Source organism: Brachycentrus maculatus, unplaced genomic scaffold, assembly GCF_059751285.1.
Source record: "Brachycentrus maculatus isolate JH-2025_06_01 unplaced genomic scaffold, ASM5975128v1 h1tg000034l, whole genome shotgun sequence".
NCBI classification, from domain to species: domain Eukaryota; kingdom Metazoa; phylum Arthropoda; class Insecta; order Trichoptera; family Brachycentridae; genus Brachycentrus; species Brachycentrus maculatus.
The window spans coordinates 677,501-912,195 of record NW_028280788.1 but is presented as its reverse complement, the minus strand read 5'-3'; the positions used below and the strand labels follow the sequence as shown (position 1 = coordinate 912,195).

Sequence of the window (234,695 nt, the reverse complement as noted above, 5' to 3'; positions counted from 1 at the left end):
ATAATCATATTAAATATATTTACAATATTTTAACTGAATTCAAGTCTTTGTTCTCAAATCTGGGTTCGACTTCACACAAGGGTTATAAAGAGAGGTTTCCTACATCGCTCACTCCTTTCAAGTACGTCATAAATAAAAAAAACTTGATTTTTCAGGAGAACGTTTTTAAAGTTTAAAAATTTAATACAATGCATTAAAAATAAATATCAAGCCTCTTATTGAACTCTTTACTGTGCAACAGATCTTTTTAGGTAAAACCTGATGGTTTTTTCTCCATTTCAAAACATTTAGTTTATTTTAAAAAATAAATAAACAATACATTTTCTTCAAAATGCAAAAACAACAACAAAATGTAAATATTAAATTAAAAATATGCCGCTTTTGCTGGAATATAGTACATTTTCTGGGCATTCCGAAAACACGCACAACTGAAAATTGACGATTTTTGATTTATGACGTTCTCGAAAGGGGTGAGCGATATGGCATAATATTTTACGAAAATGGAGCTATAAAAGTTACCCAAAATTTACTCGATATGTATAATATTCATCTTCAGTAAAATACACCAAATATTCGGTTATAATTTAGCAAATAAATACTCTAATTAACCTTCATTTCGCTCGTCTGTAATTCCCGGCAAAATTAATTCACTGTAAATATTACATTTTCATATCTCCCATCATTGCAAGACAGCTCTACTTAACCATAATGAGATATTCCTTGTTCGGAGGGCTGACATTGTGTTTCCGGAATGCCACCTCGGGATTCGGAATATTTCCGCTACATTCCGTAATACCACAGCTAGAAAGACCGTGTTACTATGCGTCCTACACGATACGGCAGGAAGAAGGATCCATACTTACTACAGACCGGAAGATGCCTTGCGGCCATTTTCATACCAGCGAAACTAAACCATTTTCCGCTGAAATTAACTGGAATCTTGCGCGAAACATGTAATGTTAAAGGCGAAGGATGATTTTACTGTTTTCTGATGTAAAACTTGTTATACGTAATACAAATTCGACAGTACTTTTATGTTTAAATAATATTATCTGTTGTTAAACTTGATACATGTAATATAAATACGACAGTATCTGTTGGTTCAAATACTATTTTTGTTGGCAAACTTGTTACATGTAATGCAAGCATGACAGTACCTATTGGTTTAAATACTTTTTTTTGCTTTTAAACTTGTAACGTGTTTTACAAACTCGACAGTAACTATTGGTTTAAATATAAAATAAACCAAACAAAATATCGTATTTTTTTTAATAACCTAACGTCCAAGTGATTCTGAAATCTAGCTACGGCTTATGCAACACCGTTTATCATGTCCCTACTCAGGCTTCAACTTTATTCAAGTTCATAGCCTTTGCCTACTTGTGAGTGGATTTACTCTTTATGTTTAAAGTTACTATAATTTCATGTAATTCATGAGTGAAAATTCTAGGCAAAAACACTCGCACAAAAGATCGGTAGTGTAAAGGCGAAGGGTATATCTGTCTCAGACCAAATTTTACAGGAGAACAAAAACGAACTTGTGAAATTAAATAACTCATTTGTTATATGTGTATTTGCATGTACATATCTCAATAAAACTAAATAAGTATTGCAACTACAGTTATATACATTTGCCAGATTATGAAATACACTATTTTAGACATTTTGTGGGACAAACTTAGAAAATTAAAAAATTGACAGATATACCCTTTGCCATTACACTACCGAGACAAACTGTAAGTTCACAAAAAAAAATCCTGCTAACAACCCTAATGAATTGAAATAAAGCATGGAGTTGAAAAAAGAAAGAATGAAAGTAGACGGCTTTTACTTAAATTTTCCTTTGGTTTAAATTGGTTTTAAAAAAATCATACTTTTTAATACAATTAGTTTTTTTACACTTTTTTTTACTTTTTACACTTTTTTTTTTACTTGTATAATATATTTTTTCAATCTAGTTTTATTCCATTTTTTTCTTCAATGGAAAAAAATTGAACATCGTAATTTTATTAATTCTCGCAAGAAAGGGATTCCAAGAATTATCATAATATAACAAAATACTGGTAAATTAAAACAATTCATTTAAAAGTGGTAATCAGTTTTAAATGAATATAACATGACTTCCGCTTTGAATCGTTTCTATTTTACTTCAAGCTCTAAAAAAACTACACGCATCTCCTTAACCGGAACAAAGATATGAATATCTTTTTATATTTAAAGAGAAATATTTGTGTTTTAATAACATACAAAAATACTTAAATTTCATTTTCAATTTCGATTTAATTATTTACAATGAATACACACATTACAAACTTAAATTTAATGCGTATACATTAAAAAACATTAAAATCGAAAATATGCAAGAATACTATTGCTAAAATTGTAGAAGAATCCAGCTTCGGAAAACTCCTTCAGACACATGGAACAGATCAATATCCAATGAGATATTGTTCAACATAGCGGTAGCTCTTCCTACAGGCATAACCATCGGCAGATTGGTCCTGTGTATAGGAATATGAAACAATCTATGCTGACGCTGTCTTAGGTAACTATTGAGAACATACAAACCAATGCTCCGGATAATTTCAGGATTATCGATCATACCGCGCAACAATCGATAAAAATGCGTAATCAAATACACATTCCTTCTAGTCTTGTAGCCAAGCATACCTTGGAGAAACTCGGTCGAGTGGAACCAAGGATAATAGCCATACTCTCTCATGTAAAGATACCTCAGAAACTTCTTTCGGACTTTCTCTTCCATAAAAGAGTACTTCAGCTCGTGTGGCCCCCAAATTATCGAGCCACCCACTTCGCACCAAGAAGTTATAAATAGTACTATTTTATACTATTTCTGTGAGCCGAAGCGGCTCATTAATAGAAATAGGTATCAAATTGTGGTGAGTGAGTTCGAACCGAGAAACCCTGACTCAAGAGTCCGCGACACTAACGGGACCACAACCCGACACATTTTATACATATTCAATTAGATGGATGAAATTTTGTAAGACCAAAGTGATTATTAAAATGTGGTTTTTCTTTTTAATGATTGCAGTGAATTTTGTATGGAGCGAGCGATGCTTTGCAGGATGGCTTCACTTAGTTATAGATGTTTATGTTTTAGGTTTATCAACCCTTCCTGAGTTAAAACGTAAAATTTGGGGTAACTCATCAAGCTCCATTGTTGAAGTTATACAAAGTTTGGCGTAATTCATATTTTGGTTGATGTAAATTCTGACAAAATATTAAACATAATATATATTGTAATTTTTTTTTACATCTTTCTAGGCCTTTTGTAAAAGTGGTATGTTTGTATGGTTTATATATATAAGAACTGATATTTATTATTAAATATTACATTCATTGACACATATAATTCTAGCTTATTTCTCGATTTGGTCATAACTTTGTGGAATAAGATGACGATTTAAATACAAATGTTATAGTCGTAAATTCTGACAAAATAATAATAATCATAATAATAAAACCCTTATCCGCACCCCAATGGTGCATAGGGCACTGTGTCATATAAACGCAGTGTTATCTTGATCGTTTACACATGAAGGAAAGGTGATCAGCCCTCCGCTTCAGGTACCAGTCCATGCTAATATTGAATAAATATTACAGTGAAAAAAATCACTTACATTTATTTTACCCCCCGTGGGAATCGAACCCGGGACCTCCAGAACGGTAGCCTAGCGTGCTGACCATTACACTACGGAGGCGGACAAAAATTCTGACAAAATAATAAACGTAAATCACGACTAGTTTCAGATGCTTCATGATGATTGCAGATGCTTCCATCTACGTGCAGAAATATAAACGTTGTGGAATATCATGACGATTAAAATTTAAAAAAAATAAAACACCTGCAAAATATTGAGATTATTAATTTAAACACAACTGGTTTCGAAAACCATAAATGTTCAATCTACTTCAGTAAACTACAAAATCAACGAGTGAAAAAAACATCTTTTTGTATTTTCAACTGTTTATGAGAAAATTTAGAATTCTCGAACTAGTCGTGTTTACATTAATAAACTCGAAAGTGCTTTATTTTTTTTTTTAGTTTTAGTAAAAATTAATTCATGTAAAATAATCCACCGTCAACTCGCCTATGTAGGTATAGTATAATATGGTTTCGGCACATACCACTTTTTATATATAAACCGATATCAATCGATAAACTTTTAAGCTTTTTAAAAATATTCCCATTGTGATTCCTTTACCGACTTTCTCTCTCTTTTAAAGAATAATCATAATAAAAAAATAGTTTTATATAAACAGGAGAACGTAGTTATTTCATTTTAAACTTTATAAAATTAAACAACATTGTTTTAACCACTTTCTTATATTAAAACAAAGTTTTTTTAATTTTATAAAGTTTATAAAATGTGCCACAAAGTATCTGCGAAAACATTCAAGAAAAAATACAATATTTTAGTCTTTATTTAACCTGATGGTTGATGAAATGTAATTTTTAAACCGGTAGTGATGAAGTAGTATTTTAAGTGGTATTACATAAAGTGAACGATGAATTATAAGAAGTGTTATATAACCAAAACAAATACCAAATTTATTATCAGTAAGATTGTCTCTTCTCCCTCAAATGATATCATTCTCTCTTTAATGATATCATTATGACTCTCTAATGATAGCAAGTCCTAAGATTCAACTCACATATCGCTCACTCCTTTCAAGAACGTCATAAATCAAAAATTGACAATTTTCAGTCAGTCAAGTCTTCGGAATGCCCAGAAAATGTACTATATCCCAGCAAAAGAGGCATATTTTTAACTTAATATATACCCGCTACAGGGCATGAAATGTTGTTTTTGCTTTTTGAAGAAAAGGTATAGTTTAATTTTTTTTTTAAATATACCGAATATTTTTCAAATGGAGAAAAAACCTTCGGGTTTTACCTAAAAAGGTCTGTTGCATAGTAAAAAGTTCAATAAGTGGCTTGATGTTTATTTTTAATACATTGTGTTATATTTTTAAGCTTTATAAACGTTCTCCTGAAAAATTAAGGTTTTTGATTTATGACGTTCTTGAAAGGAGTGAGCGATATATATATAAGTTGAATCTAAGGACTTGCTCCAGTATAATTCTGATGCACAAATTATTGGGTTGATGCAAAAGTTTTGACCGTTTTTTACATATAATTTTTTTAATTTTTTTTTTAATATGTATTATTTATTTAATAAATTATTTTATTTCCATCAGTTCTTATAACCTTCTCCCATCTTTCTATCAGCTTATTAATACCAGTAGTAAAAAATTCCGTGGATTTTGATGCGAAAAATGAAGTAAGGGATGTTTTTACCTGCTCTATTGTATAATTTTTTTCATCATTTAATTTTTTTTGCAGTGATCGGAATAAATGAAAATCAGAAAGAGCAAGATCTGGAGAATACGGTGGATGCTTGATAACATCTCAATTTAAATCATTTAGCTTGTGTTGGATCATCATAGCCACATGTGGTCGCGCGTTGTCGTGATGAAACACTACCCCTTTTCTTTTTACCAATTCTGGTCTATCCTTTTGAAGTTCCATGTTCAATTTAGATAATTGCTGACAATATCGTTCTACTGTACTTGTCTGATCGTGTTCCAAGAGTTCAAAATACACAATACCCTTATCATCCCGCCAAACACAAAGTTTAAATTTTTTTATGGATTTCGGCCTTCGAAGTTGTTAATGGGGCTTGTTCAGGTATAGCCCAATGTCCTTTTCTTGTCACGTTGTTGTACACGACCCACTTCTCATCTCCCGTCACCAAACGATGCAAAAAAGGTTCATGTTTTTGTCTCGCACTCAAAGCAACGCACGTTGAAACACGATCCAATAAATTGGCAGCCGACAATTGATGAGGTATCCAAACGTCGTACCGCGAAACCATTTCCATACGCTTCAAATGTCTTAATACGGTTGTTTGGTTGACTCCCATCATTGACACAATCTCCCTGATGATTAGACGTGGATTGGTGTCAATTATGACTTTAAACTTGTCGTCATCAGACTTCAATGCCCGCTCGGTACGTGGTTTATTAATGAGTGAAAAATCTCAAGATCGGAATTTTGTAAACCATCTTCGTACCTGTCGAACTTTGATGACATCTGCTCCATACACTTCACAAATGTTTTTGGTTGCCACACTCGCGGTATTGTCTTTACGGAATTCATAAAGTAAACAATGACGTAAATGCACTTTATCGAGCGACATTTTGAAAAAATACAAGGGGTCATTACTGTACTCTGGCTAGGCCAAAACTGAATTGAAAGTAGAGGAAAAGCATCCTTTATACAATGGAATCATAAAAAAGAAGATATTTTTCATAATTTTAGAAAAAAATTTTTTTTTACCTGGGATCATAAAAAACGGTCATAACTTTTGCATCAACCCAATAGCACTTCGAGTTTAATCAAGCTAGATTTTCATGCCGCATTAAACGCTACATGCTAAGTTTCGAATAATAATAAATCTCATTCTAATATCTTAGCTAAGAAGTAATTCCAGACGTTACTAAGTTAGAGAATGAGCTTGGATACCTGTAACTTTAAAGCAAGTTAAACACCGAACATGCAAGTAACGTCTCCTTCACCGTGTTACCAAGACTTGTTCAAGACATTCACTAACTAAAGCATAACATGATTAAACTCCATATATAAATTGGTTAGAGAATAAAACATTTTAGTACATTTAGCTACATAACTCAATTTCAATCTTAATAAAATATATTGTTTAGGTGTCTCAACTGAGATAATCTATTTATCGTATTTATAAAATGACAAATCGCTAACTCCTTTCAACAACGTTATATATCAACAATTTTCAGCTGTCCATGTTTTCGGAATGCCCAGAAAATGTTCTATATCCCAGCTAAAGCGGCATATTTCGACTTCATATTTACCCGCTTCAGGGCAGAAAGAGTTGTTTTTGCATTTCCAAGAAAATGTATTGTTTAATTTAAATTTAACATAAATTTAAAAATTTTCAAATGGGGAAAAAACCTTCAGGTTTTACCTTAAAAGATCTGTTGCACAGTAAAAAGTTTAATAAGTGTCTTGATATTTACTTTCAATACACTTTATTATATTTTATGACTTTAAAAACGATCTCCTGAAAAATCAAGTTTTTTTTATAAAAGACGTCGTTGAAAAGAGTGAGCGATATGCATAAAAATATTAAAATAAACTTTAACTTAATACAGTATTATTTAAATATTTTGTACCTTTCAAAATGAAAATGAGTATGGAAAATTTACCTCGGCTTAAATTTACCCATGATTGACAGCCACACTACAAAAATTTATATTTATGCTTTTAAGATATATTTATGCTACAATTAAAAACATCTTGTGCACGATTTTTCAAATGGTTGGTTTATCTTATTTTATTTTTATTTTACTAAAGAGAAATATTTGTGTTTTTATTATTTACACAAATATTTTAATTTCAAACGTTCATGATTTTTTTTTATAAAAAGGGAATTTTTTATGCATTGTTTTTATTATTTACAAAAATACTTCAATTTTATACTATTTCTGTGAGCCTAAGCGGCTCATTATTAGAAAAAAGGTATCAAATTGTGGTACAGTGGAAACAATCCAAGAAACTCTGACTTAAGAGTCCGCGACACTAACCACGGGACGGCTTAGGCTCACAGAAATAGTATGAAATTGAAGTATTTTTGTATAAAGTTAAAACACGAATATTTCTCTTTTCTTAAAAAAGACAAAAAAAGACGAAATAAAATACATGAATTGACAATTTACATAAATCACAACTGCATAGAAGGAAAAACATATTTTTTCTAGGAATTAATTCCATATAAAAAAATCGATGTTAAATGATGACCGGAACATTAACGACTAATAAATGGGTTAATTTAAAAAACATGTAAATAATTACATTTTAAGTGTGTCCATACACTTGTTCACGAAATCTGGATAATCTCCAATTTGAATAATTTGAAGAATTTGAGTAGTGTGGTTGTCAATAATGCGTAGAATTGGTGAATGTTTCATGTGTGTGAAGTGATCACTTAAACCAGCATGTGACGGTCGTCAGCCCCGTAAATGCCCAGACTTCCATAATCTTCTTCATCTTTGATGAGATGTCAAAAAATAATATTTGTAAATGTTTTAACATATATATTTGCATATTTGTGTGCGTATATATGTGTTTGTATACATGTAATTTTATATTTACCATATACCATATATTTACTACCATATGTCACATCATTTCATTTTGTGATATTTATATTTGTATTTTTTCATTCTTACCTTTTATAATTTATGAACCGTATGAATTTTTGCGGTTTGAATGTATGTATGTATAAATTTGAAAAATTATAAAAAAATTGAGATATTTGAGACATATTACGTTTTCTTACGAATGGTCATTCGTAAGAAAACATGGTATGATATGACATCCTTAGATACGCCACTGAGCTTTGGAAACGTAAATAAGATGTTTCGAACTTGCTTCCGACACGAGCTTGGTCTAAGCATGCATTGCATTGTCTTAGGGAAACTTTGAGTACATTTGCATAATGTTACCACAAGATCTAGGGAGCTTTGTGTACAAAGCACCACATGCATATGAGGTCAATTGGACCATTTGCTTTACCCAATACAAAGCTCAATAAAATATCATCATACAGGAGAAAATGACCAAGTGCATTTTTTACCAAAACTTGATTATTGATATATCTTACTAGCTTAATATTGCCCTGAAAAAAATCTAAAGTGATTTTAAACTTGGATGTATAATATGTTGACTTGTTAAAAATGACTATTGATGTTTATTTTCCTGCCAAACACAAGTGATTTAAATAGCCCTCCTGAACATTTTACGTTTTGTTAGTTGGTCGCTTTTTCCTATACGACTACGATATATATAAAAAAAATACTACGGAAAAATTCCTGACTTTCAGTGTAAAAAATTGATTTTCGAACAACAATAAAAAGTGAAATTTTTTATGCTTTTTGTTTTTAATTTTTTGTTTTGTATAAGAAGTTTTGAGCATAAAAAGGAAAAAATATACATTGGGAATGAAAGTAAACTGGTAAGTACTGATGTCGAAATATACGATTTGCAGTCAGATTGAATCTCGGCAGTACCTATCTTCAAGTCTGTTTTATAGGAAGTTACTAGCAGTACCGTCAAGTCTGCTTTATAGGAACGTACTACGTTACTGACTCCAAAGCTTAAGGCAATACAAACCTTTCACAAATAAACTCGCTTCAAAGCAATGCTTAAAAGAATCGACAAAATCTCCAAGATGTTCAAACTTTTTTTCAAATTAAAATAAGTCTATTTTTTTTAGCTACAGTAAGTACAAAAAATGCATACGTTTTTGTAAAAATATAAATGTAAAGTAATTTATCGATTGCTTAGAGACTTTATCGCAAGGCTGATTACAAATACGCAACCATTTTTATCTTTCTTTAGTTGTTATAGACGAAACAATGTTTGCGCTTACGTAATTACAATCTGAATTTTTATAATTCGTCAAATTGAATAAATATGGTTCTGTAACTATTTTTTTTAGTAAAAAGCTTAAAATGAAGTGAGTTCCGGGACCTTTAAAAAAAAACCTTGAACACTAGTTTCGGAAGCTTAGCTTCCATCTTCAGGTCTCAATAATAACATAAACATAATAAATTAAATAACTGTTTTATAAATAAGGAGATAATTTTTCATTTTGTTATCAATTTTGTGTTTTTTCTATTGTTTTTATATTTTAAGGTTATTTTATTTTGGTTTATTTATTAAATTTATGTATAAAATAAGATTATTTATTTGTGAGTTTATTAAGTTATAAAAAAAATCGTGTTTTTGTAAAGAAAGTGAGATTCAACGTTATTGTTCCATAAATCAGAGTTTTTCAAGGAACATGGAATAATTAAATATTTTTTATCTCAAATATTTGTAAACTTGTAAATAAATCTGTAATGCATGAAATTTATTTTTTAAAAAATATGCCTCATTTTTCTATGAATATACCTATTATCATAAAATGTCTCTAAAAAAAGCTCCTTTTAATTCTGAGAAATGTTTTTTTTTGAAAAGTATAACTTATGAATAGTGTTAGACTTTTCAATACACTTTTCAGGTTTAAAAAGCTGTGATCTATTTATTTTTACAGCTGCAAAGTTAGTAGGAATCCAGGAAACAGTTGGAAAGGGAAATGCATTTTGAAATGCATTCGACAACAGGTGTCACAAGGGAAGAAAATAAAAGTGCCGTGAGCGCAGCAAGTGATTCCTGAAGGAATTATTTCAATGCCTTTCAGTGATTCAGGACTTGAGAATGTAAAAACACTGAAACCAATGTTCGAAAATATCTGAGGAATCCTTTATATATATTACAAGTTTGATTTAAATATTCCGAAAACTGAAAGTAAAAAATGTTTTTTTAATTTTCAGAAATTCCTAACAAAACCTTCGGAGGCTTTTATATGGGTACAAAAGTAAGAAAAAGGAAGGTTGATGTGATAAATATTCCACAAACCCCTAGACCAATTGAATATAAATACTTCTTTAATTCATTTTTCAACTGACAGGAATTAAACCAATCTTCTCTACAGACATAAATCGCATCCAATTATTCATTCACATTAGTTATTTTAAACAAATAATTTATTATTTTAAACTTGTTTTACAGAATATATGTACACTGGCTTATTGAAACAAAGCAATCTCTTTCAACTAACCAAAAAAATGAGTGAGGAAGTATTTTACTAAAATGTCGCTTAGTAATTCATATTTTTTAAATATGTTAACATGTATTTTTATATTGTTTATAATATTCTATTATCACATATATCTGCAAACTCCATCTCATGGAATAAATATAGTTATAAGCATATTTAGTTACATTTCTTAAAGGATTCATTTAAATTAGTATCTGGTACACAAACTACAAGGTTTGGTTAAGGTAAACAACACTGATAACCGTACCAATATCTTTTCTTCTTTTCTATTTTTTCCTATCTTTTTTTGAAGCTACCTTTTGATATTAACATTTTTAACGATTTTTAAATTACCTTCATATTTTATATCGAAATGTAAAATATAATGTATTTGACGGCTCATCACATATTCTAAACTAAAGTTCGTAATAAGTATTTACTTAGCTTCACATTCGTATTTTATCAAATGTTTCAATCGATTGAAATAAATAATATTAAAAGTTTGTTTCATCTCCTATAATTCAATTTGTTTAATTGGTTTGATTTTGGCCGTAGAGTGATGATATATTTGGTATCATAATATTTGTCGGTACTACAGAATTGATGATAATACAGAATTGCATTCACTTACGGTTTGATTTAGTTAATTTACAGCTACTGGATCATTTTGTTGCATACCTGGAACCAAAGAAAAAAAAACATTCAATACATTTTGTTTTAAAATAAAAGTAAAAATATTTTCTTTTACTCGAATAAAATGTTTGAAGAAGATAAATAGTGGAAAAATAGAAAATGGGGTTTTAAAAAATATTACGACCTTCATTGGCCATGAAAACGGTCAACTATAGCCAATTTTTTTTTCTCAAATAAAATATCGCCAAGAAAATATTTTCAAATGTTCACGTAAATCTTATTAATAAAAATCTAATAACACTAACAGAAACAGAAATTTCATTGAATCAATAACCGAAAAACGCCGAAAATCGGTTTACCAAAAGGAACTAATTTTTACAAAATCTCTGGCAAGTTTTGTACTTGATATAGAAGGCACTGGATAAAGCTTATCTAAGACAGGTCCAACATTTAAACGTCTGTAACAAATATGACACGTAATTATAACTTTTAAAACAGTACTTAATTTTAATGTATCATATATTTATTTTATGAGGCTATTAATGAAACTTGTTTTTGAAACATTAAGGTAATAAATTATTTCGATTTTGAAATAAACAAGAGTTATCTTTGTATACAAGCGATATATATATATATATATATATATATATATATATATATATATATATATATATATATATATATATATATATATATATATATATATATATATATATATATATATATATATATATATATATATATATATATATATATATATATATATATATATATATATATATATATATATATATATATATATATATATATTTATATTCGTAATATATAACACTTGTTTTTTTTTGCTTCCATCTTCAGGTCTAAATAATAATTTGAACATAATAAATAAAAACATTTTTTTAAACAACGAGAGAGGTAAGTAAAGGAGAGGGGGATTATTCAAGGGGTGGAGTTTAAAAAAAAAAAAAAAATGGAAAGCATAAATTTTCCATCGCAATCTCCACACGAAATTTCATAAATACCACATTTTTGTAATAAATCTATTTTTGAATTTGAGCTATCGAGGATTTTATTTAAAGTATTATTTGTACAATATACTGTTGGATATGGGAGGGTAAGATTTTTGAAATATTTTTAGTTATTTTTAGTTAAACAAAACAAGACATTCAAAGGAAGATCAAAAAAATCATGGATGCTACAGAAAGGAAAGACGATCCAAAGGCATGGCCTAGGTAACGTTGTCTACGATAAACGGGCCAACCTTCCAAATGCTAACTTTGTTGAGATGTCAAAAAGTTTTTGCTGAAAATAAAAATAAAAATCAAATCCATTTCACTTAGCATTTTCATGAAAGGTTCGACGGGTTTCATAACTTATGTACATAAATAGCATTACACGCTTTCTATTATAATATTTTGCATGCTGATACCATCAAAATGTCGGTAGGAAATGAGTTCATAATTTCTTCTAACGTAAATTACTCCATTTAAGCGCCAATAAACCATAAGGGTTTTACATTTAACGTTCATAATAAATTGTTTTTCCTTCAGTATTGTTATTTAAATAATAATAAATATTAATTTCTACCAGATGTGGTTTCCGTACAAAATTACTATAGCTAGTTTAAACATGAAATATAAGACCACTCTGATTAATGGTACGATTCGCTGTTTATTTTCGATACAAATTGCTCGGCTGCCATAAATTTTATTTAGTCAATAATTCCAAATCCGTCCAAAATATAGCGTATTTTTAGTTAAAATCAATTAACTTAAATGAAATAACATATATTATGTTTTGACATTTCATCTAAGATGAAGAAGAATATGGAAGTCTGGGCATTTACGGGGCTGACAACCGTCATAGGCTGGTTTAAGTGATCACTTTACACACGTGTAACATTCACCAATTCTACACATTATTGACAACCACACTACTCAAATTCTTGGAAATTCTGTATAAATGAACCAATTTAGAATCCTTGTTCTTAAATCACTAGAACTTCACTAGAGACATCTATTGGTGAGATGTAAAGAAGCTTTTTACTAAGCAGAAACTCTTATATTAGTATGTGAGGTCCGAATCCTGGATTATAATCACACACATGAGAAACGCGAGAAAATACCATTTTCATTTTTATTATTTAAGCTTATAATTTGACCAGACAATTTATTTACAACATTTTGAGTGTGTCCAAAAACTTGTTCACAAAATCTGGATTATCTCCAATTACAGGAGTTATTTAAAATAACTCCTGTAATTGGAGATAATCCAGATTTTGTGAACAAGTATTTGGACACACTCAAAATGTTGGAAATAACATATTTTTACTGACAAAATTTTAGGCGTGTCCAAATTCTTGGTCACATAACTGGGTGTTATTCCTTTTGGAGCTATTTTAAGATTTTTACATGTTAACATAGAAAAAGGAGAATTATTCTTCATCTATGTTGAGATGTCACAATGCGAAAACCTATGTGGAGAATCCAACATTTGTGAACACGGATTTGAACACATCCAAAATGTTGCTAAAAAATAAATTATAAGCTTTAGTGTCGGGTTTTGGTCCCGTGTCGCGGACTTAGTTCTCAAAACACACATGGTTCTCTTTTTTTAAATAAAAATTATGCATCACGTTTTCAGGGTCCCTGTATGTAAAGTAATTCGAAAAGGATCTATCATATGTAACAAAAAAAACTCTGTTAAATAAAAAGCTTGCTCAAATCAACCATTAATGCTGCCGTGATCTCATACATATAGCGAAGTCTGAATTATATGAGTTAAATTCGAGTGGTGTGATTATAAATTATGTCTAGAATAGTGAATGTTACACTGTATACAGTGATCATTTAAACCAGCATATAGTAGGTCGTAAGCCCTGTAAATACCCAGACTACTCTTTTATATTTTTTTAAATTTATATATAATTAATATTTGTGAATATGTTAATGCTAAATTAATATATTCACATATTAATTAAGCATAAATTTAATGGAATAATATTTAAATTTATAAAAAAACAATTTCAATTTCAATAAATTATTTGAGCACAATTTTTTAGTTTATAAATTGAAACTTATTAGCTTATTTCAAAGAACTGTAGATTTTCTCGAAACTAATTGTGTTTACATTAGTAAAAAAAAAATAAGTGTTCTGAAATAATTGATATTTTTATGGTGATAATCTAACATTAATTTTCATCCAACTTCATGGCAAACCTTTAGTATTTTTTTGAAATCATTTTATATTTTTTTTTTTACACAAATGTTTTTAAAAATAGACAAACCAAAAAAACTGGAGCCTGGAATTTCAATGACGGTTAAGCAACACACGTTTACTTTTGGCGTTATCTTGCACACATAACCGTTCTCTGCACAGATTTTGACTTATAAAACATACGTTTTGGAACTAAAATTGCGAAACTAAGCCGTAAAAGAAGAAAATAAATTACTTAAGGCCCAACTTTGAGGAAGGTTACAAGACGAATTACTTATTCTCGAGAGTTTTTAGATATTCTATCTTATATGCTCTTGTAATATTTGAGCCGTTCTGTTCCAAGGATGAAAGTAGACTGAATGCAGTCGAAATGCGATCTCTCAGAAGAATGTGCGACAAAACGATGTTTGATAGATGTCCCAATAGTGAAATAAGGAAGGAATGCAAAGCTGAGATAAGAATTATCGATAAAATTAAGAAAGGTGTGTTGAGATGGTTTGGACATGTAAAACGAATGAGTGAGGTAGGAACGGTAAAACTAATTTGTGAAGCGAATGTCAGTGGGAAAAAAAGCAGAGGAAGACCGAGAAAAACATGGCACCTTCAGGTATGCCAAATACTTGAAAGTGGTCAGGTTAGGAGTCGTATCAATTGGCGGGTATATATGAGGAGATGCATGAACGTGGAAGAGGCGAAGAATGTTTGCAAGAACAGAGTAGTGTGGCGCTCTATTCTCTATGCCTACCCCTGCGGGGAAGCGGTGTGATGGTTAGTTAGTTAGTTAGTTAGTTCTGTTCCAAATTTCTCTTGTTTTTTTTAAAGAAAAAACACTTATCACAACAAAAACAAAAATTTTAATCATATCTTTGTCCTTATTATCTTATCGATACAAATACAGCACTAAAGCTAGTTCAACTAAACTTTACCTAAACTAACCTAACTTTTACATTATCCATTTATTAAACCATATTCGCATCGACCCAATCATACAGTATCGAACGGATCAATTGAAAAAAACTTTTTTTTCGTATTTTCAACACCCTCTAAAAAATGTTTTGGGGGTGTAACTCGTATTATATATATACCAGGGTTGGATCTTTTAGTGACTAACATGATGAATAGCGAGAAGTTTCTTGAGCTTATTTATGACTATTAGTTTCGGAAGCTAAGCTTCCATCTTCGCGTCTACATAATAATTTAAACGTAATAAATAAAAACATTTTTATAAATAAGGAGAGGGGTGAGTAAAGGAGAGGGGGATTATTCAAGGGGTGGAGTTTAAAAATAAAAGAAAAATGGAAAGCATATATTTTCCATCGCAATCTTTACACGAAAATTCATTAATACTACATTTTTGTAAGAAACTAAACTTTAACTAAACTAACCTAACTATTACATTATCCATTTATTTGACCATATTCGCATCGATCCAATCATACAGTATCGAACGGATCAATTGAAAAAAACTTTTTTTTCGTATTTTCAACACCCTCTAAAAAATGTTTTGGGGGTGTAACTCGTATTATAGACCAGGGTTGGATCTTTCAGTGACTAATACGATGAATAGCGAGAAGTTTCACCCAATTCTACTGGAAAAGATACTACCCGAGATACAAAAACGAAGGTCAAATGGTTATGGAATATTTCAGCAGGATTTAACTCCTTGCCATAAATCCAAAAAAAAATTGAAAATTTTCACAAAAAATAATGAACTGTGTTAGACTGGTCAAGAATTTTGCCAGACATAAACCTTATTGAAAATCTATCGGCAATCTGTAAGAATCGGCTCTCCAAAATTGATTGCACTACGGTGAAAAAGCTCATTTTGTCCATAATTCAGGTATGGTATCGAGACGAAAAAATGGCATCCACGTGCCAAAACCTTACAGAATTGATGCCAAGAAGAGTAAAATCTTTGATTGAGCCCAAATAAGGTCATTATAAATATTATTTTGTGCCATAACTAATAAAAAAAAGATTTTACAAAACTTTTTACGAAAATACAACAAAAAAAGGTTTGTTTTAATTAATCTGTTCGATACACCACTTAACTATGCTAATTGACATTTCAGAAGACTGCAAAATTTTACTTTGAGCTCTCTCAAATTCTTATAATAATGTTTAAATGTAGTATTACACAAAGTGAACAATAAATGATAAGAATAAAGTTATTTTGTATTACCACAAAGTAAACTATGCTTTTAATGTACAAAAAATATCGGTTGGGTTATCATATACTGGGTTTACTGGCAAAAAGCGTTAGCTTTTCCCTGTTATTATTATAATCCCTGTTATTTAAAACGTTAAGTCTGAATAAAATACCCGTTATCAAACTTAAAGATGAAAATGAAACCACAGAAATATGATATTTCAATTATTTTTTGACATCTCATCAAAGATGAATAACGAATATGGAAGTCTGGGCTTTTACGGGGCTGACGACCGTCATAGGTTGGTTTGAGTGATCACTTTACACACGTGTATTCTACCCATTATTGACAATCACACTACTCAAATTCTTGGAAGTTCTATAATTGTTTTTGAATCACTAGAACTTCACAAGAGATGAAAAGAAGCTTTTTATTGAGCAGACACTCTGGATTATAAACACATACATGAAAAACGACTGAAATTATAATTTTCACTTTTGATATTATTGACAACCACACTACTCAAATTCTTGAAAATTTTATATATATGAACCAATTTTGAAACATTATTCTTGAATCACTAGAACTTCACTAGAGACATCTATTGGTGAGATGAAAAGAAGCTTTTTTTTAGCAGAAACTCTTTTATTAGTATGTGAGGTCCGTATCCTGGATTATAATCACACACATGATGAGACGTCAAAAAATAATATGAAAATAACTCCTGTAATTTGAGCTCATCCAGATTTTGTGAACAAGTATTTGGACACACTCAAAATGTTGTAAATAATATTTCAAACTACTTATTGTATTTTGTCAGTTTAAAGAACGTTGCAAACTTTATCACCAAGTCAAAATTACATATTTTGAAATTAACGTTTTTTGCCAGTATACCCACGATATATCACTTATGGCTTATCTTACGAGTACCTGTATCACTTTTTGCATTATATCACTAAGTTGGCCATGTTCAAAAAATAAGATAGATCACTTTTGTTTTGTTTTTTCAGTTGTAGAGGCGTTTGAAACCGAACGACTCATTTCTTTCTTTCCCCCTCCCCATTTCTTCTCTCTCTTTCTCGCAACTGTTGTTTCCCTCATCCAATTAGGGTATGTCAACATTAATAAATTGGCTGAAATGTGACGGGGTATTTGCAGTAGGACCCCAGAAAAGCGGCTCTTGTATTTTGGGCTAGCATATGGAACCATTAAGGAAATTACATTAAGTGAATCCGTAGCAAAGTTTACAATGGATTTTAATTGAAAGTGTTTTCTTTCTTATTTCTCATTCTTGTCTCTACCAAAAAGTATACAGAACACCGCATCAGACATTGAAGTGAATTCCTTAAAGAATATACAAGACATGGTTTTTATTTAGTGATTGAAAAAAAAACTTAATTATATTCACAACTTTAAGTGTGTTTAGATACTTGTTTACAAAATCTGGATTATCTCCAATGACAGGAGTTATTTTTATATTATTTTTTGTTTGTAAAGTGATCACCTAAACCAACCTATGACGATCATCAGACCTGTTAATGCCCAGATTTCCATATTCTTCTTCACCTTTGATGAGATGTCAAAAAATAGTAATTTTTAATTAATGTTTTTCTTAGTAAATACCACTTTTTCTTAAAATCTACTGTGAAAAATGTTTCTTTGCATCCCGCATCATTTTTAAACACCGTAAAATGGTGCGACATACATCGAAACACGTGTCATAGTAGATTTTAAGAAAAAGTAGTATTTACTTAGTAAAACATTAATAAAAAATGGATAGAATTTACCACAAAGTGACTGTCAAATCAATTAATAAAATTAATTTATATTTGCCTGTATAGCGTAATGATGAATGCATTTAGCTACCAGGTGGTCTTTGTTGAATTCCCTTGGAACTCCAAATAAAAATGTGAGATTTTCACTGTAATTTTATATTTTATATGGCAACTAAATATTTCTGAAATGGGAATGCTTTGATGGTCAGCTGGAGTGTCCCATAGAGACAAAATAAAGGGTTTCGTGCAAGCCTGGGTGTAACTGACATCAAAAGTAAGATTTAGAAAAACAATCGAGATGGTATGGGCACAAATAACGCAGAAAACCTGAACAAATAGTGATCTAGGCAATGGCCATGGATCTTTCTCGAAACACATCTAGAGAAGACCAAAAAACATGGATGATGGAGAGTGATATGATTTGAAGGCGCGACCTAGGTGACGTTGTGCATGATAGAAGGACCTACTACCTGAAGACAAAGAGAGCTGACCTTAACAGTTCACATTAGATGATAAGTTGAGATGGACCCTGGAAGATTTTTATTTTTAAAAAGTTAATCAATTAATTTATGTCGGAAAAAATTAGGAAAATAAATAAACAAAAGAAAATCAATTATATCTATCATTAAAGAATAATTACGTTTACTTCACTTCCCTCTTATGTGTGCATATACATATTACTTTTTTGTCGTTTTACAAATGAGGTAGCAACAATAAAATAAAATAATCAAACAAAAACGTATAACCAAAAACTAAAGCGAAAAACCGACAAATCAGATCAGTCTTGGTGTGTTTCCACAAAACGATATATTACTCAAATAAATAAATAAAAAAGTAAAATAATAAAACATTAAAAATAAATTAAGGAAATCAAAATCTACATTCTGTCTTACTTTGGACTACTAACATTTAATGCAATAAAAATTTAATAATAATTAAATAAAACATAACAAAAAGAAAATAATATTTTTGAAGTAAAAAGTTTTACTATTGATTTCATTGACTGTTGTCAGTAGGTCACAATTGAGTACATTTTTACAATTAAATTACAAAAAAAGCTTCCCTGAAAATGTAAGCACAGATAAATGAGCAGTAAAAGTTCTGAAATGAGATTCAGTGGAAAGCAATCGTTAGCAGACTTGGAAACTCTTTTTAACTGGAAAGAATCGGCCGAAGTTTGCTCTCTGCATACTTCACATTCATTCGGATGAAAAGTCAAGCGGAGATACAAGTCTCCAATGCAGAGGTTCCCAAACTTTTTGAGTCCACCCCCTCCCCCTAGAAAATGAAGAAAAAAAATGTTACCCACTTACACAATGGTTGTTTCGTAATTTACTTTTTCCTTCAAAATTTAAGAGAGGAAATTCTTAGGTGACGATTCGAAAATCTTTAATTGGATGTGAACTGAGAGATAGTTTCCAGGACGCTTCACGTTTACTGGGCACTTTTTGTTACACGAGAGAGAAAAAGCATATAACGTTGAAAGAAGGAGAAAGAGAGGTATAACTGTAATTATAATGTCTTTCATAAGACTTTACATCTTGTTTTTCCATCGTAATTTTTTCCGTAAAATAACCAATCAAGTAATCATCACGCCGCGTCTCCGCAGGGACGCAGTCTCCAGTTTATCTTTGCAAAACAATTTTCGCCTCTTCCAAATTCATGCATCTCCTAATACATACTCCTCGTTATTTCGACCAGACCGGACCGCTTTCAAGTATTTGACAAATTTGATAATGCCAAGTTTTCCTCGGTCTTCCTCCGCTTGTATTACCCAACCACATTCGCCTCATAAATTTGTTTTTCTATTCTTTCTGCAATCTTTTTTTTCTCAATTATTATTTTATCGATTATGCTTATCTCAGCCTTGCATTATTTTTGTATACCACCATTCATCTATCAATCATACATCGTTTTGCTTCGATCGTATTACTTGGTTTTCCTCTGGTTGTATTTCAAACTTAATTCGACTAAAAATTAAAAAGATCTTAATATTGGACTAGAAATGTTCGATTTGACCGTTCATCGCCTTTATCGATGTTGGTTATCTCAGCTTTGGATTCTTTCCAGGGTGTTTTTTTTTCTTTACAGTAGGTACTTTTCCTACACGCATTAAAAAATAGTTTTTACTAACTACATTTGACACTTGTTTCCCCCCCCCCTTCCTCTGAGCCTCTTGATACGCAACCGGAGGGAGATATTGCTAATGTTGGGAATCACTGGCCCAATGAAAGACAATTGTAGAACTAATGAAGCGCGACCTTTTTCAGGGTTTGTAAATGATCAAATTTCGAACGAAAAAGTGATATTCAATAAAACGAAAAATGAAAACGCGTAAGTAACAGTCGAATATTTTTTCAGAGCCGTTTTAGGATACAGAATATTAAAATATATTTTTGTAGCCAATTGTATTATTTTTTAATTAAGCATATATTGGCTGCATTGTACATGAGATTTATTTGATTTGAATTTGGTATTTGTATTTTATATTTTTATTTCACTTGGTAAACACAAATATTTTGTAAAATCTATTATGACACGTGTTTCGATGCATTCCGCATAGTGTCACAATGGATTTTAAGAAATAGTGGTGTTCACCAAGTGAATTTTTTATTTCCATTATAAATTTAAATAATGAAAAAAAAACTTAAACCACTTAAACCAGCCTATGACGGTCGTAAGCCCCGTAAATGCTCAGACTTCCATATTCTTCTTCATCTTTGATGAGATATCAAAAAATAATATAAAAAAAACTCATTGAAATTTACAACCATCTCCTACGCAATCAATAAAAAGACTTTATTAAAATACAATTAGCTTAATAAATAAATGTTTAAATATACTCTAGCCTAAATTGGCTCTGAAAATTAGACATTGAAAAAATGCAGCAAAAAATAATAAATACTTTAATATATAAAAGAAATAAAAATTAAATGAAATAAACATTATATATGTTATGTTATTTCTTTTACCAATTAAAACGCGGAAGTAACTGAACATAAGACTTTCGGAATAAAAACCACAAATGTAAGAAAACAATTTTTAAGGAGTCGATATAGAAACCAATATAGAAATTCTTATTTTTTTTTAATGTTGATGTTATAAGTTAAAAAAATATATTTGATATATTAAAAGCATTATTAACTGTGTGGTATGGTAATTTAACACTCTCCTTATCATTCATCGCTTACGTTGTGTAATACCACTTTTAAAATAGTTTTATAGTTTTTGTGACATTACACAAAGTGAAAGATGAATGATAAGCAGAGTGTTATATGACCAAACTACAGAGTTTAAAAATTGATCTAATTTATTACATCACATTTATCAATTAAGACACCTTTTATTGACTTTTATAAAAGGAATCTAGTTAAAATTCAGAATTAAATGAGTATTTGTAGTTTTCGTCTTAAAATCATCAATTTTAAAATGAAATAAACTTTATAATTTGAATTTTGATCTGTTTGACCAAATGGTGCTTTATCTTAATCAGGCTTCCTTGAACCGGTAAACAGAATTTTCTTATTTTGGGGTCAAAACGTTTGAACTTTCCGAATGAAATCTAATTGAACCCGTTCATAAATTGGGACAAGTTTAATTTAAATTCTTCTTAAAAAACACCCCTTCCATAAAGGGCTCAGAAATCTCTCCCTCAAAATATTACTCTCCGGCTTATGTTAAACCATCCTACGCTAACTTTTATTCGAGGCACAATGTCCTTAACCCTTTGACTGTCAATTTTTTTTAATTTCAACAGAATAACCTTATTATCTGTTCAATGGAAAGAAAATGTGTCGCTGAACGATTAAAACATCTTATGTTATAATAATAATAATAAAACCCTTATCCGCACCCCAATGGTGCATAGGGCACTGCGTCATATAAACGCAGAGTTTTCTTGATCGTTTACACATGAAGGAAAGGTGATCAGCCCTTCGCTTCAGGTACCAGTCCAGGGTAATATTGAATAAATATTACAGCGAAAAAATCACTTGTATTTATTTGACCCCCCCTGGGAATCGAACCCGGGACCTCCAGAACGGTAGTCGAGCGTGCTGACCATTACACTACGGAGGCGGCTTATGTGATAAAAATGCAAAATAAAAAATCGTTAAATAAAAGCTAAAAAAGTACTTAATACTTATGTAAAAGCACTATATGCTCTTTCATTTCAAACTGTATAAGGTTCAAATATTAATCAGTAACTTTTATTTGTTTTCGATCGGTTGAAAGATATTGCTTTTAAGCAAAAGGCCTGCCAATGTACATATATTGTAGACAAGGATTTAATTGATATATATAATTAAAAAGTAAAAAAAACAATGGTTTAGATTTTTTTTTACATTTTAAAAACACTCTAATCGAAGGCAGACATGCGTTACGTCTAGCTTGACATTAGGGACATTTTATTTGAATGGCACACACTTTTAAAATGATCACTTAACTGTGATCACCTAACTAAATTATGAAAAGTTATAAGCCCTGTAAGTACCTACTCAATCTTCCATATTCTTTTTCATTTTTGTTGAGGTGTAAAAATGTAAAGTATTTATTTCATTAAAGGATTATATATAAACTGAAACAAATTAGCCATTTTTTTTAAATATTGGATTTTGTATTGTAAATAAAACAAAAAGCCTTCTTTAATAATACAAGGCGCTAGAGGGTAAAGATCTGAAGGGATTATTTCAAAGCGCGGGTTCGCGTGGTCGCAAATTAGTATTTTTTTGTTTGTCTAAAAATATCCCCACTTTGCTAATTTGTGTCATTTAAGTTTTCACTCTTCGGCAAAGCCACCTAAAATTTTGTAAATTTAACGCGGAATGGGGTAACTTTGTAAAACTTGCCACAAAGGAAAATTAAAGACAAGCGCGTATTCTGCGGATTTATTTCGAGTATTTTTTTTTTTGTATTTCCGACCAAATGGCTAAGATCATTCTCTATATTATATTATGACATCTCAATATAGATAAAGAAGAATATGATCCAATAAGTCTGGGTACTTACGGGGCTTACGACCATCATAGGAAGGTTTAAATGTGACTTTACACAGTGTAACATTCACCAATCCTTCTCATGATTGACAACCACACTACTCAAATTCTTGGAACTTATATATACTTGTATATAGTTCAAAATCGAAACGTAGTTCTTGAATCATTAAAAGTTTACTAGAGACATATATGGTGCGATGAAAGAAGCTTTTTTATTGAGCAGAAACTCTTTGATTTGTATGTTAACAAGTATTTGGACATACTCAAAATGTTGTAAGATGTATTTCTAAAAATGTTTTTTTTTTATATACAACATTTTGTGTGTATCCAAATACTTCCAAGAATTTGATTACTGTGGTTGTCAATAATGGGTAGAATTGGTAAATGTTACACGTGTCTAAAGCGATCACTTAAACCAGCCTATGACGGTTGTAAATGCCCAGACTTCCATTTTCTTCTTCATCTTTGATGAGATGTCAAAAAATAATATTTTTTTATACTACTTATTGTAAATGGATTTTCCATTCCTTTGAATTCAGTCGAAACACGTTTTCTCAGACGAACGTACATCAAAACAATGTGTGATTGATTTATAATGATTTATTTAATCGAATGGAGGTATAAGGAATGAATTCAAGGCTGAAATAAGCATTATTGACATAATTAGGAAAGGTGTGTTGAGATGATTTGGATTTGTGAATCGAATGACCGAAGAGAAAATAGTAAAGCAAATGTATGATACGAGTGTGGTTGGTTATAGAAACAAAAGAATGCCGAATTTCTCTAGGTCTTAATTCTCTAGGTTTAAAAGAATTAAAGTCTTTCCAATTAAAACTAATTGATCACAAATATATCAACAATATCGTAGAAATCTTTAAAAAAATTATTAATACGAAAAGTCGTAAACTGCAACATTTAAAACAAAATCCTAAAAATGAACAAAGTATTAACAATGTGATAATGACTAAAGCCTCCCACTTATTTTCGATGTTCCCACTGATTAAAAAAAAACTAAAAATAAAATAATAATAATAAGAAACAGTTCTCACCCTCTCTTCAACCTTCAACATCCTAAGGACCCAACTCTAAAATTTAGACTAAGCTTCACATACGGTGTTTGAAAATGATGTGGAATGCATCGAAACACATGTTAAAATAGATTTAAAGAAATAATGTACCATACCAATGGTATTTACCATAACAAGTAAAACTTAAATTATTAAATTAAGTTTAATTATTTGCGCAGTATTAGTTTTATGTAACTGTTCCAAATTAACAAAGGATGTAGCAATATAACACACAAAAGAGTATTAGTAATTACATAAATTTCGTTTTTTGTCATACATATACGAGTATTTTTAGAAATACACATTTTACGTACGACGAATTTTATTTCTTTATCATCCAATATATTCATGTCAGCCATTTTCATTATTTGCGTTTCGACTGAGAAAATAAATTTTATTGTGACAACAGAAAAGGGAAAAAATTGGCAACAATCTTACTGGATCCACATAAATATATGTACATACAAAAGCTTACATAAAAGCTCATATGGTATCACTGAGCTTTTGACTTAATTTTCTCCAAGTAAAATAAAAAAGGATATTTGATTATTTGAAACATTTTCTTAGAGAACAGTGCCAAAAGATGTTTCTTAATTAATATGAAATGTAGTTCTATGAGCCATGACTGAAAATAAATTAAAGTTTAGAAAAAAAATATTGTTACTATGTATATTAAATTATTGAAAAATCAAATGATATTAAAAAATGTTTGTAAACTTTATAAAACAAAACAACTTTTTAACCACTTTTTACTGGTACACTTTTTCCAACCGGTTTTAACAAGAACCTTGTCATCATTAGGGTTTATGTATTAAATTCTAAAACATTGAAAAACTCATAGTAAGGCTAAAGTTAATTACCCTTTCCTTGTGATACATAAAACTTATACGCACTCCGTACACCATATGAAAATGTGATTTAAAAAAACCGGAAAAAACTCCTAAATTCAAGAATTCAAGAAAAAATCTTCATATTTCGTTTTTTGGGATGTATATTTTCTGGAGATGAAAATATTGATACTGATTTAGAAAGGAGAGTAAATTATGTACTGAAATGAGTTATAGCAAATTGTAACAAATATATTTCAATGACTTGTTTCGGAAGGTAAAAACGCTTCCATCTACGGGTTTGAATATAAACTGTTATAAGTAAACTGAAACTTTATATACAAACCCGTAGATGGAAACATGTGTAGCTAAGGAACTAGCAGTTAAAATAATATGTTATACTCAAGTGGTAAAAATAAGTGAATGCCGAAATAATAAATAATATAAAATACAAACACAAAAAATACAATAAAAACTAACTAACCATCACGCCGCTTCCCCGCAGGAGTAGGCAGAGAGAATAGAACGCCACACCACTCTGTCTTTGCAAACATTCTTCGCCTCTTCCACGTCCATGCATCTCCTTATACATACCCGCCGATTGTTACGACTCCTAACCTGACCACTTTCAAGTATTTGGCATACCTGATCGTGCCATGTTTTTCTCGGTCTTCCTCTGCTCGTTTTTCCACTTACTCATAAATTTGTTTTACCGTTCTTTCCTCGCTCATTCGTTCTACATGTCCAAACCATCTCAACACACCTTTCTTAATTTTATCGATAATGCTTATCTCAGCTTTGCATTCCTTCCTTATTTCGCTATTCGCACATCTATCATACATCGTTTTGTCGCACATTCTTGTAAGATATCGCATTTCGAATGCATTCAGTCTACTTTCATCCTTCTTTTGCCAACTCCATGTTTCACTTTCATATATTAGAGTTGGAACCAGGACTCCGTTGTGCACTGCCAGTTTAGCTTCCGCAAAAAATACAATAAGGGTTAATATTAATAAGTAAACGTTATTTTTAAATCATTAAGTATTCATTATACTCTTAACTGTATATGTTTTATGCCTTTTATTATTTTTGGAAGTTGTAACTTACCTTCCTTAGATGAATGTCTATGAAACTCTAGCCGAGGAATTGAGATGATCTCTTTTTTTCTGTATATAGAAGATCGTCTTTTACAGGGTTGAATGTATTCCCTCGCTGATGTGAAAAGGCTCTAAATCCCGATTCCTTTAGAACTTCCAGTTCTCATAGTCGAAATAGATTGAACATTTTCTTTGGACGTGTAAGCTCTCTCCGATTTAGCAAGTATAAAAATATGTAGGGAATATAATACAATTTTGTCCGCCTCCGTAGTGTAATGGTCAGCACGCTCGGCTACCGTTCTGGAGGTCCCGGGTTCGATTCCCAAGGGGGGTAAAAAAATATAAGTGATTTTTTCACTGTAATATTTATTCAATACTACCCTGGACTGGTACCTGAAGCGGAGGGCTGATCACCTTTCCTTCATATGTAAACGATCAAGATAACACTGCGTTTATATGACGCAGTGCCCTATGCACCATTGGGGTGCGGATAAGGGTTTTATTTTATTTATTTTTTATATAATACAACCGGTAGAAAATAATAATATATATTTTTTTTGTTTCTCATTTAACAATAAATATGGTAATCATGCAAAAAACAACAACTTGTATAATTTTTACCGCTTTTATCTTATTTGACCTGTAACCGAGTTTGGTCGTTACCGATGTCATAAGAAAAATTACAAAACACCATGTTTTTCAACCCCTGTTTTGTTGTTTGTAGTACAGTCTAATGATGTCGGTAACGACGAATCCCAGTCACTGTTAAAATTAAATTAAAAATATACTAAAATACATAATATTATTTTTTGACATCTCATCAAAGATGAAGAAGAATATGGAAGTCTGGGCATTTACGGGGCTGACGACCGTCATAGGCTGGTTTAAGTGATAATTTTACACACGTGTAAAATTCACCAATTCTATCCATTATTGACAACCACACTACTCAAATTCTTGGAAGTTCTATATATATGAACCAATTCAGAAACATTGTTATTGAATCACTAGAATTTCACTAAGCCAAATAAATGTCAGTCCCGTAAATGCCCAGACTTCCATATTCTTCTTCATCTTTGATGAGATGTAAAAAAAATAATTTAAATATTAACTCCTATAATTGGAGATAATCCAGATCTGTGAACAAGTATTTTGAGACACTCAAAATGTTATAAATTATTTCATTTCTTCATTTATTATTTAACAAAAAATATGTTAATCATGCAAAAACAACAACTTGTATAGTTTTTATCGCTTTTATTTTATTTGATCAGTGATCGGGTTTAGTCGTTATCGATGTCATCACAAAAATGATATAAAATCATGTTTTTCAACCCCTGTTTTGTTGTGTATAATACAGTCTTATAATGACGGTAACGACTAATCCCAGTCACTGGTGAAATTAAATAAAACAAAAACCTGTTGTTTTATTATATAACCTAACATGACATAACTTATCCTTACCTAACCTTATTTTACCAAACCTCACAGTCTCTTGCCTCTTTTTTCCGAGAAATACCACCAAAGGTAAATTTTATATAACGTAAAATAGCGTGATGTGACAAAACATAACATTCTCTTGCCTCTTCTTTCCGAGAAATACACGAAAAGGTGAATCTCACTTAACGTAAAATAGCGTGATATGAGAAAACTAAACATTATCTTTATCTCTTGCCTCTTTTTTCGAGAAATACTGCCTAAGTTTTAAGTAAAAAAGCGAGATGTGACTGGGTTAGGTTAGATTCAGCTTTGGCGGTATTTCTGGAAAAAAAGAGGCTAGGTGTGACATGGCAAAACCTGACATTCTGTTGCCTCTTCTTTTCGAGAAATACCGCTTAGAGCTAATCTAACCTAACGTAAAATAGCATGATGTGACAAAATCTAGCATTCTCTTGTCTTATATATTGATGAAATTCCTTATTTAATGATGAAATTCCACCAAAATGTAACCAAGTCTCAGCTTATCGTGGGGTAGCGTGCTACTAATATCCCACTCGATATAATCGCAGTTACTCCCAGTGCTAATTTTACGCCTTCTGTCAAAACGAAGTAAATAAACCATTAATCTATTCATCAAGCTTTGCCAAATTAAACATGAATTTATAATCTAAACAAACTTGTTCCGAAACAGCTATTATTAATTTCTCTCTAGCATCCAATATAAATTGATGTTTCGAAAGCTCTGAGGGACTGGGGGGCAAGTTTTATATGAAAATTTTAGTTATTCATAATTATTTTAAAGTTATTTTATATGAAACGTTGTAATTTTATGTTTTTTGTTATTATTAATTATAATCGTATCAAACACTGATTAAGTAATAAATGCTTGAAAGAAAGTTCGATCCTGAATCAGTATACGATAGGTTTTTTTGTGTGATTAAAAAATGACCTTATTTTGCCATTCAAATTATATATAGAACTTCCAAGAATTTGAGCAGTGTGGTTGTCAATAATGGGTAAAATTTGTGAATGTTACACGTGTGTAAAGTGATGACTTAAACCAGCCTATGACGATCGTCAGCCCCGTAAATACCCAGACTTCCATATTCTTCTTCATCTTTTACGAGATGTCAAAAAAATAATTAGTATTCAATAATTTTTTCAGGCTACAATTGGATGGCTTGACTCTGGCCAATGTCTGCATACGACGGATTCTTCAGCTCTTTAGACACTTTAAGCGTGGCAATGAGGATAGCCTGAAATGACTGGTTGAAATCGGTAGCCTGGAGGGGAAGAGAGGGAGAGGGAAATTCCCGGACCGATGAAGTTAAGGCAGCAGCAGGCACCTCGGTGGTTGGAGCGCTACGTGCAGTGCAGTCAAGGGATAACTGGAGAAGAGTCATTGCTTCCACAAGGGTCACAACCCTCAGTAATGAGGAATAAGACGGAAACGAAGAAAATATTTTTTCAAAGCATTTTCTTAAGCCCTTATAGTTCTGGAGCAATGCTCGTTTATCTCAACAACCAAGTAAGCTAACAAAACCGTTTGTTGAATAATAATATTCTGACAATAATAATAATTAATATTTGATATAAATGCTATACCGGCGACATCTGTTGAATTTCAATCATTTTAATTAGGGTGAAAATATTATCACCATGAGTGCGAGCGAGACGAACGCTCGACTAAATCAATTTATTGAACGCCATATACTACGCAAAGGAATGAGATGCAAATATTATTCAAAACAATGAAGTTTTTCTCATCATCATAATAAATTAAAGTATTCGTTTGTTCAAAATCTTTTATCTCCTAAATTTATATGCTGAGTGGTTTTAAATTTTGATACAAAGTTACATTCAAATACATGCGTGTTTGTTTATACTTATGTCGGGTTATTGCATTCTTTTTTTAGAAATATATTATTGACCGCAATGGCAGCGCCATCTGTTGGAGGTAACAGCAACACCCAAAACTAAACAGTTTCTATCATTTGCTGTTAATTAAAGATTATTCACCGATTGCAAAGAAAAAAATGTGAGATATAATTAGTGTAATAAAATAACAAATATTTAGTTGTTTTCACGTGAACTTTATTTGCCCACCAATTGCGTTTCGTCGTTATCGACATCATCAGACCAGTCTGACGATGTCGGTTATGATGAAACTCGATTGCTGGTCTAATAAAACTAATATGGAAGGAACCAAAAAGTTGTTATTTTATTATATTGTATAAAATACACCAAAAAATATCAGTACAAAAATTTAATGTAGGTAACATAACTTATTGATAAAAATATTTACTTTACAATGCACAAGCCTGAATTTTACGTTTGTGGCCAATTTTTCTGACAAATATCTCCACCCTGTATATTAGGGTGGTTTCTGAGTCGGAATAGGGAATAAGAAGTGTTCAAATGTTCAATAAGGGAAAATACGATGCGATTTCGTGAGGAACATTCGCCGCAGAGTAGCAAAATTTCCACTAACAGTGTAAAGTCTTACTATCACCCCGATGGGAAGTCGAATCTCAGAGGAGTGTCCCGTCTCAGCTATCCTACATCTGTTTAAACATTTTTTTAAATCGAGACGAAAAAAAACACAAATAAATAAATTCAAACGTGAATTTCATTGTTGTATAGTTTTATTAATAAATATTGATTAAAATGTAGTAAAAATAGGTCTCACTATATTTATGAACAATCATTTGGTTACACCTAAAATATCGTGAAACAAATAATTGTTTTCAATAGAAAGTAGACTGAATGCAGTTAAAATGCGATCTCTCAGAAGAATGGGCGACAAAACGATGTATGATAGATGTTCGAATAGTGAAATAAGGAAGGAAGGCAAAGCTGAGACAAGCACTATCGATAAATTTAAGAATGGTGTGTTGAGATGGTTTGGACATGTAGAACGAATGAGTGAGGAAAGAACAGTAAAACAAATTTATGAGGCGAATGTAATTAAAAAAAGAGCAGAGGAAGACCGAGAAAAACTTGGCATGATCAGGTATGCCAAATACTTGAAAGCGGTCAGGTTAATGGTCGAAACAATCGGCGGGAATGTATGAGGAGATGCATGAACGTGGAAGAGGCGACGAATGTTTGCAAAGACAGAGTGGTGTGCCATTCTTTTCTCTCTGCCTACCCTTGTGGGGAAGCAGCGTTATGGTTAGTTAGTTAGTTAGTTAAATAACTGGTAAAATCATAAGCTTTATAAAAATCCCCAAGTATGTGTAATAATTTGAAAAAGATCTTTGGAACATTTAAATAAGGCTCTCTGCTAAATAAAAAGCTTGCTCAAATAAATCATAGATGCTGCCGAGAACTCACATATGAAAGGACGTATTATACAGTAAGTATGTTTACGTCCTGTTCATATATACGAATGCCTTGAGAACATTATTAACCATACAGATATAAAAATAAAAATTAAATTATTTGTTAACAGCAATTGATAAGAATTACTAACGAAAATACAACAAATCAGTACCTAATTAATATTTGGAATAATAATGTTTCCTCAAAAAACTAAAATTCGAGTTTCAAAAAGTTAATGAGGAATGTTACATTTGTATAAAATAAATACTACACCCAGCCTATGATGGGTCATAAGCCCTGTAAATACCCAGACTCCCATATTCTTCTTTATCTTTGTTGAGATGTAAAAATGTACACATCGAAACCTTAAACGAGCCACGTTTTGAGAACCGTTGGTTTAAAATGTTCTTGAGAAAGTACTAAAAATATAATAGTACAAGGTTTGAATGGGTTCCCAGAGAGTTGCCGAAGTCGGAGGAAACCAATATATAACTATGCCTTATTCTATACAAGACAACGGGAAATGAAGTTTATTTCTTTTAGTATCATACATACAACATTATAATTAAGTACTTTTTGTACTTAAATATCTAAAAAACATTTAAGCTTCAATTGAAATTGAAATTTAAAAAAATATCAAACCTTAAAAACACTTTTTTCATTGATTGATTCGGCAGTTACTCTATGGAAATATCTATCTATTTTTAATTCAAATTTTACTCGGTTAACGCCACTTATTCTTGAAATCTATTATGACACGCGTTTCGATGCATTCCTCATCATTTTCAAGCACCGTGCATCATGTTGTTCAATGCATCGAAATATGTGCCACAAGTATTACATACCAAGTAAAACTTGAATTAAGGAAATTGTATGCAAATTAAGAAAACATATCGAGATGATTAAGAAAGATTTATGGTTATCATTTCATTTTATTTTTTTAATTAATTAATTAATTTAAAAAAAAAAATTAATTATTAAAAATATAAGTCACATATCGCTCACTACTTTCAAGAACGTCATAAATCAAAAAACTTTTTTTTACAGGAGAACTTTTTTAAAGTTTAAAAATGAAATACAATGTATTGAAAATAAATAAATATTAAAAACCATCAGGTTATACCTAATCTTTTTAGGTATAACCTGATGGTTTTTTCTCCATTTGAAAAATATTTGGTATATTAAAATCCTTTTCTTCAAAATGAAAAAACAACACTTTCTGCCCTGTAGCGGGTAAATATTAAGTTTAAAAGATGCCTCTTTTGCTGGGATATAGTACATTTTCTGGGCATTCCGAAAACATGCACAACTGAAAATTGACAAATTTTGATTTATGACGTTCTTGAAAGGAGTGAGCGATATATAATATTTCCGATGAGTAATTTCCATTACTCATTTTGGGACATGGGATTAAGGTTAACAAGAATGAAAAACAGATAAGAATGTAACCAATAAGAAAACAAAAAGCAAGACGTAAAATATATAAGTAATAGAAAGTAAAGTAAATAGGCATAAAAAAACCTAAGCTAAGAAACATGGTAAAAAAAAAGAAAAAAAAACTAATCACTAACACATATATCTTTCCAAAAAGTATATTTTCAGATCATTTATTTTAGATCCCTGACTGGGTTTTATTTAATATATTATAATCCAGTTAATTTGTGTACTGGAAATATATTGTAAGGTCTTCACACTTACTTGTATTTATCGGCTCCACATATATTTTATTATGTACTCGTGCATTATGAGGAATTTCTCTGATAAAAATAAATCATTCTCGAATTGACTATTTCCATTCTCTGGTTAATTTTGGTATTGACAATATATTGTGAGGACCTTATTCTTACTTTAATATAGATATCCTATCAGCGGAAGCTAAACTGGCAGTGCACAACGGAGTCCTGGTTCCAACTCTAATGTATGGAAGTGAAACATGGAGTTGGCAAACGAAGGATGAAAGTAGACTGAATGCAGTCGAAATGCGATCTCTCATAAGAATGTGCAACAAAACGATGTATGATAGATGTGCGAATAGTGTGAAATAAGGAAAGAATGCAAAGCTGAGATAAGCATTATCGATAAAATTAAGAAAGGTGTGTTGAGATGGTTTGGACATGTAGAACGAATGAGTGAGGAAAGAACGGTAAAACAAATTTGTGAGGCGAATGTTAGTGGGAAAAGAAGCAGAGGAAGACCGAGAAAAACATGGCACGATCAGGTATGCCAAATACTTGAAAGTGGTCAGGTTAGGAGTCGTAACAATCGGCGGGTATGTATGAGGAGATGCATGAACGTGGAAGAGGCGAAGAATGTTTGCAAGGACAGAGTGGTGTGGCGCTCTATTCTCTCTGCCTGCCCCTGCGGGGAAGCGGCGTGATGGTTAGTTTGTTAGTTAGTTAATATAGTTGTGTTTATTAGCTCTACGTGTATTTTACTACGCCGTGTACTATCTGATGAATTTCTGTGTTGAAAATCGGTTTTGTGTTGCTGTGAGTCGTAATAATAATTAAAATTCTCCATTACAAGCTTATTTTCGTGATCTCAACTATTTCAAGCTTTATTCGATTAAAATATCGACGGTTAAACACTTAACCGATAAACATTCGTGCCGGGAGTAGTTCGGGGTAAGACGGGGTGCGGGCAAGTCTGTATTATGCAGGTCACGAACAAAATCCTTCAGGAAAAGTTACCGCAGCCACTACTCACCCCGCTTTACTCGCGATACAGATAGCGCCAATTTCCGATTGGGGATGTAAATTGGGACAGTGGGGGTAAGCGATGACGTCATTAGGAATAAAGAAAAAAGGGCAGTCAGACAATAAAAAAATACTGAAATATGCGAGGAGAAATAAATTCTTATATTTATTTAGAAAAAAATACTATTTTTAATTTCTGTTTTTTTTTTATTTAAAAATACAAATATTTGTATTTTTATTATTTACAAAATTACATAAATTTCATAATTTACTGTGAGCATAAGCCGCACATTATTAAAAATAGGTATCAAATTGTGGTAGAGTGAGTTTGAACCGGAAATTCTGACTCGAGAATCCGCGACACTAACCACGGGACCACAACCCGACACGGTAAATTTTATTGAAACACATACATTTTATAAATAAATTTTAAGAATAAGTGTTATTTGCCAAGTAAAACCTTAATTTAAAATTGAAAGATATATTATTGATTAATTCGGCATTAACTTTGTATGACAATTTGATGATTTAAAATTGAAAACCAGTATCAGACCACTAATTGAGTTTTATTTCATACATCGATTGGTCGCACATTTGTCTGAGAGATCGTTTTTCGGTCAAGTCAGGAGTCGCAATGATCGGCACATGTGTATGATGATGCATGAAAGTAGAAGAGGTGAATTAGTTTTGCAAATACAGTGGTGTAGCGTGCGCATGATGGTTATTTACCTATTTATACTACGTAAATTTTTAGAAGTTGTATATATGATGTATTTCAACAAACGTTTCCGTATCTCATTAAGGAACTGACAGATATGACTAGCATCTGTTGAAAACTTTGTAAAGCTTTTGGTAAAATAATTAAATATCTCGTTGACAGGAGAAGTAATCTGTTGACTGCTTTTGTCTTTAATTATTCGCTTTAATTTTATTCAATTATATTATCTAAAATTAAATAAAAAAATGATAAAAAGGCTTCAAATCTCACTGTTTAATAAATTTCTATAATTTAAACTACATGTATTTACAAATTGTTTTAGGCATTTCTACAACTGATATTTCTATAACTATTACTACTAAATACTACAATCAAAGGTAGACAGAGAGGATGGAACACCACACTCATATGTTCCGACATATCGCTTGCTCTTTTCAACAACGTCATAAATCAAAAAACTTGATTTTTCAGGAGAACGTTTTAATAGTTTAAAAATATAACACAATGTTTTAAAAATAAATATCAAGCCACTTATTGAACTTTTTTCTGTGCAGCAGATCTTTTTAGGTAAAACCTGGATGTTTTTTCTCCATTTGAAAAATATTTAGTAGTTTATTTAAAAAAATAATTAAACCAAACCTTTTCTTCAAATTGCAAAAACAACACTTTCTGCCCTGTAGCGGGTAAATATAAAGTTAAAAATATGTCGCTTTTGTTGAGATAAAGTACATTTTGTGGGCATTCTGAAAACATGCACAACTGAAATTTGACGATTTTTGATCTATGACGTTGTTGAAAGAAGTGAGCGAAATGTACACTTTACTTTCCATGTTTTGATATTTCAATTAAAATCTTAGCTTATTTTATCTTTAGATCTTAATTGAGGCTTAGCTTGCATTCTTCCTTTATACGTATATCACTTTTACTAAATAACCAAAAAATATTAAGTATTCTTTCAAATTATATATCGATAACCTTATTTTTCGAGTGGTTTGACAATTTTTGGTCAAAATTCAGACATATTTTTATTAAATGAGCTTGTAAAAGAAGTCAAGGGCTTGCTAAATCAGGTGTTTTCACGAGTGAATGCAAATAACTTCAGTGAAAAATTAATTCAACCGGAAAAAAGGTTTTACAAAATCCGTATTGCTTCTCTACCAATATGTTCGTGATATTCTATTATATTAGTAAAAAGGTATATTAAAAATATGATTATTATGAATCAAAGACTATTTATTGAAAAAAAGTATTTATACGTATAACGTATAATATAATTCAAGACGATTACCATCACACACATGAAAAACGCCAGAAATTATCATTTTCATTTTTATTATTTAAGCTTATAATTTGACCAGATAATTTACTTACACAGAAGTTCTATTTATATGAACCAATTTTGAAATATTATTCTTGAATCACTAGAATTTCACTAGAGACAACTATTGGTGAGATGAATAAATATATTTTTTTAATTATCAACTTTGTTCCTATGATTAAAGAAAACACTAGTTTTATACCACTTGAGTTTTATTAAAGACTACTAGTTTGGGAAGCTAAAATACCATCATTCAGGTCTGAATAATATCTTTTTGTAAAACAAGCGTTTTCTTTAATCATTGTAACATGTCTTACCACAACGTTAATGCCGAAACAAGAAATAAAATAACTTTGATTCTTATTATGATAGCTTTAAAATTACTGTCTTGTGCATCTGAGTAAAATCAACACGTATATATAAATATACACGTCAAAGTAAAACATTAATTAAAAATAAAATATACACATTGAGTGTGTAAAGAACCCAGGGGTTGTTACCACCTACCCTTAGCCGTGAATGTTCGTGACCTGACTTGCATCAACTAAGTACGTAGTACAACCGTCATCCCTTACTATCCGGGAGAATTACTCACGCGAGAATGCGTCCGAAGGCTTCGACGCAAAACCCACCCTTGTTTAGAGTTTGTAAACTCCAGCAGATGAAAACGGAAAATATTACACTAACTTGTAATCGATAATCAATACTTGAACTCGTTGGAAAACGTGCTAGGAAAAATAATAGACATGTTTTTTTAAGTATTTTGTTTTTTTTTTTATTAATTTTGTGTAACAGATTATTAATTAGAAACTGGCTGTTTACGGCTGTGGTCAGTCTAGTCAATTGGAGATGAAAAGAAAATACAGAGTATACGTTTCTGGAAATAAACACCTAATGTGTGGGATTGAAGCGTTAAGTTGGCAAAAGAAGGGTAAAAGTAGACTGAATGCAGACAAAATGCGATCTCTCAGATAATTGTGTGACAAAACAATGAATAATGTATGTCAAATGGTCATATGAGGAAGGGTGAGATAAGCATTATCGACGAAATTAAGAGAGGCGTGTTGGGATGGTGTGGGCATGTGAATTGAATGAGTGAATAAATAATAGTGAAATATATTTATGAGTTAATGTATTTGGAAATAGAAGCAGTAGAAGACCGATGAAAACTAGACACAAACAAGTATTTTAAATAGCTTATACTGGTCAACAGGTCAATAGTCGAAATAATCGGCGTGTACATATGTATGAGGAGATACAAAAATGTGAAAAAAAAACTAACTAACCATCACGCCGCTTCCCCGCAGGGGTAGGCAGAGAGAATAGAGCGCCACATCACTCTGTCCTTGCAAACATTCTTCGCCTCTTCCACGTTCATGCATCTCCTCATAAATGTGAAAGAAGCGAATATTGTTTTTAAAGACATATTGATGTGGCGTTATATCATTTTTGCCTATCCCTACGGGGGTATTTATAATTATGAAAATTCGTGCAATCTTTGGAGTAAAAACAGTATTTTCAAACGAATTTTTATTTATAATGTTACAAATTTATATTTAAACGATTATTCTAACTCTTTACTTGACCACTTTCAAGTATTTGAAACACTTGATCAAACCAAGTTTTCCTCGGTCTTCCTTTGCTTACAACCAACCTCATTCGTCTCTTGAATTTGTTGTGGTGCCTTCATAAATCTTAGTAAGTTTATAAAACTAATTATAGAATGCCAGCGTCAAATGTTCCATTAAAATCAGAGATCTTATCTTAGCCTCTTGTGAACACAATCCAGACTATACTCTATTCATAGACTCGGAACTGAATGCAGAGAACGGACTATAAATACTACCTAAATGCAACTGCATTTCCTAAGAAAACATAGGAAATGCAGTAGTATGTATCATCGTTCTCAAGGTTCTCATCGCTATTTTCGTTGTTCTCCAAATATTCTTAACAAAAAAATACAAAATCTGAATATTCTTACGATTATTGAGTAGTATTTTATTGATTGCTTCGGCATTTACTTTGTGGTAAGACATGTTAAAACGATTAAGGAAACACTTAGATTTCTAAATTTTCTAAATAATTCATAATTTGGCCTTTATGTGGTACAAGGTGTATTATTAAGTAGTGTGGTTGTCAATCATGGGTACAGTGATGAATGTTACACGCGTGTTAAGTGATCACTCAACCAGGCTATGATGGATTGTCAGTATTGTAAATACTAAGACTTCCAAATTCTTCTTTATCTTTGTCGAGAGGTCAAAAATGAAAGTTACTAATAAGTGGAGAAACCCAGATTTGTGAACAAGTATTTAGACACACTCAAAATGTTGTGAATGAATTGTTTATTCAATCTCCTTGGTTGATTTCCATATGTAATTGCAATGGTTAGGTTAGGTAAGGTTAGATAAAGTTAGGTAAGGTAAGGTTAGGTAGGATTCTAATCCTATAAGACAAAAAGTTAACTTTTACTTACTCAAGACATTATTGATATTCGTTCATGTATTAATTCGTCAGTAACTTTGTGGTAAAATCAATCCATTTTTAATTAAAATTTTAATTAGTAAATACCATTAAAGTAATATTTTTCTTCTTTTAACCCTTATCCGCTTCCCCAATAGAGAATAGATCACTGCATCAAATAAACACAGTGATATCTTAAACACTTACACATGAAAGGAAGTGGTATTTACCAAGTAATTTTTTTATTAATGATTGTATTATTCCCTAGGTGTCTCTAGTCAACTCTGACAAGTGAATAATGACAATAATTCATAACTTTTCGTTTTTAATAAACTTTCCCTAAAAATACCAGTAAGAGTTGACTTAACCTAGGCAGAATCAACTCTTAATCAAGAAATCAACTTTTCTTATAACATACAATATGTGCATGTAAAATGAAAAACAATTCCTCTATAATGCTTGCTTCCTCCAAACCGGAACTCTCTTGTACTTTGCGCTAAAGACGCCACCGGGTTACTATGTAAATATATTATTTCTAAGGGTAGCAACTTCAATATTTGTTAAACCTTGTTTAGCCTGAAATTAAGCCTCTTAAAATTTGCTTCCCTACATAAGGAATCCCAAGTATTATTTGACTTAACGTGGTTTTACAGCACTCCCAAACATCGTACAAAATTAGCTTTATTATTAATGCAATCTTGAGTAATGCGACAGAAGAATGGAAACTAATTTATAAAGAAGAGGCTGATGAAGACCTTTAACTTCATTTTGAAACTGCTTGTGGACCATAGATGGTAGACATCTCGCGCACTCCTTTCAAGAACGTCATACATAAAAAAACTTGATTTTTTAGGAGATCGTTTTTACAATTTAAAAATATAATAAAATGTATTAAAAATAAATATCGAGCCACTTATTGAACTTTTTACTATGCATCAGATTTTTTTAGGTAAAACCTGGCTGTTTTTTCTCCAATTGAAAAATATAAAGTATTTATCGTGTCGGGTTGTGGTCCCGTGGTTAGTTTCGCAGACACTTAAGTCAGGGTTTCTCGGTTCAAACCCACTCTACAACAATTTGATACCTATTTCTAATAATGAGCCGCTTAGGCTCACATAAATAGTATAAAATTGAAATATTTGTGTAAATAATAAGTATAAAGTGTAAGTATAATAAATAATAAAACCTGTATCCGCACCCCAATGGTGCACAGGGTAGTGCTTCATATGAACACAGTGTTATCTTGATCGTTTACAAGTGAAGGAAAGGTGATCAGTCCTCCGTTTCAGGTACCAGCCCAGGGCAATATTGAGTCAATATTACCCTGGACTCAAATAAGAAAAACACAAATATTTCTCTGTATACAAAAATCGTTTTTATAATTACTGATAAGTTATTTGATTAAATTCAGAGCGAGATGTTTGAAACGGGAAAATTATTTATATCAATGAGGGTGGGGGCGTTTTACGATTGAAATATGAGCCAAGGAACAGATCTTTCAAAAGTTTGCTAAGAAAAATTGTTTTTCTTTTTTGTTGTTATCGATACCTATCTTTCATTGAAATTCAAGTGCTTTCTTATGCGAACTTTCACTCCGGCAAAAATCAATAAACAGCTTTATAAGCTTTGAAAAAGTAGTCGATTCATACTATTCATCGAACCGTCAGCTTTTAATGTCCTTAATACTTTTTGAGAAATATTAAAGGTGTCTCGGAGCATCTATAGTTTTTCTATATAAAAAAGATGGAAGTCTGAGCGTCCCAAGGCTTCCATCAACTTTTGTATAAATACGAGACATTTTGTCTTGATTGAGACACCTTTAGTATGTAGATTTTTCATCTGTTGAACAATGAATCCAGCATCTCAAAGAATAAATAATTGTAAAAATATATTGATACTATTTTTATTCCTTTACTGTCAATTAATTGCAAACAAATCTAACAAATTTATAAAAATTTAATTATATTTTACACTCTGAAATCTTTTAATGAAAAAAAATTAAAGAAAACGTGATGGACACATATACAATACAATAGCCCTCCCAATCAGCCCTCCGCTTCAGGTACCAGTCCAGGTTAATATTGAATAAATACTAGAGTGAAAAAATCACTTATATTTATTTGACCCCCCTGGGAATCGAACCCGGGTCCTCCAGAACGGTAGCCGAGGGTGTAAAATAATAATAGTAAGAATTACATGTCATAATATAAACACTTAACGTTTTTGAGACATTTCTTAGCGAACTGACTTGTATGTTTAAATGAAATTAAGCAAGACCAGTAAAATATTGTTAAATAAAACAATAGTTAAGAAAGCTTATTATTTGGTTTATTTCTTATATATGTTCAAAGGTATTAAGCTCCCTATACACTTAACATTTGTCGGACGAACATGTTGGATAAATAAACTGGTGACTACATGAACAATTGTTTGTAGGATAAACATGCTCTCGGTGCCTAGGAGGCAGTGGACTCGGATCAGACAACATCTTTCAATACGAATCCAGTGAAGAATATGGCAATACACCTAGCTATAACAGAGTGAAATACCATGTTAATTGTGACGGTCATGTTAAAACATGTATTGAAAATACATGTTTGTACATCCGACTCTCCCGAGCCAACATGTTTTGACCGTGTAAAGAAGACACCAAAAAAAGGTATGCTTTGTTTCGATGAAGACTGAAAATTGTATACTGGTATCTCAGTATAGATGAAGAACATGGCATTCAGTCTATCTACAAGGTTAACGACTTGTGGTAGGTTAGTTAAAGTGATCATTTTATACACGTTCAACGTTACTATCACCATTTATCAACACATTTTATACAACATTCCAATCGAAAACATTGAAAATAAAAGTTAGCAGCCGCAGTCAAGAAGCAAGCTGTTTGCCGTACATAATGTTAAATTCGTAGTCCGCCTCCGTAGCGTAATGGTCAGCACGTTCGGCTACCGTTCTGGAGGTCCCAGGTTCGATTCCCAGGGGGGGGTCAAATTAATATAAGTGATTTTTTCACTCTATTATTTATTCAATATTACCCTGGACTGGTACCTGAAGCGCAAGGTTGATCACCTTTCCTTCGTTTATTTAACAATCAAGATAAAGCTGCTTCTATACAATGCAGTGCCCTATGCACCATTGGGTGCGGATAAGAGTTATAAGCAGAATGTTAAATAACCGTGTGTGGCTATTAATTTTAACGGATAGCACAGCCTTTGCGGTCAAAAAGCCGATAAAAAACATATGTTTACACGAATTTTGCACAAATTTTCATAATTGTCAACTAACTAACCAATGGAAATCACGAAGCTTCTCCGCAATATTTTTTGAAAAAAATAAATTAAAACCACTATTTTTTAAATCGATTTTGATACGCGCTTTGACGGATACCGCATTATCAATGTTTTAATAAAACTTTAAGAAAGAAATCTAATCAAATCTAATAGAATCTAAATCAATAATGGATAGATACTACGACAATGTGACTGCCGAATAAATCAATGAAAGTTTAAAAATGAAGTTAAAATTCACGATTGAATTACAAATTTTTAAAAAATAAAAATGAAATGATTTAAAATATGATTTTTTTTCTCTATCTTCGTTCATAAAAACAACATGATTAAATAATTCAGTTGAGTGTAAAAATAATAAATTGCGTTTTTAGGTGATTGTATTTTTAAAGTCCGGGCTTTCCGCTTCGGTCTATTAGTTCCGGGCTTCTCGCCATCTTTCACCTCCTCCTCTTCATAATCTCCTGGGAGACTCGGCTAAGAGAGACCTCACACATGGGGGTAAAAACAAAGGTCTGTGGACACATAAGTATGTGGAAACATAAGTCTGTGTCCTCCGACTAACTCCAATTGATGATTTCTGCGTCTTGGAGCCTTAAGCGACCAATATAGGGAAGAGAAAACACATTAGTTAATAACAGAAACGGGGTTGGTTTCACCCCTTGACACTACACACATACATTTGTTGACACGCCCACCGAATAAGGCCGGATCTGAAGATTTGAAGTTTTCATTTTATTTGAAATTTCCTTTTTTCTACGAAAAAGGCTCTAAGCGGTATTCGTCTATGTATACTCTGTCTATATAAACCGTTTCTATTTGTCGGGAATGGGATATTTTACGTTTTTTTTTGAGAACGTCAAAAATACTAAATGTTAGAGTAAGTCATCAAAGTCTTGCTATGAATTTTATGTAAATTTATGGTAAAAAAAGGAGTAAAGAGCCTCTAACGCTAGTCGTATAATTTTTTGTATGCTCTATATGTTAAAAGTAGAAATTTCCAACAAATGGATTAAATTATAATATTTTTGTTGTTATATATATAAAATAAATAATAATAAAATGAAATATACATACATATAATTCACCAATATGCAAATAGAGTAAGGCATGAATACTTCAGCAATCTAAGTCAAATGCAAAAGTTCCAAAAATAAACATGCAATATGGATGATCGATAATGGAGAGAGCGGTGAAGTATATAAAATGATTATTTGTTGACATCTCATCAAAGATGAAGAAGGATATGGAAGTCTGGGCATTTACGGGGCTGACGACCGTCATAGGCTGGTTTAAGTTACTTTTACCAGCCTGTGACAGTCGTCAGCCCCGTAAATGCCCAGACTTCCATATCCTTCTTCATCTTTGATGAAATGTCAAAAAATAAAATGAAAAATCACTCCTTTAATTAAAGATACTCCAGATTTGGACACACTTAAAACATTGTGGATTATAAAACATATTGTAATATTTTCTTTGATAAACACTGATTTTCTGTACTGTTCTGATTAAATGCAATACGTTGCTCCAATTTTTTTTGATAAAAAAATCCGTCAGCAATATAGAAAGAAGATTTTAAAATCAAATTTAAAAAAAATCTTAGGTCAATAAAATTGAAGATGTCAGAGTGGAACGGAAAGCTCGCACAATTTTCTGTACAAACGAGCTTATAAGTGTTTAACACTTAACGTCAAATTCAAGCAGGGTGGTGTTATACCATAAAGCAAAGTGCTTTTATCACGTCTAAGGACTTATAATAATTGCTTAGTCAAACAAACACGCAATATTCAAGGAAGTATAATCACAAATATCTTAAAATAATAAATGAAAAACGTAATAAAAATTTTGATTAAAAAATATAATGATACATAATAAATAAATAAAACCCTTATCCGCACCCAAATGGTGCATAGGGCACTGCGTTATATAAACGCAGTGTTATCTTGATCGTTTACACATGAAGAAAAGGTGATCAGCCCTCCGCTTCAGGTACCAGTCCAGGGTAATATTGAATAAATATGACAGTGAAAAAATCACTTATATTTATTTTACCCCCCTTGGGAATCGAACCCGGGACCTCCAGAACGGTAGCCGAGCGTGCTGACCATTACTCTACGGAGGCGGACTGATACATAGACACGTAAAATTAACTTTTTTTATTAGATTAGAGTGATCGGAATTAAAAAAGGAATATTCAGATGGTTTGGGCATATATCGCTCACTCCTTTCAACAACGTCATTTATCAAAAAAAACTTGATTTTTCAGTAGAACGTTATTCAAATTTAAAAATATAATAAAATGTATAAAAATAAATATCAAGCCACTTACTGAACTTTTTACTGTAAAACAGATCTTTTTAGGTAAAACCGGTATGTTTTTTCTCCATTTGAAAAATATTTAGTTTATTTAAAAAAATTATTAAACAAATTTTTTTCAAAATGCAAAAACAACACATTCTGCCCTGTAGCGGGTAAATATTAAGTTAAAAATATCCTGCTTTTCCTGGGATAAAGTACATTTTCTGGGCATTCTGAAAACATGTACAACTGAAAATTGACAATTTTCAGTATATGACGTTGTTGAAAGGAGTGAGCGATATTTAGAACGAATGAGTGAAGTAATGACAGTGAAATAAATTTACGAGGTGAAGATAGTTGGAAATAGAGGCAAAGGGAGACCTAAGAAAACTTGGCATGATCAAGTAAGTAAAATATTTAAATATGGTCAGGACACGGAATAATGGGCTGCTATACACAAGGAGATGCATGAATGTGGAAGAGGCGAAGATTGTAAAGATAGTTTGGTGTGTTATTTTTTCTCTGTCTATCCCTGCGGGGAAGCGGCGTCATGGATAGCTAGTTAAAAACCATTATTTAAAAAATTATGAGATATGTATACGTGTACATGTTGATGTCAGATATGAGTCATTTCCAAAGTTTTCAGATTAAAAACTTTCTCATACAGTCGTAAACGAATTTTTAGCATTTTCACCTTTTTTTCGCAACAAGAAAATGGTGCGCAAATAATTAACTACGCGCAACGTGGAAAATTGTAATAAAAAAGCCATACAGCAGTCTGCCTCATTTAAAACAAGATTTTAATACATCCGCGCACAATAAAGAGCACTGTTAAAAAGTTTTGCAGACAGGGTATAAAATCCAACCCCATTCAAGAATCCATCGTAAAAATGTTTGTATTCCTGTCTTTCCCGGCATTAAATTCATCTGCGCTTACGTACTGGCACTTAGATTTTTAAAAACATAATATCACATAGAAAAAAAAATGTATCATGTGTTTAATAACAGACGAACTTGTTCTAAGCTCTTAAAGAGACTATAAGAGAGAATACCGCAACAAAAGTTGACTGAAAGCTCATTTCTTAACGGTTTCTTGGTACAACTTTATAATCATTTGAAAATTTTACTTTTTTTGACCTAATTAAAGTAAATTGTTCACAAATAATTTCAAATGCAAGCTAACTCAACAAATATTTCTGTAAATTTTAGAGTTGCGCTTTTGGAATGTTAAGGGATGAAAAAAACAGCTTCTACCCCTGTTCATCATAAAAATGGGTTGATTCGAAAAAATGTACACAAATCGATATCACTGTAATCAGGACAATTGGTGCCTAGTCATCAAAACATGAGTAAATATTATAGGAGGAAAATATGATTACTGTAATTTGTGGAATACCGTGTACAAAGATAACACTCACAGATATCCTCATAAACCACACGTGTGTGTATATACACATAAATTAAATAAATATATATTTATGTGTGTTCCGCACAAAACAAACAATCACTCCATAGGAATTAAAAGCATGTGTTGTTCACGACACACTCGGAATACATTTACTTTCATCCTGGAATATCGATATTTTTATTTTGTTATATTGGCTACGTTATACGAATGAACGTTCGTACTTTTATTAATTCATTTAGCATTAACATTGTGGAATAACACGATGAATTAAACATGAAAATGAAACACTTGTATTAGACTTTTGATATTTTATTTATTGTTTCGGCATTAACTTTGTGGTAAGATATGTTGCAATGATTAAAGAAAACACTTATTTTTTGCCACTTGAGTTTTATTATAGACTACATGTTTCAGAAGTTAAACTTCCATCATTCAGGTCTGTATATTAACTTTACAGACCTGAATGATGGAAGTTTAACTTCTGAAACATGTAGTCTATAATAAAACTCAAGTGGTAAAAAACAAGTGTTTTCTTTAATCATTAGACTTTTGAGTTGATTAATGTCAACAGGACTAGTTTCAAATCCACGGATGTTCTCATCAACAGGCAAAAGACAAACTGTTCTTCAATTGTACCGTGGTATTGTTGGGTAGACGCTTAAATGAGAGACTGGTGTCGCGAGTTCGATTCCCAATACTTGCAAAATGAACTCGATGTAATTGTTGCTTTCAACACGTTTTCAACAAACGGGTGTTTGTGATATATATTTTTCACATCTACCTTCCCTTTCGCTACAACGTTTTCTACAAACAAGCCTCTAAAATACAGGTTTTAAGGGTTATTTTTTATAAAAAAACCTTCAACTAAAAAATTAAGGGATATCTCAACAAAGATGAATGAGAACTTGAGAAATAAATCATGATGAAGAAGAATATAAGATAATTCAGATATTGATTTTAACAAGTATTAAGACACACACTCAAACAATTGTGATTAATTAATTTCAAAAATGTGTTTTTTTATGTTAATCATTGTGAAAACCGTTGCAATAAACCAACATCTATTATTATTTTTTGACATCTCATCAAAGATGAAGAAGAATATGGAAGTCTGGGCATTTACGAGGCTGACGACCGTCATAGGCTGGTTTAAGTGATCACTTTACACACGTGTAACATTCATTATTGGCAACCACACTACTCAAATTCTTGGAAGTTCTACTTATATATATGAACCAATTTAGAAACCTTGTTCTTGAATCACTAGAACTTCACTATAGACATCTATTGGTGAGATGTAAAAAAGCTTTTTACTAAGCAGAAACTCTTAAAAATAATTTGAAAATAACTCCTGTAATTGGAGATAATCCAGATTTTGTGAACAAGTATTTGGACACACTCAAAATGTTGTAAACATCTATTTTGTCGATTTCCCTCTCTTAAGTAAAAATATAGACATCAGGTCGAAACCAAATAAAGAAACTAAAAGTAGAAATAGAGTTACGAAATGGTACGATAAAGATGTTAGAAACAATTTAAGGTATTTGGAAGGGTTGGAATGTATAAAAAATTCACGAAACCAATGATAAAGTTCCGACGAGTCAAATGACATTTATAGACATCGAGACAGGAACACGATTTCCACCTAGTGCGATAGTTCTTTAAAGTCTTAAGGGAATTTAAAAATAATAAAAAATAACATAAAATAAAATAAAACAAACAAAACTGAATAAAAATACTTTTATTTCTTAAAATCTGTCATGATACTTGTTTAAATGCATTTCGTATCATTTTCGAACACCGTATGTGATGCAAATGCATCGAAACACGTGTCATAATAGATTTTACGAAATAGTGGTATTTACCAAGTAAAATCAAAATTACCCAACAAAATAAATAAAAAAATATGTTTGTGCTTGTTTAAGCGATTATGCAATTCATTATATTTTTTGACTCAACAAACATGAAAAAGAATATTGAAATCTGGGTGCTTACAGGGCTTGCGACCGTCATAGGCTGGTTTAAATGATCACTTTAAACACGTGTAACATTCACCAATTTTACCAATGATTGACAACCACACTACCCAAATTCTTGGAAGTTCTACATATATATTTATGATCCAATTTTGAAACATTCTGCTTGAATCACTAAAATTTTCACTAGAGACATCTATTGGTGAGATAAAAATGCTTTTTCATTGAGCACAAATATTTAGACACACTCAAAATGTTGTAGGCAATTATTTTCATTATTTAAAAAAATGCATAATCCATCTGTTTTCATTGTTAAATAAATATTTACTATCGGGTTCTCCAATATCAAGATTTACTTTTATGCCCAACACTGAAGGCTTTTCAGTTTTCCGCTGGCATTAGATGAGATTCCCTTTGTTTTTTCTATTATCCCAACCCCAATTTAAGGAATAAGACAGCCGAAGAAAAATACCCTAACACTTTGCACGGTGACGTGGAAAAATGGCGGGAAAATGAAAGATAGCGAACGGAACAGAGGAGATAGGGGATGAACGGGGATGATAAGGAAAGAATAGAAAGAATAGAAGGAAGATAACAGAAAAGAATCGCACTTCTGACTCCGCGAGACTAGAATTATTATAATCATTATTTTTTACGCATTTATCCCCCTTTTATGAGAATACAAACGGAAAAATGGTTATTAGATGATTTTTATCTTCGCCTATTTCAAAATCTACCTCAGTTTATTTCGAAGCCACCATATGGAATTGCTGATATGGAAAGTGGTATTTACTTGTGTTAATATCAAATTGAATTTTCGCAATTTTATTTCATAACTAACTTATATCAGTTTAGTTAAAAAGAAATGAAGGAAAATATAAAGCACATGTCGCTCACTCCTTTCAACAACTTCATTTCAACAAGCTCACAACCCACACCTTGCCAAATAATTGAATACAAAAAATTCAATCGAAGTAAACAAAAGCATAAATTATATTATAAGTTAAACGTATTAATGTTTTTTTTTAAGGTCATTTATTCATAATAATCATTTTTTTAACACATCGCTCTCTCCTTTCGACAACATCATATATCAAAAAACTTAATTTTTCAGGGATCGTTTTTAAAGTTTAAAAATATAATAAAATGTTTCAAAAATATATATTAAACCATTTATTAAACGTTTTACTGTGCAACAGATCTGGTTTGATAAAACCTAAACGTTTTTTTTCATTTGAAAAATATTAAGTATATTTAAAAAAATAATTATACAAAATATTTTCTTCAAAATGCAAAAACCAAGTTTTGTTCTGTAGCGGGTAAATATTAAGTTAAAAATATGCCGCTTTTGCTGGGATATAGTACATTTTCTAGGCATTGCGCAAACACGCGCAAGTGAAAATTGACGATTTTTGATATATGACGTCGTTGAAAGGAGTGAGCGATATGCATTTTTCATTTGTCTCATTTAACGATGCTTTATCGAGAAGCAATCGAATACTTGGAAAACTTTAAGTGACAACAGCTGTCCATCATAAACAATAAATTCAATCTAGTTTAGATCTATCCACATCTTTTTATGAATATCTCGTTAGTATTAAGTGTCTATTTTTAATGACTTTATGGAGACAATGGAAGCAGATTATAACTTTATTGCATACTATAAGTTATTTTGATCAAAAGTGGTTTGTATTATATTTTGTTTGATATGTTTCTGTGTTTTGGATCTCTTTGTTATATATATATACGTTACCACAATGTGTGACAATTTTGATTTATGAGCTTTGCTGGGAGGGATGCTTTCCTGTATTATGTGAGAGTAATTATTCAATACAAATATAAATATATTATTTTAGCATGTAGTTGTTTTACTGTCATAAGTTATAATTTGTAGAATATTTCCTCTGTGGGAGTCAAATACATATAATATATTTATTTATTGCTTTGGCGTTTGAAGCTACGGTGACTTTTATGGTGAGACCCAGAAAAAGGCTGCAGTTATATCCGGATGCCCCAGAAACTCGGTGTGAAGGAACACATGAGAATAAAAAGTAAAATTAAAATATATAAAACATGTGTTCGACCAAAAGCCACTTATGGGATTGAGGCAAGAGTATATACTTCTAGAACGAAATCGTGACTTCAAACCTCCAAGATGAAGACTCTCCGATCTATAACCGGAAACACATTGTGAGACCGAGTAAGAAATACCGACATCCGGAACATGTGTAAGACGGAGGATATTATGAAGTGGGGACGACAACGAAGGCGATACTGGAATGATCATGTAAACAGAATGTCAAATGACAGACTTCCACGTATCGCCTTTCAAGGATCCCTTGAAGGACGCAGACCCCCAGGCAGACCTCCAAAAAGGTGGCTGGGAGTCATCATCCCAAAAGCTACAAGCGGAGGCACAAACAGATCCTTAGGATCTAGAAAAAGAAGAAGATTTGGCATTTAATTTGTAGAACTCCATTTTAATTTATGTATTAATTTTTAAACCAAATACACATTTTTTAGTCTACTAACTTAGTAGACTCAAAAAATCAGTGTTTGATTGTAAAATTCATACATAAATTAACACAAAATCATATAATGTATATTTGCATTTTAAGATCGTACAACAAGTCTTTGTCTGGCTTATACATTGCCTAACGTTACCATTCTTCCTATTATTTAACCAATGAAAAAACAACGTAAAAAAATTATTAATAATTCATGTATTTTCAAAGTACATTAAGAAAGATATATCTCCCGAGTGAATGTACCCTATCGTTTTATAGAGCCGAGATAAATTAAATAATTAATCTGAACAAAAACATTGAAAACTGAGTCTGTATATCTTGATATTTTAAATTATGACACTAACCCTTTCAGGCCGTGTTCTCCGTAGCATACTTAACTCAAATTTAATATTTAGCTGTGAAGGGGAATACGATACAGCAGCGTATTAAAGCGTTTTTCAGTTTAGAGCTCTATAAATTGATTAATGTAGGAAGGATTTAACAACGCGGCATAAAACCCCAGGTGCCAGTATCGTAATATTAAAATACAAGTTGCTAGGATTAACTCTGTATAAACATGCCTACGTCACTCGCTATCCGGGGGCGGTGGACAATGGTCCTCAAACTTTTTATCGTGGAATCAAATACTTAAATTTAGCAATGAGTAAATGCTGAGAAATTCCTGATTAGCCCACACTAAATATTTTTTTTATTTTTTTTTAAAGACTAATAAGTGTGTTTTTATTAATTATACAAATATTTCATTTTTCATACTATTTCTGTGAGCCTAAGCGGCAAATTATTGGAAATAGATTTTAATATTTATTTAGAAAAAATAACTTTTTTTTTTGTTTTATTTTTTTTTTAATTAAAAATATGTATATTTTTTATTATTTACCAAATAACTTTAACTCTAAACCATTTTTTGTGAGCTTGAGCGGGTCATAATTAGAAAAATATATTAAATTTTGAGAGTCCGCGACACTAACCACGGGACCACAACCCGATACACTATCGATTAGATTATCCCTCCTGTTCCAACACAGATTCAAATAATAAAATAATGTTTTACTTAGTAAATACCACTATTTTTTAAAATCTACTGTGACACGTGTTTCGATGCATTCCGCATCATTTTCAAACACCGATGCCTATGACGGGCGTCAGCCCCGTAAATGCCCAGACATCCATAATCTTCATCGATGAGATGTCAAAAAGTAATATGAAAATGACTCCTTTAATTGGAGATAATCCAGATTTTGTGAACAAGTATTTGGACACACTCAAAATGTTGTACCTACAACAAATTACTTTTTATTAATTATTATAAGAAACAATAAATAAAATAGGGTGCCTCGTTACTTTGATAAGCCTTTACTTGGGAAATAATTTAATCGTCCCGAGGAAATGGGGAAGGGTTACATAATGATTTAAGGGTGGTATTCCAACGCTAAGTATTTTTTGAGGAATTTGAGGATGTATTCACGCCACGTTTGCGTGATTCGCAAATGACAAGGCATCTGTTATAATACTTACTTGCACAATGCCTTTACACGATTATCTTCACGCTCCAAATGATTCCCTCTCCAAACTTTCAAATTTCCAACTTAAACCTACTCGTAACACTTTAATCGTCGACCGAGCATGAATGTCTAATACTCCGTGGAATTATATGTACAAATTAAGATTACATTACAGTAAAACCGCGATATAACGAACTTCTATTTAAAGAACTTAACGATTTAACACATCGCTCGCTGCTATCAACAACGTCATATCGTAGTCGTACACGAGAAAGTGACCAACTACCAAAACGTTAAATGTTCAGGAGGGCCATTTAAGTCACTTTTGCTTGGCAAGAAAGTAAACATCAATGCAGTTAGTCATTTTTACCAAGTCAATATATTATACTTCCAAGTTTAAAATCCTTTGGGATTTTGTTCAGGGCAATATTTAGCTAGTAAGATATCTAATAGTCAATGATCACGTTTTTGTAAGACAATGCACTTGGTCACTTTCTCCTGTATGACAACGATATATCAAAAAAAAATATTTTTCAGGAGATCGTTTTTAAAGTTCAAAAATATCTCTTCAAACCCTTATCCACACCCCAATGGTGCATAGGGCACTGCATCATATAAACGCAGTGTTATCTTGATCGGTAACACATGAAGGAAAGGTGATCAGCCCTCCGCTTCAGGTACCAGTCCAAGGTAGTAATTAATAAATATCAGAGTGAAAAAATCACTTATATTTATTTAACCCCCCCTGGGAATCGAACCCGGGACCACCTGAACGATAGCCGAGCATGCTGACCGTTACACTACGAAAGAAAAATAAAATGAATATATTCAAAATAAATATCAAGCCACTTACTGAACTTTTAACTGTGCAACAATCTTTTTAGGTAAAACCTGAATGATTTTTCTTCATTTGAAAAATATTTATTCTTTTTTAAAAAATAATTGAACAATGCCTTTGGAAAGGAGTGAGCGACAAGTCTTACTATTTTATTTATTGTTTCGACATTTACTTTGTGGTAAGACATGATGAAATTGTTAAAGAAAAACACTTGTTTTTTCCACTTGAGTTTATTTTATTATAACGAATAGATTCGGAAACTATCTCTCCATCTTTCATTTTAATTGTAGACCAAGCATGAATGTCTTATACTCCGTGGAATTATATGTAGAGATTAAGATTACATTATATTAAAACTGCGATATAACGAACATTTATTTAAAGAACTTTAACACATATCTCACTATTTTATTTATTTTTTCGACATTTACTGTGTGGTAAGACATGATGACATTGTAAAAAAAACACTTGTTTTTTACCACTTGTTTCTTTTAAGTTTTTGTATTCTTTATTTATGTCTAAATACAGTGTTCATATTTTAAATAACAAGATTTTGAGTTATTTTAAACATGGTTTTATATAACGGACTTTCGGCTTATCAGACACTGCCTACTCTAATTTTTTTGTTACATTGAGTTTTTACTGTATACGTTTGTTACGTCATCACCTTGTACATATATCCGGAGAAATTTGCAATTACTATGGAAAATTTAAACTCTAAACATTTAAACAAAAAAACAATATAAATGAAGAAGAAAATGGGAGTCTGAATATTTTATATATAACAAAGCTTACGATATGTTATATGTAGATAATGTGATCAATTTTAAACTTATATTTTTTTTAAATTTTATATGAAACTTGTTCACAAATCTGGATTATCTCCGATTATAGGAGTTATTTTTCATGTTATTTTTTGACATCTCATCAAAGATGATAAAGAATATGGAAGTCTGGGCATTTACAGGGCTGACGACCCAATGACGGCTGGTTTAAGTGATCACTTTACCCACGTGCAACATTCACCAGTTTTACCCATTATTGACAACCGCCCCACTCAAATTCTTGGAAGTTCCAAGCCTATGACAGTCGTCAGCCCCGTAAATGCCCAGACATCCATATTTTTCTTCATCTTTCAAAAGATATAAAAAAAATAATAAATCCCTTATCTGCACCCCAACGGTGCATAGGGCACTGCGTCATATAACGCAGGGTTATCTTGATCGTTTACACATGAATGAAAGGTGATCAGCCCTCCGCTTCTGGTACCAGTCCAGGGTAATATTGAATAAATATAACAGTGAAAAAATAACTTATATTTATTTAACCCCCCCCCCTAGGAATCGAACTCGGGACCTCCAGAACGGTAGCCGAGCGTGCTGACCATTACACTACGGAGGCAAACAAAAATAATGATGAATAATAATAATTATACGGTATAAAAAAATTTAAATTAAAATACTACATCATTTTTTAAATACAACAACTTTTAATTTGAAAATGACGTTTGTAATTCTCAGGTAACGGAAAAAATAACATTTAATTAAATTTGTTTGATCTCAGAAAAATTCAATTTGCGATTCGGTCACCGTGATAAATTCATAAATTTCCTTTGAAAACAGAGACGTGAATCAAGTTTTTTTTTTAAATATAACGCCTTATTCTACGTCAAAGACGTTAAAAATTGTTTTTACGAAAATATTTTTATTCGAGCGATCTTTTTAATTGGGTCAACTTTGGAAATTACCATATTTTCTCAAACAATAATGAAATATTGACACAAAAAGACAGGAATTTTACTTTTTGCTACAGTTTTTTTTCCCAAAAAAATAACGAGATGATGAAAATTCAAAAACATTACGTCATTAAAAAATATTGTTTCACTTACGTACATCAATTCCGCTTCCGTGGTGTAATGGTCAGAATGCTTGGCTACCGTTCTGGAGGTCCCAAGTTCGATTCCCAGGGGGGGTCAAATAAATATATGTGATTTTTTCACTCTTATATTTATTCAAAATTACCCTGGACTAGTACCTAAAGTGGAGGGCTGATCACCTTTCCTTCGTATGTTAACGATCAAGATAACACTGCGTTTATAAAATGCAGTGCCTTATGCACCATTGGGGTTTGAAAAAAAAATCAATTAATGTAATAAAACATGTTGATTATAAAAATTAAACACTTGTATAGTAATACCAATAATTGAATTTTATTTCACATGACTTGTTTCGAAAACTACCGTTGTTTTCATCGACAGGTGATCACAAAAACTTACGAGCAAACAATCATTCAGGTATATAAAGAGGTAGGTGGGGTAATAACTAGAGGGGGTAAGGGGTGGGAGTGGGTTTAGTGGGAACATAGACAATAATGGTGAGGAATTTTGAAAAACCATATAATGAATTAATGATGATTTACAAGTCTCAATTAGTGGTCTTATACAATTTTTATTTTTTTAAATAATCAACACGTCATTCCGCAAAGTTGATGCCAAATGAATAAACTATATAAAAATGTTAGTGTTCATTCGTTTTAAATATCAAATCGCTGAAAGTAATTTAACGATTTCAAATTTTCCAATTTTGATACAACCTTGCATTTTACTATGTGCTTATTTATATTTATGAAAGGGTTTTCTTTACTAGTGGCATTTTCTTTTCATTTTCTTTACTAGTGGGTAAAACATGTTTTTTTCGAAAAACACATTCTGAACGTTGGGGTTTTCTTATATTATTATATAAATATAGTTAAATATACAAAAAATCTCTCGATAAACTGCTAATGAAGGAGTTTGTGATCGGATTCTTAAAGAAATCGTAACTAACACCAGGATAAAAAAAATATACGAGATCGAAGATGTCGTTATGAAGGGAAGGCATCAAAGAAGACAATGATATGCGTATGTGAGGAGAATGAAACCATCCAAACTCCTCCACATCGCACTGCAAGGCCAATCCCAAGGTAGAGGACTCCTGGGCTAGCCACCAAAGGAAAGGATTGACTAATCCCTCTTTAAAACAGGCCACAGGGCCTACACCAAGAAAAAGATGATAAATAAGAAGAAATATATGTATGTATATATATATATATATATATATATATATATATATATATAAATATATATATAAATATATATATATATATATTTATATATATATATATATATATATATATATATATATATATATATATATATATATATATATATATATATATATATATATATATATATATATATATATATATATATATATATATATATATATATATATATATATATATATATATATATATATATATATATATATATATATATATATATATATATATATATATATATATATATATATATATATATATATATATATATATATTTATATACATATATATATGTATATATAAATATATATATATATATAAATATATATATGTATATATATAAATATATATACATGTAAATATACATTTTAACACTGATAAACAAAAACATTTCAAATACGTTAAATTTATTTTACCTATTTTATTTTATGTTATTTGTTCGGGAATTTTACAGCTTTATATTATTTTTTTAAATAGTAACATTTACAATAATAAACATTACAATATATTAACGAAAATAGTTGCTTTAGTAGTAAAAAAGCCAATTCCACGTTTATGTTATAATTACTATTAAAACAATTAAGACATTTAAAAAATAGAATATGAAGGAAGGAAAAGTAGCAAAAATACATGCATTGTTGAATTTAACATATAAGTTGGATTGTGTATTATGTTTTCCTCATTTCCAGTAAAGCTTGTACGATAATAAAACAACCGTTAAGTAAAATACACATTCGTCCCTACCTTGTGTATGGCTGTTTTGTTTTTTACCAAAAGACACATTTGTACATAAAATTGGATCTACGTGTCAAGCACCACCCGATACAGCCATAAACTCAATGACATTTTTTTATGTTCATCATGTCTATTTTGCCCTTATGAATAATGTCAAACTCACATGACCTTATACGTCACAGGGTTGACATAAAATTTTACAATACATCCATAAACTTATTATAAAATAAACAAAAAATTAACAAGCTTCTACTGGTATAAAGCGGTTTTTAAAGGTTTCATATAACACGAGTATAAGGGTTGAATTTTTACTTCAATTAATATGGTAAACTACATATTTCTTCAGTCCAGTGAATTTTCATCAGTATGATAATTTATTCATAAAAAAGTTTTATACTTCAAAAATGAATAAAGTAATTATTACGCCGCTTATCTACAGGAGTAGGCGAAGAGAATTGAACGCCACACCAATCATCTTTGAAAACAATATCCACCTTTTCTAAATTTATGCATCCCCTCAAATATATCCACTGATTATTTCAACTCCTGACCCGGCCGCTTTTAAGTATTTGACATACCTGATAATGCCACATTTTCCTCGTTCTTCCTCTGTTCTTTTTTCCGACATCATTCCTACTACATTTAAACGTTTCAATTAAAATATTTTAAAGGTTTTTCCTCGCTCATTCGTTCCACATGTCCAATCCATCTCAACAGACATTTCTTAATTTATTCGATAGGTAATGTAAATCAGTCTTGCATTTTTTCCTTATTTTAACATTCCGCAGTGTTATCTTGTAACGACTAACACGAAGGCGAGATAATCACTCCTGCACTTCAGAAACCATTTCAGGGTAATATTAAATCAATTTTATAGTTTAAAATCACTAATATTGTGTCTGTGCAGCAAAAATTTCTTCGTATGCTCACATTTAAATGTCACCTAGGCCGAACTCTGTTATGTTATGAGGAGCGCCTAGAATATTTCAATATTGACAAATTGGAAATCAGGAGACAAATTGCAGACTTAATGTATCTTTATAATATAATCCATGGTAACATTGATTCAGCATTTTGTGTCGAGAAGATAGCAATGAATGTTCCCTCTCGGCGATTAAGGAGGCACAACACATTTTCTCTCCCAGTATATAACAATAATATGGCACACTTTAACTCCATTTCTAGGATGCTAAGATTGTATAATAATTTAGAAAATACTGATAATGTGACCATCGACATATTTAATGATGGCACGGAGAAATACAAGAGGACTATTACCGGATTGGTGAAATCAATTTCAAATTGATTTCACCAATTTGGTGGAGTCTTGAATTTTATACCTTATGTAGCGTAGTTTAATTTCACTTTTTATTTTTACTTCTAATTTTTATTTTTATTTTTCTTACTTCATTACTTTTAATTGTTACTACCCTTTTTTTTTACCACCAAATTACTATTCTTTATATATGTGTTTAACCTGCACCTTTATTGTTTCTGTAAGCTTGTTGTGTTCCCATGTAATTGATGAAAAACATCAAAACTATCTGTATTGCACTGTATTTCGTTTATTGTAATATGTTTTTCATTGTTTGTGAACCGTAAATAAATAAAATAAAAAAATAAAAAATAAAAAATATTTATTTTGACCTTCAGTACCTTAGCTAAATACGCTAACCATTACACCACGGAGGTAGACCATGGAGAATATGTACCTTTGTTTGTAAAAATAATTTGTTGATTAAAATAGGTTGTTATATCAGCAAGGATTCAATAAGTTTGAATAGTATGGACGAAAAGTTTGAAATATGGGGTCGATGAAGTGAAAAGAAATTTGAAATCGGAAAGCTTGAAGTCGAAGTGAATTCATACCTCAGCGAACTAAATTGAAGAGTTTTCAGAGACAATGACATTCAGGTACACTAAAACTCCTGAAATAATGAAAGCTTTCCATTACAAAATAGATCATTGAATTGTTCACAATACTAAATAAGACCCAGTTATTTTTTTTTGTAAAAAACACTGTTTGTACATATAGGTAAAATTCGTCAAATCAGATGAGACGAAAAAAACGTACACATAAACACATTAAGAAAATTCGTAATATACCTTTTTCTCGGGAAATTACTTTTCAGTAGCTCTACTTAAATTTCTGCCATCCAAATGACATGTGATATTAAGCTTGAAATGGGATATTTAAAATGTTCACTCGGAAAATTATTTCACCCGTAATGGCAGTGTGTGGAAAATCATCAATTTAAAGAAAGCTTGAAAAACGTATTCAGAAAAGTCACATTCGGTATCTGATTATAAGGGTGGGAAAATACATCAATGTGAGATACGGGGGTGTGAAAATATCAAGCCTTTGCGGACAGGGGAAGGTAAATGGCAACGAAGCATTTTTTATAAATGTTTTGTTGTAAATAACAAGAGTTTGGTGGTAATTTCTAAATTCTTTCTTTTCTATATTAGAACGGGCTGAAAAATTGAAACACTGTTTTTGCGTATTGAAAATGCCAATGACGTTGATAGAAATAACGTTTTTTATAAATATGGTACACAGCGACTTGCTTTATTGCTTTTAAAAAATAATTTAATATTCAATACACATTACAATTTATTATGTAAAGAGCAAAGGTAAAATTATGGAATATGTGTAAGCGATCAAGAGTTCATTTATTGGATTGAACTGTGTTGAAGTTATTTTTTTCTTTTTGTGTGCATATTTTTTTAACCAATTGTTCAAAAAATTCCAATTCTCAAGCACACAATTCAAAATGCATTTGCTAGCTTAAAGTGCCTCTCAGATTTTGCCAATACACATGAGGTCAAAGGTCTTTCATAGACTTAAAACTCTGTCCATCAGTTGTGCAAGTACCAAGTGGAAAACGTCAAACAAATGACAGTTGAAAAATTTTCCTCAAAGAAACAATAAATATTTTCATTTAAATTTAATAAAAAATTTACTTGTTTTGGCAAAAATTATTTTTTTTCCACAATTTTTTATTTACCTGTTAAATTGAACACCTCCTTACATTGAACGTTTTTTTCAGTGCACTAGTGGTGTTTAATCTAACAGGTTTCACTGTATTTATCATTGTGCGGATACCCCACAAGTCAATTGATGGGGTTTATCAGTGGAGCTGAAAAAAACACAAATACCTTTTTAAAAAACATCATTGACAAATCCACGAAGTAGGAGTAGGAGTTTGCAAAAGAATTGATTATTTTTGTGTGTTTTACCACCAATATTTAATTAAATTAAAAGTACAAATATGATCTCCAACAATAAGTCACATCATATGCTTTAGAAGGTCTCTACAAATAAATAAATAAATAAAATAAGGCATTAAGTGAATGCCACTTTAATTAACACAATTCTCGTTGATTAACAGAGAGAGTGCGTAACACTGAGGCATTAGTTTTTCTGACGCTGGAAAAAAAACTTTTATCTCAAATGGATTGGATCCGAGATAGATGGGCACGACTTTACACAAAGAAAAGTGATAAGATTAATTCCATCAATCGCCATCTTGCGCAATCTCCTCTTGATACATATTCGGGAAAAAGTTGCGTCCATTTGAAATTCAAGCGTGCGCCATCCGTCTGGGACTCGAGAACTATAGTATAGGGTAGGAAGGGAAGGTTTCGTACGGCGCCGTTAATGCTACTCGGGGGATTAATTTGCCCCACCACGCAAGCTGAACCGTTTGTAGTCTGAGCATCTGAAGGTTCATTACCATACGACTAAGCGCTTCTCAATCTGCGGCGTGCGGATCGCTGGCGGCGACGACGCGATGGCGCTGGTGACGCCGACGTCTCGGCGCTACTTGTAAATTGGTTTCCAAACGTCAACATTAAAATAATCACATACCTAACTAACTAACTAACTAACCATCACGCCGCTTCCCCACAGAGGTATATAGAGGATTTAGAAGGCTACGTAGAGGATGTAGACATCAGTCTGTCTTTGAAAACTAACTTCGCCTTATCCACATTCATACGTCTCCTCATACATACCCGCTGATTATAACGTTTTCTTATCTTTCACACTTTGAACTTTGACACTTTTAACTATTTAAATACTTAATTTTCAACATTTTGAGTGTCACGAAATATCGTTTAGATGTTTAGATGTCAAAAAATAATATGAAAAATAACTTATTTAATTAGAGATAATCCAGATTCAAGAACAAGTATTTAAACTCACTCAAAATGTTGTAAATAAATTATCTGGTCAAATTATAAGCTAAAATAATGAAATGGATTATAATCCAGGGCTCGGACCTCATATGCAAATTAAAGATTTTTTGTATACACATGCAGATTTGTTTAACTGTTCTTTCCTCACTCATTCGTCTTATTTGTTGCCTCCCCAACTTTACGAGATCTTCTATCTCGCATATTTCTCTTATCTTGGTGTTCCTCGTTCTATCTCGTAGACTCTTGCCAGATATGCTCCTTAGTCTTAATTTTTGACACACTTCATTCAAATTCATTCAAACCCTTATCCACGCCCCTATGGTGCATAGGGCACTGCATCATATAAACGCAGTGTTATCTTGATCGTTAACTCATGAAAGAAAGGTGATCAGCCCTCCGCTTCCGGTACCAGTCCAAGGTAATATTGATTATATATAGGAGTGAAAAAATCAGTTACATTTATTTAAACCCCCCTGGGAATCGAACCCGGGACCTCCAGTACGGTAGCCGAGCGTGCTGACCATTACACTACGGAGGCGGACACTTTTACCGCATTTTTTTAACTGCGGTGTCCGCTCTGCATTCAATCCCAAATGTCATCATACGTCGCACACAAGTTTGTATTTCATGTATTTTAATTTTTCTGCCAATCTTCATTCAATATCAGAGTTATTCCAAATATATAGTTTTTAAGACTTTTATAAATTACACTTTCAATGCACTTTGAAGACAAATAACTCTTATAAGCTCCTTAGAGTCTTCCTTTCTGCCACTTTTAGAGCTTTTTTGTGACTGCGATGTCCGTTCTGCTTTCAATTATCTCTGATCTAGACTTTAAAAACTATATTTGTACTTTATAAAAAGTTTAGAAGCTCTGTGTTCAAGGATGAGTAGATCCGAAAAAAGCCAAGCCTATGTTCATATTATATATTTGTACGAAAGCTTCTCCAAACTTCATGACGTAAAAATCCATATTTGAGAAGTGAAATGGGTAATACACATTGCAAATACCAAAAAAGCATGATATAAGAAAAAAACAATGAACAAACGTACTGAACAACGTGACCTTTATATGTTATGAGGGTTTTGTTGAAATAATATTTTTGTATTGTATATATTTCTCATTCTGAATTACGTTATCGTTTCGTGCGTAGCTTGGTTATTATAATTAGTATGTTTCATATTTTTATCTTTACTTATGGCAAATAAAAACCTATCAGCAAAGCTGAACTGGCAGTAGACAACTAAATCCTGGTAACAACCGTAATGTTTGGAAATTAAAAATGTAAAAAGTAGACTGCATGCTGTTATGATGCGATCCATCAGAAGAATGTGTGGCAGGCCGATGCGTGATAGATGTTCAAATTTCGAAACGTGTATTTATCCTTTGATTTACAACATTTTGAGTGTGTCCAAATACTTGTTCACAAATCTGGATTATCTCCAATTATAGGAGTTATTTTTCATATTATTTTTTGACATCTCATCAAAGATGAAGAAGAATATGGAAGCCTATGACGGCCCTCACTCCCGTAAATGCCCAAACATCCATATTCTTCCTCATCTTTGATGAGATATCAAAAAAAAATATCCTTTGATTAACATGTTCTATCACATGCGAGTTCTTAGCACCGTATATGGTTGACTTCAGTTGAGAAAGCTTTAAAAAGCTTCCATCACATTGTTGATCATAGGTAGAAAAGTGAATTTTAGACGAATAAAAATTGATCAAACAAGCCAGCTTTTGACTGCTCGTAAGTCCTGTTAATACCCAGATTTTCACATTTTTCTTAATTTTTGTTGAGATTTCAATAAAATAAAATAAACGAAGGAACAATTTGTGTTATTATTTCCTAAATTGCAGTTATTTATTGATTGTGTTTACATAATCCTCTATCAAGCTTCTCTTATACCCTTTTATTATTACAATGTATTTATTTACAGCGAATATCACTCAACTAGAAACTTATATTAAAAAAAAAACCGTTATGGTGTTTCTTGGGGGTTTTATCATTTGATGTGGCAGTCTAACCAAGGGTGAACGAGAGGGGTTCTATCATACAGTAATAACATTTCTTCTCGATGCAAAACTCAGGTAACTTAGTATATTTTTACATGATAAAATATATTTAAAATCATCCCCTTTAAAAGTGCATTTTGAAGCTTACGGTAATGGAAGTGAGAAGGTTCGTGATATTCGAATGCTGATCTGATTCATGTATTACCGAGACGGTAAATTACACTTGTGAAGTACACTAACAACGAGTAGACGATTTACTCCGCAGAACGCTTTAAGCGATTTTACAGTATATCTCTAAATAGATTAATTTCCCGCATCTACTAGACACTTGAGTTTTCAATCTAGTGCTTGCAAACATATTACAACAGCTGAATATATGTAAATGTGTATTTATATATATTGTCCGCCTCTGCGGTGTAATGGTAAGCGTGTTTAGTTACCGTGCAAGAGGTCTTGAGTTCAATTCCCAAGGGGATCAAATGAATTAAGGTGCTTTTCACTCTCATATTTATTTAGTATCATCCTAGACTGGTACAAGAAGCGCAGGGCATCTTGCTTTCATTCTATTAACGATGAAAACAACACTGCATCGCTACGATGCAGTGCTTTATGCACCATTGGGTGTGGATAAGGGTTTAAAGAAGATATTTACACTATAATCTTTAGAGAAAATGCATTTATTTGCTAAATCATTTCCATGATCTCCTTTTCTCCAATAAAATATCAGTAAAATACCCTTGAGATAGTATTTTGCTAAAATCTATCTCCTGAAAAAATATAAAAAATAGTTTGTTTGTTTATTTATTTATTACTTATTTGAATATAAAACCTGTCACAAATTCTCGACCACTGTCAGACGAAAATACCAAAGCTATCAAACTTACAACTAACGTACCAGAGGAATCCAACAACAGTCCATGTATACTACAATACATCTTTCATACATGTTGTATCCATGAAATATGGATCATTCACATATTTACAATATGGATGTTAAATAATAGGCAGAATGATAGATGTGTATAAAATGATCACACAGACAACTAAATGCCAGGACTTCTATGTAATAAAAACCATTGACACTTCGTCTGAAATTGAAACACCTTTGCTAAGGTTTAAATATCTTTACAACATTTTGAGTGTGTCCAAATACTTGTTCACAAATCTGGATTATCTCCAATCATAGCAGTTAATTTTCATATTATATTTTGACATCTCATCAAAGATGAAGAAGAATATGGAAGTCTGGGCATTTACGGGGCTGACAACCGTCATAGGCTGGTTTAAGTGATCACATACATGAGAAACGCCAGAAAATATCATTTTCATTTTTATAATTTAAGCTTATAATTTGACCAGTTTATTTATTTACAACATTTTGAGTGTGTCCAAATACTTGTTCACTAATTTGAATAAAAGATTTTCCGCTCAAAAAAAAACTTATTTTCATCTCACCAATAGATGTCTCTAGTGAAGTTCTAGCGATTCAAGAACAATGTTTCAGAATTGGTTCATATATATATAGAAATTCCAAGAATTTGAGTAAATAATGTGATTGTCAATAATGGGTACAATTGGTGAATGTTACACGTGTGTAAAGTGATCACTTAAACTAACCTATGACGGCCGTCAGCCCTGTAAATGCCCAGACTTCCATATTCTTCTTCATCTTTGATGAGATTTCAAAAAATAATTTGGTTTTAATTTCATTTATTCTATAAAACCAATAAATACCTTAAGTATTCAATATTTTACACCGAACTGGTGTAATGATTCATGGCTATTCGACCCAATTATAACCAATCTGGGTTTATTATTCATGTCTAGCCGACCCAATTATAACCAAACTGGGTTTATGATTCATGTCTAGCCGACCCAATTATAGCCTAAAACGACTGTTTTCGTCCCAAGAATAGACAATATAATTTTTGAAAAGAAATGGGGCTTTAAAAACACTCATTAATTTAAAAATTCAGCCTTGTCATAAAATAGGATGCCAAGTTTCTCAAACTGTTCAGAAACTCGATTAGGACGCCAGAAGAAATTGTCCCAAGGTTCTGTAGACTTAAGAGGAGAGCTCGCAATTAATTAATTTATGCAAAATTTTATTTGATTAAGACTAGTTTTTATACAACACAAAATAAAGTCTCAAATATTATGGAGCAGTGAAAGGTATTTTATTGTTATCTTAACAAAAGTGTAGAAGAATATATAAGTTTGGGCACTTACAGGGCTTACGACACGTCAAAGGCTGGGATAAGGAATCATATACACGTGTAATATTCATCATTAAAAAGCACACTTTAAAAAAAAAAGTCATATTCATACTTTTATTGAAAACATCCTGCATAGTGCTATTTCTTTGGCAATATCAATGGTAAGTAAGTTTAAGTAAGTGAAATAAGTAAGTTTATTAACTTAGTTAGATTATTCTCGAATGATTTGGCATACGAAGAGATGCCTGAAGATATAATTTAATTTGTAAACATGAATTACAAACCAAAATTATGAAAATAATTCAGCAAACAAATGCGTTCGTAGTTTTTTCAGTTAATATTACGTGGTAGCTATTAGGCTGTATTTTTTTTAGAGAAATCTCAACAGTAATGTGATTTGCATGTTTGTTGGTAAAATCAAATATGTTTGTTTTTTAAACATAGATGAAGAAAAATATCTGTAGAAGTCAAGGTATTAACAGGGTTTATGATCTATCTTAGGCTGGTTAAGTGATTAATTTACACACGATTGACAACCACATTTCTGAAAGTTTTGAATATCATACATATATCATTTAATCTCATGACAATATACATTTACTTTGATTAAAAAAAATATTATATAAACATGATTTTGTAAGATTCACTGCAGGATTCTTAAAACAAGCTGCCCAGCTTTAAAAAAAAATCATAAATATTTCAAAAATTAATATTGAATAACTTAATATATATACATTAACGTACTTGAATTTCTAAATTCTTTGATATACAAGCGATCATAAAATTGCTAAAGATATTCAATATGCCATAAAAAGTATTATCCACGATGAGCTAAAAGTATGAACTATCTAAAATATGAAAAAATCCAGTTATGGAGTCAAGAGGTAAGAAGAAGTTTCGGGTATAGGTAGATATATGAGTACATATTTTAAAAAACCTACGCTTGAGGTTTTTTAAGACTGGCGTCTTAAGACGAAGAACGAATCCCTATTCCGGCGTCGTGGGATAATTTACGAGGCAAAGTTAAATTACCTCGGCAGTTAACCGGTGGAGGGTAGTTAACTCGGGCCGTTCTCAACAGGTTGGGTCCTATTCTGATTTACATGTAAATGTGTTAAAAGTTCGGTTTATGGCCGTTTTACTATCGCGAGCGCCACTGCATAAATTTGTATTACAGAAGAATGCCAAGTCCGAAGAAAACTACATTTTTACTGCGTGTAATATTGTTTATTTTCATATAACAATGGTTAAAATTTTTGGCGTAAGGGTAAATTGAGGTAACTGGAACAAAAATGTTTTGGGATTTCTCGGAAAACATAAAGTTTTTACAATTGTATTTTTCATATATTTTTTTATAATAATAATGAACTGCTTAAATTCATTAAATTTAAATTCATTTTGTCAGAAAAATTATATAAAATAGCTAAATTGTTCGAAATCTTATAAACCTAAAAGGGTAATTCTATTCCCAGTCCTTTCCTTTTCTTCTTTTCCTATCACTGTCATCTCTTTTTCTCTTTATCCCATCCTTGTCTCATGTCTCTTCTTATATATAGACTTTTCTTATGCATAGGTGTAAAGAACTGTAATTGGTACTCATGATTTTATTTTTTGTATTCTGATTTATCATATATTGTAACTGTTGTTTTTCCTTAAAAATAAAACAAAATAAAAAAATTAATAATTAAATTATGATTTTTAACCCCTGCCTTGTTGTGAAAATGACATAAATTTTGTCTTACCCTCCACCAGTCTGATGATGTCAGCAATGATAAGACTCGGTCACTGGTCAAATAGAATAGAAGTTTAAAAAAAAAAAACCTAATTGTAATCAACGCTGAGTTTAGCATCATCGATATTTTTTTAATAAGGTCTGTTTATGTAAATGGTTAACGCATGTGGAACGAACAAGTGAGGAAAGAACGGTAAAACGAATTTGGAGAGTTGAAAATAAGAACAGAGGAAGACTGAGATGGACTAGGCATGTTCAAGTATTTTAAATTGCTCAGATCAGGAGTTTTATGATCGGTTGGTATTTATAAGTAGATCCATGAATGTAAAAGAGCCGACGGATTTTCGCAAAGACAGGTTTGTGTGGCGTTCTATTCTTTCTACCTACCCCTGCGGGGAAGCGGCGTGATGGTTAGTCTTGTTTTTTTATGGTTTATATATTTACATGTATGTGCTAAGGCGTTGATATGAAAGTTGTTTTCATTTACAAATGTAGAACTTCGAATAACTAAAATCGCTCACTCCTTTCAAGAACGTCATAAATAAAAAAACTTGATTTTTTAGGAAAACGTTTTTAAAGTTGAAAAATACAATACAATGTATTAAAAATAAATATCAAGCCACTTATTGAACTTTTACTATGCAACAGATCGTTTTAGGTAAAACCTGAGGGTTTTTTCTGAATTTGAAAAATATTTAGTAAATTTAAAAAAAAATTATTAAACAAAACCTTTTCTTTTAAGTGCAAAAACAACACTTTCTGCCCTGTAGTGGGTAAATATTATGCAGTGATATGGTACATTTTCTGGGCATTCCGAAAACATGCACATCTGAAAATTGACGATTATTGATTTATGACCTTCTTGAAAGGAGTAAGCGAAATGACCAAAGATAAAAATTTGCTTTTAAGTAGTTAGATAAATTTATTTTATTATTTAGATTTTACTTTATAAAAAAAGTAAAAATGCTGTTCACAAAATTAAAAAAAAAACTTCCATAATTAATATTTTTCTAAAAATTTTTAATCAGAATCAGGAGGCATTCGCCAGTTGATATCATGTTCCGAAAACACGCCAACATATTAAACTTTTCAGCTGACTGAGCTGCCGTAAATTTGGAAAGGTGGGACTACCCGAGGATTTTGCAAGGATGCCATCCGAATATTATACCGGGATGAAATATGTACGCATTTTATTATATGTGTCACGGCATACGTCTTGCTGAATGTAGTTGGAAGGTGACAGTCGGGAATTTATGTGCATCACGCGTGCCGCTCCCGGCAAAAAACGAAATGTGCAAAAAACAAATTGTAGTAGTTTTCCTCTGTGCCCGCCAATGCCAGGGAAGAGAAGGATGTGTTTTAGTAGCGACGGGAACATATTGCCCGATTTTGGCCCACTCACATTCTGTCTGGAGGTACAAGAATAATTCAAATGAAAAACATTATTAATTTATGTTTTACTTGGTAAAACGTTTCACAATAGATTTTCAAACATAGTGGTTCTGTGATTAAAGAAAACACTTGTTTTTTACCACTTGAGTTTTATTATAGACTACATGTTTCAGAAGTTACACTTCCATCATTCAGGTCTGTATAATACTATGTTATTTTACATATATTATTATATAGACCTGAATGATGGAAGTTTAACTTCTGAAACATGTAGTCTATAATAAAACTCAAGTGGTAAAAAACAAGTGTTTTCTTTAATCATTGTCTTACCACAAAGTTAATACCGAAACAATAAATAAAATATAGTGGTACTGTGTTTGAAAATCCATTGTGACACGTGTTTCGATGCATTATGCATCATTTTCCATTTCAATGAAGACCAGCATTTGAAAATTATGCAGAATGCATCGAAACACATGTCACAATAGATTATTAAATTAGGTCCTTACTTTGTTATGCTTAAATTTAAAAAAAAGATACTGATTCAAGAATAATGTTTCAAAAATGTTTCAAATATATTTAGAACTTCCAAGAATTTGAGTAGTGAGGTTGTCAATAATGGGTAGAATCGGTGAATGTTACACGTGTGTAAAGTGATCACTTAAACCAGCCTATGACGGTCGTCAGCCCCGTAAATGCCAAGACCTCCATATTCTTCTTCATCTTTGATGAGACGTCAAAAAATAATTTAAAAAAGGATAGCTCAATGTGACTACTGAATCAATTAATGAATGCCTTAACGATTTGACATTGCAACGAAAAGTCTATTAATAAACGATGAATTTGTAAAATAATGAAATAGTCGATGAATTTTCAAGTTTATTTGTGAGCATTATTTTTGAGAGGAAATTTTATATTTTCATTAATTGATTCGGCGGTCACTTTGTGGTAAAATCTATCCATTTTTAATTAATGTTTTACTTAGTAAAAATAATCAATACGAAAAGCCATAAACTGCAACATTTTGAAACAATAGAAATTCATAAGAATATAAATAACAATTAACCCATAATTAACAATATGACAATGACTTAAGCCTCCCCCTTTTGTCTTTGTTCCCTCTGATAAGAAATAAAAATAAAAAATAAAAATTAAATTATTAAGTAAAAAGTAAGAAATAGCTACTACCCCCTCTTCAACCTTCAACTTCCCAAGGACCCAACTCTAAAATTTAGAATTAGCTCCACATACGGTGTTTGAAAATGATGCGGAATGCATCGAAACACGTGTCACAGTAGATTTTAAGAAATAGTGGTATTTACTAAGTAAAACATTAATTAAAAATGAAATTTTATATGTCTACTTTTCGCTTTTTTAACATAAAAATATTTAATGTCAGTGTTAAACCACTCACCAATATTTTAGTATACCGGTTTCAAGATGAACTCGTCTTTTTGTCAGGAAAATCACTACACCAGCATGCAAACAATACTAAACGTCACTTCCAAAGCCTTATTTACAAACTACCAAATATAAAAACCAGTAAGTGTGTGAATAGTGCTATGGATGTGACTACAATTATAAAAACGCATATGTTTTATATTTCGTTAACAAACAAGTGTGTGTATAGTGCTGTGGACGTGTAGTATTGTTTGCATGGTGTTGTAGTGATTGTCCAGACAAAAAGACGGGTACGTCTCGAAACCGGTAGACTAAAACTTCGGTGAGTGGTTATACTCGTATACTTACATACATTACTAACATTTTCATAAAAAAAACGAGTAAAAAAAATGCTTTAAATTTTTAAAGTATTAATATTTTGTCCGCCTCCGTAATGTAATGGTCAGCATGCTCGGCTACCGTTCTGGAGGTCCTGGGTTCGATTCCCAGGGGAGTTTAATAAGCGATTTTTTCACTCTAATATTTATTCAATATTACACTGGACTGGTACCTGAAGTGGAGGGCTGATCACCTTTCCTTCATGTGTAAACGATCGAGATAACACTGTGTTTATATGAAGCAGTGCCCTATGCACCATTGGGGTGCGGTAAGGGTTTTTTTATTTATTATTAATATTTTACATGTTAAAATGATAAAAAAAGTCTCATTTTGATTTCCATATATAATTTTTAAAATAATAAAATAAAATAATAAAATTCATGTGACCATTTTATATTAATTTCACGCAAAAATAATGGATTTCTTTTTACTAGACCTAATATTATATTTTGAAAAAAGCGATTGTGTCAATATTTTCCCTGCCTTTTTCGTGGATTACAGATATATAATATTGACTCAATTTCCCAGAAGGAGTAGTCTTCTCCATTTAATCTCATCCCCCATACAACGTTTGCTAAGAAACGATGTATTGTGATATATGACGATGTATTGTGACGTATTTCATTTTAATATAAAGGAAACTAAATCACATAAGCATATCCCGAAAGAAGACCGCAAAGTTAGTAATTTTGATGACAAAATTGCCAATCGTTTATAAGTAACGTTGATTTTTTTCAGTATTTCATTTACTTGCAAAGAATACGTACGTATATTTATGAACATTTAAACGTTTTTTTAACATGTCAACATAGATGAACAAGAATATCAAGTCCGGGCATTTACAGACCTTGTGACTTGTCATAGGCTAGGATAAAAAATGTAAAAACAACTCCAACATGGAGATAATTCAAATTTATGAACAAATATTTTGACACACTCAAAATGTTTTATTTACATATTTTCATGTAAACAACTTTTTTTCACATTCATGCATCTTTTCATATATATTTATTTACATATTTTGAGTGCTGACCTGACCATTTATAAGTACTTGTTTTACTCAAACCACCAATCCAAGTTTCCAAGGTTTTTAAAAAAAGTGAAGTAATCCACAATAAAATTCACCAATATCCAAAATGGAGTAAGGCGTGAATACTTCAGTAATCCAAGCAAGCGCAAAAGTCCCAAAAATAAATATGCAATATATATGATCGACAATGGGGAGAACGGTGAATGTTACACAAGTATATTAAGTGATCGCTTAAGCCAGCCAAATGCCTGGTCGTTAGCCCTGGAATGCTCAGACTTCCATCTTCTTTCATTTAAACGGAAGAACATATATTTCACATCAATATTATTTTTTGACATCTCATCAAAGATGAAGAAGAATATGGAAGTCTGGGTATTTACGGGGCTGACGATCGTCATAGGCTGGTATAATCACTTTACACACGTGTAACATTCACCAATTCTACCCATTATTGACAACCACACTACTCAAATTCTTAGAAGTTCTATATACTTATATATGAAACAATTTGGAAACCTTGTTCTTGGATCACTAGTACATCACTAGAGAAATCTATTGGTGAGATGAAAAGAAGCTTTTTACTGAGCAGAAACTCTTATATTGGTATGTAAGGTCCCAATCCTGGATTATACTCACATACATGATAAACGTCAGAAAATATAAAATTTCACTTTTATAATTTTTAAGTAACTCCTATAATTGGAGATAATCCAGATTTGAACACACTCAAATGTTGTAAATTTCATATCAAGTTGAGACATTTTTAAATTGACATCTCATCCGTAGATTGAATTTTTCATCGTCTGATATAATAAATAACATTAATATTGTTACACCATGTCTCCCTTAAATTGTAATATCCAACACGATATTTCGCGTCAAATTTAAATAATCATCTGATCAAATAATCATCTGAAGACTCATGCTGTGACACCCTGAGATCTGAAGAGCAAATTGTTCATCCTCCCTGAGCCAGCCTAAGCAAACTAGTTTAAAATAAGAAGTAGTATTACAAAATAAAAATCTGAAATAGAAGCTTTATGAAAAATGGAGCTTTATAGGAAAGTTCCCTGTGTTCACGAACAGCTTCCGTTTTCATTTATATAATCTCGTCTGGCCGCAGAGTATTCTGCGAGAATTAAAAATATCTTGCTCGGTAATTACTTCTCAAGCACTTTAATTACTCAAAACGAAAATAAAAACATTAAAATAATAAGAAGAAGGGTGCTTTTTGCTAAGGGTCTAAAATAAAATGCTTACTCGTTGCAAGACATTAATTGGCTCTTATATTTCTTGCGAAAACCGTATATTTATATGATGTATATTTTTTTTACAATAAAAAATGTAAGTTGTAGAGAATTTTAAGGGTGAAACGTTAATTAAACGTTTTTTTTTAAGTGAGTAAAAAACGGTTCTTATTAATTGATTCGGCAGTCACTTTGTTTATTTAGTAATTTAACAGTAGTATTTACCACGTAAAACTTAATTTAAAAATTGATATATATTTTTAGAAAGTGACTGCTGAATCAAACAATGAAATTTTCAGAATTCTAATAGATTTATATTATCCACTGACACTTCGTGATGGAATTGCATTTTTAATTTATTATTAGATTAAAACCAATATTTTTAGCTTTTCCACTTTTTTATTTGACCAGCGACCGGGTTTCGTCGTTACCGACATCATCAGACTGGTCTGATGATGATGTCCGACATCATCAGACCAGTCTGATGATGTCGGTAACGACGAAACCCGGTCGCTGGTCAAATAAAAAAGTGGAAAAGCTAAAAATATTGGTTTTAATCTAATAATAAATTTCAGAATTCTAAAACACAATTTTTTAAAAAATTTTTTTACAAGCGCAAATAATGCAAAATAAACATTAATTTAACAAAATTTAGAGTGTGTCTATATTTGTTCACAAAATCTGCCCAGGTTCCGTAAATGCCCAGACTTCCATATTCTTCTTTATCTTTGATGAGATGTCAAAAAATAATATTAATTTAACATTTTATAACCAATATCAAAAGACGTGTATAAATTCATCAAAATATACCTGACTTACATACCATCACGCCATTTCTTCGCAGGTGTAGGCAGAGAAAATAGAAAGCCACATCAATGTGTCATTTAAATCAATGCACGCCACTTCAACATTCATGCTTCTCTTCATACATACTCGCCGATTATTCCGACTCATGACCTGACCACACCCAGGTATTTGAAATACTTGATCTTGCAATGACCCTTCGGAACGTGCAGCTACGAGGGGGAGAAAAGCGCAGCTTTTAAATTTTATAAGTCTTAAGATAGAGGTGTATTTTAAACCCTGAAAACGGAAATATCAATCTTGAAAACTGAAAAGAGTCTTTTTTTAATTTTTTTAGTTAATACTGTGATGCATTTTATCGGACTTTTAACAGTTATTTAAACTGAGTTTAGTTGATAATATAATATACCATATATATTTTGGTAATTTAGTTTATACCTATTAGTCTAAAAATAGAGGTGCATTTTAAACCCTGAAAACTGAAACATCAATCTTGAAATAGTATTTGAAATACTTGATCTTGCCAAGTTTTTCTCAGCCATTTTTTTGCTTCTGTTACTAACCACTTCGCACCTTATAAATTTGTTCCACTATTCTTTAATTACTCGTTCGATTAACATACCCACCTCCATAGTGTAGTGGTTAGTGCGCTAGGCTACCATGCCGGAGGTCCCAGGTTCGATTCCCAAAAAGATCAAAAAAAATATAAGTGATGTTTCAGTCTAATATTTATTTAATATGACCCTGAACTGGTATCTGAAGCGGAAGGTTGATCACCTTTCCTTCTTGTATTTAATGATCCAGATAATACTGATTCTAAACGATGCAGTGCCATATGCACCATTGGGTGCGGATAAGGGTTAGAAGGGAATAACATGCCTAAACCATCCCAACACAACCTTTCTAAATTTCACCAACAATGTTTTCCTCAAACTTGCATTCTTTCCTTATATCCTCACCCACGTTTGTCTATGGGATCGCATTTCAACGACATTCAGAATACTTTCGTCCTATTTTTTTCCAAATCCATAATACAATACCAATCATTAGGGTTAGAACTAGGACTCCATTGTGCACTGCCAGTTAAACATTTTACTTAGTAATAAATATAATATAACAATATATATACATACCACAAACGGGAAAAGTACTGCAAACCAACAGAGTTGAATTTGTATTACCTGAAACAAAAAAAACATATTTAAATATCTTTACCGTTTGTGTAAATCCTGAATGTTTGTATATACATACGAACTTATAGGTACTACTACTACTACCATCACGCCGTTTCCCCGCAGGGGTAGGCAAAAAAGGATGGAACGCCACACTCTTCTGTCCTGACATACACTCCTCGCCTCCTTCACATCCATACATCTAGTCACACATGCCCTCCGATTACGCAGACTTTTGACATCACCAGATTTTAGGTTCCAATTGATCTGATTGGGCCAAGTCTTTTTCAGTCGTCCTCGTTTTATTTTTCCTCTCACATTTGGCACATATATTTTCTTAGCCACTCTTTCGTTATCCATTCGCTCCACATGTTCATACCACCGTAAAGAACTCTTCCTAATCTTTTCAATTATTCCTTGTTCAGCTAAACATTCATTTCTTATATCTTCGTTTTTAATTCTGTCATACATTCGTCTAAGGGAGCGCATTTCAACAACGTACACTCTGCTTTTGTCCTTCCTTTGCCAGTTCCATGATTCGCTTACTTACAGATAAGGTAAGTTATATTATCTGTTTATATTAACACATAGTAAACCGATCGTAATCAAACCTATTCAATTAAATTAAATATATATCATAGGATCATCCAGTAAGGAAAACTAGAAACATATATAAGAGAAATACTAAATAAAAATTGCCATCAACAAAAATTAAATGAATTATTTTGTATTTATAATTGTACGATATTCTTGCTTGTTTTATCCGACTGACTATTTTTTATTTTGCTCGACTGCACTTTTTTTTATTACTTTTAGAGGTAGGTAAAGCCGTAAGTAAAATAAAATTAAAAATTTCAAATTGTTGTAAAATTAATATATTGTCGTTATGCACTTGGTATCTTTGGAGTAAAAGTTATTCTACACAAATTAAATTTTATAATCAACGAAAACTATTCTGTATAGGTACTTTTTGTCATTCTGCAAAACTAATCGAGTTATGGATTATATGTTATATTCCAAGAAAATAAGTTCATGTGTGATACGTGAAAAAAGTGCAAAATGGATTCACTAAAGAATTAACAACAACAAGAATAAACAATAAAAATGGGAGTCGAACACTGCAATATATCGTTCCGAACATTTTTAATTTGTTGCCGACGGATGTTATAGGTCAAAATAAAATATGGAACAAAGGAAAAATAAAGGAATGGGTGAATTATCAAGAGTTAATTTTATGAAAATTGTAAAATGTATATACTTATTCTTAATTTTTCTCTCTTTTTTGTGTGTTTATTAGGTTAAAATGGTTAAAAACAATAAAAAATGTATTAAAAAAGAACTCCACCGTCAAAACACACAAGGTTGCTTGGTGGGTCTCTGCAAAACATTTTTTTTAAATGTTAAAAATTGTGATTTATACAATTTATGTTAGTAATAAACTCGTTGTATCAGGTTCTAGCTTTCTTAGAAGGCTTCATATATGCATGATAAAGTGAATAATCTAACATCAAATTGAATATTAAGCCTTCCCGTTCCAAGAATGATAATTTCACACAAATTACCTGCCGAGGGAATATAATTTTTCTAAGAATTATAATGAACGTTATTCCTAGTACAAAGGTTGAATTCAAAATATTTTTAGTGCACGTTTTAAATTAAGGATAAAATTTATTAACAAATGGTTGATCGTAAATAAATCAACTTGTTTTGTAAAATGATAAAATGTAAAAATAATTCCCAAGTAGAAAATACACTCAGATCTGTGAACAAGCATTTGGACGCACCTAAAATGTTTTAAGCAAAATAACTGGTCAGATTTTAAGTTTTATACAAATAAAAATCATTATTTCCAGTATGTAAAACTATTGACGAAGAATCTTACATACATTTTCAAACAGTTTCAGCCAATTAAAGAGCAATATGAAATACGAAGGAATATATGTATATATATATATATAAATATATATATATATATATATATATATATATATATATATATATATATATATGTATATATATATGTATATATATATAATATATATATATATATATATATATATATATATATATATATATATATATATATATATATATATATATATATATATATATATATATATATATATACATATATATATATATATATATATATATACATATATAATATATATATATATATATATATATATATATATATATATATATATATATATATATATATATATATATATATACATATATATATATAAATATAAATATATATATATATATATATATATATATATATATATATATATATATATATATATATATATATATATATATATATATATATATATATATAGATAGAAATCAAGTATGGTATTCAATCATAGGTTAGCTGGTAAATGGTATACAGTGATCACTTAAACCAGTATATGACGTGTTGTAAGCCTTATAACTAACCATACTTCCATATTCTTCGTAATAAATATAATTCTTACGTTTCCGTTTTGTATTAAAAGCTAAAGTATACATATATAATTAAAAGAGTAAGGAAAAAAAACCTTTTAAAACACTTTGATATTTCAATAAAAAAATTACAAAGTATTCCTACTAACATTTTTGCGGTAATACTTCTTTGTTCATATGAAAAGAAACTACCATTTTGTGTACTTAAAATATTAATAATTTGATAATTAAAAACTTTTAAAGATTACACAGTTCCTTAGAAGATATAATTAATATTCCAGTTCATGTGGAACAAACAACATTCCATCTTTGTGGCTAAACTTTTAAACTGGCCTTAGAAACTTAAAGTTGCATCTCAGCCATGAAATAATTACAGGAGAGTATTTCTATAACGTACAAAGTATACGATCCCCTTTGCAAACGTGCAGTAACGAGGGGGAGAAAAGTGCAGCTTTTAAATTTTATAAGTCTTAAGATAGAGGTGCATTTTAAGCCCTGAAAACTGAAACATCAATCTTGAATACTGAAAAGAGTCTTTCTTCACTTTTTTGGTGGTTCAAAATTCTTTGAAGCTAAAATTTTCGGTGTTGAAAGATAAAGATGATCTTCAAGTTAATACTGTGGTTTATTTTCTCGGGCGTTTAGCAGTTATTTGAAATGAGTTTAGTTGATAATTCAATATCCCATTTATTTTTTTGGTAAGATACTATATGCTTAGAAAATAAGTTAACTTATAATTTATGTAAAGTTTAAAGTTATATCATATAACTTTATTAATATACCTAAATAACTTCATTGCTAACAAATTATTTTTATATAAAATATAAATATATATATATATATATATATATATATATATATATATATATATATATATAAATATATATATTTATGTATATAAATATATATATATATATATATATATTTAAATATATATATATATATATATATATATATATATATATATATATATATATATATATATATATATATATATATATATATATATATATATATATATATATATATATATATATATATATATATATATATATATATACATATATATATATATATATATTTATATATATATATATATATATATGTGTGTGTGTGTGTGTGTGTGTATGTAAAAAAGATAAAAGATAAAATAAAAATGAAAGAATTTATTTATGAATAATGTAGTATCAGAACATAAATTCGAAATGTCAATATTTTTAAGCCAAACCAGCCGTCATGAAAATCGAGTATATTCAAAGCGAATCAAACATTTATTAACAAAATCGAATATCTTTACAGCAAAACGAGCATTTGTTGGCAAAATGGAATATTTTCATACAAAATCGAATAAAAAAGCTACCGCTCAGAGGTTTGCGCACAATTCCACGCGTATTTTCGATAGGGCGCTCAATTTTTCGAAACATTAGTTTAAAATATTTGCGAACGATTAAGTTAATTGATTATTTTAAAGAAAACAATTGTTTTTTTATCACTTGAGTTTATTTGTGACTTCTTGTTTTAGAAGCTAACCTTCCATCATTAAAAACAAGTATTTTCTTCAAATAATTTTGACATGTCGCTCACTCCTTTCAAGAACGTCATAAATCACTTGATTTTTCAGGAGAACGTTTTTAAAGTCTAAAAATATAATTCATTGTATAAAAATAAATATCAAGCTACTAACTGAACTTTTGACTGTGCAACAGATTTTTTTGCTGAATGTTTTTTTCTCTATTTGAAAAATATTTAGTGTATTTAAAATAATAATTAAACAGTGCCTTTTCTTCAAAATGCAAAAACAACACTTTCTGCCCTGTAGCGAGTAAATATTTAGTTAAAAATATGCCGCTTTTGCTGGGATATAGTACATTTTTTGCGCATTCCGAAAAATGCACAACTGAAAATTGACAATTTTTAATTTACGACGTTCTTGAAAGGAGTGAGCGATGTGTTACCACAAAGTAAATGCCGAAACAATAAGTAAGTTGATTGATAATATTTGTTAATTAACCACTCACAAAAAACATTTTTAAAAGCTCGTACTTACGTATATGGGAGTCTGAGAAATTGTAGGGCTTAAAAACTGTCACAGGCTGGATAAGTGATCACTTTACACAAGAGCAACATTAACCATTCTACCCAATGAATGACATCACACTTCTAAAAACTTTGGAATTCCCAGATTCAAATCAATCTCATGACACTGTGTAAATGAGTTCACAACAGTCATCTATGTTGGATTAAGAAAGCTTTTATTAAGCAAAGACCACTTTTTATGGATGTATGCAAGGTCTCGGTATATTTTACATACTGGGAAACGCCTAAAAAATATTTTCAGTTTTATGTAGCTTAAAATTTGACGTTATTCACAAATCTGAGTTTTCTCTACTAAGGAAATTTTTTAAATGTAAAAATTTAATTTTTCCGCATTTCAGTTGAATTGTTATCAAACAAGGTGTTAATAGTGAACGTTACACAAGTGTATAGAGTGATCACTTAACCCAGCTAACTGCCAGGTCGTACATCTTAAAATGCCCAGACTTCCATCTTCTTCTATAAAAAAAATCGATCCGTCTCAGTTTGGGACTCCTATAATATACATTTTCAATTTAATGAATTCACCCTGTATTTTCAGGGATTCCTCATAAGGGAAAGCTCTGTAGCCCAATTTTCCATTTCAGATGTCGCCATAAGCGTTTTATCTCCTGCCTGCATTCAGTAAGCTCGATCGATAGGCACTTTCAAATACGAAGCCTCCATTATTACTTTACCTACTTTGCGAACGTACTATCGGGTTGGGTAGTACTATTATATGTCACACCCCTAATTTAGACTTCATTAAAACAAAGCTATATTATGCCGTATGAAGCAATTAATTTAGACGTCTATCTTTACCATTCCGTTCACATACTCCGTAATATATCTTCAAATGAACAATTTAGAAAGATATAAAAATTTAAACACTTATAAAAAATTTATTAATAATATTCTTTTACAAATTCATCACCATTATCGTCTATGTTCCCATTAAACGAAGTCCCGCCCCTTAAACCTCCCCCTCCCTAAAGTTTTTACACATCCACCTCTACCAACACCGAATGATTTTTAGCCCGTTTTGTTGTGGTGAAAACATCTGTAGTTTTCGAAACTAGTCATGTGAAATGAAATGAAACACAATTTGTGGTCTACAACATGTGTATAATTTTTCATAAAACTCAACGCTTCAAAAAAGACACGGGAGTAAAAATATTAAATACTAATAATAAAGGGTTAAAACAATATAATATGGAGATTTTTTTTTATATTTGTAAAACACTTAAAAATAATATTCCTTTAATAAACAACCAAATAAATTTTATTTATAGTCAATTATTTGATTCAACATCGGTTAAGCAAGATTCGTAAATATCTAATTCTAACCACGCCCACTCCTTTCGTCCTATGAGTAAATAAGCTGGTTTAATAAAATGTATAACCCTAGTGCATGTTAAACCTCGGCTCATAACGCATCTTTGTGTTGAAACCTTTAGTGCATGTTGGTCTTCGGGTCAACCAAAAACCGCAGGTGTTAAACATTTTGTGTAGTTTTAAGTGTGTATATAGTGCTATGGTAGTGAAGGGTAGTATTGTTTGCATGCTGTGGTAGTGATTGTCCTGACGAGGAGACGGGTACGTCTCGAAACCGGTAGACATAAAAATCTCAGCGAGTGGTTATATACTAATATTATTAACATTTAAGTAAAAAAATAAATAAGTATAATTTTTAATAATCTTTAAATGAATGCTTTTCACTTATTTAACCCTCTCCTACATACAAACTCCTAATATCAAGCTTAACTTTTTTTTCTTTTTTTAAGAATAGATCACCCAAAATATATTTTAAAAAACTCATTACATTTGCAAACGATATAATGAAGAAGAGTCGGTTTAAAAAAATTTATTAAAGTGTATATATTGTTTTTTTTTTCAATACTTGAAATATAATTTCCGGAGTTGTAAGTATCGCTCCCTTTTTTCAAAGAACCTCCGACTTAAAATTAAAGTCACGCGCTTAAATTGTAAACCTACTTATTGTGGTAAAAGCCTTTTGTACTCGAATATACGTACGCAGTTTAAATTAATTAAATTCACAAGGACAAAAGTAATACTTGTACACGGTGACACATAACTAGAGCCGCTTCCTGGCATATTTTATTATTTCTGAATCGTAAAAAGTGTCCTTCTACATCATTTTAATTTCTCGACAGTGAGCTTAAATTTCAGCAAATTGGTGCTTTAACTTACATTTTAATTTGAGAATGTAATAAAAGTGTGTTACCCGCAAAGCCTTCGCGTTGGCATTAGATGCAATTGGATGGGTGGTTTAAGTGAAAATTCTCGATCTACTACGATCGTGCCATTTCTCTTAGAGGTAGGAAAAGAGGATAGAAAGCCAGGCGAGACTGATTTATTGCTCACTCCTTTCAAGAAAGTCATAATTCAAAAATCGTCAATTTTCAATTGTGCATGTTTTCGGACTGCCCAGAAAATGTACTATATCCCAGCAAAAGAGGCATATTTTTAACTTAATATTTACCCGCTACAGGGCAGAAAGTGTTGTTTTTGCATTTTGGAGAAATGGTATTTTTTTCATTATTCTTTTTAAATATACTTAATATTTTTCAAATGGTAAAAAAAAACCTTCAGGTTTTACCTAAAAAAATCTGTTGCAAAGTAAAAAGTTCAATAAGTGGCTTCATATTTATTTTTAATACATGGCATTATATTTTAAACTTAAAAAATCTCCTGAAAAATCTTTTTTTTTTTTGACGTTCTTGAAAGGAGTGAGCGATATGTGCATTAAGAGTTTAAATTTGTGTCGGGTTGTGGTCTCGTGGTTAGTGTCATGACCTCTTAAGTCTGAGTTTCTGGGTTCGACCCCACACTTCTATAATTTGATACCAAATTTTAATTCTGACTTTCTGAGGCTTACAGAAATGGTATCAAACTAAAATATTTTTGAAAATCATAAAAACAAAAATATACGATATAAAAAAAAGATACTATATATTTTCGGTTTATTTATGTAAACATGACTGGTTTTAGGAACTACACATGTTCTCATCAACAGGTAAAAATACAAACACATGTTTGTTGTTTTAATACAGAAAACATGTAAAAAAAATCATTACTACAAGCGAGAAAATAAATATTATTAGAAATTTTGAAAAGTTTATTTGATTAAAATATAGATGGAACTAGGACTCATTCGTGGAAAAACAAAACAATTAAATGATATATTGTATAAACAAGTTTCAATACTTTTAAGAGTGTAGCTGTAAACCATGGGTAGAATGTTGAATGTTAAAGTGGATAAAATAATCACTTAAACTTGCCTATGACAGATCCTAAGGCTTGTAAAAATATTCTTCTTCATCTGTATAGAGATGTTAAATTCTAAAATTACAGAATAAACTATTAAATTATTAATTGTAACTGCAGACAATTGGTAGAATTCCATTTTGAATTATTAGGTAATGTATCCAAAATTAAACACGGTAATTGGATTGAATTCTACTTTTATTTACATATTTATACATAATAAAATGTGACGCGTTTCGTCTTATTAAGACATTATCAAACACTTAGATAGAGGGTGTTTGATAATGTATCAAAAAGACGAAACGCGTCCCATATTATCATTTATATATTATTTGTGAATAAAAGTAGAATTTACTCCGATAACCGTGTAAATTTTTGATATATAAAAATTTTAACATTAAATTTATCTAGCGCATTAATAAAATGGAGACTAAAATGGCATATATCCCTTTTGTTCCCTTCCATCCCACTTATTATCCCTTATTAAAATGGAAAACCATAAAGGCAGTACTACGGGCGCGAATCTAATCCACAAATATGGAAATAGCGTCTTATCAATTCTAACCAACTTCATTTCTCAGTTTCCGAAATCTTGATGGGAATTATACTGTATTGGTGATATTGTTAGTCGAATTACAAGGCTCTTGGAGCTGTCTGATATCAATGTTGGAATTCCTGATAGTTCGTGTGCCTCATATAGCCTTACATTCCAACGTCATATCGATTACTCTTAGCGTACGACACAGAACGTACAACGTTATAAGTAAAACGTAGACTCTACGTTTCTACGAGACAATAAACAGATAAACGACACGTCTACGGCAAGAAATTCTATTAAAATAAATTAAAACTTGTTTTTCTGCCACTTGAGTTTATTAAACGTATAGTTTTGGAAGCTAAGCTTCCATTTTCAGGTCTACCATAAATGTAAATTCAAGTGGTAAAAAATAAGTGTTTTCTTTAATAATTTCAACATGACTTGCCACAAAGTAAATGTCGAAACAATAAATAAAATTTCCACAGTTCTTATACTTGTTCACTAATCTGGGTTTCTCCACTGGGAGTTATTTAACATTTTTGTCTCGGCAAAGACGAAGAAGAATATAAAAGTCTGGATATTTATATGGTTTACGGCTTATAGGATAGTGAAGTGATCACTTTACGCACATGTTATATTCACCATTCTACTCATGAATGTCAAACACTAAAATATTTTTTTTTATTTTTTACTTACCTAACGTCCAAGTGACTCTAAAATCAAGCTACGGCTTATACAACACCGTTTATTATGACCCTACCCAGGCTTCAACTTTATAAGTTTTAAAGCTTGAATAAAGTGAGTGGATTTACTATTTTTTTCAATGTTACTATACTTTAATGTAATTCATTAGTAAAAATTCTAGGCAAAAACACTATATTTAAATTTTGAAAGTCTTACTTATATGATCCATCTCATGACGTTCCATGATTGAATTTTCAACAACCATCTATGAATTGATTAAGAAAGCTTTGATTTAGCAGAGACTTGTCAGTAAAATAAAATACTATTAAATTTTCGAGAATAACACGATATATTTAATTTAATTCAGGAAGTGAATAATTTTGACATACTTTTAATACATTTTAATGCATCTTAAAAACTACAATACTAAAAGCATGATAAAAATAAAGAACTTGTTCGTAAATTTACGTATAATATGTTTTGTTTTATTTTTTTGTTAATTTATTTTTTAATATTCTCCGTCACTGGTTTTAAAGTAGGTATTCAAAATGTTCAATGTGAAAATTCTTTCCCAGAAGTCCATTATGCAGCATGCGCGTAGGCTTCCGCGGATATGAATGGCATCACCGATAGAGCTTCCAGAAAATGCATTTATGATGAGGTTTGCGATGGAACATTACTCGCAAATTGAATCCACATTTTCGTATGCGTGGTCACACATTCTACAAAATTCACTTAAAATTGGGCAAATAAATCAGTTTGTACTATTATCCGGGATTCGGATCTTGCATACAAATAAAAGGGTCTCTGATTAATAAATATTTTCTTTATGTTATCATCGATGGCTGTCGTGAATTCAATCACGGAATGCCACAAGATAGAACATAGTATGTATGTTGTATGTATGTCTTCCAAAATTTGAGTAGTGTGGTTGTAAACCATGGGTACAATGGTGAATGTTACACGTGTGTAAATTGATGACTTCCATGTTGTTGAGATGTTACAAATAAAGAAATAAAACAAAAGTATAAAACTCATACATGTATATATTTATGTAAGTGTGTATATGTTTGTTTAAGATGTGTACATATATTCAAATTTTTATCCGCACCCAGTGGTATATCGCATAGCATGTATGATATACATGAATGTATGAAAAATGAAAAGAGTCTGTAATAATTTTAAAATAAATGTTTTGTTTACTGTAAGATTATGCAAATACATATATGATGTAAATTTAGTGTAAAAAAAGTTTGTATTTAATGTAATAAAAGCTAACTAAAGAAATAAAAAAAGAAAAATGGGGCACTTCATCGTTATTTTTAATACGTTATATTGATTTTTAATTACTTCTTTATTTTTATTTTCTTTTAAGTTATCAGTATTGTATTTCAAGTACCCGTCTAAAGTTATTTGAAACCAAAACTTTTTTTTTAATATTTTAATCCTATATATATATATATATATATATATATATATATATATGTATATAAATATATATATATATATATATATATATATATATATATATATATATATATATATATATATATATATATATATATATATATATATATATATATATATATATATATATATATATATATATATATATATATATATATATATATATATATGTCGCTCACTGACCGCCGAAGGGAACAGTCGCGTGCCGATACGCTCCGGGTTTCACCCGCGTTACGATTAGTACGGGTTTTACCCGTCATTACAGTGCTCTGTGTTTCCTGGAAGTGTTTCGTTTTCGGTTTAAGTGACAGGGTATTACCCAGTGGTGTTTGTGTGTGTGTGCTGTGACTCAATTAGTATGTAGTATATAATAGTAAGTAAGTTGTGAAATGCGGGAAAATGCCCATAAATGGCCACGTTGAGGTTCGCCACCCAGCTGGCCGCTTTTCCCGTGGAGGCGCAAAGAAGAGGATAGCGCATGAATGCAGGATTGCGACGTGGAATGTAAGAGGACGTATGGATGAAAAAATGAATGAACTGTGTGATGTAATGGAAAGTAAGTGTTTGGATTTGTTATGTGTGACTGAAAGCTGGAAAAAAGGTAGTGGATCGATGGAACGTGACGGCACTTTGATTCTCTGGTCTGGACTCCCGGAGTCAGATAGAGCTTGTCGGGGCGTCGCCGCGTTTCTATCACCCAGGATGGTAGAATGTATGAAAGAGTATGTGTTCGTCAACGCAAGACTCATGTTTGTCAGATTCAAAGTCGGGTTAACAAAGCTACTTGTTTTAATAGGATATGCCCCCGTCAACTCCGACAGCGAGTCTGAGAAGGATGAGTTTTGGTTGAATGTAATGAGTGTGATGAATGGAAAAATGAATAATGAAAAGGTAATTCTGGCCGGTGATTTGAATGGCTGGGTTGGTACAAGGAGAGACGGTTTTGAATCAGCGCTCGGTTTGTATGGAGATGCGAGAGTGAACGATAATGGGAAGAGATTGCTAGAGGTATGTCTGGAATGGAATCTCTTTGTGTCAAATACTTTTTTTGCACACAAGGGAATCCATCAATATACTTGGGAGAGATGTGATGAAAGGTCTATTATCGATTATGTCGTCATTGACTCTAGATTGAGATCCGCCACAGTAGACACAAGAGTGTTCAGGGGGGCCGAAATGGAAACAGATCACTTTTTGGTAGTTTCAAGAGTGATTCTGTTCCAAGGGTGGAGGGCCAAAACGAACAAGGTGGCGGCTCCTTCTAGAGTCAAAGTAGAAAAGCTACAGAATGATGACATAAGAGTTAAGTTTGAAACAGACGTATGCAACAGGTTGATTGCGGAAGACGTAAATGAACTTAGTATAAATGAAATGTGGGAACATCTGAAAGGTAGTGTGTGTGAATCCGCAAAGGTAGTGTGTGGTACAGCGGTACAAGGAAGGAAAAAAGGCGACGCGTGGTGGGATGATGATGTTAAGGATTTAGTGAAAGAGAAGAAGAATGCGTGGTTAAAGTGTTTGGCAGTGAGGAATAAAAGCTCCGCTGAGTATGAATCGGTTAAAAAAGTATACAAGGATTGTAAAATGAAAGTTAAGCAAGGGGTGAGTGAACGAAAACGTTTGTTGAGGAAGGATGAAGGAGTAAAAATGACAAAAAATTTCCAAGAAAATATAAAAATTTTCTGGAAAGAAGTCAAAAACTCCCGAAGTCTAAGCTTGAATGTATGTACGAAATCGATTGCAGCGAAAGACGGAAAAATGGTGACGAATGAAAAAGATATAAAAGAGAGATGGAAAGAGTATTTCGAGGAGGTGTATGAAACACATACGATTAATAACGTTAGTGACGTAAGTACATTTCCCCGAATATGTGTGAATGATGTTTCAAGAGAGATAAGTATGGAAGAAATTAAGAATGCCACTAAGTCTTTGAAAAATGGAAAGGCTCTAGGATTCGACAATTTTGCCGCAGAATACGTCAAGAATGGTGGCGAAATAGTTCTCACATGGTTGCATAGGCTCTTTAACCGTTGTCTGGAGGAGAGTTATACTCCGGTGGATTGGAGAAGGGCAGTTATAATGCCTCTCTACAAGGGTAAAGGTTCTAGGGTGGAATGTGGGAACTATAGAGCAATCAGTCTATTGAGTGCTGTTGGCAAGATGTATGGTCGAATCCTTATTGAAAGAGTGAGAACCATAACAAAGGACAAAGTGTGGGATGTCCAGAGTGGATTTATGAATGGGAGAGGATGTACGGATCAAATTTTTGCCTTGCGCAACATTACTGAAAAGTTTTTGTCCAAAAACCAAAAGCTTTTCTGTGCTTTTGTGGATTTGCAGAAAGCGTATGACCGAGTTGATAGAACGAAGCTATGGAAGGTGTTATCTGAGTATGGGGTAAGCAGTAAACTTATCCAAGGCATAGCATCCTTGTACGAGGATAGCACTGCATGCATAAGGGTAAGTGGTTCATTTTCATCCTGGCTTAGCATCTCTAAAGGTGTTAAGCAGGGATGTGTAATGTCACCGTGGCTGTTTAACCTATACATGGATAATTGCATGAAAGAACTGAAAGATTTAAATGTTGGAGCCAGAATGAATAATTTGACTGTCTGTTGCCTTTTGTATGCTGACGATGCTGTTCTTCTTGCCGATAGCAGAGAAGACCTGCAGGCGTTGGTGACAAAAGTGTATAATGTGTGCAAGGAAAGTGACTTATTGATGAATGTTAGCAAATCTAAGATTATGGTTTTTGAAAGAGAAGAATGCAGATCTGAATGTGAAATATTGGTAAACGGAGAGATTCTGGAACAGGTAGATGATTTCGTGTATTTGGGTAGTATGTTTTCTAGGGATGGAAAGATTGATAAAGATATAGAAAGGAGAGTGAATGCTGGGAACAAAGTGAACGGTGCACTGAAATCAGTCATAGCAAATAAAAACCTATCAGCGGAAGCTAAACTGGCAGTGCACAACGGAGTCCTGGTTCCAACTCTAATGTATGGAAGTGAAACATGGAGTTGGCAAAAGAAGGATGAAAGTAGACTGAATGCAGTCGAAATGCGATCTCTCAGAAGAATGTGTAACAAAACGATGTATGATAGATGTGCGAATAGTGAAATAAGGAAAGAATGCAAAGCTGAGATAAGCATTATCGATAAAATTAAGAAAGGTGTGTTGAGATGGTTTGGACATGTAGAACGAATGAGTGAGGAAAGAACGGTAAAACAAATTTATGAGGCGAATGTTAGCGGGAAAAGAAGCAGAGGAAGACCGAGAAAAACATGGCACGATCAGGTATGCCAAATACTTGAAAGTGGTCAGGTTAGGAGTCGTAACAATCGGCGGGTATGTATGAGGAGATGCATGAACGTGGAAGAGGCGAAGAATGTTTGCAAGGACAGAGTGGTGTGGCGCTCTATTCTCTCTGCCTACCCCTGCGGGGAAGCGGCGTGATGGTTAGTTAGTTAGTTAGTTTATATATATATATATATATATATATATATATATATATATATATATATATATATATATATATATATATATATATATATATATATATATATATGTATATATATATATATTTATATATATATATATATATATATATATATATATATATATATATATATATATATATATATATATATATATATATATATATATATATATATATATATATATATATATATATATATATATATATATATATTTATATATATAAATATATATATATATTTATCTATAAATATATATATTCATATATATATATATATATATATATATATATATATATATATATATATATATATATATATATATATATATATATATATATATAGTTTATTTAAAGCAGTATTTCTTACGATCGTACGCTGATAGAAAGATAAAAATTATGTTTGTTTAGTTTAAAACATCAGTAATAGTACCAAACAAATATTCAGTTTTAATTCAGGGTAAAATTTGTTTTTTTTTTCCTCCTCAAAGTCAGGGGTAGTTCGGCCGCATTTAAATTTCACTTTCGAGCGAAACAGACAAAGTCACCAACATTAGTGGAATATACCGAGAGGTGGCGCCGGGCCTCACACGTGCTAGGCCAACAAGGTGTAAATATTTACAGGCAGCTAGTGAAGGCAGTGCAACATGAACCGCCCTTATAATTGAATCAGTTGGCCCGTGCCGCCGCATACATTAACAAACTTCGCTGAAAGCCGCCGCCCGTACGTTTTCAGCTGAAAAGAGTTTCCATTTCCTGAAAAATCGCGCCACTCTCAAAACCGGAAACGCGTTGGGAACTGCGCCATTTTCGACATGTCGGTATTTTTAACAGTGTCGAATTTAAAAAGATTGTGACGCGTTTATGTTAATGGGTAATTTTTTAATACACTTTTTTACAGATACTCAATAGATTATTATTTTAAAAATTAAACACGATACATATATTTAAAATATCAATTATGGAGTTTAATTTCATTATACTCGACCATTAGTTTCGATAACCACAGATGTTTTCGAATCATATGTCTAGAATTCCTCATCCAGCATTTATATGCATATTACCATCTTAAAAAAGTTTATATAATATGGTTTTGTGTAATGGTCAGTACGCTCGGCTACCATACTGAAGGTCCCGGTTTCAATCCCCAGGGGGTAAGTCAAATAAATATTAGTGACTTTTCACTCTTATTTCACTCCTGGGCAGGTACTTGAAGCGGAAGGTTGATCACCTTTCCTTCATGTAATAACTATCATGATAACACAGCGTTTATATTATGCAGTGCCCTATGCACCATTTGGTGCGGATAAAATTTAAAAAAATACATAAATGTTTATATTTTTGAGGTTTTCATATAAAACACAGAAATTGAACGTGCAAATAAACCGATATTTCACCAGTATTTTGAGAAATGCTTTTAAAGTTATTAACACTCTCCCTATGATGCATCGTTTACTTTGTGATTTTAATATACAAAATATATTAAATATTTTTGCTTGTTCTATTTATCTCTTAATCCATTATGCTGTGGACGTAATTTTCCAATCCCCATGAGAAAACTTGATTTCAATGTGGAACTTATCATCCCTACGTTGTAGAAATAAGGGTTCAACGAATTATCTACGTCTGAATGCGTTGAAATCAACTCAAAGGTGTTAACTCTGTATTTTATTTACATCAAACTCCTTTCATATTCAAATTAGTAGCATTATAGTTACCGGAACAAAAATTAATTAAAGCATAAGAAAAAAAATGTATTGTTTTTTGACATCTCATCAAAGATGAAGAAGAATATGGAAGTCTGAGCATTTACGGGGCTGACGACCATCATCGGCTGGTTTAAGTGATCACTTTACACACGTGTAACATTCACCAATTCTACCCATTATTGATAACCACACTACTCAAATTCTTGGAAGTTCTTTATACATGAACCAATTTAGAAATCTTGTTCTTGAATCACTAGAACTTCACTAGAGACATCTATTGGTGAGATGTTAAGAAGCTTTTTATTAAAAGTTTTTTTTTATTTTTTTTTTTAACTCCTGTAATTGGAGATAATCCAGATTTTGTGAACAAGTATTTGGACACACTCAAAATGATGTAAAAAAAATGTACATATAATGATAGTAAAATAATAATTATAACTCTTTATTCTAGCTTGACTAAGTGGTGGGTGCAATACTTAGTCAGCCATATATGTTTTACAAAAAAAAATTGTATACAATGAAATCAAAATTACAATAATAAAGAAAAGAAACCGCGAAAGAAAAACAATCAAAAATAAAGTTTGTTTTTTTTTTGGAGAGATGTAGTAGATTAATATCAATCAGCTCGCAAACTGCTGGCAAACGCAGCACTGTGCTCCAGTGCCGCCACATGTCCAGCCCCCATCTGTGCTCCACAAGCCACTTTATGATAAATATATATAAAATAACACTTGGAAAAGATCACAAATTATGATGTTTGAGATGTTGTCAATAATCGTGCCAAGTCTTTTTCGGCCGTCCTCGTTCTGTCCTCCCTCATCTCAACTTAGATAAAGAAGAATGTGGAAGTCTGTGCATTTACGGGGTCTACGACCGTCATAAGCTAGTTTAAGTGATCTTTTTACACACGTGTAACTTTTACCAATTCTACCCATGATTGACAACCACACTACTTAAATTCTTGGAATTTCTTCATATATTATTTAAATTCGAAACACATTGCTTCAATTGACTAGAATTTTACTAGAGACATCTATGGTGAAATGATTCTTATTCATTCATGTTGAGATGTCAAAAAATAATATTGAACTGAACTGAATAATTTGATTTATGTATTAATTTGAAATCAAACACAGATTTTTTGAGTCTACTAAGTTGTATTTTATTAACAAAAAACACATAAAAAATTATATTGTGACAATTGTTTCGCCTTGTTAGGTCACAATATAATTTTTTATGTGTTTTTTGTTAATAAAATACAACTTAGTAGACTCAAAAAATCTGTGTTTGATTTAAAATTAATACATAAATTAAAATGAAGTTCTACAAATTAAACGCCAAGTCAATAAATAAATGAATAATTTGAGATAAAACAGATTTGTGAACAAGTATATGAAAACACTCAAAGTATTGTTAATAAATTAACTGGTGAAATTATAAGCTAAAATATCAATGGTGAAAATGATATTTTCTGTCGTTTTTCATGTATTTTATTATAATCCAGAGTTTTTGCTAAATAAAAAGCTTCTTTTCATCTTACCAACAGATGTCTCTTGTGAAGTTCTAGTGATTCAATAACAATGTTTCTAAATTGGTTCATATATATACTTCCTATATATACTTCATATATATACTACCAAGAATTTGAGTAGTGTGGTTGTCAATAATGGGTAGAATTGGTGAATGTTACACGTGTGTAAAGTGATCACTTAAACCAACCTTTGACGGTCGTCAGCCCCGTAAATGCCCAGACTTCCATATTCTACTACATTTTTAATGACATGTTAAAAAATAATATGACTAGAATTTTACTGGAGACAACTATGGTGAGATGATTCTTATGAATTCATGTTGAGATGTCAAAAAATAATAATTAATTCCTAATTTGAGATAATCCAGATTTGTGCACAAGTATACGGATACACTCAAAATGTTGTACATATTTATTTTTTAGTTAGTAGAAACAAAAATCCACTTAATGATCTTTAACCTTGTACATAGTAAGCAAGGTTAATAAAAAAATTCCCATATTTAAAAATAAAAGGTTTAAAAAGCTCTTCTTTATATTTACAATTAATGTTCTTATCTCCTAAATTTGAAATTTAGGTCATATCTTTACGCTTTTAGCAGCAAACTGTTTCCCTTTGAACGCTCGCAAAGTATTCGCTACATTTGGCAACATTGTACTCACAAAAGGACACGAACTTGTCCAATAACTCTAAAGACAGCGTTGCCAAGTGATTAGTTGGCCGAAGTTTTTCGGTAGCCAAAGTAGTTGGCATTTCGCAAGTGGTTTCGGCATTCAACGCATGGATTGGCCCACAAGTATTTTGGTTTCGTCCCCGACATGTACTCGCATGCAGGGATGAGGATTAAGGGATGAAGGACTCCAGGGAGGGATGAGATTCGAGGGGGTAACTAATTAACTAGTTTTGATCTGTCTTCAATTACAGGGTGGTCAATATATTCACCTTGCCGAGTACTAAAAGAAAATCCAAAATTACTCGTCAACGAGTAGAAGCGTAAAAAAACATGAAAAGCTCATGTGAAATTATTCGCATATATTTTTTTCACTTTATAAACGTATTTTTGAAAGAAATATTTGTTTTGGAGTATTTCAATGTTTCTGAATTAGTACATAAGCCCTGAGGATGACAAGGTTCTTGTAGAAACCGGTTGGAAATGGTGTACTAATAAAAAGTGGTTCAAACAAAGATGTTTTATTTTATAAAATATGCCACAAAGTACCTGCGAAAAACATTTAAAAAAAATATTTGTGTTTCTGTATATTAATAAAAATTAATATTCATTTATTAGCAGTTAAAATGTTAATATTTTAAATTACATTTGAAGCGATAACATAGTGATTTTGCAGTTATAATAAAAAAAAATTTAATCACTATAAATCATAGTGATTTTAAAACAAATAATATTTTAATAGATTTATATTATTCACTGACACTTCGTGATGGAATTGCATTTTTAATATATTATTAGATTAAAACCAATATTTTTAGCTTTTCCACTTTATTTATTTGACCAGCGACCGGGTTTCGTCGTTACCGACATCATCAGACTGGTCTGACCAGTCTAATCTAATAATATATTAAATAATATTTTGATTATGCAATGTAAATATTCGTTTGAAAAATACTAATATCTCGACTGAAATTTTGACTTTTAAATAGTCTGAGGTACAACCATGCATGTTCGGGTATAATCAGTTGATATAACAAAATGTAGACGGGGAGAAGGCTAGGAGTATACGTCAGGATATATGAATCAGGCGTTCCATCATCTGCGCCTACCCCTTCAGAAAGAGCGTGATGATAGTAGAAATACCAATAACGTTTAAATGAGTTCCTGATCAGTCAGTAATACGGGTAGACCAAAATATCTGAAAGGAGTTAATATTCAAACGGTCGGTTGTCCTCAAACTGTTTTGGAAAAGAACCCTTTAGAAACACTTTATGTTTTACGGGGTCTTAAAAGGAGCAAATCACAGTTTTATGTAAATCATGTCATTTTAATCATTTAGTGAAAATAATAAAAATATATAAAAAAACAACACACAATAATTAAATACTAAATATTGATTTTACTGTAAATTAAAAAAAAATCCATCCATTTCATGGGATGTTCAAAGTTTATTCTTGTTTAATGTCAGGTTTTATACAAGGTACTGGAAAACGGAAATTTAGCTCAGCATCTAGCATATTTCGGTTTTTTTGTAGCTGCATACGGTGAAAATCCCGTTTTACATAAGTTTGTTGTTAAAAACGGAAGAAGAACAGTCAGAGCCTGTGTAGTAATTGCAGCAAGTGTGAATATTCGTTAAGAACACTGCACCATTTTTTTTTAAGTCATAATGTCTTGAACCATGACTTTTGAATCTGATAAAACAAAAATGTTTGCAGCATTATTATAAGTTCATTTTGCTGCTTGTCACAGTAGAGTCCTCGCAGAGACCTTTCGGAGTCCTAGGGCTTCGCAAAGCATAATCTGAGAACCGCTGCAATAGACTATTTTTCCAAAGAAATCGTTTGATTTTTTCCATGAAATTCGCAATGAAACAAATGCAGTCCCAGGGTTTGCGTAGCACAATTTGAGAACCGTTACAATAGACTATCTTTGCAAAGAGAAAATTTACTTCTTTATAAGAAATCAGCAATGTAACCTCTGCGATGTCCCAGGGCTTTGCGGTTCACACTTTGAGAACCACTGCAATAAGACTATCTTACCAAAGACACAATTTGCTTCTTTCCCAGAAATTTGTAAGGTAGATGTCAATATTAATTGGTTTTCTTGGATGTTGATTATAATTATTAATTAGGAATTGACTTTTGATCCCCTCACCGAGAGTTTTAGCAACACTTGAATTGTTAAGGGGTTGTAAGACTGACGTGTTAAGGAAACTTTTACTTGAATGTTACGAATATGGGTTTCGGAATACATCGAAATATCTGATAACTAAACGAGGATAGTGTTCGAAACTTGTAACGGAGTAGGGGAAAATTTTCAACATCCTCTTACATTTCTCGAATTAATCCATATCTTACACATTTGTGCAAAAGGGAAATTTAATAAGTGATAAGTACACCACCATACTTTAAAACAAAGGTTTTTTTCATTAATTGATTCAATAGTCACATTCGGATAATATCTTTATATATTTTTTTTATTTTGCTTGGTAAATACCACTTTTTCTTAAATTCTATAGTGATATGAGTTTTAATGCGTTTTATTAGTGATTAGTACTCTAAAGTTTTAAATTGTGTTCATTTTTCATTAATTCGACAGTCGCTTTCTAGCTACACCTATCACTTTTTTAATTAAAATTGTACTTGGTAAATAGCACTATTTCTCAAAATCTATTGTGACATGAATTCGATGCATATTTTTCTATTAGTGATTAATTCTATACCATAGTTTTAAAATATGTTTTTTTCTTCTTGGATTGATTCGGCAGTCATTTTGATCATATTTATCTCATTTTAATTTGCATTATGCTTGGCAAATACCACTATTTCTAAAAATCTATTATGACTTGAGTTTTGATGCATTTAATTAGTGATAAGTACTCGATCATCGTTTAAAAAAATATGTTTTTTTTCATTAATTGATTTGGCAGTCATTCTCTGATGATATAAATCTATTCTCCATTAAATTACTTGATTAATACCACTATTTCTTTAATTTTATTGTGACATGAGTTTCAATGCATTTTTATTAGTAATTGGTACAATACCACATTTAAAAAAAGGTTTTTTATGTTCATTAATTGATTCAAGAGTCACTTCTGATAATATCTTTGAATTTTTTATTAAAATTTTGCACGTTTGCTATATTTAGTGCACTGGTTGCAAGCTGGAAAGATCACTTTGCCCATAGCAGTTGTTATAGCCGATTTGATAATTTATATATAAATGCAAGGTATCAACCCTGTACTTCAGGTATCATGAAAGAAATATATTTTTACAGTAAAAAATACTTTGATTTATTTGAAATCTTCTGGGAATCGAACCCGAGTCCTTTATTCTATGAAGGCAGACATATTTAAACACAATGTTTTGGCAGCTATTTCAAAGCTATCTGCAGATAATTTTAGGAGATTGACAATTTTGAATAAACAAACATTTACAATGATCCAGGGTGACCAACTTAAGCGGTAATTTTGATAATATTTCTACATATTTACACAGTGAAAATTAGTTAATTTGTTCGATGGCTACATCGTTTCGGCAGTGTATCCTTATTATAACGTATGTACCTCCGTCATAAAGTTGTACCTTAACAAAGGACCTAGGGGAGGGTCCATAATTAACAATGGATTTGTAAAACGTCGGTTTAGCCCTTGCCTTGAATAAAACATATAGCCTTTGTGCTTGCCTCTGCCCCCCGAGAGCCCCCTTGCCAGGAACTCATTGGAAAATTAGGACTTCCTAGCGAAATGTGAATATCCTGCGAACTTAGAAATTGTTCTATTTACTGCACCGCTGATTGCAGAATGAATAGAATATGTTTAATTAAACAAACAGGGTTGGTCATATTATCGTAACCAAAATACGTTTTTTTATAATATTAATTAGTTGCCTAAGAAAATTCTCCTTGGCTTTTATGTACAAGGATTTAGAAACATATTCAGTTTATATATCAAAAAAATGATAGTTTATGCGTATTTCATTTCTTTATTTTTAAACCCTTATCCGCACCCCTATGGTGCATAGGGCACTGCATTATATAAACGCAGTGTTATCCTGATCGTTAACATACGAAGGAAAGGTGATCAGCCCTCCGCTTCAGGTACCAGTCCAGGGTAATATTGAATAAATATTACAGTGAAAAGATTACATATTTATTTGACCCCCCCTGGGAATCGAACCCGGGACCTCCAGAACGTGGAACGTTTACTATGTGTATAGTAAATAATAAATTAATAAAGTTGATCTCTAAGAATAATAAAATAGATACAATATAATACAAAATAATAGAAACAATGAATTTAATATTATATATCTATTAAGATTTGGCACAAAGTTTATTTATTTTTCTTATTCAACTTGTCGTATTTTCTAAATAAGACTCCACTAAATCTGATTTTTATTCCCTATTGCCTTATCAATTTATTTCAACTGAATACCTTTTTTACATTCTGTTTCCAATTTTAATCTTTTAAAGTTATTTACATTCATATTTATTTGAGTTTATGCTAAATTATATTGGAATTTACCAAGTAAAATTTAAATTTAAAATAGAAACATATTCCTACAAAGCGACTGCCGAATCGGTAAAAGAAATTAAATTGAAAACTATATTATTTTTCAAATATATTTATTTTTTCTTGAGTGATCACTATTCATATATCTTGAGTGATTTCCTTACAATCAACAAAAATATATAATTTTTATATTTAACAGAACATTATTCAAAACAATAATTTTCATGGAATGCGGATAATTTTTACCGGATTTATCTATTTATAATTTATTAAAAAATACTTAAAGTAAAAGTAGCAGAGAAAGACCTAGAAAAACTTGGCACGATAAGATACTTTTAAAAAAACTTAAAAATGGTCAGGTCGGAAGTTGGAATAATCGGCGAGTATGTACTCGTAAGAGGAGATAGATGCACGAATGTAAAAGAGTCGATGAATATTTGCAAAGGCAGGTTGGTATTACGTTATTTTCTCTCTGCCTGTCCCAGCGAGTGAGCGGCGATATTGTCAATTTGTCAGTTTTAGAAAAATATACAAAAAATCACATATTTTGAATATCTCGAAACAGAAAACGCCAATGTATTCATATTATTACAAATGTTAGAAAAAATATCAAATTTGTAGAATCAAGTTATGGGGTGAAACATTGTTTTAGTGAAATTTAAAATCTAGCAAGTTAACAAATAATAAAGTGATTTATAAAGTGTTTTCGTAAAATGTTGGTTTATAACTGAAGGTTGATTTAAACTATTTTATACAAATAGATTTCAAAGAGAAAAATAAAAGAAAAATGTCTACATTAAAATGATCCCACTCTGTACAGATCCCACTGTGGATTTGGAGGGAATTGCGAGACGAAACACCATTTAAACAATTCAAGAAACCGCTCGAAAATCTAATCCTGTAAATTAATACAAACAGGATAACAACAGGATAATTAATTTAATAAAAGGTTTGCGTTTAACACATTATGTAACCAATGTACGTCATTAATTACGAACTTTGTATTATCTCATAATGTGTGCGCAATAAAATACACGTAATATGCCGACTTAAACACAACATGCACGCATATAACCGTATATAAAGGTAGGGCTGCCATATTTTTCCTATATTATCATTTAAAAAAATTAAATAATAAAACATATTTTCATATTTTGAAAAACTTGGTACAATTTTAGGATTTCGTATATTGCAGTAGTATTTCATTCATTCACAAACTAAATAATTTCATCCAGTTTATAGGATTTTTAAGACCCAAAAAAAGTAATGTTTTTTATATAAAACATTCGAGGTCTCACTTTTTGAATTAATGGACATTGAAACTTATAAAATGAACTTTGTTTTAACCACTTTTTATTGGTACACTTTATCCAACCAGTTTCGACAAGAACCTTGTCATAATCAGGGTTTTTGTACTAAATTCTTCATCAGGATATCTCTGTCAAAAAAAGTGAAATTTTTTGACGTTTTTGGATGAAAATATTATTAAATTAAATATTGCAAAATTTACATATAATAGGTTTATTTATTGATTTGGTGTGTATTTTATAGAATTTTAAGTGTTATGTTTGATAAAAATTTAACACTGATTTTAAGGGTCAACTATGTATTTAATTCTAGCCATGGGACCACAACCCAATACAAAATCCAATGTAAAAATTGTGCATTTATATGTATGTTTAACTGTAATGAGTTGTAAGTTGATGATTTTTTTCTCTGTGGGAAGTCGTCTCGAAACATTAAGTATTATTTTCTTTATTAGTTTTCGTGCAACAAAAACAGTATAAAATAATGTTTTACTCGGTCCACCCTATGTTTGATATATTGATAATTGTATTCGCCAAAAAATCCATTTGTCAACATAAAGGTTGAAAATACAATAAATATGAAGTTTCCATTTAGACGCTTTATTATTTACCTCGAAAAATATGTGACTGTTAAATTATTATTTTTATTTATTGCACGTTTTCACGAGAAAAACAGTGAATTAACCATAAAAGTGGTTTTATGGGGACATTAAGGCGGACATCTCAGTTTATAGAAAATTTAACACGGTTTTTGTTATCTTTTATGATTTTACGGCATTTTTTAAGCCGCTTTAATAGTTTTCAGAGGATTTTATCCCGTCTCCTAAGAACGACATTATTTTTATTTTTTATCACGATACTTAACTACTTACTTAGAAAATTCTTCAAAAATAAGCAGATAAATGAATTTGGTCATCGATGTATGCTTTTCTAGTTAAATTAGTTGCAAAATTGGCATGAAAAATCAAAGATAATTCAATAAGATAGGTATCCAAGGAAAAATTTACCACTTGAGTTTATTTTATTATAATTCACGGCTAGTTTTGGAATCTATGCGTCCATCTTTAGGTCTAAATATAAACTATAAATATGTTTAAATTAAGACCTGAATATGGAAGCATAGCTTTTGAAACTAGCCGTGAACTATAATTAAATAAACTGGAGCGGCAAAAAACAAATGTCAAACCGTAATAGTTTTATTTTAATGACCTGATGATGGAATGATTATGCCAAAACCGGTAGTCACAAATAAGTGTTTGAAAAAGTGGTATTACACAATGTGCAAGATGAATGATAGGAAGAGTGTTACATTAGCATACCACAAAGTTAACAATGCTTTTAACATTAAAAATTAGCATTCATACAGTATCGATACTGTATGAATAACAGATTAATTGAAAGAATACTTTTTGTTGTATTTTCGTAAAAACATTTGTAAAATTAGTGAAATCACAAATTAATATTTAAAATAATCTCATTTGGGCTCAGTCAAAGATTTAACTATTCTTGACATCTATTATAAAAGGTTTTGCTACGGGATGCCATTTTTCCGTCTCAAAACTGAGCAATGAAAGAAAAATGAGCTTTTCCACCGTAGCGCTATCAATTTCGGAAAGCTGATTCTTAGATATCGCCGATAGATTTTCAAATAAGTTTAGGTCTGGCAAAACTCTTGACCAGTCCAACACAGTTCATTGTTTTTGTGTGAATTTTTTTTTTGGATTTGTGGCAGAGGGTTAAATCCTGCAGAAATTTTCCATTATCATTTGACCTTCGTTTTTGTATCACTGGAATTATCTTTTCCTGTAGAATTGGGTGATACTCCTCGCTTTTCATCATCTCAGTCACTGAAAGAAGCAGCCCTGGTCCATAATACGAGGAACACCCCCAAAACATTTTTAGAGGATGTTGAAAATACATGAAAAAGTTTTGTTTCAATATATCGCTCACTCCTTTCAAGAACGTCATAAATAAAAAAAAAACTCGATTTTTCGGGAAAGCGTTTTTAAAGTTTAAAAATATAACACAATGTATTAAAAATAAAAGTCAAGCCACTTATTGAACTTTTTACTGTGCAACACATCTTTTTAGGTACAACCTGAAGGTTTTTTTCTCCATTTGAAAAATATTTAATATATTTTTAAAAAAATAATGAAACAATACCTTTTCTTCAAAATACAAAAACAACATTTTTTGCCCTGTACCGGGTAAATATTAAGTTAAAAATATGCCTTTTTTTGCTGGGATATAGTACATTTTCTGGGCATTCTGAAAACATGAACACAACTGAAAATTGTTGATTTTTGATTTGTAACGTTCTTGAAAGGAGTGAATGATATCTGTTCGATACTGTACATTTATTTAAATGAGATTAAAAAAATTGGTGGATTTTGTAGAAAAAAGCAAAATATTTATATGTGCGGAGAAAAAAGAGCAGTGTAACCTTTGTTTTGTTTTTATCTAAAGAGAACATTTCCTTATGTTAATATATTATTTATCGATTTTCGTTAAAGGCGTGGCTCACACGATTTCACAAGATAAATGATGTGTGGCCTCTGAAGAATATGAGCGTTTTGTGCATACATCATTTTTACGACTTAAGAACTATGTGATTTATATTTCAATATACATAACGCCCGTCCCCTTACCGATTCATAAACAAGTTAATGATTTATTGAAATTTCATTTTTTATTTGGAGAGGTGGGCTAAGAGGATAGAACGCCATGTGCATCTGTCCTCACTAACTTTAAGATTTCTCTTTTTGTTTACGAGTAGCAAAAGTAGCCATGATTACTCTCTAATTCAGGGGTTCCCTGAATTAGAGAGAATGCATTACTCTTTTTCGTAAAAATGATAAAGATTTCATCACAAGTTGATACACATAAAATATTGATATATCATCCGTAGGATGAATAATCAAGTGACTGATTAATAAATAATAAAAAATAGTTGAATCAGAAAAAGTCAAATTACTCAGTAATCAAATCATCCCTTGATTTTCAAATGTATTTTTTCCAACCGGAAATGATCAGCATTTCCACGGATTTGATTCCGGCCATCAATTTGTTTTGAGTACAATAAAAAAAATCGTTCCGGTGATGAGAACTTCTATTGCGTATTTATAATTTTCGCAATTTAAACTCATCGTTTAATCAGGAGTGAAAATTTATGTTGAAGGAAAAATAATAAATTTTCTTATTTGAATTTTAACATTGAATTTATGCTGCTTAAATTACTCCAGAACTATTTTTTACAAACTAGAATTTAAAAACCTTATTACTGACAATGCATTTTTTCAAAAATTTTATTCTTTTAAAAATGTATAAAATAATGGAAAATTTGATTTGACCACAGACAAATGACATAGGTGTAAGAAGTAACCTTTTCCGGTCCCCAAAATTTTTAAAAAAATCTAGGTCAACATTTAAATTCCAATTGGAAAAAAACCTCTGCTCCATATACTGTTGTAAGAGATACGAGTGACAAAAATGTAAGTGCAACTAAAATAATAAGATTGTATTTGGACTAACATAAAAAACGTTTTCTTTTATGTGTTTGGGAACTTCAAATCCATTGTGTTGCAATTTTTTCCAGCAACCTCGTCGTATTCAAGCCATAAGATATCACTACGTAGGACAAAAAATTATCTACCATTTTGAAAATGGTGATATCACACGATAAAAAGGCGGCAAATTTTTACGCGCGAAATGACGCGTAGACCGCTTTGCGTTTGGTATTTGCAATTTCTGGTTAAATTCGTCTAGTGACAAGAAAATAACACGCCTGAAGGGCAGACGCAAATAACCCAATTTGGCGGAGGAAAAACGGTGTTTTGCCATATTGTCAAAGGGCTTAGCTCCAATATACACCTCACAAATTACTAATAAAACTTTACCGGGTAGAAAAATGAGGAAACAACGATTTTGTATGTTCTAGTTCAGCGTTTCCCAATCCACAAGTCGCAAAATGATATCGGGTCTTAAAATAATTGTGCCAAGGTGTGGTAGCCTAAAAAAACTAACTTATTACAAATTATTATAACCCTCATTTTCTTGTTCTTTTTATAAAAGTTTGGAATATTGGTATTTTAATATAATTTGTAAAATTATTGTATAAAATCAATTTTTTTCATGTCAAAGTTTCAACTAGTAGTCTTAAAAACTAACCAAGACCCTTATTCTGCTGTTTATTTTTCTAAAATTCTAAATACGAGTATTTAAAAGTAAAATAAGTGTTGTACCCTAAGTTAGATTATGGTTAGTTTTTTTTAAATCACATTTTCATATGGTGTACGGAATGTGTGGAAGTATTTGGTATCGCAAGGGAAGGGTTATTAACTATGAGTATTTCAATGTTTTAGAATTAGTACATAAACCCTGAGGATCACAAGGTTCTTGTGGCCTGGAAAAAGTGTATCAATAAAAAGTGGTTAAAAAAAGTTGTTATATTTTATAAAGTTTATAAAATTTACCACAAAGTTTCTGCGTAAAATATGCAAGAAAACTTACGTTTTTAACTTATATTTGTTTTTAATTTCAGTGTTACTTAGTAAACTACTATTTTTTATCAAAAACCTTTTGTGATACGTGATTTGATGCATCCGTAACATTTTTGAACACCATTTTAATTTAATATTTTATTTAATACTAATATTTTAATTCAAATACTTATTCAGAATATTAAGTGCAAATTAATTTGTTGTAAATTACAGCTTTCCACATAACACAATCAAACTGCATACAGTATTTATAAAAATAACGGGAAAATTTATATAAAAGTGCCCTTAATTTTAGAAATTTATTAAAAATTACTCTACGTCTTCCCGTTAAGAGGGTTGTTCGCATAAATCAAACATGATAAGCCAATTTATCTCGATAGAGAATCTTCTTACAGTGATTTTGGCGGAAAAACGAGTAAAATTAATAAATCATCCAAACTGTTATTGCTTGTAAATTTAAAATGTATCATAGAAAACCATAAATTATAAAGAAAACGAAAAAAACGAACGGAGACGACCGTCCGCAGATATAAAGAAGCGAAATTTGGGAATATGTGCACCACCCAACTGATTTATATCTTTCTATTACATATATAATTTTTTTTTCATATTATGCTCAACAATATCATTTTTGGCAAATGAAGGAAATTTAAAAAAAATGCAAATAATACAGAAAAATAAGATGAGAATGGTGCTCAACAAAAATAGATAAAATAATTTAGAAAAAAATGAAAGAAGAACTAAACTGGTTATCCGTAAAAAAAAAAAAGACTAAAATTAAATACGCTGATCTTTATATAAAAAAATTAAACAATAAATTGCCCTTATATTTAAAGGATGAAATAGTGTGAAACAAAGTTTTTCATGAACGTATTAATAGAAATTAGGATAAAATAAGACTGCCATTGTTGAAAAAAGCCAAGTCACAAAATTGTTTAATGTACATATAAGGGTTTGAAAATGTATGACAAGATGCCTGAATGTATGAAGAATGAAAAAAGTCTGAAAGAATTTAAAAGTTAATGTTTTGTTTGCTGTAAAAATATGTAAATATTTATATGTACATGTTTATATATTTACATATAATATATATATATATACATAAAAAATATATATATATATGTATATATATATATATATATATATATATATATATATATATATATATATATATATATATATATATATATATATATATATATATATATATATATATATATATATATATATATATATATATATATATATATATATATATATATATATATATATATATATATATATATATATATATATATATATATACACATATATATATATATATATATATATATATATATATATATATATATATTATATACATTTATATTAGTGTAATGTAAGCTAATTAAAGAAGTAAATAAAAATAAAATAAAATAAAATAAATATTTCTTATATATTTATTACATTGTACTTCAAAATGATTTTTTTATTCCCAACGTTTTTTTTTAAATTATTAATATTTGTATTATAGTTACAAAATAGGCATTACGATCGGGTAATGAGTCTTCTAACTTCCTTATTGTTCTTCATCAATGCTGAGATGTCAATAATGTGTAGTATTTGGACACACTCAAAATGTAGTAAGTAAAATGATCAAATTATAAGCTACATAATAAATTTAAAAGCATGATTTCAGACGAAATAAAAGAAAATCTCGCTTAAAAAAAGCTTTTCTTATTTTAACATAAATGACGATTGTCTTACTGTGTCACGATAGTGATAAATATATAAAGGAGTTCCAAAAATTTGCCAATCATGGATAGAATTGGTGAATGTTGCACGTGTGTAAAGTGATCACTAAACCAGCCATCCCATGACATGCCGTGGGCCCTGTAAATGCCAAGACTTCTATATTTTTATCAGTTTATGTTAAGATATCAAAAAATTTAAGTTAAAATAAATTTAACTTTTTGTATAAACCCCGATTTTCAATACTGAACGAGAAGGAAAAAATACCCTCAAGGAGATTTTACACGAAAACGACGCTATATAAATTGAGCATAATTAATATTTCTATGGCGAATGTGAAAAATTAAACGCGTTTTAAAATTTGGTTTTCATGTATATAATATAAAATGAAAACTCGACATGATCAGGAAACATCATCAGTTGAAAGTTGCCAGCTCAAGAATCGGCGGAAAGAAATAATCGGCGGAAATGTTTGAGGAGATGCATTAATGTGGAAGAGGCAAAAAATGTTCACAAAAACAGAGTGGTATGGCGTTCAATGCTCTCCCCCTACCCTTGCGTGGTTACATGATGGTAAGTTAGTTAGTTAATTAGTTATGAAGGGTGGACAACCCGTCTGACCTTTTTAGTAATATCGCATTTTAAAAATTTTTTTGTAATCGCGATAGGGTTGTATTTTTTTAGGAAAATGCCAACAGTAATGAGATTTTTATTTGCTCGTTGAGAAAATCAAACTCGATTTAGTTAGATTTATGACAGGATATTTAAATCGGGAACTGTCAAGTCTGAAAAAAAACATTTCAGCAATTTTTCACTGAAAATGTAAAAATTAATAATAAAATACGAACAAAAAATATATTTACGTACTTGAATTTCCAAATTATTTGAGATTTTAATAAACGCTGATGACTCATGTTTTAATAAAAATAAATAATGTAATGTTTTATTTATTGTTTCGGCATTAACTTTGTGGTAAGACATGTTACAATGATTGAAGAAAACACTTGTTTTTTACAACTTTTTTTTTTGTTTTTTACTCAAGTGGTAAAAAACAAGTGTTTTCTTCAATCATTGTAATATGGTAATGTACGTTTGTTCAAAATTTTAAATATCGAATATTAAAACAGGTCTTTTATAACTGAAACTGAGTTACTAACAACCATTACGCCACTACCCCTCAAGGGTTGGCAGAGAAAATAGAACGCCACACCAATCTGTCTTTGCGATCTTCGTCTATTACACATTTATGCATCTCCTCGTACATACCCGCCAATCATTGAGCCTTCGGACCTGATCGATTTCAAGTTTTCGAAGTACTCAATCATCCCACGTTTTCCTTGGTCGACCTCTGCTTCTATTTCAAACTACCTCACCTTTTTTGCCTTTCTCCCTTACTCATTCGTTACAAATGACCAAACTATTTAAACTCACCTCTCTTAATTTTATCAATAATATTTTCTCAGCACTGCATTATTTTCTTAATTCATTATTTTTTATTAATGTTCGGTCTTCTTTTGCTTCTATTACTAACCAATTTTGCCTCATTAATTTGTATGGCTGTTTTTTCACCATTTTTTTCAAAGGAATAACCCTCAAAGCGTCTATTTTAGATGCTTGTCTGCAGGTAGGATAGTAAGGATAGGGAAGGTAAATGTGAAAAATACATCACAAACACCCATACTAATTGACAATAAATCATTTTTGAATTCATTTTATAATTGGCGGGAATCGAACCAGCGACACCAGTCTTGCAGTCGAGCGTCTATCCAACTACGCCACAGCACCGGTCACAACTTCTATGACTTCTATAACTTCTGCAACTTAAATAACTGAATGCCGAAACAATAAATAAAATAAACTGCTAACTGACTAAACGAGTATGGGTTACGAATATAACCTGTAGGTTAAAAAATAGTATAAGTTTGAATTTAATTTACATTTGAAGCACTGACTTTGTGGTTTTCCATTTTATAATTAAAATGAAACTTTGTTTTAAAATTACTTAAAATATTTTATTATAATTTCATTATAATGTCTACCGGTTTCGAAGCCAACCGCTTCTTTATTTCGTCTTGATAAAGAAGCGTTTAGCTTCGAAACCTGTAGACATTATAATTAAGTTATAAAAAAATATTTATGGTGATTTTAAAACAAAGTTTCATTTTAATTATCAAATGGAAAATCGCAAAGGTACCGGTTTCGAAGCTAACCGCTTTTTTATAAAGTCTTGATAAAGAAACGTTTAGCTTCGAAACCTGCAGACATTATAATTAAGTTATAATAAAATATTTATAGTGATTTTAGAACAAAATTTATTTTTTTTATTAAAAGTTTGAGTTAATCGCTTTTTCCGTTCGCTCAATTATGAAGATTGCTTTATTTCAATAGCACGAAAATTTCTTTCCATTTATTTTAATTTAAAAATCGGGCCGAATTTCGCTTTGAAGTGAAAATTTCTTATTACACATTTAGCGGAGAGCAAAACCATAATGAAGGATTAACGACCCATGATCTATAGCCCCACAATACATTGTAAAACGTTCATTGTGGCTCGCTAAACATCGAATCGCGTGACTCCGTACAATAACCGGTATTGGATATGAATCTTGGCCTATCCTCGGGAAATTGAGGCATAAGAACATTAGTGCCTGAAATATGATAGGAAAAACATCATAATCTTTCAGGAAGTTTATGAAAAAACTTAACGAAAGTGAATACTGAAGAGATGGATAATGTCTGCGGCGTAAACAATTTCAAATTTTCAGGATTTAGGAGAATACCATCATAAGTCTTCATAAAAATATTTCGATTTTAATTTTATAATAAATTTACAATATTTTAAATGTGTCCCAAATCCTTGTTTACTAATCTGAGTTTCAACTGGGTATAACGTTATAACTCAAACAGCCTATGACAGATATTATGAACTTTTTTTCCAAATTTTTTTCCGACGTCTAGACAAACCTCTAAAATAAAAGATTCGCGAGTCTAGCAGTGAAACAAATTATTAAATTATATTCAAACAAAAAATTAAATTATTAACTAACAAACTATCACACTGCTTCTCCGCGCGGGTAGGCAGAGAGAATAGAACGCCACACCACTCTGTCTTTGCAAACATTATTTACCTCTTCAGTATTCTAGCCAAGTTTTTCTCAGTGTTCCTCTGCTCTTTTTTTTCCATCTAAATTCTTCACATGAATACCGTTCTTTTCTCACTCATTCGTTCAACATGTCAAAACCATCTCATTCAACATGTCAAAACCATCTCAACATACCTTTCTCGTATGTTAATACGAGAAAGGTATGTTAATTTAATCGATAATGTTTATCTCAACATTGCATTCCTTCCTTATTTCACCATTCGAACATCAATCATACATCGTTTTGCCAGACATTCGTCTGTAGGATCGTATTTTGCCTACATCAGTCTACTTTCATCCTTCTATCGCAAACTCCATGCTACAATCCGATAGATTACTAGGACTTTCTTGTACACTGCCAGTTTGGCTTTCGCTGAAAGGTTTTTAATTGCTATAACTGATCAGTACACCATTCACTTTGCTCCCAGCATTCACTCCCCTTTCTTTATCTTTGTTAATCAATCCATCTCTAGAAAACATACTTCTTGATTATACGAAATCATCTGCTTGTTCTATTTCACTACTATTTATATTGAGATGGAATAAGAAATGCCAGGATCAGTGAAATATGCGAGATCGAAAATGTCGTCAGGTGTGGAAGGCAGCGAAGGAGACAATGGTGTGTGCATGTGAAAAGAATGGAACCATTCAGACTCCCCCCACATTGCACTGTACGGTCAACCCCATGGTAGACGACTCCACAGGCAGACCACCAAAGAGATGGGTCGACAGGAATCGACGTTGCAGGAGGCTAATCCCTCTTAAAAACAGGCCACAAGGCCTACAGCAAAAAGAAAAAGACTACTTTTTCACACCCAGATCTACATTCATCTCATTAAAAAAGATGTTGAATTTGCCGCATATCATTATAGTCAACAAGGAAATGTAGTTGACTATCATTTTTAGTAAAACTCAATTTTCCTAGTTGCCATTGCGTTTACGTCGTCACGAAATACAATTGAATCGACCCCCTAGGGAAAGCTTTGTATTGAATAAAATAAAGCTTAATATTTTCGACAAATATATTTGGACGTTTTAGTCGAAATGACACATGGATAAACAGACACCTCTACAGAAAAACCACAGACAACAATTGAAAGCTCCACATGCGAGGCGGTCAATATAGCGATCGCTTCCAGCTTTTCAAATAAAAATTTAATTTTTGTGCAAACGCTGAGTATTTATTTGTTTGCCTTTAAAATAAAAGCATTTTTTTGACCGCTTTTATTTGTGGTACTTTTTTCCAACCGGTTTTGACAAAAATCTTGTCATCTTTAGGGATTAACATGTACTTAACCTAAAACTGTATAAAAAATTAAATGAAATTGAAAATAAACATATTTTTTTATATTTAAAATACAATTTTGGGTAAAATCAAAATTCAATTTTTTTTTTCTAAATTCTATATACAGTTTGAGGTTAAGTGCATATGTATCCCTGAAGATGCCAAGGTTCTTGTTGAAATCGGTTGGAAAAAGGAACCGATAATATAAGTGGTTAAAAACAAAATATGAGTTTTAATTTATAAAGGTTTGTAAAATGTACCTCAAAGAATTATTTAATACAAAAAAACATATTTCTTTTGTAAATTATCTATGAAATTTCTTAAAGAACTTTTTTTTTGTATTATCGCTGTCGAAAAAATATTATAAGCAGTAAATGGTACTAAAATAAATGAAAAATCTTAAAATTCGTATTTTAAATAAGACACTCTCTTCATCATCCATTGTTTACTTTGTGTAATACCACAATTATTAATACTTTATTCAACATTCGTAACTACCGGTTTCGGAAAAACAATCGTCAGGTAATTAATATGAAATTATTACGATTTGACATTTGTATAAAATAAAACTTTGAAAGAGAGAAAGAAGATAAATTAATCACAATGGGAATATTTTCAAAAGTGGACTCGAAGTAAAATTTAGTTGGTTATTTACTATGGGTAACTTTTTATTTTTTTTATTTATTTTTTTTTTCTAGTTTATCTCTCAGTTTGATTAACATGTAAAATTTCTATACCCGTTGATTTATTATAATTATGGTCTTCACATATAAGTTGACCAGCAAATTCTGAAAAATTCTCAGCACCTTAGATGTTTTTTAACTATGATATTGAATTTACGCGATGTTTTTCCTATATTAAAGGCTTGTGTTTTTTTACCATACCACAAAGTTATTACTGATTTTAATATGCAAAAGTATTATACAATGTGTTTACATATTGCATTCTATGTAGGTAATGATTATATTTAGAAAATACATCTTGGCATCTTAATGTAGCTTAAAATATTAATGTTTTAGGTCCAAGTATTACAATATCGACTTATCAGCAAAAAATCAAAGTTTTATCGTATTATCAACCTATCAAATAAAATATTATCAAGCGCTTTTTTTATTTTTATCCTTTATATTATAAATAACTTTCATTATTATTTTAATTAAAGCTTAACTATGAATTCTATAATTTACTCATTATATAAAACAAATTTTTAGAAACCCGTGATTTATGATAGCTATATTTATTCAATATTACCCTGGACTGGTACCTGAAGCGGAAGGCTGGTCACCTTTCCTTCATGTGTAAACGATCAAGATAACACTGCGTTTATATGACGCAGTGCCCTATGCACCATTGGGTGCGGATAAGGGTTTAAAATTTTTTTTTTTTTTTTTTGAAAATGTACATATAGGTTCCTCAACTGAGATAAGGCATAACGGTAAAGAAATTTATTTTAAAAAAAAAATACTTGTTTTATACCACTTATTTCATTACATCCAAATAGTTTCAAAAACTACAATCGTTTTCATCGACAGGTGTTTAGTAAAACTAGTTTTAAAACTAATATTTACAAACCATCAAAATTTTACTTATCACCTGTCGATAAAAACAATTGTAATTTTCCAAACTAGCCGTGAATAATAAAATTAAACTCAATAAATGGTTTTTATACCGCAAGTTTTTTTTATATGTCATTACATATAGTTGCATAATATGCCGAATCAATAAATAATATAATCCTTAAATGGTCAGCTGGAGTTTTTTTTTTTTTTTAGATGGGAATTGCATTTATTATTTACCTTGCTTATTATGTACAAGGTTGGTCAGCTGGAATGTCTCTTAGAGACAAAATAAAAAATTCACGCATTCGTGCAAGCCGGAGTATAACAGACATCAATAGTAAGGTAGAAGAAAGGCAATTAATATGGTACGAGCACATAGGATGCTGAAAACCTGATCATATTGTGAACCAGGGAATTGCCATGGATCTTTCTCGAAAGACATCTAGAGGAAGACCAAAGAATTCATGGATGCTGCAGAACGAAAATATGATTCTAAGGCATGGCCTAGGTGCTGTTGTCCATGACAGAAGGACCTACAGCCTGAGGATGACGAAAGATGAACCCAACAGTCTACAAAGACGATGAGCTAGAATGGAGCCAGGAAGAAGAAAAACCTTCAAAATTTCACATCCATCGAAATCCCAACTAATGTATCAACAATCTTATCAACAATACATGTATACAACATAAAAACATTAATGCAATTAAATTATCCACTTATGAGTATAATAATATGAGAAAAACAACGAATGCCTTTTATAATCAAATTATTTTTTATAAAATAATAACTAATATTGTTTGAAAAACTTATATAAAAAAACATTTTTATAGTTTGTGAAACTCATATTGAAAAACTGTACGGAATTGCACAAAACAGTGATTAATTTGCGTATTTTTAGCCAAAGCCGTGAGTAGTTACTCTAGAGCGGATGCGAATGGACGGTTAAAATAAATTTTGCTGCTGTGTTTACTTTAATAATTTAAAAAGCCAAACTAAAGTAAATATATTCGTATTTAAACAAAAAAAAATCGATAAAAAATACTGTTTAAAGTCGATCTTTTTATTTGACAAATTAAGCTGCACAACATGTTTCTATAATTCCTTAGGCTTATGAACACACGCTTTATCTCTTGACCTTTTTTATATTATGACTATTCATAATTATTATTATAGTAAATATTTGTATGGGAAGTATGTTTTCTAGGGATAGAATGATTGATAAAGAATATAGAAAAGGGAGTGAATGCTGAGAACCGAGTGAATGGCGCACTGTAATTAGCTATAACAATTTTTTTAAGCTCTCAGCCAAAGATAAACTGGCTGTGCACAATAGAGTCATGGTTACAACTCTTATATATAGAATTGAAACATGGAGATGGCAACAAACGTGAAAGTAGACTTAATGCAGCTGAAATACGATCTCTCAGACAAATGTAGTCAAAATGATTTATCAAATATGTTGGAGTGGTAATATAAGGAAATAATGCAAAGCTGAGATAAGCATTGTTGATAAAATTAGCACATGTGTTAAGATGGCTTTGCACGTGGATCGAATGAGTGGAGAAAAAATAAAGGTATTTTTTCACTCTTATATTTATTTAATATTACCCTAGATTGGTACCTGAAGCGGAAGGCTTCTCTTCCCTTCACCTTTCTTTCATGCGTTTACGATAAAGATAATAGTGCGTTTATATGATGCAGTGCCCTTTGCACCATCAGATGCAGATAAGAGTCGCCATCGGGTGCGGATTAGGGTTGAAATGACATGACATTATATGATGCAGTGCCCACTGCGCCATCGGGTGTGGATAAGGGTTTGAAGAATATTAATTAAGGCCAATGGGTGAAATCGGGCACACAATATCCTGAATATATCCTTAATTCACGTTCCTTCCTTGAATCCTGCCAAAAGCATGATTAGACGGTGAATGCCGGTACTTAGGAAGGTGGCAAGTATGTAAAGTGCGCTCGTGTACTTGCCCCCTTTCACCTCCGCCCAAGATAAATTCGACACAATTATCTCAATTCAACCCGGGTATTTCAGGCGCGTACATTTGTCGAAATAAATCTCGGGATATGTATGAAGCTCCCCGCCCGGCCACTAGGGAAACCGGGCAACGCAAGAACTGGCAGTAAAACAATCTAATTTACCGTCGGTCGCTGTGCTGAGCGTGCCAGATAAAAATGACAGACCACCATACAAGTCGTTATTATTTTAAAAATAAAAATCTGTTTTAATTTCTACAGGAGACACTTATTTTTGATTTTTTGTAATTAATAATGCTTTTAATACCTTATTTTTTTTTAAAACATCTTAATATAGATGAAGAAGAATATGAAAATCTGCCATTTACAGGGCTTGCAACCATCATAGGCTTGGTTAAGTGACACATTTCCCAATTCTAGTGATTCTTGTACAGTGTTTCAAAATTAGAAAAAAATATATACAGTATTTTGTGTGTGTCCAAATACTTGTTCACAAATCTGTTTATTCTCCAATTAGGAGTGAACTATTATTTTATGACACCTCAACAAAAAAAGAAAAAAAATCGTCTTACCATAAATGTCTCTAATGAAATAGCTTGTTTGACTATGTACATGTATGTTTACGAGTATATATGTATGTATATATTTTTAAATATATATTTATATACTTTATGTAATAAAACCAATTTTTTTTAACCACTTATATATTGGTATATTTTCTCCAACCGGTTTCGACAAAAACCTTGCCATCAAAAACCGGGTTTAACTTGCAAAAATTTACCAAAAAAATGGGTAAAAACAAAATTGTATATATTTTAAGTTTATAAAACGTGCCACAAAGTATCCACGATATATAAATATATATATATATATATATATATATATATATATATATATATATATATATATATATATATATATATATATATATATATATATATATATATATATATATATATATATATATATATATATATATATATATATATATATATATATATAAATATATATATATATATATATATATATATATATATATATATATATATATATATATATATATATATATATATATATATATATATATATATATATATATATATATATATATTATATATATATATATATATATATATATATATATATATATATATATATATATATATATATATATATATATATATATATATATATATATATATATATATATATATAGTATATATATATATATTTATATATATATATATATATATATATATATATATATATATGTATATATATGTATATATATATATATATGTATATATATATATATATATATATATATATATATATATATATATATATATATATATATATATATATATATATATATAATATATATTTATATAAATATATATATATATTTATATATATATATATATATATATATATATATATATATATATATATATATATATATATATATATATATATATATATATATATATATATATATATATATATATATATATATATATATATATATATATATTTATATATATATATATATATATATATATATATATATATATATATATATATATATATATATATATATATATATATATATATATATATATATATATATATATATATATATATATATATATATATATATATATATATATATATATATAAAATATATTTACATATTTAAATAACAAAACTCGTTTTTCGTTAGAACTCAGCTACTCGTGATAGAGAATAACAATTTTCCATGAGAGATTTTTTTCATCGTTCATAAATAATTCCTTGCCGAAATTTTGTTGTACGCTATGCCGCCTGAAAACACGTTTTGTCAGACCCAAATATGAAAGCCTTACAATACCACAATGTATTTCCATACACGCCGGGATTTATCTTCGTCCTGGGGGAATCCTTTTAAGTTCACACTTACTTTAATTCACTACTCGTATTACAGTTCCACAAACAACGTCGATGTCAGATTAAAATTAATGTTACAAAGGATATAAGATGACATCCAGTAACTCATATCAATAAATACCAGTAAAGATATATTTTATACAGCAAAACAAATCTATGCGCCGAATGTAGTTGTATATATACAGGATGGCGCAAAATAATAACTCTTTCAGAAGATGTTATAATTCGTCGTAAAATGGAGTTGTACGTCAGTAATATTTGACATTTCGCTCACTCCTTTCAAGAACGTCATAAATCAAAAAACTTGATTTTTCAGGAGAACGTTTTTATAGTTTAAAAATATAACACAATATATTAAAAATAAATATCAAGCCACTTATTGAACTTTTAAGTGTGCAACAGATCTTTTTAGGTAAAACCTGAGGGTTTTTTCTCCATTTGAAAAATATTTAGTTTGTTTAAAAAAATAATTAAACAATGCCTTTTCTTCAAAATTCAAAAACAAATTTTTTTGTACTGTAACGGGTAAATATTAAGTTAAAAATATGCCTCTTTTGCTTGGATATAGTACATTTTCTGGGCATTGGCAACTGGAAATTGGCGATTTTTGATTTATGACGTTGTTGAAAGGAGTGAGCGATTTGTGAACTAAAGAGCTGCTCTACACTATTAATTTATAGAGATTTTTAAGAAAAGATTTTTTAGAAACAATTTTTAAGATTTATACATTTTTTGACACTCAACATAGATGTCTCTAGTGAATTTCTAGTTCACAAACTCAAGCACTCTGTTTCGAATTTGAACAATGTATTCAGAAGCTCCAAGCATTTGGGTAGTGTTGTTATCGATCATGGGTAGAATCGGTAAATGTTACACGTGTGTAAAATGATCACTCAACCAGCCTATGAGTGTCGTAAATCCCGCAAATGTCAAGACTTCAATATTCTTCTTCATCTTCACTACACGAGATAATACAGATTTGCGTACAAGTATTTAGACACACTCAAAATGTTGTGCATATTTTTTTGACATCTCATCAAAGATGAAGAAGAATTTGGAAGCCTGGGCATTTACGGGGCTGACGACCGTCATAGGCTGGTTTAAGTGATCACTTTACACACGTGTAACGTTCACCAATTCTACCCATTATTGACAACCACACTACTCAATTTTTTTTTTTTTTGAATTACCTAACGTCCAAGTGACTCTGAAATCTAGCTACGGCTTATGCAACACCGTTTATCATGTCCCTACTCAGGCTTCAACTTTAAAAGTTTCATAGCCTATGCCTACTTGTGACTGGATTTACTCTTTATGTTTAAAGTTACTATAATTTCATGTAATTCATGAGTGAAAATTCTAGGCAAAAACACTCGCTATCTCGCTAGAGGCATGAGTTTATCTCGCTAGAGGCACACTACTCAAATTCTTGGAAGTTCTATATATATGAACCAATTTAGAAACCCTGTTCTTGAATCACTAGAACTTCACTAGAGACGTCTATATTTAGATGTTAAAAATAACATTAAAAAATAACTCTTAATTGGAGATAATCCAGATTTCCGAACAAGTTTTAATTTAAAAGATTTATACATACTCAAAATATTCTCTTTAAATGCCTTCATTGAAGTGATAACACCTCACCATATACGAGTATGTACGTATTTAGTTTAAATTAACGTACTTAAATTAAAACTGAAATTCTCCTCAGAGAGAAAGAGGAAACGTTATGTCTCATACAATGGGGTGAGATGAGACAAGGAGAATAATGACAATATTTAACAGTGAGCGTTCATCTTGTACGTTAAGAGAAAACAAAGGAAGAAAGGATGGTTTGGAAGCGGAATATCTAAAGTAAGTTTAATTAAACGCTTGCTATCTTTCTTATAATAATACTTTTACACTCACGTTATATTTATTGTAGACGTTAAGATATCATTATTCAAGGGTACTTAAATTATTGTTTTACATTTAATACTGCAGCTTTTGAAAGCGCAAAAGTTTAAGGTTTTTTTAGTATTTAAGTTGAATTAAATTGACCGAGAAAAACATGGCACGATCAGGTATGCCAAATACTTGAAAGTGGTCAGGTTAGGAGTCGTAACAATCGGCGAGTATGTATGAGGAGATGCATGAACGTGGAAGAAGCGAAGAATGTTTGCAAAGACAGAGTAGTGTGGCGTTCTATTCTCTCTGCCTACCCCTGCGGGGAAGCGGCGTGATGATTAGTTAGTTTTTAATATATGTTTTACTTACGACAAATACTTGTAGACAAAATCTGGATCATCTCCAATTACAGGAGTTATGTTCATTTTATTTGTTGACATCTCATCTCATGTGTGTGATAATTATCCAGGATTCGGACCTCACATACAAATAAAAGAGTTTCTGCTCAATAAAAAGTTTCTTTTCATTTCACCAATAGATGTCTGTTTTGATGTTCAAGTGATCCAAGAATAATGTTTCACAATTGGTTCATATATACATATATGGTAGAACATTTATACAAGAATTTGAGTAGTGTGGTTGTCAATAATAGGTCGAATTAGTGAATTTTACACGTTTGTAAAGTGATCACTTAAGCCAGCCTATGACGGTCGTCAGCCCGTAAATATCTAGACTTCCGTATTTTCTCTTCATCTTTGATGAGATATCAAAATATAATATAAGTTTCACTTATTTATTGTATCTTAAGACAGTTGATAGAATTACATATTAAATTGTTGGACAATAGTTTGCTTATCTTAACTACATTGCTTATCTTAACTTTCATAGAAATCCACATTACCTATTGAAATACCCACCATTATATGCACCCCTAGACCTAAAAACAGCAATAATTGTTTGTATATATAAGGACATTTTGTAAATATTTTAAGTCAGTGTTTGATAATGTCTTGATAAGACGAAATGCGTCACATATCATATATGTAAATAAAAGTAGAATTCAATCCAATAACCGTGTTTAATTTTGAATATATTGCCCAACAATTCAAGTTTTACTTATTTTTTGGCATCTCAGCAAAGATGAAGGAAAATATGGAAGTCTGGGCATTTACGGGGCCTTTGACCTTCATAGGCTAGTTTAAGTGATCACTTTACTGACGTGTTTTCCAGCGTTTCTCGAGTAAGTGTATATTATCCAGAATTTGGATCACACTTACAAATAAAATAGTTTGTGTAGTACCATATTACAACTCTATTTCACGACTACCGGTTTCTGAATAACCGTTTCATAATCAGGTCAACTGTAACTGTTTAATAGGAGATTAAAGCAAAGTTGAAAAAAAAAATGAATCACAATGGAATATTTTCAAGTTCAGACTTGAAGATAAATTGAATTGGTTATTTATTATTAGTAAATCTTTATTAATCGCTTTATTTATTACTAATTTTTCAAGATTATCTTAACAAAGAGTGGATTTATTTACATTTAAAATATCTATGCTCGTTAGTTCATCAAAATTGTGGTCTTCCTATAAACATGAGGTGATAAGTAAATTTAGAAAAATTATCATTAAAAAGACATCTCAATTCTTTGATTCCCATATTGAAACTATGGGATGTTTTACCCGTGTAAAAGGCTAAACAGTTAAATATTGCTTTTAAAATACAAAATATTAATATGTAATAATTAAAATTACAAATTCCGTATTTTATTTATTTTTTTGGTAAAAGCATGAAACGTTATTTAAAATATTTTATGGATTATCATTCGCACGTACAAGGAATTGAGTAGACCGTAATCTGTCCCTGAAAGGCTCCTGAAAAATTTTCTTTCAGTTCTTTCAGCACTCTTCTGTAATGGTTAAACCTTCTATAACATTCAAGCCGAATGATATTCAATTTATTCCATTTCCTCACTACCCGTTTTATGCAAATTGCTATTTCCGTTCCGGAAGTATTGGTCTTCTGTCGAATATGCCGATTTCGTATCATAAATCGAGGTATTATAAATCAAAGGGTGTGGAATTATGGAGGTGGAGTGCCTATTTTTTGCATATGGAGTGCCAGTTTGTGACAACCGTTACGTTTTCAAATCCAAACTTTAATAAAAATAAAAACATGCTGTATTAGGTACCACGCATGGGCCGTGGATGAGTCTGGTTAAATGGAAAAGAAAATAGTTATAGTAAGTTCCTTTCCCAGAAAATAAATATAGGTGTACGTACCTACATCCCCTATCAACTATTGTTGTCTCCCATAAATTATTACAGCACATGTTAAAACTATCACTTAGATATAATTGTATTAAAAATCATAAGTTTATCAAAAACGCATCATGCAAGCGTATACATAGAGAGAGATGATGTGCAATAATAGTCTATTTAAATATGTTTAGCAGTGGTTAAGATATAAGGTGTTTAATAAGATGTTAAAACTACCACTTAAGTACCTAGAATTGTATAGCTACATAATTGTATAGCTACATCGTCAGTCCATTTAATATTCACATTCGTTTGAAAATGCCATAACTATGCAAAACAATATTAATTTTTACGTGTTTTTCAATAAAATACAACTTAGTAGAATCAAAAAATATGTCTTTGATTTAAAAATTAATACACAAATAGTAAGCAAACATTTCTTATTTGTCAAATTTAACAGTACATAGAAAATATAAAAAATCTATTAATTAGCAATGCATCTATTTTAAATAACAGCATTTTTAAGAAGCAAACTGTTCACCATGATCAATGTTTATTATTGCGTGTGTTGCTGTTACCTTTAAAACATAGCATATTTCGGTTAAAAAAATGTTAAAATAAAAAAAGTGTTTTTGACTGTCACAGGTTTAAATTTAGAAGATCGTGTGACAATACATATTTAAAAAATGGTACTAACCAAGTAAAACTGAAACAACAAAAAATATTTTATTTATTGTTTCGGCATTAACTTTGTGGTAAGACATGTTACAATGATTAAAGAAAACACTTCCTTTATTACCACTTGAGTTTTATTATAGACTACATGTTTCAGAAGTTAAACTTCCATCATTCAGGTCTGTATAATAACTAAAATATAAAATATAAAGTTGTTCTATAAATAAGGAGAGGGGAAAGTAAGGAGAAGGGGTTGGTCAAGGAACGGAGTTTGAAAACAAAGGAAAAATACTTTACTTTCCCCTTACTTTCCCCTCTCCTTATTTATAGAACAATTTTATATTTTATATTTTAGTTATTATACAAACCTGAATGATGGAAGTTTAACTTCTGAAACATGTAGTCTATAATAAAACTCAAGTGGTAATAAACGAAGTGTTTTCTTTAATCATTGTTACAAAAAAATATTTGAAATTAAATAAAACCTCTCACGGTTTTATTAAAATGCGCGAATTAAAATGTAAGGTCGTGTATTTTTTTTAAATTATTATTTATTATTTATTTAGTTAACAGTATTAATGCTTAATTTAACATCATATTTATTTTCACCTAACAATAAAAATATTTTGTTTTTTTTTTTTATTCATTCAGAACATTTTCACTAAACATACATTCAGGCATCTCATCATATTTATTTTTTTATAAAATTCTTATTGTATCCTTATTTCGAGTTATATCTTTTAATAAGCTTTATTAAAATCTTATTCATGAAATATTTAGGCATTCTATAGCTTCTAAAAATGTTAAATATAAAAATATACATATTAAATATCAGTCTTTGTTTTATAAGTCACGAATAAATTTTATCTCCCATTTTCTCTATTTTATTTTATATGCTTTTCTAAAATGCTATTCAATTAGAAGGTATTTCATTGTAATCTGTGAATCACTTAAGGAAATTTAAGCATATACATTTTTAGGGCTAATGCGTTTATTATACTTTAGACCTGATCGTTATCCATTTATATCATTAAATTATCCTAAAATATTTCGCTTCATGAACTAAATTCGTGTTCGGAATTAGTGGCGAATGACAAAGATAATTCGATTCTGAAATGGTACACGTTCAATTAAATTGTATGGCCACCAAAAAGCTCAACTGTTTGTCTAAGTCGGTATAAAGGTATGAAAGGGTATTTTTCTTTGACAGTCTCTGTTTGCAAATGTCAAAATGTGCAAAGGCTTTAGAATGAGGGAGGAGGCGTCAGCCGGAAATGGAAATTGATACGGAGACGTGGCATTAATCACCCTGAACAAAAGATTTCGCGTGAAATGAACAAGGGATGTCGCTTTTTCAAATTGGACAGATACTCGCGATAAACGTCAAATTTGGACTGGTGATTATAAGCTTAATAGATCTTTTAAAAATGATGACTGAAATTTTATGAGGATACTATCCCATTACTTATTCATTTATGGTTTTATTTTACAATTGTAAAGAAAATCTATTTTCAGTTTTTTTTAAATTTTCTTTTTTTTTTCTTTTCATTATTCTAAAATAATGAAAAGTTTATTGAAACACTCGCAAGTAGTAGTTTTGCTGAAATAATCTCTTAAATGTTAAAGTTTCTTCTTCTTATTTTAAATGGCTGTTCACCCAAATTGGGTGTTATAGCCAGTTTCAAGTTATTTTTTATTTACAATTTTTACATTTGACTTCCAAAAAAATGTTAATGCTAAACGCATGTAAAGTACGATTTTGTATTTAATTTTATTCTTTTTACTCTCTTTTATTTTTTGATAAAAATAAACGCAAGCAGAAACATCTTACGCGGTTTTAAAATAATAAATTGTTACAAACAAAAGCTCAATAGCGGATTTTTTTAATTGACAAAGTTAATATAAATATATAAAACAACATGAAGAACAACTGTTAACACAGTTAGTAAAAAAATATACCACAGATAACGAAAAATACGACATTATATGCATCAACCTAATATAAGTTTGTTTCATACTACATAATTGCTATTGTATTTAAGTAATGCAATATGTTTTTCACCATAACTAGAAAGAAATACTAGAATCGGTCAAAGTTTGAGAAAACTATTGTGGATTCTTTTCACACCTTACAAAAGGACCATTTTTGCAACAACAAAAAATATCTCCAGCTATTTCAGCAAACATATGAGATTAAAAAATGTGTTTACTGAAATTACAAAAAAATGATATTTTATTTCGGTAAATTGCAATAATTGTCAGAAAAAGTATTTTAATAAAATGAAATAAATAATAATTAATAAACTTTACTTTATTACGTTATTACGTTTCCTGTAAATATATTTCCTTCGGAGAACACCCGGATATCCGTTTGCAACTAGCTGGCATACTTAGGGATGGCTTCGCTTCTTATCTAGTTGGGGTCGTGTCACGTAGCTATAATTAATCATATCAATAGGTGACAAGTGTTCGGAAGGTGTAGTTTTCGGTGGAGAAATTGGAAATCGGGTGGGAGGGTTGGAAATTGGGTGGTAGATACTTGCACCAAAATAATGAAAAATATATAAAATTACAATTTTTTTTTTATAAAACAGATATGTTTGTGTTTTTTTATTATTTACAAAAATACTTCGACTTCATACAATGTCTGAGCCTAAGAGGCTCATTATTAGAAATACATTCAAATTGTGGTAGAGAGGGTTCGAACCGAGAAACTCAATAGTCCGCGAAACTAACCACGAGACCACAACCCGACATCTTTGTTTATTTATTTTAAAAAAAAATTTTTTATTTATCATGGGTGCTTTGCCAATAAAATAAATATAGAAAAGTCAGTTTTTATATTTAGGTAATTTGTAAGGCACAATTTCGTAAAATACTACCTTAAGGGTGCTTCACTGTGATTTTATTATATAAAAAAAGAGATTTTGGAAATCATTGAGATCATTTCACTCTTACTGTTTCTATCCCTACTTTTATTGTAGTGAAACTTTTTTAGGGCGGTATTGAAATGTCCCTAAATGAGCAATGAAAATTACTAATCAGGAATATAATATGTATATGTGAATCATGTATGTAATACGTTTAAAGAAATATGTTTTAAAGAGCTTTATTAAACATTGGATGCAGCAGAGATTCAAATGAATAAGACTTATATTTACATGTATTTCTTTAAAAGCTTAAGTCTTAGTAGCACAAAAAAAAAGTTATCACAAACGGTAGACAAAAATACTTCACTCGTAAACAAGTTAAAATAATTTTTATTCAAAAATATGCAAGGAGGTTCTCTGAGATTATAAAATAAAACCTGTTGGAAATAGGGGTTGCTTTGAATACAGTTGTTTGCATTTTTTATATACTTTTGAAAAATAATTCGTTTAAACGCCACTTCCCCTAAATGATGTAAAGCTCCAAAAACTTTTCTTATTTCCTCTCAAAAAATTAACAGAAATTTATATTTAAATCATGGCATGGGTTAGAACCTTTTTTTAAAATGAAAGATGGCAATGAAATTAATCACGAACAGAAACTTTTGACATATTTTTGTTGTTTTGTTATTGTTTCATAAAAATTTTAACCTACATATAACAAAACCTTCATCAACAGTTCTGTTGAAATTTTGAGAAGTTGTGTGCGATGTACTGTTATAATGTAGTTTTTTTTTATAATGTGAACCATCAAAATTATTAAAATTTTCTTGTTTTTTTTTACATTTCTCCATCCGGTTTATTTTCTAGTAATTAACAGTAATAATAATAAAACCCTTATCCACACCCCAATGGTGCATAAAGCACTGCGTCATATAAACGCAGTGTTATCTTGATCGTTTACACATGAAGGAAAGGTGATCAGCCTTCCGCTTCAAGTACCAGTCCAGGGTATAATTGAATAAATATTACAGTGAAAAAATCACTTATATTTATTTGACCCCCCTGGGATTCGAACCCGGGACCTCCAGAACGGTAGCCGAGCGTGCTGACCATTACACTACGGAGGCGGATTTTATTAACAGACATGAACAATTTGTTATAGCGCGATTTACACTTAAAAACAAACAAAAATACTCTAAGAGTTAAGACAATTTCAATTCCAAGGTTTTGTGGATATATGACTATCATTTTACTCTAGATTTCCTAATAATTTATTTTAGCACAGATGCAAAATAACAGCAGCGTCAAACCATTGTACGTACGTAGGTAAAAAAAAATTAAAGTTAACTTCCGGAAAACTTAAAATCTATACAAAATTAATAAACCTTTAAAACTAAAATAAAAAACATATTAGAATCAACCCTACCTAGACTACATACCAAGGAACATTTTTTTAAATCATATTGTTTATAAAAATATAATAAAATTGTAAAATGAACTCCCTCTCTAAACACAAGTATCTTCTTTATTAGAGAGATCGAAACTTTATATTTGAAATGTATTGTATATTGACCAACTGTTTTGTATTATTTGAATTCGTATTTTGATATTTTAAAACTGATATTTTTTAAACAACATGGGATATAACCGTTCTGCGAAACTGGTGAATCTGTTTTTAAAAATAAACCGTTTTTAAATCAATTTTATGATTTTTTACCATCCCAAACATTTGTCCATATATACTTACATATATATAAATATCACATATTTTTATCGCTTAGCTCTATTAATCTCCAATCTTCCACATGGTTCTTCGTTTATGTTGAGATGCCAAGTTTTTTTTTTAAATAACTCCTAAACGGAGATAATCCAGATTTGTGAAAGAGTCTTTGGACACACTGAAAAGTGTGTGTAATAAAAGTGGCTGTTTTTTGTAAATACTCTAAGTATAGTAATGTGATAAAAATTCCTGTTTATTTAAATTTTTGAATAAGCATTATATAAACAAGAATAAGGGCGTGTCTTTCACATACATCGCGCTCGTTCGTGCCTCACTGGGTGTACGCCTATCGGATGAATTAGGGGTGTGTTTTCAAAGTACACGGAAATAAATACGATGTCAAAAACTGACACTACTTCATTGTTCCACATGAACGTCCTTCTCATGTCATTGTTATACAAAACAGCATGTGAACATACAAAATAGGAAACATATCATGTATAAATATAAAAAAATATCCTTTATAAAATAAAAATAAAACTTTGTTTTAAGCACTTTTTATTGGTTAGCTTTTTCCAACCGGTTCCGAAAAGAGCCTTGTCATCCTAAGGATTTATGTACTAATTCTAAAACATTGAAATACTGATGTTTAGGTTTTAGTTGATTACCCTTCCCTTACGATGCCAAAAACTCTCACTCCGTACACCATATGAAAATATGATATAAAAAATGTCATTTACAAAACGGGGAAAAACATCTAAATGTTGCTTTTATTGACGATTGCGCAGCAAATACGTCAACTTCAGATGACAAGGTTCTTGTTGAAACCGGCTGGAAAAAGTGTATCAATAAAAAGTAGTTAAAACAAAGTCGTTTTATTTAACAAAGTTTATAAAAGGTGCCACAAAGTATCACATCAGAAAAACATTCAAGAAACAAAATTATATCCAACATTTTGAGTGGGTCCAAATACTCGACCACAAATCAGTATTATCTCCACTCAGGAGTTATTTTACGATTTTTGATATCTCTAGATAGGTGAATAATATGTAAGTCTGGGTATTTACAGGGCTTATGACGTGTCAAAGGCTGGTTAATTAATCACTTTACTCACGTGTAACATTCACCAACTCTACCCATGACCACACCTATAAAAAAAATTACCCCTACATGTACTATTAAACTCACGACAGGAAAGCTTTTATTTAGCAGAGACCCTTTTATTTTAATGTATGCAAGATCCCTACCGAATTATTTACATTCTGGAAAATGTCTGAAAACGTTATTTTTAATTTTTTGCAACATATAATTTTTATTTTATTTTGAGAAGGTCCAAATACGTAGGAGTTCTTCGTAGTTTGAAGAATGAGGTTGTCAATAATGGGTAGAATGGCAAATGTTCCACGTGTATAAAGTAATCATTTTACCAGCCTATGACTTGTCATAAGCCCTGTGAATATCAAAACTTCCATATAATTCTTCATCTATATTGTTGAGATGTCGAAAAAATGTAAACGTAACTTTCAAGTGGAGAAAACTCATTTGGAAAAATATGGACACAAAATGTTTTGAATGTGATTTTCATTGTTGGTGTCTCCAAATCTTGTTCACAAAATCTGGAAAATCTCCAATTACAGGAATTATTTTCACATTATTTTTTGACATCTCATAATAGAAGAAGAAGATGTTTCACTTAAACCAGCCTATGACGGTCGTCAGCCCCGTAAATGCCAGACTTCCATATTCTTCTTCATCTTTGATGAGATGTCAAAAAGTAGTAGCAAGGTGATTTTCAATGCAAAAAATGCATAAGCGATGACAAATATAATATAACGTCATGTATTAAAAAGATAATTCGCTCACTCCTTTCAAGAACGTCATAAATCAAAAATCGTCGTTTTCGGAATGCCCAGAAAATGCACTATATCCCAGCAAAAGAGGCATATTTATAACTTAATATTTACCCGCTACAGGGCAGAAAGTGTTGTTTTTGCATTGAGAAGAAAAGTTACTGTTTAATTTATTTTTTTTTAAATGCTAAATATTTTTCAAATGGAGAAAAAACCATCATGTTTTACTTAAAAAGATCTGTTGCACAGTAAAAAGTTTAGTTAGTGGCTTGATATTTATTTTTAATACATTGTATCATATTTTTATTCTTTAAAAACGTTCTCCTGAAAAATCAAGTTTTTTGATTTATGACGTTCTTGAAAGGAGTGAGCGAATTACGCCCAACGAAGGGTTAAACATCTACCTTAATCCTTTCGAAATAAAAATATGTTGAATATAAAATAAAAATTCGTCTCGGACTCCTGGCTACCAATATGACCTTATAATGTCCTAAAAAGTTCTGAAAGGTGACCCTTCATTGTCAGACTAAATTATCTTTCTTGCCCACGACTTTAGCATAGTTTTTTTTAAAAGATCAACCAATTTACTTATAACGAATTTAAGATCTTCATTTTTGTCTTTTTTAAGTGTATTCTTCTATTATATTAGTAAACTTGTTCACAAATCTGGATTATCTCCAATTAGGAGTTATTTTTTTGCTATTTTTTGACATTTCAATGTAGATGAAGTAAAATATGAAATAGCATTTTCTACTCAGTTAAAAGCTTATTTCATCTCACCACTAGATCGGCTGTCCAAACTCAAAACACAGTAATGGACATTTTTTTGTAGTACGTATTTTGCATTTTTGGACTAAGTAGATTCTACTTAGTCCAAAAATGCAAAACAACGTACTATAAAATAAATGTCCCCTACTGTGTTTTACGTTTGGACAGCCGAGATGTCTCTTCTGAAATTCTATTCAATTCAAGCAATATGTTTTGAATTTGAACAATATATATAAAAGTCCCAAAAATTTGAGTAGTGTGGTTGTCAATTATGGGTAGAATTGGTTAATGTTACATGTTTGTAAAGTGATAACTTACATTAGCCTTTGACGGTCGTAAGCCCCGTAAATGCCCTCACTTCCATATTCTTCTTTATCTATGTCGAGATGTCAAAAATAATATGAAAAATAATTTATATAATTGGAGATACTCCAGATTTGTGAACAAGTATTTGGACACACTCAAAATGTTGTTAATAAATTATCTGGTCAAATTATAAGCTAAAATAATAAAATGAAAAGGATATTTTCTGGCGTTTCATGTTCAACAAATGTCTTTACGCTTTTAAAATTTGAATATTTTAAATTACCTGTGCAATAACATTTTTGCATGCAACGCATCCAATCATTTTGTTTAATTAAAAATGCTTTTATCATACTAATACACTTACACTTGCATTTGTAGACTGATAAAATGTTTTATTCATAGTGTATTCGACCCATATAAAGATTACAAAAACAATTTTTGTTTTATTGGCCCTTAAACCGACTGAAAAACCATATAATAAAAAAGGGATTTAAAAGAACTCCGCCAACAAGACATATAAGGTGACCTTATAGGTCTCCAAAAAAATATTAATTCATACATGAATGCATTGTATTTGTATGGATGTATATGAACGTACCTTTTTTTACAAATACGTTGATAAAATCCTGAAAAAAAATTACATAAAGCTTACCCCAAGTATCAAGAAATTAGGCAATTCCGAGGGGGGGTATTTGAAAGATATTTGTACTATTCATGTAAATATTGTATGTTTTAATAATACGGAGTTCGCGAAATATTACGTGCAGTCAGTAGCATGTCCACCGATTGCCTGCGCGAATCATAGTGCGATCGATCCCCAAGTTGTGGCGCGCAGTAGATAGAGTGATATAAACAAAATGTCCTAACTAACTATCCATCACCCCGATTCTCCGCAGGGGTAGTAAGATATAATAGAATGCCACACCACATTCATGCATGTGAAAGAGGCAAAGAATTTTTGCAAAAAACAGGGTGGTATCGCGTTTTATTCTCTCTGCGTACCCCTGCGGGGAAGCGGCGCGGCGTGATGGTTAGTCATTTGAGACAATTTGTTTATTTCACTCTATCTACTGCGCGCCACAACTTGTGGATCAGTCACGGTACGCAAAATGTCTTCGGTGAACAATATAACACACGGTGACACGAACCGTTTGACCATTGACTTAAGTATCGAAAGAATGAGAATATTTATCAAAACAATAAATTGAAGATATTGTAAAACAAAAAATACCGAAATATGTATTCCTGACTCTTCTTCCTGACATCATTCCAACTTATCGTCTTTGTAGTCTGTTGAGATCAGCTCTCCTCGTCTTCAGATTAAAGATCAAATCTTTTTTTTTCTACAGCAACCAAGAATTCTTTGGTCTTCTTCTAGATGTATGTATTTCAATAAAGATCCATAGTGACTCCCAGGTTCACAATACGTTCAGATTATCTGCGCTCTTTGTGCCTGTACTATTCCAGGATATCATATCGGCTTCAGCCTTCTTCCTGTATACAGTATTGAACAAAGGCCTCCCTCTTGGACTTCACAGTTGTCGGTTAGACGCGATTCTCATCCAGTGCAGGCCTGCCACATTTTTAATATCATCAGACCATCTTGTCTGGGTCCTATTCTAGGCCTCCATATTTTGTACATAATAATGGTTTTAAAAATTGCTTGAACGGTTATTATTATAAAGTTATTGAGTGAAAAATTTCATATTTTTTATATGCTTAAGTGAAATTTTTATAAATATTTTCTCATTTTTTATATTTTCTCATTTGTTTATTTTAAATATGCTTCTTATCTTTGGTTTTTCTCATTTATTTCTTTTAAATATGCTTCTTGTGCCTATTTATTATACCTGTTTATTGTTTTTACATTTTGCCATGTATTAGTATTAGTTTTGGTTATTTAAAAAAATATATATTTTTTGTTACTGTATTTTTTATGTTCCAGTCTTGTTAACCTCAATCCCATGTCCCAAAATGAGAAATAGAAATCACTCATCGGGAATATTATATGTATATATGACTTACGTATGTAATATGTTTTGAAATAAATAAAACGTTTTTTCAGGGGATTTCAAATCCTTCGCTTGAATAATAACCCGTATAAATATCTTTGTTGCTACTTATTTTAAATATAAAATATGGGACAATTGTATAAAATCTTCCGCCATTTAAACTTATTTCTTTGCAAAAGTCGAGATGCGGGTCGAGTTACAATTTTTTCATTCGTTAATCCTGTTTTAATAAGAGTTTCGCAGGCGGGAATTCGCTCGAAAATTTTCTTTTGTCGTCCTCAACTTTCAAACCTTTTCCTGTTGAGAAAGTTTCGGTGAGTTCCGGTTCAACATGCAAATTCGAATCGACGTGACCGAGTTCCACAGGGTGACCAATATTTAAACTCAAACCTTCGATTTGAAGAATAATATGGAAGTCTGGGTGTTTGCAGGGCTTATGGTCTGTCATAGACTGGTTTAATCTAATTATTTTATAACCTTCTTTTACACAGTAAAGAAGACTGTGTATTTACAGGGCTTGTCATTTGCTGGTGTAATGTGATCACTTTATAAGTCTCTGTGTTTGCAGGGCTCACGACTTGTCATAGGCTGGTTTAGTGTCATCACCTCATAAACATCTCCTTTAGAGTATGGTAGTCTGTGTATTCGCAGGGCTAAGCCTTGTCATATACTGGTTTAAGTGATCACTTTATAAATGTGCAACATTCACATGATTGACAATCACACTCCTCAAATATCGAAACGTGCAAAAATCTTCAAATTGACACTGTTTTATGGTAATATGTGAGTTCTCGTTACCATCTATGGTAATGGTGAGTGCAGTTTGTTTGTTTTATAATCTTAATTATAATTTTTTTTTTAAATTAAGTCTTCAAACTTCTAGTATTTCAAATAATTCGGGAAGATTCTTGCAGATATTTCACAAGGGTCTCTGCTAAATAAAAAAAAGCTTACTCAACGCAACAATAGATGGTGCTGAAAACTATAATTTGAAAGAAGGTATCAATCGAAGCATAAATATAAATTTTAAAAACTCAAGAAGTGTGGTTGTCAACCATGACTTTTATATTGATCGTTGTTACAATATACAAGTCATAAAGTCATTATTGAAATCAGTCTATGACAGGTCTCAAACTCTGGTAATACCCAGACATCTTTACTCTTCTTTATCTTTGTTGAGATATCAATATAAATAACATCCGATTGGACAAACCCAGATTTGGATACCTTCATAATTTTGTTAAATATTTTAATTTGAACACCCTGTAATTTAATGGAAGCATGAGAAAAATAATTAAAAATGTTCCATCGATTGGAAATTCCTTCGCACCCCACATTGCGCACTTCCTAAAGAATCCTATACCTTCTATTTTTCTCGTATCTCTGTTTCCCCTTCCTTCTTCATTCTTCCTGTTCCGTCCACTGTTATGATCTATCTTCTCATAAAGTTCTCAGTGATAAAATAAAAAATGAGAACTATTCATTGCTTCCGGCGGAAATACATAACGTTTCCCCCTATAATTCTAATTGCAAAATGATCCTATGAAACTGAGTCTAATCAAGCAAGAGTTTTCTTATCTTCAAAACTACTGAAACGAGCTTTTCATTCCCTAAATGTTTTGTTTAATCTTTAAATTACAAAAAAAAATTTAATAATAATAAGTTTTTCATAGATACGCGTAGAAAGACCATAATTTTAAATTTAAAATTTAAAATTTAAAATTTAAAATTTAAATTCATAAAATAAAACAAAATTCTTTTAACCACTTTCTTTATTTTTTATTATTAAACAACCTATCCACTTTAATTAACCGGGTTCGAAAAGAATCTTGTCATCATCAGGGTTTATTAAATTCTTAAACATTAAAATACTACAAAACATTAAAATACTCATAGTTTATTACATTCCCTTACCAAAAACTTCCACACACTCCGTACACCATATGAAAATATGATTTAAAAAATATGATTTAAAAATATGATTAAAATACTCCTAAATGTTATTTTTATTGAGCATGAACTCCAAATAACAACTATGAATGGAATCACCCAAAAACAGTGGTTGGTTTAAGTGTACTTTTAATAAAAAAAAATTAAAAAAAATGGTTAAAACAAAGTTGTTTAATTTTGTTACGTTTATAAAATGCGCCACAAAGTATTTGCGAAAAATATTCAAGAAAAATAATTAATTCCCCTTAGTATGCTGGTTTATATACAACATAAAAAATAAGGCCATTATCTGATTTAATGAAATACTGTTAAGCTTTTTAAAGTATTTTATAGTAACTTATATAGTATTTTGAAGAGAAAAACAAATGGATCGACATACTTTCTTTGACAAACCAAAGTGTCAAAGTAAAAGTCAAATGCCTCCATAAAAAGGATTTTCTTAAATAAATGAAGAATCTATTACATTTGATTTTTAAAAAAATTATTGAGCGCTTTTATAAGCACTTAAAATAATTAAACTAAACTTGAAATAATTAAAAATAAAAATATGTTTATTTATAAAATACGTGACACAATAGATTATGAGACAAAGTGGTATTTGCCAAGTAAAAATTAAATGACAAACAATTAATATCGTCATCTAATTTTTTTTTTAAATTAAATAGATACATTATTTCTTAATTTATTGTCCAGTTAAAATACATAAATAGCAATTCTCTTTGTGTAAAAAATGCATATTTATTAATTATTTCAAAAGCGGTCTTAAATAACAGTTTTTTTTACGAACATCATCATTTTATACCACAAAGTAAATGCAAAATCAATAAATAATTTATTTTCCACAGTAATTTGGCTAAAACCGAGATACGCTTTCACCTAAACTCATTTTAATAACAAATAGACCTGAAAATTATTTATGTTTATATTTTCGCGTAGAATGATTTGGTTTCTAACTTAAGTTTTTTTTAACCCAAAAGCTTTCGACTCAAGAAAAGCTTTATTTCAGATTTTCTACCTTCAAAAAAATCTTTTGAGACCGATTTTCTTCCACTTTTTAATATTTCGCATGACCAGATCAAAATGCTTCGTCTAAATTCAAGAATATTTTCAGTAACCTAAAAATCCACCGATTATTCATTATCACCGTCTGTCAGTCTAAGTCTATAATTAAAACTTATATTTACATAGAACTAAGAGGAAAATAAAGTTGAAGAAAAAAGGCATTCATCATTTCAAGTACTTTGAACAAATTATATAAAAGTAAGGAAAACGGGGACAATGTGAACGCGAAAATAATTTTGTGAGGACTCTTTTACGTTGTTTGAAAAAATTTACGAAAATTCACAAGAATGGGACAAATTATATTTTTTATATTTCCGTTTTTTCGTGAATCGTTTTATATTCATTCATATTTGTGAAAAATTCACAAGCAATTATGTCGATTGAAAAACAAAATAATGATATTACATTAAATTTTTCTTACCATATGTTAAAGAAGATAAGACATTTGCTCAGATATTTTAATCATATGTTTTATCTGCATTTAGAATAAGTTAAACAATCTAATGTTATATCAATATTTTGATTCACAATTTAAAAATGCTAATATAATTCATTATATCTGAGGCTAGTTCTGAATAGTCTTTTCCATAGAAAATATAAAACGAATGGAATTCTGGCAAATCGCTCACTCCTTTGAAGAACGTCATAAATCAAAAAACTTGATTTTTCAGGCAAACGTTTTTAAAGTTAAAAAATATAATACAATGTATTAAAAATAAATATCAAACCACGTATCGAACTTTTAACTATGCAACAGATCTTTTTAGGTAAAACCTGAAGGTTTTTCTTTCATTTGAAAATAGTAAGTATCCTTAAAAAAAATAATAAACAATGCCTTTTCCTCAAAACGCAAAAACAACAATTTCTGCCCTGTAGCGGGTAAATATCAATTTTGAAATATTCCTCTTTTGCTGGGATATAGTACATTTTCTTGGCATATCGAAAACATGCACAACTGAAAATTAACGATTTTTTATTTATGAGGTTCTTGAAAGGAGTGAGCGATATGATTTAAGAAATTTGAGTGTGGTTATCAATGAAAGGTAGAATGGTAAATGTTACTCGCGTATACCGTGATCACTGAAATCAGCCTTTGTAAATCAGGTCGTAAACCTTGAAAATACCCAGATTTCCATATTTTTCTTCATCTTTGTTAAGGTGTCACGATTAAGAACTTTTATGTTTTAAGGATGAAATAATTATTTCATTTATTGTTTCGGCATTTACTTTGTGGTAAGACATATTCAAATCATTAAATAAAACACTTGTTTTTTTACCACATGAGTTTATTTATGACGACTAGTTTCGGAAGCTAAGCTTCCATCTTCAGGTCTAAATAATAACTAAAACATAATTCATAAAAACTGTTCTTTAAATAATGATATTATTTTTTGATATCTCATCAAAGATGAAGAAAAATTTTAAAGTCTGGGCATTTATGGGGCTGAAGACCGTCATAGGCTTGTTTAAGTGATCATTTTACACACGTGTAACATTCACCAATTCTACCCATTATTGACAACCACACTACTCAAATTCTTGGAAGTTATATAAGTAAGATTAATGTGAAAATAACTCCTGTAATTGGAGATAATCCAGATTTTGTGAACAAGTATTTGGACACACTTTGTAAATAAATAATGATGTACTATAAAAGCCCCTCCCCTCAACTTATCATTCTCCTTATTTAAAGAACATTTTTTATTTATTGTGTCTTAGTTTTAATTTAGACCAGAAGATGGAAGCCTAGCTTCCGAAACTAGTAATCATAAATAAACTAAAGTGGTAAAAAACGAGTGTTTTATTTAATAATTTTAAAGAATTATTTAGTCACGTTTTATCAACACATTTAACGTAAACGCAATCAATCATTTATTTTATTTTAAATTACCATTTCCAACTCACGAAACCATTCGTGTTTACAGTTATAAATATTCCCCGGGCTGAATGCGTTATGATTTATGTTGATTTGTGTTAGAAAAAATGTGCATTTTCAATATGTTAAATGATAAATGCAGTGGAAATATTTTATCGCTCGCACTCATAAATCACTGCCTTCTGTATATTGAGTAATGTGAGGGAGGACGTGAATGCCCCAAAACGGAATTTCGCTGACAAAAGTGTACAAAATATCCGAGCGGCGACAGATTTTATGTGCGTTTTTATCAACAAGCTAAAATCGCATTTCGAAAAGTCACTTTGAATTTAAAAATAAATTTGTGCATGGACATATTTCATGCAGACAGACAAGTCATCAATCAGTAATAATATACAGGGTTGTCCGAAAAGATGTTACTATTTACGTGGGTTAAGGGCAAAAGAGACGATAAGTAAAATTGTCAATATAACGTCATGTTACACATCGATGGTGTCTTTTGATCAGTGATAATTATTGTCATATTATTTTTTGACATCTCATCAAAGATGAAGAAGAATATGGAAGTCGGGGCATTTACGGGGCTGACGACCGTCATAGGCTGGTTTAAGTGATCACTTTACACACGTGTAACATTCACCAATTCTACCCATTATTGACAACCACACTACTCAAATTCTTGGAAGCTCTATATATATGAACCAATTTAGAAACCTTGTTCTTGAATCACTAGAACTTCACTAGAGACATCTATTGGAGAGATGTAAAGAAGCTTTTTACTAAGCAGAAATTCTTATATTAGAATGTGATGTCCGAATCCTGGATTATAATCATACACATGAGAAATGCCAGAAAATACCATTTTCATTTTTAATATTTAAGCTTATAATTTGACTAGATAATTTATTTACAATATTTTGAGTGTGTCCAAATACTTGTTCACAAAATCTGGATTATCTCCAATTACAGGAGTTATTTTCATATTATTTTTTGACATCTCATCAAAGATGAAGAAGAATATGGAAGTCTGGGCATTTACTCCTGTAATTGGAAATAATCCAGATTTTGTGAACAAGTATTTGGACACACTCAAAATGTTGTAGATAGTTATTTTGTCGATCTTCAAGAAGGCTGTCTTTATCTTTCAGAAAAGTATTTATTTGTTTTAAATCTATACACGTACATATGTACATACATTCAATTCACATACAGGATTTGAAAATGTATGATGAGATGTCTGAATGTATAAAGAATGAAATGATTCGGAAAGAATTTTATAATAAATGTTATGTTTACTGTAAGAAAATGTTCATTTAATTGGAATGTAACTATCGGGAGCATACAGACCAATGCTCCGGATAATTTTTGGATCATACCGCGCAATCATCGTTAAAAATGCGTAATCAAATACACATTCCTTCTAGTCTCTAAACTATTGTAGCCAAGCAGACCCTGGAGAAACCCTGGATCTTATCTGCCTATCCCTTTAGAGAACCGGCGTGGTGGTAGTAGTTGTATTGGATTATATTTCATCATTATTGATGAAACCGTGCAAGAAGTAATGATATATGTTTGCGTTATCATGACAGCGATATCCTTTTGTAAATGAATCGTGAAGGAAACATATTATTTCTCAGTGTCAATAATGACAAAGCCTTTTACAAAGGTGTCCTTGTTATTTTCCGTTGAAGCTCCAAATTCATATAATCAAACCGTCATTATGAAAAAAACGGTATCATTTGAGGTGCTATTCCAGATATATGATCACTCTTTGATTGAGTTTTTATGTGTACCCATAAGATATTCAATACGACATTCAACATTTTCGTAAATATTATCTATTATATATCTTGTATATATACCATATATGTATTAAGCAAATTTATAACTGTTTTTAAAATGACATAAATTGAAAGAAACTTTTCAAATAACTTGCCAGATTACCGTCGCATATATTTTTTCAGGGTGAAGAGTCAAAGAAACCTTAAGATTTATTTTTAAATCATTGACCGAGCAATAATTTTTTTTTTCGGCGAAGACAAACCAGTATTGGTAATATTTTGGACTGTGATAAATACAAAACTAATTCAGTATTATGAAATAAAAATTTAGAATTGTAAAACATGAAAAATTAAAAAAGTGACATTCAAAAAACTGATCTAAGGCGTAGATGTACGGGAAATTCATTTGTAACACACACATGAATTTATCAAATTGTGATAGAGTGGGTTCGACCCAAGAAACTCTGACTCAATCAAGAGTCTGTGACACTAACCACGGGACCATAACTCTACATATTTATAAATTAATAAATTATAACTTATATTATTTATTGATTCGGCATTCACTTTGTGGAATGACATGATTATTTTATTTAAATTAAACACTTGAATATACCACTTTAATGAGTTTTATTTTTATTTACGACTAGTTTCGAAAACGACAGATGTTTTCATCTTCTGGTACAAATTAAAATCTACATAGTTTTTAATTTGTACCAGATTATGAAAACATCTTTCGTTTTCGAAACTTTACTTACTTACTTATAACCCTTACCCGCACCTTATGGTGCATAGGGCACTGCATCGAATTGACGCAGTGTTATCTTGATCATTACTTACACGAAGGCAAGGTGATCACTCTTGCGCTCAGGAACCAGTCCAGGGTAATATTAAATAAATATTTTATTTATTGTTTCGGCATTAACTTTGTGGTAAGACATGTTACAATAATTAAAGAAAACACTTCGTTTTTTACCACTTGAGTTTAATTATAGACTACATGTTTCAGAAGCTAAACTTCCATCATTCAGGTCTGTATAATAACTAAAATATAAAATATAAAATTGTTCTATAAATAAGGATAGGGGGAAAGTAAGGGGAAGGGGTTAGTCAAGGAACGGAGTTTGAAAACAAAGGAAAAATTGAAAGCAATGGCGAAGAATTTTGAAACAATATATTATTTAATAAATTATTATTAGAATTCAGGTTTTTTTGTATTTCTAAATTTTCAATATAATTCATAATTTGGCCTTTATATGGAACAAGGTGTAATAATTTTAATTTATGGAGTGAAATTTTATATTTTATATTTTAGTTATTATACAGACCTGAATGATGGAAGTTTAGCTTCTGAAACATGTAGTCTATAATTAAACTCAAGTGGTAAAAAACGAAGTGTTTTCTTTAATTATTAAATAAATATTACAGTGTAAAATCACTCATATTTATTTTCACCCCCCCCCCCCCTGGGAATCGAACACGGGACCTCCGGCACGGTAGCTAAACACGCTGACCATTACACCACGGAGGCGGACAAGAACGTTTTCGAAACTAGTCGTAAATAAAAATAAAGCTCATTAAAGTGGTTTATTCAAGTGTTTAATTTTAATAAAATTATTTATTTTATAATTATATTATAAAAAATAATTTTAATTGCGTTTTAAAGCTATTAAGATATTTATTGACTTCTCAACATAGAAGAAAAAGTTATTAAAATTCTTAATATAAGAAACCTCAAAATGGAAAAAAGTTAGTTTTAAGATTTTCAGAAAACAACAATGATAGTTTGATTCCATAAAAAAATCATGTATATTTTTTTCTAAATACTCTTTCCTTATGGCAAAAAAGGGTCTTACTACGCATATAAGACAGTCATCGCTTTTCCGGGTAATATAAAACGCACGGCGTAATAGCCCAGAAAAACGGGTATAACCCACGGGTAAATAACTCCACATAAATACATATTTATTAATACGAAATTTAAAAGAGGCAGCGGGTATCTTTTCTGCACAGAGACAAAACACCCCTTTCTATACATTTGTATGGAAATTATCGGTACAAATTCTCAGGGTTGTCTCCTAGGGGTGTGCGAAGGTGTAAGTACGACATTCTCTTCAACTCTTATACGTTTTATGCGGCTACGCTATAAGTAGCGATTATTTGGCGCTAAACCGTTTCTGAATATCAATTTATGCGGAGGACGGCCATGGCAGTGTGTTTAGCATTTAAATGAAAATTAAGTAGGGTGTTTAATATTTTTAATATTTTAAGCCGGGGTGTAATTTGACCTTTTTCAGGCCTTTATATACAGTGTGTTTTTAATACGATATGTTGTATTTATTTAATCAAATATTAGAAAACACATTTTACTATAACTGCTTGAAATCTCTAACGATACAATTCCTTGGCATTTCATAACTTAAAAAATATGTTAAAACTTAAAAATTACTGTGCTATAAAAATCATTATATTGTTTGTATATGTATATGTATGTGTGTTTGTGTTTGTGTGTGTATGTGTGTGTGTGTGTGTGTGTGTGTGTGTGTGTGTGTGTGTGTGTGTGTGTGTGTGTGTGTGTGTGTGTACGATTAAATGGTCAAACGATCCATGTGATTGTGTGTTATTTATATTTATCCGAAACATATTTATTTCACTCTAACAACTGCGCGTCACAACTGTGTGGAAGCGTTATGAACATTACAGCAATAATGAATTGCATTCTTCCGATCATTTAAGACACGATTCGTGCAGTCTATCTATAAACACGCTACTGAACTCGTTTGTTGGAAGCTGCATATTATTATTTTATACAATAGTGAATGGCGCACTGAAATCAGTTATGGAAAATAAAAACCTATCAGCGGAAGCTAAACTGGCAGTGCACAACAGAGTCCTGGTTCAAACTCTTATGTATGGAAGTGAAACATGGAGTTGGCAAAGGAAGGATGAAAGTAGACTGAATGAAGTCGAAATGCGATCTCTCGGAAGAATGTGCGACAAAACGATGTATGATAGATGTTCGAATAGTGAAATAAGGAAGGAATACAAAGCTGAGACAAGCATTATCGATAAAATTAAGAAAGGTGTGTTGTGATGGTTTGGACATGTAGAACGAATGAGTGATGAAAGAATGGTAAAACAAGTTTATGAGGCGAATGTAATTGGAAAAAGGAGCAGAGGAAGACCGAGACAAAACATGGCACGATCAGGTATGCCAAATACTTGAAATTGGTCAGGTTAGGAGTCGTAACAATCGGCGGGTATGTATGAGGAGATGTTTAAGAGGCGAAGAATGTTTGCAAAGACAGAGTGGTGTGGCGTTCTATTCTCTCTGCCTACCCCTACGGGGGAGTGGCGTGATGGTGAGTTAGTTTTTTTTTACAATAGTTTTTTGAACACGACTGGGATCTTTTAATAACTGCCCTTCAAAGTATACGTCATTTCCAAATACTTTGGGTGAGGAGGGTTTACAGCTTTATACCATATACATTACTCGTTTCGAGATCTAAAGATATTCTCATCAATATGTGAAAATACAAGTGGTTTGTATTTTCATATGTGAAAGAGAACATTTGTAGTTCTCGAAACTAGTCGTGATTACACTGATAAACTCAAAAAGTTGTCTAAAACGATAGTTTTATTTTTATATTTAAAACATCATATTTTTACACAAACCGCCTCCGTAGTGAAATGGTCAGCACGCTCGGCTACCGTCCTGGAGGGCTCGGGTTCCCAGAGGGGGTCAAATAAATATAAGTGATTTTTTCACTGTAATATAAATTCAATATTACCCTGGACTGGCACCTGAAGCGGAGGACTGATCACCTTTCCTTCATGTGTAAACGATCAAGATAACACTGCATTTATATGAAGCAGTGTCCTATGCACCATTGGGATGCTGATAAGGATTTTATTATTATTATTATTCCACAAAATTTATGCAAAATGAACAAAAAAATGGTGTTAGAAATAAAAACGTAAAAATACCTGGAATACTTTTGTTTGGAGCTGAGGTTAGGAGCTGACCTTTGAAATATTGCAAGAACAGTTGTAAAAAGGGTCTAATGATATTTTCTTGCTTACTCCTTGTTTTTTATAAATGTGTTTAAATTGAATAAATAACCTGCAAAAGGTTCTCATTTAGGCTTGTCAGCAGGTATGAAAAAAACAGTCGGGGATGAATGAAACGATTATCAAAGTTACTGATGAAATAAAAATATATAAATTTTGCAAACGCACTCAATATTTTTTTTGAATGATTTTTTCTATGAATTTTTGTAAGTTATATCAATTATAAAAAAATATTCAACCAATTTATTAACTGAGAGATTTACAAAATGTCGCAACAGAGACCAAATATACCTTTTTGTAAGACTGTGAAATAGGACTAAACGATAAACGTTACAAAATATACAAAGTGTAGCCAGCCCTATGAATCCCCAAACTTTTGTTTTTTCACAGTCTCAATTTTTTTATTTAAACCCTTATTCGCGCCCCAATGGTACATTGGAATCTCCATCATATCAACGCAGTGTTGATCTTGATCGTAAACACATGAAGGAAATGCGATCAGCCCTTCACATCAGGTACCAGTCCAGGGTAATATTGGATAAATATTAGAGTGAAAAAAATTACTTTTATTTATTTAACCCCCCTGGGAATCGTCAGATCAACTTGGAGGGATTTTTTCATGGTGTGGAACTTTGGATAAAATAATACGTCAATCCTTGGCCTTATGACATCTGTTGAAATATCTGACTAATAAAAACATCCTATTAACAGATCCAGTAAATTTGATCCTTAGCTAAGCTAAGATTTTTTGCAGGATATGCAAGCCAAATATGCATACTCGTAAAATACTTGCAAGTAAATGCATTTCATATCGCACGACTCACAATAGCTTAGTAGAAAAACAAGATTATTTTGTGTCGTTCATATGCGAGTATGGCCATATGTCATATTATATTTCACGCTTTCCTGAGAGAAAATCTCATAAAAGTGAATTTATGCATAGCTTTAGAGGGAACTAGATATTTACTACCTTATGTGCAATCTGATTTCAGATAAATCAACAGTTTCGGAGTTTGGCGTAAACTGTTTACTTGGAAAATACAGCGCTACGGGAAATATGCATTTTTGTCTTTAAATCATCACGAAATATTACGATTTTATCTCAAAAAAATGATAACGAAAATTTAAAATATGGTTGAAAAATATTTGGTAACTAGCTGTACCCGGCTACACGTTGCTGCGACTTAATCTGGTTTAATGAAATTGAAAGAATATAAAAACCATATATTTCTTGTAGACTGTGAAATAGGGCTAAACGATAAACGTTACAAAATATACAAGGTGAAGCCAGCCCTATGAATGCCTTAACTTTAAAGCTGTTAGCTTCGAAACTGGTAGACATTATAATTAAGTTAAATAAAATATTTATAGTGATTAATAAATCAATGTTACAACATTTTGAGTGTGTCCAAATACTTGTTCACAAAATCTGGATTATCTCCAATTACAGGAGTTATTTTCATATTATTTTTTTTTAACATCTCATCAAAGATGATGAAGAATATGGAAGTCTAAGCATTTACAGGGCTGACGATCATAGGCTCTCACCAATAGATGTCTCTAGTGAAATTCTAGTGATTCAAGAACAAGGTTTCTAAATTGGTTCATATATACAGAGCTTCCAAGAATTTGAGTAGTGTGGTTGTCAATAATGGGTAGAATTGGTGAATGTTACACTTATGTAAAGTGATCACTTAAACCAGCCTATGACGGTCGTCAGCCCCGTAAATTCCTAGACTTCCATATTCTTCTTCATCTTTGATGAGATGTTAAAAAAATAAAATAAAAAATAAAAAATAAAACAAAGTTACATTTTAATTATAAAATTGAAAATCGCAGTGTTAGTGCTTCAAATATAAATTATAAAAAACTTTACCTTGCATTTCGGAAATTCTTCTTCCACTCGCTTCGCTCTCCACCCTAACAACGGGGGTATGCAGATAAGCGCTGACATCAGCCACACAGCTGCTATCATGAACACAGCTCTGGCGGGCGTTCTCTTTTTTAGGTACTCCACGGCCTGAAAAACGAAAATATAACTGTAAATCTCGCGAAGTTTCTACTTTTTAACACGGAATAACACCCATTATTCATGGATTTGGCATCAACTTTGTGAATAACATGAAAAACACATGTATAGGACCGCCCAGCCCGCCTCCGTGGTGTAATGGTAAGCGTGTATAGCTACCGCGCTGGAGGTCCCGAGTTCGACTCCCAGGGGGGTTGTTTAATTAATATTAGTGATTTTACGTTACCCTGGACTAGTTCTTAAAGGGTAAGAGTGATCACCTTGGCTGCATGTAAGTAACAATCAAAATAACACAATATTATGCAGTGCCCTATGCACCATTGGGTCTGGATAAGAAGAAGAAGTTTAGGACCGCTGTTGAGTTTGTAAATGTAAACACGACTAGTTTTGAAAACTATAGATGTTCTCATCATCAGGTGAAAATACAAGCTTATAAACCATACACTGTTATTGTTATTATTTATTAGATGTGATTTTTTACCCTCCAGATTGCAAATCAACTAGGATGAAGTATCTTTCATTTTTTTATACGAAGGATTATGGCTCAAGTGATGGCTGCAACATCAATGAAAATGACAACTAACATTTGATAAGAATCATACAACAGAGCATACATGTATGTATATGTGATTTTATTTTTGACATCTCATCAAAGATGAAGAAGAATATTTTCTGGTGTTTCTCATGTATGTGATTATAACCCTGGATTCGGACCTCTTACACAAATAAAACAGTTTCTGCTCAGTAAAAAAGCCTCTTCATCTCACCAATAGATGTCTCTAGTGAAAATTCTAGTGATCTGAACTCATATGTATATACTGTGTCATGAGATCAAATATCTAGTAGTTCCAAAAAAATTGTGTGCTTGTCAATCATGGGTAAAATAATGTACGTGTGTAAAGTGATCTATGAAAAGCCTATAACAGGTTGTTAGCCCTGTAAATACCCAGACTTCCATATTCATCTTCATTTTTGTTCAGTGGAGAAAACTCAGATTTGAGAAGAAGTATCTGAACACGCTCAAAATGTTGTAAACACAATAATACATTATTTTTTGTATTATTTTTTGACATATCATCAAAGATGAAGAAGAATATGGAAGTCTGGGTATTTACGGGTCTGACGAACGCCATAGGCTGGTTTAAGTGATCACTTTACACACGTGTAACATTCACCAATTCTCCCCATTATTGACAAACACACTACTAAATTCTTCGAAGTTCTATTTATATTAACCAATTTAGAAACCTTGTTCTTGAATTACTAGAACTTCCCTAGAGACATCTACTAGTAAGATGTAAAGAAAAAATGGTGTTTTTCACCAATTCTAGAGAGCCTATGACGGTCGTCAGCCCCGTAAATGCCCAGACTTCCATATTCTTCTTCATCTTTGACGAGATGTCAAAAAATAATATAAAAAATACTCTTTTAAGTGGAGATAATCCAGATTTGTGAACAAGTATTTGGAAACACTCAAAATGTTGTATTTATATGTGTATTCATTCCAGTATTAAATATTTAGAATTCATTCTAAATATTTCCATGGATTTTTCAATTATTTATTTTAACCCTTGATTACACGATTTTCCCCTTTTCTCCATCTTAGCTTATAAGCTCGCCAACTTTTTCAAATTTCTACACAATAGAAGGAAAGCTTTTAGAATTTGAATGGTGTATGGTTCCGGGAGCTCTACGTGCATTACTTTTAGCATAACGACAAGTCGAAGGGTGCGGATAAGGATTTTGAATATTGAGTCACCGTTAATATAATATAAATTTACGAACAGAGGTTTATTTCGACTTACTAAAAAAAAAAAAAACTAACTAACCATCACGCCGCTTCTCCGCAGGGGTAGGCAGAGAGAATAGAACGCCACACCACTCTGTCTTTGCAAACATTCTTCCCCTCTTCCACGTTCATGCATCTCCTCATACATACCCGCCGATTGTTACGACTCCTAACCTTGACCACTTTCAAGTATTTGGCATACCTGATCGTGCCATGTTTTTCTCGGTCTTCCTCTGCTCTTTTTTACACTTACATTCGCCTCATAAATTTGTTTTACCGTTCTTTGCTCACTCATTCGTTCTACATGTCCAAACCATCTCAACACACCTTTCTTAATTTTATCGATAATGCTTATCTCAGCTTTGCATTCCTTCCTTATTTCACTATTCGCACATCTATCATACATCGTTTTGTCGCACATTCTTCTGAGAGATCGCATTTTGACTGCATTCAGTTTACTTTCATCCTTATTTTGCCAACTACATGTTTCACTTCCATACATTTCCATATTTCGTCTTACTATTTTGAAACAAATTCTCTTGTTTTTTTTGTAGTATTGTTAGACTACGTTATTATTACAACGGTATACATTTTACCAGATTACGTTGATGGTAACGATGTTATTCCTTGTCATGTCAGTTATACGTTTGTTTGGATCGAAATAAACATCTGGAAGCTGGCCAACACATTTCATTTCACGTATAAGTTCCGCAATCTTATTTCATGCTTCCACAGTACCGGCAGTTCCTGTAACTTTGCAAAGGGGGCTGCAAAAACTACCCCGTAAAAAAAATACACCGATGGCAATATCGGGATACGCACAAAAATAAAACATTTTTGCTTGGTATTTCTTATACTATAGGTGGAACTCATTTTATACCACAATTTGTAAATTAACTGACGTTGCTTCTTGAAAAACTTGAAAAGGACATGTGGAGCGAATGGATAACGAGAGAATGACTAAGAAAATATATGTGGCGAATGTGAGAGGAAAACAGAACGAGGACGACCGGAAAAGACTTGGCACGATCAGATCAATCAGAACCTAAAATCTGGCGGTGTCAAAAGTCTGTGTAATCGGAGGGTATGTATGACTAGATGTTTGGATGTGAAGGAGGCGAGGAGTGTTTGTCAGGACAGAATACTGTGGCCTTTCATCCTCTCTGCCTACCCCTGCGGGGAACCGGCGTGATGGTATAATAATAATGAGTGTATAAAATGATCACTTAAGCTAGCCAAATAGGAGTTCGTAAGCTCTAATATCGCTCACTCCTTTCAAGAATGTCATAATTCAAAAATCGTCAATTTTCAGTTGTGCATGTTTTTGGAATACCCAGAAAATTTACTATATCCCAGCAAAAGAGGCATATGTATTTTTGACTAAATATTTACCCGCCACAGGGCAGAAAGTGATGTTTTTGCATTTTGAAGAAAAGGTATTTTTAATTTTTTTTTAAATAAACAAAATATTTTTCAAATGGTGCAAAAAATCTTCAGGTTTTCCTTAAAAAGACTGTTGCACAGTAAAAAGTTTGGTAAGTGGCTTGATATTTATTTTTAAAACATTGTATTATATTTAAAAAAATTGAAAACGTTCTCCTAAAAAATCAGGTTTTTTTATTTATGACCTTCTTGAAAGGAGTGAGCGATATGCTCAGAATTCCAAGTTCATTCGTTTTATCTTTTCTATGGAAAGACTAGTCAAAACTGGCCTTTAAAAACAAGGCTTATATTGTAGATAGTATTATCACAATAGCACTTGAGACTAAAGGAACTTTTTATTTCTCTCATATTTTTTCTGACGCGTTTCCTTTACCTACGCCCGTGTGGTATCACGATTTAAATGAAGATGTAGAAAGAAGAAAAAATCACTTTGGTATCTATACGATGCAGTAGTCTAAGCACCATTGTGCGCAAATATCCATGCGATTACAAATTTTTAGATATAATATTATATACTACAGTTATACTTATCTATAAGACAGTAATTTTTTATTAAGTTTTTCACTTAAAACATGTAATTTTTATTTTTATTTTTTTTAAATATTATAATTTACAACATTTTGTTTGTGTGTTCAAATACTTACAAATCTGGATTATCTCCAATCAAAGGAGTTATTTTTCATTTTTAATTAATGTTTTACTTAGTTAATACCACAATATCTTAAAATCTACTGTGATACGTGTTTCGATGCATTTCGCATCATTTTCAAGCACCGTAAGTCACACCGTGTCACAGTAGATTTTAAGAAATAGTGGTATTTACTTAGAAAAACATTAATTAAAAATGGATAGATTTTACCACAAAGTGACTGCCGAATCAATTTATAAAGTTATTTTTAGTATTATTTTTTTGCATTTGATGGTCGTAATGCCCAGATTTCCATATTCTTCTTCATCTTTGTGAAGATGCCAGAAAATATTATAATTTGTTAATTTTGTCAATGTTCTATTGGTTTTCCAATAAATAAATATATAGCAACAGATATTCTGTTAATTTTTCAGTGCTAACGACCTTTCATCGTATTATTTAAGTGATCACATTATAAACTGGTGTACTCGTATTTAAATATCTCGTTAGTAAAAATCATTTCATATTTTTTATTTTTAGAAGTTTCGATGTCTTCTGCATTATTTTATATATATATATATATATATATATATATATATATATATATATATATATATATATATATATATATATATATATATATATATATATATATATATATATATATATATATATATATATATATATATATATATATATATATATATATATATATATATATATAACCCTTATCCGCACCCAAATGGTGCATAGGGCACTGTGTCATATAAACGCAGTGTTATCTTGATCGTTTATACATGAAGGAAAGGTGATCAGCCCTCCGCTTCAGGTACCAGTCCATGGTAATTTTGAATAAATATTACAGTGAAAAAATCACTAATATTTATTTTACCCCCCTTGGGAATGGAACCCGGGACCATTATTTTAAAATACTATATTTGTAAATGATGCGGCATTTTAAGAAATAAAGTAAATTATCAAATTAAATTTTATACTAATAATTGAATGCAAATTTCATGATTACAAAATACTGATGTCACTTAGTGATCATATTTTGAACCAGGCAATCACCGTGTATCTCAATCGAAATACAATAAGAGGAAGACCAAAGATTTCATAGATGCTGCAGAAAGATAATATGATTCGAATGCATGGCCTAGGTGACGTTGTCCATGACAGAAGGACCTATAACCGAGGACGAGGAGAGCTGATCCCAACAGTCAACAAGGACGATAAGTTGGTATGGAGCCAGAAAGAAGATGTGAAGTGGTACACGAACAGATATGGGATAAGGAATTACCTTTTCTTGTAGCAGTAATAACATAAGAATTATTATTACGCTTAAGGGAAGAATTTCAGAGAAATCTTCTTCAAATTAATATGAAACAAAGAGAACAGAAGGGCTCTTCATAAATGTCAATAGCCATAACGAAGTATAGGGAAGGAAGGAAGTGGGCTGGTAGCGGACCCTAACATCGACACATTTCTAATAAAAATTATTTACAATTTAACTAACTTATTGACAAATAAGCCGTCACGCCGCTAACCCGAGTTAAGGTAATTAGAGAGAATAGAACGCCACACAAATCTATATTTACAAACGACAGCTGGACACTTGAACCATTTCACTTTAAAATGCCTCACCCTTTTTTTACTGTCTGTTTAAATATTTTTATTGATACTCAACTGCACTGCTAAAAATATCTCGGTCAATAAAAAATAACAAACTTACCATCGTGCCAGGGGTTGACAGAGAGAATAGAATGCCACACCACTTTATCATTAGGAATTCATGCATTTTCTCACACATCGCTCACTCCTTTCAAGAACGTCACAAATAAAAAACCTGATTTTTCAGGATAACGTTTTTAAAGTTTAAAAATATAACACAATCAAATACTTGGGTGTGGTCAGGTCAGGAGTTGGAATCACAGGTGCATATTTCCCTCACTTCTTTCAAGAACGTCATAAATAAATAATCTTCAATTTTCAGCTGTGCATGTTTTCAGAACGCCCAGAAAATGTACTATATCTCAGCAAATTTGTCATATTTTTAACTCAATATTTACCCGCTACAGGGCAGAAACTGTTGTTTTTGCACTTTTAAGAAAAAGTATTGCTTAATTATTTTTTTAAATATACTGAATATTTTTCAAATGGAGAAAAAACCTTCAGGTTTTACCTAAAAAAATCTGTTGCACAGTAAAAAGTTCAATAAGTGTCTTGATATTTATTTGTAAAACATTTTATTATATTCTTAAACATTAAAAACGATCTCCTGAAAAATCAAGTTTTTTTTATTTATGACGTTCTTGAAAGGAGTGAGCGATTGTGACACATCGCTCACATATATTTTTAACAAATAGTGATATTTACTAAGTAAAAGTTAAATTCAAAAAGTGTGGATTCAACGTTAAATGAAAGAATAATACCCCATAGAGGCAAAAGTATGTCGAGCGACTTATAAAATATGCCATCAATGAAAATACGTGGCGCCTAAGCCATTTCTACTCTCAGTTTACACTGAAGTTAGTTACAATTTATCGCTTAAGTTTATCAACATTATTCAGGGAGTAACACGATTTGGAATGGAGATGGTTAAGATAAGCTTGAAATAAGAGTAATAAATAATTCCTGATTTATATTAACTGATTTAAACAGAGCTTACTCAAGTCATCGATCTATCTCCATTCTTTCTCTTAACCTTAAGAGATAAGCCGAGATGAAGTTATTATTAACTTAGCTTAACTTAACCTCACCTAACCTAACTTAACCTAACTTAACCTAACTTAACCTAACCTGGATATCGATTCCACAGTGTAGTAAACGTAAAAATAAATGACGGGCAATGCCTAAATGCATAGTCTAGTAAACGTGGAATGACGGGCAATGCCTAAATGTGTCGCCTACTTTCAAAATCCGCCAGATCTATGTAAGTTGGTTTAACAAAAAAAATTGAAATTCTCTGGGTATTATTTGTGTTTAAAAGATTTGTCTATCTTTAGATAAAATATTTTAAAACAGAGGATTTTTTTAGAAAATTATTCAGTATTTACAAAAAAACACGAGACACAAAACGTCATCTCAATTTTTTACCTATGAGTCAGAAAGCAAGTTTCATGAATATAGTAGAATTTGAAATAAAACGCTGTTTTTAAGTATTTTTAGCAGGGTTTTCAAGTATATAAATATTTTAAACAATTTAACCCACCATTGGCATTCCGATAGAGTATTTATTTTAAAATCACATAAAAATTGGATCTGGTGGATTTTGAAAGTAGGCGACACAAATGAACTAATTAATAAAATATTACATTGCTTCTTTTCAGGGGTAGGCAGAGAGAATACAACGCTACACTACTGCATTTGTAAAACAATCTTCGCCTCTTTTACATTCATGCAACTCCTCGTACATATACGCTGATCGTTCCGACTCCTAATTTGACTACGCCCAAATATTTCACCCAAAATTTAAAGTACTTGATCACACCAAGTTAACCTAAATCTTATCGTATCGGGTAGACAGAGAGGATGAAACGCCTTACTCTTCTATCCGGACATACTCCTACCAACCTACCTTCCTTTACGTCCATATAATTAGTTATATATGCCCTCCAATGATATAGACTTTTGAAACCACCAGTCTTTTTTGGTCTTACAGAATATTTTAGTTAATATACAGAGTATAATAAAAATGAAAAATGCAGGTTTTCGCTATATCACTAAGGTTTTTTTACAACATTTTGAATGTGTCCATGTGTCCATCTCATCGAATATCAAAGATGAAGAAGAATATGGAAGTCTGGGTATTTGCGGGGCTGACGACCGTCATAGGCTGGTTTAAGTGATCACTTAATTAGTTCATTTAGGCATTGCCCATCAAGCCAGAATAAAATTATGATTATTTTTATTATCATCTTTATTTCGACGTTTGACTACACTATGGAATCGATATCCAGGTTAAGTTAGGTTAGGTGAGGTTAAGTTCACTTAAACCAGCCTATGACGGTCGTCAGCCCCGTAAATACCCAGACTTTCATATTTTTCTTCATCTTTGATCATTGATGAGATGTCAAAAAATAATAGGTTTTTTTTTTTTGTTGTTGATGCATTTATTTCTTATGTTGAGAACCTTGAGTATCGTTATTTCGTTCCCAACTGGTTTTTGTTCTCAATTCGTAACGTCCATTTATCAAAGGTTAAAGATTGTCCGTCGAAACGCCATCCATCATAGTCAGGGATAGTGTCAATTGTATGACAAATGATCTGTGCATTGTTTACATTTCCGGTTGATCATCTTCTGTAGTTGGAACGATTCACATTATATATTAAATTTCCGTTAATGTCACAGCTAGGACGCTCTGAATGGAGTCGCAGGACAAAAGGAAATATGCTACAATGATGTGTTATATCGCTGCTTCCCAAACTGGACAAAATCGCCCATTTGTTGGTGATGTATGAATCTTGGTAGACATAACTCGCATCGGGAAAATTTGGTGTCTGATGTGAAGAGTAAATGTGCAGACAGATTCTTCGTGAAATATTCTGATTCGTTTGGTTTTATTTTATTTATTATTATTTTGTTTTATATATATATATATATTTTTTTTTTTCAAAACATATTACATACATATCGCTAACTCCTTTCAAGAACGTCATATGTGCATGTTTTCTGTATGCTCAGAAAATGTACTAGAGGTATATTTTTAACTTAATATTTACCCGCTACATGGTAGAAAGTGTTGTTTTTGCATTTTGAAGAAAAGGTATTTTTAATTATTTTTTTTATCAACTAAATATTTTTCAAATGGAGAAAAAACCCTCAGGTTTTACCTAAAAAGATCTATTGCACAATAAAAAGTTCAACAAGTGGCTTGATATTTATTTTTAAAACATTGTATTATATTTTTAACTTTAAAAACGTTCTCCTGAAAAATCTAGTTTTTTTGATTTATGACGTTCTTGAAAGGAGTGAACGATATAACAAGAAATGAAATGCAGAGTGGAAAACAGGGTGGTGTGGCATTCTATTCTCTCTGTCTACCCCCGCAAGATGCGGCGTGATGGTTGGTTAGTTAGTTAGTTAAAAAAAATAATTCGATATAAAATATTTAATACAAAATAATTGAGCATCTTACTTTTTTAAATAAAGCATATAGTATGTACAAAATTATAAGTTTGCCATATGTATAAATGTTTAGAAATTGTATTATGTTGTACTTAAAAATGTAACTATATTAAATAAAGAAAATAAAATAAAAATGAAAATAGAATAAAATAAGTTAGGATATTAACATGTCCATCCATGAACCTTGTCATCTTCAGAGATATACATGTCCGTCCCTAAAGGCGTCCTAGTGTAATTTCATAAAATTTGATGCTTGAATATTAAAAGCAGAAGTCCATAATCTAATTGCCACTCTCTATTTTAATTTCTAATCGACTGTCCATAAAGTGCTAGTGCTCTTAATTTTCTTGTTTAGCATTTCGTTCCACGACACCATTGCAGAATAACTAAGTACCATAATGGGGAGAGAACGGTGCATGGAAAATCTACATGTTTCAACCGCAAGTCGTGGTAAGGGCGCATACTTGCACCACACCCCCTCGAGCCAGTTAAACCCCACGGGTATTAATTATTATTTCAGAGGAATAAAAATACTGCAATTCTGCATGCCACTGAAGTTATACGGGTCGGACTCCGTATAAAAGAACAGTACGATAAAACATGCAAAATAGGAAGGTGAAAATGTGAAGAAAAAAATTTACACGTTTCACGAAGGTATTTTAATGGCTAGTTACAATGAAGCATTTGAGATGTAGGTTTGGAGGAAGATGACCAAAAAATCATGGGTCGTAAGGAAGTCCAACGAAAAGGTGTTGCAGGACGTAAAAGAAAGAAGAGAGCTTATAAATCATATTTTGAAGAGGAAGGCCAAGCTAATAGGGCACTCAATTAGACATAGCACCTTCCTTAGCAACATCTTCGAAGGAAGAATCTTGGGAAAACGAACAAGAGGCCGCCCAAGAACTTCATACTTCCAGGATTTGAAGCGGCTCATGGACGTCTCCTCCTATTCGCAGCTCAAGAGGATGGCGACTGACAGAGACAAGTGGCTAACACAACAAGGCGCTGCCTTTAGAAGATGATGATGACAATGAAGAAATTGCCTTAAAAAACATCTATATTTCTATTTTTTAAATTATTTATTTATTTATTTAAAAAAAATACATACATAAGTGATATAGATATATATATATATATATATATATATATATATATATATATATATATATATATATATATATATATATATATATATATATATATATATATATATATATATATATATATATATATATATATATATATATATATATATATATATATATATATATATATATATATATAATATTCCCGATGAGTAATTTCTATTTCTCATTTTGGGACATGGAATTAAGGTTAACAAGACTGGAACAAGGTAAATGACTCCAAAAAAAAAAACAAATATTAATATTAGAAATATTTATCCTTAAGAAATAAATAAAAATTAACCTTTCCACAGTTATTTAAAAAAATTAAGCCTTAAAAAACTTTTTTTTTAAATTCCTTTCATACATTTCAACAAGTAAACACATAAAAAAATATATATATTAAGAAAAATGAATAAATATGAAGTGTTAGTCCCTCTCCAAACAAAGAGATTAGTCTCTTTTTTTAAGAGGCACACAAGCAACTAGTATAAGTTTCTTAAATGTTTTTCGCAGATACTTTGTGGCACATTTTATAAACAATATAAAATAAAACAATTTTGTTTTAACCACTTTTTATTGGTACACTTTTTCCAACCGGTTTTGACATGAACCTTGTCATCCTCAGGGTTTATGTACTAATTCTTAAACATAACTATCATAAGATTTTTATAAGTAAATAAGTTCAACAAATAAATAAACTATAATATTAATTTACATTTTCGACATCAACATCAACATAAACGAAGAAGAATATAAAAGTCTGGGCATTCGCATGTTTTCGGAATGCCCAGAAAATGTACTATATCCAAAGATATATTTAACTTAATATTAATCGCTACAGGGCAAAAAGTGTTGTTTTTCATTTTGAAGAAAAGGTAAAATTTTATTATTTTTTTAATTAAACTTAATATTTTTCAATCGGAGAAAAAGCATTCAGGTTTTACCTTAAAAGATGTGTTGCACAGTGAAAAGTTCAATAAGTAGCTTGATAGTTATTTTTAATACATTGTATTATATTTTTTAAGTTAAAAAAACGATCTCCTGAAAAATCAAGTTTTTTTATATATGACGTTGTTGAAAGGAGTGACCGAATTGTTTCATTTTTAAATAAAAAAAATGTTTTTATTTTATGTCTGCTAGAAGATAGGGCAGACTTGCCGCTGCATCACTTAAGCTGATAAATTGTACAAGTTTCTAAAAACAGAAATGAAAAATAAACAAAAATTTCTCTCCGCTGGAACATGGAATGCACTAACCGCAGACGCCGACGCTAGATGGCGTTACATTTCTACACGAAACCATCATAAATTAGCACCCCTAACGGATGTTTTATGTTTTCCCACCATTTTTAATAAATAAGGCGGCGCCTGGCGGTCGTAGCCCGAACTAGACAGCTTAACTGGACACTTAAACCTTTCCATGAAGTTTATTTAAAATTGCCAAACATTTTTTTTTTACTAATTAAAAACTTCTAAACCTTATCCGCACCCAATGGTGCATAGGGCACTGCATCATGTACACGCAGTGTTATCTTGATCGTTAACACATGAAGGAAAGGTGATTAGCCCTCCGCTTCAGATATCAGTCCAGGGTAATATTGATTAAATATTAGAGTGAAAAATCACTTTTATTTATTTGACCCCCCCACTGGGAATCGAGCCCTAGACCTCCAGCACGGCAGCCGAGCGTGCTGACAATTACACTACCGAGGTGGACGAAATAAAACAGCTAGAACATTTTAAAATGTAATTAATTTGCTAGACATTTCTACATTTGACAATCATAAATCTCCAATAAAAGACTTAGCTCTTGTGCTTGGAGAGGGACTCACACTCATTGTTTATGCTTGTGAGTGATATGATTATTTTTAAATATTTTTTCCTACTCTCTGTTTATATTATTATATTGATACATAATTGACTGGTAAAAAATCGTAAAATTAAGTAAAAGTTATTTTTCATGTAATTTTTTTTCATATCATATCCGTAATATATTATTATATTAAAACCAATATTTTTAGCTTTTCCACTTTATTTTTATTTGACCAGCGACCGGGTTTCGTCATTACAGACATCATCAGACTGGTCTGATGATGTCTGTAACGACGAAACCCGGTCGCTGGTCAAATAAAAATAAAGTGGAAAAGTTAAAAATATTGGTTTTAATCTAATAATATATTAAAAATGCAATTCCATCACGAAGTGTCAGTGGATAATATAAATCTATTATATCATATCCAATTTCGTAACATTGTACAGGAATCACTAGAATTTTCACGAGAAACATCTATTAGTGAGATGAAGATACTTTTTAATTGAGCAGAAACTCTTATGTTTGTATGTGAGGTCTGAATTCTGGATTTCAATCACATACACGAGAAACGCCAGATAATATCCTTTTAATTTTTATTATTTTAGATTATAATTTGACCGGATAACTTTGTAACAACATTCTCCATTATAGTAGTTAACTCCTGTAATCGGAGATACTCCAGATTTGTGAACAAGAATTTGGACACACTTAAAATGTTGTTGTTAAATAAAAATTATTTTAAATGCATATTACTCTGTTTATTTGCATTATTTAACATTTTCTATTCAAAACAAAAGGTTTTTCATCCCCCTTCCATTAATCGTTGTGTTTCCGCTGAATGTAAGGAAAAAAGTGTTTTGCTTGCAGGCGTCATTATTTCCATATAATATTGTTGGGAACAAACTCCCTGTTTTATTATACAATACAAACCAAACACAACGGTGGGTACTTCGTTATTGTAACTCTTTGCAAACTTTAAATGCCTGCCATTCCCTTTTAGTCCCGTTTTTCAGCGATATTATTATTTCATTGAAGTAGAAAAATCATCCAACAAATTAAACACAATTAAGAATTTACGGTAATGATAAATAAAGACTTCGCTTAACGCTAGGGATGGGTTTCAATAAATTATAACGCTAAACGAGACAGTGTTGCATGGAAGTCATAATATAAAAATAACTACAACATTTTAAGTGCATCCAAAAACTAAAATCTGGATGATCTCCTATTACAGGAGTTATTTTTCGTATTATTTTTTGACACTAACAAAGATGAAGAAGAAAATTGAAGTCTGGGCATTTACGGGGCTCAAAATGTTGTAAATAAATTATCTGGTCAAATTATAAGCTAAATTCTCTGGCGTTTCTCATGTATGTGATTATAATCCTGGATTCGGAACTGATATAAAATAAAAGTGTTTCTGTTCAATAAAAAAGCTTATTTAACTCACCAATAGATGTCTCTAGTGAAAATTCCTATGATCTGAACTCATATATACTGTGTCATGAGATCAAATATCTAGTAGTTCCAAAAATTTTTGTGTGCTTAACGTGTATAAAGTGACCAACGAAAAGCCTATGACAGGTTGTTAGCCCGTAAATACCCAGACTTCCATATTCTTCTTCATTTTTGTTCAGTGGAGAAAACTCAGATTTGAGAACAAGTATCTGAACACGCTCAAAATGTTGTAAACACAATAATACCTTTACCATGTGTATGTGTGTCTGTATGCGGGTATGTAGGAAAAAGCATGAACGTGAAACAGGTGAAGATTGTATACTAAGACAGATTGGTGTGGCATTCTATTATATCTACCTACCGCTGATGAGAATCGGCGTGATGGTCAGCCAGTAATTTTTTTAATTTTATTTCTTGAATGTTTTTCGCAAATACTTTGTGGCACTTTTTATAAACTTTATAAAATTTAACAACTTTATTTTAATCACTTTTTTATATAAGTACACCTTAACCTACCGGTTTCAAAAAGGACCTTGTCATCATCAGGGTTTATTAATTTCTAAAACATTAAAATACTCACATTACATTCCCTTACCAAAAACTAAACTAAAGTATTTTTTAGGATTTAGTTTTTAGTAGGGGAGTGTAATTAATTATGATTATTTTAATGTTCTTTGTTTTAGAATTTAATAAACCCTGATGATGACAAAGTTCTTGTTGTAACCGGTGGGTTAAAGTGTACTTATAATAGAAAGCGGTTAAAAAAAGTTGTTTAATTTTATATATTTTTTTAAACTCATTCTTTTACGTGATAATTTTTTTAACGCGTAAAATAAAGTCGGGTGTATTAGGTTTTTCATATCCGGGAATCTAGTACGTAGGATTGATCACTGCCAAATAATAAACGGCCAAGATTGGATGCGATCAGGTGTTGTCGGAACTATTTTTCATAAATTACAAGTCTATTTTTTGTCTCTCGATAAAGCAAGGGGTAGCTACCCTACCCTTTGAGCAAGAACTTTTCGTTTCATACTATGACCGCGAATAATTAAAAGTTTTCCAGGCGAAGAAAGGTACAATTCCGTGTCATTTTTCGTTTCATTATTTCCCCTTTTCAAAGGACAGCGGCAGACTGCGTCGCTAATTTAATTTTTACAGATAGCAAAACAAAATGGCCGCCGACGGCTTATCAAAATGAAGATAATGTTTTCAAATTTGATTATATTCACTTGACCAAAAGCGGACGAGGAATTTGAATGAGCTGCGAATTTTTTTCAATGTTTTTTTAAGGAAATCGTTTAGAAATGAAATGTCATAACTTTTAATAAAAAGCACTCTATCCATCAGTCTGCTGTACTTTTTAATTCAATTTATCTCAATCTAGATACATTTAAATGAATGTGATGAGATGTCATCAAAAAATGTCCCTCATTTGGCGTAGGTATGTCAATTTTTTTAAATAAAGATTTAAATTGGAAAGAAGGTATGCAGTTGACAAAAATTTATGAGGCAAAAGGACTTTAAGATCAATCAGATTTAGTGGTGTTTTATTTAGAAACTATGACAAGTCGAATAAGACAAATAAATGAGCTATGTGACAAATCTTGATTAATTTAAGATATTAAATCCATTGTGACTATTGTTATTTTGAAGGGATCCACATTCATTTATTATTGAAGTAAAATAAACCGAGTTCATATTTTGCATTCAAATAAAAGGGTCTTTGTTAAATAAAATCATTTTTAACCCAATCATAGATGGCTCTTGTGAACTTATTTACGGAATCTCATGAGATTGATCATATATGTATGACCAAAATTTGAGTAGTGTGGTTGTGATAATCATGGTTAGAATGGTAAATGTTACACATGTTAAAAATGATCATTTTACCATCCTTCCATATTCTTCTTCATCTTTGTTGAGATTTCAAAAATGTGATAAAAAAATTATTGGCCTTGTGTGATTGTGTGACGATTGGTGCCGCATCAATATTTAGTAACATTTTTTTAATAACCGCCTTTTCTCGTTATTTATATTTTTAACGGATATCGGAACATACACTTCCGCCTATCGTCCTTCAAGGAAACCCCGAAGGACGAAGACTTCCAGGCAAATCCTTGAAAAAGTGGAGAGAAATCTGGCAGTCGTTATCCCAAGAGGAACAGGCGGTAGCACTGACAGATCGTATTGATCTTTACAGAGAAGAAGAGAAAAGGAAAAAATATATAATTTTTTAAAACTGGTATTTTACAAAGAAAGCTGAAGTTAAAATAGTCAAAGCTCCGTGAATATTGGCCCACCTCCTACAAGTTTTCAGCACATTTTATTTATAGTATATGAAAACATCAATTGCCAAATGTTTTTGAAAATATTACTTTCAACTTTGATACAAACACTTAATCACGTTATGGTTTACATTAAACAAAAGTTTTATTATAAGTCTGTTGATGTAGCTCAGTCTGGCTACATGAAATATAAAGAAAATAGAAAGCACACATTTCATACGTACACTCTATTGACTACTTGATATCTTACTAGCTAGATATTGCCCGGATAAAATTCCAGACGATTTTTAACTTGGAAGTATAATATATTTACTTATTAAAAATTACTAACAGCATTGATGTTTATTTTCTTACCAAGCAAAAGTGACTTAAATGGCCTTCCTGAACATTTAACGTTTTGTTAGTTGGTCACTTTCTCCTGTACAATTACGATATACTTATATAGCTCACTCCTTTCAACAACGTCATAAATAATAATAAAAAAATTATTTTTCAGGAGATCGTTTTTTAAGTTTAAAAATATAATAAAATGTATTAAAAATAAATATCAAGCCACTTATTGAACTTTTTACTGTGCAACAGATTTTTTTTGGTCAAACCTGAAAATTTTTTCTCCATTTGAAAAATATTTAGTATGTATAAAAAAATAATTCAACAATACCTTTTCTTCAAAATACAAAATTCATTTTTCAGGAGATCTTTTTTTAAGTTTAAATATATAATAAAATGTATTAAAAATAAATATCAAGCCACTTATTGAACTTTTTACTGTGCAACAGATTTTTTTGGGTTAAACCTGAAAGTTTTTTCTCCATTTGAAAAATATTTAGTATGTATAAAAAAATAATTCAGCAAAACATTTTCTTCAAAATGCAAAAAACAATACTTCTGCCCTGTAACGGGTAAATATTAAGTTAAAAATATGCCTCTTTCGCTGGGATATAGTACATTTTCTGGGCATTCCGAAAACATGCACAACTGAAAATTGTCGATTTTTGATTTATGACGTTCTTGAAAAGAGTGAGCGATATGTTGTTTTTTTTTACTTAACATATTCCTTCTTCTCTATTCTTAGAATTTTTTAAAATATATATTTATAATTTACATGCCAGAGTCTGTCTCATGTATTATTAATGGTATATATAACCTGTATTGAGGTCGTGGTTTGATGGTGAATTAGAATAAACAAAAGAAATTGAATTATAATATCAACAAATCTGAATTATTTATTTAGATTGAACATGAAAAGCTAGGTTTGTATAGTGCTTACGACATTGTATTGGCGGGTTTAAGTGATCATATAATATATGTACAAACATTTTAAGTATTGCCATATACTTGTTCAGTTAAACACTTACAATTTTACATCTCAACAAACGTGACGGTGAAAAGGGTCTGAATATTTTCAGGGCTTATGACCTGTCATAGAAAAAAAACATCATGTACCATTTTACTAATACGATACTAGTATTAACGTTTCGATCAAATTTTTGAATTTGTATACATTTTTTAAAATACAAGTAAGAAAGGTGTGTTGAAATGGTTTGCGCATTTTAATCAAATGAGTGAACAAAAAACAGTTATACAAATTTATTAGGCGAATGTGGCTGGTGATGGAAGCAGAGAAAGACCGAAGAAAACTTAACATTATCGAGTATTTCGTATACTTGGACGTGTTCAGGTCAGGAGTCGTAATAATCGGCGTGTATGTATAAAGATGCATGAATGTAAAAGATGCGAAATCGATTGCAAAGATAAATTGGTGTGGCGTTTTATCCTCTCTGCCTACTGTGTGGAGAAGCGCCGTGATAGTTGGTTTGTTAGTTTTCTGTGCATGATCTTGACTAGTTTAAATATTGGTTTTGACATAAAAAAATTCAGGCGTCTCTTTTAGGGGCTTTTTTACATTGTAGTATCAACAAGGGAATCCAAGAGTACAGCCAATTCATCAGTTTCTTTCGACTTTTGGCTTTTTACCAAATATTACTAGAAACGAGTGTTGCAAGGAAAAGAAGAAAACATCCCTCTTAAGTGCTTTTTTTATATAATCTTGTTATCTGGCAACACTCTGCTAAATGGATTGAAAAATTATCTGTTACATCTTCCGGAAGTTTACAATTTGATTTTTTTTTAAAAAACAAGCATCTTTTTACAGTGTATCGATGTCAGTAACGAATTTATTTCACATCTTAGCTCAAAACGTAGCAACTTAATTTTCTCTAAATCCAGGTAACATTTTACGTAATACATTTTTTTCTCAATACACAGTTTTTGCATTGTAAAAATAAGTTTTTCTTCGAAATAATTATATGGTTTTGAAAAAAAAGAGTCGTTATCGACACGTATATTGTATGAATGTGGAAAAGGCAAAGATTGTGTGCAAATACAGGTGTGATGTTCATCTACCCTTGCGGGGAAGTGGTGTGATGGTTTGTTAGTTATATTCAATTGTTAAATGTAATAAATCTCCTAAAGTAATTCATGCATGCATTTTTATACAGCTGTGATAATAGCAGCGCCATCTATTGAACATAACAGAAAGAAGAAAAGAAAAAAACAACCAAAAATACAAACAAAAAAAACAAAAAACAAAAAATAGAAAAAACAACAAATACCAAAACAAAACAAGAAAAAAAACAGTTTAAAAAACGGAACAAAAAAAAACAACAAATAACAAAACAAAATAAAAAATAAAACAGTAAAAAGAACCAAACAATAAACAACAAAAAACGAAACAAAACAAGAAATAAACCAATAATAAAACGAAACAAAAATAAACAACAACAAAAAACAAACAATTACAAAAATTAACAAAAAACTATGATTTATATAATTTGAAATATTTTCGTACCTGCGTGATGCTCCAGTACCTGTCCAAAGAGATGAGACAGAGGTTCATGATGCTGGCTGTGGACAGGAGCACATCCATGGCGGAGTATATTTCACACCACCAGTACCCGAATATCCAGTAGCCCATCAGCTCATTGGCCAAAGAGAACGGCATTATCACTAGACCAAGGAAGAAGTCTGACACCGCGAGCGACGCTATGAACCAGTTCTGGATGTTCTTCAGCGCTTTCTCGGTGGCGATGGCGATGATCACCAACATGTTGCCGACAACCACCATTATCATCAGGATGGTCACTATGAACGAGGCTATGATGATATGAAACAGCGAATATCCACTAGGGTACCAGGTATTGAAGACCAAAAGCGTCTGGTTTAAAGAATAGCTGTCGTTGTACGCTCCCAGGGTTAGGTTCAAATCCTGACTTGTCCCGTTCCCTGGACCTTGCAAGGCCATGTATTCGTCTTGGGTCAAGTAGGAGGGGGGGAAAGAGCTGTAATTGGCCAAAAAGGGGGTGGTTCCGTTAGGCATCTTCGAATAGGGTAAATCGGCTTTCACCCTTTTTTGTCGCGTTGTCCTGGCAATCAGGTGATTCATTCAAACTCGGTGGACTCTTTGACAACCTTAAAGACACTTAAATCCTTATTTCATTACATTAAGCGAAGATTTAGGCACAGACTTCATTACATTTATAAGGTTCCTATTTATAAGCGTTCACAGTTCGTACGTATTGGAAGAGATGGATTAGAATATTTATTATTACTTTTGAGGTTTGATTTAAGTTGTAGAATGAAATCGGATTTGGTCCCAAACAAGAAGTTGATACCAATAAAAATCACAATTTAACTACACCGATAAGTGTTCAAAATTAAAAATAATTCAAATACATATTGAGATAATTACGCACCTTGATTAAAAATACTTATAATTATGTATTACTTACGCTAAATGTGAGACAGATTACCCTTAAATTGCTTACGTTTCATTAAAATTACTTAAATTTTAAATAGATATCTCGTTTCTTAAATATTCAAAAAACGTATTAAATTTTCTAGAACACACAACAATATTCAAAACAAATTCTTCTAACTATATATTTATGAACATTAACGGTAAGAAAAATAAAATATCGTAATATGTAATATCGAATAGTTTTCTAACAAGTATTTACAGTACTACTATACAGTCGTATAATAAATGGTACGTTTTCATAGACATTATAGTTTACCTAATTAATTTAGTATAATAATGATTATGTATTCCTAATAAATAGTGATTATTCTAGTCTACTTATTATTTAACCCGTTTTTCCGAACGATGAGCTTCTTTGCAGAGAGCTTCGAACTGTTAAAAGTAAATATAAGAAATAATTCTTAGCTTATTACAGTGGAAAACTAAATGGTAATTTATATACAATTTAGGATTTTAGATTAAATTCTAATTCGTTACGAATAAATTATTGCTTAGTGATTATATTGAACAACAACAAACGCCACATACATACAATAATTACAAAGCTTTTGTTTGAACGCATATGAACGCGTTAAATTTACAAATTCTTAAGGAAAATTATGATTTTACTATACAAATAAATTGTGAATATTTGACAATGTAAGCGTATATATTGGTTCCTTGAAATCCTTAAATATTTTATATATTTACGCAGCCTTCAATTGTATACAAAAAGTTTTCTTCGATCACTTCTTAACGATAAAAAAACGTCAAGTTTTGGATTTCATTAGCGCTTTTTTACTGCAAAGTTGAAAAAATTAATGATTTTACACTCGAATAGGTGTTTTTAAACAGTTTGAAAGTGTGTTGAGAAAATATGCCTTGAGGAAAATATTTACTGGGGAAAAAGATAAGTTTTTGTTCCGACACAAAAGGAAAACGTAACAAAAATGTTGTTTGACGTTCGGGAGATTGATTGACGCCAGATATAATGCTCTCCTTTCGGCCAAAAGTGGGTAATATTAAAAGGCCAGACCGGTTTTACGGAATTTGCCGTATTCAATGCCGTGCCGAGTTTCTAGCTATTTCGGCATTGCAAAACAATCGCGAATGAATTATTCCAGCATTACCGACCGCTTTTGTATCGCCGTTTGCCCTTTGCTAAGCCAGGAGCTAGACAAATTATTAAGCTGCTATGTGGCTCCCTTAATCCGGCGCTATAAAATTATAACGGGGCGGATTCCACGCGTTGTGATAAATGTGATTTTTTGTTCCTTAAGGGCGGGTTCACGCTGGGCCAGATTCCCGAAACGGAAACGAAAGAAGATACTGAAACAGTCCGCCTCAAATTTTTCACCTTATTACACGGATCAAGTAGAATCAGACGGGGAAAAGAAGCGGAAAGGTTGAGAGGTATTTACGCGCGGGATTTCTTTGTCGGAAGCTGTGTGGGGAAACTACGGTCTAATCTTTCAGAGCCTTCATAATGAGAATTCGAGATGAAGAAGATTTTCGTTTGTAATTAAGTCTCCCGGGTCCTCCGGTTCACAGCATCTGGGAGCGACACTTTGAGGAAATTGAGTACAAAATTAATTGAAAGCTTTCGAAACGTGTTGAACAAAAATATTTTAATAAACCTATACTGCGAGACTAATTAAATGTGAAATGCTGCGAGAAACTTAATTTTGTCTCCTCTTAAAATACACTCTTGATATATTTAATTTTTATCAAAACACTTATTCTAGGCCCTAAGAAACTGATGCAAAATAACAAAATTAATAAAAGCATACATTATTTTATTATTGTTCGATTATAGAAATTTTAGAAATATATACACTTACATTATCATATATCTCATATAATAGAGAATATCGTTTTTTTTCTCTAAACAATAAATGTATTTACATTTAAAAATATTTTTTACTGAGAAAATAATAAACAGCGAGATGGTTACTTCAATTCAATATTCGTTCAATTCTTAACTATTCATACAATAAAAATAAAACAATTGTTTAAAAATTTGTGTTCTTTTAACCAATTCCAATAAATAGTCTACCGATGATTTAGAAACTTATTTTATTTAGTTTTTTATTTGTGATTTTTTAAAAGGTTTCGATCTTTTCAGTCAATTTCGCGATATCACTTTGAATTAACTTATTTCGAATGTCAGTCACAGGAGTTTAACGCGTTTCGACTACACTTGATATAATTCCTTGCAGGTATATTTTAAGTAAACTCACATTCTTGAGAAATGCCACATTTTGCCACTTCTGTGGCCCATGTATACGGCCCGTAATAATCTAACTCTCCAGATTCTCAATGGACCACTTGGCGATCAATCATAGTGCAGACGCCAGTTTGTATAAGCGCGGCAGGTGTTCCTTTACAATCTCTTCCTGGAAGCCTCCGACGGGAACCTTATTTCCTCCCTTATTCCTTACTCCCCTAATGCGTTTTCTTTATTTGCCCTCCTCACCCCTCCGACCCCTGTCGAGCAGTTTAATATCCTCTTTACTTTTCCACACAAGCGTATCTTCAATGTGTCAAAGCCACCACACGATCAACTTAAACATTTTCTAATTTATAAAAATCCATTTAAAAGATGCAAGCTTTTTCACGTTTCATTCTTTACTCATCTAACTGCAAATACAACAATGCTGTGGTTTTAAATTTTGAATGTACCCCTTTTGAGCTATGTTCGCGGTGAGGCCTGTAAACCTCCCCCCTGAATATGTTGTCCTGGTAGAAATGCGGCAAGGGATGTAAAGTCAGCCAGAATCCTGAACATACTTCTTGCTGTAATCCGAGAGCACATTGTGTTTACACTCGGCACACGTCAGATTGCACGCCTGAAAAAAAGAAAAAAGACAAACATTAGAATTTTCAGCGGAATTTTGAAACACTTGCGTTTGAGAACTTGAAAGTATGTATTTGAATTTCATTTCAACAAATTTAAACACATTTTATCATCATAAATGCACAAAAATGCAAAACACAAAAATTAAGTAACAAGATTTATTATCATTTAGTTTTCAACGATTTTTTTTAAATAAAGACTTGTTTGATACAAAGAAAAAAGACTAACATAACATTTTCCAGCATAAATTCAAATATTTGCGTTTGAGAACATGAAAACCTTTTTTTTTTCATTTCATCTTATTTAAACACATTCTATCATCATAAATATACCAAAATACAAAACACAGAAGTTAACAAACAAGATTTATTATGATTTACTTTTTAACGTTATATTTTTTTCCATTAAACATATGTATAATACCACTTAACGAGTTTTATTTCATTACACATCTAATTTCAAAAACTTCAGATATTTTCATCTATGTTTCTTTTTAAAAAAAGTCCCGTTTTTTAGCCCCTCCCTCCTCTATTTATTACCCTACCTACCTCTTAACAAACCTAAATATTTTATTTTTGCTCGTTGTGTAGTTTTATTTTTCACCTGTAGATGAAAAAAATCTGTAGGTTTCAAAACTAACGGTGTGTAATAAAATAAATTGTAGTCTTGTTAAATTAAGTACTATTTTTTTTTAATAATCAACATGTCATTTCACAAAGTTGATGCCGAATCAATAAAAAATATTCAACGTTTTAATATCAAGATATTATTGAATTAACATTTATTTTAAATTGAAATTTTACTTGGTAAATAACACTATTTTTAACAAACTTTTGTGATGATTTCACAAATCTTATTTAATTTCTTTTTATGGTCAGTACATGAAGTCATATGATGAAAACGTAATTGAAAAAAAAAACACCGAAATTGGTAGTGATTATTTTTACAGCAAAACTCGAACAGCTGCGGGAAAGCTCGGTCCATTGAGTCACGTATAACGTAAAAGCCTAATTAAAAGATTAAATCCTCGTTCAATGAAAGTTCACAAAGCCTTTCATAAGGCTGCCTTGAGTTCGAAAGTGCAGTATGAAATTTATAAAAATTTCAGGATTTATTTTCAGTCAATTTAAAAAGAATAAACTCTTTTTAAAACGAAAATCACATAGACTATATAATAAACAATAAATAGTAGAGGCAATACGAGTTTTCAGTAGTCAACGCGGATTTTGGTTAAACGAATGGTTACGTAAATGCATTTACATACGAGTATTAAATTATCGAAATATTCATAATATAAATATGCAGTATATATTTTTTATGAGTCGTTTTACATTTTTAATGCATCATTTTCAAACACCGTATTAGAAAACATAACATCAATATATCTGGTGTTTGAACATACCATAATGCGGAATGCATCAAAACACATGTCAGAATATATTTTTAGAAAAAGTGGTTTGTACTAGTAAAACTTTATCTAAAAATACATAGGTATTGCCAAAAAGTGACTGCTGAATCAATTTCTAAAGTTATCAGAAACTTTTATTTAAATAAATTATTATATTAGTTTTAAAAAATCATTACTTTTCAAAATACCACCGGAGTAAAGTGACAGATATTTGAATGACAGAAAAAATAAATCATCCCTTGGTAAATCAGTTATAGCAAATAAAAACCTATCAGCGGAAGCTAAACTGGCAGTGCACAACGGAGTCCTGGTTCCAACTCTAATGTATGGAAGTGAAACATGGAGTTGGCAAAAGAAGGATGAAAGTAGACTGAATGCAGTCGAAATGCGATCTCTCAGAAGAATGTGCGACAAAACGATGTATGATAGATGTGCGAATAGTGAAATAAGGAAGGAATGCAAAGCTGAGATAAGCATTATCGATAAAATTAAGAAAGGTGTGTTGAGATGGTTTGGACATGTAGAACGAATGAGTGAGGAAAGAACGGTAAAACAAATTTATGAGGCGAATGTTAGCGGGAAAAGAAGCAGAGGAAGACCGAGAAAAACATGGCACGATCAGGTATGCCAAATACTTGAAAGTGGTCAGGTTAGGAGTCGTAACAATCGGCGGGTATGTATGAGGAGATGCATGAACGTGGAAGAGGCGAAGAATGTTTGCAAGGACAAAGTGGTGTGGCGCTCTATTCTCTCTGCCTACCCCTGCGGGGAAGCGGCGTGATGGTTAGTTAGTTAGTTAGTTAGTTAAATAAGACGGAAAATTTCTTACAATACCGTATATACTCCTGAAGGCTTCACAGGATACGGACTTAACTATTAATCTTCAGCGAGACATTTTCATTATTTAAATACAGAAACAACAAGATCCAGTTTCATCTGAATAACAAATTATTATTAAAAACAAAGATAACTCTCAAAATCTCACACCAACAATAACGTAGCGAGTATTTGGCTGGTTTTATTTTTTCAGTATGTTTAATATTTTTTTACAGATTATTATAGAAACACAAATGTAGTTTCTTAATTATTTTTATTTTCTGATTTATATATATATTTTTCCCCTAAAAAATCTAGTGTAACGTGAACCAGTGCAACTATTTTTTTTATGTAGTGATGCAAATTGACATGTTGTCCTTAATTTAAAAAAAATAATACTTAATGAGTTTAACAAATAAAATATCAATATTTGAAAAGATTTATACAAATAAATGTAAAGCATAGAGATGACAACACAAGAATAGGAGAAGACTGAATGTAGTCGTAATGCGATCCCTCAGAAGAATGTACGTAAGTTGTTCGAATGAGTGTATTTAGTCAACCAGGACCCCGTTGTGCACTGCCAGTTTAGCTTTCGGTGTCACGTGTTCATGTTACATTATTTCAAAGTTAAAAGTATTGAGTCAAAGAAGCTTTTTTGGGGGATGGAAAATACGAATTCTAGGGGTTGAAAATAGGATAGGTTTATACAAAAACCCTTTGGTTTGGCAAACAATAGAAACAATTGGAAAAGAAAAACAACTCGCAGAAAAACTCCACATCGAATGACAAGCATATCAAGTTTATCTAAGACAATAGAAGCGTTATTTGAATAAGTTATTTGTATATTGGGGGAGATATTGGAAGTTTAAGCTCGTACCAGAATCTGTGGAGCTTAAAAAAATATACGTACATATTTACATAATATCATTCAGATGAATGTTTCGAATTTCATTTTCCTGAAAGCATTTTTATATCAGAAAATATTTAAACGTGATATTAAAACTGATAGTTATTTTTACCTGATGAAATACATGTTGAGAAAATTTATTTGTCAGAAATTTTTGTTTTCCTATTTGTAATTATTGGATTTAAGTTTTGTATTGACATTTTTTGACAAAGTTGCATTTAATTAAGTTTTTTTGACCAGTTACCAAATTTTAGTGTGACAGATATTATAAGACTGAATAAAAACTATATTCTTATTGTTTTACTTAAAATTCTAGTAGTTTTTTTTTATAAAATAGCGATTTTTGTATCAAAGTTAAGTATTTATTTTTCCTGTAACCCATTATCGTACCCAATGGTGCATAGAGTACTGCATTGTATCTACACACTGTTATCTAAATCGATAATTGCCCGAAGGTATGTTTGTATGAAAAATAATCTGGCTAGGACGTTAAATAAAAGGGTGTCTGCTTAACAAAAGCTTTCTCGAATCCACAATAGACGCTGCCACAAACTCGATCGATATGAGATTTTTGATATATGTATGAGTTCTTTTAGATTGATAAGTATCATGGATAGAAGGGTAAATGTGAAACCAGCTTTTGACAGATCAAAAAACCTATAAATACCCAGACATTCATGTTTTCCTTCATCTATGTTCAGATGTGAAAAACGTTAAAAGTGGAGAAACCCAGATTTGTGAACAATGATTTGGACAAATTCAAAATGTTGTGAATAACAAATTCAAATTATAAACTGTATAAAAATTAATATAGAAGTTTTTTCAATTTTCGATGTAGCTTGTAATATTACCAACTGACCATTTTATTCACAAAATTTTGAGCGAGAATTCGGATATACTTGGAATACATACCCAAACATATTTGAAATGTATGCTTTAATTTTTTTTTATTTAACCTCACCGAGAAACAGCTAGTTTAAAATAAATATTGAGTATTTATCCCTCTCTTAGCACAAGAGCTCAAGTCTCTTTTTGCAGAAGCACATCATTACTAGAATAAGATAGTGTCGGGTTTTGGTCCCGTGGTTAGTGTCGCGGACTCAGAGTCAGAAGTCAGAGTTTCTCGGTTCGAACCCACTCTACTACAAAATGATACCTTTTTCTTTAAATGAGCCGCTTAGGCTGACAGACATAGAATGAAATTGAAATATAATAATAAAAACACAAATATTTATCTTTAATTAAAAAATAATAATAAAAATTTAAAACAATTTATAAATAGGTAAAAATTATAAGTTTGTAAATAAAACTTTAATAATTTTTGTACCAATATTAAATTTATATAAAAAATCCATTTATGGATTATAGATTTTCGTTATGAATAATTTATAGTAGGTATATTATAAATAATTCATATTTTCTGATTTAATTATGTTATTAGCCCAAAAATAGTGAATAAGAAATGAGTTACTCTAATGACATTGAATACTATAACCTATCGCTCTTAGTCATCGTCCAACTTTCCCTTTTTGTGTAGTATTATGCTTCAAACGTTGATTTTAATAATTTTCTTAATGACTTTATTAGTTATTCGAGCAGTGAAAAGAGGTATTGTTATTTCTAACTTACTGAATTTAATGTAATTTAAAAGTTCATTATAAACATCGGAGTAAAACGCTTTAATCTATAGTTACTTTTTTTTTTATTGGTGGTGGAAATAATAGAGATACAAAAACATGTAGCGATTTTTTTAATTTTTTTTTTATTTGAAATTACTCAATTTAATTTAGTTTTAAAATATATACATTTATATCTTTATATGTGTATATATATATATATATATATATATATATATATATATATATATATATATATATATATATATATATATATATATATATATATATATATATATATATATATATATATATATATATATATATATATATATATATATATATATATATATATATATATATATATATATATATATATATATATATATATATATATATATATATATATATATATATATATATATATATATATATATATATATATATATATATATATATATATATATATATATATATATATATATATATATATATATATATATATATATATATATATATATATATATATATATTATATATAATATATATATATATATATATATATATATATATATATATATATATATATATATATATATATATATATATATATATATATATATATATATATATATATATATATATATATATATATATATATATATATATATATATATATATATATATATATATATATATATATATATATATATATATATATATATATATATATATATATATATATATATATATATATATCGAAGCTAAATTTAATATTTGCCAGAATTCAAGAACACTTTAATATTTAGTTACTTCTTAGTTATCACAATATGAAGTGGTATTTATTTAATTTATTATCTATTTTATTTCATAATTAATATCGAGAGGAAATACTACAATGTCAAGTGAATTTAATTTTTTTCTGGCGACGAAAAATAAAGGAATACCGAAAGTGAGGCGATATTTTTTATCATGTTACTAAATATTGTACAATTTAATCAAATTATAAATCTTTAAATATTTATTAAAAAGTATTTTTAAAACGAAATCATTTCCAAAATCCTACGGCCAATAAAATGCTATTTTGCAACTTCTCTTCTACCAAAAAATGAATAAATATTTCATAATCGAATCAACCGAATGATTCGGCAACATAAATCATCATTCGCATCACTAGTTCAGATCTCGTCTGAATGCCGAAAACCTGAAAACACTGTAAACCGCTGAAAAAGTGAACGGCACTTCCCATAAGTTCAAGGACTCGTAGGGCCATTAATTTAAGTCCTGAAACGTCGCACAGGCAGTCATATTTCAAATATGGCTTCAACTTAGACATGCGCCGGGTAAGCGTAAAACGGGGACACTATAACTGAGACATAAAATATTTTATTTATTTGTATTTGTGACATTTCCATTAAAAATATCAAAGGGAATAATCTTTTTTTGTTGTATTTTAAAAGCATTGTTAACTTTGAGGTTGTTAACTTTGAGGTATGGTAATAGAACACTCTTTTTATCATTCATCGTTCACTTTGTGTATTGTCGATTTAAAAAAGTGGTATTACACGAAGTGAATGATGAATGATACGGAGAGTGTTTTAATAATGTAATTGTTTGTGTATAAGTCCACGTTGTATTAAAATTAAAACGTTGTAACGTTAAAACCCGATTTTTAAAAAACAAAAAAGGTCTAAAATAGCCAAAATTTCTTCAATATGCTAAAACCTTTGCGTTATAAAAAACTTTGTTTCAATAACTACTAAATCCAGAAAAATTTAACCCAAAAAACACACTTTTATTTCATTTAAACTGTAATAAATATCAAATATGAACCATATTTCGATAGTCACTCTAAAATAGTGACATCTTAACACACATATAAAATGAATATAGTAGTCTGGGTATTTACAAGGATTACGACCTGCCATAGGTTGATTTGAGTGATTAATTACACGTGTAACATTTACCATTCTATCCATGAGTGACAACCACACTACTCAAATATCGAAACTTGAAAGGAAATCCATTTATCAACGCATTCTTTCACAAAAGTTCTTTGCACTATCTATGATTGAGTTAATTATACGTTATATTTAGCAGAAATCCACATGAAATGCATGTAAGATTCTTTCCTAATCACTTTTCTTAATAGGAAACGTCTGAAATATGATTTTAAATTTTATTTTAACTTATAATTTTATCAGATATTTTATTGACAATATTTTGAGTGTGTCCCAAATCTTTTATTATAGAAAATTTTGAATGTTTTCAAATACTTGTTAACAAATCTGGATTATCTCCAATTATAGGAGTTTTTAACAATATTATTTTTTGAGATCTCATAAAAGATGAAGAACAATATGAAAATCTGGGCATTTAAGGGGCTGACGACCGTCATAAGCTGGTTTAGGAGATCACTTTACACACGTGTAACATTTACATATTCTACCCATTATTGACAATCACACTACCCAAATCCTTGGAAAGTCTATACATATATGAACCAATTTTTAAACATTGTTCTTGAATCACTAGAACTTCACTAGAGACATCTATTGGTGAATTGAAAAGAAGCTTTTTATTGAGTAGAAACTCTTATATTAGTATTTAAGGTCTTTAATAGTCCCCAAATATATTTTTCTAGATTTCAATCGCAACATATTTTTTTTTTTCGAATTCTTACTTCACTTTGATTGAAATAGGTTACAACGCGATTTCCAAGTAACCTTGTATTACGGTATTCAATCGACCCAGCAATTGTCATAAATTCCAGCAAACAAAAAATACGTCCCGATTATTCTTATTTTTCGATTCCAGAAAATAACGTTTGTAACATATTTTTCCGTATCCGTCAAAATGGAAAAATTTCCAAATATTAAAAAAAGTTAATAGCCACGAAGTAAATACAGTTTTATATAAAATAAAAGTTGAGTAAGATTATTTTACGCTAATCAGATACTATTTTTGTTGATAAGGTTTTTTTTCGAAATTGGTCTAAAAAACAGCTAAAAACTTATTTTGTGGAACATGATTGACAACCACACTACTCAAATTTTTGTAACTCCTAGATATTGCTCATTCTTTTCAACAATGCCATATATCAAAAAACTTGATTTTTCAGGAGATCGTTTTTAATGTTTGAAAATATAAAAAAATGTATTAAAAATAAATATTAAGTCACTTATGGAATTTTTACTGTATAATAGATCTTTTCAAGTAAAACTTGAATGTTTTTTCTCCATTTGAAAAATATTTAGTATGTATAAAAAAATAATTCAACAATACCTTTTCTTCAAAATTAGTAATGTTTCTTTTGTGGTAGTAATGTCCGCCTCCGTGGTGTAATGGTCAGCACTCTCGGCTACCGTTCTGGAGGTCCCGGGTTCGATTCCCAGGGGGGGTCAAATAAATACAAGTGATTTTTTCACTGTTATATTTATTCAATATTACCCTGGGCTGGTACCTGAAGCGGAGGGCTGATCACCTTTCCTTCATGTATAAACGATCAAGATAACACTGCGTTTATATGAAGCAGTGCCCTATGAACTTTTGGGGTGCGGAAAGGGTTTAATTATTATTATTATTACACAAAATGTATGCAAAATAAACAAAAAAATGGTGTTAGAAATAAAAACGTAAAAATACCTGGAATACTTTTGTTTTAGGAACTGACCTTTGAAATATGCACCATTTGGGTGCAGATAAAAGTTTTATTATTATTATTATTAAAAATAAATATCAAGCCACGTATTTAACTTTTTACTGTGCAACAGATTTTTTAAGGTAAAACCTGAAGGTTTTTTCTTTTCATTTCACTTGTAATTGATGCCACTGAAGAAAATTTGGTTGGATTGTAAATATCATATTTTCACATTTTTGAAAATTACCTTTTTTAAACATAAATTTTGTCATAACTGCTATGGAAAAAGTCGAGTTAACTGCAATAAATTACATCTGAATCCCGAAGGAAGCGAGTATGGAAAATAATTCAAAAATTAAATTAAGAATATCTGCAAGGGAAGTCGTTATTCAAAAAGGATATTTGTAAAGTTAAATAATGAGAAAGTGTCCTTACAGACGACACCAGTGTGAAAAACCTTTTTTTATTAATATTTTACCTAGTAAATACCACTATTTATTAAAATCTACTACGATACGTGTTTCGATGCATTCCGCATCATTTTCAAACACCGTATGTTCAAAATGATGCGGAATGCATCGAAACACGTGTCAGAGTATATTTTCAGAAATAGTGGTATTTAGTCAGTAAAAAATTAGTAAAAAATGGATAGATTCTACCACAAAATGACTGCCGAATCAATTAATGAAAAATAAAAAATATTTGCTTTAATTTAATACCATTAAATAATAAGGAGCATATCCTAAATATAATTATAATATTTAGTTTTTTTTGTGAGTGCATTGTGGTGTAGAATTTTCCTCTATAACGCTTAAGGCTGAGATCATAGTCATTTAAATATAAAACGCGAGCGACCGCACAAGAGGTCGGTCGTGTTTCTGTAAGTGTTTTTCATATTATTTATTTGAATTCGACTTTTTTTCAATATATATTAAAGAGACGTTTTCAACCTTTTTGGTAATTTTAATTCCATACATTTCGATAACTTTTTCCATATCAAAACCATATATTTATTTTGAGATTTAGTAGAGAGAGTACAAAAACAGTGTTTTAAGCTAAAAATGCAATTACGTTAAATTTTACCTGGGTTTAAAGAAAATTAAAATACGGGTTAATGATTATCTCGCCTTAATTTGGAACACTTGCATAAACCACTTTTTGAATTTTATTGAATTACACACGGCTAGTTTCAAAAACTGACAGATGTTTACACGAGTAGATGAAAACATCTGTAAGTTTTCGAAACTGGTCGTGTATAATGAAATAAAACTCAATAAGTGATTTATACAAGTGTTACAAATAAAGGCGAGATAATCAGAAACCCGTATTTTCATTTTAGTGTTTTTTTTTTTTAATAATTAACATGTCATTCCACGAAGTTAATGCTTAATCAATAAATAAATAAAAAAATTATCAAACACTTGTATAATACCAATTAATTAATTTTATTTTAATACAGTTACAATAATAGTAATAGGCTAGTTTCGACAATTTACAGATGATTTTACCTGTAGCTGAAATATATGTTAGTTTTCGAAACTAGTCATGTGTAATGATATAAAAACCATTAAGTGGTGTACAAGTATAATATAATTTACATTTGAAGCACTAACTTTGTGATTTTTCATTTAATAATTAAGATGTAACTTTGTTTTAAAATCACTATAAATCGTGATTTTAAAAAAAGGGTTACATTTTAATTATATATAAATAGTATACAAATGTTTTAATTATTCAAAATGTCATTTCACGAATCAATAAATAATAATAATTTGTTTTATTATTTACGGTAAACATTTTTTTGAAAAGGTTTTGTTCATCTCAATTATTACTTAGCCCAAAAGACAACAAAAATTTCAGTTCTCTGAATGCCGATAGGCCAAAATTTCAGTGTCGGAATATTAAGAATTTTATCAGATGAATATTGACCTAGAACCCGTGTAACCTTTGTCAGCAATGTAACTAACATATAATAGTCAAATTGAGCTCATTTATCTTCAGATACTGTTATTTTTCGTTTCTCTCAGGGGATATCAGCGCGAGGGAATACGAACATATACGAAAAATAAAATAAAATAATTCGATATATTAAACGAACAATATTCCCGTAATGCCAGCAGGAACATTAATTCACGTCTTACCCACGAATCCGAACCTCTCCCCGAAACGTTTTTACGTTATAAAATATTATATATTATGAATGTTACAGGCCTTTGAAATATACGAGGACAAGTCTAAGCATTTTTTTTTTAATTTATGTTTCACTTGGTACACACTGCCTTACAGATGTATGGACATGAAGGAAACTAAGTGTAATTTCAGGACAAAAGCGTTATATCCTCTTTTTCTACTCTTGCAGGGAAACGGCGTGATAGTAGTAAAAGTATAAGTACTTAATAAATAAAATCTAAAAAATATATTCATTTAATGATTGTGATAATATCCAACCATTTTTAATTTAAGTTTAACTTGGCAAATACCTCATTTTTTAAGAAATTAGAGTGTCTAAAAATGACGCGAAATGTATCAAGTGGTGTTTTGTCTTTCGCGTATCGTAGACGGTCCCCCCGACGTTGACATGATGTACAATAACGGGTAGAATTGATGAATGTTACACGTGTGTAAAGTGATCACTTAAATCGAATGTTAGGGATCTGGGCGTTAGATTGGTGAGCACCCTGACATTTCACGATCACATAGAGGCAGTCAGTGGTAATGCATTGAAAATGCCAGGATTTGTTCTGCGTACTGCCAGGGTTTTCGAAAGTACCCGAGTGCTGAGAACTCTTTATAACTCCTTGGTGCGAAGTAAACTCGAGAGTGGCTCGATGATTTGGGGGCCACACGAGCTTAAGTACTCTCTTATGGTAGAGAAAGTCCAAAAGAAGTTTTTGAGGTATCTCTACATGAGAGAGTACGGCCATTATCCTTGGCTCTACCCAACCCAGTTTCTCCAGGGTATGCTTGGCTACAATAGTTTAGAGACTAAAAGGAATGTGTATTTAATTACGCATTTTTATCGATTGTTGCGCGGTATGATCGATAATCCTGAAATTATCCGGAGCATTGGTCTGTATGTTCCCGATAGTTACCTAAGACAGCGTCGGCATAGATTGTTTCACATTTCTATACACAGGACCAACTTGCCGATGGTTATGCCTGTAGGAAGAGCTACCGCTATGTTGAACAATATCACATTGGATACTGATCTGTTCCATGTGTCCGAAGGAGTTTTCCGAAGCGGGATTCTTCTACACCTTTAAGCCTTCTTGCTTACTTTTAATATATACACATTGAATATTGTTTGTTATGTATATATTATTTTTTTGTTGAATAAATTGAAAATTGAAATTAAACCAGCATATGACGGTCGTCAGCCCCTTAAATGCCCAGACTTCCATATTCTTCTTAATCTTTGGTGAGATGTCAAAAAATTTATTTCTAGAGACATTTGTCGCCATTTACATATAATCCGCCCATGTTTTGGTTGTATTGATCTCGTTAACGACTTGTTTCGGTATAATCTAATGTGCTCGTATATACGGGCAACCAGTTCTCGGGAGGGTTGTCATTCCATCTTATATATATTTATTTACTTTCTCTGGCATTCTGTTCGGATCACTTTTCTCTCCCCCCCGATACCATCCCACTAACGGCCGGATGTACCAACACACTAGAGGATTCCCACGGAAGAAGAAGGTAATACACATAGATTTAGGAATTGTAAGTCGAACAAGTTATAACAAACAACAGATTTTAGGTTTTATATTACCCTTTATATTTTGTAAATACCGCTAAACATTTATATATTTTTCTTCTTCCAACCCTTACCCGCACCCGATGGTGCACAGGGTACTGAATTATTAAACGCAGCTTTAACTCATGAAGGCAAGGTGATCACTCCTGCTCTTCAGGGCCCAGTTCAGGGTAATATTAAATAAATATTAGAGTGTAAAATCACTAATACTGATTTTTATCCCCCCCCCTGTAATTAAACCCGGGACCTCCGGTAGCTTAACACCCTGACCATTGCACCATGGAGGCAGATAATATATATAAGCACACACACACACACACATTTATATATCTATAAACATATATATATATATATATATATATATATATATATATATATATATATATATATATATATATATATATATATATATATATATATTTGTATATAAATACATATATAATTGACCAAAAAATTCCTTTGGAGAAAAAATTTTTAATGTACAAAAAAGATAATTATTTTTCTTTTCAATAGTAGGGTAGTTAGCATCCTTCTAGACTTGGTGTCGGAATATTTAATGAATTTATCGCTTTTTGGTAACTTGTACAAAAATTTTGACTCAGCATGACGTCAGGACTTTTTCCTTTGGCATTTCGAAGTTACGTATCGATTTTTTGTTTATGCGGGCCTTTTTAAAAATTCCTGGCGCGACATTTGCGAAACTGTCATTCGGAGCAGTAAAACTGACGTCACACGTACCGTAGGCTGACGTCACGCGTGTCATAGAAAGGAGACGTACACTATTTCCGATTTAAATTTGACATATGACGAGGCTGGATACGAATATTTGTTCTTATTCTAGAATAAACTGAATAAGGGTAGTAAAAATTTAAAAAAGGGTATTCTGACGATAAAGACATTTTTTTGTTAACCTGTCAGTTTCCAATGTCACTTGAAGAAGCCTTAGCTTTGAACGCCAACTTAAACTAAACCAATAACTTACAAAACTGAAGAATTTCACAATGATGATTCGCTCTCTCAATTCAAACTTTTGCCAACTTTGATGCCTTTTTGTAGGCATGTTTAGAGCTTTGGACGTAAGAGCTTTTATTGGGTCGCGTCAATGTCACATTCGTCAGTTTCTGATGTATGAATATAGTATTTATGATTCACGATTTATTATTTATCCATAATTACTTTTGTCCGCCTCCGTAGTGTAATGGTCAGCACGCTTGGCTACCGTTCTGGAGGTCCCGGGTTCGATTCCTAAGGGGGGTAAAATAAATATTAGTGATTTTTTCACTGTAATATTTATTCAAAATTACCATGGACTGGTACCTGAAGCGGAGGGCTGATCACTTTTCCTTCATGTATAAACGATCAAGATAACACTGCGTTTATATGACACGGTGCCCTATGCACCATTTGGGTGTGGATAAGGGTTTTATTATTTTTTTATTTTTATAAACACCTACGAATTTAAAATGGGAAAATCAGAATAATCGGAGATAAATTTGAAGCTTAATACCAAATATCCATTTTGTTTTAAATCACTAAAAATACAATTTAAATAAAATATAAGGTAAGTATGAATAGAGACGACATGAGATATGCATTAGGTTGGTGCATAAGTAACTTCGTATTTTTACGTAGTCTGTGGTATATTTTTTTAGCAACTGAGTTAACAGCCGTTCTTAGTGGTGTCTTTGTATCATATGATGGAGGTTTTCTTCAACATTTTCTCAGTTTACCGTTAGCGGTCGAGCTATACAGAGCCCTTGTGAATTTTTAAAACATCGAAGAATATAGTGCATATTCGACACTTTACTTTTTAAATTCGATAAAAGCCACAATGCAGCTGAGGAAAAAACAAACAAAGGGTAATAAGCATGTCTTAATAAAAATGAGAAAAATAACTCATCGCTAACACAAATATCTTTCCATTAAGAATTTTTTCAGTTAATTGATTTTGAATCCCTGACTTGAATCTATTTTATGTTTGCCAGGCAACTGTTTTATTTGGTTATTGGCAATATATTGCCAGGATTTTACTCCAAACTTAGTTAAATTTACAAGAATATAATTTGAAGTAATGCTTTTATTTCCAAGGGTAAAATCAAAAAATGCAAGAATTTAAGTTTTGTTTTAAAATACAGGGTTTTATTTAAAAATGCAAGAATTAAAGAAATCTTTCAATTGTCAAGAATTAAATTTGTAAAATTTATTTTGCCTAAATTTTAACTTTAATGTTATGAAAACATCGATAATAAAATTAAAACACTAAAAAAAAAAACAACCAATAAAATAGATACCCATTTTTTTTCAAAGGAATTTAAGTTTTAACGTTTCTTTAAATTTCATAATCTCAAAAAAGTTACTTATTTAAGTAATTTTGATAATGAATTTGAGTTTAACACACCGAATTTTACAACACACAATTTGAGTTTAGTTGTCCGCCTCCGTGGTGTAATGGTCAGCGTGTTTAGCTACCGTGCCGGAGGTCCCGGGTTCGATTCCCAGGGGGAGGGGTGAAAATAAATATTAGTGATTTTACACTGTAATATTTATTTAATATTACCCTGGACTGGTTCCTGTAGCGCAAGAGTGATCACCTTGCCTTCATGTAAGTAATGATCAAGATAACACTGCGTCGATTCGATACAGTGCCCTATGCACCATTGGGTGCGGATAAGGGTTATAAGTAAAGTAAGTTTAACACACAAAATAAGAATCCATTAAAAAACTTTATTAAACGCAAAAAATTTTATATTTTTCATTTTATTTTTGTTCCTTGTAATTTTCACACAATAGCAGCATTCTAGCAACGCCGACATTACCAAACCATTGTTTAAAGAATGCTTCTTAAAAGAGTTTTTAAATGGTTTCTAATAAGGACGACAGAGTACCCGGTGATGAGAAAAAACTTTATTAAAAATGTAACGAACGTAATTGAACGAGGAAAAATAAGTTCAACAAAGATTATTGCCAAACAAACGAGTTCAGAAATTCAAAAAAATAATTCATTCGCTAAACAATGGGACGTTCTATTCCTTTACCCTGACTATTTCAAGCAGTCGCAGAAGACTTTTTTTAAATATTTTATTTAACTACCTTATATTACACTAAATAAAACTATTATGTACACTTAACTAACATCATGTATAATAACACCCTTATCCACACCCCAATGGTGTATAGGGCACTGCGTCATATAAACGCAGTGTTATCTTGATCGTTTACACATGAAGGAAAGGTGATCAGCCCTCCGCTTCAGGTACCAGTCCAGGGTAATATTGAATAAATATTACAGTGAAAAAATCACTCATATTTATTTTACCCCCCCTGGGAATCGAACCCGGATCCTCCAGAACGGTAGCCGAGCGTGCTGACCATTACACTACGGAGGCGGACTAACTAACATCATGTACTTTTATATATTTATATATTTTTACAGTAAACAACACATTTATTTTTAAATTCTTTCAGACTCTTTTTATTCTTCATACATTCAGACATCTCATCATATATTTTCAAACCCTTATAAATTAAACAATTTCGTGACTCGGATTTTTTCAATAATGGCAGTCTTATTCTATCCTTATTTCTAGAAGTATGTTCACGAAAATACACTTTTTTATCTTTAAAATATTTGGGAAATTTATTGTCTAAAAAGTTATGTATAAAAATCAGCATATTTAATAGTCTCTTTTTGATTACTCTGGACCATACTGATCGGCCTGGGGGTAGACTGGGTTCTAGAAGATATTTTTCTTCTTCTTCTAACCTTTATCAGCACCCAATGGCACTTGGAATGACATTGTTTTTATAATCTGTACGGTTTTTTTTTCATTATTTAAATTATCTCAGCCTTCCTTTCTTTTCTAATATGACATAAAAATCTATCATACATCTTCTTCAGAATCGTCTGAGAAAACGCATTTCAATTGCATTCTGTCTACTTTTAACCTTTTTTTAAGCATGTATGAGGAAGTACATGAATGTGAAAGAGGCGAAAATGGTTTGCAAAGACAAATTGATATAGTTTTCAATTTTTCTGCCTACCCCTTCAGTAAGCTACCTGATGGTCACCAAAATGGCATGGTAAAGTCTATAGGCATCCGTATTCCTTTTAATCTATGTTGAGATTCAAAATGAAAAAATAGCTCCTAAGTGGAAAAACCCAGATTTGTGAACAGGCTTTGGAGGCACCCAAAATATTGTGGAAAATGTATAACTCAAATAGAAAATAAACTATTTGAAAACTTTTTTTTTCATTTACTAAAAAAAATAAAATAAAATTGAAAATTAAAATTTAAAAATGTTTCAAAAAATCAAATTGTTATCTTAGATTATACACTTAAAAGTCCAGCAAGAGATCTCTATGCTGAAGGTCCTGGGTTCGATTTCCAGGGGTCAAATAAATTTAAGTGATTTTTCACTCTAGTATTAATTCAATATAACCCTGAACTGGTACCTGAGGCTGAGGGCTGATCACCTTTCCTTTATGAGTTAACGATCAAGATAACATTGCGTTTATATGATGCAGTGCCCTATGCACCATTGAGTGTGGATAAAATATTCTAATTTAATTTTTACTAAAAAATCGAGTTTAATTACAAATTTCAAACAAAAGTTAATTGAACAAAAAAAAATATTATCATCAAATAAAAACGTGTTGTTGAAAGCGTCAAAGCATCATATACGTTAGTATAATATTTAAGCAAACAGACCGCTAGTTAAGTTACTCGTTTATACTTAAATACGCGTAAACCGCTGTGAGTGGCAAGCTCTCTTAATGTGACTTTTTCACGTTTCCTCGTAAATTCGATCCCCGTCCCGAACTATATTAGCAGCCCTAACGAACCGAGAGCGTCTGAACGGGAGGGGGAAAGGAATCCAGGCGGGCGCTTGTAGGGATTTAATTGTTCGCCCAGTTCAAGGCTAAATACGTCTGACAGTTTATTCTCAAGAAATGTGAAAACCCTTTTTGTAGATTGAGAAATAAAAGTTACAAACGCTGCCGGCTCTCCCCGAAACTTCCAAGTTCGGAGTTTTTCATTAACTTGCACAGACGTCCTCATTTCGGCGTGGAGTGACCATAAAACAGTCTGGGGAGAGATTTTATCCTGGAATAAATTTATGAAGACAATACTACGGAAAACTTACTATTCTTTTAAAGATCCTTTTCACCCTTGGGCACCAAATGATGCAAAGGGCATTTCATTGAATTGACACAGTGTTATAGTAATCGTTAATTATATGGACATCAAAGAAAACACTTCGTTTTTTACCACTTGAGTTTTATTATAGACTACATGTTTCAGAAGTTAAACTTCCATCATTCAGGTCTGTATAATAACTAAAATATAAAATGGTTCTATAAATAAGGAGAGGGGAAAGAACCATTTTATATTTTATATTTTAGTTACTATACAGACCTGAATGATGGAAGTTTAACTTCTGAAACATGTAGTCTATAATAAAACTCAAGTGGTAAAAAACGAAGTGTTTTCTTTAATCATTGTAACATGTCTTACCACAAAGTTAATGCCGAAACAATAAATAAAATATATGGACATCAGTGCTCGGCTGTCCAAACTTAAAACACGGTAAGGGATATTTTTTTAGTAGTACTTTTTTTTGCATTTTCGGACTAAGTAGAATCTACCTAGTCCAAAAATGAAAGAAATAACGTACTGCAAAAAAATGTCCCTTACTGTGTTTTGAGTTTGGACAGCCGTGCTGTGTTTTAGGTATATCTATTTTTTTTATTATATTGTAGGTATATTTCAGGTTAAAATAAATATGATTATGAAACATTTCTTTATTATTTTTACCTAATTTTTTTATTTTTTTGTTAAATTTTTGCTTGGTTACAACGATTTATACCATCATTTCTTTGAAACTATCGTTACCAAAGTAAATTATAATATAATGATGCTGAATGCATCGAAATGCTTCAGTATTGAAGCATCTAATTTATATCGATTTTCTAAAGTATACACTTTAGAAAATCGATATAAATTAGAAAAAATAGTAGATTTATATTATCCACTGACACTTTGTGATGGAATTGCATTTTTAATTTATTATTAGATTAAAACCAATATTTTTAGCTTTTCCACTTTTTTTTATTTGACCAGCGACCGGGTTTCGTCGTTACCGACATCATCAGACCAGTCTGATGATGTCGGTAACGACGAAACCCGGTCGCTGGTCAAATAAAAAAAAGTGGAAAAGCTAAAAATATTGGTTTTAATCTAATAATAAATTAGAAAAAATAGTGTTATTAACTAAATAAAATCAAATAAAAACCAATTTATATTGATATCTCAATATGCATAATGAAGCATATGGAAATGTGGACTACAAAAATACACAAATTTGTGACACACTTAAAATATTTTGAAGAAGAAGAAAAAAGATTTATTTTGTGATTTTTAAATTAATATATAAATTTATATATTGTTAAAATCATATTTATGTAAAAATTCCTTTACAATTAATATTATTATATATTTTCTTCGACATAATTCAGTCAAACGAGGATATAATTTTGGAAGCCTTTTTTTCAGGTCCGAAAAATAAGTCTTAAAATTAAACCACCCTATTCAAACTCTCCCCCATTGTCCTGTATCCTTTCAAACGTATGATGCCATATTTTAAATTCACAACGCGTCAAAAATCGTGCCCAAAGTTTTTAACCCCCCTCCCTTAAATGAAAATCCAAATTTTATTAACACCGTAAAATTGTTTCTAATGCTTTTAGTGCCAAGTATTATATTAAGGCTCTTTTTACCACCAAGGTGGATAAAAATAGAAGGAATTTTTTATCGATTCATCCCTTAAAAATGTTAAAGACATTTCAAGCGAGATTGATTCGAAGGGTGTCTAACTAATCCCTTTTAAATTGACTTTGGGTTTTGTTACCGAAATATATTTAAAAACATTCAACGTTAAAATATACAACAATATTACCTTTTCCACTTTTTTTACATTTAACTTTTATTTGATAACACGACGTCAAAAGACGATGTCCATGTCTAGATTGGTCCTTGTTATGCAGAAACCATCCATTTGACGATTTGATGAATGGTGACAAAGAATGTTCAATAACTGGTCAAATCATAAGCTGCATAAAAATTGAAAATCATGTTTTCAGGCGTTTTCCAGTATGTAAAAATAATCTGGAGTTCGGATCTTGCACACACCCAAAAAGGATCTTTGCTTAATAAAAGCTTTATCAATCCAACATAGATGGATCTTGCGAAGTCATACGTACAGTGTCATGAGATTAATGATGTATGTAGGAGTTCCAAAAATTTGAGAAGGTTGTCAATCATGGGTAGAATGTTGATTATTATACGTGTGTAAAGTGATCACTTAACCAGCATATGACAGATCATAGGCTGGTTAAGTGAGACGTTAAGTCCTATAAATACCCAGACTTCCATATTATTTTTCACCTTTGTTGAGATATATTCTAAAACGAGAAAACCCAGATTTGTGAACAAGTATTCAACCACTGTATTAGTTTCTGTATTGTAATAGTCAGCACTCTCGGCTTTCGTACTGGTAGTCTCGGGTTTGATTCCCATGGGGGGATCAAATAAATAAAAGTGATTTTTTACATTGATATTCATTCAATATTACCCTAGACTGGAATCTGAAGCGAAGGGCTTATCACATTTCCTTTATGTGCTAACGATCAAGATAACACTGCGGTTATATGATGCAGTGCCCTTTGCACCATCGGGTGAGGATGAAGGTTCGAAGAAGAAGGATTTAGACACACTAAAAATGTAGCCTATAAACTTTTTAGTATAAAGACGTTCTTGAATTACTAATTGATTTTTTTTCCCCAACAGATGATTTAACAGATGATTAAGTCCCAACAGATGATTTCAAAACGATGTTATTTTTAGATATTTAAGAGATTGGCTGTCCAAACTCAAAACACAGTAAGGGACATGTTTTTTGTAGTATGTTTTTTTAGCATTTTTGAACTAAGTAGAATCTACTTAGTCCAAAAATGCAAAAAAAAAAATCTACAAAAAAAATGTCCCTTACTGTGTTTTAAGTTTGGACAGCCGAGATTATCATGTTATTTTTCATTTTGGCACCACAGACTCAACATCAAATTTTGGCAAATGATCCTATGCTTGTATTTATAGGGTGAGTCATTGTATTATGAATAATTTCCAGCGTTGTATTTTTTTAATAAAAGTAATATATTTGCGTTTTTATTATTTTCAATTTCACATTATTCCTGTGAACCTAAGCGGCTCATTACTACAATTAGGGATATTGTGATAGAGTGAAAATTTTGCAAAGTTGCACATCATTTATTTCGTAAATTTAACAGTACATTTACATAAATATATTTACAATAATGAATAACAAATAAAACAGGTTATTGTAATATTCCAATGACAAAATTTCACAAATCGCCCGCTCCTTTCAAGAACGTCATAAATCAAAAAACTAGAATTTTCAGGAGAAAGTTATTAAAGTTTAAAAATACAATGGAATGTATTAAAAATAAATATCAAGAAACTAATTGAACTTTTTACTATGGAACAGATCTTTTTAGGTAAAACCTGAAGGTTTTTTCTCCATTTGAAAAATATTGAGTATATTTAAAAAATAATTAATTAATACCATTTCTTAAAAATGCAAAAACAACACTGTATGCCCTATAGTGGGTAAATATTAAGTTTAAAATATGCCTCTTTTGCTGGGATATAGTACATTTTCTTAGCATTACGAAAACATGCACAACTGAAAATTGACGATTTTTATTTGTGACGTTCTTGAAAGGAGTGAGTGAAATGTTAAATGAGTTAAAAGTAAAGAGTAAGAATAAAATAAACCGAAAGTTAAGAAGATAAATAGGCAGACTTAATTCAGAGCTAAAGTTAAAATAAAAATTAAAAGATATAAGCAGTTATAAGATGTACAAGTTTAGAAGAGCAATCATGTAAAAATAACACATAAAACAGAAAACATACGCAACACATACGTAGCTATTCATATATTTATACGTAGTATCAATATATTCATACGTAGTATCACTACATAAATATCTCCTATGTGAACAAACCCAGCGCTGTAAACACACGTCGCTCACTCCTTTCAAGAATGTCCTAAATCAAAAATCGACAATTTTCAGTTGTGCATGTTTTCGGAATGCCCAGAAAATATACTATATCCCAGCAAAAGCGGCATATTTTTAACTCAATATTTACCCGCTACAGGGCAAAAAGTGTTGTTTTTGCATTTTGAAGGAAAGGTATTGTTTAATTATTTTTTTAAATATACTAAATATTTTTCAAAATGAGAAAAAACATCCAGGTTTTACTTAAAAAGATCTGTTGCACAGTTAAAAGTTTATTAAGTGGCTTGATATTTATTTTTTATACATTCTATTATATTTTTAATCTTTAAAAACGTTCTCCTGAAAAATCTAGTTTTTTTATTTATGACGTTCTTGAAAGGAATGAGCGACATATCGCTCACTCCTTTCAAGAACGTCATAAATCAAAAAAACTTGATTTTTCAGGAGAACGTTTTTAATGTTTTAAAATATTACACAATGTATTAAAAATAAATATCAAGCCTCACATTGAACTTTTTATTGCGCAACAAATCTTTTTAGGTAAAACCTGAAGGTTTTTTGTCCATTTGAAAAATATTTAATATATATATTTTTTAAATAACCAATACATTTTCTTCAAAATTCAAAAACAACATTTTCTGCTCTGTAGCGGGTAAATATTAAGTTTAAAATATGCCTCTTTTGCTGGGATATAGTACATTTTCTGGGCATTCCGAAAACATGCACAACTGAAAATTGACGATTTTCGATTTATGACGTTCTTGAAAGGAGTGAGCGACATGTATGCTTTAAATTTAAAAAAAATCAACTACAACCAACAAAACAATTTAAACAAAACTGAATCAACGACATCTTTGGTTATAATTAACAAGTTATCTGAATCCCTCATAATTTTTTTGTAGGATTATTTTCCGGATTTTTCACGTACTAGGAAATATCATTTAAAATTGTATTTCACATATTTATACCTGCTATATTCTCAATATTTCAAGCGCGTCCAAATTTTGCTCACTTATACTGGATTTGCTCCACTTAAAAGCTATTCTTATCATCAATCTTGATATGAATAACTCTCAAGTGGAGCAAATCTAACATGTGTGTATGAAATTTGGTATCATTTATATTCAAAGCATTTACTTTGTGGTCAAACATTTTAATTGATATTAGTAATGTTAGTAAATAACCACTCACCGACTACTTCTGTCTACCGGTTTCGAGACGTACCCGTCTCTTCGTCAGGACATACACTACAATTTAACAATCATGCGAACAACACTACACCACACCCACTTAGTACTATTCACATACACTATCACTACACATGCAAAACATGCAGAGCGAGTTGTTAGTCTGTGCTAGTGTTTAGTTTCCCAAAAGCATGGTGGGACTAACAACTCGCTCTGCATGTTTTGCATGTGTAGTGATAGTGTATGTGAATAGTACTAAGTGGGTGTGGTGTAGTGTTGTTCGCATGATTGTTAAATTGTAGTGTATGTCCTGACGAAGAGACGGGTACGTCTCGAAACCGGTAGACAGAAGTAGTCGGTGAGTGGTTATTTACTAACATTACTAATATCAATTAAATTTGGTATCACTTAAGTATAGTGAATGATTTGTCGATCGAAATAACTCAGTTACTTAAAGAAATCTTCAAAAATACGATTTTTATATTTTTTTGACATCGTCAAAATTAGTTTTGTTTAAATATGAAAATACTAAACTTCTTTCCTGAATGTTTTTTGCAGATACTTTGTGGCACATTTTATGAACTTTACAAAATTAAACAACTTTGTTTTAACCACTTTTTTATTATAAGTACAATTTAACCAACCGGTTTCGACAAGAATGTTCAACATCAGACAATGTTGAACATCAGAGTATATCAAATTCTAAAACATTAAAATACTCATAGTTAATTACATTTCCTTGACGAAAACTTCCACACACTCCGTACACCATATGAAAATATGATTTTAAAAATATGATTTAAAAATTTGATTAAATCATTTTTCTTTCTTTCTTCCATTCACAATAAAAAAGTGGTTAAAACAAAGATGTTTAATTTTATAAAGTTTATACCAAACTTGTTTGAGACACAAATTTTGGCAAATGATCCATTGCTTGTATTTAAAGGTGAGTCATTATTTTATGAATAATTTCCAGTTTTTATCGATATCTCAACTTTTTTTTTGACATCTCAAAATTAATGAATAAGAGTATGGAAATCTGGGCATTTACGGGACTTACGACCGTCATAGGCTGGTTTAAGTGATCTCTTTACACACGTGTAACATACACCAATTCTACCTATGATTGACAACCACACTACGCAAATTCTTGGAACTTCTAAGTATATCGATCAAATTCAAAACATAGTATTTTAATTCACTAGAATTTCAATAGAGACATATATTGAGATGAGAAAAGCTTTGTATATGACATCCAAATCCTGGATTATATTTACATACTCGAGAAACGGTAGAGAATATCCTTTTCATCTGTGAACAAGTATTTGGACACACTCAAAACGTTGTATTTAAATTAACTGGCCAAATTGAAACCTTAAACAAAAATAAAATGAAAAAGATAATTTCCAGTGTTTCTGGTGCATGTGAATATATTCCCGGATTCAAATTCACATACAAATTAAACAATGTCTATTTTGTAAAATATGTCAAGTCGTTAAAATATCTCGTTGGTCGTTCAGAGTATTTTCAATGAAACAACATTTTTTTTAAATGTATAAATATGTATTGCTTTACAAGCATTGGAAATTTAATGATATTAAAAAGTATGCTTCCTGTAATTTTTTTTTATTTTACTAGACCGAGTCACAGCAAAAGGTGGCTGGGTGTTAATTTAAATAAAAGTACATACAAGGCTAGAAGTGTAAGAATCTAGTTTTTAACTTCGATATCGATTGAATCGCTTAACTCCTCCTTATTGAATGCTCTCCGAATTTTACTTCATTCAACCCTCTTCAGCGATACTTGCAAATCTTTATTTTCCCTCAGCAATATAACCATTAGGGTGGCTATTGGGGTAAATGGTGGCTGAGAACATTTCAGGGTAAATGAGACACATTTCCAAACTTAGCATTCTCCTTTTACTTACGTTTTCACTCAAATGCCTTAAAGAGGGTGGGCACCTTCAAATTAGTGAGTCAATATTCAGAAAAATGAGAAAAATATATCGGATAGTAACAAATAAATGTTGGCTTGTGGTCCCGTAGTTAGTGTCACGGACTCTTAAGTCAGAGTTTCTCGGTTCGAACCCGCTCTACCACAATTTGATACCTATTTCTAATAATGAGCCTATTAGGCTCACAGAAATAGCATGAAATTGAAATATTTGTGTAAATAATAAAAAACACAAATACATCAGGTAATAAAAGGAAGAATATTTTACATAACATTAAAAATAATACACAAAATTAACACTCTCCTTATCATTCATCGTTCACTTTGTGCAATACCATTTTAAAAATAAAAATATTACCATTTGAAAAATATATAGTTTATTTAAAAAAATAATTAAATAATACCTTTTCTTCAAAATACAAAAACAACACTTTTTGCCCTGTAGCGGGTAACTATAAAGTTTAAATATGGTACATTTTCTAGGCATTCCGAAAGCATGCACAACTAAAAATTGACGATTTTTGATATATTACGCTGTTGAAAGGAGTGAGCGATATGGTTACTGTTTTATTTAAACATATATTTTGAATCTACTTAATTTATTTTTTAATTTAATTGGTCTATTTGTAACAGGATAACAGATTACCAGTATTAAAGTTTGGCACGCCGTCAAGAAAAAGTTTTTTGAGTGGTATTATACAAAGCGAACGAGATATGTTAGGGAGAGTGTTATATTACCATACCACAAAGTTAACGATGCTTTTAATATGCAAAATACATATGGTTATTGTTATATTATAATATGTATTTTGAGGAATTGAAATCTCAGGAAGCCAATCCGTCTTAAAAATAGATCACAAGGCCAACATCAAGCAAAAGAACATATACTCGTACATATTTTGAAACCGGTTAATTATATTTTTTTATTTTTTTAGTTGATCTATCTGTAACAGGAATGCAGAATATCCCCAGAAAAGAACTGATATTTCACACGCCATCTAAGAAAAAAAATCAAGTGGTATTATTACAAAACGAACGATGAATGATAAGGAGAATGTTATATTACCATACCACAAAGTTAACAATGCTTTTAAAATCCAAGTAAAAAAAATTAAATTATTTTATTTAGTTTAAAAAAAATTCACTTTTTAGACATTTCTACTTTTTATTTTTGCATTTTAAAGTCTTAATTTTTTTATTATCTGTAGTAAGGTTATTGAAATACTTAGTTCCCAAATATTTAAAGTTCTGTTAGAATTATTTGGAATTGCATTTTAGTATTGTAAAGTCATGTTGATATAAGAATCCATTTATAAAAAACCGCAGTTTTTCAAATACTAAAGGGTGACAACTATTTAAATTTAACAAAAAAATTATCATCGAGATTCTCAAACGATTTTTCTACTCCAAAATACAACACCAAGCAATTTCAGCAAAACTTCAAATATTTGGCAATCAAACATTTCAATAAACTCCCTAAAGAAATTAAAAAAATAGATGATATAAAAATACTTAGGAAAAAAATTAAAACTCTATACATTTAAATCTTGAAAAAATATACAAAAACAACTATTATATCTTTTATAATATAACATTAAACCACGAGTGTAAGTCCCTCTCCAAGCACAAGAGCACAGTCTCTTTTATGGAGAGGCACAGTGAATCGATATATAAAAGTTCTCCATATGTATAAATGATTCAAATGTATTATGTTATAAATAAAAATGTAAATATATTAAATGAATAAAAAAATATAAAAGTTTGTCAAGCCGCCTTAGAAATGGGTTTTCAAAACGGTCAGCGTTTGATAAAACAGCCCATCAAGGAATCAATATTTAGTATATTAAGATAACCGTACCACAAAGTTAATAATGCTTTAAATATTAAAAAAAAAAAAATATGAATACTGTGTTATTATATTATTATTTTGAATCCGGTAAATTTAATTTCTTATTTAATTGATTTATTTGTATCAGGGTAACAGAATACCCAATATAAAAGCCAAGCACGCCGTCGAATAAAAGGTTTTTAAAGTGGTATTAAACAAAGTGAACGACATATCGCTCGCTCCTTTCAAGAACGTCATAAATCAAAAATTGTTAATTTTCAGTTTTGCATGTATTCAGAATGTCCAGAAAATGTACTATATCCTAGGAAAAAGGCATAGTTTTAACATAATATTTACCCGCTACAGCGCAGAAAATGTTGTTTTTGCATTTTGAAGAAAAGGTATTGTTAAATTATTTTTTTAAATAAAGTAAATATTTTTGAAATGGAGAAAAAAGCTTCAGAATTCACCGTAAAAGATCTGTTGCACAGTAAAAAGTTCGATAAGTGGCTTGACATTTATTTTTAATACATTGCGTTATATTTTTTTAACATTAAAAACGTTCTCCTGAAAAATCAAGTTTTTGATTTATGACGTTCTTGAAAGGAGTGAGCGATATGTTAGGGAGAGTATTATATTACCATACCACAAAATTAACAATGCTTTTAATATACAAAATATATGTATTTATTGTTTTTTATTATTATATATTATGAATCCAGTTAATATTTTTTTATTTAATTGGTCTATTTGTATCAGGATAACAGAATACCCTATATAAAAGTTTGGCAAGCCGCCTTAGAAATGGGTTATCAAAACGGTCAGCGTTTGATAAATCCGCCCATCAAGGAATCGATATTTAGTGTGCTTTGAAAAGACCGGACTGCTCGCCTTAGAACTGGTGTGTTCACCGCCTCACTCCCGGTTTGGAGCACGATTCACTGCTTTCATAAATAGTCCGAATGTTCTGCCAATATTTCTTCCATTCAGACTAGGGCTGGCAAAAACGATAATGCCAACGTAGCAAAATATTAATTAAAACGAAATGTATTTTGCAGATACGGCATTAACGAATACCACCACCAAGAAATGATGGCTTTACCGGTCAATCAGTATAAGTCCATGAAGAATTAAGAATAATTTATTTGAAATAATTTATTATCCGCCTCCGTAGTGTAATGGTCAACACGCTGGGCTACTGGAAGCCCCGGGTTTGATTCCCAGGGGGCAGGTCAAATAAATGTGATTTTTTCACTTTAATATTTATTGAATGTTACCCTGGACTGGTACCTGAGGTGGAGGGCTGATCACCTTTCTTTCATGTGTTAACGATCAAGATAACACTGCGTTTATATAATGCTGTACCCTTTGCACCATTGAGGTACGAATAAGGGTTGGAAGAAGAAGAATAATAATTTAATTTACCGAATTTCAGTGAATGGTAGACTGAATTCAGTTATATCAAATTAAAACCTACCAGCAAAAACTAAACTGTCAGTACACAACAGAGTCTTGGTCCTAACCCTTCTCTAACAACATCAATGCAATCATGACATATGTTTTTTGAAAAAACCGAGTCACAAAATTGTTTAATATATAAGGGTATGAAAATGTATGATGAGATGACTGAATGTATGAAGAATAAAAAAAAAATCTGAAAGAATTTAATAATAAATGTTTTCATATTTATATATATATATATATATATATATATATATATATATATATATATATATATATATATATATATATATATATATATATATATATATATAAATATAGACTCAAATAAAGACTCTAGAGACCATATCTGGCATAAGGTCCATGCTATAGAATAAGGAAATCCAGAATTTAAAAAAAAATGCGGGATCGAAGATGTCGTTAAGTGGGGAAGGCAACGAAAAAGACAATGGTATGCGCATGTGAGGAAAATGTAACCATCCAGACTTCTCCCACAAGGCAGACGACTCCCGAGCAGACCACCAAAAAGATAGATTGTCAGCTTGGAATCGACGTCACAAAAGGCCACAAGATGTACGCCAAGAAGAAGAAAAAAAAGATGGTAACCAATCCAATCAAATAACCGAAAACGTAACCCTCAACGATTAAACACACTTCGAATATCTGTTTACTTCGATAAAATATCGTAGTCATACAGGAGAAAGTGACCAAGTGCATTGTTTTACAAAAACGTAATCATTGACTATTTGATATCTTACTGGCTTAATACTGCCCTGAAAAAATCCAAAAGGACACCAAACTTGAAAGTATAATATATTGACTTGTTAAAAATGACTAACTGCATTGGTGTTTATTTTCTTGCCAAGCAAAAGTGACTTAAATGGCCCTCCCGAACTTTTTACGTTTTGGTAGTTGGTCACTTTCTCCTGTAGGACTACGATATATCATCCTGTTTATTTTAATTTTTAATGACCAGATTAAGTGTAAATAAAGAGATTGGTTTTCTTCAAAGACCCATCGATAAATCTTTCGCTCTGTATTTTCGGTATCCCTGATTCAAGTGCGGGAGAAAATGATTTCTTTTTCAGAAATAACAGCCCGCCATCAAAAAGAGCCATTCTGCAAAGTGCTTCGAAAATAAAAGCACTTTCAATAAAATTTCAAGTTTTAAAACGGCGGTTGTTATTTTTATCTATATCGCAATTAATTCTGTTTGCAAGATGCTATTATAGATCGGATCACTTTGCGTTTGGCGAGCGATCATTATCTGTGAAATACCAGAGTGAGAATAGCCGAGAATTAAATCGACCGAGTGGTATTAAAATGATTCCATATTCGTCTTTCCTTTTCCGTCTAAGCGGCAATGAATGAAAAACATATTAAAAATGCACTTTAGTTAGGGTTCCAAGGATAAATATACAACAAGGTTTTTTCTCCATTTGAAAAATATTTAGTAAATTTAAAAAAATTATTAAACATAAATTTTCCTGTTTTGAATATTGAAAGCATTAACTATAATATTTGTGGATCATATTGATATACTATTTCGAGAAATAAAAATGCTTTGTGTTGTAATCCACTCACATTTTTATTAACCAACTAGTTTCGGCAACAACCTGTTGCCCTCTTCAGGGTTTCATTTATTACTAAATGAAATAATAAATGAAGTAATAAATGAAACCCTGGAGAGGGCAACAGGTTGTTGCCGAAACTAGTTGGTTATTAAAAATGTGAGTAGATCAGAACACAGAGTATTTTTATTTCTCGAAATAATATAAATTTTCCTATCCAATCAAACAATTCATTTTCAAGCGGTCAGGTTAGCAGTCGAAACAATCGGCGGGTGTGTATGAGGAAATGCATGAACGTGAAAGAGGCGAGGAATGTTTGCAAAGACAAAATCGTGTGGCGTTCTATTCTCTCTGCCTACCCCTGCGGGGAAGCGGTGTGATGGTTAGTTACAATAGTTAGTTACATTTTCTACAAAATGCAAAAACAACATTTTCTGCCCTGTAGCGGGTAAATATTATGTTAAAAATATGCCGCTTTTGCTGGGATAAAGTACATTTTCTGGGCATGCTGAAAACATGCACAACTAAAAATTGACGATTTTTGAAATATCGCTCACTCCTTTAAAGAACGTCATAAATCAAAAATCGTCAATATTCAGTTGTGTATGTTTTCAGAATGCCCAAAAAATGTACTTTTTCCCAGCAAAAGAGGCATATTTTTTACTTAATATTTACCTGATACAGGGCAATAAGTTTTATTTTTGCATTTTGAAGAAAAGGTATTATTTAAAAAAAAAAACAAATAAACTAAATATTTTTCAAATCGAGAAAAAACCTTCAGGTTTTACCTAAAAAGATACGTTGCATATTAAAAAGTTTAATAAGTGGCTTGATATTTATTTTTAAAATATTGTATTACATTTTTGAACTTTAAAAACGTTCTCCTGAAAAATCAAGTTTTTTTTATTTATGACGTTCTTGAAAGGAGTGGGCGATATGACGTTCTTGAAAGGAGTGAGCGATATGTACAAGTGTCGGTGAGTTGACTGAACCTTCAGAATACGCGGTCATTATTATAACGTTTCCCCATTGCTGACTGAAACGTCAATAAAATAAAAGATTATCATAAATTCGGGCGAAAGTGACCTTTTTCAATGGATATTTGATGATTCAGATTTGGCAGAAGGAAATAAAATTGTTCGAAGCACGGGCTACGAAGAAATAAATGTGGAAGAGCGATCATGTATAGCTTTCCAGCAGATGAAAAAAATATATATGAAACACTTGTGCGTTTTTATTACTTGGCTTGTATTTATATTAAATAAAACAAGAATTTTATGGCTTTTTTCACTTGTTTTTTTATTTGACCAGTGATCAGGATTTCGGAAACTCAAAACACTGCTTAAAAAATAAAAGTGGAACAACCTTTTTAGATTAACACGATATTTTGAGTATGTCAAATTTTGGATTTCATTCATTCAGGAGTTATTTATATAAGATTTTTTTTATCAAAAATAATAATATATTTTTAAAAAACACTATTCTTGGCCAATTTGTCTAACTACGCCTTAAAAGTTTCACTTCATAACTGGTCTAAATATAACATAAAGTTTGATTATGGTATTATAGGCGTTTTTCAGTAAGTAAAATAATCAAGGAAGATTCTAACATAATTTTCATGACTAAAAAACTGAAGATGTTTTTTTAAGTGTAGTCAATCGTGCCTAGAATGGTGAATCACCTAAACCAGCCTGTGATAGGTAGTCAGCCAGTAGTAGTCATCTTTCTTGAGATATTTTAAAGATCTATCGTTTGAAAATGCCATAAGTAGGCGAAAAAATTGTTGTGTTTTTTAATAAAAAACAACCTTGTGGACAAGAGAAATTTGTGTTTGATTTAAAAATTAATGTTATTTTTGACATCTCATCAAAGATGAAGAAGAATATGGAAGTCTGGGCATTTACGGGGCTGACGACCGTCATAGGCTGGTTTAAGTGATCACTTTACACACATGTAACATTCACCAATTCTACCCATTATTGACAACCATACTACTTAAATTCTTGGAAGCTCTATATATATGAACCAATTTAGAAACCTTGTTCTTGAATCACTAGAACTTCACTAGAGACATCTATTGGTGACCGTCAGCCTATGACGGTCGTCAGCCCCGTAAATGCCCAGACTTCCATATTCTTCTTCATCTTTGATGAGATGTCAAAAATAATAGGAAGATAACTCCTGTAATTGGAGATAATCCAGATTTTGTGAACAAGTATTTGGACACACTCAAAATGTTAAAAATTAATGCATAAATGAACATAGACTTCTATAAATGAAACGCCAAATCAATAAATAAATTAAAGATCTTTGTTGAGGTAAATCAAAGGCAAATTATTATAACTTCTTATTTTTTATATAATATCTTTTTTTTTATTCAGTATTTACTTTGTTGAATGACATATAAATTATTTTAAAACTGAAGCACTTTTAAGCACTCAGTCATACAAAGGTGAAGTCACGAACAATTTTTGAAAATTTAGAAATTAGTGAAAATTTAAATTCTGGTGAAGCATTAATCAATTATATAAATTATATTTTACTACTTGTTTTTTCATCACCTGTCAATGAAAACAATTGCAGTTTTCGAAACTAGCCAAAAGTAATGAAATAAAACCCAATAAGTTGTATTATACGAGTGTTTCATTTTATAAATTGTCATTTTTTATAATGTATAAAAACTAACTAACTATCACGCCACTTCCTCATACATACCCAACGATTACAACCTATTATCCTGATTGTGCCAAGGTTCCTCGGAATTTCTCTGCTTTTGTTTCCAAAGTTTTGAGTCTGCCTCCGTAGTGTAATGGTCAGCACGCTCGGCTACCGTTCTGAAGGTCCCGGGTTCGATTCCCAAGGGGGGTAAAAATAAATATAAGTAATTTTTTCACTGTAATATTTATTCAATATTACCATGGACTGGTACCTGAAGCGGAGGGCTGATCACCTTTCCTTCATGTGTAAAACGATCATGATAACACTGCGTTTATAAGACACAGTGCCCTATGCACCATTGGGGTGCGGATAAGGGTTTTATTATTATTGTTTCCAACTACATTCGCCTCATAATTTTTTTAAACCATTCTTTCTTCACTCATACGTTCCACATGTCCAAACTATCTCAACACACCTTTCTTAAATTTATTTTGTCCGCCTCCGTAGTGTAATGGTCAGCGCGCTCGGCTACCGTTCTGGAGGTCCTGGGTTCGATTCCCAGAGGAGGGTCTAATAAATATAAGTGATTTTTTCACTCTAATATTTATTTAATATTACCCTGGACTGGTACCTGCAGCGGAGGGCTTCATGTGTTAACGATCAATATAACACTGCGTTTATATGATGCAGTGCCCTATGCACCATTGGGGTTCGAATTGAATATGACGAAATAAATTGATCACCCTGACTTGTACATTTATCTTCATCTATATCGAGGTATCGGTGAAAAAATCTGGTAACATTCGGTTGAAATATCTTATACATTAGTGTCGGCGGTATTAATTTATGTCTTCAGTCGTGTAACGACTGTCAATACCACACCCCAATTAGTCAAAATGCCTTCGGAGCTACCGCTCGGGCAAATAAACACTATAATTTATTGCTTGCTCATGAATAAACCGAGCGCAAGTTGAGGCGCTGACGTTTCACCCAAAGTGACCCTGGTCGACTCCCCCCTGTTAACCCTCTGCCGTCAGGCGTCTGTGCAATCGATAAGTAATCTTTTTCAACGAATAATTATTCTCTCCTTATTGTTTCATGTTACCCGGGAATTACAGCACTCAACGTTTTATAAGACCAACTAAATATGTAAAGAACAATAATAAAACTAGGGTCTTGAAATGTTAGTAATCTTTTTTAACGAAAAAATTATTCTCTCCTTATCGTTTCATGTTACCCGGGAATTACAACTGTCAACGTTTTGTAAGGCCTTCTCTTAAAATGAAAAGAACAATGATAAAACTTGGCTCGTATCATCTTTAAATCTTTTTTAACGCATAAATTATTCTCTGCTTATCGTTTCATGTTACCCGGGAAGTACAACTGTCAACGTTGTGTAAGGCCTTCTAAATATGTAAAGAACAATGATAAAACTTGGCTCTTATAATCATAGTAATCTTTTTCAACAAATAAATTATTCTCTCCTTATCATTTCATGTTACCCGGGAATTACAACTGTCAACGATTTGTAAGGCCTTGTTTTAAAGTGGAAAGAAGAATAATAAAACTTCTTCAAACCCTTGTCCGCACCCCAATGGTGCATAGGGCACTGCATTATTTAAACGCAGTGTTCTCTTGATCGTTAACACATGAAGAAAGGGTAATCAGCTCTCTGCTTCAGGCACCAGTCCAGTGTAATATTGAATAAATATAAGAGTGAAAAAAATCAAATATATTTATTTAACCCCCATGGGAATCGAAACCGGAACCTCCAGAACGGTAGCCGAGTATACTGACCACTACATTACACTACTACACTAAATAAAAGAAGAATGATAAAACTTGGCTCTTATAAGTTTAGTAATCTTTTTCAACGAATAAATTATTCGTTCAATTTTAACTTAGTACAGATATGATGTTTTGCTGAAAATTACGACATCTGAATGAATAGGATTTCCAACATTTTGACTTTGTATTTCTAAATAAAGGAGTTTCTGCTAAATAAAAGGCTTCTTTACTAATATAATAGTCTCGTGTGGAATTCTAGTGACTTAAGTACTGTATTTCTAAATCGAACCATTTATGTAGAAGTTTCAAGAATTTAAGTAGTGTGGTTGTCAATCATGGTTGGAATTGGTAAATGTTACAAGTGTGTAAACTGATCACTTAAATCAGCCTTTTATAAATGTCTAGACTTCCATATACTTCTTCATCTTTGTTTAGATGTCAAAAAATAATTTAAAAGTATTTCTACAACCCAAAGGCAAGATCAGGAGATCATGAGATCAGAAGATGTTAACACTTAATGCTCATTTCCCGGAATCAATCGATGTGGTCTGTAGCACAAACCAATAGGAAGGCAGCGAGGTGTGAAAGGGTAAACTTAGAGATTTGAACACGACAAGAGAAATAATGAAAGGTTGATTAAGGATATACACAATCAATTATAGTATTCATCCAGTGCTTTTAGTTAGTTGTATTAATTGTAATATATTGTTTGTAGCTACGTATAGCTGTTTCTATAAAGTACATATCGCTCACTCCTTTCAAGAAAGTCATAAATCAAATTGAGTCGCAGCTCAGTGCGGAAGCGGCGCGATAGTCAGGTAGTTACTTTAGATTGCATTTCTGTAAAAAATTAAGGTCAATGTGACAGATCACAGAGAGCGGGATAGGATAACATTTTTCAAAGATCTCGGTCATTAATGAGCAAAATAAAAACAAATTTAAGAACATAATATATTTATTTTCAGGGCGGAGTATGCATATATATGTCACGATAAATTAATCCTTAGAAAATTGTGCAATAACACACGTTTCATGGTTATATCATCTATCTGCCTATACATATCGCTCACTCCTTTCAAGAACGTCATAAATCAAAAAACTTCAGCGTCATAAATCAAAAATTTTCAGGAGAACATTTTTAAAGTTTAAAAATATAAAACAATGTATTAAAAATAAATACCAAGCCACTTATTGAACTTTTTATTGTGCAACAGATCTTTTAAGGCAAAACTTGAATGTTTTTTCTCCATCTGAAAAATATTTATTACATTTAAAATAATAATTAAATAATACCTTTTCTTCAAAATGCAAAAGCAACACTTTCTGCTCTGTAGCGGGTAAATATTAAGTAAAAAAATATGCCTCTTTTTTGGGATATAGTACATTTTCTGGGCATTTTGAAAACATGCACAACTGAAAATTGACGATTTTTGATTTATGACGTTCTTGAAAGGAGTGAGCGATATGTTATTTATTATATACAGTAAAGTCTCGATATAACGGACTTATTGGAGAGAGGGGGTGTCCGACAAAGCCGAAACTCTGTTACATAAAAAAACATAATAGATTAAAACCATTTTTTTAGAAAATTTGAACACTGTATTTAGATATCTCTACCCTCTACCTCCTTCCTTAAACTCCCTTTTTCTTTTGCCTTCCTTATTATCATCAATTTGTAATTTATGTATTTTTTAATGTTCAAATATTATCTACCCTCTGATTGCAAGCAGCTATATATGGTATCAAACTTTTTGACCAATATAACTAGTCTGTTTTTGGTTGGTCCGAATATTTGTTTTTTTAGCAATAAGCCAGCTAGTGTACTTATTTATTTTCTGTACATGAAGTTTTAATAAATAAATACAAATGAACAATACAATACACAAACAAATAACATGTATTGTTTTCGAACACTCGTCGTGAAGTTTGTGTAGATTTAAAATTTTGCTTAGATTATTTATTGAAGAGACAGATTTAAGCTCCTTTTTCTTGTAGACGTATCACTCATGTAGTACATGCTTGCTAACTTATTACTTTTTACTTTTTCATCTTTTTTATATTTTTAAGTTTATAATTATTTTTTTTTTAATTGTTTTGTGATAGTCAAGTATTTTGTATTTTCTGTATATTATATTAACACTTTTATTCTAGTTCTACTTTTAATATCTATTGTTATCTGGCCAGTGTCCTTTACTATGACCTAAATTATATTGTATACCCACACACAGGCCATGTCTTTGTGGGATCTTTTTTTTGTATTTATATTTTAATCATATTTTTTTGGATTTGAATTTATGTCATGTTTGTATAATGCAAAAGAATTCAAAATAAAGAAAAAAAAAGTGACGTTGCTGTTTGATATCGACGCGCTTGCTGTCGGTAATCCTGCTTTGAAAAAGAAATCAAATATTGTTTGAACTTTTAAAGTAAGCTGTTTTTTTTTTTTAAATAACCATTTCTCTAAAATTACGAGAATGTGTAAAGTATTGTGTTACTTCGTTATCTGACGCAAGGTCAATAAATATTATTAGATCGTAAAGATGTGATCTTACCACTTAATTTTTGGTAATAATTTTGTTGCTCCGGCTAGGTGCAGTCTACCAACAGGACGGCATTTTGTCTCAAATTTTAGCGCTTGACATATGACGTGATTATCATGGTAGCCAAAAAATGTTTACAACATTTTCAGTGTGTCCAAATACTTGTTCACGAAATCTGGATTATCTGACATCTCATCAAAGGTGAAGAAGAATATGGAAGTCTTATTTATTTACACACTCAAAACGTTGTAAATAAATTATCTGGTCAAATTATAAGCTTAATAATAAAAATGAAAATGGTATTTTCTGGCGTTTCTCATGTGTGTGATTATAATCCAGGATTCGGACCTCACATACTAATATAAGAGTTTCTACTTTGTAAAAAAGCTTCTTTACATCTCACCAATAAATGTCTCTAGTGAAGTTCTAGTGATTCAAGAACAAGGTTTCTAAATTGGTTCATATATATATATAGAACTTCCAAGAATTTGAGTAGTGTGGTTGTCAATAATGGGTAGAATTGGTGAATGTTACACTTGTTGATCACTTAAACCAACCTATGACGGTCGTCAGCCCCGTAAATGCCCAGACTTCCATATTCTTCGTCATCTTTGATGAGATGTCAAAAAATAAAAAATAAAATGTTTACATGATTCGATACTTGATTTTAAGCACGTATAATATAAACAGACCGTTTTAATTTTTTTTAGATTTGACCGGTGTTTCTGTCCGTAATATCGAGGTTTTACTGTATTTAATAATAACCATAAAAATATTTACAGTATCGAACAGATTAATTGAAACAAAACTTTTTTGTTGTATTTTCGTTTTCGTTTAAGTTTTGTAAAATATTTTGTTTATTTGTTATATCACAAATTAATATTTAATGTGATCTCATTTGGGCTAAATCAAATATTTTACTCTTTTTGGCATCTATTATATAAGATGCTGGCACGTGGATGCCATTTTTTCGTCTTGAAACCATACCTGAATTATGGACAAAATGAGCTTTTCTATCGTAGTGCAATCAATTTTGGAAAGCCGATTCTTACAGATTGCCGGTAAAATTTTAATTAGGTTTATGTCTGGCAAAATTCTTGACCAGTCCAACACAGTTCATTGTTTTTGGGTGAAAAATTGCGTTTTTTTGGATTTGTGGTAGGGAGTCAAATCCTGCTGAAATATTCCATTACCATTTGACCTTCGTTTTTGTATCTCTAGTAGTATCTTTTCCAGTAGGTGATACTTCTCGCTATTTACTATCTCAGTCACTGAAAGAAGCAGCCTTGGTTCTTAATACGAGGAACACCCCCAAAACATTTTTTAGACGGTGTTGTAAATATGAAAAGTTTTGTTTCAATTAATCTGTTCGATACTGTAACTAGTTAGTAATATATAACAAATTTGTATAAACATTTAATCCACTTACTTTTGTTGACCAATTCAATCAACAGGCAATCAAATAAATAAATGAAAATATTTGTTTAATACGGACGATATTGCTAATGGAGACGTATTATTATTTATTTTTATATTTATATATGAATCCATTAGAATATTAAACCCAATTTTTCATAGGAATGTCAATATAAACCACACAATAAGTCGCATTTACTTAATAGGGTAAATCATCCATTAATGGTCTAATTTCATTTCTTTTGAAAACACTAGATAATGTCAAACAATAATATGGAAATGATGCATAAATAATGTGCTTTTAAATTCACGTGACAATACCATGATATTTTAAAATTGGTATTTCACATTTCAAATTACAACCGTATTATTTCATCCAATGGTACACAAAACACTACATTTGATCGATGCTATGTTACCTTGGCTGTCAATTTTATGAAGACAAAGAGAACAATTATATACTCTTTACTATAAGATCTACATTAATTTTTGACATCTCAACATTGGTGAAGAAGAATAAGGAAATCTGGGTATTTACGGGGCTTACGACCGTCATAGGATGGGTTAAGTGGTCACTTTACACACGTGTAACATTTACCAATTCTACCCATGATTGATAATCACACTTATCAAATTCTTGGAACTTCTATATATATGGTTAAATTTCAAAACAAAGTACTTAAATCATTAGAATTTCACTAGAGTTTCCCAATGTCAAAATTTTATTTTGACATTGGGAAAATGTTTCGTATAAAAATATTACGAAAAAATTATACTGACAAGCACTCCATAGCGGTTTCACTGCGAGACGTCTTCCCAGAGCGAATCCATTTTCTCGGAAAATTAGCATAAGTATATGAATGTATCAAGCATGGCGTCGTAAAACTTGATATAAAATTCATAGATGTAGACTCTAATGCAGGCCTGGCCAACCCGACTCACACCCCTGGCCACATCGATGGCCTAAAATTTTACTAAGGGCCGCATACAGACAGTAATTATTTTAATAAAACATGATTTATTTTTTGTTTTATTTACGGCATTACTGTCTTTTACAAAAAATACATAGAAATTAGAAATTAATATAGATTACAAAGGAAATAATAATAAATGATCATCATCATCATCAGCCTGTGTCCGTCCACTGTTGAACGTAGGCCTCTCGCATGAGTCTCCATCCTCTTCGATCCTCCGCCTTCCGCATCCAGGTCAGTCCCGCCATTCTTCTTATATCGTCAGTCCATCTTGTAGGGGGTCGGCCGATGCTTCGTTTGCCAGTTCTTGGGCGCCATTCCAATACTTTTCTTCCCCATCGACCGTCGTCTCTTCGACAGATATGTCCTGCCCATTGCCACTTGAGTGTGCCTATTCGTTGGGTAGCATCCACTACTTGAGTTCTTCTGCGTATTTCCTCGTTTCGGATTCTATCTTTTAGCGACACTCCGAGCATGGAACTCTCCATAGCTCACTCATAAATGATATATAATAAAAATAATGAAAAAATTAGTACAAGTTTAAAAAAAATACAAAACAGTGAAAAAAAATTGATTGGTACATTTTAGGGAAGCTAATAATCACCATTAATTTTATAGAATTTATATTCAAGAGATCCAAAAAGGGTTTTTTACATTTTGACTTAAATACATTAATTGGTGTATTTATGTCAAATTTTGACTTGAATACATTGATTGTGTGATGCATCAATTAATATTAAGGGCCGCACTCAGACAGTAATAAATATTTCAAAAATATATTTATTTCTTTATTTAATAGATTTATATTATCCACTGACACTTCGTGATGGAATTGCATTTTTAGTATATTATTAGATTAAAACCAATATTTTTAGCTTTTCCACTTTATTTTTATTTGACCAGCGACCAGTCTGATGACGTCTGTAACGACGAAACCCGGTCGCTGGTCAAATAAAAATAAAGTGGAAAAGCTAAAAATATTGGTTTTATTATAATAATATATTTCTTTATTTATTTACGGCATTACTGCCTTTCCCAAAAAATCACATATAAATTAGAAATTAAGATAGATGACGTAGAAAATAATCATAAATGATACATAAGAAAAAAAAATAATGAAAAAATAAGTACATGTTATAAAAAAATACAAAACTTGAGTAAAAAATTAATTGAAAGATTTGTACAAATTAGGGAAGCTAATAATAAACATTAAATTTAACGCAAGAGATCAAAAAAAGGTTGTTTAAATTTTAACTTAAATACATTAAATTATGCAGAGGTAATCAGAAACCACAATCAGGATAATTGTGAAAAAGAAACATTGGTAAATTGGTAAAACCCTTATTCGCACCTCAATGGTGCATAGGGCACTGTGTCATATAAACGCAGTGTTATCTTGATCGTTTACACATGAAGGAAAGGTGATCAGCCCTCCGCTTCAGGTACCAGTCCATGGTAATATTGAATAAATATTACAGTGAAAAAATCACTTATATTTTATTTTACCCCCCTTGGGAATCGAACCCGGGACCTCCAGAACGGTAGCCGAGCGTGCTGACCATTACACTACGGAGGCGGACAAATAGTAGTATAAATAATAAAATAAAAATAATAAAAAACTAGAGTTAAATAACTGTGAACAGACTGTAATTACAGAAACTTGGTTTTCATAACTGAAATATGATTTAAATACATACATTTTGAAGGACCTGATAATTTTTAAGAAAAATATTCGTCATTCATGACCGTGGGCCGTACGTAAGGGTGCCGCGGGCCGCAGGTTGGCCACCCTTGCTCTAATGCAAAGCCATCATAGACGTACGAGGAGAATTTTTTCGACGAAATATTATACACCGCGTATTATTCCTATAATATTTTCTTCGCTAGAGTTGAATTCGCTCAAAGCAACTGACGAGGTATTTTACTAGCGTAATTTTACGATAGTGATTTTTTCACTCTAATATTTATTCAATATTTCTCTGGACTTGTACCTGAAGTGTAGGGCTGATCACCTTTCCATCATGTGTTCACGATTACAATAATACTGCGCTTATATGATACAATGCCATATGCACCATTGGATGCAAATAAGGGTTTGAAGAATTTCAAAACCACTCAAAGCAACACCAAACCGATTTTTAAGAGTGAAATTCATAATAATACTAATAATACACTAGGATATGATTAAATACACGTGGAACCAATAAACACAACTTTGTTTGGAGTAAAGTCCTTGGAATATATTGCCTATATCCAAATTAACCAGCTGCCTGACATAAATGTAAAAACTATGCTTCTCAACATTGTATGTATGTCCCTACTAGTATCAACATCACACACACACACACACACACTTTCATTAATTTGCTAGATCTACACTAAATATTTTGTACTAATCTTTATGAGTCTGTGGTTAACTATAATTGGCTTGTTTAATGTATATCTTTTAATTGTTTTGTTTTACATATGTTGCTGATGTTAAGCCAAATAATAAAAAATAAAAATTAAATAAAATAGAACCCAGTCAGGGATCCGAAAAGGATGAACTGAAAAAATACTTTTGAAAAGATATTTGTGTTATTGATAAACTATATTTTCTAATTTTTCTTTTAAACGTGGTTCTCATCTTTTATTTTTTTACAGGCCTATTTATTGTACCTTTTACTGCTTTATATTAAACAATTTTTTTCTGTGAATTTTTATTTATTTTTCAGTCTTGTTAATCTTAATCTCATGTCTCAAAATGAGTTATGGAAATTACTCATCGGGAATATTATAAAAGTAACTTATGTATGTAAAAAAATATCAATTGCAATATTTTGAGTGTGCCCAAATCTTTGTTCTCATAGTTAACATGTAAAAAAAGGATTACAGTATGTTAATAATCAATTTTAAAATGCGATAAATTTCTCAGGCATACATCTTTCTTATTCGCCACAAAGCCTAAGGATACAAAGTGTTTGATGTGTCCTTAAAAACGCTTTATTATCCCGTGTGTCTATCGTAATATTCTTTGTCCCCAAAAAGGAACGTTACATGGGAGACTTAGCAATGTGTCAGAGGTATTAAATATGTATGTAAATGTAAGTCCTTTTGGGGTTCGGACGGCATTTGTGCGTGTGGTCCTTTTTAGGACCACTGTGGACGGAAATATTTCACTGGAATTACGTAGTAAAACAATGTTTTTTCGATAGTTCTAACCACAGTTGACAATATAAACCTTGGCTCTGGTTTTTTTATCGGCGTTGACAAGAATTTGGTATTCGTTAAGATTTTTCTATAGTACACAATTAATAATTAAAATACGTACCTACGTGTTTTATTTATACAGTTTTGATTTCAATATATGCGATAATATAGACTGGTTTAAGTGTTTCACCTAATATATTATTTATTGATTCAGCATTAACTTTGTGGAATGACATGGTTATTTTATTAAAATTAAACACTTGAATATACCACTTTAATGAGTTTTATTTATATATACGAGTTTCGAAAACGACAGATGTTTTCATCTTCTGATACAAATTAAAACTAACCAGTTTAATTTAGTTAAGTTCAGTTTAGTTAGTTTTAATTTGTTTATATTTTGCCTAAAGATGGAAGCATAGCTTCCAAAACTAGTAGTTGTTATAAAAGTCACTCAAGTGGTAACGAAACAAGTGTTTTTCATTTACAATTTCACTATGTATAAATTAAATTTAAATTTATTATTTGTATGAATTATGTTTAAATTATATGAACGTATAAAATATGTGAATGTGGCCAGGTAAGGAGTCGAAACAATCGGCGGGTATGTATGAAGAGATGCATGAACGTGGAAGAGGCGAAGAATGTTTGCAAGGACAGAGTGGTGTGGCGTTCTATTCTTTCTGCCTACCCCTGCGGGGAAGCGGCGTGATGGTTAGTTATTTAGTAAGTTTAAATTTTGTATAAAAATAACAAGTTTTATGTATCTTTAGTCATAAGACATGGTTTACGTAAAAATCCACTTTAGGTTTATGAAGTTCCTCCAGTATTTGCAATTTTGTTCTTCAGAGGTCCCTTGTGCCTCCGAAAGTCCAATAAAGACGTGAACTCTAGTCAACACGTGAATGAATACTTACAGCCTTATAAAGCTCGTAGCTAAAGCCTTAGTACAATGCATGGGAAGCTTTAGCTGAGTGATCTAGGGTGTTCTCAACGTCACATGGAGCTTAATAACGAACCTCAATTATTTTAGATATATTTTTTCAATGATTTGAATGCCTTTTTTGATATGTCGTGGCAATTTTGTAAGCTTTATAAAATAATTAAAACAAAAACCTTGTTTTCAACAAAGTTTATTTTCTGTAATATTATTCCAATCACTTTGACTTCTTGAAGACTCGAAATTTATCGAAACCAGTTGAAATAATAGTAGGTACCAAAAAATCAAAGTGTTAAGAAAAGATTTTTTTGTTTTTTTTTTATTTTTCATTATTATTTTTTTAAACGATATGTTTTGAACTTGTAACTTCCAAGAATTTGAGTAGTGTGGTTGTCTATAATGGGTAGAATTGGTGAATGTTACACGTGTGTTAAGTGATCACTTTAACCAGCCTATGACGGTCGTCAGCCCCGTAAATGCCTAGACTTCCATATTCTTCTTCATCTTTGATGAGATGTCAAAAAATAATATGAAAATACCTCCTAAAATTGGAGATAATCCAGATTTTGTGAACAAGTATTTGGACACACTCAAAATGTTGTAAATAATAGACAGTGCGAACAAAATAAACAATTTCAATACAGGGAAATATTAAAAGATGAAAATGATTCATTGATGAAAAATGGACAAAAAAAACATGTACCATAAGTATATTATTATTCATTTTTTTATCTTAATCTTGCAATAAAGTGTGTAAATCTCTAAAATACAAATGGTTTATATAAAACATACATTTTTGGTTTGTGTTTATGCTCGTATATTTATAAATATATTTTTATCTTTAATCTTCTTACGTAGAAAAAAATCCTCTAACCACTCTCATTAATTCCTCTACTTTCCTTCTCCTTCTTGCAAAATCTATTTTTTGTAACATACCCTTACCCTTTTACTCCCTTCCTCACACACACACACACACACACACACATACACTCCCACTCTTTTTATTTTATTTTTTATCTCTTAATGTTTTTAATAGTTATTAACACAAATGTGGAATTGTTTAATTGGCTTTATTTTTATTAATGTAACTATTTTTGTCAATGTAATGTAATGTTTATTATTGTAAATTAAACTTTTTTTGCTGTACAATTCCCGAACAAATAAAAAAAGTTGACTGTTATTTAAATAATTCATACATGACATATTTTGGTAGAACTGCATTTCAAATGAGAATCAAACAACTTTTATGGCTACTCCCACTTTTTTATATACAGCCTGATAATGTTGGAAAACCTTTTCTCTTTGTCTTTCAAGTTAAAAGGATGATCCCATACCATTTTTGTATTTTTAAATTACTTTTTTTCAGATTGTTGACCACTACTAAGTGGTCGAATTTTAAGCCTTAAATGCGTAGCGAGTATGTGGCAGAACAGACGAATGGGGTGAAATATAGTAGGGTAGGTTGAGTGTAAAGAAAGGGAAAAACCGAGATTTTAATTTGAACAATGAGTTCGTATATTTTTCTGGTCCACCTCCATAGTATAATGGTCAACACGCTCTCCTACCATTCTTGAGGTTCTGGGTTCGATTCCCAGAGGGGTCAAATAAATATAAGTGATTTTTTCATTCTAATATTTATTCTATGTTACTTTGGACTGGTAGGTACCTGTAGTGGAGGGCCGATCATCTTTCCTTCATATGTTAACGATCAAGATAACACTGTGTTTATATGAAGCAGCGCCTTATGCACTATTGGAGTGCGGATAAGGGTTTTATTATTATTAACAATATTTATTCTATGTAACCCTGGACTGGTACCTGTAGCGGAGGGCCGATCACCATTCCTTCATATGTTAACGATCAAGATAACACTGCGTTTATATGAAGCAGCGCCCTATGCACCATTGGAGTGCAGATAAGGGTTTTATTATTATTTTTAATATTTATTCTATGTTACCCTGGACTGGTACCTGTAGCGGAGGACCGATCACCTTTCCTTCATATGTTAAAGATCAAGATAACACTGCGTTTATGTGATGCAGTGCCTTATGCACCATTGGGTATTTTTCTGAAGTTCTCATTATCTTTAGTAAAATTGTCACAAAAAAATATTTACTACAGAGGGCGCCTAGTTGCCTTATTGCGAAGATCCGGCTCTGAGAATTCGGGTTTTGAACCGGTTGATGTATATTAATTATATAATATTCTCAGGTCTCCAAGGGTTGAATAGAACAAGAGAAACAATTGCCTTCTAATATTTATTACTGTTTAAATAAATCAGAACAGGGTGTGTGGGCTCCACAATAGCATGTTAAGTAATATATATATATATATATATATATATATATATATATATATATATATATATATATATATATATATATATATATATATATATATATATATACATATATATATATATATATATATATATAAACCCTTACCGCACTCCAATGGTGCATAGGCCACTGCTTCAAATAAACGCAGTGTTATCTCGATCGATTACACATGAAGGAAAGGTGATCAGCCCTCCACTTCAGGTACCAGTGTAATATTGAATAAATATAGGGTGAAAAAATCACTTTTATTCATTTAACCCCCCTGGGGGTTAAATGAATAAAAGTGACCATTACACTACGGAGGCAGACAAAGTATGTTAAGTAAACCCAATCAAAATTCTTGTTTTTCTATCTTCCTACGCAGTCCCGCTGGCGCATTATTTTCACCATAGAAAAAGCGGTTTTTAAATGCCTCGAACAACTTTTACATCATAAATATTGAAGATTTATTATAGAACCTTGACCGAGCTAACAAAGTTCCGCAAAGCATGTGAAGGAGGAAATTTCTGATAACGCACGAAATGTTTTTTTCAAACTTTTATGTGTTTTCGTCCGGAAAGATGTTAAAAAATTCTCCTTTGATCAAAGTTTTATTACAACACGAAAAGTTACAAGATATTATTTGTAAATTGTATTTCAATGGAGAAAATTTCTTTTATTTATTTTTTCTGTGTTATCGAACAAAGCAAAATATGAACAATTAAATGTGGTGAAATTAAAAGATAATAAAACAACGTAATTCCTTTCTCTGATTCTAAACTTGATTTATTATTAATTTTCAAACTTTCAACCTTATTAGAGTTTTCATACGTTTTCCACGCATAAGTTTTGGGTGAAGAATTTTTCATTCATTTATTGTGTTTTTTTGTGAGTAAACAAACAAAACTTAATAATTTAATAAAATGAAATCAAAATTCCAATATTATATGTTACCTTCTTTAAAACTGTAATAGATGTTTTGTTCACTTTTAATTTCATTTATTATATGTTTTTTCAACACTTAAAAATGGTGAAAAAAGCATATTATATTTCATTGCATGCATAAACCATAAATTAATCTGTCAACTGCAAAAAAAATCATCCAATTATCGACGTATCGTCATAAATCAAATAACTTAATTTTTCAGGAGAACGTTTTTAAAGTTTAAAAATATAACGCAATGAATTAAAAATAAATATCAAGCCACTAATTGAAGTTTTTACTGTGCAACAGATTTTTTTAGTTAAAACCTGAAATATCATTAATATATTTTTTTTTTAAATTAAACAATACCTTTTCTTCAAAATGCAAAAACAACATTTTCTGCCCTGCAGCGGGTAAATATTATGTTAAAAATATGCCACTTTTGCTGGGATATGGTACATTTTCTGGGCATTCCGAAAACATGCACAACTGAAAATTGACGATTTTTTATTTATGACGTTCTTGAAAGGAGTGAGCGATATGTTTATCAATATCATTCAAATTCAATGTCAAATATCATTCAATTATTGACATATGAAAAAAATTCTATATTGATATAGCATTCATTTTGTAGTTATATCCATCCACTTAAACTAAATTTTTACTTGATAAATACAACTACTTATAAAAATCTATTGTGACAAAAGTTTATAAAAGCATTTATCCTCAACACGCCTTTGTTATTTTATCGATAATTATAATTTAAATTATAATTATTCTTTTAAATATAAATATCTCATTAATTATTTACCACAAGAAAATAATAAAATGATATTATTTTTAAGAGTTTTATTTTTTCTTTGATCGTCTCTCAGCCCGATAAAAACATCAAAGAATTCAGAAATACAGCTACACAATAAAATTAGATAAAACAAAACGGGTTATTTACGTCGCTGTTCTATTTCTCTTTCAATATCCAATTAAAAGTTGCGTTAACGCAATTACTAAAAGCGTTTCTGCGAATTAGTAATGGCAACATTGAAAGTAACTTTTTTCCTTCGAGGCGTATTATTTTAACGAAAGAAAACAAAAACAAAGCGATTTCACAGTATATTTTATTTTTTTATTGCTTAATATTATATTTATTAGTTTGTTCATTAATTTGTTGCTTTTTATTTAATTTATCATTTGATTATTATGATTACTTTTTGTCGTATTTATTAGGTTTTTTCATTAATTGGATGTTATTTTTTATTTTTATAAATATAAGTTCCCTTGAATTATATATATTTAGATTAAATAGTAAGATATAGCAGGTAAAGATTTTTTTTTCGAAATATAATGTAATGTTTACTATTGTTAATGTTACTATTTTTAATATATACTTTTTTAAATGTAAAGCTGTCTAATCCCTAAACAAATAAAATAAAATAAAAATATATATTTTACCCTCGAGAATTAAATCAAGTACCTATTCGTGTAATAATATTGTGCCGTACCCGAAATATAGGTATTTTACCAAAATCGCTCATGTTTATTTTTACCTCACACACGATATCCAAACACGCTACCCACTGCACTACGCAGACGGACACCACGTTACCTGTCCAATTTTATTTTCCTATTATCTTTTTTTGCAAATAGTTGCCGTAAAACTACATTTTCCTGTCTCGGCTACCAGGTAAACATGGGAACAAGGAGGTTGGAAAAACTTATATTTCCTTTTGTTAACCTTACAGCAAAGTTTGTACCAGATATGTCAGAACTTTATGATCACACACATATTGTTTCGCGTTTCCGAACGAAGTTTTCGCTTTCGTTGAAACTCTATTACCGAACAATGCGATGTGTTATATTCAATTATATATATTTGGTTTAATTATGAAACCAAGTTTTTGGAACTCGGATTAGATATTAGATTAGCAAGGCTGAGAGAAAAAAAACTATATAAATGATTCTTTACACACTCTCACTATCATTCATCGTTTACTTTGTGATATACCACTTAAAATAAATGGTATTACACAAAGTGAACGATTTTTGATATGGATAAATTATAATTTTCTAACACTCTCCTTATCATTCATCGTTTGTTTTGTGTTTTACCACTTAAAATAAATGGTATAACACAAAGTGAACGATGAATGATAAGGAGATCGTTATATTACCATACCACAAAGTAAAAAATACTTTTGATATATAAAATCTTTTTTTAATTATTACCTCCATTCTTACTCAACGGTGCATACGGCACTAGATCGAATTGATGAAATGTATAATTAATTGTACCTATCATAACAAATTTTAATATTTAATTCATCGTGTTATTCAACAACATTTTGAGTGTGTCCAAAAACTTGTTCACAAAACTGGAGTTCATCAAATTATAGGAGTATTTTACATATTATTTTTTTGACATCTCATTAAAGATGAAGAAGAATATGGAAGTCTGGGCATTTACGGGGCTGACGACCGCCATAGGCTGGTTTAAGTGATCACTTTACACACGTGTAACATTCACCAATTCTACCCATTATTGACAACCACACTACTCAAATACTTGAGTGCTATAAATATATAAACCAATTTCGAAACTTTGTTCTTAGAAGATAGAATCACTAGAACTTCACTAGAGACATCTATTGGTGAGATGAAAAGAAGCTTTTTATTGAGAAAAAACTCTTTTATTAGTATTTGAGGTCCGAATCCTGGATTATAATCACACACATAAACACCAGAAAATATAATTTTCATTTTTATCATTTTTGCGTATAATTAGCTTCAAATTAGCTTACAATGTTAATGCTTAATAAATAAATAAAATAAATCTTAGATATTTTTTGGTGCACAGAGACTGTTCAATTGTTTTAATACTAATTCAGTACCAATTTAATTGCCTTCATAAAAAAAGAATAAAGTAAATAATTAATTAAATCGCAAAAAATAAGTGCTTTTTAAGGAAAATAAAAAGCTTTGATCCGAACGAACCCTTGATATAGGGTGGAAAATGGAGAGTAAACGCGAAGGTGAATAAAATTTAACCCACTTAATTTGCTATACAAATCGGACCCAAAATGGTAATTTACAGATAATTATTTGCATAAAAATAAAGTTACTCTTATAATACATCCAAACGAAAATAAATAAAAAAAAATTATAATTTTATTAACTAACTAATTACCACGCCGCTTCCCAATAGGGGTAGGCAAAGAGGAAAAGACATACCGTAGTCGTACAGGAGAAAGTGACTAACTACCAAAAAGTAAAATGTTCAGGAGGGTCAGTTAAGTCACTTTTGCTTGGCAAGAAAATAAACACCAATGCAGTTTGTCATATTTACCAAGTCAATATACTATACTTCTTAGTTTAAAATCCTTTAGGATGTTTTTACGGCAATATTAAGCTAGTAAGATATCAAATAGTCAATGATCACGTTTTAGTAAATAAATGCACTTGGTCACTTTCTCCTGTATGACTACGATACAAAGATTCGGCAATATTTTTTTTAATTATAATACACGGCCTATTTTCCTGATCCCTAAGCGATGACACATCGCTCACTCCTTTCAACAACGTCATATATCAAAAAAACTTGATTTTTCAGGAGATCGTTTTTAATGTTTTAGAGTATAATAAAATGAAAAATATCAAGCCAGTTATTGAAATTTTTACTGTGCAAAGAATCTTTTAAGGTAAATCCTGGGGGATTATTTTCCATTTGAAAAATATTTAGATTATTTGAAACAATTATTAAACAATCCCTAACTAACTAACTATCACGCCTCTTCCCCGCAGGGGTAGGCAGAGAGAATCGAACACCATACCACTCTGTCTTTGCAAACATTCTTCGCCTCTTCTACATTTATGCATCTCCTTATACATACCCGATGATTATTATTAGTATGAGTGAGGAAAAAATGGTAAAACAAATTTATGAGGCGAATGTAGTTAAACAATACCTTTTCTTCAAAATGCAAAAACAACACAACTGCCCTGTAGCGGGTAAATATTAAGTTTAAAATATGCCGCTTTTGCTGGGATATAGTACAGTTTCTGGGCATTCCGAAAACATGCACAATTGAAAATACTCGCTATCTATGGTATATTTGAGGAAGTCTTCACCAAAAAGTTACACTTCCAATATTGCACGAAAAATCCTTGAAATGCAAATCTCTTCCGTTTACTGCATTAAATCGAAATCTAAATTAAAGTTACGACTTTACGTGACCAATCCTGTGTTACACCAATATCTTCTTCTTTTTCTTCTTCTTTTAGGACTAGGTCCTGTCATTCTCGGGTCGGTCCTGGGAGGTGGAAGACCAGCTATCCTTCCATCGTTTAGGTGGTCTTCTTGGGGGTCTGATCCCGCCTATGCTGCTGTCCGCTGCCACCCTCACCACTCGATCCGAACTCGCTCTTCTCACATGATTTCTCCAGAAACGTCTTCTTTCTCTTCCCCATCGCACAACATCTTCAACATCGAAGATTTTTCTTATATCTGAGTTTCTTACACCAATATGAAATCACTAAATCACACGAAAATGTAACAATTTTACAAGCTAGAATACCTGATTTCTTTAAATCATTTATAATGGAAATGTAACGTTTTGGTGAGGACCTCCACATATCGCTCACTCCTTTCAAGAACGTCATAAATCAAAAATCGTCAATTTTCAGTTGTGCATGTTATAGGAATGCTTAGAAAATGTACTTTTTCCCAGCAAAAGCGGCATATTTTTAACCTTATATTTACCCGCTACAGGGTAGAAAGTGTTGTTTTTGCATTTCGAAGAAAAGGTATTGTTTAATTATTTTTTTTAAATATTCTAAATATTTTTCAAATGGAAAAAAAACCTTCAGGTTTTACCTAAAAAGATCTGTTGCATAGTAAAAAGTTCAATAAGTTGCTTCATATTTATTTATAATACATTGTATTATATTTTTAAACTTTAAAAACGTTCTCCTGAAAAATCAAGTTTTTTGATTTATGACGTTCTTGAAAGGAGTGGGCGATATATACATCACCCCAAGTAATGTGTTTATAGATTTTCGATAAGCATGCTCCCCTTTTTAAGCATGTAGTTCAAAAACACATGGTTTTTCTCTCCCCCTATACTTCTATTAGATCCACATATTTCTTTTCTCTTTACATCCTATTTAATTCTCTATTTTTTTTTTTTTTACGGAATCCCAGAATCTTTCCTCAAAGCCTAATGACTCTCTCTCGTGGCTGCCAGTACAAATGTATGTAAATATATGCCAGTTTACTTGTGAAACTTTTTCTTCGCGTTCGCAAAATGGTGGATCATCTCTCTTAAGACCCTCGAGAATTGAACCAGCAAAAAGCTTTTTGAAACAACTGGTAAAACATGAAAATACCTCGTGGATTGGGTTAGGGTGGCTTGTAACATGGACTGTTATTTCAATACGACTCTTCCAAATCACCCATCTCCATTTTAACAATTGATTAATTAACACAACAAATATATGCTTGCATAATTTTATTTTATTTCATTTCACACGAATAGTTTCGAAAACTACAGATGTTTTCTTCGACAGTTGATCACAAAAATTTATATTAATTTTTGACATCTCATCAAAGATTAAGAAGAATATGGAAGTCTGGGCATTTACGGGGCTGACGACCGTCATAGGTTGGTTTTAGTGATCACTTTACACACGTGTAACATTCACCAATCCTACTCATTATTGACTACCACACTATTGACTACTACACTACTTAAATTTAAAATTGGTTCATATATATAGAACTTCCAAGAATTGCCTAATTTTTCGGCGTTTCTCATGTGTGTGATTATAATCTAGGATTCGGACCTCACATACCAATTAAAGAGTTTTTGCTGAATAAAAAGCTTCTTTACATCTCACCAATAGATGTCTCTAGTGAAGTTCTAATGATTCAAGAACAACGTTTCGAAATTGGTGCATACTCGTATATATAGAGCTTCCAAGAATTTGAGTAGTGTAGTTGTCAATAATAGGTAGAGCTGATAAACGTTACACGTGAGCAAAGTGATCACTCTAACCACCCTATGACGGTCGTCAGCCCCGTAAATGCCCAGACTTCCGAGTTCTTCATCTTTGATGAGATGTTAAAAATAATAAAGAACTAAGATACGAGTGTTTAATTTTTAAATCTAGAGTATTTGAGATTGGCATAGCAATTTAAAAACGCATTGGTATGCCGTGAATAAATATAAACATGCATTTCGAAATACCGAGATCGACCATAAACATTAAATGCCTAGATTTCTACTATAAAGGGTGCATTGAATGACGTAAAAGCGTGGTAAAATAAAAATCTCAGCTATTCAATTCGCGAATTCCGCAAGCTTTATTGCATCGGGCCATTCCCCGGACTTATTATACGTCTCAGGGTAGTAAATTTTTTACATCCCATAGAATTCCAGATTCCCCCATAACGGAAGATATAAAAATATTGGTATGTTTTATATTGTTTTGCACTATACATATATTTTGGGCGTCACTCGAATGTGTTTTAATCGGGGTCGTACGATAAAAATCACTCACTTTTCAATTTAGAACTTTAATATATTATTAGATTAAAACCAATATTTTTAGCTTTTCCACTTTTTTTATTTGACCAGCGATTGGGTTTTGTCGTTACCGACATCATCAGACTGGTATAAAGACATCATCAGACATAAAATAAAAAAAGTAGAAAAGCTAAAAATATTGGTTTTAATCTATTAATATATTAAAAATGCAATTCCATCACGAAGTGTCAGTGGATAATATAAATCTATTATTTAGAACTTGTTTCCATGGCTTTGAAAATTATAAGAAACACCTTTTATCTCACAATATTTTGAGTGTGACTAAATCTTTCTTTATAAATCTAGGTTTGTCTACTTAGGATAGTAATGGCAACCTTTTTAAACCTGAGTGCCAAAAAAATTCATTAAAAAAAAATGTATATACAACATTTTGAGTGTGTCCAAATACTTGTGAACAAGTATTTGGACACACTCAAAATGTTGTAAATAAATTATCTGGTCAAATTATAAGCTTAAATAATAAAAATGAAAAAGGTATTTTCTGGCGTTTCTCATGTGTGTGATTATAATCCAGGATTCGGACCTCACATACTAATATAAGAGTTTCTGCTTAGTAAAAAGCTTCTTAACATCTCACCAATAGATGTCTCTAGTGAAGTTCTAGTGATTCAAGAACAAGGTTTCTAAATTGGTTCATATATATAGAACTTCCAAGAATTTGAGTTGTGTGGTTGTCAATAATGGGTAGAATTGATGAATGTTACACGTGTGTAAAGTGATCACTAAAACCAACCTATGACGGTCGTCAGCCCCGTAAATACCCAGACTTCCATATTCTTCTTCATCTTTGATGAGATGTCAAAAATAATATAAAAAAAATATGTCGTGTGCCACATGTCGTAGAAATAAAAATGCATCAAATGTTTGTGTAACTTTATATTTTTTATATAAACAAAGCATTAATACATCGATAAATATAATTATTGTGACAAAATAAAAGAAATAAATCAAAATTAGATGGGCAGAAGACAGATCTCCTGGCTCCAGAATATACGAGATTGGAAGATCAGGACATTTGAGGCACTCTATAGAGCTGCCCAAAATAAGCATAATTACCCTCAAGTGACAGTTGACGTCAGAGGGACCTGACATGAAGAAGAAGGACAAACTCAATTAAAGATCATTGTTTCTTGAATGTTTTTCGCAGATACTTTGTGGCACATTTTATAAACTTTATAAAATTAAACAACATTGTTTAAAAAAAACCCTTATCCGCACCCAATGGTGCATAGGGCACTGCGTCATATAAACGCAGTGTTATCTTGATCGTTTACACATGAAGGAAAGGTGATCAGCCTTCCGCTTCAGGTACCAGTCCAGGGTAATATTGAATAAATATTACAGTGAAAAAATTGTTTGACTTTGTTTTAACCACTTTTTATTATAAGTACACTTTGACCTACCGGTTTCAGCAAGAACCTTGTCATCATCAAGGAGTTATAATAAAAAAGTGATTAAAACAAAGTTGTTTAATTTTATAGAGATTAGTGTATTTATTGTTTCGGCATTTACTTTGCGGTAAGACATTTAGTTATTTAAGTTATTATTCAGACCTGACGATGGAAGCTTAGCTTCCATCGTCATTAATAATCTCTAGTGGTATAAAAACAAATGGCTCTCGGTAGGCATGCGGAGTACATGGCTAAGCCAACTGAATCGCCTTTTCTTGACGACAGCTGTGACCAAGATTTGCTGCGTCCTACGCTTTATCTCTTCATTCCTCACAAAGTCAAACCACCGCACTTCTAAAATTCTTCACAGTTGTCTTCTTACAAATCGGTAATCATGACGAATTGAGAGAATATAATTATAATTGAAAATGATGAACATTTCCGTGAAATCCACACTAATTTAAAAAAAAAAGAGCTATAAAAAATACGATTATAAGAAAATCGTGCTTAATTTTTCCTGTGCTTTTAATTTCAGCTTTTCGGTGTTTTCAGTTCACGTCAAAAACACGTCATAAATAATAATTGCTTCATTTATGGAAAAAAGCGAGATTAAATTAGTAAATTTATAATGCTCACAATGGTGGTTCTAAGATCTAAGGCGCCGTATCTAATGGATTTTGAAGTACATTTTTGTTTGATAAAACTAACTAACTAACCATCACGCCGCTTCCCCGCAGGGGTAGGCAGAGAGAATAGAGCGCCACACCACTCTGTCCTTGCAAACATTCTTCGGCTCTTCCACGTTCATGCATCTCCTCATACATACCCGCCGATTGTTACGACTCCTAACCTGACCACTTTCAAGTATTTGGCATACCTGATCGTGACATGTTTTTCTCGGTCTTCCTCTGCTTCTTCTCCCGCCAACATTCACCTCATAAATTTGTTTTACCGTTCTTTCCTCACTCATTCGTTCTACATGTCCAAACCATCTCAACACACCTTTCTTAATTTTATCGATAATGCTTATCTCAGCTTTGCATTCCTTCCTTATTTCACTATTCGTACATCTATCATACATCGTTTTGTCGCACATTCTTCTGAGATATCGCAATTCGACTGCATTCAGTCTACTTTCATCCTTCTTTTGCCAACTCCATGTTTCACTTCCATACATCAGAGTTGGAACTAGGACTCCGTTGTGCACTGCCAGTTTAGCTTCAGCTGATAGGTTTTTATTTGCTATAACTGATTTCAGTTCACCATTCACTTTGTTTCCAGCATTCACTCTCCTTTCTATGTCTTTATCAATCTTTCCATCCCTAGAAAACATACTACCCAAATACACAAAATCATCTACCTGTTCCAAAATCTCTCCGTTTACCAATATTATTTAACAATATCGTTTAACAATATTTTTGTTAGATACTTTAAGTAAATGCTTATCTTCAATTATACATCAAATTATTTCAAACCTATTTTCACTCATCACTCATCTGCATTCAAATAAGAGTCCCTTTGAGACCAAATAAAGAGTTCACGCATTTGTCGAAGCCTGGGTATAACTAACATCAATTATAGAGGAAAAGCAGTTGAGATTGTATGGGCACATAGGACGCAGACAACATAATCATATTATAAACTAGACAATCATGCCGTAGATATTCCTCGAAAGACATTTAGAGAAACCTTTCAGCGGAAGCTAAACTGGCAGCACACAACGGAGTCCTGATTCCAACTCTTATGTATGGAACTGGAACATGGAGTTAGCAAAAGAAGGATGATAGTAGTCTGAATGCAGTCGAAATTCGATCTCTCAGAAGAATGTGTGACAAAACGATGTATGATAGATGTTTGAATAGTGAAATAATGAAGGAATGTAAAGCTGAGATTAGCATTATCGAAAAAAGTATGAAAGGTTTGTTGAGATGGTTTGAACATGTAGAACGACTGAGTGAGGAAAAAACGGTAAAATAAATTTATGAGGCGAATGTAATCGGAAAAAGGAGCAGAGGAAGACCGAAAAAAACATGACACAATCAGGTATGCCAAATACTTCAAAGTGGTCAGGTTAGGAGTCGTAATAATCGGCGGGTATGTATGAGGAGATGCGTGAACGTGGAAGAGGCGAAGAATGTTTGCAAATACAGGGTGGTGTGGCGTTCTATTCTCTCTGCCCACCCATGCGGGGAAGCGGCGTGATGGTTAGGTTAGGTTAGTTACAGTTAGTTACTTACACTGTTAGTTAGTTACATTTAGAGGACCAACAAATTCATGGATGCTACAGATAGATATCATATTTTGACTCCTAACCCGACCACTTTAAAATATTTTACATACCCGATCATGCCAAGTTTTCCTCGGTCTTCCTCTGCTCATTTTTCCAACTACATTCGCCTCATAAATTTGTTTTACCGTTCTTTTCTAACTCATTCTCAATATTTTATTTAATAAAGCAACAATAAAAATATACAGCTTTTAAATGTGCTTACTCATACTAAGTTACGAACGCTGGAAGACTTTTGGACCATCGTCTTATCGACGACCTTCATTATTTCCCGAAACTCGGGAGTTTCTTTTCATTTACTAGCTCGGGTTTATTATTACCCTTCGAGTCCACGGCCTTTGAAGAAAATTCTAGACTCAATTCGACTGGTTATATGATTTGGAAAATTTGATTTTTTCAGCAGTGAAAGGAAATATATTTCCTTGTGGTATCGGTTTGCCAAATGAGTTTTAGAAAAACACTGATATTCGATTATGAAGGAAACTTTCCTACGGGGGGCGATTCTCGAGTACCACTAGTTATTAAAATAAATTAGATGGGAATCTTATTTTGAGAAATAAAAAGACTTTGTTTTTTTGATCCACTCACATTTTTATTAACAACTAACTAGTTTCGGCAACAACCTGTTGCCCTTTTCAGGGTTTAATTTAAACCTTCCAAGAACTTTTATGAATTTGAGTAGTGTGGTTGTCAATAATGGGTAGAATTGGTGAATGTTACACGTGTATTAAGTGATCACTTAAACCAGCCTATGACGGTCGTCAGCCCCGTAAATGCCCAGATTTCAAAATTCTTTTTCATCTTTGATGAGATGTCAAAAAATAATATGAAAATAACTCCTGTAATAGGAGATAATCTAGATTTTGTGACCAAGTATTTGGATACACTTAAAATGTTGTGAATTTTATTTTGGGTCATTTATGTTTACTTCGTCTTGTCGATACGCTGATTTCCAAGAGTAGGCCCCCCAGGATCAAATGGGACCTCGACGGTTCGTGAAGGTTATTTATTACATCAAAATGTTTTCCGAAGGTTCGACTCCGTGATAAGTCGAGGGTCGGGACTCAGATTACAGAAATGCTGACGTTTCCGAATATCGACTCAATCCCATTGTTTCCCATCGAGCGACGCTTCCCAAACGGATTATTGAATATGTTTGTGTACCTATTATAGACCATTTGACGTTTTATTGTATTAGCAGACGTGGAATCTTATTTCGAAGGAGAAATATCGAAATAAATGTGGAATTTATGAAAGTGAAGCATAGAGTTGGCAAAAGACGGATAAAAGTAGACTGAGTGGACAAATGTGCGGCAAAACGTTGTATAATTGATGTTCCAATGCTAATATTAGGAAAAAATTCAAGACAATAAGCATTATCGATAAAAATTAAATTATATAATTTTTTTTCTGTATATAAAGTTTAAATAAATCAATATTTGGATCAAGCTTGAAACACAGTGCTTGACTTCACTACACTTAGATACTAGAGATATGTATGGTGGGATGAGGGAAGCTTTTAATTAAGCTTGAAAATGTCCAGACTTCCATATTCTTCTTCATCAATGTGGAGATGTTAAAAAATAATGCAAAAAATACCTCCGAATTTGAGATTATCCAGATTTCTGATCAAGTATTTGGACACTCAAATTTTGTACCAATAATATTTTAACTTAATAAAATTAAACAACATTGTTTTAACCAACTTTTTTTATTCTTTACATACTTTATTTAACCTCTCGGTTTCGACAAGAACCTTGTCATAATCAGGGTTTATTGAATTCGAAAACATTAAAATACACATAATTAAATACATTCCCTTACCAAAAACTTCCACACATTCAAATCCCACTAAAAAATCCTAAATGTTATTTTTTTATGCATTGAGTATTTTAATATTTTATTTATTGTTTCGGCATTAACTTTGTGGTAAGACATGTTACAATGATTAAAAAAAACACTTGTTTTTTACCACTTGAGTTTTATTATAGACTACATGTTTCAGAAGTTAAACTTCCATCATTCAGGTCTGTATAAGAACAGACTATAGTTATTATACAGACCTGAATGATGGAAGTTTAACTTCTGAAACATGTAGTCTATAATAAAACTCAAGTGGTAAAAAACAAGTGTTTTCTTTAATCATTGAGTATTTTAATGTTATTAATGTTTTAGAATTAAATTAACCCTGATTATGACTAAGTTCTTGTCAAAACCGGTAGGTTAAAGTGTACTAATAATAAAAGAGTGGTTAAAACAAAGTTGTTTAATTTTTTAAGGTTTATAAAATGTGCCACAAAGTATCTGCGAAAAACGTTCAAGAAATAATATATTATTCTAACGACCCCATAAAACATTTCTTTAACAAAGTATATATTGGCATTTATTAATTATGATCATATATAAATTTAAGACAAATGAGAAGGCACTTAGCAATGCAAACTTTATTCGCTTGTAATTTAAGAATCTCGAGTAAAATACGACTTGAACGAAAGTTCCACAAATTACTTCTATTCCTTTGAAATTTCAAAGTTGTTTAAATTTATACAAAGTTTTATTTCAATTTCACGAATAAGCTGCCTGAAATTTAATTAGTCCTTAATTATGTTTATCGTACCGCTGTTGAAGCTGAAACGAGACTGAAAGAAAATTCCAAGTCTTGTCTTGTTAATCGAAAATGAACTCAGGCCCAAAATCTCAAAATTCATTATTTAAAACATCGAATTGATTGCGCGAAAAGCTCTGTCTGGCGCGAACTTAATTAAAATATTCGAATATTACGTTTTTTTTCAAAGGTTTAATACTTTTAATTTATTTAAAAAAAATATTATAGCTGAATTTATTCACTAGAAGTTTCTACTTTTAACATATCGTAGTCGTACAGGAGAAAGTGACCAACTAACAAAACGTAGAATGTTCAGGAGGGTAATTTAAGTCAATTTTGCTTGGCAAGAAAATAAACATTAATCTAACTAACTAACTAACCATCACGCCGCTTCCCCGCAGGGGTAGGCAGAGAGAATAGAACGCCATACCACCCTGTCTTTGCAAAGATTCTTCGCCTCTTCCACGTTCATGCATCTCCTCATACATACCCGCCGATTGTTACGACTCCTAACCTGACCACTTTCAAGTATTTGGCATACCTGATCGTGCCATGTTTTTCTCGGTCTTCCTCTGCTCTTTTTTCCAATTACATTCGCCTCATAAATTTGTTTTACCGTTTTTTCCTCATTCATTCGTTCTACATGTCCAAACCATCTCAACACACCTTTCTTAATTTTATCGATAATGCTTATCTCAGCTTTGCATTCCTTCCTTATTTCACTATTCGCACATCTATCATACATCGTTTTGTCGCACATTCTTCTGAGAGATCGCATTTCGACTGCATTCAGTTGACTTTCATCCTTTTTTCTTGGAGTTGGCAAAAGAAGGATGAAAGTAAACATTAATGAAGTCAATATATTATACTTGGTTGCCAAGCACTATGACAGATATTAAGCCCTGTAAATACCCAGACTTTCGGATTGTTTTTAATCTGTGGTGATGTTAAAAATGTAAAATAAGTCCTAAAGTAAAGAAATCTAGATTTTTGCAAGTATTTGAACACACTCAAAAATTAAGAATGGATATTTTTATATAAATACATAAAGCTCACTCCTTTCAAGAACGTCATAAATCAAAAATCCTCAATTTTCAGTTTTGTTTGTTTTCGTAATTCCCAGAAAATGTACTGAATCCCAGCAAAAGCGGCATATTTTTATCTTAATATTTACCCGCTATTGGGCATAAAGTATTGTTTTTGCATTTTGAAGAAAATGTATTTTTTAATCATTTTTTTAATATACTAAATATTTTTCAAATGGAGAAAAAACCTTCAGGTTGTACCAAAAAGATCTGTTGCTCAGTAAAAAGTTTAATACGTGGCTTAATATTTATTTTTTAAACATAGTATTTTACTTTTAAACTTTAAAAACGTTCTCCCGAAAAATCAGTTTTTTTTTATTTATGACGTTCTTGAAAGGAGTGCGCGATATATATGTATTTAAAGTGTAGATTTTTTTATTTTATTTTACCGATTTTTTTTTATTTCACATAAAAAACATTGTAGTTTAATTCATTTACAAGATCTTTCTACTTTTAATATATCTTACACTTATTACGCTGTGTCTCTCCGAAAGTTTATGAACTTAGAGAGGGGTTAACCTATTCTCATTTTTATTACTACTTATACTTGTACTTTTATATGTACTAAATTAATGATACAATAGTTTTTTTTTGTTTTTCAATTAACATGTCTAATAAGCATTGAATTTTTTTCAAGGGTTTAAATATCTTCTCTATTTTATGTCTTTAGGGAGGTTTTTGAAGTATTTGGTTCACAAATATTTGAAGTTTTGTTGGAAATGTTTGGTGCAATAAGTTTTTGTAAAATCATTTTGGAATGTGCAAAAGATGGACTTTTCTGATTAAAATATTTATTGGTAAAAGTGATAAAATATAAAAATTCTAAATAAGAATATAAAGTAGACTGAACGCAGTTAAAATACAATGAAAGCTCTCAGACGAATATACTATAAAACGATATTTTATAGATTTTCGAATGGGGTTATAAGGAATGAATGCAAGGCTGAGATAAGCAGTATCGATTAAATTGAGAAAGGTGTGCTTAGATGATTTGGACATCTGGATCGAACGAGTTAGGAAAGAGCTGTCAATCAAATTTATGAGGCAAATGCAATTAGAAATAGAAGCAGGGAAGAACGAGAAAAATTGGCACGGTCAAGTATTTCAAATACTTTTCAGGTCAGAAGTCGGAATAACTGGCAGATATGTAGAGATATATGAGGAGATACATGAATGAAGAAGAGGTAAAAAATGTTTGCAAAGACAAAATGTGTTTCATTTTATTATCTCTGCCTACCCTTGTCAAAAAAATTACTAAAAAATGACATGAGATTATATTAACTTTAAACATATTGAGTAAACCCACTCACCAAATAGGTTTATACATTTATTAAGCTTGAACTTTGAAAATACTTAATCTTTCATATATTTTAGTAAATGAAAAAACCCAGATTTGTGAACAAGCATTTGGATACGCCCAAAATGATATGATGTTTTTCTGTTATTTGAAATTAGCTGTCAGTGAAAACTGCCGCTATTTTTCTGTATATTTTAATTAAGTGGTCTTATGCGCCAAATTGTACGCAGATAAATAACGGATACGTTTCTTGTGAACTAAAAAAAATGAAGAAAAAAATAATTTATGTAACTAACTAGCTGTTTTATTTTTAAAAACGACAAGGTTTGACATAATTTAGTGCTGAAAAAGGGTATTTTTAAATGAAAATATCTCGCATTCGTTAGCTTTATTTTCTCTTAATATCGCAAACCTCCGCAAGCTTTAAGGATGAGTTTATTGTAATTAAAAAAGTCTTTTTTTTTAATTAGCAACGATTTGAATCCTCAGTTAGTCGAGCTATGTCGCCATCAAAAGAAATGTCAGGTATTAGGACAGTTATTAATGGGTTGCCCATTTCAATGGAATCAAGCAGAAAAACTACAATATATCTTTAACGCAGCAGCGACACTCATCATAGGGGCGTCGAAATTCCCCTGCATCTAGCAACATGTTATCTTTATTACTAGCTGAAGTGTCCAGAACGAATCCCATTAAAAAATTTCTGGACACAATCCTTACATCAAATGACCCCGAAATATCTTATCCATCTGACCTTTGTGTATTAGAGTGTATTTACTCTGGATAAACCTTAGTTAGGCCAGCTTTAGAATCAAGTACCTAGAGGAAAAGTCTCTGTACTCCAACGCTAATGAAGCACCAAGTTTTGGGACTGATCCTTTGCAGTAACAGGTCCTGCTGCCTAGAACCGTATGCCTACAGATTTCAGGATAATCCAGAATCATAATTAGCTACGATCACAACTGAAGACTCATATTTTTTAAATCTCACATCCTCTCAATCAAATTAAAATTAGATATAAAATACAAACTCAAAGCTTTCTTCCTTTGAGCAATATGCCTTCACTCTTTTTTTAGGTGGAGTTGAGATTAAAAGTAATATTTTAATTTAACTTATTTTTTTTTACAAAAATGTTAAAAATATTAGTATGTAACCACTCATCGAGATTTTTATGCCTATCGGTTTCGAGACGTACCCGTCTCTTCGTCAGGACAATCACTTCCACAGCATGCAAACAATACCACCCTTCACCACCATATCACCATTTACACATTTAAAACTACAAAAATGTTTAACATGTGCGATTTTTTGTCGACCCGAACACCAACATGCACTAAATGTTTCAGCACAAACATGCGTTACGAGCCGAGATTAAACATGCAATAAACATACACATACACAGTTACCTGCCCACATATTTTTTTATTATGACTAGCAAGTACATTCGTAATCAAGTTGGCAAGCCTGCGCGGCGTGCTGTCATAGTCTGTGCGCGCGATGCGTACTAAAGTTTTCAGACAAGATTTTCAATACTACTTTTAATCATGAGTACTACTTTGTTACATATTTTAAAAATACAATAAAACATCTCATTTGAGTTGTAAAACGTCCAATTTTAAAACCTGTATCACATTTTGATAGTATTTTGATTTAAAAAAAGTATTAGTCTTTAACCTTTTGGAAGACAAAGAAAATCTTCATTATCTATTGAAATTAAACCGTAATTAGCTAAGTAGTACGAAAAAATGGAATAAAATCTTTAAGGGCGCTATCTCGGATATAACATTTAAAAGTTTTGTAGTAGGAATTTTCATACTAGCAATGAAAGTAATGGTTTTTATCGTTAAAATTAGCTTTTTGTGAAATTATATTGGTATTACCCCTTAAATGTACGATATTTTATCATTTCAAGTATTTTAAAGGGTTTTTAGTACGAAAAAAATATTTCATATAATTATAATTTTATATTTTAACGTTTATTAGATTTTTACATTTACTTTGGATGTCTCGACTGGGAGAAAGTGTTTATTGTTTCTTTTTTCCGAACGAAGATGAAAGTCTAGGCATTTCAGGGCTTGCAACCTGGCATTTGGCTGCCTTAAATGATCACCTTGAACACTTGAGTAAATTTGTATAATTATAACTGTGTTATTCAAAATTTTTAATGTTATTTTAAGATGTAAATATATAAGTATGAGCTTTTGTTAGATATTTATTTTTAAATTTTTCAAAATATATTGCATACATAAGTCATATATATATATATATATATATATATATATATATATATATATATATATATAAATATATATATATAATATATATATATATATATATATATATATATATATATATATATATATATATATATATATATATATATATATTTATATATATTTACATATATATATATATATATATATATATATATATATATATATATATATATATATATATATATATATATATATATATATATATATATATATATATATATATATATATATATATATATACATATATATATATATATATATATATATATATATATATATATATATATATATATATATATATATATATATATATATATATATATATATATATATATATATATATATATATATATATATATATATATATATATATATATATATATATATATATATATATATATATATATATATATATATATATATATATATATATTTATATATAGACTCAAATAAAAACTCTATGGAGCATATAACTAAACATGGCTACACAAAACTAATACATGGCAAAATATAAAATCCATAAACAGGTATAATAAATGGGCATAAGAATTATATTTAAAATAAATAAATGAGAAAAACGTAAGGTAAGAACACTAAATAAATACGAACTAGCATACGAAATTAAACAATATCGATGTTCAATAATAGGTGGAATGATGAACTTTACAAAAACGTATAAAGTGATCACTCAAACCAACCAAATGCCATATCATAAGCTCTGGAATGCTTAAAAAATGATAATGCTTAAAATAAGTATTTCAGAAAAAAAATTACACCTATAACAACTGATATACAATTTTATTAATAATAATCAGAAGCTCCTTGATTGTAAAACAGTGCTCTTCGATATTATAGAATTTACCCTGCTAAAATGCAAATGCAGGATGTTCCATTTCTGGCGGCTTGTTAGATATTATAAGGAAATTTCCCTCACCGTGCTACGGCGGCTCGCCAAGGAATTAATTAATTAAAATTTATATGATATTTATAGAGCACCCTGTACAAAGTGACGGAATTGGAATGCATAATCCCTTTGCCGTTAATTTAAAGTAGAATTAGGAGTAACTTACTTTAAGGGAGCTTTCGAATAAATTCCTTTATTCTATTAAACTCCTGTAATTCTATTAATGTATCTATGCGAAGCAGATATATATGCTCGCAAATGGATGTTAGAATTTAAAAAAAACTGATGTCTCAACAAAGATGAAGAAGAACATGGAAATCTGGGCATTTACGAACATGGAAATCTGGGCATTTACGACCGTCGTATGTTGTTTTCAGTGATCACTTTACACACGTGTAACATTCACCAATTTAACCCATGATTGACAACCACACTGCTCAAATTTTTGGAACTTCTATAAATACATTTTTCAAATTCAAGATAATAAGATGTCTCCAATAAATTTTACTAGAGACATCTATGGTTAGATGAAATAAGCTTTTTGCTGAGCAGAAACTCTTTCATTTGTATGTGAGTTCCGAATCCTGGATTATAATCACATACATGAGAAACGGTAGAAAATACATTTTATTTTTGGCTTGTAATTTGACCAGTTAATTTATGTACGAATTTGGAGTTTGTCCAAATACTTATTCACAAATCTGGACTATCTCCGTTACACGTCTGTAAAGTCATCACTTTAGTCTGTAAAGTTATCACTTTAACCAGCCTAAGATGGTCGTAAGCCCCGTACATGCCCAGATTTCCATATTCTTCTTCATTTTTGCTAAGACGTCGAAAAAACATTTCAAGAATTGCGCTAAATGGACTTTCAATGGCATTTTATATGTAATAAATCATTGCTAAAATGGACCGAAAAATTCTGTTTTTTTTATTTAGTACACAATAGAAAAACGGAAAACTATGGGAAGCATTATTTTCTTGCGATAAAATTATTTTATTTTTTATATAAACTATTATTTGGAAGATAACTTGGTATCGGCTATAAAAAGTATCTTTAGAGAAACATTAATTTAACGACCGAAAAAAAATCTAATAAAATCCAGTTTTTATAGATAATATAACTGTTCTCAGTCACGCATTTCTGTGGCACACTCTAGTTAAATGGAAAAAAAGAAAAGAGATGGTTCGTATTTCTAAGAACACTTTATACACGTATAAAATTCACTAATTCTACCCATGATTGGTAACCACACTACTCAAATTCTTGAAACTCCTATATATAATTAAATTTTCAATCATCACTCCTTTAATTTCATTAATTGATTCGGCAGTCACTTTGTGGTAAAATCTATCAGATTTTAATTTAAGTTTTACTTGGTAAATACCACTATTTCTCAAAATATACTGTGATACGCGTTTCACTGAAGTGTGTGATGCGGAATGCACTGAAACACGTGTCATAGATTTTAAGAAATAGTGGTATTTACTAAGTAAAACTTAAATTAATAATCATTTCTACAATTGGAGATAATCCAGTTTTGTGAACAAGTATTTGGACACTCTCAAAACGTTATAGATAACTATGTATGTATATCGCTAACTCCTTTCAAGAACGTCATAAATCAAAAAACTAGATTTTTCAGGAGAATGTTTTTAAAGTTTAAAAATATAATACAATATATTAAAAATAAATATCAAGCCACTTATTTAACTTTTACTGTGCAACAGATCTTTTTAGGTAAAACCTGAAGGTTTCTTTCTCCATTTGAAAAATACTTAGTATATTTAAAAAAAAATAAACTATACCTTTTATTCAAAATGCAAAAACAACACTTTCTGCCCTGTAGCTGGTAAATATTGAGTTAAAAATATGCCTCTTTTGCTGGGATATAGTACATTTTCTGGGCATTCCGAAAACATGCACAACTGAAAATCGTCGATTTTTGATTTATGACGTTCTTGAAAGTAGTGAGCGATATGTGCGGTGTATAAAGATGTGAATATGTTAATTTTATTGGAAATTTGTTTGCATTTTTTTATGTATTTCTTGAGCATTCTTAAAACAATTTTTTTTAATATGTATGTATTATGTGTGGCGTAGGAAGATGTGTATATATACATAAATTTTAATGGAAATATATTTTAAATTTTTTACATATTTCCTGAGCATTCTTTCAACAGTCTTATTTTTTAAATCGTTTAAAAAACATGCTTGAGATTTGTTGAAAATCGATTGAAGCATGGTTAAGGTATAAAAGGGTTGATGCTACATGTAATGATAGCACTATTTTCTATAAGATTATTTAAATAGCACCATTTTCGTAAAATACTGCTTCAAGGGCGATTTAATTAAACTGTCAGACGTAAATCTGTGATTCAATTAAGGAAAAAGTAATGGATATAAACTTGCAAATTAATGCGTTTTTTTTTCTAAGGTTATCTCACTATAACTTTTTCTTACATTACACACATACCACATACTTTTTATATTAAAAATGAGAAATTATAACTATTATCAACCTTTTGAGTGTGTCCAAATACTTGTAATTTGGACATAAATCAACTCGTCAAATTATAGGCTAAAAATTAAAATGAAAAATGCATTTTCCAGCGATTCTCGAGTATGTGAATATAATCCAGGATTCGGACCTCACATACAAACGAAAGAGATTCTGCTTAGTAAAAAACTTCTCTTATCTCATCATAGATGTCTCCAGTGAAATCCTAGTAAATTCAAACAATTTGCTCAAAAATTAATCAATTATTTAATTAAAAGTTCCAAGAATTTGAGAAGTGTGGTTGTCAATCATGGGTTACACGTGTGTAAAGTGATCACTTAAACCAGCCCATGACGGTCATAAGCCCCGTAAATCCCCAAACTTCCATATTTTTCTTCATCTGTGTTGAGTTGCATTCGTTGTTATGTTCAACAGATGGCGCTGCCATTGGCGTAATTTTTTTTGTTTTTTAAACACAAAATTCCAAAGTGATCAACTTTAACAGACTTAAGAGTTTGAACAAACGAACACTCGTTAATATTTACGACTTTCGACCACTCCGCAAAGTGGACAAATGGAGAGTCGTTTAAAACGGTTCTCAATATTTCTACCAACTAAGTACGTACTCTCTCACTAAAACAATATACAAAATGAGATGAAAACAATACACGAAAATTGTATATTAATAAATTGAAGAATTCCGGGAAGAAATAAGATAGTCTGTTCTAAAGACCCACTTGAATTTGTGAAATATTGTCCCTTATAATGTACAGGAAGCCAAGAAAGTATTTTATCAAAAACAAATAGCTTCACTTATTAATTAACTAACTAACTAATCCTCACGTCGCTTCCTGCGGGGGAAGGCAGAGAGCATATAACGCTACACCAATATGTCTTGTGCTGGTTTAAGTGATCACTTGAACTCCTTTTTTTTAGTTTTTTGCAATTTTTTGGTTTTTCAATCATCTGTAGATGACAACTGTATTTATCCATACAAGTTGTTTGTACACAACTCAAATTCTTAGAAAATTGTAATAAAATTGTGTATGTTTTGTGGTATTTTGGTATTCTTTTACTTTTTGTCCATCTCCGTAGCGCAGTGGTCAGTGCGTTTGGCTACCGTGCTGGAGGTACCGGGTTCGATTCCCAGGGTGGTCAAAATAAATATGGCCGATTTTCACTCTCATATTTATTTAATATCACCCTGGACTGGTACAAGAAGCGTAGGGCTGATCACCTTGCCTTCATGCAATTAACGATCAAGATAACACTGCGCCACTACCATGCAGTGCCCTATGCACCATTGGGTGCGGATAATGGTTAGAATGAATGTTTACTTTCAATCGTTTTTTTTTGTTTAGGCTTTAGTTTTCTTGTGAAATTTACATACATAACTAATTTACTGATTAACCATTACGCCACTTCTCCGCAGAGGTCGACAGAGGGAATAAAACACCATACTCATCTGTCTTTATACTAAGATAGGTTGGTGTTGCGTTCATTTATCTCTGCCTACCCCTGCGGTGAAGCAGCTGATGGTTATTAAGTTTTTTGAGGAGAGAACGCATGGATTAATAAATGAATGAACTGTGTGATGTGATGAAAAATAAGTGTGTAAAAGGTGTGTTGAGATGGTTTAGACATGTGGAACGAATGAGTGAGGAAAGAACGGTAAAACAAATTTACGATTTTGAAAAAGGAGCAAAGCAAGGGTATGCCAAATACTTGAAAGCGCTCAGGTTAAAAGTTGAAATAATCGGCGGGTATGTATGAGGAGATCCATGAACGTGGAAGAGGCGAGGAATATATAAAAAGGTAGAGTGGTGTGGCGTTCTATTCTCTCTGCCTACCCCTGCGGGAAACCGCCGTGATATTTTATTAGTTAGTTAATTAAATCATATTTTTTTTATTATGGTTAAAAATATTCAAGGATTCAAACCTATGACCTTTGGGTTTTATTCTGTCATAAATCTCTTTCAATAAGCATATCTCCAAAAATGAATTTTGCATATAAATTATATTTAATTTTGTATAAAAATTTTTTTTCATTGAAATCAAATAACAAGTCTCTTAACCTACTGTACTTTAAAGTTTACAAGAAATTTTCTTGGAAATTCTATAAAATCTCGCTAACAAAGCGGTGTTGGCTACAAACAAATGCTCCTCATTAAGGAATAATTTAGTAAACCTTAAAATATTAATTAAATTTAAAAATTTTCCTCATCATAATGAAAGCAACATTAATTTCGAAATATGAAGACATTTAGTCATTTGAAAATTTATTTTTAACAATTCTGACGGTTGGTCAATTCGTGGAAAACATTTTTTAAGACACAAAGAAAAGTGGTAAAATCAAGAGTCATAATTTGGACACACTCAAAATGTTGTAATCTTTTTTTTAATTATTTAATTATTTATGCATTAACAACGTTATATTGAAACTCTCAACCTCTTTTATTTCCGATTAAAAATAGTATTCTGTTCATTTTTCAGAAACTTTATTAACTTTCTGACAAAACGGATCGATAAACGGTTTAAAATGCAAAAGTGATAAAAATACAAAACGAGATAAATTTCAAAACTATCTATTCTCCGTAGTTATATATTAAGCTTCCGTATGTAACCGATTCCCCGGTAGTCAAATGTTTTTCTTTTCTACTCAAGATTTTTTTCTGAAGGCTGACACTATAGAAATTGTTGTCATCGAATATCATTATAATAATGTAAGATAATAACTGTTGTGGACAGTAATTACACATAACAGAGTCACGCACACAAACTAATAACAACATTTAGTACTTTCATATGTTCACATACTGACCTTTGATATTATTCTGATGAAGAATCATACTTTAGTGTATGCTAGTACTGTACTGTAGAGTCGAGAGACAAAAAGATGTATCACCAAAAAATATATATTAAATTTCTTGCACAGAATATACGAACGTTAGTGCGCTTTATGCTTAACGTTATATCTTTCAACCAACCAAAAACAGTGCTGTAATAGTGGTCAAGGTTTTTATCATATGCAGCTGTTTAATAAGAGTGGGCAGATGGTGCTTGTACCCATACAAAAAATATAATACTAGGAATTGGAGTATAATTTATTTAAAATAATCACACAGCTGAATTATGTATAGAAATGCTGAATTGATACAATACCTTGTCTCTTTACTTTATCATTATTTTCACAAATTCAATGCACCAAAAGATCAAATTTCAATAAATATACTTGACAGCTGTCAAGAAGCAAGATTTTCTTCAAGCGCATGTTTAGTTATGGGCAAGTTTATTTCATAGAAAATCTATATGATTTCATTTTGTGATTTTCAATTTTATGATTTTAAAAAATAATTTACAACATTTTGAGTGTGTCCAAATACTTGTTCACAAAATCTGGATTATCTCCAGTTACAGGAGTTACTAATATAAGAGTTTCTGCTTAATAAAAAGCTTCTTTACATCTCACCAATAGATGTCTATAGTGAAGTTCTAGTGATTCATAAACAATGTTTCTAAATTGGTTCATATATATAGAACTTCCAAGAATTTGAGTAGTGTGGTTGTCAATAATGGGTAGAATTGGTGAATGTTACACGTGTGTAAAGTGATCACTTAAACCAGCCTATGACGGTCGTAAGCCCCGTAAATGCCCAGACTTCCATATTCTATTTCATCTTTGATGAGATGTCAAAAAATAATAAAAAAATAATTTATTTAAATTTTAATCAATTATTTTGAAAAGCGTTTCTATGCAATCAGCATCATTATCAAATACCGTTTGTGTATTTTTTTCAAATGTAAATAAAGTTTGACGTCATTACATTTTTGTGTGTGTCGTAATCCCTGTTCACAAATCGGGGTTTCTCTGTTTAGGAGATATTTTAAATTATAACATCTGCATAGATAAAGAAGTGTATGGAAGTCTGGGATCCTGTGAATACCCAGTCCTCCATATTCTTCTACGTTGATATGTTAAAGAGTTTGTCTTGAGGGGATTAAAAAATATATTTTAATTTTAAAAGACTCATTACAGTCATTTCCAATAGTTAAAATGTAAAAATACAAATTCAAACATTAACCCCTTATAAAATTAAAAAGATAAAGGGGTACCTTTTTCAACGTAGTGGGGTTTACTTATGTGTAATGTTAAATAAAATTTAATTGATTGTGTTACATTTTGATGAATTAGATCAGTTAAGTAGATCTATGGTGAAACATTTATTTTAAATATTTTTTGAGATACCGATTTTTAAAAAAAAAAAATTACAATTCTCTGAGAAAATCTAGATCCAATCCAGTATTGGTTCACAAAAATTTTCTTGATACAATATATTGTTAATTAAGTAACTATTCCTTTTTTACACCCCTTTTAAATTTATTGTTTAATTAGTGCTTCATTAAGGGTAGCTTTATTAATAGTAAAAGGTTCTAATTTGATTAACGTTATCTTGAACACACCCTCCGGTTAATTTACGAGTGGTCACAATTTGCTTACGTATTAATATTAACCTGTTCCATAAATATTTTTATTTTAATATTAATGTTAGTTATTTATTGTTATTGTTATTTATCGTGTAAGGCAGTAGTCGCTCCATGTTTTTTAATTATTTGTAGATTAATACACAAAATATGGAAAAACTCTATATCCGCCTCTGTAGTGTAATGGTCAGCACGCTCGGCTACCGTTCTGGAGGTCCCGGGTTCGATTCAGAGGGGGGGTCAAATAAATATAAGTGATTTTGTCACTGTAATATTTA

The 234,695-nt window shown here is 30.9% G+C and overlaps 1 protein-coding gene across 1 annotated transcript; it reads right to left on the bottom strand.

The window, feature by feature from the left end:
* Window positions 1–11,342: 11,342 nt before the first annotated feature.
* On the bottom strand, window positions 11,343–159,900 carry LOC148312741 (alpha-2C adrenergic receptor-like). Its single transcript, XM_088274632.1, has 4 exons — window positions 159,194–159,900; window positions 140,520–140,663; window positions 73,655–73,702; window positions 11,343–11,384 (listed from the first exon to the last, which is right to left on the bottom strand). Exons 1-4 carry the CDS (start codon window positions 159,785–159,787, stop codon window positions 11,361–11,363), a joined length of 810 nt encoding a protein of 269 aa, XP_088130758.1. The 5' UTR covers window positions 159,788–159,900; the 3' UTR covers window positions 11,343–11,360.
* Window positions 159,901–234,695: the final 74,795 nt, after the last annotated feature.

What these genes read in the sequence shown, in the direction of transcription:
- LOC148312741 (XM_088274632.1), bottom strand. Translation starts at nt 159,787, where the DNA reads ATGAATCACCTGATTGCCAGGACAACGCGACAAAAAAGGGTGAAAGCC. An exon ending in GGTACTGGAGCATCACGCAG is followed by an intron (nt 140,664 to 159,193) that starts GTACGAAAATAT and finishes TTCGTTTTTCAG; the next exon opens with GCCGTGGAGTACCTAAAAAA. An exon ending in AAGAATTTCCGAAATGCAAG is followed by an intron (nt 73,703 to 140,519) that starts GTAAAGTTTTTT and finishes TTTTTGTTTCAG; the next exon opens with GTAATACAAATTCAACTCTG.